Source organism: Aethalodelphis obliquidens, unplaced genomic scaffold (assembly GCF_003676395.1).
Source record: "Aethalodelphis obliquidens isolate GAN/ISIS:26980383/991018 unplaced genomic scaffold, ASM367639v1 scaffold4, whole genome shotgun sequence".
Lineage (NCBI taxonomy): Eukaryota > Metazoa > Chordata > Mammalia > Artiodactyla > Delphinidae > Aethalodelphis > Aethalodelphis obliquidens.
The window spans coordinates 66,191,737-66,480,094 of NW_020837948.1; the positions used below are offsets into that span (position 1 = coordinate 66,191,737).

Sequence of the window (288,358 nt, forward strand, 5' to 3'; positions counted from 1 at the left end):
CTGTTGTTTTTAAATCTTGGCTTTTTTTGGATGTCACAGGAGATGAAGCTGCTTTATTGGTCTTGACTAGAACTTTTTAAATGAATGGCATCAGCAGGAAGATGATAATGAAAGTATTTATAACAAAATTTCACTGTTTTCTGAGATGCAGAGTTTCTAGTACCTGCCTCCTTGGTTTTTGTAACAAAATATTTCTTCCTTGCTTAAAAAGACAAGTCTAGTTCAGCCTACTTGTAGGTCTCATAGAGATGATGCTGTGTTGTGCAGGATTTTTAAGATAGACTCCTGGGTTGTTTTACAAATATGCCATATTGGCATGTCTTAAAGAGTTACCTCAAACACAGAACTTTTTATTTAGGAGGATAACAGCTAAATCTTCATTAGAACTGATTTTTATTGTATTCGGTATGTAAATTTTATGACGCTTGTTTCTATGAGTAATGTGGAAATTTTTTATAAATGTGAACATACATATATATTTGTCTGAAATAATTTGTAGTTTTGAAGCAGGTTTCCACTGAATTTATGGTTTCATAAATGACTAGTTTGGGGTGTTTCTCTCTTTGACTTCAATCATAAACCTCAGGAGCAGTGACAAAAATTTAGGATTAAGAATTTTATTCTGTATTTTTTAAAATTTAAGAGTCAGGGAGTTACATCATGAAAGCCTTTATATAACAATGGAAATTTTATATGAGTTAGCATTTTCAAACACATAGTTGTAGATATAAATGTTTCTACATTTTTTTAATTTCTCAGTGATACTTGGATATCCCTTATGTCCAATAAGTTAAATACTTATTGTAGCAGCATCAAAAGTCAACTAATTATCATGGTACAGCACCAAAGATTGTAAGTACCTCACTGTGGTGCAGTTATAAATTTTCAAATTGGTAGCCTACAGACATGGCTGCAGGTGAATTCATTACGATGAAATCAGGTAAGTACACATAACCTCACAGGCTGGAAAGGTGTACTGATTCTTCCTTCACCCAGCGCTCCTATCTGGCATGACCTCGGTAAGACTGGGAGAGCCTCATAACTCCTCTTAGCATATGCTTACCTTGTGCAGATTCTAGGGAAGCTACATCCACATCCCTTTTCTAACATTACAGCCATGGAAGTGCTCACACTTGTAGCTTTTCCATAACCTAACTTAGTCCTATGGCCTCCTTAAAAAGAAATCCTTTTGTTTAAATAGCTTAGTCAGTTATTTGGAGAGAAACACAGAGCTACTAGGTTTTTAAGGGTTTGTTTTGCCTTTGCTGTAGTTTATGTATTTTTGAAAACTATATTTTAGAAAATACAATCCTTTGGTTATCAGTATGAAAAAAATAAGTAAAAAAAAAACTTTAAAAAATTATTAGAAAATGCTACATGCAAACATATGGTCTCATCCTATTGAGTGTGTAACATGGTTAAAAATGATACTTGTAGTGACACAAGAGTTGATCCAGTTATTTGTAAGTTTTACTTCTGTTAATTGTAGAGATAATAAGTTGGCTTATCAGATTTGTTATCTGGATGCTGAGACAATCAGTGGCTCAGGAGAGTTATATAGAATTCAGGCCTCATTAACTAATAAGAGTTCGCAAATTAAAAGATTTTAACGTTCAGTAATTTTTTTCCCCAGAAAAAACTCTTGGAATTATTCTTGAGTAAATTTCCCATAGTCTGAGAATAGTTTATGAAAGATCTCATCTGAATAAAATTCATGTATTTTTACTAAAGTAATTTTCTTCTGAAGTAATCTTGTTATTATTATTGGGTTTGGTTGCAAATCTCACTAATATATTGTAGGAGGAAATTAGTGACATTTCCTCTCAGGCAATATGTAGCATAAGGAAAACTGAACTTAATAGTAAAAATCCAAAAGTCCTAGTTGTCCGCGCTTACATTGAAGGGGCAGGGGTTCAATCCCTGGTCGGGGAACTAAGATTCCCGCATGCCGCACAGTGGCCAAAAACACAAGTCCTAGTCGTTCTGGCTACCTGTGTGACCTTCAACAAAGTAATTTACCTTCGCTGGGCCTTGGTGTCTTTCATCTATAAAATATTGTACCAAATTATCTCTAAGATCCCTTCTAGTTCTTAATATATATGATTATCAATACTTCAAATAATATTATTTTAGAAATTATTTTCATTTAGAATATAAATTATTATATTCATTTATAAATTGTTACAGATAAGCAGGTAGCATTCTGTAAACTGTAAAAGTTGAATTTATTAATGTAACTGTTAAACACATGTTACTTCTTTAAGCAGATAATTGGTATTTGGTTAATATCCTTACCACCCAGTGTATGTTATTTTCACTAGATGCAGACAGAATTTATGTTTAGATTTGTATCTGTAACCTGATTATCTGAATACTTTGAGACTATTGCTTTTAGGCTGATGGACCTTTGCCCCATACAGTTCTGTATTTCTTTTCTCCATATCTTCTGTTGGCTAAAAGCTCTCAGAGGGATCCCCAGTTCTTCATACTTAATACATATCTGTTTACATCTTTGGTTCTTTGAGGCTAAAACATCAGTGAGTAAAACAACTGTGTGTGTCTGTATTTATGACTCATTCTGTCTAAAATTACATAGGCCTAGGTTACCTTCAATTAAACTAGATTGAAGAGTTATCAATAATAGTCTTGTTAAATGCCATTGAGTCCTTTCTTCAATAAACATTTACTGAGTGCCTAGCATGGCAAACACTACGTTAAATACCAGGGATACGGAGATAAATAAGACACATTTGCTTCCCTGAAAGGAATTCACAGTTTAGTTGGTAGGAGAAACAGCAGAACTCATCATTAGGTATTAAGTGCAGTAATTGGGTTTATAGAAACACACAGGAGTACCTAACATAGTCTGGAGAAGTTAGAAGAGGCTACCTAGAAAAAGTAATGCCTGCAGTGCATTTTGATTGAGGATGAGAGTGGGAGTTGACAGAATGAGTACAGTGAACAAAGCCCACAATAGAAAAAGCTGGGGCGTGTGTGTCAAGAATTATAAGCCCTGTGTGGGGCAGGAGTGGTAAGAATCGAGACCACCATTCTAAGTTCTCAGGTACAAGAGAAGGAGGTTTTATGTTCCATGTATGGGAGCTTGGCCTTTATCTCTAAGCAAGAGACGCCATTAGAGAGTTTTAAGGAAAGAAATGACTTTTATTGAGGTTTGGTTTCATCCATTTCATAATCCAATCCCACAGGTTTTAAAGGATGAAATTAGTCTCATTAAAAGCCCACATAGAAAATAATTTGAGTCTTTGATAGTCTATTATCTGATCTCTTATTCTAGGCCCACTTTTCTAAGTTCTGATTTCTAAAAATTACAGTCTTCTGAAAAGCTACTATATTCTTAATCAGACCCATCCCCAGAATTACATGCAAATGTACATAATTTGAAATGTGTTTTGCTTTTAATTTTATTTTAGGTTATTTTTGACTGACAGAATATATTGTGTTGTTATGTTAGTATTTTCAGTCGATATAAATCCTTTAGAATATATTTTTCAAGGCAGACCGTCGTAATTTGGTGAGGCTTCTTTTAATATTTTTAATATTGATTTGACTATTTTAATATTTAAATCAATATTACGAAGTGCAACTGCTTCAAAGTCACAGTGACACACACCAGCTGGTCTACTAGATAGCCCTGTTGCTCTCCCCCAGGTTTCCTGGCTTGGCAGGGAGCGCTCCACAGATTCCAACTGATACTAAGTGCTGAGACTCAATTTTCCTGGGCAGTTGGCATCCAAGAACAGTAGGGTTTGTTAGGCCAGCTCAATGATAATTTCACTTGCGAAGCCCAGGATCTTCAGACCTCACTTGTCTCCTCCCAACTCCTCTAAAATTTTGCAGAGCGCCAGAGAATTGGGTTGCCTCTTGTAGAGCACAGCCCGTGATGCATGCAGCCATGCCCAGCCCCAGTTTGCCTGTCCCACAGGTTGGGAAGAGTCTGGGGAACCAGGAGCATTTTGCTGGCCCTGAGTCTCTAAGTTTCCTGCTTCTTGTCTGGCCTCTGCTCTTCCCCTTGAGCAACAAAAGTAGACTTACCAGTGCCTTAACTAACTTTCTCAACCTAGATTTTCACCTGAGGCAACATCTAATCAGTAATATAATTATTAATATCTGTGTATCAAGATAGCCAATTTTCTGGGGTTTTTTTAATCAAAGCTGGATAAAAGATGAAGAAGTACCCACACTTTATGTGCTTTCACAAAAATAGATGAAAATTCTTTGCTTTTATGACCACGTGTCATTTTTGTAATGGAAATGTTTCAACTTTCAGACTTCACACACACTCTGAGCAATTTTAATATTTAAACATTGGCAATACTGTGCTCTTTTTGAATGTGAAATCCAACACTGGCAGTAGGGTGTTGCAATAATGATCTGGAACTATGCTGTCAGTGTAGCCACATGTGGCTATTGAAATTTAGATTAATTAAATGAAAATGTGTCTCTTCAGTTGCACTAGCCACATTTCAAGTGCTGAGTAAGCCACATGTGGCTAGTGGCTACCATGCCAGACAGTGCAGATATAGAAAGAACATTTCCATCATCACAGAAACCTCTACTGGACAGCACTGGAATCCCCAGTTCTTAGTAGAAATTTTGACAGGCTAATGGCCAAAAGTTTCTAACCCTGAGTTTGCATACCTGAGAGCCATAAGGCATTCCTTTCTTTTCCCCCAGCAGACCAGAGAAGCTGTATTTGACACACTTTGAAAGGCTAGTCTTCTAACTACAGAAACTTTGTACAATACGGTAGATGTGTTCAGCAGAGCCAGCCTAAAATTAATTTTTTTTTCCTATTGAATTCCATTATAGGACCAGGTCTGTGTTCTTATAATAGAAATCACACTTATGAATAAAAATCTTTTAAAACAATTTTAATTTGCAGAAACTGTGGTTTTATTTCTAGATGTCTAAGTGATGCCACTGCAGTAGCCTTAGGTTGGACCAGAAAACTAACTTGTTTGTTTTATAACTTTCATTCTAGAAATTCCTTAGGAACTTTATCAGTGAAGGATTTTTGTTATGGTTATCCCTTGCAGAAAATATTTATCATGCAGATTATACATAGTGATACATTTTGTTATTGAATGTTAGTTTTTATAAAGGCAATAATACAGCAAATCCCCTAAAAAAGGCATAGGTTGATTTCTAAGAGACTTAAGAACACACCACTTCTCATTCATAAGGCCCCCCCCCCCCCCCGAGATTTACTTATCTAGTACCATCTCTTATAAAAATAACTGCCTCGAGGTGTGAGAAACTTGTGAAGTGCTGGTAATGTGACATAAACTTCTCATTGTTCTTCACTGACATAGGTGTGCTTATCTTGTTATTGATAAATTCTATAATTTCTCCTGAAGTATTAACATAATTTCATGTAATGTAGAAACATCTTAATTAGCAAATAAAAGTAAACTTATGCACATGGAAATCTATCAGAAACCTTAGTGGGTGTTTAATAAATTAATTGAATGATCAAAACTGCAGCTGTGTCTTGCTTTGTGCGTGGTGAGTTTTTGAAAAGTATTATTACAAACTGTATTTGAAGTGAACTCTTTATTTTTGTTGCTCCATCTCTCCAGTGAGCTTTTACAACACAGGATATTTAACAGTAAGCAGTGTTGATTTGTGTCATATCCATTGTTTTTTCTCGAATTATATCATCAGCTTCATAGAATGTTTCATTTGTTGAATTTGAACTGGGGGCTTTGGTTTTTCTATTTGAGCTGCCTGCAAATACACAAAACAAAATGAAATAACTATTTGAAATTATGACATCAAATCTTACTTTAAAATTTGTCCTTAAAAAAATAAACTTTTTAGGAATGTTGGAAATATGATGTCCTGAAGACCTTATGGATGAGTGAGAATTGAATCATTTCAAAGTTGTTTTTGAGCATTTTCTCCTGAAAGTCAAATAAGGGAAATAGCAACAGAAGTAAGGATTTCGTTTCCATGCTTACCTTTCTTTCTCCACAATTCCACGGAGGAAACTACACATTTGGTCAGAAGGTAACAATTTCTGGGTTGCTTAATAAAAGTGTGACTGTCCTTATGCATAAAGGGAACAAAACTAAAATCGATCATAATAATTTACAACAATCTTAAAACTTTGCCATTATAATCAGTTGAGATGTAACATTTAAAAAGAGCATGTTCATCCCACAATCCCATTCACTCGTTCTATATAAATGAGTCCAAAATGCACAAGGGTAGAGGAATGTGGATATTTGTTCATCAGAAGTTAGACTAACAAGCTCATAGCAAAGAAATGGATTATTAATCAATGAATGACGTTAGAAAAATTAAGTGTGAAAATAATGTCATATATTTCACCAATATATACAAATTTAAATATATTTAAATAATTTTATAATTATGTAAAAGCAGTGCAAGAAATCACAGATGTTACTAATAACCCCCTGTTGCTAAACCCACAGTTCAGCTCACAAGCCACATCCTATCAGCAGCATTTTCTTTCTTGGCTTCCCAGATGCCACCCTTCCTTGACCCGCTCCTGTGTCACCATTGCTCCTTTTCCATCTTTCTTGTTGGTCCCTTTTCCTCTCCCAAGCATCTTAGGCTGATTAGTCCCACAGTTTTTAATACCATCTCTGCTGATGACTCCCAGATATGTATCTCTAACCCACACCTCTCCTGAACTCCAGACTCAACTTGCCATCTCCACTTGGATATCTAGCAGACATCTCCAACTTAGTCTAAAACTGATATTTGGATCATTCCCAGGAAAAAAAAAAAAGAGCCCAATCCACTTACAGTCTTCCTCTTCTCAATTGCCGGCAACTTCCATGTGTTCAGTTGCTCAGGACAAAAACCTCTGTCAGTCTTGGTTCCTCTTCCCTCAACCCCACCACCAATTTATCTGATAGCCTGTTGACTACATTTTTTAAAACACATCCAAAATCAGACCACCTTCACTGCTACCACTGTTCTATTTTCAGCACAACACTCAGAGTGATCCTTTGAAACATAAGTCAAAGCGTGTCCTCTGCAAAGAACCCTCCATTTCACCCAAGTCTTTATAATGGCCTACATGTCCACACACACACACACACACACACACACACACACACACACACACACACACACCATTAATCTCCCTGACTTCATCTTTTTCTACTTCATCCTCTCATTCACTCCAACCTCTTTGATCAAACATTTCAGGCATGTTCCAGCCACAGGGCCTTTGCACTGGCTGTTCACTCTGTCTGGCATGCTCTTCCCTCAGATTGTCTTCCCAACCTCTTTGATCAAACATTTCAGGCATGTTCCAGCCACAGGGCCTTTGCACTGGCTGACTGTTCACTCTGTCTGGCATGCTCTTCCCTCAGATTGTCTGCAGGATAACTCCCTAATTTCCAATCCTTGCTCAGAAGTCACCTTTTCAATGAGACCTAAACACTGTATTTAAAATTGCAACCTACATTCCCCCCACCCCATCCCCAATCCCTTTGCTCTCCAGTTTTTCCCATAGCATTTATTTTCTAATATAATTTACCTTTTTGTTATGTTTATTATCTGTCTCCTCTCACTAAAATGTAAGCACCACATGCCAGAGATCTTTTACTATATTTTTCATTGATGATGCAGAAGAATTGCATTGTACATAGCTAATGTTCAATAAATTTGTTGAGTGAAATGATAAGATTGAAAGTGTGGCATAGTAAAAACTTTAAAGTTGTAGATTGCAAAAGACAAGATTGAAAGCCAACTGGGAAGAAATGTTTAGAACACATGATTCATGTTTAACATATAACCAGAATTTACATATCAATATGTAAGACATTAACACCTCTTAATCAGTAAAGAGATGGGCAAAAGATCTACTGAATCTCCAATGTACTAGTCAGAAAGAAATGTAAATTCAAAAGGTAATTACCATTTTTCATGTCTCAATTAGGAACAGATAAAATCTTTCTTGGCCAAGAGTAATTTAAGTAATTTATTTTACCGTCACAAAAATTCAGAAGAAAAGAAATAAAGCCATATATCGTACCACTCAAGGCTCCACATTTTAAACAAGATACTTTTAATATTAGCCCAGAGAATAATGCCATGCATGTTTCAGGCCTATGGGCAAGATCTGGAAGCTGTAGTGAGACATCATCCTTCAAAACTTATCAATAATATTACCCCTTTGAGTGTTAGTCTATGAAATCAACCCATAGTGGGGGATGTCCTGCCTGGCCCTAGAAAGCAGGGCCAGTGGGATGGCATGATGGGAGTGTAAACTGGTACATTTATTTTTAAGTCTGGAGTGTTCCTACCTTGTGATTTTTGCATGAGGTTCCCAAGGAAACCATAAGAGATGAGCTCTAAAACTTATAAAGATATTCACTGATTCTTTTCAATACCAAAAAACTGTAAGTACCCTAAATTTATAATAGGGAAATTGCTAAATTATCATACATAAGTATGATGCAGCCATTTAATCTGAAAAAGTGATTTCCAAGAAATTTTTAATTACATTGAAAATGCTCAAAATACAATGTTAAGTGAGAAAAGATGCAAAACTATCAGCAATACAATAATAGTTAATACTTTCATAATGTTTCCTCAGAGCATTTACTATCAGCTTCTCTCTGCTTAAAATTCTTTAGGATCAAATCTTAACTTCTTGGTTAGGCTGAGGATGAGCCCTACTTCCCTGTCCCAGCTCAGCTCGCCCCATTCCCTTCCTGGTACTTGGCATTTCAGACATACAGAAATACTGACTGACAGGCTCCCCAGACTTGGCCTGCTCTCTTGCTCTCTCTCTGCCCCATGCCTTTGCATACTTCCAGCTGCCTGATATCCCTAACTCTCTAATCTTTGCTTGAAAAACTCTTATTTGTCCTTTAGGTTTTGGAAAATCTGCTCCAAACCTACCTAAGGGGAAGGGGGACTCACTAGCCAAGAGATTTCACTATTAGAAGTAGCTTTCCTCTACTTTTTTGCCATCTAGTCTCTCTTCTTATATGACTTTTTCACTTTTTTTCTTTAGATAAGTCTAAGCCTCACCTTTAAGTGTGTTCATACTGCCTGGCTTTGCCCATTTATAACTAATTGTATAGACTGCTTTCTAGAGTCACTGAGGACATCCCTCACTATGGGTGGTTTTCATAGATCAACACTCAAAGGAGCAATATTATTGATAAGTTTTGAACGATGATGTCTCACTACAGCTCCCAGATCTTGCCCATAGGCCTGAAACATGTGTGGCATTATTCTCTGGGCTAATATTAAAAGTATCACAATTTTAAAATATAGGGCCTAGAGCCATACAATATATGGCTTTATTTCATTACATCTGAACTCTTTTGGTGTTAAATTAATGTTCTACTTCTAAACATCCAATCATAATGTTTTGACTATATAATTTGATTTTTAAACAAAAACAACAAAAAGTTAATTTGTTGTAGGCACAACATTTTCTAGCCTGGCAAGTAGCTCTTTGCCCAGTCAGCAAGCAAAATTGTTTAAGATAAATGTAGTAGGGAAAGCTAGCATGAAAATTTGATGACCTGATAAATTCTTGACTGTTATTTGCAAAGTAGACTTTAAAAGATATATGGATTCAAATTTAACTACTAAATACTTAAGTAATGGGGTATATATATAGAGAGAGAGAGAGAGAGAGAGAGAGAGAGACCCTTGAAACTATTTTCCTTATATAACATTTGTAATATTTGAAAAACAAAATGTTTGTAGGCTTATTTTTATTGGTTCAGTATCGTTTGTACTCTCCGGTATCACAGCAGGTAAAAGGTAAAAGACCAAGGATTTAAGATGTAAATTAGTTTCATATTATCCGGGCAGAATTTGTATCTTATATAAGCATTTCTTTTCTTTGTTTATTGAAGTATGGTTGATTTATATCATATTAGTTTTAGGCATACAACATAGTGATTCAATATTTTTATAGATTATACTCCATTTAAAGTTATAAATATTAGCTATATTCCCTATGCTGTACAATATATCCTTGTAGCTTATTTATTTTATACATAATAGTTTGTGCCTCTCAATCCTCTTCCCTTATCTTGCCCCTCTAGCATTTTTTTAAACATCTAAATTTTTTTTTTTTTTTCCGGTACACGGGCCTCTCACTGTTGTGGCCTCTCCCGTTGCGGGGCGGACGCGCAGGCTCAGCGGCCATGGCTCATGGGCCCAGCCGCTCCGCGGCATATGGGATCTTCCCGGAACGGGGCACGAACCCGTGTCCCCTGTATCGGCAGGCGGACTCTCAACCACTGCGTCACCAGGGAAGCCCAAACATCTAAAATTTTAACCTTTTATTTGAAATCCTGGAAGTCTGAAGACTATAACATTTGATTAATTCAAGTCCTTCATGTTTCCTAAGGTTTTTACATACTTAAATTCTTAATATTCTAGTGAGACTTTCAAGGTGGTTTTTCTACCTTGTCACATACAGGGTTTTTTTTTCTTTTTATGGGAGTTAAACTCAGGAATTTATTTCCTCACTTAGTTTGGGGTTCTAAGAACCCCTTAGTCTGGGGTTCTCTCTTAAGCCATCTCTATTCTGACAGCTCTGGTTTCCATTACGCGTTTTTCTGGAAACAACGAGTTTAACCTGTCTGCTGCCCTCTGAGATTTAAAGGCTTGCAAAATACATTCCAGTATCCTATCAACAGATTTTCCTTCATCTAGGACTTGTAAAACCCCCCACTCCCCAGCCCTGATTCATTATTTCCTTGACTACTGGATCCTTCTAACCAGTGCAGGTACAAAGATCATTTCTTAGATTGGCTTCTTAAGGCAATGCAGTTCCCCTAACCAAACTGATTTGCTACAGGAACAAGAAAAGATTTGATATAAACACCATACTGACACTATTTGAAGCAGGAGCTTTGATTAGCAAGTCAACACCCTGGTGTTCCCTCTCTTCCTGCAGCTTATAAAAGTCCAAACGTGCTTTCAATGTATATATCCCTCTGGTAAGATAGAATTAATTGGGCATATTATGGAAAAAACAACTGCTGTAAGTGGGCTGTGCTGTAGTGATATCAGAGTCCAGCTAACTGCATCCCTTTGTAATGATTTTTAAAGAGAGAAGAGGAAAAGTCTCAGCAACCTCACCTTTTCCTAGTTTTCCTTTAATAAATAGAAACGAATTTCTTAACCAACAGAGTAGAGATAAAACCAGCTGCCTCTTCTGTCACGAGGTTACAACATGGATTAAATTTTAAACAAGAAATCTGTTATACCATTGAGCTCTTAAGGGATTTGTTACATATAAAGGGTTTTTTTTAATTTAATTTCTCCTTTTCTTTACCTGAGTGCAGACTGGGAAGATCCAACATCACTGTGCTTTCCTGGGTTGACATTAGTTGCTCCTTCTGCTGCTAGTGTCCCATTTTTATTCTTTTCTTCAGTCTGGTCATCATATGTAAATCTCAACCTTCCTTTAATCCTATACCTCTCAGCCTGGCATTTAAATTAAAGCTTTGTTTTGGCCTTTGCCAAAATTTAAATGCAATTCATCAAGCAAATAAAATTCGCCATTTAAATCAAATTCATCAAACAAAATCCGCCTAGCCTCATCACAAACTAGGCCAATATATTTTTTCTATAATAGTTAAATTTTACATTCATTTTCAGAAGCATTCCTCAGGGATCCATTTATCCTATAAATCTTCTATGAACTCTGCTCTTACCTGCCATTTCAAAATATCAAAAGAATGCTGGGCCCTCTGCAGGTCTCATCTCCTGGCTATGTGGCAGAGCGGTAATTAAGCTTTTCTGCCATTATCTGCCTGTGTCCTTCTAGCTTCTGCATTACCTATCTGCTGCCCAACAGCAGCTTCAATGACTAATCAGCTGGCTCACTTTAGTAGAAATCTACACATCCCACTCACCCTGCATTTCTTTCTAGTGGAAACAAGCAATCTTAAATTTGCACCCTAAAAGTGTTCTTTATTTACTAGGGGACATTTTCCCTTTAAATTTAATACAATGCAAAGAACTGGATCTGAGGTAAACGGTGAAGTGAGCAAAACTTGCCTACTGACCTGACCTATTGACTTCTCCCTTCTTCAATGCCCTGCCTTCCCCTTGAGGATACGCAGGTATCTCGTGTAAATACAGTTAAAAATCCATTGTGAAAGTTAGAATCTTAGACTTGCCCTATTGCTTTGCCCATCCATCAAGGAATGAAGGCAGTTCTCTCCAGAAATGTTTTCCCTACCCTATTTTTTCCACAATTGGACATTTTTTTTTCTTTTCTGCATTGTTAAATTCAACTATAGATGACTAACATAGCTCACAAAGGAATTTGGCTGATATTTTAAATCCTTTAAATGGATTTTCACAATTGAGAGACTGGCTTCTATTTTGCTTTTTGGTTCCAGCATCCACCAGCATTGCTTAACCCTGCTCCCTGAGGAGGACTCACAAATGCTAAAAGTAGCAGGAGCTCTGCTGAGCAATTTGGTTTTCTACATTCTAGAAACAAAAAGAGTTGTAGGAAATTCCAGACTCATTATTTTCAGTAGAAAGGCCCCTTTAGGAGACACAAGTGACCTTTTCTGCCATTGAGTTCAAATTACCCCATCTTCTACTAAGATCTCAGTGAGTTTTTAAAGCCTCTCTGAAACAAAGAATGGCATTTAAAAATAATGTGGCAGCGTAATTAATAAATGTTTTGAGTAGAATTTGGTTGAATCAATATTAAGGCTACTAAGAAAAATAGCTCCCAAAGTTATCTATAAATTTAATACAAAACCCATCAAAATGCCACTTGATTTTTAAAAATTTGACAATGTGATTCAGAAGTTTATTTGGAATACTGAAACAAGAGTAGCTAAGAAACTGAAAAAGAAGCATAATGGGAAGGAAGAGAAAATCTTCCCTAATTAGATATTAAATTATATAGCTACAGTAATTTTTAAAGTATATTATTGGCTTAAGAATAAACAGACTGATAAATTTAACAGAACAGGAAGTCTAAAAACAGATCCCAGTATATATAAGAATTTAGTTGATGACAAAGGTGACATTTTAAATTGGCAAGAAAACAAGGATAGATTTCCCAATAAATATTTAGACAATTGGCTCATTTGTAAAATAAAAATAAAGGCATATCCCTACCTCACACTTTACACAAAAATTTTAATTCCAGGATTATTAATGATTTAAATGTTAAAAAACAAGTGAATGTATGTATTGTATTAGAAGAAAATATAGGTGAATATCTTTATATCTTAAAGTGAAGTAAGAACTTTCTAAGTATGAAATTAAAGGAAGAAATCACAAAAGGAGAAACTTCTACAGTTGAAAAATTGTCACATAAAATTAAAAAGGGAACAACTATGAAAAATACTTGCAATATATGTGAAAAAGAATTTAGTTACTGTATGGAAAGTTCCTATAAAGCAATGAAAAATGAACACCCCCATAGAAAAATGTGTATAAGATATGAGCAACAATATACCACAAAGAAAATGACAAATAAATATGAAAATGTCCACTCTTGCTTGTAATTAGATAAATTTAAAATAAAACACTGTATTGTTTCCCTCAGTGAAATTAGTAAGATATATATCTTTTGAAATAAAAATACTCATGAAATAGTACTTTTCTGGAGGACAGTTAGCAATTTGTATCCAAAGACTTTTATATGTACCAAATCTTTGGTCAGCAATTCCATTCCTAGGGATTTATGCTAGGAAAATACTTCAATGTTCAATGCTTGTGTATAATAGAAAAAAATGGAAGCTAGTTCAAAGTCAATAATTTAATAAAATATAATATACCCAGACTGGTTTCTAAACACCATTCCAACTAAAAGGGCAACTTCTTGGAGACTTCTTGGAAAAATGGCAGATTTCAGGGCTGGAACAGGAAAAGCACAGGCTGCTCAAGAACATTTTGTGACAGAGAGCAAAAAAAAATGCTCAAAAAGTGATGGACATATTTCAAAAGGATATAGGACCCAGTTTAAAGGGGCTCCCACAGGCCAAATCTGAGATAATTTAAGAATCAATAAATGATGATAGTAATAGACTATTTTAGAATAAAGAATCTGAGTCCATACTGATATTAATAAATTAATTAATAGGTAAATAGGGGGAAAGGGAAAGCTCTTCCTTGTAGTAGAATAACAACTAATAAACACAGAAGGAATGATGAGGTTAGAAAATCACCATTTCATAGCTATCATAATAATAATTCTAAAATTATCTTGAAATTTTGAATGAAAAGATTCAGTCAAGAGCCATCAATGGGTGCGTGAAAGTTGGAGGAGGAACAGGATTTTTTCATACCTCCCAACAAATTACTTAGGAATGGCAAAAGGAAAAATAGTAACTTCGTATATTCATATATATATATATATATATATATATATATATATATATATATCTGACTCACTTTGCTGTATAGCCAGAAACTAACACAACATTGTAAATCAACTATACTTCAATTGAAAAAAAGAAAGGTAAAAGGATGATTTAAAATAAAAATAAGTTTCAAAAAATAAAAACAAAAGACTAAAGAAATATGATAACTAATTACAAGATGTAACTCTGGACTAGATCGTAGATAAGAAAAAAATAGCTATTTAAGGATATTGGAAAATTTTAATATGAACTGCAGATTAGATAATATTACTCTATCACTGTTACATTTCCTGACTTTGATAAATGTCCTGTAATACTATGTAGGGAAAAAAAATCCTTGTTCCTAAGAAACACATACTGAAATATTTGTGGTTAAAAAGCATGATATCTGCAAATTATTTTCAAATGGTTCAGAAAATATACATGAAAAGAAAGTCAATTTTGAAAAAAGTGAGGTAAAATATTAACAATTAGTAAATCTGGGAAAAGGTATACAACCTTTTCTATACCTTTCTTGCAACTTTTCTGGAAGTGTGAACTATGTCAAAATAAAAGAATAAAAATTCATAGCACTCCATCAAGGTAATAAAATGTAATCATTAAAAGTGGTGTTTATTTATTGGCAAACGATGATGTCATTGTTGTTCAGTGAAAAAAGAAAAGCTGTTATAGGATTCGTTTTTTTCCCAATTTTGTTATATATACATGTATCTATAGATATATAGAAAAAAAAATCCATGAAGGATATTCACCGTGGTGTTAATATCTGTTATTTCTGTGTGGTGGGATCATGGATGAAGTTATTTGTTTATTTGTTTTTCTATATTTTCTAATTTTCCTAAAATGAAAGTGAATTAAGGGAAAGGTTTTCTTTCCAGGGGTATAAGGGTGTCTTCTAAGAAGAAATATAGTAGACTATTCTGAACGGTCCAAGTCCCATTTTGCTCACAGGCAGAACAAACAATTGTATACACAATCGTCAAATTTGCTTGCTTTCTCAGTATTCTATATATAATTTATGCTTTTCTCCTAGACAACCTGTGCCTTACTGCTGATTTGCTTACCCTTTTCCATTTATATTGCCTGCCTTTGCAAAAGAGACTACCAAATAATAGATAATTGGAGTTGTCTATTATTCCCATACAACAGTATTATTTTATTTGTGTCAAGCAGCTCTACTCTCTGCCCTTCTCATTTTCATCAAAAACTCTGCTTCTAAGAACCCTCTCGATTCTCCACCCCTCTCCACAACCCTAGGGTGTCAATGGATACTCAAAACCGCAGGATGAATATATTTTATCTTCTTGGAGCATCAGTTTTACTCAGAAATGGAAAGGATATAATGTTATTATTAGAGTAAAACAAGTCATTATATTAGCAATCAAATTAAAAATTCCCACAATTCAAAAAATATAATGGGCAACTTCACATAATTTAAAGCTCACAAGCCAGGGCTTTCCATTCTAACCCTTGGAATTCTGGAGGTACACATTCCTTTCTTATCTACCTTTAAGGATTCTCCAGTGGAAAAGTTTGGGAAGCAGGGATCTAAGACATTCATCCTTTAATTGCTCCCCCATTAACCATTAATTCTTCCACGTCTTATGAAATGAGCCCTCGCCCCAGGGGTGTCTACTCAGAAAGATGCCCTTCACACAGCCGTCTTCTGCTCAGAACTGTTTGTCCAATATAGTACAATTTACAAACCACGGTATTCTTTTAAACATTGGCATTTGATACAGGCGTAACTCAAAACACAAAAGTTAAAAAGAAAGAAAATGATTATGGAACACAATGTAAAGACCGATCAATTGCTTAGCAATAGAACCTCTGTACAAAGTGAGCCCTAGAGGTAGCCCAATTAAACGCTACAGGCACTACCAGAGAGAGACCTGCTATTTTCAGGATCAATTCAAAATGTATAAAGTCTTAAATTGTATACATTAAAAATAATGAACCCCAATAGAACAAAGGTACATGAAAGAAAAATCTTGGCAAAATAGTCTAAGATTAGACTATTGTTAAAAAAACAAAATTCAGCTGAGTGAATTTGAAGACCTAGTTGGCTTTATCCAACAACTTGTGAATTGGACAGCATCCCATCTAACAAGTGGAAAGGGGCTCTGAGAAGATGTAGGAAATGAAGAGTCTTATAGGCAGAAGGGAATAGGACAAGGAAGTCATAAACAAAAGAAAGGACTTTTTTTCAGGCAGGTCACCTTCCTTTAGGGGAGGGGCAGGGGTCTATCCTGAAGATTACCTTACTAGTGTTGATCAGGAAATTCCAGATGGATAGGTTTAAAATTTCACTCCTGGGAGAGGCTGAAACTGCAGTGAGGTAAGGTTTTGGTTTGCTGATGTGGGGCTTAGCACAAAGGGCTCCGTGTTGGGCCTGTTGTTTCTTCTTTAATGCTACTGTCATTTACAGAAACAAAAAAGTCCAGTGCCTTAAGTCAGTTTTAGTATGTGCATAAAAGCACGTTTCCCTTTAGGCCATTCAAATTGCCTATAATGAAAAAAGTCTCAATTCTAAAAATTAAAATAATGGGAGGCCGACTCTTAAGAACAGATAGTTTTCAAAGAAAGGAGTGGTAACTGGTGAAACCAATTTTCTTCCAATGTAATTTTACTTGCTTAATTATTACACAAACATAATGTTCCTAACCTTTAAGGCATTCCTTAAGTGGAATAAAGCCTTGTTTTCTCACTAGCTAGAACACTGACATTTATCCCTCGGTGGGAGAATCACTGGAATGAAGCATGCATATTTTACGATAGGCACAGCAATGGTTTTTAATTATCACTTTGAAGGGTCGCTTTCAAATATGAACCGTTTTCTCTTCCTATTCCAGGTGACATTTGGATTACCTATTTTGTCTTCTGCTCTCCACTATGTCTTATTTGGTTAATGTCAACCAAAGGGCCCAAAATCATCTAATTTGAAAGCAGCAGAAGGCAATGATCATATAAAATTCTGCCTTACCAAGAGTAAGCACTCAGGAAAGGTGTATTGAATTAATTTGCTGACTTGATAAACATAGTGTTTTTCAGAGGGCCAGAGTGGGGATATTTCATTGTAAGAAAGTAGCCTCAACTAACTACATAGGAAGTGCACTCATGGATCTCCTTAGCTAAAGAGCCATAAGACTACAAAGACTTGAGTCAACAAGCCAACTAATTCTGTTGCTGGGCTCTCAGATCCAGCTTGAAATAAAATTCTGGAGCAGTCCCTGAGATAGATCAGGAAAAATATCAGGAAAAATAATCAATTTTTATTTAGCACTCTGCATTGTATAGAAGAGGCACTCAGTGAATGTTTGATGACTATAATGGTGACGATAAACATGCTCCTTTGATCACCTACGACAGAGGTGCAGTGCTACTTCATTCAATTCATTCAACAAACATTTGTTGTGTTCTAAGCACTAGAGAAACAGTAGTGAGCAAACAAGACAAAAATTTCTACTTTCCTGGAACTTACTTTCTAGTTGGAGTAGAGAAAAATTGGACAACAGGTAAGTAAAATATACAGTTGATTAGTGGTAAGTGCTTAGGAGAAAAGTAAAGCAGGAAGAAGGCATGAAATGTTGAAGTTAAAGATGCAGATTGAGTGACCAGGGAAGAACTCCCTGGGAAGGTGACTTTTAGTAAAGATTTAAAGAAAGTGAAAGTGAGGGAAAAACATTCCAGACAATGGGCACAGCATGTGCAAAGGCCCTGAGGCAGGAATTTCAAGGAACAGCAAAGAGGCCAAGGTGGCTGGGCATAAGATGCTAGAAATAAAGGTGTAAAGGGCAGACCACAAAAGCCCCCATAGTTCACATTTAGGACTCCATATCTATTGAAAGATGGGAAGCAATTAGGGTTTTGACCAGAGTAGTGACCTGACCTGACTTAGGTTTTACCAGGCTCACTCTGGCTTTTCTGTGGAGAGTAGACAGCAGGGGAGCCAAGGGCAGGGCAGGAAGAGGAGCTATTTGTTTTAAAATGCAGAGTCTGGAGTTCGTGGTTTTAACAAACTCCCTAAGTGATTCTTACACACAATAAAATTTAAGAACTGATACTTTAAATTATCTAAGCAATTGAGACAAAAATTATTTTACTTTTTGATTATTTGATAATCCACTGCTTCATTTTGCCTGTGGAGAAACGGAGTCTAAGCCATCGGACTAAATTCAACTAACAACTGGTCAATTCGGCCATGTAATCTCCAAACAGTACTTCATAAAAAGAACTCCAAAGGGATCTTGGCTTCTTGCTTTGTGATACAGGGCACCCTCTGAGGTCTCTACAGAGAATAAAACTAGAGCTAAAGTAATCATGCGGTGCTGGTGTATTTGAGAAGATCGCAGAGCATGTACTCCATAAACATGTTTCTGGATTCAGCTAAAATGGAGCATATGGGAAGGAAATTTTTTGGAAGAAAGTTTTTCACTTTCTTTTTAAATAGAAGTTAGTGAGCACCTGTGTCTTATTCTAAACATATATATCTGTAATATAGAGATTCTAAATTTTTATTAAAAATATATTCAAAATACGTATATCTAAAAAAATTCATGATCACTACTTTTAAAATACAATAATAGAAATTTATATTCACAAAAAAATTTAACAATTCTTTCTGTTTCATAATGATAATGAGTAGTATGTGTAGCACATTATAATTAAGATAACAAAGAGACTCAGTTCTGAAAACCTTACATAAACATTTCTACTTTATACTTGCACTACACACACACACACATACACATACCTGTATAGCGTAACTAGTTTGTGATCTATTCAAGAACAAAGACTGACTTCTATTTATTCTTTAGTTTCTTTTATATGACTCTGAATTACTTAATACACCTCCTCTGAATTCTGCATACCATAGGCACACAGGTAATGCCTAACTGACTACTGACTAACCAATCTAGAGCAATGCAACACTGACAATTAATTATCGGATATTTTGTTCCTCTATCTATTTGACTTCTTTGGCTCCATCAAAAACAAAATTTAAAAATTCCAAGAGGATACAACCTTTAAAACTGAGAGACACATAAATAAATTAAGGTGGATTTACTGGATCAGTGTATTATTTTTTCATGAGAATATTTACATCCTACCACTATTTTTCCTTGGGCACAATCCCTCCAAGGTATTTCATCATTAAGACCTAATTTAACGTGAAGTTTTATAAAGACATATAATAAACTGAATTTTTTTTTTTTTTTTTTTTTTGCGGTACGCGGGCCTCTCACTGTTGTGGCCTCTCCTGTTGCGGGGCACAGGCTCCGGACGCGCAGGCTCAGCGGCCATGGCTCACGGGCCCAGCCGCTCCGCAGCATGTGGGATCTTCCCGGACCGGGGCACGAACCCGTGTCCCCTGCATCAGCAGGCGGACTCTCAACCACTGCGCCACCAGGGAAGCCCAATAAACTGAATTTTTAAAAAGCATTCATTGCTAACAGAATGATCTGTCACCCAGGCACAGGTTATTATTTTGAACAGACTACAGGTAATTGGTTACAAATAACAGTTACTGATTACCTTCTTGAGTGGAAATAGCCTCTAGGTGTTGAAGTTTAAGGCCAGTGTCTAATCTCTGAGGCTTTGTATACAGAAATAAGTAGCAAAGAACACAGACGCTGACGACAAAGGCAAGTAAAACAAGGGCAGCAATTCCCAGTCCAATCAGAGCGCCAATGCTGAGGAAAACAGAAAAAACACTGTGACTGTCACACAAACTTGTTTGCACATAAAACAAAGGTTTAAATATTGTTAATACTTGCTTCAGTCATTCATACCAAATTATGTTTTATTATAAACAGTATATGATTGAAATCTATGGCTCACCTTTTTCTACCATCAAATTCTTATGATATTTCTCTATACATTTATATGTTAATATTGGTATAGAATACCATGTGAATTCATATTACAGTAAAAGGTCACATGATTCTCTAGGGATGGTTCAAAAACATTTCTATCAGATAAACCTCTATTATTAATATATTTTAGGAGGAAAGATTAGGTTCACCAATAAAAGATGAATAGAAAGATATCTACCTCTGCAAAAACAGTGAAACAAATGTTTACCAGAAGTGTAGAACTTTTATTTTGGAGACATGTATGGGAGTTATCATGTATTAATATACAAAACCACAACCATTACAAGAGAGGAGAACAAAGTTTAATTAAAGGAAAGCAATGTTTATGAAAGTTATGTAAAGTTCATGTTCAATCTGAATTTTTCCTTTCTAAAAGAGCATAACACCAATAGCTTCTAGCATTTAGGAAGAAACCCTTGTACTTTCCTCTAAAAATGCAGTGTAAATATGATATTATTTGCACTAAATTTGTAACAATTCCTTCTGATACAGTTATCTATAAGTCTAATCACTTGAGAAATAATACAATTTTCAGAAACCTGTGAACTTATTTTTAAATGGGAAAAGAAGTTTGGAAAAAAGAAAATTATCTTGCAAGACTAATATGCAAACATATGTACTTTACTTTCATGAGCAATATGTATGTGTGGGTATGTACATACCTATAATTAGATTTTAAGCTGCTTAAGAGCAGATGCTTCTATTGACTTTCCCATAGTCATGTGCACACTTATTAAAAGTGTTTAATAGAGTATTTAGCTTGTAATTAATGTTTCATAAATGGAAATAAACGATAATTGACTGGTGCTTGATCCATTAGTAGTCATTGAAAAGTAATCATCATTGAAAAGTAACAATCATTGAAATGATCACTGAAAAGTAGTGATCTTTTCCTTCATTATTTTCCTGTCTTGCCTTTCAGCTTCTGCTATTTCCCAGAGATTAGGGTGCGAACAAATGTGACATGCCAAAAGTGAGGGAAGGGAGAATTTGACCAGGGGTGCTAGGTGTGTCACTGCTTTGGGAGGAAGAACAAAATTAAAAGTGAGGGGCTGGGCTTCCCTGGTGGCGCAGTGGTTGAGAGTCCGCCTGCCGATGCAGGGGACACGGGTTTGTGCCCCGGTCCGGGAAGATCCCACATGCCGCGGAGCGGCTGGGCCCGTGAGCCATGGCCGCTGAGCCTGCGCGTCCGGAGCCTGTTCTCCGCAATGGGAGAGGCCACAACAGTGAGAGGCCCGAGTACCAAAAAAAAAAAAAAAAAAAAAAAAAAAGTGAGGGGCTAAGCTCATCCTACTTATCCTTAATTTAAGGAGATAAAGCCCCCTTGCAATTTAGAGATTGCCTCCTGAGCCAGACATGGGGGCAGACTTCAAAAGATTCTTGTGCTTGTTAATTACTATCAGCCCAGTTCCCCTAGCCCTGCACAGAAGTGAAGACTGGGTAATTTTCTGGCTAGAGTCAGTATATAGTTGCATATTTAAATTGGAGTTTACCCTCACTTGATGCCCTCTCTTCCAAGAGGTAGACTCCCTGGCTCTGGCAACTCCTCTTTCATGCTTGTTTGCACCAAAGCTGACTTTTGTAGATCATATGTGTAGGGAGGGTTAGGACTGCACAGACACATGGGAACATAATCCACTTAATTAACATTATCTGCTTCATAAAGCAGCTAGGAGGCCAGACATCTGGAAAGATCCCTGAAATGAGAACCCGGTTATTAAAAACATCTTCAAAGTGAAAAAATAATTTAGTCAATTAAAAGTAAAATTGTCAACTTAATTAAATTCAATGTATGTATTACAGACTTTACATGTACACAGTTTAAAAACCAGGCCACATGATTGGAAGGAAAAACAAAAACAAAGCATGTCACTTCTTCCTGTTATAAAAGGATGTTCTTCATGATCCTGACAAACTGTTTCACTGTCATAGTTCCACTTTATAGAAATGTTGCTTTATGCATGCAAAACTCTAGATAAAGATGGAGCTCTGGGAATCTCCTAAAATATTCATTTCAACACATAACTTATTGAACTCAAGCGTAGCCCTGTGCAACACACATTATTTTCCTAGGTCCTGAAGGTTTCCAAAGGAAACCCTTAGAGGTTAGGGATTTATAAGAGGAGAAGAGATGGGAGTGGGCCAGACACAGAAAAGGGAGAATTATGCTTTCCTCACAGCACCATAGGGCAGTTTGCTTTGCAGTCCCTGAGAGAGGGTCTGTAGCTGCTGTCACATTAATGAATTCTCCTACTTAGCAACTTCATTCACCTGGAGGTACCATACCTGTGCCTTTCTGCAGTGGCTGCAGAATCTCAGAACAAATGCTAATGACTTCTGGGATAGTTTTCACAGTTGGACTATTTTAAATTAGGGGAGAGAGCAAAGAATATGAGGGAAATGAAGTTCTAAATTTTTACCTTCCCGTTGTGTTCTCAGAGCTCAATAACTAAGGAAGAACCCCAGGTGGGTTTTTTTTTTAACATCTTTATTGGAGTATGATTGATTTACAATGGTGTGTTAGTTTCTGCTTTATAACAAAGTGCATCAGCTATACATATACATATAGAAACCCAGGTTTAACATTGCCAACTGATGCCATCAGTTGAAATGACTTTTATATTTCCCAGGAACTGAGCTGCATTGTCAATGCTAAATGAAGACCCCAGCAAGCTGTTCATTCCTTTGTGCCCTCATAAACCTTAGGAAGGTTTTCTATCCTCTGCTGCTTGTCACTTTGGAACTATTCAGGGACCTGAGAATCCCGGGCACTTTTCCAATTGAGTTTGACTTAAGAGTTGCCAGTCTCTTATGGAGGTGCTGCCACCATTATTAACACCTCCAAAGACTCAGAGCTAGGCTACTATGTTATTTTCCAAAAGGCCGGATAATATGCCAGTGCAATACAAATTGCTTCCCCAAGTAATAGGGATAAATTGTCATCATTTCCTGTTCTGGCATGATACAAATTTATTAGTTGAACTTGTTGGTAAGTAGGCACTCCTTCTGAGATTTTTTTGAAGCTTGCAGTGTGCAAAAACAAATGACTTTATTGCTCTAAGAAATAACATTTAAAGTCATTTGCTGTAGACTTGACATGTGTGCTAAAGTCTGGACCATGGTAGGAGATTGGGAGAACTAATACTCTTCTTCTTACTTAGCAGAGTTAGCCTCTCTCTCTCTCCCAGACATAAGCTAATTTGTCAGTAACAGTTTGAGGTGGGGTGGCAGTTCTTTCCTGTAACCCTGGCACCCCATTCATTCTCCAGTCAAAATGAAAGAATCAGGTTCTAAGTCTGCAGTCCTTTGGAGTGGAGGGGGGAAAAGCATTTCGTAATGAAAATATCTGTGTAAATACGAATTGGAATATGTTAAATTACCATCATAGGAAAAAGAGGCAAGAAAGACACCACCTTTGAAAGTCTCTTCACTTTCCAGCAATGGCCAAAGAGCTCAAGTGTTGAGAAAGGGGGTGTCCTGCAAAGGTTCAACGGAGTGTGTAATCACAGCAACTGAAACTCTTCCTCTCTGTGGGTCTCCACTTCTGTTTGGGGGTCTGTGTGAGATCAACTGAGAGGGCAAATTACAAAGCCCTGTTGCCTGTGCACGTCGAAACACACACACACACACACACACACACACACACACACACCCTTTCTTGATACTTTAAATGATACAGCCAATTCCTTCTCACCGGCAAAGAGGCTTAAAATACTCTGATCTTTGGTTAACACATTGAGTCTCAAAGGAGCTCCTTTTCCATTCAAATGCACCAAATGTCCAAACAAATAAAAGAGAGAATTAAAACCTCCTCCTTAAGTTATGTGCTTGTCTTTCTCTGCCCGCAGAGCCGCAGGCCTCGGACTGGTGCCGGCGAGAGAGAGTGAAGAGTAGTCCGCTCCCGCCGGGCGGCCCTGCTTGCGCTCTGGGCGCAGAGCCCGCTCTCCTCCCGCGCGCGCCTCGCCCGGGGACCCCGGCGTATTCACACTTCTGGCGCCACTGCCCGACCCTCGCCGGATGGGGGTGGCACCGAGTGGGTTCTCTGCAGGGCCCTCATCAGCCCTCGGAGGCTCCTGTCCCCCCGGGGGGATCCGAGCAGGTCGCAAGGACGCGGGTGACCTCCCTCCTCCCGTCGTGGCACGACTCGTCGCCTCCCCAGCCCCATGGCCGCCAGCCCCCTGCCTACCCACCTGAGGCTCCACATGTAACTGTGCTTGTAGGGGAAGTAGCTGCCCGGCTCACTGCAGCAGTACTTGAGGTCAGCGAAGCCACAGCAGTAGATGAGGGTGGCCCCCTCGCCGCGCTGGGGACACTGGAAGGGCTCCACGAAGCTGCGGTTGAGGCTGTAGTAGCCGGAGCACACCCGGCTGGCCTCGCTCATCTCGGGCGGCTGCGGGCAGGGGCACGCTAAGCCCCCGATCTGCCCTGGCAACAAACGTCCCGCCCCGCCCGCGGACCCCTCCGGCCGTGCTCGCCTCTTGCGATGCAGGGCTGACTGCCTGGGCGGTCAGCCTGGGGCGCGCCTCTTCTGCTCGCTCTCCTCCCCTGGTCCCCATGGTGTCTGGTCGCTTTACACGCGCTTCTCCCTCCCGCTACTGAGTGGTCCTATTATCTGCCGATCTCCGGCCCTGTACCTTTTTCTCCCTCTCCCTTCGTCTGCTTTCTCCACGTTCTCCTGACGTCTCTCCACTTTTCCTCAATTGACGGAGGCGTCCCCACTCCATGCCAGAAAGAGATTCCACCTGAAGGAGAACGGGAGGTGTGGTGTGGGACGTGTTTGCCGTCTGAACGGATGCAGCCAAAGTTGAAATTCCCTTTGCCTAGGGACAGGGCAGATGGGTTTCAGGCAAACGAGCAGGGCCGGGGAAGCAGGGTAGAGGGCAGAACAAAAGGCACTGAACTACCAGTGAGGGGCTGTTGAGAAGTACCCCTTCTTCTTTGAGAAGTATGTGTAAGATGTTAAAATCTGCCAATTTAAATATCAAAGACAAGAACAAAATTTTCTCCAAAAACTAGCCATGCATTCTGTAATCAGTTAACCTGAGAAAGGAAGGACAGGTTAGAGATCGAGGTAAAGAAACTGAGGACCTCCCGCAAAGGTAGGCAGAAAGAGGAGGCAAAGGAAGTAGGGAGAGAGAGAACTTCATCCTTTCAAAGCACTGCAGAAATTTCTCTTGTTCTCTTTTTGTTTGGTATTCTCACTTTAGTGATTCATTTTGTTGACCAAGTTTTTAAAAATAACAATAGTAATGGATGCTTTTGTAATAATTCAAACAATACTATGATGTGTAAAGAAGAAAATATTAATAGCCGTAAGATAGGAGAGGAGGTGATTATAACATCCATAAAATTTCTGAGATAGAACTTTATTCCTTCCTCTTCCTTTTCTGCTTCTTTCCTTCAGCTGAGGGTTGATTGGATGCAGAATCATGAATTTTACCCTACTGGGTGCTGTATGTTTTTGTATTTGCATAAATATTCTTGAGCTTTGTTCTGGGATGCAGTTAAGTTACTTAGAGATGTTACTGGAAGGGGGAACCCTTCCAGGGCCTGAGAGGGGGCTCTGGTGCGTTTTAGAAACCTTTCCCGATCGCAAGGTGTACCATCCTCTGGGTTTCCCATGCATGTTTTAGCTGTAGGAAGATTCCCCTAAACCTGGAGAGTTGGGGCCCATGGAATGGGTAGCACGCAGTATTGCTTTAAAGGGTCTGCATTTGCTCACCCAACCTCACCAATCCTCTTGTCTAACACTTGGAAATGAATTGTCCGAGGAGACAAACGTACTGGCAAAGCAAAAGACTTTATTGGGAAGGGGCACCCGGGCAGAGAGCAGCGGGATAAGGGAACTCAGGAGAACTGCTCTGCCACGTGGCTTACAGTCTCAGGGTTTATGGTGGTGGGGTCAGCTTTCTGGGTGTCTCTGGTCAATCATCTTGCTTGTCCCCATATTTGGTCCAATTCAAGGCCCTTCCTGATAGTGCACACATCTCTTAGCCAAGATGGATCCCAGCGTGAGGGTTTCTGGGAGGTTGGCAGGCCATGTTATAGTCTGGCGTCTCCTCTCTCCTCTTGGCCCCTCCCAAATTCTCCTGGTTAGTTTTTGGTGGCAGCACCCTGTTCCTTATGGGGACCTCCTGTTCGGGACAACTCATGCAAGTGGTTATTATGCCTGGCCAAGGCAGGCTGTTTCAGTCAACGGTTCCCTAACAGAAACTGTTGGATTCTTTCAGGTTTGATTTTTTTTTAATTTATTTAATTAATTTATTTATTTGGCTGCGTTGGGTTTTTGTTGCTGTGCGCGGGCTTTCTCTAGTTGTGGCAAGTGTGGGCTACTCTTCGTTCCGGTGCGCGGGCTTCTCATTGTGGTGGTTTCTCTTGTTGCAGAGCACAGGCTCTAGGCACACAGGCTTCAGTAGTTGTGGCACGCGGGCTCAGTAGTCGTGGCTCGCGGGCTCTAGAGCGCAGGCTCAGTAGTTGTGGTACACGGACTTAGTTGCTCTGTGGCATGTGGGATCTTCCCAGACCAGGGCTCGAACCTGTGTCTCCTGCATTGGCAGACGGATCCTTAACCAGTGTGCCACCAGGGAAGTCCCTTCAGGTTTGATTTTAAACTTTGTTAGGCAGGACCAGAACAGACTTGAAGGCTAAATTGATGATTCTCTTCTTGTTATAGGAAGATGGGGCACAAGAGGATGGTCATGTCGCAGGTCTTGGGTGAGTCCATGGGACAGACCGCCAAGTGAAGGTCCTTGGCTTCTCACGGGAAACAATTCAAGAGCGAGCCATAGCAAAGTGAAAGCAGTTTATTTGGAGAGATGTCTGTTTATTTACACAGAATGCGGTCCCTCTCAAAAGGTGAGAGTGGCCCTGAAATATGGGGTGGTTAGTTTTTATGGGCTGGGTAATTTCATCGGCTAACGAGTGGGAGGATTATTCCAACTATTTTGGGAAAGGGGCAGGGATTTCCAGGAACTGGGCTACCGCCCAGCCCACTTTTTGGCCTTTTACGGTCGGCCTTGGAACCATCATGGCCCCTGTGGGTATGTCATTTAGATCCTAATGTATTACAATGAGTGTATAATGAGGCTCAAGGTCTACTGGAAGCCAAATCTTCTGCCATCTTGGGCCTAGTAGGGTCTAACCAGTTTCTATTGTAACCTCAACGGCTATGTCATTCTTTTAAAGGTTGTGCCCTGCCCCCTTCCCTCCTATCTCATTCTGAATACTCTACTGGGTACCTTGTGAATTACAAGGCTTACCATTCTGACCAGTGGAAATAAACTATTCCAGGCCTTGTGAAGGCTCCAAGAAGTGCACCCTCTGATCCTTTTAGGTGGCTCTTTCCCTGGCTTCCAGTAGTTTCTTCACAGCCATGTGCTGATCACGACTTAGCTGAAGCCTCAAGGAGATCCTCCTGTGAGCCAGATCTTGAACTAACTCTCTCTCTCTCCCCCTCTTTCTCTCTCCCTCACATCTCTCTTTCTCTCCCTCTCTCTCTCTCTCCAGCTCTCTTCTCTCTCTAGTACTCTGTCCTGCTATCTCTATCCACCATGCCTTCCCTGGATTCCAGCTCTGTCTTCTCAACTCAGAGAGACCACTGGGCTCCACCTGGGTTCCCCCTCCCCATGCTGCATTCTGGAAACTCTCTCCAGACAGCAAGCTGGGGCAACCATAAGGCTCACCTCGTCTGTTTGCCTTCTCTCAAGATTCACTGTCCTGCGCTACCTGATATCCATGTTCAAATCCCATTGCTTCTATATTTTGTGTGTTTATCTTTTTCAGGCAGGAGGGTAAATCTGATCCCTGTTAAGCCATCTCAGCTGAACTTGGCCAGGGGATTAGGCCTGATCCAAGCTAGCCAGTTGGGTTCTCACTCCTGCAACTGGGATTCTGCCATGTGGACACTGTGGACTAAGAATGCCTCCTGCCACATCAGTAAACAAAAGATGCCCGGCCATCAAGCCATCAGCCACTGCAGTCACGCCCAAGGGTGCACCCGGAGGAGACTCAAGATGGAAAAAAACAGGATACCAGCCCTAGTTAGCTGAGGTGCATATCAAAGGAATGATATCAATGAGCCCAGAACTTTGCATCTTCCCATACATAGAAAAGCACTAAATTCATTAACTTGAGATGTCTGGTTTTCTTTAATTAACAGTAATCTTTTGATGTTCCAATTACCTGGTTTTTGTTACAAAACTCCTTTATATCCTGGCTCTTCCCTTCCCTCTTCAGAGTAGTGCCTCAGAGCCATCTGAGAGTCCTGTCTCCTAGGCTTGACATCCTCAGAAAATCCGCTGAATAAAACATAACTCTCAACTTTTAGCTTGTGCATTTCTTCAGTCGACAACAGGAAGCCACAAGAAGCTAGTGTACAGGAAAGAGAAAAACGAAGCAAAGAGGAGCAGCAAAGAAGGGTGGAAGGAGTGCTGATGGCTTTGCAATACTCGTTCAAGTCCTTTCCTGAGATCCACGGCATTCCTACCATTGGGTTTTTTTATTATTATTATTTAAAGTCCTATTTTCTGGCTAAAGTGCACTCAAGTTGGATTCTACTACCTGCAACCAAAGGGTTCTAACTCAAACAGCATGTCTTCAGGCAAAGTTGAGGGAAGAGGAGGGCAGTTGAAAAGGAAAATCTGAATCTCTTTAAATAATGGAACAGGTTCCCTTGGAAAGGGGAGCAATAGGCAGCACAAGTGGACTTTTCTTCTTGTTGTGCAAGAGGAAAATAAATTTTGAGAGGAAGAATTTTGAGATCATTGTTTTTCTGAACAATGATCTTGTCTCAATAAAATGTACAGAAATCTTATTGGAGCGTGCAACAACAAGGTGGAATTTGAGTGCTTGAGAGAAGGGGACAAAAAATATTGAGAGTAAACACTGGGAAACATCCTGGGGGACAGGCAGAATGGGACAAAAGGATTGGGTGCGTCGTTGAGGGCCCAGTTAATGGTTAGAGATCATAGCTTGCTGGTAGAACTACCCTGTTGGTTCATGTGATTTTCTCCAACAATGCATGTTCAATAGCCCAGGAACAGGAGCAGAGAAATGGGCAGCAGGATTTGTCAGGATGGTTCTCTAACCCATTGATGCCTCTGCAATCACAGCAGAGCCTTAGCCTTTTCCAAGCCCCTCAAACATACAGAAACACACAGAGGAAGGCATGCCCACAGCTGCTAGTCTCTATCGAACATGGAGCACTTGAGGCCTCTGAAATTCAAGCAAAGGAGCATTTTAATGCCTGAGGCTCAAGGGTAGTGTTAAGACTGTGACTTTCAACAAGACCCGTTCAGAAATGCATATCCCTTGCTTGACTTGCCTACTGTGTGGTCCCATGTGAACCAGTCCCCAGCTCTCTGCCTCCAGGCAGGGGGAGCTCTGTCAGGGAGTGGGAATGGGAGTGGCCCAGCACCAAAAGGTAGCCATACATTACATCTTTTATTTTCTTATATCTCACTGCTTCTCAACCAAGGTGATACTCCCCTTTAGAGAGTCTTTAGGACATATTCTGGAAATAAGGAGACATTTTTGGTTGTCATGATGACTGTGAACCCTACTGGCAATGAGGGTTGTGGGCCAGTGATGCTAGACATCCTGACAACCTGCAAATGTACAGAGAAATGAAGAACTGGCTGTGACTTTCAAATGTTCCACAGGACATTCATGGAGATGAAAAACCTATTTATAATTATCTGTGCCTAGCACCTGTTCCCGTGTGTCAAATAAATACCACGAATTTCTTGAATTTTCCAGGAATGTAACTACCATGTAAATTGAAGGAAGATTGTTGTTTGTTTCGTTTGGAATTTTACCAAGCGTTTTTCACTCTTTCAGAAAATCACGTACCAACGGTAATGTTACTCGAAATTTTGTATTTGAGTTGCCAATAACATGTGCTGTCTGTGTCAGCGCATATTTTTACTGTCACACTTAGAGCCACTGCATGCCCAGTATTGGTATAAACATTACGTCTTTTGGTATAGCTGTGCTTGAACATTTACAAGTGCAAATATGTATTTTATTGTAAATTACATTCCATTTATTTCTTCTTTACATTATAATAAAGGCATTACATATAATGAGTAAGCTAGTTTGCTAGGGTCGCCATAATTAAGTACCACGGACTGGGAGGTTTAAACAACAGAGAAATAATTTTCTCACAGTTGTGGAGGCTAGAACTCTGAGATCAAGGTGTCTGCAGGGTTGTTTTCTTCTGAGGGCTGCGAGGGATGAAACTGTGACTGTGTCTTCATATTGTCTTCCCTCCGTATGTATCTGGCTCCCCTCCTGAAGAAGCTATGGAGGGTAGAAGCAGTAGTCAAACTTAGAATTCACAATCTGACGTAGAAGAAAGTGTCAGATTTCATCCAAAACCTGAACATACCTGGTGAACATTCTGACCCATGAATAAGCTAAAAGGGCTCGTGGATGATGGTCCAGTGGACATGGCTGATTTACATCCTTCTCCTTTGGGATGAGCATCACCACGTCAAGATGTTCAAAGAGTTTGTGCCCCTAACATGAAGCATATGACTGAACTAGTGCAGAGTTGGGAGACCCAGCTAATCACTGTGAAGATAAATCGCACTTCATCAGGAGGTCAGGTTTGCTGTCACCATCAAGTGATACAAATGTTCCATCAAGAGCACGTCACACCACGTAACATGCAGGACCTGAGCTGAGAGAAGATTCTTTCCCAGCGTTTAGGGGCCTCCATCTTCCTTTGGTCCCTGGGATGGGGCTGAAATGAGACAAGCTTACTGTACCATAACAGAGCCCAGTGACTTGTTTCTGACCCTCCTCTTTCTCTGGAATTCTCAGGATGTGGAGAGAAGGAAAAGAGTCTCTGCCTCATTTGAGGAGGTGGTTTGATTAGAGTTACATTTGTCAATATGTTATTTTCTAATTTTTAAGGATTTTCTCTTACTGCAGTAAGCTAAACTTAATCATTATTAACCTACTTAATAGTCACTGTTTAAACTGCCCTCCCCCATTCCAAGAAAAAGAAAGAGGTTCTCATTCATTTAGCATTTACTATGACTGAGGAACCGCTGTAAAGAGTTATTCCTCCTTCTCCAACATTAAAGTGGAACTTGTGATTTATATTTTTGGGGTCTAAGGTAAGATGAGAGAGACACTGTCAAGCCTGTTAAGGCTGGTGAGAATGAGTGGTTCAGGGGCAGGTAGGTTCCAGAGAGTGGCAGAAGTAGTGTAGCCTCATGCATCTACATCGTTAGTTTTGGTTCATGGAACCTGTATGTAGTTCCCAAGGATAAAATTGATAGTCAGTCTACCAAGGCTCTATTTGATTTGTATGGCTGGAGAAACTAGTCTCAACCAGTATTCACTCAAAGATTCTGCCTCTCTCTCTCTCTGGCAGATTATGTAAATTTGAGCGTCAAGGACTGGGGATTGGCTCTGCTGGTCTGAAAATTTGGTACCTCGGGGAGGGATGCTCCTACTAGGAGAGACGATCATTTTTCTGCACACTGGGACCTGAGACTGCTCTCGGCCATCTCAGATCCTTCATGCCTCCTGGGGAACATTCTTTCCTTGTTTTCTTCCTAGAATTAAGCGTTCATGTTCTTAACTTCTTAACTGGTTGTAATTTCGAGTGCTGCTACCTGTATTCAAATGCCTGTGGGAATCTCACAGGTCAAGCCTAAGCCGTGTCACTGCACCAGTACTGGCTATGGCAACATCAGTGACAGCAGCAGCTTTGTGGAGGTGCCCTAGGTGTCCTCATTGGAAGCAGAGGGTGACTGTTGCAGCATAGGTGGCCTTAGACGGCCCCATGGCTTTCAGGGGCAGTAAAGATCTCTGAGTTGATAAAGGTTAAAGAGGGCTTATTGGTTTGCAAAAATTAGCTGCCCCTCTGAATGCACCTATAAATAAATGCAGGTAATTTGGAAGATGGAAAGTGACCTGAAGTACTGAAATAGTGGGTGGAGCTGAAGCAAAGAAATACTGTTTATTACTATTTATATGACATCATTTTACTCCCAGAATGGTTCAGTCTGCGGAAATTACAGGCTGAGTAATTTTCAAGCCTGGAACACTTTTAGTGACTACCAAGTTGGAGAGGGAAAAGATAACATTTTTACCATAGTTATACAAGATTTCCTGGTAGGAGGATTATCTAGAAAATTTATCCAGAATCACAGGTTCTATGATTGATTTACTTTATCAGATTTTGAACATTTGACCACTTCCTCCCATATTTTACCAGAAAAAAAAATCAAAGAATGATTAGTTTTTTAATGTAGAAAAAACCAAACGTTTAAGCATGTAATATGTCACTCATGTTAGTTATGTTATGGAAATATTATGTTATATTATTATAACTGATAAGAATTTACAACATTCAGGTAAAGAATCATTTTTTAAAATCAAATGAAGTCGGATACAAACACCAGTCTAACAGGTAGAAAATTTAATCTCAGTTATATTTTGGGAGGCCTTTCCCTCTTCTCTTGGTGGTACAAATGTCCTGGAGAGATTATGCAATTCCAAACAATTTGTGGGCACCAAAAGTGGGCTGGTGGGAACAGTCTGCTCCAGGTGCAGGCCATAAGGGGGTGCATTTTTATGGGTAATTAAGAATAACAATGCTGATTAAAAGGTTTCTCTGCTTTTTATTATCACCATGCAGCAGCAATTTCAAACACTCAGGGATAGATACTCCATCGTGAGAAAAAAATCTTTGTGTGCATGAATTCTAAACAGTTGCTGTGAACACTGTTGAGTTCTAATAATATACATTAAGCTACACATTAGCACCTTTATTACTTATTCTTTAAAAGATATTTCATTCTACATGGACTTCAATTAGGAGAAGTTTTAGTAATTCAGTTTTTCCCTGGCCCCTACCCCCAGTTCTGCCATGGACCCAGCAGGCATACATGTTTGCTTAGTGATAAATTCCTAAATGTTAGGAATCACTTGAGTGAATCCCTGTGGTACTACGCATTCCTGCATTTAAACAGTAGATTCAATTAAAAAAAAGCAAAGATAGCACATTGATTATGCAGATGAAGATATAAAACTTCAGATACTCCAATACTATATGGCAACTTGGAATTTTTGTGTTTAAATTTTAAAACAGTGAATCAGAGTGTGTATGGTCAGGCCACTCAAGGGGGCTGCTCTCTTGCTCTCTGTACACTGCCTGCTCGACCGATGCCTGCTTCACCTATACCCTACTCACAAGACTGACCTTCCTACATACTTGCGCAATGTCCCAGGTGGTGATTATCGTTATCAAAGGGGCAGTGAGGGGCGTACCCCTCTGCTGGTTTCCCTGGTAACTGATGAGCCCACCTGACATCAATTCCCCGTATTACTGGCAATCTCCCCTTCCCCCGCTGGGAGTGAAGACTGCCGCCATGTCCTGCTCGTCATCTGCCGCCATCCGCCCGCACACGGTGGGGTGTCGCTCCAGGACCTTGCTTCGGACGTGGAAGCGCCCTCATCCTTAAACCATTGATGTCTCTGTTGCTGACTCCGGGCTCTTTCTTTGGTCTTGAAGCTTGACAGGTACAGGCCTTGTAGGCTTTCGGGGGACAGCCCAACAAAGCACAAACTGTGATGCGTAATACTTTTGCTTGGTTAGTGCCTTTTAGTTCCTACATGAAATATCCTACTGCCTTTGTATAATAACTCTTAAATTGAAATTTTATATTTTAAACCGTTAACTGTTTTAAAACTAAGGAATTGAGTCAAGAGAATAATTATTATGTGATTAATTCTTTAAAAAATTTACCTTAGGGAGGTAAAGGTGTTAAAAAAATGATCAGCTCCTAGTGTCAAGTGTGCTAGCTACGCTACTGCTCTGGTGTTTCATCCATTATAGATGCCACTGCTCTTGGCAGTAGGTTCTGTTTAGAGGTGACGGGTCTGCCCCACACAGTCACTGGTACTTTCTGTGGCTCCTTGGCATTCATGCTCTGCTTATCAATAAAATAGCCACTTTCTGCCTCGCTGTGGGCAACGTGGGAATCATTGGTAACTGCCATCCCCTCCTTATTTCAGTGTCGGGTCAGGCCATTCCCCTTCCTCTTAAACCTTAGTACCGCACCCTTCCTGGATAATTCTGCTTTCTGCTTAGGTTTTTTGAGGGGAAAAAAATGCTCATAGCACAGTCCTGGGGCAGAGAAAGCTCAACTTTCCTTTTGTTGTTTGTGTATCATTAGAAGAAGATGAGTCAGGATAGAAATAGGGAATTTGGAGTAACATATCTCATTGTTTTGTCTTGAGACTGTAGAAACATGAAACACAGTTAATTTTTCTCTTGGGTTATCTTGCCACATTGGTCAAGGTTACTGTTGAATTGTATTCAAGCAGCAATTCTTGTGAGTACTATCAATATACAGAATAAAAAAGATTGCATTTGTAGTACTCTTGTATCACACAAGCTTAGAGATATTGCATTCCACTTGAGTCGCCGAGTTTGGTAATTACAATTTGGCTTTGTTCTGTGGGCTATGGCAGTGTTCATCACTGATTATATCATTGTCCTGTGGTCTTGTCAGTATAGCATGTTATTGTGTCATAATCTGGGTGATGGTGTTTCTTTGAAGATGACAAAATAAGCACGTTTTTGTAAGATAGAATTCATTGATTAAGCCATGCAGTATTAACTGAACATCCAGTTGTGCATAATGTTATGCAAGGCGCTTAACTCACGTACAGAATGTCGGAGGTTCTGTTTCAGGATGCTGTCTTCTCCTCAACACTGCTCTCTGTTTGCCTTCGGAACACAGTGGCTATTCAAACTAGATGGTTACTTTTTCTCATGTGCGTGTAAAAAACAAGTTACTAATCCTCATAAGGTATCCATGGAGGTTCTCTTAGGTCTGCTGCACTCAGCAAGAGAAGAAAAACTTTCTTTAACGGTAGGACTAGGAGCCCTGGGTGGATGCCCCAAACAGGCCAGGCACATCCTTAGTCTCTGACTCCAGCTTATGGCAAATTAATCATCACAATCAAATTCCTCTCCCTACTGTCTATAGCACCCATTCATGGACCACTGTCTGGTTTTCTCTGCAGCCTCTGTGTGATGTCCTGTTCAACACATAATAAGCTCTCATGAAACATGAGTTCCCTTCCTCTGCCTTTCCTTTTCCCCCCTCGTTGAATGAATGGATGAACAGTGAATTAGTTCTTCTCTGCTGCCAGCCAGTTTTCTGTGTTCCATGGCCACATGGCAGAACATGCCTACACAGAGTCCCTGAATTTTCGTATTTTGTGTTCAGGTATACTGAGGGAACCTTACTTCTGCTGATCTTAAAATCAAATTCCTGCGAAGGTAAAAGTTCCATCCTTTGTCTAATCTGTGTTGTTCAGATAGAGTCATTGAATTACCCTGGTGGCCCCAGGCTGCAGTGACATGGCTGTGGATAGGGGTAAGGGGTAGGGAACAGTTTCTCCAAAGGAGGTTCTGGGCAGAAATCATGACAGTTTTTTACCACTCCTTACATCTCTATTGTTCATAACCTTGGTCCACTCCCAGGTTTCCCCTGTCCTAGATTTGATATAGCAAGTCCCCCTGTGACCATCCTGGGCCCTGTTAGTTGGCCATCTCTCTACTCTACCAATGACACTGGCTGCTCAGGCAGGAGGGTTCCCAACAGTGACTTTTCCACCTCCTCTTCTCCACTAGCTAGGCTCACCCACCACAGCTTCTGTAGCAATATGTGAGGTCAGTTTGCTTCTAACCCTTCCACTCCTACTGCAGCTCCGTTAACTCTTTGTATTCCACCAGTGCCCTTCTGATTCCACCTTCTCTTGTAAGAAACTAGTGACGTTTCCTCTTCCACAGCTGGAGCTCAGAGGCTTGATCCTGGAACTGCTAGTTAAAACCTAAATTCCATTTCTTCACAGAGATAGTTTTTGTCAGAGTCGAAGCACCATACCTCTGGTGCATTTTGTATCGAATAGGCTTTTTACAGGCTGACATGAGAGCCCAACTACAATTTATAACGTCGACTCTGAAATGATTGTTCCTGTAGACTCAATTATTGTCTTAGAAGTAGACTTTTCTGGGGAACGAAACCCATTTGTAAATGAGAAACCCTCTGATACTTCGTATATAGTCTGGACCATGTGCTCTAGCCTATGCCAGAGCACCAGTGTGCATGGGCCTCCATGTTCAGAACACAGGGTCCAAAAAAGGACATCGAAGCAAGGCATGAAAGGATAGTAACATCATACTTCAGGATTTCTCAAAGAGGCATGGACACTGGAATTTGGAGTGCATGTGGAAAGGATTGCACTTGGAAGGAGAAGTGAGGGCTGGAGTATTAGACCCCTCTAGTCAGGCATGGCAAAAACTGGGGTGGGACTCAGGATGGGGCTGAGAAATGGTCACTGTCAGTCACAGACCAGGGAGAATCTAGGAAGGGCACTCAGGATGGTGAAGCCAGGGCAGGGATGATAGCTGGAAACTACAGTTGTTATTGTCAAGGCATCTGTCCCAGGTTGGGGTTAAGATTGGGGACTCTAAGCAGGATCTCGAGAATGAAACAGGATCTCCAACTGGGGACAGTGAGAAGCTTGGTCCTCAGAACTAAGGTAAATCAGGAGGGGAAAGGAGAATGTACTGGGAGAAGAGACGCTTACTGAGGCACAAGAGCCCCCTTAGCAGAATGTGGCATCAGGGCCGTGAATGGTGATGAGCTGCAAACATGGGCCCCAGAGAGAAGCCCAGATGCTACTGCTGAATCTCCGTATTTTGGGCCCACCCTGCCCCTGCATGTTAAACCGGTCCCCTGAGGAAAAGGAATGACTGGCAGGTCTTCTTTATTCCTGATACACTGCTAAGACCCACGTACAAGGCTTCCTGCTTTCCTTTCCATTGCCTAGCAACACCACCTCCTTGATTACCAGAGTTGTCATAGTTTTTCTGTATCTATCTACTCTGTATGTAGGTACATGGGGCCTACAAGGTAGAAGGCAAAGTCCGAGTTGTTCAACCAAGTACAAGTTCACTTGCAAGTATAAGAAAGTTCACTCTCAGTACAAGCTCAGAATAGGGGAATCAACAAGCCTGATTTCATGCTGAACCCAAAAATGGACCAGGAGAGAGAGGGAGATGGGAAGAAGGACATTCTAGGGACTCTGTAAATCCTAGAATTATCAGAGACAGAGAGACAGACAAAGAGAGTAAAAAATAAAGTGTCACATAAAATTATTTTAAAGGATATGTTTTATTTATTTCTGTTATTTTAAATGTAGTACTTTTTATTTTATTTTATTTACTTTTGGCTGCATTGGGCCTTTGCTGCTGCACACGGGCTCTCTCTAGTTGTGGCGAGCGGGGCCTTCTCTTTTTGCGGAGCGTGGGCTCTAGGGCGTGCGGGCTTCCGTAGTTGTGGCACATGGGCTCAGTAGTTGTAGCACACGGGCTTAGTTGCTCCGAGGCATGTGGGATCTTCCTGGACCAGGGATCGAACCCATGTCCCCTGCATTGGCAGGAGGATTCTTAACTTCTTAGGGAAGTCCTAGAGGATATGTTTTAAATGTATATTAAAACAAAATTTCTTCATCAATCATTGTCTTTCTAGTATAGAAATTATTTAATTCTGTCAAACACAAAGAAAAGCATGTGGCTTGCCATTCAAAAAGCCTAAAACTCCCCAGATAAAAATGGTCATAGATGTTTCTCAATCATTGCGGTCATTAAAGGCCAACATTTAAAACTGTTGGGAAATTCTGTTCTCTGTAAGGTAGAAGGAAGATGCATCATGTCATCCATCATGTGACATAATGCCTCAGACAGTTTCGGAAAGTCAAGGGTAGACATCTGCAGGTTCTATTCCCACCTGAAAGCGTTATCAGATGGATAGCCTCTACCTTCAGTGTTCAACTGGGGGTCTGGGGGCACCGTGCTTAGGAGAAGGGTAGAGTGTTGAAAGGGTCCATGTGTCGGTGCAGTACATATTCATCCACCAAAGGCTGTTGGAGAATACACTTGTATATTTTTCTTCTTTTAAATCAGGGATGCTGAATCTTCTTTTATTATTAGCTATGGCTAACACTCCCACCCGAATCAACATTCTCATGCCAGTAAGAAACATACCTAGTTCGTTTGGTCTTTGTGACTGTTTGCAATATCATTATTTTGTTTGCACAGAGGAAGTTTTACCATTTCACTCATCACTTATGTATTCAATGAGGTATATCTGAAAAGAGAAATATTTCTGGTATGGTTAGTGCTGATAAAAGTTGGAGCAGCGAAGAGGGGACAGGAGAGGAGAAGGAGGTTAAGGAATGCAAAAAAGGTGGAAGGGGGTGAGGACCTAGGACTGAGAGACTCAGCAGGAACCTGACTCTCACGACCCCCAGGCAATCAGGGTCGCAGATACATGTCTGAGAAAATTATTGTTATTACCGCCCCTTGAAGTTTTTATTTCCTTCTTGCAGTAGAAATTATTGCCTGCCTTCTTTTTTAAACTTCAAAGTTTATTTTCTCAAGGAATTACTAAGATTTTTCCTCCCTGACGGATCATCTAAGGAAGTAACCAGTTTACTTTAAAATATTAGAAGAGTTGACCAATTTCTGTAGCTATCAGCTCAAAAGTCCTTGCTCTCTTTCTTCAAAAACTGTAATTCAGAAAACAAACCAAACAATGCCAACTAGAATACTGTGTCTGGGTTTTCTCTTTTAAATTATTTTTTATTCTTTATCAAAGTAATATTTATGGGTGGTTCAAACCTCAAGTAGTACTAAAAGGCTTATAATGGACAACAGTAGTTCTTTATCTGGTTTTCCTCCTACCAGCCCTTACCTCCTATCCTCACTCAATCCCACTTCCTGGAGGCAGTCACTTACAATTGGCTTAGCTGGTAATTTTGATACTGTTTGATACTTTTCTCCATATTTTAAAATAATATATTAGCTATTTATCAGTTTATCCATTTTAGGCATTATCTATTGATTTGCTTTATGGTGTAGATGATTCAGCATTTTTAAAATACATTCCTCCCCTCCTCCTTCCCCTTCCAATGTACTTATATCACCTTATTTAGTCTGCCTTTACATTGCAATAATAATATTATGTATAATTATAACTAATAATAATTACTATAATTATTCACTACTGAGGCAAATCATCTAATATGATTATGCTTCTTGTACAATGTTATTTTTGTTTTTTTTTTTTTGCGGTACGCGGGCCTCTCACTGTTGTGGCCTCTCCCATTGCGGAGCACAGGCTCCAGACGCACAGGCTCAGCGGCCATGGCTCACGGGCCCAGCCGCTCCGCGGCATGTGGGATCTTCGCGGACTGGGGCACGAACCCGTGTCCCCTGCATCAGCAGGCGGTCTCTCAACCACTGCGCCACCAGGGAATCCCCTTGTACAATGTTTTGTTCTCCTTGAAGCTCTTTTGTCCCTCATTGTACGTGTCTCTTCCGTTTTTCTCCAAGAATCAGGTGTTTGTGTGTGTATGTGTGTGTGTCTTTCATATTAGAATTACTCATTAAATGTTTGGTGATCCCAATCCCACCCGTCTAGGTGGGACAGGGAGGACGGGAGGGAGACACAAGAGGGAGGGGATATGGGGATATATGTATATGTACAGCTGACTCACTTTGTTATACAGCAGAAACTAACACACCATTGTAAAGCAATTATACTCCAATAAAGATGTTAAAAAAAATTGTGATCTTTGACTGTGTTTATACTGAAATGTGAAGTTGCTAAAAATCTGAATTGAGGGACTTCCCTGGTGGCGCAGTGGTTAGGAATCCGCCTGCCAATGTAGGGGACACGGGTTTGAGCCCTGGTCCAGGAAGATCCCACATGCCGCGGAGCAACTAAGCCCGTGCGCCACAGCTGCTGAGCCTGTGCTCTGGAGCCCGCGAGCCACAACTATTGAGCCTGCGTGCCACAACTACTGAAGCCCATGTGCCTAGAGACCGTGCTCCGCAACAAGAGAAACCACCACAATGAGAGGCCAGCACACCGTAACGAGGAGTGGCCCCAGCTCACCGCAACCAGAGAAAGCCTGTGCCCAGCAATGAAAACCCAATGCAGCCAAAATAAATAAATTAAAAAAGAAATCTGAATTGAAGTTCTGGGGGTTGTGTGGGTTTGCCAGATTTGTACTGGGAAAGCACTAAACATCATTTGTGGAGGTCTTTTTCTTTTCATAGGGCATTCAGTTTTTCCGGAAAAGAATCCATGAATTTCTTGTGTGTGGGGTGGGGTGTGTGTGAGTGTGTGTGTGTGTGTGTGTGTGAGAGAGAGAGCATGTGTTTGTGCGCACATCCACGCGCTATCCTTGTTGCTGGTATTCAGGGCTGTGAACTGGGTGAAGGAGGCTACATATTCCACCATTTAGTGTGCAGATGGTCACTTGCCCTGTTTTTAAGACCCGTTGCCACTCCTCCATTGGGAGGGCTACCTGAGTCCTGTGTCAGCCTGTCCCATACCTCTTCCTTCAGTGAGTGCTGTGTGGTCTTAGATGAGAGTGTTTCCTACACTTCTGGTTGGTTGCCCCTCTGCAGACCCTGGATCATAGCTTCCTCAGCTTCTTCTCCAGTCCTCCACACAATTTCCATTGAAATGACCGTGTTTCATGGGGAATCCTACATAAATAATTCATCATGAATGAAAAACACAATCCAAAGCCATTATAGCATACACTTTAAATGGGTGAATTGTATAGTATATGAACCATTCTATAGCACAATAAAGCTGTAAAAAAATAAATAATCCTTACATCAAAAAATGGTGGAAAACAAGTGAGCATTACTTTTCTAATGAAATAAATTGGGAAGGTCTACATGTGTGTATAAAGTAATTTTAATTTTCATACGGGAGATGAAAAATAAAACAGTAAAAAGGCTACAGAGAACAATCAACTTGGTAGCAATAAATAATGTAAATCAGAAACTGTCAAATTTGAACTTTATAATTGACACATAAAATGTAGGAAAATCTGAGAAATAATATGGACATATATAACAATGAAAATTATTTTCTGTAAAAGTTCTGTTCTCTATGGAAATTACTCTCATAGGAATAATTCCAAAAGAAATTAAGGATCAAAACAACAACAGCAAAATCACCTCCCAAAATAGAGAAAACTTCTATAATGAATGGTGTTGGTGGCATACATAAACACACTGGAAATAAAAGACACTGCCACATTTAAATTCCTGATTTAATAAACTGTGACTTCAAAGAACTATAGAAAATACATTGTAATAAGAAACCATGCTTACAAAAATGTAATATGAAATGCAATCTTGGATGTAGCATAATGAAAATTGCAAGCTAAGAAACATGGTTTGAAAAAAGTCCATCTCTCATACATACATGATTAAAGTTTAGAAAAGTCTTCTATCTCATCCTACAAATAAAACCAGAAAATCAGTAACAAGGTCTTTTTTTTTCATCCTCAGAAACATAAATTAGGGGAACAGAAGGATTAAAAAAGATAAATAGCAAAAGGGTGCTAAAATGAGAGGAATATATATCTTAAAGGGCAAAACCACAGGATTTCACATGTGAAATGATAACCTCCATGAATATATTATACAGTAAGGACTTATTTACTATTGAAGACTAATTGTAGGTAATACTAGAATGGAATAATAATAGAATGATAGAAATAATACAAATCATAAAATAATAGAAATGGCTAATCTTATGATTTTAAGAATAGGCAGATGGAAACCTCTGACTTTCTTAACTTCACTCTTTAAGAGATAATGTCTCTGCTTCCTTCCACAATACCTTAAGCCTATGCAGGCAGATCAGTTTCTCCAACCAAAGTACTCACTGCTCTTTTAGTTTTGGGGAAATGATGGAGAGTTTATCAGTTTCTTGTGGCTGCTGTTATAAATTGCCACAGATTGGACATCTTAACACATAAAAATTTATTCTCCCATGGTATGCTAGAAGTCCTGATTCAAGGTGTCAGCAGACCAAATACAAGAATGAGAGATGTTCCTGGTGTTCTTTTCACTTAAGAATTTATTTGAATTTTAGGAGCTCTGTGCCAGAAACTGGGGGCAGAGACCAAAATATACATTTTCTATTATTTCACGTATACCAAAATAAGTTTCAAGTCCAAAGGTGGTCTACAGAAGTCTCCCCTCTTCTTCTGGTGTGGTCAGTCTTTTTCCATTAAGGCCTTCAACTGATTGGATGAGGCCCACCCACATTACAGAGGGTAATCTGTTGTACTCAAAGTCTGCTGATTTGAATGTTAATCTCATCTAAAAAATACTTTCATAGAACAACTAGAATAATGTTTGGCCAAACATCCTGGTCCTATGGTCTAGCTAAGATGACACTTAAACCGTCTCAGTCATCTTTGCCTCCGAGTGCACCATGTGGCTGAGACTATCAGGTCTGCATTGCCATCTCCCTAACAATTCTGATTCCTTCCGCCTTTCTTGTCAGAGTGTCAGGTCAGAGTCGTGGTCCAAAACCTTTTCCTGTCATTCCTTCTTCCTTCTCCTGTGTCTTTCCAAGGTGTTACACTGTGCCTCCTCCAACAGTTTACCTGTACCACTAACTCACTCTACCTCTGTGCTTTCTCGAGAACGTACACAAGCGGGGAATTTTGGAATCAGTATTTGCAGGCCTCTTTTTTAACTCCTTGCTCCCTTAAGGGCTCCTGCCTGTGGGAGAAAGTTGATAACCTGATTGATCAGCTCTGACATTTACTGGGGCCATTTTGTATTGGTGGTTAAAGTCACTTTATGTCCATGGTTGGTGTTAGGGGTGACACATCTTCTTTGTGTTCTATTTTCTGGATCCATGCCATTGGGTGAAGAGGGCCAAGGCCTTTTCCCCAGTGAGATGTTGGGATGAAGCCTGGGTGTTCTTTCTGCGCTCTCTTCTCCCCCCTGCATCCCAGCCGTATCCTCATGCCCCAGCCACAGGTGAGGTAGCCTGTGGGGCATGGCGGGGAGTGCCTTGAAGTGACTTTTCTTCTCACTGTTGTGGCAATATCTTGACTTTCGTTTTGTGAGGAGAGGAAGGATAAAAGAGCAAAGATGACAGAATTGTGGGAGAAGGAGCGAGAAGCCTCTCTTAGGCCATGTACCTTGCTTCAGCTTTTCTCAGAATGATATGGTGAGTTAAGAAGGACTTACCCAGCCACTTTGCCCCCATTGAGCTATTGATATAATAAGGATTCTCTCTCAATGAGAATATTTGGTGGAAGATTCTTTTTTTTAATTTATTTAATTTATTTATTTTTGGCTGCATTGGATCTTCATTGCTGTACGCGGGCTTTCTCTAGTTGTGGCGAGTGGGGGCTACGCTTCGTTGCGACGCGCGGGCTCTAGGTATGCGGGCTCAGTAGTTGTGGTGCACGGGCTTAGTCGCTCTGCAGCATGTGGAATCTTCCTGGACCAGGGCTCAAACCTGTGTACCCTGCATTGGTAGGTGGCTTCTTAACCACTGCGTCACCAGGGAAGCCCTTGGTGGAAGATTTTGAACTCCTAACAATACTGAGAAAGTTACTAGATCATTTGTTTAACATCCTTATGCTGAGCACTGCACCTGGGACTGAAGATACAAAATCAAATAAGATAAAGCTTTTGTCCTTAAGAAGCCCTCAGTCTTGTGAGGAGAAAGCCATGTCAGCAAACACAAGCAAAGCTGTAAGAGAGAAGTGTACACAGTCGGGAGTGGGGAGTCACATTTTCTAGCTCTTCCTGGGTGGTGGCACATGGATGAGTGAGTGTCCAAGAGAAGATAGCCCATAAGGTGGACCTAGAAAAAGTAGGAGGAATCTGAAAGGTAAATGGGGAAAGAATTCCAGGCAAAGGGAACTCTATTTTCCCTGGCAGATATTGGTATGCGCAGGAAGTGGAGAATAACTTTGTAAAGGAGACCAGGTAATAAAGTACCACAAACCACCTAAGATGGCAGACTTTCTTTCTTTTTCTTTCTTTCTTCCTTCCTTCTTCCCTCCTTCCTTCCCTCCCTCCCTCTCTCCCTCTCTCTCTCTCTCTCTCTCTTTCTTTCTTTCTTTCTTTCTTTTTCTGCTTTCATGGAAGCTAGTTGATGATAGCAACGATATATACAATTTAAGGGTCTATTGTTGCATATTTAACTTATAGACTTTATTTAGGAATCACATCCTCCATTGCTTTTACTGGTCTTTTGATTGCTGAGGACATTAACTTTTTTTGTTTTTTTAAAGAAAATTAACTTTCTTAAAAGAATGACTTTCATCCAAGGCAATTCCAACAAGAAATTGTCAATAGGTAAAGAAATGAGAGTAGCAGGAACCAGGGAGAGAGTTATCAGAGGAGTTTAATTAAATAACTTCATACTGTACACATGATCTTTAGAACAGCAGTGAACACACTAAGACCTCAGGTACATAGTAAAATGTTGTGTTATTTGGAAAAAAAGTCTCATATTAATAGTTCCACTTTTATCGTCTACATGATTCAGGGAACCTGAAGAGTATGTTTCTAAGAAGAAAAAATGATTGCTACCTGGTATGTCACATCAATTTATACTGCCGGTCTGAACTTCAGCTCCTTCATTCATTCTTTCATTTATTCATTCAACAAGCCTTTACCAAACACTAACAAAGTGACAGTCACAGTCTGCAACCCAAGATAGAAAGGGGAGAAATAAAGGAATGAATAATGAACATGAAGAGGGATTAGTCTCCTTGTTATGCAAATGATTGGGCCTGAAGAAACACAGAGATCCATAGAAAATCTGGTCTTTGACCCAATTGGCACATTGTTTTTTCCATGGTTCTCCTTTACTCTGAGTCTGATCTTGTTTTAGGGCCAATGCTTGAACTGGTGTTTAAAGCTGTAGTTTCTAGTATGAGTTCATATTGACTGGAGCAACATCCACAGGATCTCTTGCGTAGCCTGTTCCCATATATTTGGAAGCATCTACCCTTGAAAACACTTTCATCTGAAACTATGTACGCCCCCCTTTTTTTAAAAACAAGTCAACTGTACTGCAATGTTTTGCTGGGGCGAAAAAGACGAACTTCATGGAATATTATTCTAGTAACATTGTTAGTACCCAGGGCAATTGGTATTGTGTAGATTTGGCCTTGTAACAATGTTTTCCAAGACAGAAATGCCCTGTGACTTCTAAAAGCGAAGTGCCCCTAACAACTTCTAATGAAGAGTTTGATTGTTGGACCAGTGATATCTGCAATCCTAAAACAAATTCAGCTGAATAGTAATATCTACAAGTTGGCAAACTGAAAAATTACTCCTCAAGATTTGGAGCCCTTGTGTACTGAATTTCAGGAGAATTTAGTGAGCTTTCCATAAACAGAAATAAAATTTAAACGAAAGCTCATATGCGATACCTTCTAGCTAAACGGTTAGAAATGCATGCAATTTTCTTGATGCTAAAGTGGCATCATAATCACCTGTAGTTATCATCATTGTCTTAACCCTTATGAAGTAGCTACTTTTACCTCATTACATTAATACAAAACAAGATTTACTCCAGGTATGTCCAACTATGGGATAAAATAATGTCATTCTTAGTAATTTAACTTAGGTACATTGACTTAGATGTTTGGGTTTTTTTTTTCCTTAGATTCAAGTATCGCTTTTAAATAATAGCATTTATCTTAGTAAGTCCAAAAATTACCAACAAGGCTAGCCAATTTAATTATTCATATTTTCATATGATGTATTCGGTATTTGTTACTGCATAACAAATTATCCCCAAGCTCAGCAGCTTAAGACAACAAACATTTATTATCAGACAATGGGTCATCATCTGAGGGCAGCTTAGCTGGGTGACTCTGCTTCGGAGTCTCTTGAAAGGCTTCAGTCAAAGTCATGATCAGGGCTACAGTCATCTCTAGGTTCTCCTGGGCACATGACGGTTGGCAGGTTTCACTGTCTGGTGCATGAACACAGTTTCTTCCACATCAGCCTCTCACAACATGGCAACTTGCTTTCCCCAGAATGAGAACTGAGAGAGAAAGTAAGAGAAAAAAAATATTGGGTCTCTGTCCTTGGAATTCCCTGGGTGATAGGAATGTCTTTTGTTCTAATGAGGTGACTCTTGGTGGGCTAACTGGATAGCTTCAGGATGGAGACTGGCACCAGAAAGGTCAAACTGTGATTAGAAGCTTGGAACTTTCAGCCCCACCCTCCATCTTCTGGGGAGGAAGGAGGGGCTGGAGATTGAGTTAATAATCAGTCATGCCTATGTAATGAAGCCTCCGTGAAAATCCCTAACCTACAGGGTTTGGAGAGTTTCCGGCTTGTGAAAGCATCCATGTGCTGGGAAGGTGGTGGACTCTAAACTCCATGGGGACAGAAGCTCCTGTACTTGGGACCCTTCTAGATCTCACACTTGCTGTGCACCTTTCATTTGGTGGTTCATCTATATCCTTTGTTATATACTTTATAATAAACCAGTAAATCTAAGTGTTTCCTGGGGTTCTGTGAGCCATTCTAGAAAATTATTGAACCCAAGGAGAGGTTGGGGGAACCCCAATATGTAGATGATTGTTCAGAGTGCAGGTGACAACCTGGGACTTGTGATTGGCATCGGAAGCGGGGGCATCTGAGCTCTTAACTTGTGGATCTGTGCTAACTCCAGTTAGATAGTGTCAGAATTTAATTGAATTGTAGGACACCCAGCAGAGAATTGTTTGATGTGTGGAGAGCCCACACATCTGGTGTCAGAAGTATTGTGAGTGTGTGAGCAGAGGAAAACACATGACTATTTTTCCTAGACAGAGTTATCAGGTCCAGTCCACACTCGAGGAGAGAGAATTACACAGGGTATAAATACCTGGGGGTAGAGATCACTGGGGAACATTTTAGAGGCTGCCTATCTCATATGGTAAAGTTGGTCAGCTTTACTATTCATGTTTTCAAATGGTAGGTTAAGACTCTACCATATCACGATTGTGATAATTATTTTTTTATTTTTTATTTTTTTGTGATAATTATTTTTTAATGTGGGTTTTATGTTCCATGATAAACATTTCTGCCAGATCCTCTGCCCTGGGGAGATGGGATGTTACCTTTTAGAGAAATGGATTGCTGGATCATACTGTTTTTCACAATTTGTCCTCCCTTCCACACCCTTGTCATGCTTCAATGTAGGAGAAATAGAAGTTGCCACCTCCCTAACCTTAGGCTTGGTCATGAGACTTGCTCTGGCCAATGGGACATGGGGGGAAGAAACACTGTGCCCGTTCAGAGCAGAAGCTTCAAGAGTCATTGTGTGTTCCCACTCACCCTCTTATACTCCCACCTGCCAGAAGGAAAACCACAGGATGGGAGATACGGGACACAGACCTCAACTAGAGCCAGGCATAAGCCAGCTGAGTCAGTCAGCCTGCAGACCTGAAGATGAAAAATACATATTTGTCGTGGTAAACCTCAGGAGTTCAGGGATACACTATTGCTGCAGCAAAAGTCGCCTGATACAAGTGGAGACAGCAGGGAGGGAAAGAGCAAACATCCCAGTGTCTACTTTTGTCAGTATGTATTCTGTTTCCAAATCCCACTGAGACTGACTGAAGCCCAGTCCCCATAGGTAATCACATTGGAGAATGCTGTTTCAAGAGCACTCGGTCCCCAAGACTGGCTGTATGATTTTGGAAAAATTCTTAGGACGCTCAGTAAAGTTTTGAGTACAAAAGTATATATATATATATATATATATAAAATCAGTGATTTCAAGCTGTTGTGTTTAAAACTTGGAAAATGTTCAGTTTTCTAAAATTTCAGATATATTTCATCTCTGTCAAAAACTTTTTAATTTGGTTTAGTTTGTAATTGACATAATTGCATTCTAAAATGAAATAATAAGTATGCTGACTATTATTAACTCAGCAGAATAGCTGTTTAGACAGTTATATGATTATACTACATCCCTGAACACTGAGGAAAAAACATGAGAGGGATTTGGTAAACAACATGTTGCCTCTAAATATCTCTGGGAGCACTGATGTATATCAAGCAATTATACTCCTTATCTGAAAAAGACATTTTGAACAGTATGGAGACACTCATTGTAGAGGTTAATTAAAAATTATTTTTCTTTGTTTCATTTATTTGTTTTTTAACCCCTTGCCTGCATATTCAAAGAAGCTTTTCTTTCAAGTCTTGCAAAATTATTTAAGACTACCAGGATCAGAAATCATCTTGAATATAACATTTGGGTTATTTGGGTATATCATGTGTGTGTGTGTGTGTGTGTGTGTGTGTGTGTGTGTGTGTGTGTGTGTGTGTGTGTTCTAAACCTGCATATCCCAAGTGATTGCTAGCACTTCTAAAATTCATTTATTGATAGCTCAGCCTTCTGTTCTGTGACCTAATAGTCTAATTGCTATATAATGTGGAATTTAGGGACAGAAAAATATGATATTCAAAGTTACATAGAAAAAAACATTATTTAAATGATAAATTAAACCCTGTGGTTAGCTTGTCAGTGAGTCAATGGAATAGAGATCAATTTTCACACAATTTTCTATGTTCAGATGCTTTGTGAATCACCCCTCCCCCAAGGACTCCAATATTTCCTCTGTAAACTTTAAAAAATTTTAGTACAAAGAGAATAATTTGGATCAACTACAATTACTTTAATCTACCATTCCTTTTCCTACCCATCCCCTGTCCTTTCCATTCCTTTTCTGTCCCACTGTTATCACCCTAGTTACAGCCTAGTGTCTGGACTACAGCACAGATTCCTAGCCAACCTTCCTATTCCAGGCTTGTTTCCCTTCAGTTCATCCAATCACCTAGTAAGGTGCCCCCCTCACCCCTAGAACGTGAAAAATGAGGGAAGCTTTGCCCATTAAGAAAAGTTATGTGAATGCTGTGTAAGAGCAAAGACAGACAACATGAGGTAAAAACAGGATCGCTCCAAGGCCTGCAGGAAACCTCCCCTCTGAACCACTCAGAAGGGATTAACATAACCAGAGTGTCTGGTACCAAACTGTGCAAACTGACCAAGGCTGGTTATCTCTGGAGGCTTCAAAAGGGAGGTTCCAAGAGGCCACTGAAGAAGTGTCCTCCCAAGGCCTATGGTTGGACCAATCCAAAATGACAGTTCTGGGGATCCCTGTCACACCGATGCCTGGATTCCACTGCAGAACTTCTGATTCAATTCAACTGGGGTGGTGCCCAGCCTTGGTATTTATTTATTTATTTTAAAATTTATTTTTATTTTATTTTTGGCTGCGTTGGGTCTTCGTTGCAGTGCGTGGGCTTTCCCTAGCTGCGGCGAGCAGGGGCTACTCTTTGTTGCAGTGTGCGGACTTCTCATTGCGGTGGCTTCTCTTTTGGCGGAGCACGGGCTCTAGGTGTGCAACCTTCAGTAGTTGTGGCATGCGGGCTTCAGTAGTAGTGGCTCGCGGGCTCTAGGGCGCAGGCTCAGTAGTTATGACGCATGGGCTTAGTTGCTTCGCGGCACGTGGGATCTTCCTGGACCAGGGCCCAAACCCGAGTCCCCTGCGTTGGCAGGTAGGTTCTTAACCACTGCGCCACCAGGGAAGCCCAGCCTTGGTATTTTTAAAATAGCTTTATTGAGATATCGTCGATATATATGTACACTTAAGGTGTACAACTTGATGTTCTGATATATGCATACACTGTGGAAAGATCCCCACCATCAAGCTAATTAACATATCTACCACCTCTACATAGTTACCGTTGTGTGTGTGTTGGGGGGTAGCCTTGGTATCTTTTAAATGCTCTCCAGGAAATTCTAATCCGGGCTTGAGAACCTCTGGTAAACTCTAAATTCCAACTGTAAGACAGATTCCTGCCTACAGGAAACAATCCGTCTGGTTAGCCAACCAGCAAACAATCCGTCTGGTTCCGTGATTACTGAGCAATCCCCTGATTGCCCAGAATTCGGCTAGAGGAAGAGTTGGCACTCATCAAGCAAACTCAACTTCGAGTCCTCGATAGTGGTCTTGCACATTCTAAAAGAGGATCTTGTCATGATTTTCCATTCCATTCATGGAAACAATAACTTAAGTTTATTAACAAGAGAATTTCCAGTTATATTTCTCATAGTAAATACATGAATTGGAATTCCTTTGTTCATTCTGGTCTGCTGTGAATTTATCATGCTTTTGCCTTTCACCTCTTAGTGCAAATAAAGTCCTTGCCTGGGACCTTCAAAGTGGAAGGTAAGATTTAGCAGGCTTTCCCTATAGGCCCTGCTATACTACTTTTACCTGCTCCTTGTGTCTACATCCTGCAGCCAAACTAAATCTTTCTAAAGTGCAGTTTTGGTCGTGTTATAATTCTGCTTAAAAATCTTCTGGGACTTCCCTACTGCCTTCTGATTCCAATCTACCTTTCTTCTCCCAGGGCTTTCCAACCATATGCTCCAGGCAAACTGAATCATATAAGCTCCATATTTCCCTGTCTCTTAATTTTAAGCTTAAACTGGCCCCTTCATCTGGCACATTCTCACTTCCACCCTCTTATCATTCCTTACCATCTTACCTGGTTAACTCATTTTTAATGGTTAATTTACTTTCCATGTGCTCTCAATCATGCTGCCTTCTCCCCCAACCCTAGCCATAAATGAAATATTCCATTCAGATATGCCTTTATTGATACCATCTCAACTTGTTTTCTCAGTCTAGAACTCTCTTTTGTTCCTTTCCACTAGCTAGCTAGTTCTCACTCATAGCTTATTCAAGTTTGAACTTAAATCTTTTCCTTTAGGGAGGCTTTTTCTGACTCCCAAGCCTCAGTGAGATGCCCAGTATACGTTCCCATAATGCTTTCTACTCCTCTGTTGCAACAATCATCACATTGCCATTACTTGCTCAGAGTCTATGATCCCTGCTAGTAGTGAGTTCCATGAACATAAGGACAAGTCTACCGTATTCACTGCGGAACATCAAGGCTCCAGCCCAGTGCAAGGCACATAGTAGATGTTAAATATGTATGTGCCAAATGGATGTTGAATGAATTCAATTTTAATTTAACACATTTTATTAAGTGCCTACCACATGCCAGACAATCCTCTAGGTGCTGGAGGTGTGTCAGTGAATAAAGAAGACAAAGATCCCTTCCCTCACGGAGCTCAGATTCTCTCAGGGAAAGATAGACAAGAGACATGTAAATAAGTAAATTATAGAGTAGGTTAAAAAGTGCTAAGTGCTATGAAAAAAATGAAAAAGTAAAGTTAAATGAAATTGGAAAAGTAAAATAAAAATGAAAATGTAAAATACGAAAAAAAATGGGGGGGCACAATTTACATTACTAAATAAGGTGGTCAGCATAGGTCGCATTGCAATAGTGACATTTGAGCACAGATTTGAAGGAACTGAGGGAGTTAGTCATGCAGACATCTAGGGAAAAGAGTGTTCCAGGGAAAGGGATGGTCAGTGCAAAGGTCCTGAGAATTCCTGGTGTGTTGGGGAATCACAGGAGGCAGTGTGTCTAGAGCAGAGTGAGCAAGGGTGAGAATAGTAGGAGAGGAATTAACGTCATGGGGCCCTTTGGGCCATTTGTAAGGACTTTGGCTTTTATGCTAAGTGAAAAGGGAAGCCATTGAAGGGTTTTGAACATGTTCTGACATGATCTGACTTATGTTTTTAAATAATTACTCTGGCAGCTAGGTTAATAACAGATTACAGAGGAGGAGGGCAAAAGTAGAAGTAGAGAGACCCGTTAAAAGGTAAAAGAGGGCTTCCCTGGTGGCACAGTGGTTGAGAGACCGCCTGCCGATGCAGGGGACACAGGTTCGTGCCCCAGTCCAGGAAGATCCCACATGCCATGGAGTGGCTGGGCCTGTGAGCTGTGGCCGCTGAGCCTGCGTGTCCGGAGCCTGTGCTCTGCAACGGGAGAGGCCACAACAGGGAGAGGCCACAACACTGAGAGGCCTGCGTATCGCAAAAAAAAAAAAAAAAAAAAAGAATAACAGGAAACTTCTGGTTAGTTTTAGCCTATCTACCTTAATGGGCAACAGCAGCTGCTAATTCCTAAATGGATGTTATATGGCCTTTGTTTTAAATGTATTTTTTATTGTTGTTGTTTCATTGTTGTTTTTGTTGCTAATACCACAGTGTCTAACATATATGTTTTCCTTAAATGAATGAATGAAATCCAGCAATCCAAATTCTATACTCCAAAATTAACTAAAGACTATATGACAGCCTAACATCAACACATTCCAGGGAAAAATTTGAAGAAAGTACATTAAACCATTAGACAGGTAGGTCCATGACTCGTTTGAAAAAATGTAATACTATTTTACAACTAATAAAATAAAAGCTAATGCCATGAGAAGGCAATTAAGAACAAGTCTATTGTGCTTTGATTTACTTTGGCTTGTTTTCTTATTCTTAGAAACAGCTGATTAATATTCCTGTTGGATGTGTGTAATTAAGATTAAATGAAGAAAAGAAAAACACACTTTCATGTTTCAAGTTTTTCTTGTACTGAGATCTGGCTCCTACTCACCTTTACCACCCATCATTAGAATACCTTTCTTTGGTGGATTTTACCCATTAGAAGCCCCATGAAATGGTAGATTCCCAAGTTGGAGTATTCTTATTAGGTTAGCCATCCCATTCCTACCCCCATGACCTTCCTGAGGGAATAGGTTTAATGTGGGTAAATTGTCAACCAAGTAAGGGGTGAAGAGAGGTTGAGAAAAGCTGGGGCAGTTAGAAGGTAGCAGGGGAAGACACTGGGCATCTGCCTGGGTGTGGGGGGAGGGAAGGAAGAATTATAAAGGAAATGGAGGAACACCAAACGGTTAAGGAAATAGTTAATTTCACCCTGTATTGGCAGGCGGACTCTCAACCACTGTGCCACCAGGGAAGCCCCCCGTTGTTCCTTTTCTAAGCTCTCCTTTGCAATTATGAAATACCATTCAACTGTGTCCTCAAACATTTATACAAATATATTTTGGATAATTGAATCCTCAATAGATAGGCGCTATACACTATTGCAAATGAAAACATTAAAGTACAAAGAAGGAAACTTAGTTCAAGTTATTTGACAACCAACGTGCAAAAGAGCTCAAGCAACAGAATTATCCAAGCGTGGAGTCTGGAAGCAGTTTGATAAACACCTTCTACCAAGTTGAAGGTAAGAACTGTATAAATTCAATAAAGGAAATTATTTCCACAGGGAAAAAGCACACAGGAAGCGTTCTGAGAATATTTCTGTCATCTGGGTATCTTATTTTTCCAGACAATTAGCAAAAAATCACCATATGATTTTTTCTTGGTTTACAAGGACTGCCTGTCGGCCAAGATCAGCATCTGGGGTGAACGACATGTCTCAGTAAGGTGAAAGGAGCAGAGTGTAATCTGAAAACAATACGATCATCAAAGAACATGAGTGTACATATTATAAATTCATTAATATTTGAATCAAAGAAAAACAGGAAAAATGAAGAAGTAAATAATAGGTACTGAATTTATTCAGTGTATAAAAGGATTATCAGCTCAGCAAAGTTTAATAGTCACTGTTCAGCTCATCCCTGAAACTCCATGTGGTCCAGGCAAGGCTGCACCAGCTGTTGAATTCAAGCTTGCTCTTGTATTATTCAGGCAGTTTTGCAATAAAATATGGAGTTAAAATGAGCTAGCCTTTTCCATTTCCCTTTGCAGGGCTTCCCCCAATAATCAAGCTATCAGAAAAACAAAATAAAACCAAACAGTATCTCAATAAGAACATTTTATGAGTTTCCCCTCTGTCATTATTCTCTTTGGGCTGAGCAATCCTTTTTTGACAACAGAGTATTTATCTTCTTTGCAATGCCTGGATTCATGGTCTTATGCCATCCACTGTGGTAATAATTTAGCTGGATAAAAAGGCATAAAGTCCATTTTGAAAGTCAGTTTGTAATTTTTGCATTTTAAACTATTTTTCCTCATCCCCAAAATCCATTTCAAATGAATGAAAAGATTGACTAATAAAATACTAAAGTTTAGAAATCAGAATAAAATATAATTTGATAGCTATGAACATTGTGAAGAGAGATTTTTAAAATTATAAGCTTAGAAACAATAGATAAAATAATACAGAAAATATTGACAGATTTGCATGTATACAAATAGTAACATTTGCACATAAAAAAACAGAAAAAGAGTTAAACAGTCTCTATTTCATAGAGAGCTCATGGAGGAAAACCCCATCTCTGTGGGGTCATCAGATTTTCTATTGTTGCTCTTATTGTATTATAAAGACCTTTTATAATATACTTTTAAAAATCCTCAATGTCAAAGTAAATGGATAAATCATAATAAATCATAAGCCAAAATAAATCATAGAAGACTAAATAAAAGAGAAAAGAACATGAAACCTTAAAAAGGTAAATGAGGGCTTCCCTGGTGGCGCAGTGGTTGAGTCCACCTGCCGATGCAGGGGACACGGGTTCGAGCCCCAGTCTGGGAGGATCTCACGTGCCGCGGAGCGGCTGGGCCCGTGAGCCATGGCTGCTGAGCCTGCGCGTCCAGAGCCTGTGCTCCGCAACGGGAGAGGCCACGACAGTGAGAGGCCCGCATACCGCAAAAAAAAAAAGAAAAAAAAAAAAAAAAGTAAAAAAAGGTAAATGAAAAATGTCATGAATAGCCAAATTCTCATGAAAAGAAATACATGGACTCAATAAACATACTGGAAAAAATGTCAACTTCATTAGTGAAAAAAGAAATGCAAATCAATCAAAAAAATGTACTTTTTCCCTACTGAATTAGAAAATATATAATTATTATTATACATATTGTATAATTATGATTATTGTATAATTATTATACATATCGCTGGATACAAAACAGTGGGCACTATGGTACATTCTAGTGGTTGTACAAATTGCTTCAATATTTTTGTAGCCTATATTGGGTCCAAATGTTGGATCCACTATAGATCAAGAACTATAAATTGTCTAAGTTTCTGCTTTCTGCCAAGATGGCAGACTAGCTTGGTTTGCCATCCTCAGAGCAACTCTGGAGTAACTGTAGAAGTTAGAGGGAGGTATGCATTCCAGGAACCAATACCACCAATAATAATAATCAGTGAAGAATCCACTGAGGATCCTTATCTCAACCAATTCTTGTAATGAGAGTTGCAAAATGTTGATTTCCTCCATCTATCATTTCATCTACATTTATTAACTGCATTCTTTTATAAAGAAGAGCTTTCCTTCTTTCTTTTAAGTGTAACTATGGACTTTTGGATGTTACAATCATTGTCATCATTATCCTTTCTAATGCTCAAATTCCAAATGTAACCAGTGAAAGTCTCTGTAAGTCAGCACCTATGTCCCTTTTACATGATCCAATTAATTTTTGAGCACTTCTTTGGTTTGTGAGACAAGATGTCCCAGGTTCACCTTGAACTTTCCCTACCCTTGACCTGGAATCAGCAATTTTCCAAGATGTGCTATTCCTTTTAGTGGGGAATGGTATTTAGACACTCATCTGCACATAGCTAAGTCTTTAATTATGAAATTTCAGGCATTGCTATCAGTTTTTTTGCAAAGGGATTTTTGGAGTAGTCATGCCCTTCTGAAGTTCCAACCACATGGTGTATAGCACTGTATATAATATTGTTCCTCAAAGGCATGAGGGGGTCTGTGAGCCAGACACCTTCCTGGAGCTTCAGGGAGATAGGTGGAACTGAGAAGGGGTGATTAGAGCAGAATCTACCATCTTAGTTTCAACCTCAGCACTCTAAAACAAAAATGACTTTAGGAAAAAATTATGGGATTTATTACCACCAACTTTTATACCTCATCTGGGTCATTGAATAGACACAATCCAAAGCTAAAACTTCTTCCAGATGTCTTCTTTATTTCTTAACTTAGTCCACCTACAAGATTGGCTCTATTCTAAGGCAAATTACAGAACAAGCTTATTTGTTTAAGGGCCTTATTAGTCTCCAGGCCTCAGACTATACCAGAATAAACTCTTCCCTGGTCTTAACAGGAGAATGTGAAATACCCAGTTATTGACTGTGAACGTGTGTGGTTTGTGTAAACTCTATGTACCCAAAATATCAATGTATCTATCATACCCAATTTAATTTTCCACCTTAAGCTTTCTTGCTCCAACCATGCTGTATGAACAGTCGGTAACAGGACTCCTCTGATCCTTTCCACTGTTGACTGGTCTAGAGATATTCACTTCACCCAGTCAGATTCCTTCTCTTAAGGATCTGAACCAAGAGACCTAGAGGGAGGTTTCAGTCATCAGTGATCTAACGTGGAGTTGGGCCAATAGCCATGTATAAGGTGAGGAAGTAAAGAAAGATGACTGAGAGCCCATGACAAATGGACTAATCTGGAGAAAGAATCAGGGGTGAAAGAGGCCACACCACTGCTAAGAAATAGAGCGCTTCTGACATTCCAGTTCTCTGTGTGATTCCTTGTCCTTGGAGTCTGTGAAGTTTCTGTATCCTTGAAATTAACTTCTCTCTTTAGTAGAATTAGTTTAATTGTTCTTTGCAATTGACAGTCTTGGCTCTGATACTATACAACAGCGGACCCCAACCCCCGGGCCATGGACTGCTATCTGGTCTGAGTCCTGTTAAGAACTGGACCACACAGCAGGAGGTGAGTGGTGGGCAAGCGAGTGAAGCTTCATCTGCCTCTCCCCATCACTCCCCATTGCTCTCATCACCACCTGAACCATCTCTCAGCCCCCCGGGTGGAAAAACTGTCTTCCACAAAACTTGTCCCTGGTGCCAATAAGGTTGGGGACTGCTGCTATACAATATAATGGTGTACATCTTTGTTACAGGGAACCATTGTGTTTTGGGTTATTTTATTTGCAGTTATCAAATGAATAGGACATTGCCAAATATTTGCATAGGAAAAAACTGTGGTATAAAATATTAAATGAACGTAACATCTACTTCTTTTGTAAGAGCTATCGATTTTTGTGTATCGATATCTGTGCCTCTATAGCTAATATTTGGATCAATCTACAAGCAAGCCAACCAATCAGAACCCAGTGATGTCTTGATCCTGTGTAAGCCTCATACATGTGTCTAGTTATGTTATTTATCAGGATTTGGTGGTTCAACTTTGGTAGCACCTATTGTGGAACCAAGCAGCACTCATAAGTCAAGAACAGTAAATGTTTATGGCTAGTGAGTCATATTGAAATAAAAATATGAAACAAGATAAAAATATGGAGAGGGTAGACATTTTGAATTAAGTTAGGGAAGGAAAAAAATGTAAAAGAAAGTGACTAGCAGAATGCAGTTTGGTGTATGTTTGATCTTCTCCTGGGTCTGGCTACCTCTTGAGGTGCCTCTGTCAGCTCCAGACCTGGATGCTGGGATGGTAAGTTCCACTGTGAGATGCTGGACATCATAGCAGATGCTACTGTTGCCCTCGCCCCCAGCCTCTTCACCATGCTGTTGCACCCATTCCACAGCTGCTTTACCTGTTGGTTGGTAACAGCTCACAGGTGCACCCTTCTCCTGAGAACTGCCTTCTGCCAACAAGAGCCACCTGACCTAGAAATGCTTGGGAGGTTATACCCTCCCCTCAAGTGTGGCCTACAGTCAATGTCTGACTGGTATGCAGGTACAACAGCCTAGGACAGCTCGCCTCCTATTAAGATAACTTGCTCCAGAGTTCCCTGTGGGATCAGGCTAGAGCTAGATTTTGACTGAATCCACATCTTTGCCTGGCTTTTCCCCTGGCCCCCAGCCTGCTATCCTCACTCCTCTACAGGTTTCCCCTGAGGGCATTCTCTCAATGAAACACTTGAACAGTAATCTCCATCTCAGTTCTGTTCCTAGTAGATCAAATTTAAGACATCATCTAACATTTAACCTGACTAAGCAAAGATGTTCTTCAACTTTGCTACTGTCTGTAGGTTTGCTAGCACATCAATGAAGGGGTAAGTAGCTAGGCTGATCATTTCATGTTCAATTACAGTTTTCCTCTGTGTGGATATTCCTCTCCATCTCATCATCTATGTTTACCATTCAGCACCAGAGTTGTCTTCAGAATTATCTTCATGTCTTTGTTTAGGAAAATGCCTTAATGAGCTGTTTGAGGGTGGAAAGAGAGACCCTGAGGGCATATATTTAAAGAGGAGGATGAAACAAAAAGACAGACAAATTGATCTGTATAAGAGTGAACAAAGGGACTTCCTTGGTGGTCCAGTGGTAAAGAATCTGCCTTCCAGTGCAGGGGATGCGGGTTTGATCCCTGGTCAGGGAACTAAGATCCCACGTGCCGCGGGACAACTAAGTCCACGCGCCACAAGTACTGAGCTCGTGTGCCTCAATGAGAGGGGCTGCGTGCCACAAACTACAGAGCCCATGCACCCTGGAGCCCCCGCGCCACAACTAGAGAGAAGCCCGAGTGCCACAATGAAGAAGAGCCTGCTGCAATGAAAGATCCTGTATGCGTCAACGAAGACCCCGTGTGCCACAAATAAGACCTGATGCAGCCAAAAAAAAAAAAAAAGAGTGAACAAAGAGGGGTGAATCTAGAAGGATAGAGGATTTGGGTAGAAGGAAAGAGAAATTTGGCAGTAAGACCGGAGAAGGAAGAAAATTCCCAATAGTAGAGTAGCCAAAAGATATTTAAGCCCAAGGGCATCTAATATTCAATAATAAGTTGTGCTGTTATGAAGTAAACTCCCCATAACTCTAAATATTCAGTATAAATTTAATTTGCCAGAACAACATTGTGGACTGGTAATGCGGGAAATAAAAAGAAGTCAGGGCAGTAAATATGCCAGTCCCAGAGTCACCCCTTTGCTGACATCTACAGTGGGTAGCAGCATCCTTTCAAGGGGCAATAGGCCAGGTGTCCTGGCAGCAACAAGCAGTAAAGTGAATGATGGCCCACGGGACACCAGCCAAGGCAGAGAGAAGCAGCTGCGGCACGAAATTGACTCAGGGCAGGTAGGAGACCAAGCCTCTTGTCCCCCAAATAAACTAGAAGAAAATGACTTAGAAGCAGGGAGCAAAGGTCTGGAATCTGGATTACATACACACACCCCCCCAATGGGTACGTATTATTGTGAACTCACAGTCTTTAACGAAATTCTGGCAAAGTAGAGCACAAAGCATTTAAATTTGTAACATGGTTACATAACCTTTATTTGGCTTTCTTTCTCCCTCTCTCTCTCTTTTTTTTTCCCAGCATAGGCAAAATCAGAGTCTATTAGTGCTGTCATTGGGAAGATTGAGTGCTTTTAGAAAGTGTAGCCTGGAATAAACCAAAGACAAGCACAATCTGGTAACTAAAAATGGTTTCCTCAGAGGAAAGGCATGTACCTTTCCTTTCCCCTTCCTCGAAGTCCTACTGATTTTTTTCACGTCCCATCTCAAATACCCATCTTCCTGACCTATTCCCAATCAGCAATGATTTCTTCCTCCTTTCAGCATTCTGGAACTTACAATTTGAAGAGTTCCTAAGTTAATATTAAATTTTACTATGTTATATCCAATCAGGACTCATTTTTGGAAATATAAATTAAGACAGAGACATTTAACTGGCAGCATTTCAGAAGTTCTATTGGCCATGTGGAATTCCTCACATAAAGTAAGTCAATCCATGTGCCAGGCTAAGCCTATTTCAGAGAAAGCGTTTCATAATGACTTTATAAGCTCCAAAAATATCAGAACATCAGCCAATACTTGTATAACATATGCCACGTGCAAGCTCTTTGCTCATGTTAATTCACTTAATTTTTGTTATGATCCTATGAGAAGTACTGCTTTTATCCTTATTTTACAGATACCTGAAGAATGGAGCTGTTAAATAACTTACCTAGGGAAGTAGCAGAACCAAGATTGAACCCAAGTAGCCTGTCCTTAACTGGTAAGCCACACTGCCTGATGTATAATTTTTAAAATCCTGGTTTACAAATCCCATTCTTCTCCCCACACAACACCATAACCACTCATATGACAGAGCTGATGAGGGTACACAAAAGGGAACAAGACCAGGAAAACGTATATTCTTTCCCTTTGTCCTGGGAAATCTTGAACTCTATAAATCCTGGAGCTCTTGATATTTTCTGATTTTTAACAAAAAAATTATGCATTCATAAATACTAAAGGATCTAGGCCTTTGCTATATACCTTGTTGCCCCGCATCAACCTTCAAAGGTCTTAAATGTATATCAGATAGGTGCTGGAATGAGTCCCAGGTCCAGAAACATGTTTATTAAAGTAATTATTCTGACCTAGTTATGACGAAGGACAAGGCAGATATATGCCCATTCGGTCACTCTCCCTTGAAGAGTTCCTTTAGCGACAGATGGGGGAAAGAGCAAATTTTAAATCTGTCTGCCCTGAGTTTACCAATTATTCTATTTTAGTATTTTACATCCATCTGTGATGAATAAAATGTATGTTGTATGTTGAATATATAATTGTATGTCTTCTCTTTTCCCTCACTGGATTGAACAACTAAAGGGGCAAGTCTCTATCTCTGTATCTCCCACATTGCCTTGCCCAGTGCCTTGTACCCTAAAGATTTATTGAAATTGGACTAAGTATGTTAGGTACATGTTGTATCTATCAAGATTTGAGCAGGAAATATGAGGAATCAAAAAGAAGAAGAATCGGGCTCCCCTGGTGGCGCAGTGGTTGAGAGTCCGCCTGCCGATGCAGGGGACACGGGTTCGTGCCCCGGGCTGGGAAGAGCCCACATGCCGCGGAGCGGCTGGGCCCGTGAGCCGTGGCCGCTGAGCCTGTGCGTCCGGAGCCTGTGCTCTGTAACGGGAGAGGCCACAACAGTGAGAGGTCCGCATACCGCAAAAAAAAAAAAAAAAGAAGAATCAACAGAGAAATCGAAATTTAAAGGAAGGGCTACTTACAAAGGTGTGGGTTAAAGGAAGGTGGTGAAGCACACAGGGGCTGGGAAGAGCAGGAAGCTGTCACCTCCCCTGGGTCTGAAGGAACAAGGAAAGGGAGCAGCTGCTGGAATCTGGCAAGGGCTGAAGCTGTAGAAAAAAGGCTGCCTCGCAAGAGCTGTGATCTTGGGTGGGGGAACATAGCCACTGCTAAACTGAGCTAGCAGAGAGAGAAAGGAAAAGAGAAAGAGCTGATGGAGAAAATACCTAGACCTCTTTCTCTTTCCAGCATCAGATCTCCTGGAAGCGCCTCCCATTGGCTGATCCAACCGGAAGCCAACAGACAGAGTGGATAAAGTTGGATTGTAATCCAGAAAGGCATGTGGAGAGTATGCAGTAGATATATATCTAGGTTCACTCATTCATTCAATACCTACTGATTACTCAGTATGTGAAAAGCACTGGACTCAGTAATGTGAGAGGAACAAATATGAAAATAGCATAATTCCAATGGAAAGTGATTATCTACATTTTGAAAATGATTTATAATAGATTGTAGCAAAAAAGCTTTTACTTTTTTAGGTGTTCCCCCCAATAGTATATGCACATGGTTAAAATGGGCTTGTGATGGAAAGTGACAATTCACTGATCCTCACATCACTCCTTCTCAAGAAAAAGTTGGTTTAATTCCATGATAATCTACACATCTCTAAAAATATGCTTATACTGAAATTTAAATTAATCAGCTGTAGACACTGTTAATTTACTTTAGGGAAGTAGTCCTGGAGAAAAGAGCTCCGTTTAATAACGGTCTCAAACTGGGTCTCTACGGCTGGATCGCTACCCAGTCACCCAGAGTGAAGGTCACCAGCTGAGAAGTTCCACCTAGGTGTGTAGAACCTCCAATCAGCTCCTCAGCATCTTCATTAAAATTTAATTTTAATTTTTTCAAAGTAATACATTTCAAACTTTAAAAATCAATTAAAGTATTACAAAGCTTCTAATGAAAAAAAAAAGTCCTTGTTCCCTGACCTATTACAGCTCCATTTTTCTCTCCACAGAGGTATTATTTTCAAATCTCTTAGCTGTTTCTTCTGATATTTATCTCTATATTTCTAAATATATAATGGTAACATTTTGACTTATATATACATCAAAAATATTCATAGTAGTTATATAGGTAAAATCATGCTTACAAAATCTTTAATCTTTGCTTTATTTTTTTAGTCTTTATTTCATTTGCTTTTTAAAATATATTATTTTTTTAAACTTTTAATTTTATATTGGGGTATAGCCGATTAACAATGTTGTGATAGTTTCTATTTCATTTGTTTTTAACTCCAATTTTTTTCACACATCTGGATGAGGTTCCCAAATGAAAATTTAATACCTTAAAGATTAACCAGTTGTTAGAGGACATGAAGAATGTATCTTACTGCCCACAAGTGTTTAATGGACGTATTCTTGAGACATGCATAAACTACATTACCAAGTTGATTTTAAGTTCATTTAAGGAAACTTTAAGACACTTACTACAGTCTTCCCTCGGTATCTGAGGGAGATAGTTTCCAGGTCCCCCACGGATACCAAAATCTGTGGATGCTCAAATCCCTTACATAAAATGGCACAGCACAATTGGCCCTCAATATCTGTGGGGTCTGCATCTGCAGATTCAAGGGGGCAGACTGTGTATGAGCCCTTTGTCAAAGATTACTTTGTTTTCAGATCTCTGTTCAATAGTACATATGCCTTATTCGTTTTACCCCAATATCATATTCATTCTAAAAATACCTTCATATTTAATTTATGGCTTATTGTGACATGAAGATAATTTCTTTATTTTCTTGTCTTGCATTTTATTAAGGTTTTTCCCTCTTTAGTGAATTACTCAGCCTCTCTGTTATCTCATTTGGATCCTAAATTTATTTTTCCCCCAGAAACAGCCATATACACTAGGTCTGTATTCTTTGTTCAACAAATTTGTAAGAAGAATTTTATGTTCCAATGTTGATTTTCCAAAGAACAAATTCAGTTCCATTTCTGAATACCATCCTTCCTCATCGTTACAAAATTTTTTCTGAAAGCATTCTTTCTACTAAGTGATTTGGTATGGTGTCTATTTTGAGCGTATGAGCAAGCACAATTATTTCTAAATCCGATCACAGTGTTTAAGTTACAATAGAAAATTCCATTCAGTACCATAAGCCTATATTAGAGTATATGTTGATGTCCTCATCACAGAACGAGGTGCTGAAATATCAGACATACCACCTCAGCTCAACGCCTCAGTTCAAGAAATGTATGGTGTTCGGAGTGACACATACATGAAATAAGTAAAATATGAAATGAATGGAGTTTGAGAGGCAAAATGAGTGATGCAGTCAAGCATCCAAAAAATGAAGAGATCAATGTGGGTTGAGATAGTTGATACAAAGTTTCATGTGGTTGTTGAGATCAGAGAGCCTTGGGAAAAAGAGGGGTTGAGCAGGAGGTAGGCAGGGAGGGACAGTTCGTGGCAGAAGTGACATGTGGTATCTGGGAGACATAGATAGCACCTACTTGCCTGCATCGTGTTGGAGTAGGGAGAACTAGAATCAAAACAACCAGGCAGGGAGAGCTTGCCTTCCACGTTGAGGAATATGACATTGGATGATTTTAATTGTAAGGATGTCTTACTACAGATGCTCCAGGGACAAAAACAGTCTCAACTTATGCAAAGTAGACCTTGGAAAAAATGTTGCATACCATGCACCAACAAAGTTTAGTGATGACAGAGAATTCTGTTTGGAGTGGAACTACACATTGGTTTGAAGTAGGAATGATTATCTCAAAGTGAGCACAAGGCTTGCAAGCCCCAGCTGAGAGCTGAAAATCTGTGGATTTTCACAGTGTCAGTGCAGGTTGTTTCAGGGTTATTTTTATCATTCAGCCTCCCCTTCATCTTCCCCACCCCACTTTCTTCCTTTTCTCTTTTGCATTCTGATCATGCCTGGAAGGGTTCTAGAAATGCTATCACTGTATTTGGAGAGCCACTCGCACCAGATTTGTGACTAGGTATGCATGCTTCATTAGATTTCATGTTTATGCCAAAATGGTCAAGCTGCAGGTGCTGATATGAAAGCAATATAAATGTATCTTAAAGTGTTTCCAACTAGTGCAAAATGTGAGGTAAGACAATGTAGAGTCAAAATAAGCATCATGAGAATGGGGATTTTTCTGTTTTTTTAATCAGTAGGCTGAAACAGATCAATTCACTGAACAGCAATTTATCAAAAGATCAGTTTTCTAAAAAATCCAATTTGCTGGGCACCAGTTTGCCAAACTGTGATTAATGGACTAGTAATTAGCTGATTGACTAATTCGTCAAAAGGCCTATTTGCTGAATTAGCAATACACTAAAAACTTCATTCTATTAACTATTACAGCAGAATGGCATATTTACTCATTCCATCCGCAAAAGTGAAAAAAAATGGGGCTATTTTACTTTTCAACAAAAATCCAATCTTCCTTGTGAACACCCTCTCCCCACCCCCTTTTTACCCTACTGAGCAGTATAGGCCAGGGGATCACAAATTAAGGATTTATCGTTATATTCTGATTTCGTTTCCTTTTAGTTTATGCCTTTTCAGTAAATGTTTATTCTTTCACAATTCTTCACCCTCCTTCTTCTCCCTGACAGAGATGACTTCTGGGGTCATGGCCTTTCTTTGTTTTTGTGGCAATAGCAGGGGGAGGGGAGAGGGCTCTGATCTGTGAGTGGATCCTTGTCTTTCTGTGGAAAGAATGTTCCTTGTCCATCTTGTCCCTGCCCTCTCTGCTGGCTCCCATTGCTGACGTTTCTGGAGAACTTGTGGTCTGGTTTCTCTTGGAGTAGTTTAGCTGGTCAGCTGTTATTGATGCTGCACGGTTTGCCTAAGACCTGGCCGTGAACTCCCATTTGGTTCTTGACCTGGGTCATGGTCCTGGAGACATGGTTCTCAGTCGGATGACCTGGAGAAGTTGACCAGCCAGCAACATCAACTCCTTTGTGCTCTACCACAAGCCACAGGGGAGCAGCTAGCAAATTTTCATGTCACCAGGAGCCGAGAAAGTTTAGGCAGCCCCTCAACACCATGTCATCCCATAACCCTTCCTATTTTGCTCTAAAGCAGCTGCTTTGAGCTGCTAAGAGGGCCGTGCACATAGTTTGGCCCCTGCATTCTGCCATGCAGGGGTCCTTAGATACCTCTGTGAAGTCTGCAGCTTTCTTCCTGGCCTATCTTCTGTGATATCAGCCTAGAAGTCAGTCAGCAAACATCTCAAGTCTTGCTTTTTCTACTTCTGCTCTCTTCCCTTCTCCATTATCTCCTGGGGGCCGAAAGAGGCCAGATTACTACTTCTTCGTGGCATGTTGGAACTTCCCTTCCCTCATACCCTTCCTCCTGAGAGGGCTTTCTCCCTCTCTTCCTCCTTTTTTAGGAGCTATAATGACAGAATGGCTCCCTGCCAGACAGCTTAATTTACTCAGGAGAAGAGAGGAAAAAAATACATTTTCAGCTGATATTTTTTAAATTTCATTTTCATTCCATTTCTTCCCTAATCTTCCTCTTCACCACGGTTGGAGCTGGGGCCACCTGCCTGCCGCAGGGAGCAAACAGGAATTACAGTTAGACTTCAGGAGGTTGCATGGGGGGTGGGTGGCCAACATGAGGTCAAGTCAGCAGAGAGGAACATGTGGCCCGAGCCAGGCTGAGGAGGAACCCACACAAATTCATCAGCCATGGACTTCATGGGTCCATGCCACCAGCACAATAGGAAGGAGCACATTGCTGAGAAAGTCCCAAGTCCCCACAAGGACTTAAGTCCAAATGCCATCTTGGTGATGAGCCTGGGGAGGGGCATCTGAGAAACAGAATTTCCCTAAAAGGGCTATTGATACCAAAAAGAAATTGTTGAGGTTGAAGAGATTAAGATATCTCGGGGTGGGTGAAAATTAGAAAAATAAAAAAGCTACATTTACTTTTCATATTAGAATTTTAGTTTGAGAAAATGTGTGGAGCTACTTGAAAAGTTTATAGCAATTCACTTTTCACAGAAGCTACCTAATGTTCAGTGTCCTTTTTGGAATAACATTTTCTTGGATATTTTTACTATCAGGTATTGCACAGGTCACAAATTGGAAGGTTTTTTTTTTTTTTTTTTAAATGAAAGGGTTGGTTTCTTTCTTTCTTCTTTTTTTTCCTCTGAGCAATTTTGTTTAATATTACAGAGAAACTTCTGTATGGTAAGCAAGACAGGAATTTCCAACAATGAAACAGGGTCTCTAGAACTTGCCAGTAAAACAAAGGAAGCATTTCCAGTGATAAGATGTAGGAACCCATGGATAAAATCTAACAGAGCACAGGCTGGAAAATGGGATCAGGAAATCTTATAATCCACCATCACTGTGAGTTTGCTCTGGGATGGTGCAAGCATGGCCTGTGAAAGGGGCTTAGAGGTATGATAGCTCCTGTCTGAAGAATGGGTATGGGACTCATGTTACCTAAGTGCCCCAAAGCCAACTGTTTTTTCAACTTCTTGCCCACTTAATCATGACTAGAGGTTTCAAGGAGAAGACAAGAGCAAGTACTATTTAGCTTTGACTTTTGAGCAGATGTAACACCAGCTCTTCATCCTCGGCTAAAGACGGACCTGTATCCAAAGGCTCTGAGATTTCCCACTTGGTCTTTCTGTCATGACTTGTGGGTCCCACGTCTTCCACTTCACTGTTGTTCCTTTTCCTCATTGCCTGCTTCTTCTTGGTATCACTGGTGGCCCAGAGGTTAAGACTTCACCTTCCAATGCAGGGGTTGTGGATTCGATCCCTGGTCGTGGAGCTAAGATACCACATGCCTCGCAGCCAAGAAACCTAATTTTATTTTCCATATCTTCATGATCTGATTCTTCGGAGCTTCTGTGCTTATCTGGATCTGTGCTTGGATCAAATCCATCATTATCATCATTACTCCAATCCAGAAAAGCTTCTTCTTCATCTTTAGCCTTTGCTTGTTTCTTACTGGCTTCTCTTCTGGCTTCCCTTTCTTTCAGTATTTTCTCCCGATGCTTTGCCTTAATTTTCTTCCTATATTCTTCTTTGTCAAATTTGTCCTCTTCTTGAGGCCTTTCCTTTGCTTTATCTAAGTTGATACCACCAGTATCGTCCTCTTCCTCACTATCCTTGGGGACAGACTTCTGCACTTGTGACCACTGCTGAACGAACTCTCCTTCGTCAGTAAATGTTATTTCCTTATTTACTTTAACATTTCTCTTCATTGCTTTTTTTGCTTCTGCAACCTTGGTCACTTTTTTCTCCACACTGGATTTAGAAGGTTCTTTCTTCTGCTAGTGTTGGAGGGTCTCCTGCAGAGGTGGGGGGTGGCTGTGGCTCACCGTGGGGACAAGGACACTGGCAGCAGAAGTTCTGGGAAGTACTCCTTGGTGTGAGCCTTCCCGGAGTCAGCCATTAGCCCCACCAAACCAACCAGGGTTGGTTTCTTTGGTTCAAAGTATTTTCCACCAGTCTCCTGGCTTTCCAAATGTACTTAATTGAGTTTCTTTCTGGAGTAGGACAGAATGAGGCAGCGGTGTACAGGGAATTGTGTCTGGGGATGTTTTCCCACATTTATGTGTGCCCTCTGCCTCCTATATGAGCATGTTCACACACACGCACGCGCGCACACACACTCGTCCTCACACACACGCACACATGCACGCTCGTGCACAAATGCATACACATACACACACACCCTTTCTATTTCAACTCCTGATAAACTTGACTTTGCTTTTATTTTCCCAGGGGTGTGTTAATCTTCACATATCCAAGATAAAGGGTAAGGAAAGACTGATCATTTGTGTATCACACATTCAACACTGCTGGATTGTTGAAGTATCTGAAAGGGGAAAGACCTTGGTTATGCCTTTTACAATGTGTGAGAGTAGAGCCAAGCAGAGGAAGGTCCTTTTCTTCCACTCACAGTATTTTTCAGTTCCTGTGCTTTGCTGCCCCCTCTCAAAAAGCAGCCACTGAACAGAATATTAAAACTTCAAGGAAGTCTGAACCAAGCTGAGGCTAGGAGTGACCAGAGTGGAAAATGATGCCAAAATGGGCTGAGCCATTGAGTCTAGAATCAACAAGAGTGACTCCAAAGATTATGTCTTATCTAGGAAACAGCAAAAAAAAAAATTTTTTTTTCCCAAACAAAGCACAACACTGAATTACAATTTCACAAATTTTTATTGAATGGTACTAAGTGCAAGGCAATGTTCTGGGCATCACTTAGCAGAACTTACAGAATTGTTGGGCAACCACCAGGTAACCAATGGGCAAGGTGATTCAGGGCATTGGTCCCCAACGGTCCTGGTTTCTTGGGACTGAGGGGATTCCCAGGACGTGGGACTTTCAGTGCTAAAACTGATGAAGCCCCAGGCAAACCAGGATGAGATGGTCACCCTACTTATCAAGACAACTTTAGCTCCAGATTAACTTCTATGATTTTAATCCCAAACTTCTGCTGTATCGTAATAACCTGTGATGTTTAAAGTAGATTATGAACCTGTAGATGTTTGATTTTTTTAAGCAGAGGTGTGGGAAAGAATTCTGGTCTTTGGAAAACTGGTTCTGCTGCTTTACTAGATGAGTGATCTTAATTTAGTCATCATTAATCTCTGAATCTCATGGCATAAAATGAAAATAACCATCATACAGGTTGTGGTGAGGATGAAGAGAAATAACGCATGTGATAGTGTTTTGCATGTTTTAAAGTACCATGAAGATGTGGGATATTATTTATTTGGAGACAGATTCCTGTAGCACAATAGAATAACAGAAAACAGAAATGCTGTTTTTTCCTAGTCTCTCATGATAAAGTTTTCCCCTAACCTGTTTATAATTTAACAGAGTTAAAAATATTTGAAAATACAACGGCACACAAAGTATTATTGTACTGCCATCTTTGGGACATATTTTGAACCACACTTTTGTGTAGTTCAAGTAAATTGTTTTTCAAAAGCAATGTAGTTATGTTTTAAAATATCAACAACAGTGAGTATGGTCACTGGTATAGAACCTGAAGGCTTTTAGCTGCTAGATCAATTATAAGGAATTGAGTCAACAATGATTAGCACCTGTCACAGAGCTATGACTTTGGATGAGGCTGGTCTCCTGAAATGATTAGCTGGTAAAGCTGGAAGGGACATTAGAAGTCAGCTTTTGCAGATGCCTTCCTGTTTGCTGCCCCCGAACTCAACTTGGGAATTTAGGAACAGGAAGATTTCAGCTCTGGGAGATGCCCCGGAGGAGGGGATAGGCAATCTCTGGCACAAAGAAAAGAGGACATTGGCATCCAGGTTCTACATGTATCATTTGTGTATCTATATGTGAATGAATGAATGAAACTTTTGTGTCAGGGCTGATTCCTTTCTGACCCTGGCTCTGTCTAGATTGAGGGTGGAAATCAGAAAATCAGCCTTAGAGACTCTGCTGGCCTGAGGGGAACTTTCTGGGACGTGATGAGAATGGTTTTATATCTTCATCTAGTGGTGATCACATTTTGGTGTATATAAACATGCAGAGTTATCAAGCACTACACATAAGGTTTGTACATTTTCTATTTCATGTAAATCGTGGCTCAATAAGATACTGTTAGAAATCTCCTTTCCCCTCCATCAACCTTTCCACCAATTAGAATTCCATTCCGGTTTGTTAGCACCTCTTTGTAACATTCTGGTGGGGTGGTGGTAGGGGGTCAGTCAGCCTGGAGTATCTTAGTTTTCGGAAGCAGGAGGGGGTAGGAAATTTCTAAAGACGGCTCTTCTCCACTTTGTAACTTTACTCAGGAGTCAAGGGGTCTCAACTGCTTCAAATATCACAAAAGGAACATCTCCACCTACTCCTTGCCTGTCCCGGATGGTACGGGCTAGAGACGAAACACAGCTGTGCTAATTTAGTCTCATATTACATTTATTGCCACAAACCTCAAGTGAGCCCTCCGAAAATCCTTGCGATCCTATTATATTTCGTGAGTAAATTTGCTTTCCTACTTCCTAAAATTATTCATACCTTAACCCTCTCTTTCTCTTCAAACAAACCACAATCTCTCAGCTCAGACCTGGTTTCATATTTCATTGAGAAAATAGAAGCAATCAGGGAAGAAATGCCTCGTCTTCCCATCGCCAAGACGATCAAACTACCTAGATTTGTATTCCATCTGTCTTTGCTCCTGTTTCAAGGCATCAGTGGTTATCAATGGGGGCTATAGGTAGAATTTTTAAAATGCGGATGCCCAGGGCTTCCCTGGTGGCGCAAGTGGTTGAGGGTCCGCCTGCCGATGCAGGGGACACGGGTTCGTGCCCCGGTCTGGGAAGATCCCACATGCCGCGGAGCGGCTAGGCCCGTGAGCCATGGCCGCTGAGCCTGTGCGTCCGGAGCCTGTGCTCTGCAACGGGAGAGGCCACAACAGTGAGAGGCCTGCATACCACAAAAAAACCAAAAAAACAAAACAAAAACAAAATAAAACAAAACAAAATGCGGATGCCCAGATCTCACTCCTAGAGATTCTGAACTAATAAATCTGGTATGGGACATCTATTTTTTTTTAATTCTCAAGGGATTCTAATATATAGATGGAATTTAGAACCAAGAATTTAGAATGTCTGAGCTCCTATAAGTTAGCAACTCCTCTGCTTATACAGTGGCTCCCCCTCACTCTCCTCTCCTCAAAATCTTGTTCTTTCACTGATCTCCCCTTTTTCCTACATGATCTATTTTTCTCTCTGCTAGAAAAATCCCATCAGCATATTAACAGGTCCTAACATCTTCTGTCTTAAAAACAACTCCTCCTCAAATCCACATTTCCCTCTAGCTGCTCCCTTTACAGCAAAACTGCTTCACATAGTTGTTTGTATTAGTGCTCTCTGTTCTATAACCTTCGATTTTCTCATTAACCTACTTTTGTTTCTATCATTCAGTGTTGAAAGCATCAACATCCTACATGTTGGCAAGTTCAATGATTTAATTTTCAGCTTTGTCTTATTTCACTTTTCAGCCACATTTAGCGCAATAGATTTTTCTCAAACACCCTTTCACTAGGGATGGAGTTCTCAGTCTCACATGGGTCCTGCACACCCATGACAATCCTCTTCCTTCTTCCTTGCTGGTGCTTCCTCGCAGACTTCTTTGCTAGTTCCTCCTCTTTTCCATAAGCTTTAAACTCCAGCTGATCCACCTGGCTCAGTCCGTGTTGTTAATCTTCTCCAGACACACTGTTACCCAGGGTAACCTCATCCACTTCCATATGTGCATGGTCATACATCTGTGTCTTGAACTCTCATCTCTTTTCTAAGAGCCAGGCTCATACTCAGTTGCCTCCTCAACATTTCAATTTGCGTATCAAATGAACACACAAATTCTTATTTCTCCACAGCAATCCCAATGTGTAAAAACCTGGTCTTCTAGTAAATGGCATCTGAGTTACTGACATCAGAATTTTTAACAGCAGCCTCTTCCTTTTCCTCTCACTCCATTTCCAATTAATAAGTAAATTCAGATACTTTCTGAGTATTGTCACTTCTCTCCATTTCCCATGATCACCAACCTGATCCATGCCACTATGATCTCTTCCCTCAGCTATTTTATTTTGTTTATTTTATTTTTGGCTGCATTGGGTCTTCGTTGCTGCAAGCAAGCTGTCTCTAGTTGCGGAGAGCAGGGCCTACGCTTCATTGCGGTGCGCGGGCTTCTCATTGTGGTGGCTTCTCTTGTTCCAGAGCATGGGCTCTAGGATGCGTGGACTTCAGTAGTTGTGTGCGCAGGCTCTAGAGCGCAGGCTCAGTAGTTGTGGCTCACAGGCTTAGTTGATCTGATGCATGTGGGATCTTCCCGGACCAGAGCTCCAACCCGTCTCCCCTGCATCGGCAGGCGGATTCTTAACCACTGTGCCACCAGGGGAGCCCCCCTCAGCTATTTTAATACTCTCATAACTTGTCTCTGCTGCCACTCTTGCTTTACAGTCTATTCTCACACAGCAGCCAATCGATCTTTAAACCAGACTCAGCCATTCCCCTGTCACTACCCCCAAGAGCTGCCCATAACCCTTGGAATCAAATCCACACTCCTTAACACAACCTACAAAGCTTCCCATTTCCTACCATTCCCACCATTTTCCTTTTCATTCACTCTGCTGCAGCTACGTGGATTTGTATGTCCCTCAAAAGGCCAACCTTGTTTCTGCCTCAGAGTCATTTCTCTTGTTTGTCCCTTTGCCTGGCAAGTTCTTCCTCCAGATCCTTGTGTCTGACTCTTTTCACATTGTCCTGAAATCTGCCTCAAAGTCATCTCCTGGATAAAGCCTTCCTTCATCACCCACCTGAGGATAGAGGGAGAGGATTTATTTATGTTGTTCTCTGCTGTATTCTCTAAGGCCTGGCACAAAGGAGGCTCTCCGGGAATATTTGTTGAAGAAATTAATGTTTGGTGCTGCTTTAGCATGAAAGCCTCCGTGTGTCTGTATCAACTATAGGATATAAGACACAAGGTAGCTACATCTGTAGGAAACAGATGGTTGATTTGAAGAGAGATTAATAAAAGGACTTATAAAGTGTGGACAAGGTGTAGGGAAAACAGAAGAGATAGTGTGGTACCCCAGGGCTACTGGCAGTGAGATGGCGTTACCACCCCTATGGAGCAGGACCTAGAGAGAACTGTGTGGTCAACGTCATCTGTTAGGAGTTGAGACGTTCAGTCAAGGGATGTAGCCAGCCCACTGTGCCTCTGCACAGACAGGGTCAGGATGATATATACCCTGACTTCATTCTCTTTTCCCTCCTTCCTCACTCCTGTCAGGGCTCCCCTTTGACAGAATACATTTTGAAGCCAGAGACCAAGGGAGCCCATTGGTAGAATTCACATGGGTCATCCTCTGGGGGCACAGGGTAGGTTGGACAAGAATTGAGATAGATGAAGTTACAAAGTAGCTCTTTTCCCGCATTAAGGACGTTGACTCTAATCATTTAAATGCTTGCTTATTGTTAACAACACATTATTCTTCTCATGGCTGCCCCTTGAATGGTGAGCTGCTTGAAAGCCTGCACTGCTCAGTCAGGGATGGTCTGCACAAAGGATGTGGGGAAGTTATCAAGATACCCTTTAGAATGGCAGTGCTTTCCCCAACTGCTTGGCAAAGTTCTATCAGTGGCTTGCTACATTTGAATAGAATTGTACAATTTAAAGATAGTTTTGGAGACCAGCAGGACAGATATTATTGTCTTGACATGACTGATAAAGAAATTATGGACAGAGCCCAGTGACTTGGTGCTACACAGAAGGTGGAGCTGGGGTTGAAACCCAGAACTTTTTTTTAATTTTAATTTTATGTTGGATATAGTTGGTTAACAATATTGTGTTAGTTTCAGGTGTACAACAAAGTGATTCAGTTATACATTTACATGTATCTATTCTTTTTCAAATTCTTTTCCCATTTAGGTTATCACAGAATATTGAGCAGAGTTCCCTGTGCTATACAGTAGGTCCTTGTTGCTTATCTATTTTAAATATAGCAGTGTGTACGTGTCAATCCCAAATTCCCAATCTATCCCTCTCCTCCCACCCCCTAACCATAAGTTTGTTCTCTAAATCTGTGAGTCTGTTTCTGTTTTGTAAATAAGTTCATTTGTATCATTTTTTAAGATTTTGCATATAAGGGATGTCATATGATATTTGTCTTTCTCTGTCTGACTTATTTAGTATGATAATCTCCAGGTCCATAACATGGATGGACTGCTGCAAATGGCATTATTTCATACCTTTTTATTGCTGAGTAACATTCCACTGCATAAATATACCACATCTTTATCCATTTATCTGTCAGTGGTCACTTAGGTTGGTTCCATATGTTGGCTATTGTAAATAGTGCTGCTATGAACATTGGGGTGCATGTGTCTTTTCCAATTATGGTTTTCTCCAGATATATCCCCAAGAGTGGTATTGCTGGATCACATGGTAACTCTAGTTTTTTAAGGAACCTCCATACTGTTCTCCATGGTGGCTGCACTAATTTACATTCCCACCAACAGTGTAGGAGGGCTCCCTTTTCTCCACACCCTCTCCAACATTTATTATTTGTAGACTTTTTGATGATGGCCATTATGATTGGTGTGAGGTGATACCTCACTCTAGTTTTGATTTGCATTTCTGTAATAATTAGCGATATTGAGCATCTTTTCATGTGCCTGTTGCCCACCTGTATGTCTTCTTTGGAGAAATGTCTATTTAGGCCTTCTGCCCATTTTTTGATTGATTGTTTATTTGATATTGAGCTATATGAGCTGTTTGTATATTTTGGAAATTAATCCCTTGTTGGTTGCATCATTTGCAAATATTTTCTCCCATTCCGTAGGTGGTTTTTTTTGTGTGTGTGTGTATGTGTATGGCTTCCTTTGCTGTGCAAAAGCTTTGAGTTTAATTAGGTCCTATTTGTTTATTTTTGCTTTTATTTCCACTACTGTAGGAGATGGGTCCAAAAAAATATTGCTGTGATTTATGTCAAAGAGTGTTCTGCCTAGTTTTTCCTCTAAGGGTTTAATAGTATCCGGTCTTACATTTAGGTCTTTAATCCATTTTGAGTTTATTTTTATGTATGGTGTTAGCGAATGTTCTAATTTATTTTTTTAAAAACTTTTGACCTGGGGCTTCCCTGGTGGCACAGTGGTTGAGAGTCCGCCTGCCGATGCAGGGGACACGGGTTCGTGCCCCGGTCCGGGAGGATCCCACATGCCGCGGAGCAGCTGGGCCGGTGAGCCATGGCCGCTGAGCCTGCGCGTCCGGAGCCTGTGCTCCACAACGGGAGAGGCCACAGCAGTGAGAGGCCCGCGTACCACAAAAACAAACAAACAAAAAAAACAAAAAACTTTTGACCTGTAGCTCAGTGCTCTCTACCATAACGTGCTGTTTCTCTTAGGGGGTCATTTTTGTGTGTTATGACAAGTTGTCTTCAAGATTCTGTTCTGTAAAGTAATTTAGGGCATGGTTGCCTATTAAACCATTATCACTTTTTAGATAGTACAAGGAAATGACAAGGAAAATTCCCCTAAGAACTGGGGAATGAAGTTGCCCTCTAAGAATTAAACTGACATTAGCTCATTATAAATTACAACACAAAGATGCAATGTCCCTTTAAAGAGGCAGAATTATTCCCAGGTCTGCCAGTCTCAATTATGACTCAATTGAAGGTATTACCACTTATGAAGGAGAAGTTATAGTCAGAGTTGAGGTTGATCATCCTTCTATGATTAAGAAAATGAGAGTCACAGAAGTGAAAAACCAAGTGTTGGCAGAGCCCAGCCGTGCCTGTCCTGGGGAAAGGATGTCTCATTCTGAACCTAGTCCTGGCGGCAGAAATAGTCCTTTATCTGGAGATGGGTAGATCAGGTATTCAAGTTACAACTAACATTCCTTATTCTGACTCTGTGCTCACAGCACAACTATCTGATTATAATTTGGTTTCCCATGAAGTATGATTACAGGAAGAGAACATCTTGACTAGAAAAACCTACGTTATCTATTAGCATTAGCAATTGCATTTCTCATTACAAATAAATCAACTGGCTTTCTGGTTTATGTATCAATTCTTTTGAACTTAATGTGATTCTTAATGTGTTAATATGATTCTCTTAAAACTTTGCTGACAATCAGTTCTCAAATTTGCAAGACTGAGAGCTAGAACCCCAGATTGAGGTAAATTCAGCAAAGAAATGAGTGACACTTTAGCAGATTTTCTAAAGTTATGTATAGTAGGTATAATATAATACAGTAAAATACACTGGTTTTTTTTGGTGAATATTTCTGAATTTCGACAAAACATACATAGTCAGGTAACCACCGCAACCAAGATGTAGAACATTTCACTTACCCGCAAAGTCTCCTGATGCTCTTGCATAAATCACTTGCCTCCTTTTTCCTCCAGCACCCAGAGACTACTGATCCCTTTTTTGTCCCTATACTTTTGCCTTCTCCAGAATAGGAATAGAAGCATTGAGTATCCATTTGAATCTGACTTCTTTCAGTTAGCATAATGCATTTGAGATTTATCCACATTGTTGTATGTACCATTCATTTTTACTTTTCATTTTTTTTGAGATGTAATCGACATATAACATTGTATTAGTATTAGGTGTACAATGGACATTTAGTTGTTTCCAGTTTTTGGCTTTATAGATCAGAGCCATTATAAGCATTCACATAGATAAGTTTTTGAGTGAACATGTTTTCACTTGGGTAAATACTTCAGAATAGGGTTAATGGGATGGTAAGTGTATGATTTAACTTGATAAGAAAGTGTCATACTATTTTCCAAAATGGAGGTACCATTTTGCATTCCCATCAGCAATGCATAGAGTTCCAGATGTTCCACATCCTTAGAAGCACTTTGTATTGACATGATTGTTTTTCTCTACTACCCCACTCCCCATCTAGGTATACAGTGTGATCACATTGTGGTTTTATTTTGCATTTTCTCAATGACTGAGCATTACTTTGTGTATGTTTATTAGCCATCTGTATATCTTCTTGGATGAAATGTTTCATCAGTTTTTTGCTTATTTTTTTAAAATGGGTTGTTTGGTTTTCTTTTTTTTTAAATTGAATTTCAAGAGTTTTTTTTATACATTCTGGATATCAACCTTTCATCAGATGTGTATCTTACAAACACTTTCTCCCAGTCTGTGGTTTGGTTTTTTATTTGTTTAACAGAGTCTTACAAAGAGCAGAAGTTTTAAATTTTGATGAATTCCAATATATCAATGTTTCTTCTATGGTTTGTGTAATATCTAAGAAGTCTTTACCTAACCCAAGTCACAAATATTTTCTCCTATTTTTTTTTCTAGAAGATTTTATGGTTTTAGATTTTACATTTGGGTTAAATTTTGAATTAATTTTTGAGTATAATGCAAGATATGGGTCATTTTTTGCATATGGATGGCCAATTGTTCCAGCACCAATTGTTGAAAGGACTATTTCTTCTCCATTGAATTGGCTTCTTTGCTGAAAATCAGGTGACTTTTGTTTGTGTGTGTGTGTGTGTGTGTGTGTATCCTGGATTCTCTACTCTGTTCCATTGATCTATGTGTCTGTCCTTTTGCCAGTACTACCCTGTCTTTATTACTTTACCTGTATATTAAGTTTTTAATCAGTTAGTGTGGTTCTCCAATTTTATTTTTCTTTTTCAAAATTATTTTGGCAATTCTAGTTTCTATGCTTTTCCAAATAAATTAGAATCAAGTTAATTTATACAAAAAATTCTGCTGGGATTTTGATTTGAATTACATTTAATCTTTAAATCAGTTTGGGGAGAATTGACCTTTTAATAATATTAAATCTCCCAATCTATAAACATAGCATATTACTCCATTTATTTAGATCATCTTTGATTTCTTTAATCAGTTTTTGTATTTTTCAATATACAGATACTATACATATTTTGTAAGATTTACACCTAAGTTTTTCATAGTTTTGATGTTATTTCAAATGATACTTTTCAAAATTTCAATTTCCAATTGTTCATTGCTAATGTATAAAAATATGCTTGATTTAAAAAAAAATATTGACCTTGTATCCCGTGACCTAGCTAAACTCATTTATTAGATCTAGTACCTTTTTCTAGATTCTCTGCAATTTTCTACATAAACAACCATGTCATTTGCAAATAGAGACATGTTATTTCTTCCTTTTCAATCTGTATGCCTTCAATTTCCTTTCCTACTTTGCTTCACTGACTGGACCACCAGTACATTTGAAAAAAATACGACCTTTATTGAGATATAATTCACATACCATACAATTTATCCATTTAAAGTATAGAATTCAATGGCTTTTAGTGTATTCACAAAGTTGTGCAGTTATCATCACCATAGTCAATTTTAGAACTTTTTTGTCATCTCGAAAGAAACACCCTACCCATCAGCAGCCACTTGCCATTTCCCCTCCCACTTGCTAGCTTTAGGCAACCAGCAATCTCTTCTCTGTCTTTATAGATTTACCTATTCTGGACATTTCACATAAATGAAATCATACAATATGGGGTCTTTTGTGACTAGGTTCTTTCACTTAGCATAATATTTTCAAATTTTATGTATGTTGTAGTATGTATCAGTACTTCATTTTGTTTTACTGCCAAATAGTATTTCATGATGTGGCTATACCACATTTTATTTATCCATTCATCAGTTGATCGACGTTTTTTTAATACATTTTGGCTATTATGGATAATGCTGCTATGAATGTTTGTTTACAGATTTTTGTGTGGACACTTATTTTCTGTTGGGTGTATACCTAGGAGTGAAATTTCTGGATCATATGGTAACACTATGTGTAACCTTTTGAGCAACAGCCATACTGTTTTCTAAAACAGCTGTACCATTTTACATTCCCACCAGCAATGTACTAGTGTTCCAATTTCTCACATCCTAGCCAACATTTGTTATTTTCTGTCTTACAGCTTCAGTTCAATTTTGGTAAGAGTAAATATTCTTATCTCTTTCTTCTTCACAGAGAGAAAGCATTCAGTCTTTTGTCATTAAGTATAATGTTAACTGTAGTTTGTTTGTTTGTTTTGATATATACCCCTTATCCTTTTGTGGAAATTTAATTCATAGTTTGCTAAGAGTTGTTTTTTTAAAAATCATGAATGGATGGTGAATTTTATTACATGCTTCCCCCCCATCTATTGAGATTATCACATGATTTTTCTTCTTTGGTTTTTTAATATGGGGAATAACATTGATTGATTCTTAAAAATTGAACCAGTCATGTATTCCTGGGTGAATCTCCCCTTGGTCCAGCTGTATTATCTTTTTTATATATTGTATTTGATTTGGTAGTGCTTTCTTAAATAACTTTTTTGAATTTTTATTTTAGCAATTGATTTGAATTTTCATTAGCTCCTTTTTAGTCTCTAATTATTCCTTTTTCAGAGTATCCTGTACTTGTTTGATGGGGATGTAACATCTTTTCAAATTTCTTTGAGTATAATTAGAACTATCTCTGTTTTCTCCAGTGTCAGTGTTTCTAATTTGTTTGTTCGTTTGATGATAGTCTTTCTCTTTTAAGTTGTAAACTATTCTCAATGTCCGTTGAGCTTTGTTTGTCTATTCATGGCTAACAATGAGTAGTTGAAGCTGGCTGTGAGTGGTAGTTGTTGACTAATGGCTTCATTCCAGGGTAAATGTGTAAGGAACACAGCACAGTTTCTAACATTAGAATTTTGTGGCATAATAGTTTTTAAACTATTCACCTCATGGCCCTTTATCATTGTGCCAATTTTTAGTAGAACTGTTCACTGCTGTAACAATGTTATATATTCATGAAGCAAAACTACTCGATGTTCAGTAAGCACACGATCTTCCAGTTTATTTTCTAAGACTCTTACCTTTTATCTGAAGGTGGCTCCTGCTCTATAACAAGTCATACAATCTTCTCGGCTCAGTGACAGACTCACCATAGCAATATGTAGCAAAAGTAAAGTTTCATATGGATCAAAATTTGGAGAAGTAGGCAATTGCACCAATGTTCTAGAAACTCATGAGTGTGGAGAAATCCCTTTTAAATCTGTGAGAAAATAGAATACAGAAGTAATTTCTGAACTGAGGGAGGGGAAGTGGGGAAGCCCTCTGTAAGTACAGAGGGCTGCTGGTGGAGGTGAAAGGGACAAGCCCAGATCAGGTACCATAGTTGGGGTTCTGAACATTTGGGGCAACGTGAATGCTGACCCCACTCTATTCCTAACTTGGGGTGAAGATGCCTCTCTTTATCCATATGTAGAATAAATTCTGATACAGATAAGAGATAAAATAGAGCCCTCAGAGATAAACAGTACACTGTGTCTGGAGACGGAGTTTTGATAAGAGAGTAGAGGGGATTTTTAAACATGGATTTAGATTGGAACAAATCCTTTATGAGAAAGCTTTTCTGCATGATGTAGTTAATTCTTTTTTCTCTCTTCCCTGTCAGATACTTAATGCAGTAGATGGGTTTGTGATGGCTTTTGCTTAGGCACATCATTCCACCTTACAGATGAGGTGACTGAAACACAGTGACTTGGGATCACATAGAATGAGAAGTAAGTAAACTCCTGCAGTCATGCAAGAGCTAGAATAAAAACCATACGCTGGGGCTTCCCTGGTGGCGCAGTGGTTGAGAGTCCGCCTGCCAATGCAGGGGACGCGGGTTCGTACCCCGGTCCGGGAAGATCCCACATGCCGCGGAGCAGCTGGGCCCGTGAGCCATGGACACTGAGCCTGTGCGTCTGGAGCCTGTGCTCCGCAACGGGAGAGGCCACAACAGTGAGAGGCCCGCGTACCGCAAAAAAAAAAAAAAAAAGGTACAAGAAGTCTGAAGAGGACCAAGATTCTAGAGGTGCTGTGGGTCCCCAGTGAGAGTTACTACTTTTATCTTCCCTACAGCAAATTAACTATCCTTCAGGGTCCCCAGTAGAGATTTTTCTTGGGGCAGGTGGAGAGGAAATTCCTAAAAGCCCAGGCTGAGTTTAATCAACCATTAAGTGCATATGCACTATTATAAATTAAGCCATATTGTTATGGGTTTTTATCTAACAATGAGAACATAGACAATAGAACTCTATTATTCACTATATAATATTATTACTTAGCAGCTGTGAACCTGGGGTATAGTCCAATTCCATGTCCTCAGATGACCTTTTAGAATCAGCCTGCTCTACCTCTAGTAGACATCCCTCATCTATAGCACTATATATTCTCATTTTATAATATTTACTTTAATCACTGAGTGGTTGGGTACCTGGGGTTTAGCATAAATCCATGTCCTCAGATGGTTTTTTGAAACTTCTCTATCCCTAGAAGGCCTCACCACACTGATCTGAGCATTCTTTCTAGAGAACATCATTTTTGTCCACTAAGTTGATGCCATCATGTTACCTGGACTTAGTGAGCACAAAGTGCTGAGTACTCTGAATGCCTTGGTAAGTAAATCACACAAACTTCAGAGGATGGGGGATAAGCCTTCAAAGATTAAGAGACCTGCCCATCAGTGACTTTTTAGGAGTCCAGTGGTCTGGGGGATGCTGGCATATCCCAACCCAAGTGACAAGTTATTGTCTCTTGCATCTCCTACCACTGAGAAAGAAATGTGAGGCTTGGTTGGCCTTGTCAAACTTTGGAGGTGGCATATTTCACGCTTGGTGGTAGACCTCTGACCCATTTATCGGAGTATGTGAAGAGTTCTAGTTTTAAGTGGGTTCCAGAGCAGGGAGGGGCCCTGCAGCAGGTTTTAAGCGAGTTCAGTACAAGCAACCTTGTCACTTAGGCCATATCATCTGGCAGAGGCGATGGTGCTACAAATATCTGGGCATAAAAGGGTGGTAGGAAGACTCTGGCATACTCCAATAAGAGAGTAATGGCATGGACGCTTAGGGTTCTAGAGCAAGGCCATGCTATCTGCAGCAGAGAAAGATACACTATTCAAAAAGCAGCTCCTGGAAGAAATGGAGGCTGTGAATGGGTCCAACAGCACTGGTTTTGTGGTAGACAGAATAGCAGCTCCCCAAAAATGTTCACTTCCTAATCCCTGGAACCTATAGATATGTTACTTTTCTTGGCAAAAGGGAATTTGCAGATCTGATTATGTTAAAAGGATCTTAGATGGAAAAATTATCCTGGGTTATCTGGGTGAGCCTAATGTAACAACAAGGTTCCCTATAAAAGGGAGCCAGAAGAATGAGTCAAGGGAGGATATGTGATGATGATGTCTCTGTCAGAGACGGAGACAGAGAGAACTGAAGACGTTACACTGTCGGCTTGAACATGGAAAAAGGGGCCACGAGCAAGGAATGCCCGAGGCCTCTAGAAGCTTGAAAAGGAAAGGAAATAGATTCTCCCTTAGTGCCTCCGGAAGGAAGGCAGGCCTGCTGACTCCTTGATTTTAGACCAGTGAAACTGATTTTGGACCTCCAGAATTGTAAGTGATAAATTTGTGTTGTTACCACTAAGTTTGTGGTAATTTGTTACAGCAGTAAGAAACTAATACAGGCTTTTCTCACCAACACTAGTTTACTTACAGCCATTGTTGAATGTCCTGTTGGCAACAGAGACTGACCCTGTGTCCTTGATACAATAGCATTTCTTGGGGAGAACAACCTGCCACTTGGTGACAAGTTGACTAGATCAGCCTGACCGGGACTAACCTGGTTTCTGGATGCAGGTTTGCCATCACCATCTGCAGGGCTGCAGCCAGCACCAGTACCCATGGACTCACAGAGTGTCTGATCCACCCCTGTGGGATCCTGTATAACATTACCTCAGACCAAAGTCCCCATTTAATAGCAAAGGAGTGCATCAGTGACACGACCAGGACCCACTGTTCCTGCACATACTCCACCAACCAGGAGCTGCCATCCCAACAGAGTGGGATGAAGAGGCACAGCCTCTTCAAGGAGAGGACTCCTTGCAGCAGTGGGTGCACCATACTCAGGATGCACTATATTCCCTAACTCAAGGGTCACTATTTGGTTCTGAGTCACTAATACATAGAATATATGGGTCCAAAAATCAAGGGGTGAAAGTAGGAGTGGCCCCAGTGATCTACTGAGGAATTTGTGCTTCCTATCTGGGGGGTCTAGAATCTGTGTGTCTAGAGGGTCACAGAGCAGAGTCCCACTAAACTTTAAGCTACCACTGCTACCTGGTCACTTTAGACTCCTCATGCCAGAAAACTATAAGACAAATAAAAGAGTTACTACACTGACAGAGGTTATTGGCCCTGATCATCAGGAGGAAGGAGGGCTGCTGCAACATAATGAGGGCACAGAGGAATATGTTTGGCACTTAGGTGACTGGGTACCTCTTGGTATGCTTATGGGTTTTTCGGGTTTTGCTGTAAATGGGCAAATACAGCAACCATACTCTACTGAAAGGCATGGTAAGCAGGGTCTCAGACCACTAGGAGGGAGGGTCTGGGTCGTAATACCAGGCAACTCAGCAGTGCCAGACTAGGATGAAGGGAATCTAGAATGGGTAGTAGAGAAGAGAGGGGATGAATATCAGCTATATATAATCTTGGAACCAGCTGCATAGCAGGGGCTGTGCTTTGTCTCTCTTTTTGTGTGTGTGAGTTACGATAACAGAGTCCAGAAGAAGCTATGCCTGGGTGGTGTAGATCAATGTGAGAAGCAAGTGGATCGGAACAGTGCTGGGGGTGAACTGTAGTAGATGCTGTGGTGCTGCCCATGTTTGTTTTACTCAACCACGGCATCCATTGCTCAGCTACTGTGAATGTTGGCTGCTAATGGCAGCAGGCACTTTTACACCTAGATGTGTTCATTCAGTACTGCAATAGTTTTATTCTTTCATCTGGTTGTATGTAGCTGCAATGGAGTTCATTTATTTCTATTGCTGTATAGTATTATACAATTTACTTTTTCATTCTTTTGTTGATGGATTCTTTTGCTGAATTGTTTATGGGTTTTTCCTATTACAGGTAATGCCACTATGGATATTCTTTTAACTGTCTTTGAATACACACACATATATTTCTAAGTCTCCACCTAGGAGTGAAACTATTGGATCACAGGGTACATGTATGTTCTATGATAGCAGATAATGTTAAAGGGTTTTCTGTACATGCTTTGTGTTCTGTTAGGAGCTATTTCACAACTCTGTGGGTATGAAGATATTCTCCTATATTACCTTCTGGAAGCTTTATTGTATTACCTTTTATTTTTAGATCAACAACCAACTTGGAATGAGGCAAGGGTGAAGTTTAATTCTTTTTTGCAAATGGAAATCAATTGATCATTTGATTTAAAATCACTATTTATTTCAAAGATTTCCCTTTGTCTGCTGTTCTGCAACACAGTATCATGCAGTGTTTGATTCATTTGATTTTTCTCATAAAAGAGCTTTGATTCTAAGCAAGTAATTGGACAGTCATTTGGTTGAACCTTTTGTGATATTGATATATTGTTTCTATTTACTCTCAGGAAACTGAGGCTTACAGAAGTTGACTAATTTAGTGAATAAGTTCTTCTATACAAAGATTCACAATTATTAATGCCTTAAATGAGATAGAAGTTATTAATTAATTAGTTAAGCAGATAGCAGTATGAGATAGGTAATCTCTGCTAAGGTTCTTCTGTCATCTTTTCGTGGTGTCTGACTCTGGGTCCAAGACAGTTGTTTCAGCTTCCACCCTCATGTTCTCCTCGCAGCCTCGTGGGAAGGGAAGGAAGTGCATGCCCCTTATTTTGGGGATGTTACCTGGAAATTGTGCAATTACACTCATAAGCTATTGGCCAAAATTCAGTTATATTGCCACACCCGCAACCAAGGAAGCCTGGGAAATGGAGTATTTACTTTAGGTGGGGCCAGTGTCTCCCTGAAATTTGGGATCTCTGTTACTAAAGGTAAAAAGGAGAGAACAGATTATGGAACTGCTAGCCATAGCTGTGTACTTTGTTGCAGCCCATCTGAGATTCAGACAAAATTCTGTGTAACTCCAGACTATACTGCGCAATCCTTGACAACTAGCTGGACTCAATAGTTTGCGTTTTGAAAAACTTCTTGGGATATATTCCTGTCAGAATTTAATTCCTAGATGTCTCTCCAGATGTGTGTACCATCTCCTTTTATCAGAAAATAAAATTATTTAACTCAACGTTGTTGGGTTTTTTTTTTATGTCGTAACTATCAGGAAAACTGAGTGCAATTCAGACATATTGCTATTGTTAGTGAAAGTTTCCAAAGCCTGTTTTAATCCTTCCTCCACTGACTTCACTTTCACTTAATTCTTTCTTCCCTCCCTCTATCCCTCCCTTCTTTCCTTCATTTCTTCTTCTCTCTTTCCTCTCCCCAGCCCCCCCTTTGTCTGTCTGTTTTGCATCTTCTCTCTTCAAAAGTTACGGTGCCCTGGTGTTTCCTCTCCATATCTCCACTGCCATCATTTTGATGACAACGAATATGTCAAGGGGGTGGGGTGAGGGGGTGGGTAGGATCTGGGCAAATGGTGAATCACAATGTCTCTTTCACTTTTTCATTCTTTTTTTTTAAACTTTTATTATTAGTTTTTATTACACAAGTAATACATATTCATTGTAGAAAAATTAGAAAACACAGAGAAGCAAAAAGAAAAAATAATCACCCATAATCCCACTACCCATAAATAACTACTATTAACATTTTAGTGTATGTCCTTCTAGCTTTCTTATGCATATATATACATACATAGAATATTTATATATATTTTTCTTTTTTACAAATATTGTGTCATACTATACATACTGTTTTATAACATGTTTCTCATTTAATATATATTGTGAACATTGTTATTTATTCCCTGAAAAAAATTATACATGTACTACATGCTCATTGTGGAAAAACCAGAAATTACAGATATGCAAAAAATATATATATATAATTGCTCCAAATCTCACCTCCCAGAGATAAATGCTGTTAACATTTTAGCAAATATCTTTTCAGACTCTTTAATGCACACATATATATGTATATGTTAAATATGGGATGATACTGTAGATATTTTTCTATAGCTTTTTTAATTTATCAATATAGTTCATTTCAATAAATATACATATGTTGCTTATTCTTAATTGGTGCACAGTATTACACTGAAAGGATATACCATATTTAACCAACCGTATACTGTGGGTTTATTTACATTTTTTCCTCATTCTTCCAAATAAGCATTCTTTCTTGCATATTTTTTTTGAATAATGAATGAATATATCTTAGCTCATTTTTCTCTGATCTTTTTGAGGAGAATTTCCCTACAGTGGAATTACTTGGTAGAGGTGAAAACTATATTGCCAAATTATTTTCCAGAAAGTGGAATCAATTTACCTACTTGTTGGCTCTGTAAGAGGATGTTCACTTCCAGACTTCCTTACTGTCCCTGGAAACATTCATTCTTTATAGTCTTGCCTTTCTGATACATGGAAAAGAGTATATCATAATTATTTGCATTTTTGATTACTAGTATGTTCAAATATTTTCATATTATTAGTGCATTATTCTAATTTATGGTACATCACCAGTTTGTGTGCTTGGCTCAATTTTCTACTGGAAAGTTTGATTCTTTTTGAGTCATAAATTGTCATTTATTCATGCATTCATTATCCACTCATTTCATAAATATGTTTTCAGTATTTGCTTTCGTGTTTAGCATTGTGCTGAGGATATAAGAATAAGCAAAATAGACCTGGTTGCTGCCATCTGGAACTTCCAGTTTAGTGGAGAGACAATTCAACAAGCAATAATGAAAAAAATGTAATAAGGAAAGGGAAAGAATAAAATGGGAACACTTGGCTGGGGAAGGAGCTGTAGATCATGGAAACTTCCCAAAGGTTGTGGAATTTAAGCTCTTGATATATGTTATTAGACGTCTGTACTCTTTGTTGCATATATTTAAAACTTGGCTTTCTCTTAATCTGGTTTGTTTGTTTGTTTGTTTGTTTTACTCTATAGGAGTTTTGCATTTTTAATTGGTCAGATCCACCCATCTTTTCCTTTGGGATTTCTTCCTTTGCTATCATGCTTAGAAAGGCTTTCCCCCCCCCACACACTAAAATTACATATATATTCATCAATACTGCCAGTTTATGTGCTTTAATATTTAATTTAAATACTTCACTTAGAATTTATTTTGATGACAGTTATGAGGTATAGATCTAATATATCCCTCAACAGATGGCTAACCATTTATCCCAATATAACTTAATAATCCAACATTTTCTCACAGATTTGAAATGTCATCTTTTTAATGTTCTCAATTCTTCTATGTTCTTGGGTTTATTTCTGGACTTTATATGTAATATTAGTGGTTTATCCTGGACCGTTTTTCATCCTTTCTATAGTAACCTGAAAGTTGAGCATTTTGCATTTGGTGATGTTCTAGAACACAAAGAAATGGTAGACATTGCTAAGGTATGTGTGTGGGTAGGTGGGAAGTTATTATGGATGGATATCTTTAATTCTTTCGATTTTGAGACTTCCAGAGTCTGAAATTCCAAATTCCATGGGATCATTGTTAATCTGGCCCATTTGTTGGCTGTCTAAAATCAGTTAGATGCTTTTATGCGCTGTATAATTTTAGCTTCCAGTAGATGGCAGTACTGCCAAATAGTAAGTATCCAAACTTGCAGGAGCACCGAGGAACAAAATGATCTGGCAGGATTTTAGAATTCCCCCAAGAGCTTTCATTAGAGGAGGCATCAGTGCTGTGCTACTTTTAAAGTCATCTTTGTACCCTTGAACAATGGCACAATCAGAAGTGTGCGCTGAATCTCTTCCTAGACGTGTGCAAAACATTAGTGGATGGATTTTTTTTAAAGCGGCACCTTGGCCTTCTGGGCACTTCTTCATCTACCTCATCCAAAAGTGCCTTTGGGCCCAGACAATGACTGATTTAAAGCCTGGAAATGTGGTTTTAAACAATGTGATTGTGGCAGGATTCAGGTGATTTTTATTTTCTTTATACTTGGTGGTATTTTTCAGATTTTTCACAAAGAACATGTATTGTCTCTGTAATCTGAAAAAAAAAAAAAGATCAACACAGGATATGAAAAATATGGTGGTAAAATGGGTGGTTGTGTGCCAGAAAAAACTTTACATTCTTTTTTGTTTCAAGAATATGCGTACATGCAACAAAATGAGTTCAATGGGCTCTCTTTATCCCTAGAGATCAGCTCGGTGTTATTGCTAATCTGAAAGAAAATTACCAGCAGGAAGCTGAGACAGTTATCTCATGGAACTACACCTGAGAAAGTCCTTTGGTAGGTGACAGGGGAGTAGGGTCAGCTCCTAACAAGATGCATTGGCATACCTAATGGGAGATGATGAATTACCCATTGCAGCTCTGAGCCAGGGTAGGTTATTGGGACTTTGAGCGCTAAATTTAATTTTAGGACCTGCTATAGTGAAAGAAGATCTATAAATCTTGGAGTGTGTCCACGGGAACTACAAAATTGATCCAAGGCCGGAAAACAGGCACTATGAAGAAAAGATAAGGTGGCTGAATTTATTTCTCTTAGATATGGAAAGCCTAGCTAGGGAATTAGACAAATCCCCATCTCCATGAATAGCTACTATAGCCCTCCCCAGACATGGAGGTGAGACCTGAATTTATTAACAGTCTTCAGTTGTACAAAGGACAATTGCACGGAAGGTGTTACTTTCACACTGAGGCTAAGGCAAGAGTGAGCACAAATTAACCAAGCAGAAGTGATTTAGGTCTGGCATTTAGAAGAAGGTGCTGAACACCAAGGCTGGGCTTATCTGTTAATAACTCTGCATGTAGTTTTTTTAGTAGGAACTAGATTGAAGCTAAGGGTTCAGTATAGTGGAAGGTGGGAGAGGGCAGAGATGGGAGCTGAGAGCGTGCCAGATTGGGCTCCTTCATAATTTCTAAAACAATGGACCTGAAGTGAATTAAACTTCAGGGGATAAAAATGAACTGCATTCAGGAAAGGATATTAAACTTGAATCAAACCTGATTTATGAAAATCAGGGTTTGAGGACCAGGTAAATTTGGGAGTGGTTACCTGCTTTGCAAAGGAGCAGTCACCCTAGGAGTTTTAAAATAGCATATTCCCACACTGTATTACAAGTATTTGATTTAGGAAATTGTGATTTTTCTCGTATAACTTTCAAGGGTACGTCTTGATATGAAGCTATTCATACCTATAGCCATGCGTCAATTGCCAACTCACTGGAATACATCTCTGGACTCCAAGAATAAGGCCAAAAACCAGCTGGTGTGATCTAAAATAGAGGTATGCATCGCCTTTTGAGATCTCTTCCAACTCTTTAATCCTTTCACTTTCAATCAAAAAAACTAGAAGACAATTTCAAGGATAATTTCCACAACATCAGATATTAGGTTGAGCTATATGAAGCTGCCATTTTTTAGGTCAAAAACAGTCAAATATCAGCAGTTTCATATAATTCAACCTAATACTATAATTATTCCAGTAGTTTGTCTTGCTCTTCACTAAAGCTAAAAGCTTGAGTATATTTACTTTTCAGGTCAAAATACTGGTGGACTTATAAACGCCTGTGCACATAAATACTGTGAAATTATAGGGTTGGGATTAAAGATGCATCTTGGATAAACCACGTATAGGTCATCCTTTTATTGTGCTGGACTCTGGTGCCTCTTGTCTGACTTTAGGAATTTCAGACTATGGAAAACAAGAAAAGCAGTCCAAAGGCTTGATCTTTCAACCCATGGGAAACTCTGTCTGGGAAATGGGCCAAAGGAAGAGCAAGGGAAAATATAACAAAATCCGTATCATGTTACGAGTTTAGTGGAGGAAGAGCACAGCAGAGCTGTGAGCAGAAAAACAAAGCATGTGGCTTCCTCCTTTCTAAAATAGAGTATTGCTTAATGTGTCCTGCTTTTAAGATTCTAAGCATAAGACAAGACACCAAGTACACATTGGAAAAGTCCTATCTGCATAGTCATCTAAAATGAGACAAACTTAGCTTAACTAAAAAGATTTTATTAACAATGTAAAATGTTAAGTATTTTTACGATCTGAGCTAATTCCAGCATGCCCTATAAGATTTAACACTATGCTGATGTGCAGACATCATGCTTCAGATTTCAATTAGAACAAAATATGATAATACTCAATTTTACATTTGAGGGTAATTGTATATGTCACTACACCATTTCCTAACTGGATTACTTCATTCTCCAAGAAGCTGAAAAAGACACCATTGGATCGAAAGGAAATTAGTTGCCCATATGCATTGTATGAAGTTATTAGGATTATTGTGTATTTACAAAATTTAAATAGTTTTCATATATGTTCTTGTTGCATTATAAATTAAGATATTTTTACGTTGAAGCTCTTAGATTCTGACAGAATGGAAGACTAAACGTAAATGAGTGCAGAGAAAGCAATAGGTTGAGGTGGTAATATGTTTGATTATAATATTATTCCTAATATTGGTTGGATTTTGAACAGTTTTGCAGTTTTAAATAGATTTCTATGTTTAAAGACTCTCATATGTGATCATTTGTTAACGTGACATCAGCAAGAGCTATAGATATACTATTCTACATGAAATAATTTTTCTCTGTGTAATACTTAGAAAAACCTTTCAATAATTTAAAAATCATAATTCTTGCATCTGTCATGGTGTGGTTTGGAGCAGACATGCACAATGTCAGCTTTAAAAATCCTTTTAAAAACAGCCTGCTTTTTGAATCTTTTTTTTTTCTTGACAGCAGCTGCTTTCAAATGTAAAATCGTTTCAAAGGGCGGTGGGAGGTGGATAAAAGGAATAAGGAAGCATAGAAAACATAGTCGAAAACCAATAACTGTGGTTCAGCTGTCTGGAGGTCCTCGGGTTCAGTGATATTTTCAGGTCTTCCTAGTGGTGGTTTCCAGGAGGAATCACCTAGCTTGAGACGAGACAGCACAGCCCAAAGAACCTTCTCTTCCGTCTTCTAACCAGGGGGTAGGGAGTTAGATTTAGAAGGCTGCTGTCATCTGTGATGGGATAGAATGTACATATGAGTGAGGTACAGACAAAACAACTTGTTTTTTATGAATTGGCCTTAAAAATCCTCCATCCTTCGAATCCAACTTTCTCAGCCTCGGCACCATTGACGTTCTGGACCAGATCATCCTTTATTGTTGGGGGCTGTCCTGAGCATTGTAGGATGTTTAGCAGCATCCCTGGCCTCTGCTCACTAGATGCCAGTAGCACTGCCCTACCAGTTGTGACAACCGAAAATGTCCCCAGGTATGGCCACATATTCCTGGGGTGGCAGTGAGGTTGAAGCAAAGAGCCCACAGTTGAGAACCACTGCTTAGAATTAAATATAAACTGCTTAGAGGCAGTTTTTCACTTGGGAGATGTATACTTCTTAGAAAAAGCCCATGCTTTGGAGTAAAGCTGGCTTCTTTCTTATACCTTACCACTTACTAGTCCTATGACTTTGAAAGTGTCACTTAAGCTCGTTAGGCTTCATTTTCCCCATATGTAAAATAAGGCTCAGTAATACTTACCCTAGGTGAGAATTAAATGAAACAATCTATTAAAAACATTTAGCTTGGGTGGGGACATTGGTGCCTAGCATGGAAGAAACAGTAAATATAGCTATTATTAACTATTTTCCTTTACATAGGACCTTGTCTTACCTCCATTCACCTACTTTATGCCTCGGGAAGAAGCTTCAACTATTTCTTGTTGAGTATTTCCCTAGTACTTTCTTTCTTTCTTTCTTTCTATTTTTTTTTTTTTTGCGGTACGCGGGCCTCCCACTGTTGTGACCTCTCCCATTGCGGAGCACAGGCTCCAGACACGCAGGCTCAGCGGCCATGGCTCACGGGCCCAGCTGCTCCATGGCATGTGGGATCTTCCCGGACCAGGGCACGAACCCATGTCCCCTGCATCGGCAGGCAGACTCTCAACCACTGCGCCACCAGGGAAGCCCTCCCTAGCATTTTCTATAGATATCTGCACACAAGGGCATTCAGAGAAGATTGTCAGCTGTTGAATTCACAAGTTGTGGTTTGAAAATTTTAATATGATGACAAGTAGAGAAAGAAATAAACCAGTAAACCAAATACAGTTTAATGAGCTGGGTTTTTGGGAAATAGTGCAGTTCAACAGAGAGTGTGGGTAGAAACAGCCTGTTGGAGCGGAACTGGCCAATGTGGGTTGCAGAGGCTGGAGAAGGACCACAGGGAAATAATCTGGAAATTGCTAGCTGAGGCAGCGCTGAGATATGGTCAGAATGGAACTAGGGGCAACAAAATGGCTGGTTGGCTGGCAACTCTTAAATACCTAAGCTTTGCCGGGACTAGTTGCACTGCCCTCCCAGAGCAGAGCTAAAATGTTCCCTCCTTTCCCCATCCTAACGTTGAAGATGCAGGACCTTGAAAAACAGCCCAGAATCAGGAGTTAGATGGAGTGATTGATATAGTGAAGAATTGTGCCCCACTTCAATAAAACTGGCTTGTAGATGAGGATTGTTTTTCTTGATTACTGAGAGCCTAGATGCTCAGGAAACTATCAGGAACAAATGAGTCCTGGCTTTCTGGTCCTCGTACATAAACTGTCATCCAAGTGCCCTGGCTTTCCCTCCCCATCCCCCAAGGCTCCCATGTGTCATATTTATTTGTAAATTAGCATCACCCACCGAGTTGACAGTGTTCCTTGGAATGCTGCACTATGTTACACACGTAGATGAAACTAGAGTAGCAAGTCAGAGCCAGGGAAGAAAACAGGGGCCCCAGCTGGGCACATCAGATTAATCAAACACAGCCTCCTCCCCCAGGCTCCCCAGATTAAAATCCTCTTTTAATACTCACACTCTGCTAATGTGGAGAAAAACAGGACTCTGTCTTTTTCATAGTGAAAAATAATTCACTATAATCTGGATGTCAACATTTTGAGGCAAAAAAATAGGACATCTCTCTTTTACAGTTAAACTTGCCCCAAACAGTTAAGTTGCTGAAAGCAATGTCAAATCCTATATATAAACCTGATTTCTCAGAAGAATCTCTGAGATGAATCATAATATATTTGGAGCAGATACAAACGATAACCATACTCTCTCATCATTTTTAGGACTCTTAACTTCTTTAACCACCAAATGATCAGTGAACTTAACCTAATTGGATATGGCCAAGATACAGCAGACCCTGAAGGGTAAAGAATTTTATTTTTTGGTATCTCTTTGAATACTGACTACACTTCCCCAAACTCAAGTTCAGCTGGAAGTTAATGCTTCCTTGGAACAGAATTACCAAAACTATGAAGATACTAATAGCAAAGAAAAATCTTATTTCTACTTCTATGAGACTTGGAGATCTATTTCCTGAATTCCCATTTATTTCCTGAATTCCCTATATGCTTGCCTTTCTTCAGTCATTTAAGAGATTTGGGAGTGACCTCATTGGTATTTATATATTACACAATAAAATGCAATTCTGGTGTGTATCATTCCCACTACATGAGGAAATATCTACATACGTTGGTATGTTGTATTTACAAAGAAAGTGTGCATGTGTGTGCTGTGGTGGTATATTTGCTCCCATTCTCTCTTTTTTAGGTATTAAAAGCACACAGGTATTATGAGATTTGTATCAAGACTGACCCTTGTATCTGTGCATTCATTACAGTGAATCAAGAAACCTTTGTGCTATTGAAATTCTCATTCAGCCTTCTTTTCATATATATATATATATATAACATTCACTTGTGAGTGCTATATACACACATGCACACACACATACATATATAGCATTCATAAGTGAATAGGAAGTGTTAGGATTGATGAGAAGGTGCTCAGACGTTAAGCAAAGGACAGACTGCCTATTAAGGACAACTGCTGGTTTGGGGCATCTTAGTTGAGCATTTGTGACACCTTTGCCTAGCCTGGAGCTTGTCTGATCATCACCTAGGGCTGAGGTGACACAAAAGCTCAAAAATTCTTGGCAGAAATTCAGAGCAGCTTTCTACACTCTAGGAAGCTGACATCTGCAGTAAATGCTGAAATTCACTGAGCAGTAAGTCTGCCTGGAATGGTTTGAAGTCAATTTAAAGCCAAGGAAAGATGTCTTCCCCCATACTGAAATCCTGTCTCTGAAGTGAGGGGCTGTCAACAGAATGTGAGCAAAATGGGATGTTTCCCCACTCATTCTAAACTTTCTGTGCTAATCCATCTGAACTTGCTGGGAAATCTTTGCTTTTTATTGGAAATGATTGAGACTTTTATGGTATCTTTTCTCCAAAGTGCATACCCTCAGAGAACTGTAACTTAGGAGAGTTTTAAATGTGAAAATAAAAAGTGAGAAAGAGAAGAGGAGGCAGGAAAGGATAGCAGAAAGTGAAAGAAAAGGAGAGCAGGGTATTCAGTCATCAGTAAATTCAAACCCCAGTCATTTAATGTTTAATTCTTGGATGTTTAATATTTAATCCCTATTAAAGCCAGGGATGCTGGAGTCCCCCAAGGTACAGTAATACCATTTCTCTATTGCTCAAATTTCTTTTGCCAATAAAATATTTTTTACATAAATGATATGTTAAGAAACAGAAGGACATGAAAATGAGACGTTTTCAAATAATAAACTGAGTGTTTGAGTTTAAAGCTATGTTCTCTAAGTCAAGAGAAGTGCTTATAATGGAACTGCAGTTGCACATTTCTAATCTGTTAAAAAAGGAGAACTTCAGCTAATCCCAGGGTTCCCAAACATAAGCTGCATCAGCTTCATCTGAGGGCTTATGAAAGCACAGATTGCTAGCCCTACCTCCAGAGTTTCTGAATCAGTAGGTCTGGGGTGGGCCAAGCAATCTCCATTTCTTACAAGTTCCTGGACCTGCTGATACGGCTGGTCCTGAGACCACACTTTGAGAACCACTGAATTAATCAAAGCTCTACGAAGTGTAGGGCTCTATGTCGGGTGCCGGGGGTAGTACCAGATGGGTCCTAAGAGAAAGGTGAACCTTGGCCTCAGGGATCTTTGTCTGAGTAACTAGGAGCCTTCATTAGAAATGCCATTACAGAGATACAAATACAATGCTTTGAGAATTCCCAGAGGGGGAAATTCCTCCCATCTGTAAAGAAGACATTTGTGGAAAATTCCTGGGGGCTCCGTGTTCATGCTGGGCTACAAGGTGTGGGGAGAACTTGGACATTTGGTGAAGTAGGGGGGCAGGCATTCCGGATAGAGAAAACAGTGTCAAAAGAGGAGGTCAGGGCAGGTCAAAGACAGGGAGGTCAAAGGCAGCCTGAATTTGGGTCCAAGTAAATTGTCCAGTCTGGCTGGAATGAAAGGCATATGAAGGAGGGGATGGTCTAAAACAGAACTACTTAGAATTCCCTAAATAAGGCCATTCCTTCCCTTGCCTCCCTGTCCTTTCACACACCATCTCTTTTTTCAGAAAAGTCTTTTCTGACTGCTCCGTGCTTCTACCTTCCTTCATGCTTCCATACAATTGCTACAACCCTGGGTGCCTTGTCCGCTTCCAACCCTGTTTAGCCACCATTCTATGAGCAACTCTTTATGAAAGACTTAATAAATTTACCCTGGCTGCCCAGGTCTTCAGCTCCCACTTACTCCTCAACCCTCCTTAATTAGGCTTCCAGGCCCCCAATTCCAAGTAAGCTACTTTGGCCAACCTCACCAGTGACTCCCTTGTTGCTAAATCCTATGGACACTTTCAGTTCTTATCTAGCTGAACTACCCCACACTATTAGCCATTCCTTCCTTGCAGCTTTCTTATTATACCATGTTGAGTTTCTTCTCCGTTTTTGTAAACTGCTCTTCTTACATTTTGGTATTTCAGGGCTCTTCTCTATGTACTCTCCGTGGGTGGTCTCAACCATTTTTAGGGCTTTGATTACCACGACACTGCTGACGTTTACATCTGTATTTCCTGTCCTTCTAGCTCGCATGTCTCACCTCAGCATAAGACATGTACGTCCATCACAACCACGGAGCATCGCTCTTGGAGTCCCCCCGCATCCAGAACTTCAACTGTCCTGTCCTCTACCTCTACTGGTACCGCTCTGTTCTAATGTAGTGATTGACACCATCATTCGCTCTGCTTTCCAAGTCTGAACGCAGGTTTCATCCTTGATTCTGCCTTGGCCTTATGTACATCATCCAACTGGTCCTATCCTCTTCTCCAAGCCCTGGTCTTTAGGTCAGATTGTAAGCATTTCTCACCTGTCTTATTGTACTTGCCTACTAACTGAATCCCTCCAGTGACCTCGGGATAAAGTCTAAACCTCTTAACATGAATTAGAGGGGCCTCCCCCAACCTCTCTAGTCTCTCTCTCTCTTTTTGTTAATATATACTGTAATTTTATTTCAATCGCACAAACGAAGTTAGCATGTAGGAAATTTAAATGAACAGTATGGTAAAAATAGAAGAGAACCAAAAACTCTAATAAGGAAATACACCTAAAGCATGAGAATTCAACATTCATTAGTGTTTCATCTTCAGTTTTGATTGACACTTGATGCTTGCAAAATTTTGAAACAAACTTTGAGATCATGATGACTATTCTGAAGAGATTTCAGCACCGGCACTAAGATTTGTACGTTCAGTTGGTTTGCAATTGACTTGTTAGCCATTTACATCGTGTATAGTACAGATTTGTCACAGGTCAGATCACAGTGTTGAAGGAAAGAAGTACCTGCCTGTAATTAGAAAGGATCCCCTAAACTGCACTCAGCTTAAGACATCCAAGGTACAAGAGCATGAAAACCATAATAATATTGTGCCTCCAAGGAACATAGTTTTGATAAGGAAAATAACCTAAGCTTCTGTTTCCCATTTTAATTACTCAAATCTCTAACAAGGACAAAACTGTCACATAGGACAGTAAATGGATGCAGTAATTCAATCAGACTTCTTGGAAAGAACACATTTAGCAATCTGGGACAATGCAGAATGACAGGAGATAAAACGTGATTCAACTCTGGTTCTTTTTGTCATTTTACACAGACATCATGTTAATATTAGACCAAGGCACAAAACATTTAGTGCATAAACCAGTTTCTTTTTTAAGATCTAGCATTTTTACTGTAGTCTTTTATCTTACTTTGGACCACTTGTACCCAGTACTCTATCCTACTAGAGACTGCTTAACTTAATCAACAAAATCAAAAGCGATTTCTGAGCAGATTTATGGGGGACATAAACATTTGTATCATCAAAGTGTTTGCATAACCAAAAGTACAATAATAAAGATGAAAATGCCACCTATTTCTTTTAGAAAGTAGTACTTCGTAAGCTTGCTGCATCTTTAATGTCTTCACTATTGGATGACAATGAATAGTTGATAGAAAAAAAGAACTGTATACTTGAATTATGATAGCTCCTCCATCACAGATCTAAAACTGAAGTTTCTACAGGAATAGAACTATTTTAACAAGGGAAAAAAATTCCCTCATTCAAACCTCTTTGAAGTGGTAATGGCTGCAAACTTGCAGCACTTAGAAAACTATGCTATCAACAAGTTCTGTTTTTAAGAATTTAGATTAAGAAATCTAGATAGCAGATGAAAGTGGATTATTTCTTCAAAATTTTAGTAAAACTACTGATAATCCAAGGTTTCAAAGCAAATATGGCACATCAAGATGGAGAGCCTGGAGAATTTTGATTTCCTAAAATTTCAAAAAATTCTATCATTGCAACATACAGGATTTCTTCCCTATTTTAAGCTTAGAAGTTTCAAAGAAAAGGGAGTGGATAACATACACACACGTGAGTGCCCACACAAACACGCACGCACGCATGCACACACGGTGGTAAGTAGAGTATCTAGTTCCTTCTTCCCACCACCTAAATCTCACTTTATTTATTAAAAGAAAATTATGCAGGACCCCCCTCACTGTTTTCCCTTGATCTAATGATTTCTGTGACCTTAATTGCTGCCATCATTGTTACTTTTCTAGTATTGCAACATAAGATTCAAAAGCAGCTTTGTAGTCAGGAACGTGTACCTGAACACCTGTATAACTGCAGGGCACCAAGGTAATAACAACTGCCAAATTCAGGGATGGAACTTTTGAGTTCCACAGTAAGATGTAATTCATGTGAAGCTCAGAATCATGTTTCAGACCATTGAACTTACTCAAGTTAAAATACAAATAGCTGAAGACATGATGTAAAAGATTAAGTACTTGATGCTGTTAACATATTTACCAATTGAAGTCACAAAATATTCCCCATTATTATTCATGCAGATAACTGAGAATGAAGATAATGCAGAAATTAGCTTTGAATAAAAAATTATTCCTTCCCTTCCTTCCACTCCCCTGTACTCTACAAAATGTTTTCCCTGGGACTAGGCCTTGAAAAGGCCACTACATATTAGTTTGACATGCACTACTGTCTGCAATTTAAAAAAGCTAATTTTGTGGTGGTTTTCTAATTTTATAATTTATAATTACATTATAAATATGTCCACATGCATAAATCTAAAAAAGGTTGAAAACCTACAGTGAATCTACAATACATTGTTTTACATTTGACCACTGCTTTGTGTTACGTAGGAGTCACAGATTTGGTAAAGCATTGTAACAATTTAGGAAGGCATCTAAATCTTTAAATTATGGACAAATTTTATGTTTGAATCTACAAAATTGCATGAAGGCTAAACTCGAGAGACTTCCTATCATTCTAAAATTCCTTACTCCGAACAAATCATTTTTAGGACATTTCTTATAAATATCACCCTTTGAAAGCACATACCATTCCATTTGTTCCACATTTTATGATCTTAACCTACATAGGGCTGAACTCAATTATTCATGGAATATCAAATATGATAGGAAGACAAACCTGAGAGAAACAATACAATAGTATAACTTGCTAAATTCCTCATCACCATCTCTGAAGAAAACTTCTCAAGCCTTTCTCCTCTTTATTTTAGCAATGGATTGTGGAAAATGTGTGATTTTCTCTTGACATGAAAATATCTCAATGCACGGTGATCTTGCCTGATGGATTCAGTATTTTCTGCATAACTTATACAGGAACTCTTATACGACTCTCTTCCATCCTGTTGTAAAGGTCAGAAAAAAGCAGCAAACTGGGAGGGAAACAGCTTATCACCAGGGTAGTAATGTCTGAAGTCTTTCAAAGTATGTTGGTTTTTCCCTGCTTTGTCTCCATTTTCTTCTTACAGCTCACAAAATTTAAGGGTTTTGTTGTTGTTACCACAGTTGTTCTTTGTTGGTTTTTTTTTTTTTCCTTTCTCCAGATTAAAGTCCTGTCTCTCCTTAGTTTGATTCTCTATGCAGTATTTGACTTGCTCAGTTCCTGCCTGATTGCATCAATGAGCTCTTCTTTTAGCTTAGTTAATTCTTTTCTCATTTCATCTAAAATGTCCTGTTTCAGCCTGTCATAGTCCAAGTCCCTCCACCTGGACTCCGTTGGCACTGGGCTGTGACGAGGGCGCAGATTTTGGTCTGTGTAATGAATCATAGGACGTGTTGTCAAAAACAATCTGATTTTTCCTTGGAGAATCCCGTCTGGAAATAACAGGTGACTTGCTGCCATTCATTGTATTTGTTCTTTCCCAAGGCTTTCTTGTCGGTTCAGGTGTACTTGTTGAAGAGGCCTTAGAAGTTACAAGCTCTGAATCTTCATTTTTGTTCTGTTTCTATTGTTGATCCCTTTTCAGCAATTCTTCTCCTCCTGGCCAGCAGGGCACTCATTTCTTCCATTAAACCACTACCCCCTAACGGAAGGGATCCATTTCCACGACCCATATCTGTTTTAGATGAGGCCGAATTCACACCAATGGTATTCCCTCTGCTTGGGAAAGAGGCATCCTCCATCCGTGACACTTTCCTGTTTTGCTCCAGCAACCGCAGCTGCAAGTCCAGTTAAAGGGCGATTGTCTTCAGACATGGATCCCGAAAAAAATCCAGATGCAGGGAGGGGAGCAGCAGGAGGTGGGGGTGGGGGAGGAGGGGTACCTGATTCGGAAAAGGCGGTGGAGGAGGCGGGGGGGGGGGGCCCGGGGGGGGGGGGGGGGGGGGGGGTAGGGGGGGCCCTTGGGGTGGAGGGAGTGCAGCTGATGCCTGGGCAGGACCTGGTGGGAGTGGAGGAGGGGGTGGAGGTGCAGGTGGTCCCAAGAAAATGCCCTGTTGGGCTGGAGGTTCCGCGGCTGAAAGGCTGCCTGTCAGCCTGGCTCAGAAGTAGAGGAGTTGTCTCCACAGAGGCAGGGGCAGCGGCATTTGCCATTCTTCGCTCTCCCTCGCATGCCAGCTGCTCCCTTTCTAACTGCTCTTGCCGCTCTCTTTCTGGCCTTTGCCTTTCTAACCTCTCCCTCTCCAATCTCTTCCTTTGCATTCTTCCTCTCTCCAGCCTTTCCGGCTCCAGCGCCTTTTGTCATTGCTGTTCTTGTAGTTGCCTTCTTTGAATTTCCAATTCTTCTTGTGATGGGCCATTCTGAACTTCGGCAGGTAGTTGTGAATTTTGTCTAGGCGATGTTGGCCTTGTTTCCTGTGAATTCAACACTCCTAAGGCATGCATCATGGCACTTGCGAAGACATGGGCATCTTCTTTGCTGCCAAAGTTGAGACCATACACCTGTCTAGCATCCCACCATTGGTGGAAGGTCTGAGTAGCTTGATCGTACTTCAACCCTTTAGGAATGGCACAATATATCACTACCTGCTGGTCCTGAATCTTCCTGCCCACCACTCTGAATGTGTTGTTGCCTGTATGATGATATATATGAACTCAGATGAACCCGGTTGAACCACCAGCGGGCACCCACTTTTTATTGGCATCATCATAAACCATCACAGCAGCTCTTGCCTGACAGATACTCTGTTCACTTATTATTTTAAATGTATCCTGCCACTCCCTTCTGGTCTGTAGAGTTTCTGCTGAAAAATCAGCTGATAACCTTATGGGAGTTCCTTGTATGTTATTTCTTGTTTTTCCCTTGCTGCTTTCAATAATTTTTCTTTTTGTTTAATTTTTGCCAATTTGATTACTATGTGTCTTGGCGTGTTTCTCCTTGGGTTTTTCCTGTATGGGACTCTCTGCACTTCCCAGACTTGGGTGGCTATTTCCATTCCCATGTTAGGGGAATTTTCAACTATAATCTCTTCAAATATTTTCTCTGGTCCTTTCTTTCTCTCTTCTCCTTCTGAGACCCCTATAATGTGAATGTTCGTGTGCTTAATGTTGTTCCAGAGGTCTCTCACACTGTCCTCATTTCTTTTCATTCTTTTTTCTTTTTTTTGCTCCACAGTAGTGATTTCCCCTGCTCTGTCTTCCAGTTCACTGATCCATTCTGCTTCATTTACTCTACTATTGATTCCTTCCAGTGTGTTTTTCACTTTAGTTATTGTATCGTTCAACTCTGTTTGGTTGTTCTTTATATTTTCTAACTCTTTGTTAAAAAATCCCTATAACATCCATTTTTCTCCTGAGTTCTTGGATCACCTTTACAATCGTTACTCTGAACTCTTTCTCGGGTAGATTGCCTATCTCCACAACACTTAGTTCTGGAGTTTTATCTTGTTCCTTCATCTGAAACACATTCCTCTGCCACCTCATTTTGGGTTAATTACGTTTCTCAACTTTGGAGAAGTAGCCTTCTGTAGGAGACGTCCTATGAGTCCCAGCAGTGCGCTCACCCAAGGGCCAGGGGCCAGCGGTCCCAGGGTAGTGTCTGGCCTGTGTTTGCAGACTACAGTCTACTGAATCGTAGTTTTCTTCCTTTTGATTTCTGCCCCCTGGTGGGTGAGGCTGGTCTAGAAGCTTGTGTAGGCTTCCTAGCAGGAAGGGCTGATGCCTGCCCACTGGTGGGTGGAGCTGGGTCCTGGCCCTCTGGTGGGCAGGCTGTGTGATCAAGAAGTCTTTAGGCAACCTGACTGCTAATGCGTGGGGCTGTGGGGCTGTATTCCCACCCGTTAGTTGTTTGGCCTGAGGCATCCGGCACTGAAGGCTACAGGCTGTTGGGTGGGGCCGGGTCTTTGTGCTAAAGACCCAAGCAAGATGTCTGCCTCAAGGAGAGTTCATGCAGATGAATAATCCCCAATATATCTACCACCAGTTTTTATGGCCCCAGCATGAGCCACAGCCCCCCCCCCCCGCCTCCCCAGGAGACCCTCCAAGACCAGCAGGTAGGTCTGGCCCAGGCTACTCTGAGGTTACTGCTTTTGCCCTTGGTCCTGGTACATGTGAGATTTTGTGCAGTCCCTTTAAGAGTTAAGTGTCTGTTTCCCCCAGTCCTGTGGAGCTCCTGCAAATAAGCCCTGCTGGCCTTCAAATCCAAATGCTCTGGGGGACATCTCTTCCCAATGCCAGACCCCTGGGCTGGGAAGCCTGATGTTGGCCTCAGAACTCTCACTCCTGTGGGAGAGCCTCTGCAAGGTCACCCAAGGTGGGGTGGGGTGGGGGAGGAGGTTAAGGATTTGGTTATATTTCAAGTGCACCCCTCCTACCGTCTCGTTGTGCTTTCTTCTTTACGCCTTTAGATGTAGAAGATCTTTTTCTGTAGGTTCCAGTCTTTTCTATCGATGGCTGTTCAGATGTTAGCTGTGATTTTGGTGTGTTCATGAGAGAAGGTAAGCTCAAGGTCCTTCCACTCCACCATCTTGAAAGACTCCCTCTAATCTCTCTCTTAAGCCTCTTTTTTTTTTAAATTTATTTATTTTATTTTTGGCTGCGTTGGGTCTTTGTTCCTGTGTGCGGGCTTTCTCTAGTTGCGGTGAGTGGGGGCTACTCTTTGTTGTGGTACGCGGGCTTCTCACTGCGGTGGCTTCTCTTGTTGCGGACTTCAGTAGTTGTGGCACATGGGCTCAGTAGTTGTGGCTTGAGGGTTCTAGAGCACAGGCTTAGTAATTGTGGCACACAGGCTTAGTTGCTCCATGGCATATGGGATCTTCCCAGACCAGGACTCAAACCCGTGTCCCCTGCATTGGCAGGCAGATTCTTAACCACTGTGCCACCAGGGAAGTCCTTAAGCCTCTTTTCTAACCACTTTCCCAAATAATGAAGTGTTTATAGTTCATCAAAATGCCCTGCTCTGTCATCTCCTCAGACACCTTCACACATTCAGAATCTTCTGCCTAGACTCTCTTCTTTCTATCTTTTTCTTTAGCTAATTTCAATTTATCCTAAAAAATCTCAGCTCAGATACTTTCCAAAAAGCAATTCTCAATTACTCCTGCCTTCTCCTTCCCCATTTACAACTAAAATCTGACTAGGTGAGAATCCAATATGCCCTTGTAGCAACCTGTTTCTAACTATTAATATACCCTTATAGCAACCTGTATCTAACTAATAGTTGCATTTTAAGTGCTATTTTTTTGTCTTTCCAATAGTATGTGTGTGTGTGTGTGTGTGTATCTCTGTGTGTGTGTATCTCTGTGTGTGTGTTAGTTGTTTCCAGAATTCACATGTCATACCCTGAAGGCTCCATCACAATCTCTGCAAGGGGAGGCTTATGTCATTTGAAAAAGCTTCCCAGGTGATTCTCATCCCATTCTGTCCTGTTGAGATGGAAAGCCTCTAGGGGGAGTCATCCCCAGCACCTGACACAGAATCTGGCATATTGTAAGTGACTATCACATGTTGGATGATGGTGGGGACAAGAAATGATGAGGTGAGAAGTCTGTTTTTCCTTCAATGGACAATGTGTAGACACATAAAATTTGAGTAGTGGCTCAACATAGTTAGAGTAATGTATTTAGAAACTGATGTGTGATCAGTGATGAGTGGATTAGATTGGAGGAGCGGGGGAGGGATAGCATATGTCATGCTGAATCCTGGGCAAAATGTTGTAGAGATTGCAAAGGATCTGGGGTAACCAGTAAAACTTCCTAGAGTGGAATTCCCTGGTTGCACAGTGGTTAAGAATCTGCCTGCCAATGCAGGGGACATGGGTTCAAGCCCTGGTCTGGGAAGATCCCACATGCCGCAGAGCAACAAAGCCCGTGTGCCACAACTACTGAGCCTGCGTGCTGCAACTACTGAAGCCCATGAGCCTAGAGCCTGTGCTCTGCAACAAGAGAAGCCACCACAATGAGAAGCCCACGCACTGCAACGAAGAGTAGCCCCTGCTCGCCACAACTAGAGAAAGCCCACGTGCAGCAATGAAGATGCAATGGAGCCAAAAATTAATTAATTAATTAAAAAACAAAACAAAAAACTGCCCAGAGTGACATTCAGACACCAACTTGAGGCACAGAAAGTCTTTATATGAGGTGCTGGAGAAGGACCTAAAAAGTCATCTCCAGGCTAGCAGGTGGTATAACTGCTCAGTGTTCTTCAGCCAGATGCCAGAGAACTCTTCTGCCTGCCATGGCTATGTTGGTTCTAGTTATGCACGTCCAGACTGGAGTGGATCACGGGTATAGAGAATGGGGGAACTGTTCCTAGGCCCAGTTTAGTCTGGAGTAGGACTGTCTGCAGGAGGGGGCCCATTCTAGAACAGCTGCAATTCCTGACTGATCCACTTCAGACAGACTCTAATGCATGGTACCACCAACCGAATTCTAGGCAAGAGTAAATGTATTGACACACCACACAGCATTCATGAAGTCAGAATTTTGGAAAAGGTGAAACTGTCTTTCAGGCTTAAATTATTTCTGCAGTGTTTTGTTTGATTACAGCCTGCATTTAGAAGATGCTTGTCCTTCACTTTCCCATCTCCTTTTAGCCTTTGTCGGTAACTTTGTGGGCTCTACACAGGTGGTTCCATTTGTAATCCATTTGACACAGCAAGACTCTCATAATTAATGAAGCTCCCTACAGCACTGCCAGTGACCTGGAATGTAGGACAGGAGAGGTGCTGAAGCAGAGGAAAGGACAGAAGGCTGAGAGCCAGGAGACCTGGAAGTTGCCGGGAGGCTGCCGGGAGCTGCAGCCGAGCAAGGGAGTTTTCTTCTGTGCACCTCTGTCTCCAGCCTTAAACTGGAAGCACAGAAGCAAAGGTCCCATCTCAAATAAAGGCATAATCACTAACCATTACAATTCCTGATCTTGGCCACCTTCCTTTGTTTGTCACTGGAAATCAATGTAAAGCATATTGTTGTTGAGTCAAGTTTTGATTGTGGTGGGAAGGCGGGAAGATAGGATTCAATCTTGAAATGCTCAAATCAACATGGAAGAGTTTCTGAGTTGCGGGACAGGAGGGAGTCTGGAGAACAGGGGATTCAGAGCATTTCCAGGGTGGGTTCCCCACCCGCACCCCGTACGTGCCTGGCAGGATTTCCACATGGTCAGGGTTTGTGTAGTGTAGGAAAAAGGGGGACCAGGAGCAGTATCTTTTCCCTTTTTCTCTCTGCTTCAAACTCACGTGTAAATGGAATGAAAAGAGAAAGGAAAGAAGCAGGCAGAAGGAAAACAGATGGCTCTCTATAATGCTTTTCATCCAGTTAGAATTATGTTTTGACAATAAGGTCCTACAGAAAAAAACTGGAACACATTTTCCCACATTTCACCCCACACCATCTTCTGCATAGATTAGACCTGTGTAATGAATCAATCTCCTGAAAAGAATTCCAGGAAGGTCATGGGGCAGCCTCTATGCTCTATCTTGGTATACGCAGAGAGAGGGATCTGGCTGATCTGCTGATTAAAATAGTGCCGCATGCATCTGCTAAAAAATGTTCCCATGGTGACTCCAACAGACCTGCTCTCCTTCCTTCAGGCCTTCTCAGACGTCCCAGCGGAGACTCGCATTCCCCTTCCCCACCGCTCCGCTCCCAGTGACGTCATGCTGGGAGTACCCATTAAACATGCCCAGAACAGAGATGTATCTTCACGTGCTAAGGGTTCCCATTTCTCCCCCCAGTGAAGAAACCTTAATTTCCCACAAGACTTCACCTGAATTTTAGAAATTATTTTTAAATCATACAGCATTACTCCCTCCTGCAGAAGTCCTTCTATCTCCTAGCTTTTTCCTTTGCATGGCCCAAATGGATTTAGGGTTCAAGTCCTAGGCATACCTTGTTTCGATTTTTCCCTTTTCACTTGTGTTTTTACTCATAGTATCAACCATTCATTACTATTATTATATTTTTAAAATGTATTTAAAATTCTAATTATTTTTTCCGTTTATAAAAGTAATACAAAGTTATACAAAATACTTCTACTATAATTTTGGATTTTTCTGGCCACACCACTTGACATGTGGGATCTTAGATCCCTGACCAGGGATCGAACCCACACCCCCTGCAGTGGAAGCGCAGAGACTTAACCACAGGACTGCCAGGGAAGTCCCAGTATTTCTATTATACTTTTTGTGATTATAAAAATGTCCTAAGTAAAGAAAGTAAAATTTCTATTTTTCCAATAATGCCCGATTCAAAAACTGTTGGATGAACTTTCACGAAATATAGAGGGAATGTTTCAGATATTTAATTTAAAATATAGGCTATGGCATCCATGAAACTCAGCCTGGGGGGCCGTGGGTTGTCATCCTCCTAAGCAACTGGATGTGAAGTAAAAGAAGACCAACCACATCCTGTTGGTGGGGGGGACTTGCCCTACATAATACAAAGGTGAGGATAGCTTCAGACAGGAGCCCCCAATCCAAAGTCTCAGAGATCAATATTCTGGAGAGCTGGCTCAGGATCGACCTTTCATGGATGCTACACACAGTCTGCTTCAGAGTGAAATGTAGCAGGTATTGTTCAATTTGATGATGATTTGGAGTTTTCCTGAACTAGGTTGGTGGGCCAGCTGGTAAATATCAATAATAACAATAACAATAATAACAATGCATCTGTTGAGCGCTTGCTCTCTGTAAGGTTGGTCGTGGGCATTGACATGCGTTTAATCATTTAATCCTTACAACAAGCCTCTGAAGTAGGTGGTCTAATTTCTTTTTCAGGGATAAGGAAATGTACATTTCCAGAAGTTAAACTACTTGTTCCAGGAAAACGGCAGAGCAAGCATCGGAACCCAAGGCTAGCCTTAACCATGCTTATTTCTAGCAGCAAACTTGCAGGCTGTGTCCAGAGGGCTCTCGTTACTACAACACTCTGTAGTAAAACACTGTTTTCTTAAAACCCTACAAGGCCTCCCAAACACTGTACCGACGGCTCAAGCCAGGAACCCTCGGTCACCAGGCCCTTTGGGGGTGCTTGCAGTTTACCTGATGCACCACATTGCTGGTCTCTTCTTTTCTTTTCTTTCTTTCTTTTTTTTTTACTTTTCTTATTTTTAAATTTTATTTATTTTTTAATTGAATTTTATTTCTTTTATACAGCAGGTTCTTATTAGTTATCCACTTTATACCTATTATTGTATATATGTCAATCGCCCGCCTCTTATTTTCTGTTACCTGCCTCCGTCCCTTGCAGCTCAGGTCACACTACACTGTCTGGTGTTCTCACCTCCACCTCTCCACCTTCTGCCACGCTGCTCGTTGAGCCAAGTGGAGCTCCCGCTCTGCTGCCAAATCTTCTCCCTCCTCACCCAGGGGCAAGCAGCACCCTGCCCTCCCTCCCGCCTGGGCTTTGCTCGGTGGAAACAAGGTGCATCTTTCTTGCTTCTAAAAACCCTTTCTCCACCCTCTGTGGACCACCCTCTGAAGCTGATGCTTCCCTTAAGGCTGCTCTGGCCATATGTGCTTAGTGAAAGTGATTATTATTAGTCCTTTGTACATATCTTCAGACCCTGGGGCTGCAAAGTTGGGTGCAGGTTGAACAAACATTTAATGTTTATGCTGGGTGTTATTCTACTATGTTCCGAGCATTCCTCTAGGTACTGAAGATAAAACAGTTAACAAAAGCATACAGAGACCCTCCCCTCACAGAACTTACATTCTAGTGAATATCCCCTTTCCCTTTCTGTGTTTCTGCTTTCTTTTCTGGTGTATACTCCCATAGGATAGTTCCGGAGACAGGCTACCTGGGATCACATACCAGCCTTTCTACTTACAGTCTGTATGACCTTGGCCAAGTTAGTTAACCTCTCTGTGCCTCAGTTTCCTGTAAATTGGGAAACATGAATAGCATTTCCCTCAAAGTTGTTATTAGAATTAAATAAGTTAATGTAGTTAATACATCTAAGGTATTTAGGATAGTGGCTGTGATATTGTAATTTATATATATTGGTCTCTGACCTCATTCTTGGCACAGAGCTACCAAAGCTCTGGGAACTTCCTTAGAGAGCAATAAGGATGTCTTTTGTTATGTTAATGATGTGACCTTTGGAAAACACCTGAGGGTGGGGGCTGGTTGCTAGGAGAATCAACTACGTGATTGGAGGGTTAACAATTTCAATCCCACCCCCTGACTTCCGGGGAGGGGAGAGGGGCTGGAGGTTGAATCAATTGCCAATGGCCAGTGATTTAATCAGTCATGCCTGTGTAAGAAGCCACTATAAAAACTCAAAAGGACAGGGTTTGGAGAGCTTCTGAGACTGGGGAGAGTGGTGCTCCTGGAGAGGGCATGGAATTTCTGTGCCCTTTCCCCATACCTTGCCCTGTGGCATCTCTTCTCTCTGGCTGTTCCTGAGTTATATCCTGTAATAATAAACCGGTGATCTGGTAAGTAAAATGTTTCTCTGAGTTCTGTGAGCTGCTCTAGTGAACTAACTGAACCTAAGAAGGAGTTCATTGGACCCTCTGATCTATAGCTGGATGTCCGAAGCTCAGGTGACAACCTGAACTTGGGATTGGTGTCTAAAGTTGGGGCTGAGGGCGGGCAGCCTTTTAGGACGACTGAACCCTTAACTCGTGGAATCCGACGCTGTCCCCAGTTAGTGTCAGAATTCAGTTGAACTGCAGGACACCCAGCTGGTGTCCGATAATTGCTTGGTGGTTTGGAAAAACCCCCATACATTGGAATTGGATGCAAAATCACTGTGGCAATTTATGTTAATTATTACGATTACTTTGTTTAGATAACAACACAACACGTGGTTGGCAGGGATCTTCCTTTGGAAGTGTTCTTAAGTCTCTTCCGCTTGGCTGTAAACTTCTTAAAGGGCCAAGTCTTCAGTCCTTTTGTGTTTGCCGTACGTGGTGTGGTGCTTTTCACAGCGTATACAATGAATAAATGCTCTCGACTGATAGGGCCAGTGGAGGAGGTGTCTGTTGTGTCGTCAGAGTGTTTCTCAGCTCCCCCTCAGAGCAAAACTGCATTCACCTGATAAACTATTCTCATTCGCTTGTCTTCTCGAGGAAAGACAACTGTAGGCTCAATGCCTTCTATTGCGTGTGTAAAAAAAACAACTTGCTTTAATTTCTGAAGAAACAAGACCCAAGGTTATCATGTTAAAAACATCCTCTGCCTCAAAGAGAAATGACAAGACTCACCTTGATTTTTCAATGGTAAAGGCATAGTTTCCCTGAGTTTGCTTAAAAGGTTTTTCATTTCTCGCATGTCTCTGTAAAATTGATAAAAAGAAAAACTATCAGCTGTAAATTTTTGAAATGTAATCTCGAACCGTCTGTTCTGTGAGACAACTGAAGGACAAAGTCTGTGCCTAACTGTACCAGCTCGAGCTTCCAGTAGGCAAATATTGCATTTATTTTGCTTGTATAAGAAAAAAGAAAATCTGAGTTGGGTTGGCTCTGGAAGGAATAAGAATTACTCTGACAAACGTTTCCGCAGGGCATTCTGCTATAGGAGCCCTCATATCTGCCTTCAGTTGGACCTGGCTGAGATCAGAGAAGAGCCTCTGGTAATGAGGACAGTACTTCACGTTTCCAAGGGCAGGTGAAGGGCACGCAACTAGAACAACAGGAGAACCCTGGGCAAAGCTGAGGCTGGGTGATGATGTTCTCTTATCTGGTCCAAGGGCTGTCCTGCCTGTGTGGTTTCACTCCCTGTTGTCTCTCATTATCGTAATTGGAATTCACAGTAACACAGGTGTTAAGCATTCCCAAGGGTCAACACATTAAATTGGCTTGGAATGTTTTTAATGTGCAGCCCAGTTTGAGACCCACAGATTTCTTAGGGCAAAGTGATAGGGAGAAGCAAGGAAGCCCCCTCCCAGACCAGGTCTACTGTGCCTACTTCTCCCAGTCACTCCCACCTCCTTTGACCAGAATCTGAACTTTTAGGCTGAACTGAAATAACTCCAACGCTGAGAGCTAGACACTCCTATTATTATTATCAGCCGTAGCTTGCTCTCTGACAAGCTTACAAGGCCTGGATAGAGATTCTGTGCGAGGTTTCTGAGAAGGAACATGGCTTTGCTGAAGGATTACACACTGACCATGGCACTCTGGCAGATACTCCTGGGAATAGAGCAAAGCATTTTCTACTTTATAAATTAAGAGAAATCACTCATCATTTGTCTATAGCTCTACCAAACTGTGCCAAACAGCTTTATTGTTTGAATTGTTGGATTTCCAAGCTTAGACAAAATCCCAGTTTTATTAATAGCACGTAATTACCACATGCTTCAATTTTCTATAAACACAGAAATTTGGTTAATTAGCTTTAGAATTATATTACAATCTGAAAGTAGAACTACAATGGCTCTAAATGTCACTGTGTGATGCATTTCTAAAAATAAAAAAATAGTGTTCATTATCTTGTCAATGACTCAACCCCACACACACAGAGTCCTCGATGGAATTGCCTAGTGTTCAGCTGCTTCGTGCTGGCTCTGGGGACATCAGTAGCAAAGGACAAGATATCAGTGTGAAGGCCAGTAAACAAGGGGCTTGTCCCTCTGCCTCACAGAATGGAATTTTTAGCATCTAGATGCGTTTATGATTATATTATTGTTATTGCTTCCTTTTCCCAAATGAAATAGAATCACTGTAGAATCTCTTCTTCCCAAGAAAGAAACTCCCCCTCTAGCCGTGAGCTACTGCTTGTTAAGACAAATGCATTAACTCACTTTGACCACTAAGGGGCCATCATCTACATCCTGGGAGAGTAAGAGAAGACAGCCCTTTGGAAAGCTGTCTGTGAACTGGACAGAACACTCAGCCCCTGACTGGCAACTGAATAGGCCATTCCATACACCTGAAATCTGAGAATCTAGTAGACATCTTTGCACAATTTTCAGTTCTTCTCCCTTAAACAAATGGAAATTTTGGGACCCATCCTGGTGGGTGAGCTGTGATGGGTATATAGATCCACCTTTCTTCCTTCCCAAGGAAGCACTCCATTTTCATCTCCATGGAGACGCAAGACTGATGGAGTGGGAAAAGCAGAGGCCTGGGAGCCCACATCTCCTGGAGGCTCTGCTATCATTCCACAGATGGATTTGGACCCCTTACCGTCCCTCATCTCAGTTTACTGAGAGCTCTGTTTCTGAATCAGAAAGAGAAAATCTCGACTCTCTCTAGCCCCTGAGTGTTAACTAGAGGAGGATTGGCAGTCTATTTAGGGTAACTTCCCACTTACCTTTCAGTGTTCTCAATGTCTGTGGAAACCTGCCAGGAATGTTGCTGAATATCTACAGGGGATGATGATGAGTCCTCTAGAGCAGGTGTTTCAGCACACTCCTCAATTTTGCAATCCAAACTCTTGGTTCCCCCTCCAGGCTCCTTTCCTAAGGGGGTTGGTGTTGGTAAAGAGAAGAGGATAAGAAATCATAAATGCAAATTCTATACCCAAGATATCACTGCAAACGTTGGCTATGCTTTGAGTCAAATGCTCCATTAACCCTAGAAACTTCTTTGAATACTAAAGTAATGTGTGTGTGTGTGTGTGTGTGTGTGTGTGTGTGTGTAGCATATTTTCACAACATTCTGGGAAAGCTATCTGAGGTCAATGCAACCTGAAGATCAAGATTAAAGTAAGGGCCCTGCCTTTGATGGACTATTGGTGCTTTGTAACCCATTCTTCGTGAGTTAGATCGGATCAGCTAGGAAGAGGAGATTCAGCCTGTGAAATTGTGCTGCTTTTTCGGTCCTCAGATGCAGGGGCAGGTAAAAGGGCCAGGAGCAGGTGACACCCAGCAGAAGAAATAGGAGCTCCTGCCATTCTCTCTGATTCTGACACTAGCCCTCTGGGCCTGTGAGAAGCAGCAGAGATTATGGACCTGCCTTCCATTTCCTTGGCTCTCCAACCTCCTTCAGTGTATCATTCTATGAGGAAAGAGCCCAGTCTCAAGATCCAGCCTCACTCTGCTGAGACCACAAAGTGCAATCAACTAAAGCACCATGTACTGGGTAGCCGTCCACAGTACTGAACTGCCAATGCACTAAGACTTGTATTTACTGGGACTGATCTCAAGGGAATAAATCAATACTTTCTGGAAACAAATCTCCGAATTGGTTAGGCCATAAATTCATATGAAATTAAATGGGAGTTATAGTCCGTGGCCCCGATATCCTCTGTTAATGTCTTTTATTCTGCCTTGAACTTCTGGGTATCTGCAAGGGTGTATCTTGCTATCATGGGAATGGCATACGAGGCCCAAGAACTGGGAGTTAATTTTTTATTTGTGTGTGTGTGTGTGTGTGTGTGTGTTTTTCTGCTGTGCCGCATGGCTTGTGGGATCTCAGTTCCCTGACCAGGGATCGAACCTGGGGCCCCAGCAGTGAAAGTGCCGAGCTCTAACCACTGGACTGCCAGGGAATTCTCAAGAACTGGGTTTTATTTATTTACTTTCATTTTTTAAATATATCTTTATTGTAGTATAATTGCTTTACAATGTTGTGTTAGTTTCTGCTGTACAACAAAGTGAATCAGCTATAGGTATACATATATCCCCATATCCCCTCCCTCTTGAGCCTCCCTCCCACCCTCCCTATCTCACCCTTCTAGGTCATCACAAAGCATCGAGCTGATTTCCTTGTGCTATGCAGCAGCTTCCCACTAGCCATTTTACATTTGGTAGTGTATATATGTCAATGCTACTCTCTTACTTCATCCCAGCTTCCCCTCCCCACTCTGTGTCCTCAAGTCTGTTTGCCACATCTGCATCTTTATTCCTGCCCTGCCACTAGGTTCATCAGTACTGTTGTTTTCGATTCCATATATGTGCATTAGCATATGGTATTTGTTTTTCTCTTTCTGACTTCACTCTGTATGACACATTCTAGGTCCATCCACCTCATTACAAATAACTCAGTTTCGAAGAACTGGGTTTTAAACCTGGCTTTTTCAGTTGTTCATTAACTCACTTGTTCATTCACTCACGATATTTCCTACGTGTCAGCTAAGTATCGGGTACTGGGCTTGGTACTAGAGAGACAGAGGTGAAAGAAAGGATAGTCTTTGTCTCATGGAGCTTAAAGTGCTGGAGATAGGGAACGCGGGTTCGTGCCCTAGTTTGGGAAGACCCCACATGCCGCGGAGCGGCTGGGCCCGTGAGCCGTGGCCGCTGAGCCTGTGCATCCGGAACCTGTGCTCCGCAACGGGAGAGGCCACAACAGTGAGAGGCCCGCGTACCGGAAAAAAAACAAAAAAACAAAAAAACAAATAATTACAAAGCTGTTGTATAACATTATGTAGTCTGTATAAATGGTAGCTATATTGTTGCTTTCACTCTTTCAACCAGTTTTATTTGTATTATGTAGCTACATCTCCAGACTGGTTGTTAAGAAATCGTTACAGCCCGTATCATTGAACATTCATGAGATGGCAGCTCCACCTGGTTACCTTGTAGCTCAATTTCCCTAATCATGATATGATTGTTTTTGCATGTTTTTTTAAAAAAACAAAAACACTTATGAAAAGGAAGGCTCTTTATGGTAAAATCTAATGGGAAGCTTTTCCCTTGGATTCCTGATCTGAAGGCAACTAGCAAAAATCTCATCCCTGTCATTTCTAACCCATGTAGTAGCAACACAAGGAGAACGAGACAAGCAATTAACTGGTAATTAACTGTACAGCATTCATCAGCCTATAGTAGAAGTGGACCTCTGAATATTCAGCCAAAGCACAAACACAAGTTTACTGATGAAAACTTTTGATCCTTTTGTATATACTTTATGCACATTGATCCTGGGTGATGGAATTGTTTTTTCCAATTTTATGGTATTGCTGTTGGGTAGAAATTAAGTACATAGCATATTACCATTAAGTACATAGCATATTACCATTTCCCAGTGGGAGGGCATTGACCTCTTAAAAGCACTTTCATTGAATCTCCTGGTAGAGTGCACACATGCAGTCCATTTGGCACCTACCTCTGAGCAGTCAGCCTTGGGATGTGAGTCTGAGCAAGAGTGGCTAGCACTTGAGAGAGGGACAAAAGGGTGGTGTCCCCCAAAACAGCCCTCTGCTTTTCAGAGGTCTAAAGGAGAGGGCCACCTGAAAGCACACATGGCTCCTGTTCTGCTCTTTTGGGTTTGAAATGCCATGGAGAATGGAGTATGGTTTGGATAGCAAATGGTAGATGAAGAAGATTCACACAAAGAAATTCTCTGCTTTATGGGCTCTGCTTGGCGTGGGGCCACTGTAGCCCCTACCCTGTGGTCAGGACTGTAGAGCCCAAAACTTTCATTCATGGGAACAGGGAGGACTCAAGATAGCGTGATGTTCCTTCTTGGAGTCCTCTATCTCCTTCATATGTACTCTTCTTATACACAAACACATATGTAAAGTCCAATCCACAATCACTTTGTGTACACTTACTGCCTGTACTAATTCTACTTACATAAGACAAAAACATTCTAAAAAAAAGGTAACATAATTATTCATGTATTCCTGAAACATGCCTATGAGCTTGCAATGCCAAGTACACCCTCCTTTCCCTCATTTTCAGAGACTAGATATAACTCTGCTAATGCAGATGCACAAGAATGAAAAACTTGGATGCTGGACTTGCAGTTTGGTGCTTTCTGTCAGCTTATAAAATCTCTGCAGAATTTTGATTATATTACATCTTCTCTGGCTGGCACATCTTGAAAGACAAGAGATTGATAGGAATTGTAGGGGTTTTCAATTCCAGAACATATGTGGGGAGATCATAATTGCTCTCATTTACTGATAGCACTGACTTTACGCTGGGCATCCTCTCCCACTACAGTCCCTGTTTATTGCCTTAATAGAACACTTATCACTAATAGAAACTTATGTATTTGCTAACTGGTTTATTATTTGCTCACCCCAACCCCACTCTCATCTCCCATCTCCCAAACTGGATATGTAAAGTATGTAAGGCCAGGAACCTTATCTGTTTTCTTCAGTTCTGTAAGTCCAGTACCAAGGACGAAAGCTTACACATCAGATGATTTCAACAGATATACAGCATCAAAAAAAGTAATTATACTATATATGTTATACAGCTTTCTTTGCCACGTTACTATGGTTAGAGATACTTTCATGTTAATGCATTCTGATTTATTTTATGCTTTTGAATGGATGCACAGTATCCCCTAGTAAGGAATTTACATTGTAATTCTTCCCTTTCTCCAGAGTATGCCAGTATTTGTATGGGACAGATCCTTTAAAGCAGAAAACTTGGACAAAGTATATGTATTCACATTTTGTACCTTAATATATATTGCCAAATTGGCCTCTGAAAAGTCTATGCTAATTTACATTTTCCTTCTACCAGCTGTAAATGAGAGAATCTATTTCCCTACACCTTTGCCAGAACTTCATATTATCAATATTTAATTTTTGCTTATTTGATGAAGGAAAATAGAATCTCTCATTGAAGTTTCTTTTCACCTCTTTTATTACTACTGAGATTAAATTTATTTTTCATAAGTGAATTGGCTGCCTGTATTTCTTCTTTTCATTTTCTATTCATATCATTTGCCCATTTAAAAAATAGCGCTGTCTTCAGGACCAGATGGCTTCACAGGCGAATTCTATCAAACATTTAGAGAAGAGCTAACACCTATCCTTCTCAACTCTTCCAAAATATAGCAGAGGGAGGAACACTCCCAAACTCATTCTATGAGGCCACCATCACCCTGATACCATAACCAGACAAGGGTGTCACAAAGAAAGAAAACTACAGGCCGATATCGCTGATGAACATAGATGCAAACATCCTCAACAAAATACTAGCAAACAGAATCCAACAGCACATTAAAAGGATCATACACCATGATCAAGTGGGGTTTATTCCAGGAAGGCAAGGATTCTTCAGTATACACAAATCAATCAATGTGATACACCATATTAAAAAACTGAAGAATAAAAACCATATGATCATCTCAATAGATGCAGAAAAAGCTTTTGACAAAATTCAACACCCATTTATGATAAAAAGTCCTGCAGAAAGTAGGCATAGAGGGAACTTTCCTCAACATAATAAAGGCCATATATGACAAACCCACAGCCAACATCGTCCTCAATGGTGGAAAACTGAAACCATTTCCACTAAGATCAGGAACAAGACAAGGTGGTCCACTCTCACCACTATTATTCAACATAGTTTTGGAAGTTTTAGCCACACCAATCAGAGAAGAAAAAGAAATAAAAGGAATACAAATTGGAAAAGAAGAAGTCAAGCTGTCACTGCAGATGACATGATACTATACATAGAGAATCCTAAAGATGCTACCAGAAAACTACTAGAGCTAATCAATGAATTTGGTAAAGTAGCAGGATACAAAATTAATGCACAGAAATCTCTAGCATTCCTATACACTAATGATGAAAAATCTGAAAGTGAAATTAAGAAAACATTCCCATTTACCATTACAACAAAAAGAATAAAGTATCTAGGAATAAACCTAAGGAGACAAAAGACCTGTATGCAGAAAATTATAATACAGTGATGAAAGAAATTAAAGATGATACAAATGGAGAGTTATACCATGTTCTTGGATTGGAAGAATCAACATTGTGAAAATGACTCTACTACCCAAAGCAATCTACAGATTCAGTGCAATCCCTACAGATTCAATGCAATCCCTAGCAAAATACCACAGGCATTTTTCACAGGACTAGAACAAAAAATTTCATAATTTATATGGAAATGCAAAAGACCCCGAATAGCCAAAGCAATCTTTTTTTTTTTTTTTTTTTTTTGCTGTACGCGGGCCTCTCACTGTTGTGGCCTCTCCCATTGTGGAGCACAGGCTCCAGATGCGCAGGCTCAGCGGCCATGGCTTACGGGCCTAGCTGCTCCGTGGCATGTGGGATCTTCCCAGACCAGGGCATGAACCCGTGTCCTCTGCATCGGCAGGCGGACTCCCAACCACTGCGCCACCTGGGAAGCCCCAAAGCAATCGTGAGAAAGAAAAATGGAGCTGGAGGAATCAGGCTCCCTGACTTCAGACTATACTACAAAGGTACAGTAATCAAGACAGTATGGTACTGGCACAAAAACAGAAATATAGACCAACGGAGCAGGATAGAAAGCCCAGAGATAAACCCATGCACATATGGTCACCTTATCTTTGATAAAGGAGGCAAGAATATACAGTGGAATAAAGACAGCCTCTTCAATAAGTGGTGCTGGGAAAACTGGACAGGTACATGTAAAAGAATGAAATTAGAACACTCCCTAACACCATACGCAAAAATAAACTCAAAATGGATTAAAGACCTAAATGTAAGGCCAGACACTATCAAACTCTTAGAGGAAAACATAGGCAGAACACTCTATGACATAAATCACAGCAAGATCCTTTTTGATCCACCTCCTAGAGAAATGGAAATAAAAACAAAAATAAACAAATGGGACCTAATGAAACTTCAAAGCTTTTGCACAGCAAAAGAAACCATAAACAAGACGAAAAGACAACCCTCAGAATGGGAGAAAATATTTGCAAGTGAAGCAACTGACAAAGAATTAATCTCCAAAATTTACAAGCAGCTCATGCAGCTCAATATCAAAAAAGCAAACAACCCAATCCAAAAATGGGCAGAAGACCTAAATAGACATTTCTCCAAAGAAGATATACAGATTGCCATCAAACACATGAAAGAATGCTCAACATTATTAATCATTAGAGAAATGCAAATCAAAACTACAATGAGATATCATCTCACACCGGTCAGAATGGCCATCATCAAAAACTCTACAAACAATAAATGCTGGAGAGGGTGTGGAGAAAAGGGAACCCTCCTGCACTGTTGGTGGGAATGTAAATTGCTACAGCCACTATGAAGAACAGTATGGAGGTTCCTTAAAAAACTAAAAATAGAACTACCATATGACCCAGCATTCCCACTACTGGGCATATACCCTGAGAAAACCATAATTCAAAAAGAGTCATGTACCAAAATGTTCATTGCAGCTCTATTTACAGTAGGCAGGAGATGGAAACAACCTAAGTGTCCATCAACAGATGAATGGATAAAGAAGATGTGGCACATATATACAATGGAATATTACTCAGACGTAAAAAGAAACGAAATTGAGTTATTGGGTAGTGAGGTGGATGAAACTAGAGTCTGTCATACAGACTGAAGTAACTCAGAAAGAGAAAAACAAATACCGTATGCTAACACATATATATATGGAATCTAAGAAAAAAAATGTCATGAGGAACCTAGGGGCAAGACGGGAATAAAGACACAGACCTACTAGAGAGTGGACTTGAGGATATGGGGAGGGGGAAGGGTAAGCTGTGACAAAGTGAGAGAGTGGCATGGACATATATACACTACCAAACGTAAAATAGATAGCTAGTGGGAAGCAGCCGCATAGCACAGGGAGATCAGCTCGGTGCTTTGTGACCACCTAGAGGGGTGGGATAGGAAGGGTGGGAGGGAGGGAGATGCAAGAGGGAAGAGCTATGGGAACATATGTATATGTATGACTGATATACTTTGTTATAAAGCAGAAACTGACACACCATTGTAAAGCAGTTATACTCTAATAAAGATGGTAAAAAAAAATAGGGCTGTCTTGTTGATTTGTAAGAATTCTCTCTATGTAATAGATACTGATAATTTCCACTGTAGGTGAAACTATAAATTACTACCATCTGAGATTTAGAACTTTATTGAAGGATGACTCATTGATTATTTTTTCAGTACTGTCTAGGTTTAATGGTTTATTAAAAGATTTTACTCTTCTTGAGTTAAATTTGATAACTCATTTGTCCTAGAAAAATTTTCACGAAATACATTTTTAATAGTTTGGTTTTCTGTTGTAACTGTTTCATATCTCTAATGCTGTGTATTTATGGCTTACAATTTCTTTGTATTCCACTGTTTCTTGGATTCCATATCTTCCTGTTTCTTTGATTCATTCTCATTTTGCTGGAACATATCTTTGACATTATTTCAGAGGAGATCTCTGATACAAAATTTCTTATTCTTTGTATTACTGAAAATACTTTTTCTTCTCTCTCTCTCTCTTGCTGTATGCACACTTAAATTCTAATTGGCTGGATATAAAAATCTATGTTCTAACTAAGTTTCTCTCACAACTTGGATGATATTGTTCCCTTTCTTCTATCTCTACCCAAGGATGCTATGTATGTAGCCTGTTTATGGCCCTCTGAAAATTTTTTATCTTTAAACATTTTGAGTTATGAAATGGTTCCTAAATATGTCTAGCTATGGGTGTTTTATATATTACTCCATTTTTTGGCATTTGATTGGCATTTGCAATCTACTTTCACCAATTTTTTATTTTGAAAATTTTCAAACCTATAGCAAACTTGAAAGAATAATACAATGAACATCCAAATATTCTAGTTTAACCAATTTTTAATATTTAGCCATATTCTTCTTTTATCTCTCTCATTCTCTGTGGGTGTGTGTATATACACATATATATATAGGTTTCATATATGTGGATTATATGTATAACGTGTATATGTATAAATGTATAATATATATATATAATTTTTTGTTGAATCATTTAAGAGTTGCAGACGTTAATGTTACTTTATCCCAAATACTTCAACATATAACTCCTAAAGAACAAAAATGTTTTCCTACATAACCTTAAAACAATTAGCACATGAAAAACTTTATTTAATTTTGATTTAAATGTTTCAATTCAATTTGATACAGTGCTATTATTTTATATATATATATATATATTCTATATTCAAATTTCCCCATTTGTTCCAATAATGTCCTTTATAGCTTTTTTTTTTACATTGAAGGATTCAAATAAGGATTATGTACCACATCTAATTGTCATGTTTCTTTATTCTCTTTTAATCTAGAATAGCATCCTTGTCTTTTTTCATTTTTCATGACATTGATATTTTTGAATAAAGAGTCTGGGCCAGTTGTTTTAAAGAATGTCTTTAAATTTGGATTTGTCTGATTGTTTCCACAAGTCTAGGTTCAGAGTAAACATTTTTGGCAAGAATATTATAGAAGTGATATTGTGTCCTTTTTAGTGCATTGCATTAGAAAGCGTATGTGTTTGTCCCATTATTAATGATGTTAGTTAAGTATTGATTACTTGGTTAAGGTGATTTCTTCCAGCTTTTACCATGGTAGAGGACTCTTTTTCCCTTTGTAAATATTAAGTAATCTATGGAGTGATTTATTAAGATGTTATAGCCTTTTCAATATAAATATTTCTTTAGGTTTGCAAAAAGTTTTTCTATTTTTCTTAATTATCTATTTCTCTCTGTTTTCCCTATTCTTTCAGAATCCTATTTCATGTTAGAGTCTCTGGATCTTAATTAGCCCTATATTCTATATTCACTGTGGGGGGCTGAGCTCTGGGAGAATACCTAGACTTGACTTTTCAGGTCCCTATTTTAGGCTCTCAGTATTTCCATTATAATAATTGTTAAGAACTGTGAAGGGTCTGAGATTTCCCTCTACCTGTGAATTAACTTGTCACAATCTCATGGATCCTGGAAAGAGACACGAGACTCTGGGTTAGAGACAAAGAAAATTTAGCACTCACAAAATTGTAGTAGAGTATCAGCATTTGTGTTTATTTCTTGAGTTTTAATTCCCACAGGGAGACACAAGAAGAGCCAGATCATTATACCTCCACACACACACAGGAACCTTAATCTCAGGAACCCTGAGATTAAGGATCTGAAGTCTTCTATAAGCATGTCTGCCCTTTGCGCTAGAGGGAAACGTTTTCATTATGCTGAATCAATCGTAAGCATGCCTTGCTCTGGAGGGGAGGCACTGTCTCTGTTTTTCAAGAACATTTACTAAATAAACATCCTTGAAAAGATAGTGTGAAACAAAGGGCAGTCAGTGCCTCACTTTGCAAGAAAAACTCTGTTCCCTGAAATGCAAGAGCCTGAAGGAGAATGATCTCCCAACACTAATTAACCCATCTATTAAAATTTTATTTGATGGAAAACACTTTCATTTCCAACAAATCCCGTTGCTTCCTTTCTGTTACAGTTACTGCTTTTGAGGTATGACAGACCTAAAATAAATCTGTTGATTACGTTTATATTTTAAATTCTTCATCTGTTTCTACTTTAAAATTTGTTCATCAAGTATTAGTTGTTTGCGTGTTGCCATTTGGTACCTCCCTTTCAGGGTGTTGATTTTTCTTAAAAATCTGCTAATCCCTGGATGTCTGTTTAGCTTTGTCCTTGAGGATCTCTCTTTGCCCATCATTCTGATGAGTATCCTCCTTCTGGTGATTGGAAAAGGGGCAGGATGTGTGGCTGGACAAGGTGTGTCTAAAGCTTGTCTTCAGGGTGCTTCTCATCTCCGTTGATAAGTTTACCTGGGCACACAGCCTATTTTTTGGGTCCCGTGTTTGCTTTGAGTTTCCTGTTTACAACTCCTACTCCAAAGAGATATGTGGAACAATTTAGCCTGGGAAAAAACACTGGAGTCATGTGCTCACTTTCTTCTTCCTCTGCAGCAGTCCTTATGGAGGATTCGAGTTACTTCACCCTCTGTTCTGCTTTGCTGCCTGGTCCTGACACTCACAGCAGGTGTCCTCCTGGGGTAAGCAATGATGGTCTTGGTTACTCAGTGTGGGGCAGCCCAGCTTTTCCTGAATGCAATTTCAAACATTTATTTCCCTGACAACAGCTCCAGAAATCCTTCCTGTGATTTGCATTTGTTGACTCCTACTTTGAAGTATGTCTGGAATTGATTTTATTTTTGTCGTATTTTGCTCCTGCATGAATTTCTTTTGTTTCTTGAGTTTCTTATTGGTTGTGGCTTCATTTCTTCATTTATATCTACCAATCCAATCCCTGTTGCTTTCTAGCTTTGAGAAATTCCTCAATTTCTGGTTTGTTGAAATCATACTTCCTTGTTTTTCAGGGCCATGGGAGACTGTTTTGTGTCTGCCGACCTCTATTTTTTTTTTCCTCTTACAATTAGTAGGGCCCATTTGACAGAGTTATGGCAAATGGATTCTGAGTAAGAGTGATGTATGCCTCTTCCAGATTGGCTTCTAAAAATCCTCCCATGGGAACATCCATGCTTTCTTTTCTCCCCTGACAATTGGATGGATTTGGGGAATGGAAAGAATAAAAGGGCCCACCCCACCCTAGCTCTGGCATTGGACTATGACAATGGTGAATAATGAACTCTCATTGTTCTAATCCATTGAGATTTGATGATGTTTCATGCAGCTGTTACCCTACCCTGACAAATATAAGAACGAATATGGATTTATTCTTTTCATTATATCTTTTGCTGTTATTTCGATGGGTTTTTAGTAGGAGGGGAAATATACGTATGAGTTCAGTCCAACATCTCTGGACAAGCTTCTTTTTCTCCAATTATACTCCCTCTCATTTAACAACAGATGCAGAATGAAAGCAAATTCCTTTGCTTATTCAATAATTATTAATTGAAACTTTATCTGCTCCAGGCACTGTACTAAATGCTGGAGATACAATGGTGAGCACACTCAAGGTGATCAACTCTGGAAAGGACAACAGACAACAAATCAGGTGTCTACCCCTCAATGTAACACGTGCCTGGGGGACACATTGCATGGGCATAGGCCCTGCCTTGGAGAGCCAGGAAAAGCTTTCTGCAGGAAAGTCCCATCTAAGTTACAAACCAAAGAAAGCATAGGGTAGACCAGGTGAAAGGGATCGTTGTGGAGTGGGGCAGGGTGGACAATATGTTTCAGGCAGAGGGAGCAACTGGAAAGAACTTCTAAGTTCAAGTTCCTCGAAGTAGTTCAAGATGCCGAGGCTGTTGAGATGGGGTTGCTGGTGAGAGATGAGGCCGGAGAGGCTAGCAGGGCTGTTCCATAGATGTTCTTCTGAGCCACATTAAAAAGTTGGCAGGGGAGCGCCTCACAAACCTGAATGTTGGCCTATCTGAGTTCTGCATCCCCAGCTTCCCCCGTTTGACCAGTTATCCTTAGAAGGAGCACCTGTTTCTAACATCAGGTGGGCTGTCTGCTCTGCTCTCAGGAAAGGGTCAAGCTGCTTCTAGATGGTAACTTCAAGTCAAAGTTTTACTTTGCCCAAGAGTGACTATGCATTTAAAATCATTTTTTAGTATGAAATGAAAAACTCTGTCCCCTGAAACATCAGTTTCAGGCCTCAGTGAACAAGTATTTTCTTGGGGAGGGGATGGAGGGGGAGGGGAGAAGGGGAGCCTTTAGAGCACCTTAAAATGTCACTAAGCTGGCTTCACCACTGTTGAGAACCAGGATGTCAAAAAGTTGGCCACTTTCCTCAGGGCCTCGCAAAGCTTTTGGCCTTCAGCTCCTTTGGGATTTCCATGTATTTTTAGCCTGTTTATGGATAATATTAATAGGCATGTTTGAGGAAAAGTTAAGGGAAACCACACATGAAGCACATACCAGTTTGGAAGGCTAGTTATTCTTATATTTGTGAGAAATGGTCAGTTGTTTAGGAGGAAAAAAACCACATGTGATTGTGGGGCAGCCTCAAGAGTCCCAGAAGACTGGGCTGGGGTCCTTTATTTAGAGTGGAGGCCCCTTTATCACACTCCACTCTGGAGACTTCTTTCCTCCTCTTGATCTCATTTCTCCCATCCTCTTTCTTTTCTATTCATATTTTCCTCTCTCCATTTCCCCTTCTCCTCTCCACTCCTTTCTTGCCTGCCTGTCTTCAGCCTATCGTGACAGTAGGAAGCATTGCCATAGTGTCTCCTTGGAGGCCCTGAGTTTGGACTCCGATGTCCAGCAGAGTCAGTTTTATCCATTTGTGTACATTTCTCTAGGAATCAAAACAAAACACACTAATCTTCTCTGAGCTAATATTCTGTCACTGCACTATCATTTCCTTGACGGCAGGGGCAAATTTCCTATGTCCTTTGTGCTCTTGACACATTATCTGCTATGATACTATACACAGGGAAGGCTCTCGGGACAGTTTTCCTACTGACTGTGAACAACTAAATGAACACAGTTTACATGAGATGCGTGGAAGCTTATCCACATGGTTACTCTCACTCTCATGCATTTTCATAACGGGTAGGAGATTTATAACTCCATCCAGTGTGAAAAGGACTGGGGAAATGTAAGCTGTTTGTTAAGTAATCCACTTTTACTCTTGCATTTCCAAAAAGCATGTAATTTAAATAGAAATAAGTTATATTAGTTCAGTTAGTTGTTTGCCTATATTAAAAAATAGTTTCAAAGGCTTTTCTACACTGTGGTAAGAAGATATTCATAGTGCCATAAACACATAGTGGAAAATAATACTTATACCATAAACAGAAATCCATTCTTGCCCATACACTGGGAAATAAACATTTTCCGATACAGAGCTATTTCCCTCCCCCGCCCTGTGTCCTTCTCTGTGCTCCTTGTGACACTGTAGTCCTATCATTGACCCCAGAGTAGTAGTCATCTTGGTGGTTCCATTAGCTGAGTGAGGAAGCAGAATCACAGGGCACAGGAGAAGAGCAGACAATGGAAACACATTTGAGGGAGGTCCCTGTGAGGCTTTCACTTCTCCATTTCCAACCCCCAAGGTAGAGCAGAACAATGTGCAGACGGTATTGACTGTATAGTTAATTAATTTCAACTTTCCTTTAATGGGTATCATGGCTAAATCATGCTCCCTTTGGATCACAGCAAATATCTTATAAATCATTAAATGATCTACGCAGTTAACTTTCCCTCTCATCTTAAAAGTAACTCTCTGAACTTATTTTGGTAAGAAATTAAATATACAATAAATTGTAGCCATTAAACATGGTATTCTGGAATACGCGCACCAATCATTGTCAGATGTGTGGATAACATTCAGCCCATGGTGCTAGTATCTTTCATTTCCCGATTTGATATGTTCTCTTGCCTTTCTCCAATGTGGCTTAGTGGGAAATGGTCTGGTGTAGTGGAACAATCATGAACTTTGCAGCAGGATTAATGTGCTCTGTGACCTTGGACAACAAGTTACCTCTTTGAGCCTCAGCTTCTCCGTCAGTAAAATGGGAAAAACGATACTTGAGGATGAAATAAGATGACATGTATAAAGCCCCTGGCAAGTAGAAAGTATACAATAAGTGGAAGCTATTATCATTGCTGTTATCCTAGTCCTCAGCTGACATCTACTTTGACAAAAGGTGATGAATATTGTGTCCTGGTCACTGTTTGGTATTGATATATGAGGACACGGAGACAGAGTAATAGATGGTGTTAGATTGCCCTTACATTCCAGAAGTTGGTTATATTTGGGTTCTCCAGATAGTACAAGTTGTTCTGGTCTTGGGTCCTTTGCATTAGATACCAATGTTTATGAAGTTGTGTCCTTCTTGTCATTAAATCTCAGATTAAGTTCTACCTCCTCGGAGAGCTTTGACCATCCCTTCTAAAGTAGCCACCCAGTCATGGTCACTTTCTATTACATTACCTATTCTAATTATTGACATTGTAATTTTAGTGTTTGGGAGTTTTAGAAATTTTCCCCCCCAAATTTTAGAAATTCTCGTGAATATTTCTCTTCACGAGACTATATACTCCATAAGAACAGGGATCTCTTCAGCCCTGATCGTTTCAGTCTCCCAGTACCTTACACAGGTGCTCAACAAATATTTGTTCAAAGAACAAATGCATGTTTCCACTCATAAGTAGAATCATAATCTATTTTAAGATTTATTCTGCTTCATTTCTTCAAACCTAATGTTCTATTTTAGTATCAATTGCCTCATTACATTGGAAAATGAGGCTTTACTTGTGGTTTTATTCTATTTCCGTCTCTGCGTTGCTTGTTTCTTTTATTGGTGGGTCATTTTCTTTACATTTCTTAATAGGAGGCTGAATACCCTGGAGTCTTTACTGCTCATATTCTATTCTTTGTCTTAAGTTTATCCTGTATTTTGCTGGATGGATGGCGGTTCATTAATTTCTTATGAGAGCATCTTGAGCTCTCAACTCCCACTAGAGTTTGACATTTCTCTCTTCTTTCCCCTTTTGTGACTACATTTCCTCCACATTTTTTCTCTCTTTATATATACTGGTGGCACATTGCAGGGGAAGAACCCATCTTATCTCAGGGGGAGGAAGGGATAATGGTATACCTTAAAGGACCTGGGGACAATCTGGCTGTAAGTGATGGCAGAAGAGTGGAGCAGAGTCAGAGAAGACCCTTGAGAGAGCAAGGAGAGATGAAAATAAAGATGAAGGAGCAAGTTCACATGTGAAGAGGGGCTGCACTGGAGTGCTCTCTCTTCTCTGCTGCTTTCAGAATGGGAAGGTTGTCAAAACTGACTGACTGCGGGGAGAATGGGAGAGAGGAAAGCTGTGGTCAAAACGGCAGGATCATCAATTCTCTTAGAAATCTGGCTTCACTTTCTGCCAATAGAGTGAATGAAACCCGTGGTCGCATTTTATCTGGTGTCAGGAAACAGGCAATAATGGTCAATATGATACATGGATTCAGTTGTGGGGAAAGACTTCCTACCTACTAACTGTGAAGAAGTGAGAGAGACTATTTTTCACTATAAACATAGAAATTAGACTTTGTCAAGTAATGGCCCAAGCTAAAACTTTAAGTGTTAAAATATGAGATTACACAATGCCTGAAATTATTCCCATCTGTCATCTTCTCCACAGTTTTTCAGAACCACACTCTGTATGGTATAATCCAATAGCCTTTATTAAATGTGGGTTTTTATCTTATATTACCATAATTTACTTTAACTTTCTTGGCCATGAAATAAGACAATCATCTTAGTACTGTTTGTCTTCATTTTTTTGGCAATAGCATGATCTTATAAAGTATAAAAGATTTCCAAGTAGATTGTACCAATCAGACTTATGAGACAGCAAAAATTCAGAAACATGGTGCATGCAAAAATCATGAAGGTCCACTGAAGATGTTGTTAAGGACAAAGGATATTTATAATTTGCTTAATTGGGAGAGAAGGACAATCTTCATTATTAAATTCAAGCTTTCTGCAGAAAATGAGATTTAAAATGATTTGAGGCTTATTTTTCCCAGAAACAAACCATACTCCTTGCCCCTGCAGTAACCTTGTGTGACCTTTTTCTTCAAAGAGTAAACACATGACTACTCAATACAATAGTAAAACTAAATGTGATATTCAATACTTTCTGGACTTATGGTGGCAGTCAGGGAGGTAATTAGAAATAAAAATAAATTAAGGGGCTTCCTGGGTGGCGCAGTGGTTAAGAATCTGCCTGCCAATGCAGGGGACACAGGTTGAAGCCCTGGTTTGGGAAGATCCCACATGCCACGGAGCAAGTAAGCCCATGCACCACAACTACTGAGCCTGCGCGCTCTAGAGGCTGCGTGCCACAACTATTGAGCCCGTGAGCCACAACTACTGAAGCCCATGCGCCTAGAGCCCATGCTCCACAACAAGAGAAGCCACTGCAATGAGAAGCCTGTGCACCATAACGAAGAGTAGTGCCCGCTCGCTGCATCTAGAGAAAGCCCACATGCAGCAGTGAAGACCCAACGCAGCCAAAAATAAATAAAATAAATTAATTAATTAAAAAAGTAAAAGTACAGAGAATTGGAAAACAATTTGGCTTCAGAATCTAATCACAACAAAAAGTTGACCAGAGACTCTCATATAGAGCCCAAATAATGATTCAATTACAATTCCTGTTTTTCCTTGATAGAAGACAAAGAGTAAAGAAGAATTGGCCAAGCTGTAATAAGAAATTAGGACGGAGAAAAAATTAGCTAACCTAAAAGTTATCAAAATACGAATTTTTACCATAGCATTAAAAGAAACATATCAGAAAGAGATTCTAAGCAGAAAGAGATTTCGAGTGTTATAGACTAGAATGGGAATCACCATTCCCCTAAGACTCTGAGGACTAATCTCATCCCTCAGTATCTGTATGTGTGTGGGGGAGAATGGGGGGTTGGTTCTAGGACTTGCCATGGACACCAAAATCCATGGCTCAAGTCCCATAGTTGGCCCTCTGTATCCGTGGTTCCATATCTGTGGATTCAAACAGCCATAGATTGTAAGCATAGTACGTGATCTGCGATTGGTTGAATCTGTGAGGGTCAACTCTATTTGATTTCTTGAAGGGACTGAGTGAGCTCATCTAGACAGGACCCCTTCCAGCCCAAGGCCACACTAGAGATACCACTGTTTGGATAAAGAGTATATTATCTGGATAAAGATAAGTATATTATCTTAATTCTTGGTAGACAGACTTCTGTCTAGTGGTGATAAAGAATAACGCATACAACAAAGTTGAAAGTATGTACTTAGGTGAGTAAGAATAGCCAGGTAAGGGCTTGAAAGTTTCCATTTTTATACACATGATGGAGTGATTTCCTTTTGTTTCAAAGGTAGCAAAACAGTTATCCATCTTCACTGTGTTTCAGAGTCACCTGGAGTGCCCCCAGATTCTGATTCAGTGGGTCCTGGACAGGATTCATGAGTCTCCATGTTTATCCAGCACTCTGGATAATTTTGAAGCGCATTTTCTAAGGATTTGCACTTTAAGTAGTAATGATTTTAGAAGAATCAAATAGAAATCCATCTGGAGACTTAATTACAATGGGGAGAAATCAAAGATTCCATCACGTATATTCTTTTTAGAGTCATACTTAGAGTGTTAGGTGCTAGAGCAGGGAGCAGAGGTTTATTATTTTTAAAGGAAGAGGCATGGAAGGACAGGGATCAGAGACGGACAGTGAAGATAGGAGGCAGTGCAGACCACATGAGCTGATCAGTTAAGAGATGATGTGTTTTTTATTTGTGTGGTCAAGACCAAATACGATAAGGAAGAACCTGGATGAGGGAATCCCTGTTACTTTTAAGCAGAGAGCTAGCAGAGAAGGGTCTTCCTTTCAAAAGTCATTTGTGAAAAGACAGAAAGTAGGAGTGGATGGCAGGAAGACCACGTGAAAAACCAAGGAGTTAGAGTGAGACAGGGAGTGGGGGTCACATGGTGTTACGGACAATCATCAGGGGAGATTTCAGGGGCAACACGGGCATGAAATACTGCAAGCACAGCCAATGCAGACCTGGGGAAAAAAATGACCCATACCCAGTCTAGTCAACCATGATTAGAAAGAATGCAGATACTACTCTGTGTGTGTGTTCATATGTGAATGCGTGTGTGTGTGTGTGTGGGGGTGATGGTGGCAGTGTATGAGAACAGAGAGGACAAACAAAGACATTGGGCCAGTGACAACTGTTTGGGTCATCAGTGTGTCTGAGTATTCAATTTTCTGATCAGGACTCCTGAGTGTCAAGGGGATAATCTCTCCAAACATGAAGTAAAGGTGGAAACCCATGAAAATTCAGCCTTTAGAAGGAAAAAGAAAAAGATAATATTCGTGTATCGAGAAAATAATCTCTCTTTGGAGCAGCGTAGCATAATTTTAGTTCTGACTTGTGCATACATGTGTGTGCAAGATTTGATTTTTACAGGTACTTTATCATGTCATCTAGTTCCTCTCAAATTGCATGCTCATTTGATTTCATATCTCTTCTTTAGCTGCTTCTTCACCTGAAAGGTCTTTCTTTTTCCTTCACTGTCTGAACCCTATCCTCACAACCTAGCTCAAGTCCCACGCTTTCTAAAAGATTTTCCCTGATTATTACAGTTTACTGACCTTTTCTATCTCTGAATTTAAATCATAGACAAAGGTTACCTTCTGTGCATCCCTCTATTTCTTGATCTCAAGCACAAAATGTTTGCATTCAGGAGGCTCCCAAAAATTATTGCTCAATGAATTAGCAAAGAAAATATAGATTGAATCCTCCAGTGACAGAAACTTTTGGCTTCCTCCCCAGCATCCATTCCATTCCATTCCACCCTGTCCCTTTATGCAGTAGCCACTGGTTGGGTGGGGTTGACTCATCTCCTAGCTCCAGGAATGGGCCTTGATTGCCTAAACCAATCAGTTTAATTCCATCCCCTTGGCTACCGTGATTGGTTCAAGTGTAGACATGTGGTCTGACCTGGTCCAGTTGGAACGAAGCTCAGGACATTTGCTAGTCTATAAGGGGAGAAATTCTCTCTGTATGCATATGTGATGACTGAAACTGTTGGAATCAGTTTGCAAATGTGTGGGAAGGGCAGCTTGAGGGTGAAGTCAACTCCCCCCACCAGAAGGCAGAATATCACTCAGAATGGGAGTCAGAAGTCTGATCAAGCCATGCTGAAGCCACTGCTGCCTCTAGAGGTTTCATTCATTTAAGCCAATATAGTCTCTTTATAGCTTAAACCAGGGAATGAGATTTTGTTTGTTGAGTTCCTCCTATTTTTAAATCTTTGGGACACAACTTATAATTTGTCGTCTTGCAACCAAATACATTTAGGGAAGTAGCAGCAATCTTGGATAGCATTTTCTACCCTAGTAAGATCATTATATAATTTGGCTGCCCATGCTGATTCTAGCCAAAATCATGTTCACAAGTGGTAAAATAATAAATTTGAGAATTGTTTCTACCACAATTTCTATTCAAGGTGGTCAATGTTCTTATGTACTTTGATAGTACTGATATAGACTTCTTTTATTCATTTATATCAAACATTTCCTGAACATTTATATCCATTCCAATTGTGTATAGATAGACAAATGGTACATATAGGCCTTTGCAAAAGATGAGGTTTTGTTTAACATTTCTCAGTGTTTATGGCAATATATTAAATGAAGATACCTTTTCGATGAAATTGAAGAGACCCCAGCAGACATATGGATTTTAGCATCTCTGTTGTGTACATTTCTAAGCAGCATTGCAGCTGAATGTAGAGCCGACAGATTTCTGGATGGATCTCACCACCTTCTGGGCTGCAACAGAATGAAAGAGAAAAGCTGTGAACATTCTCAAGATTTCACTCATCAGCCATTTGTCTCAGCTCTGAGAGGGGAAAATGCCCACTAAAGATTTCTAAAGCCTTGGGTCTAAAATATAGGACTTCTTGCTTTCAAACCAATAACCAAGGTCACAGTTCTTACATAAGTGTCTTTCTGAATAACAGCTCTTAATATTTTTCCCCTTCAGCAGCAGATTTCTGCTAGGAGCTTAAAATCATAAATGTTTTAAGTAATTGAAAATATCAGACATTTTCAATTTAACTGTTGGAACAAACTCCCAAAATATATTTAAACCATAAGACTATCCTAGCTTGCAAGAAGAGATTAAAAACTCTTATTTTTAGAGAAACTAATGAAGAGCTATTCAGTTACCAGTTAGAAGATAGCTCTTTAGTATTAAGGCCCTAGCATAATATGGTTAGAGAGCCAAGATACAAATTATTTTTATCAGTCTTTTGTCTCAGTCTAAAGGACATCCTTTATTGTTTGCTATGGTTAATTTTTCAAAGGCTAAGTGTTTTTAGTGAAAAAATGAAAAATTTATGAAAAAAGAAAAGTAATAAAATTCTAATAATTTGGCTTAACAATCTAAGCCTAAATAAATACTGAATTTATGCTCTAAAATTTATTATAAAGTACTTGAGCCTTTCTCTATTAACTGTGGTAAAGCAAACAAATGTGAATATGATAAAACATGGAGTGATCACTTTTTAAGAGGAGAGGAATTAGTTGTTGATAGAACACTATTTTATATGCAGGTAAAATAGCATGTATTGAATAAAGCAAACTAAACAAAAGGGATACAATTTAGAGATAGATTAGAAATGAAAGAAGTCTAAAAGGGAACTCTGTCAAATGTCCTAATGTGTTATCTTTATTTTTATCTCCATTCATTTAAAATGCAATGAAATCTGACTAAACAATGCAGCATCTGGATTTGATTCTTTTGTAAAGTGGTCAGTGGCATAATGTCAGGCGCTATTATCAGAAAAAAGATGGTGGCTTCATTTTTATTTAAGTTCTGGAATCACACTATAAAGAATTTGTATTTACATAGCATTTTACAATGATAATAAGTTTATATTTTGAATACTTATTTAGTAGATGAGCCAGCATTATTCAACAATATGGCTTATATAACACAGGAAAATGCAGAATTCTTTGCCTGAGTATGAATGATGCCTGCAAAGTTATTCTATGTCTTTCCTGTGTCAGAACAAAGGACCTCAAAAGAGCTCATATGCAAAATTTGGCTTTATCTGAAAAATAAGAGCCTATATTACTTTCTCATCTGTGTCTCATGGGTCCAGCCCTAGGCCAACACTGGAATCAAGTATATCTTTGGCGGAAGTCCCAGATTTTCTTGCAGAGCTTCTTCCTCCAGGTGCTTTCCACCCTCAAGCTATCCTCCTGCTCGCTGGAGTTCTCCCCCATCCCTCTGCCACACACACACAACGCCTCATTATTTCATATCATCTTCAGCCTTTCAAAATGTCTCTGCGTCTGTCCTCTCCCCTCTCCTCATGGCCCTGCCAGACTCAAGGAATAATGGGCATCAGTGGTTCACATAATAAAAAGTGATCCTGGTATATTACCTGCTAACATTGATTTTGATAGAAAAAACTGAAGGTAATGTCCCAAAGACAGGCTAGAGGGAAAATATTTTAAAGCAGGCAGGTCTTTTCCGTGCTGCGTCATCATTTCCATCATAGCTGCTTATTTTCACCTAGGCATAACATTGGCCCTAGTGGCTCATATGCAGATTAAAAAAAAAACTATAAAGAGTCTGTGGTATGTATTGTACATTTGATGAATGGGGCAATTAGCCAGTACAGTATCGTTCCAAACCATGGAGTATTCTTGTTGTCAGAAGTACAAAATATGTGTTTTGTGGCCTAGTTCCAAAAATATGCAAACTTCATATATATATGACATTTTATGTAATTTAAACAAATGATTACTGTATTAACAAATCTTTAGAGCCAATATATTATTTTACAGCTGGACTGTGAGAGACAAAGCAATGTATTAAGTGCTTTTGAAAAAAAGGCATGTCAGAACAGAGATTAAAATGCCTAACTCCTATCATTTCCTTGGGTGCCAGCTTCTTAATGCCTCTGTAACCAACGGAGATTCTCTAAACTGTGGAACCATTTTGCCCTTCTTACATGTTATGGGAGGAAACTGAATGGATGCTGCCAAATCAGCCTAACAAAAATTAATTGATGCTAAAGTTGCGTTATAAATTTTCTGGTTAAAAAATTCTTACATGTGCTCATATATTATCCTTTAACATCTTGGAAAATTGAAGTATAGAGAAAGAAAGAAACTAGTCAAACAGCAACGGGCAAGTTATCTTTTGTGTTAGCGTTTCCCAATGCCTTGACTAGGCTACATTAGCCTCAGGTCTTGTACAACTTATTTCTCCCACTTTAAGAGCTCTAAGCTGTATTACTGCTACTGATTTCTAAAAGTTCATTAAAAGAAAAATTGCTGAATGGGTTATAATACGTCTAATATGATCAGTGGGCTGAAATACATTTTTGAGAAGAATTAAGAGCATGTAGGTTATTTTTGTAACAAGTGAGCAAGAGTCAGAGCCTGGAGAACGGAGGAAAAGTCAAGAAAACAACAACGTGGAAACTTGAAACTTCCTAGGGATAAGTTATGAGGCCTAGGGGAGATTTCACATTGAAACCAAATTAGGCCTACATACTTACTCCAGGAACGGAAGCAACTTAACTTAGAGGTAACGTTACCATGTGTGACTTGATGCTTAGTCTAAAATGATTTACTCTTATTAATCCAGCTGAGCTCTGTGAGGGTCACCCTGAGGTGATGCTCATTTAATTCAGTGAAAGAAATTTCAGAAGTTAGTGACTTAGGTGTGATTATTTATTTATTTTTCTATTAAGCAGAAGTCAGGAGCTAACCTGATCATTTTGATTAATTTGAAAGCCTAAGTATTAGTAGAAAAACACCCTAAAAATTAACTTCGACAATATTTCAGTGATTTAGAGCTCAAGTTGAATCCAAAAACGTTTAAAATAACTGCCAAGTTATGAATCTTTCAATCAACTCTTTAAGGATGAGAAACAGGATTTAATGTCTTAATATTAGGACTTAAGAGACCTGCACTGGTGTAGTAATAGGGGGACAAGAACACAGACATTGCCTAAGTCACCCCTTGATAATGGAAATGCTCTCTAATGTGAATATTCTTTTTTTTTTAAATTCTTTTTTTTCTTTCGGTATGCGGGTTTCTCACTGTTGTGGCGTCTCCCATTGCGGAGCACAGGCTCCGGATGCGCAGGCTCAGCGTCCATGGCTCACGGGCCCAGCCGCTCTGCGGCGCGTGGGATCTTCCCGGACCGGGGCACGAAACCGTGTCCCCTGCATCGGCAGGCGTACTCTCAACCACTGCGCCACCAGGGAAGCCCATAATGTGAATATTCTTATTTTATAATTCAAGAGTAATATGATGAACACCCACCAGAATGCCTAAAATTAAAAAGACTGACACTGCCAAATGATGATGATATGGAACAACGTCTCGTACATTGTCGGTAGGAGTTAAAATGGTACAACGCCTTTGAAAAAAGTTCTGGAAGTTTCTTATAAAGCTAAACATATACCTCCCTATGACCTGGCAATTCCACTTCCAGGTATTTACCCAAGAGAAATGAAAATCTGTTCATAAAAAGATCTTTTTAAGAGTGTTCATAGTAGTTTTATTTAGAATAACTAAAAACTAGAAATAGCCTGGGTGTCTGTCAAGAGGAAAGTGGATAAAGAAACTAGAATATCGTACATCAACTATACTTCAATTAAAAAGAAAAGCAACTAGAATATTCCTACAATAGGATAATACTCAGTAATTAAAAGGAGTAAACTCCTTATGCACAGAACAATACTGATAAATCTCAAACACATAATCTTGAGTGAGAAGATCCTTATACAGAAGAGTAAATACTGTATGACTCCATTTATATGAAGTTCTAGAACAGATAAAACTCATCCATAGTGATAAATATTAGAACAGTGGTGGAGAGAGTATCGACTGGGAAGGGATATGAGAGGGAACTTTCTAGTGTTAGGGTAGTATTCCATATCTAGATAAAAGTTTGCGTTACCTGGGTGTACACATTTGGCAAAAGTTATTGAATGGTACACTTGAGATTTGTGCATTGGATTATATGCAAATTTCATTTTTTATAAAAGAACCATAGGCAGTGATATTTCATAAAGGAAAGTACAGATGAGTTCAAAGTTTGTCCCGAAGCTTTTGCAACATGTACCTGGAAAGTATTACTTAAGTGTAAAGAAAGAAAGAGAAAATTGTAGTCAGAGAGATTTTCAGTATATTATAAAATACTTATTCCTTAATTTTGTATTAAGATGTTTTAAAGCATGTTTCACACGGAAGTTGTTGTTAAGATGACTTTAAATTAAGTTATAAGCACTTTTCTTTTACATATTGTATTTCCTCTCCTTTATCCTTTTCAACCCTTTCAATTGAGGCATAATAAATAAATGAAATTTAAAAAAAAGAACCATAGGCAAATATTGAACTCCACTCAAAGACAAGCATGCTGAACTGTTTAGGTGTAAAGTGTCCTGATGTCTGCAACTTCAGAAAAAAAATACAGATTGCGGAGGGATAGAGGGATGAACATACAGATAGATGTGTGGTAAAGCAAGTATAACTTGGCATAAATTGAACAAAACAACTGGGAAGCTTTATGACTAGTAAGGTCAAGTTCGGGGGTTAGCCTACTGGGGATTTTGGTTATGAAATGCCTTGGCCCTGCATCTGTCTGCTCTTTTGCCAAGCTTGCCAGACTTGGTGTTTTGTGCAGCTGCTAATAGCTTCTTGAAAACCAGCAAAATGTTTGTTATTTTGAAAGTCTGTCCCTAATGCAGTGGTTTATATATTTAGATGAAGGCAGAAAGACATAATAAAAGGAAAATGGGTTCCGGAGTCAGAAAACTTAGCTCTAAATATAGACTTTGCTGTGTAGAATTGTGATTGTAGGAAAACCACGTTAAGTTCTCCAAGACTCAGTTTCCTCAGCTGTGAAATAGGCATAACAACTATTCACGACCAAAGTATCTCAAGGTTGGTGCAAGGATGAAATGAGATCATGTATGGGAAAACAAGTAAAAACTGTGAAGGATTGTTAGAAGTTGGCTGCAATCCATCTAAATACATCAAAGTTGTGTATAATCTTATACACAAGCCTTATGGTTGTGTATAATCTTTAGTATTAAAACTTCTCTGCCATTCTAAAACGTTGTTTACAGCTACCATACATGGAGCTGAAGGAGACTTTGGTTAAATAAACATACCCTTAGGCTGAGAAAGAAAGGTGTGACCCCATTGACAACCACTCAGCATTTCACAGACTTTGGTGATGACAGATAAACACTTGGGGGTTGTCAGCTAGCAGAGATGGAAACCAGAACTCCTGTTGCAGAAAGTATATCCAAGTCGTTCTTCTCGGAACCACCTCTGTTGGCTGTTGAGCCAAATGGCAAGGAAAGACTCAGGGAACCAAATGGGATGAGGGAAAGGGATGATATTCTTTGCTTTATTTTTCAGAGCAAATAGCTGGGGAGGAAAGGGATTAACTGACCTACCCTAGGATAGTGATCTCCAGGATATCTCTTCAAATACCCCCAGTGGTTTCCTCTCAGATAGATTCCACTTAGACAAGGATATATCCTAATTCTGTGCCAAATTCAGTGAAGGCTTCAGAGCCCAGCGTTCATACGGTTTCATGAAGGAGATTTCTCAAGGAGGCTCCATGAGTTTACATAATCAGTGAATAGTCAGAGGGCAGAGAGGGCACAAGTGTGTGTGTCTGTGTGTGCATGTGCGTGTGCGAGACCCAGTTATTAGTTTAGGTTTCAAATTCTTAAAATGTAATTACAGGGTCTCTGCAAGTTCATAAACACAGAACAGATGGCAGGTACCTACTAAATGACTATACTCTTTCATAACAAAATAAGCCCTGCAATAGATAGAGGAGCCCAGTTAAGCAGAAGAACAGAAACAAGATATTTTTCAAGGTATCTTTATATAATAATAGTTGACTCTCTCTTTTGTCTCCAATTTTCTCATAATCTTCCTTTTAGTGAATTTTTATGAAACTTGTGTTTTAAGTGGCAACCTCCTGTATTTTCTTCACAGAAAGTCATAGCAAGTTTGGCTCCCCCAGGAGCCTTTGAAGAAGTAATTGCAGTAATCCCCTCACTTCACTGCATGTCAGTTTCATGGGAACATATGGCTTGGTGACTTTCCTGGCCACTGAACACAAGTCTGGATCAAATTCTGCCTTGGTGCTATTCGGGTTCAGTCAGAAATGAAACTTGACTTTTAACAGCAGAGTAAAACCTGTAGTGCAACAGAATTATCTTTTGGTAGCTACTTTGCATACCTTTTGCAAAGCAACAGGCCTCAGAGGGGCCACACCTTTTATGATTTAGGGCTGTATTCTGGTCTTCATCTCCCTGTTGTTTTGGTCTGCCCTCTGGCAGGATCTTTGACATTTCCCCATGACCCAGTTGAGAAGTTGATAAATAATGGGTAGCATTACCAAGCACCTTGTTCATTTTTTTTCCTATTTAAAGAGTAAAACCGGGCTTCCCTGGTGGCGCAGTGGTTGAGGGTCTGCCTGCCGATGCAGGGGGCGCGGGTTCGTGCCCAGGTCCGGGAGGATCCTGCGTGCCGCGGAGCGGCTGGGCCCGTGAGCCATGGCCGCTGAGCCTGCGCGTCCGGAGCCTGTGCTCCGCAACGGGAGAGGCCACAACAGTGAGAGGCCCGCGTACCGCAAAAAAAAAAAAAAAAAAGTAAAACCTATATTTAAACATATTTAAGCACTTTCAAAAAAAATCAATAGCCATCAGTTTCCTGACATTGTGATACTTACAATGAAATAAGACTAAAAATATTACTATTGAATTGTAAATCATCTTTTATTCATCTTAAATGTTACTGTTTAAGGCATTACTGAGGAGAGCTGGGAGCAGGTGGTGACCTTTGTGATGCTGAAGAGCCTTTTTGGGCATATCCCAGGGCATCTGAGGTTGGAGGAGTTAATGGGCTGAACATCATAACTTTTTTTCTTGCTACCTGAAACTCATGCTTATTGATCAGGAGAAAACTAACATTTACAAGGCACTATTCCTTCCATTTCCAGAATAAAATATCTTATTCTGTCTTGGCTTCTTCTCCCAACCTTCCATCCTTTTTGGCTTGAGGGTCTTTTGGCCTTTCCATCTTTCCCTCTGATTTTCTCAATGTTTTTCTCTTTATGGTCTCTGGTTGGGACTTATGTGGGGTCTGCAAACAGCTCTTTAAGCCTTGGTTCTCCAGGTCTTGTGATTCTTACAGCTAGCAGATGGAAGCCTGTGGCTGGTGGAGTCTTTGCTGAGATGACAAGTCAGCACGATGGGTTACATGGCGACAGCCAGCCCTATCCCACTGACTGTAGCTAGGATCAGTTTATTTTTAAGTATATACATATTTACATTTATATTTAAATTAAAGAAGTATATATATATGTTTCCACATTTTAATGAGAAAATATTATTTTGCATCAAAAATCAAGATTTTCAACCTCTGATGCTTATTGTTTTCACCTGGTAGCAATGATCTTCAAAGATCAGTTATCATTCAGTGATCATGTGTTACACTGGAAAGAATTCAGCTCATTAATTTTCATTATATTCAAAGTCTGGGTCATTAATTGCAGCAACTGGTTAATTCCTGCTTTAATCCACTGGAATTTTAGGGTTCAACATATTAAACTGTTGGTTTATCTAAATGGCATTTAGCTCCTTATTCTTTTTTTTTTTTTTTTTTTGCGGTACGCGGGCCTCTTACTGCCGTGGCCTCTCCCGTTGCGGAGCACAGGCTCCGGACGCGCAGGCCCAGCGGCCATGGCTCACGGGCCCAGGCGCTCCGCGGCATGTGGGATCTTCCCGGACTGAGGCACGAACCCGCGCCCCCTGCATCGGCAGGCGAACTCTCAACCACTGAGCCACCAGGGAAGCCCTAGCTCCTCATTCTTCATTTGATCTTAGCGAAAAGGCCAAGAAGCGATTAGCTCCTCATTCTTAATTATGTCTTTAAACTAGGTGATGCTATATTTTTCTTTAGCTAAAGCTATAGGCTTCATCAATATTGCCAGAACAATGACATGACTTTAAAACAACCTGAGATAACTGGGCTGACCAAATTTAACTTATTCAATTAATCCAAAAGAGAGTTTTTGATGAAAAGAAAAAGAAATTTCCCCATCTCATTTAACTGCACGGCACAAAATGTTGATCAGTACTTTAATATCTAATGATGACAATTCAGTATAGTTACATATACCAATATGTATAGTTATAGAGTAACTAATTGTCAAATCCATTGTGGTTGTGGCTTCTTCTTATATGTGAGAGACTGTTTATCTAGAGTGATGGCCTGAGAGGTGACAAAACGTCATGAGAGTCCAAAATATAGCTCACACAGGCCTGAAATTCTTTTTTTTTTTTTTTTTTTTAACCTCACAAAACGATTAAACCAGGAAGGCTCTTTGGGGAGCATTTAGGAAAAGGGTAGAAAGATGGCGTCTGTTTATCATATAAATAACAATGGCAACTACATATAGCTCCTCCTATGTGCCAGAGCTTCAGTGCTGCCAGTTTAGCTCTCTGGCTCATTTTTCAGTTTACATGAAGGATCTTGAGAAGAGTTAGAACTTTTTTAGCATTTTGCAGTCTACTTTTCCAACTTCAGACTCCTACCCAATGCTAGAAGTTCTTCAAACATTATACCTAATGGGATTCTCTCGTGTTATTCTGTCTTTCTATTGGCATGCAATGATAATTTGTATTTTTTGCATAACTCTCAAAAGATGACACTTCATGACAATATGTTAATGTGCGTTTCTAAGACAGATGTAACAGCTATTTTCTACAAAAAGGCAAAAGCTTTATGCAAACAGAAGAGACCAGTATCTATACACATGGAAAATATCATATACTACCATGAGTTTTTTTCACTGGACTATAAATTCCTTGAGGCCAGAAAGTTTATCTTATTTATCTCCATAACCTGCAACACTTAATGACTGTCTGGTACATAGTACGTTCTCAATTAAACAGTTCACCAAGGCAGCCTTAAAAAGTAGCGCCTACGTGATATGCAGAAGCTGAGGCTGGAATTACAGTGCTTGGTTCTGCCATCACCAGCTCCATTTCACAATTAGAGATTGGTTTCTTAAGAATTTCCTTTCTTGCAGCCTTCTTTTTTTTTTCTTTAAGCTGTTTTATAAAAATAATACATATTAACAGACATTTTATGTAGATAAGTAAAAATAAGGAAAGGATGACTTATACTAATACCAGAGGTATCCATTATTAATGTTTTGGTATGTTTCCTTCCAGATTAATATCCCTAAGAGCAGGAAGTTTTATCCATTACTTCTGTTCCCCAAGCACTTAGCAGAGTGCCTGGCTCACTGAAGGCTCTCAATCCATGATTGTTTAAATGAATCAAACTGAATGCTCAAGGCTGACCATGTATGAATCCAAGTGTTACATGTAGTGTTCTCAAAGGGGCAAGGCTAGTACCTTCAGAGTGGTCAAGTCAGTGAAGGAAGCAACGGTAATCTGACTACCTGAGGGGGAGAGCCCATTTTACAGCAGTAGCTCACGTTTTCTCAAAGAAAGAAAAAATATTAACATAAAGGCCACCTTCCAACCTCCATATAAAGCATAAGTGGTCCTGCAACAAACAGTTCTGGGTTTAGATCTTGATTTCATTACTTATAACTATGTGATCTCAGGCAACTTTCTGAACCTCTCAGTGCCTCAGAAACTGAATTAGGATAGTAATACCTGATTCATAGCATTATTGAAAAGATTTAAGTGAAATAATAGATGGGAATTATATGGTCATAACAAGTACAAATGAATGGGGGAAGTATTCCAGGGAGGCAATTCTGCATGTAATGCCTAGACATCTTTACAACTTTGTTACAGGCTTTTTTTCCTATTTAATTATTAATTCAAATAATATTTATTGATTTCCTGCTATTAACAAAGGGAGAATCTGGAAAAAAAGAAGGAAAGCGTCACTTTTTCTGGAGTCCTTTTTTAAGAGTTCATGGAAACTCCCATTATTATCCTATGGTGTTTTTATTTGGTGATAACATATTGTAAAGTCTCCCCTAAGACATTGGTTTTTCTGAACAGTGACAGGAAACTTGCAGTCTTTTGTTTCTTCCTTGATGTGGTATCATTTTACTGCCATCGGGTTTTCACCTTAATGGCTCCATCATGGAGATCTGCATATAATATTTTTTTCTTTCTTAATGGTAAAGTATAATGTGCCATTAGGTGAAACAGAATGAAAGGACTCTGCACCTCTGCCAACAGCTCAAGTACAGAAATAGCTCTTCCAAGCAGACAGACATATGGGCAGGAGAGAGTGATTTACAAATCTTTAGGTCAGTCTCTCCAATAGAGGCATTACTTCTGATTTTTAAAATAGTATGAGTTATGTAAGATCATTAGCCTTTAGCTAGGAAAAAACAAAAAGGGTCGTGGGCTTCCTCACAGGACTTGAGGGTAGGAACTCGCTTTATTATTTCTTGGCATTTGATTCAGCATTAGCAAAGTAAAATAAAAAGAACATTTCATGGGAGTTTACTAGGTGCCAGATACCATGCCAAGCACTTACATCTCATTTAATTCTCCCAATGAATCTGTGAAATAGTTACTGTCCTTATCCTTAGCTTACCGATTCAAGGAAGTGAAGTTTAAGAGAGGTTAAGGAACTTGCTCAAGGTCAAACTAATTGTAAACACAGTGATAAGACTCAAACCTAAATTTATGCTTTTAAGTACTCTGTAATATTACCAGAACTGAGTGCTCAGGAACTGAACTGTATTTATATCTTTGTCACTCATCTCATGCATAGTTATTGAGAGCATACTTTATGCAAAATATTGTGCTAGGAATGAAATAACTTTTTTTCTACTTTTTATTTGTTGAGGCCCTTAATTATTGTAGCTTAAGTTGGCCCTACTCCTAGTTCTTCAATTTTTCCATTTATAATAAGTGCACAGTGATATTTTCTGCCTGGCTCAGGGAAATGCATAACACTAAGGGAGCATAAGTGTATAACACAGGATGCATGCCAGGCTAGTGCAAGCTGGTGTTTGTGGGGGGAGCGGGGAAGACTGCCAGTGAGGACAGTGTGTCCCCTAAGCCCCCAGGGGTCCCTCCATCTAAGCAGAGCAATGAGAGTGGGGAAAGGGTGTGTTAAATATTGGGTATGGAGTTCTCTTTCTGGCTTTTTGTGCTCTTTTCTGATGCACAAACATGAATGGATTGAGTGGGGAGTGCGTAGGTGCCCTTGATGCTGTTCATGGGTCGTAACTATTCTCTCTTTTGCCTACCGAGAGGGAGAAGTCTCCAGCATGTAATGCAGAGGGCTCTTTATTATAAATGTGAGAGTTCTCTGCACAAGAGGAGGAATAAACACTATAGATTATTTGCAAAGCATTTTAGAAGTGAGCAGTGAGATAAATATATTAATGCAAATATATGACATTGTTGGTGGCTAATGGCTCAGCCGACTTAGACCGTAAGAGTTTTAAAATGTTAGACAAGTAGTCTTCATACTTTGTATATCATGCATCCCTACCCATAAAAAAATTAAGTATGCACTCCTACTATACATGTATTTGTTGATACACCATACATATATAATGATATTAACATATTGGGCATATTAAAATGTAAAAAAATAGGCATTAGAAAAAGAGACCATAAAATATAAAGTTACAATATTTTCTTTCAGATCATCTTGCACACCGTTTGAAGCCCACAGGCTAAGATCAGAGGTTCTCAAACTTTAATGTGCATTAGAATCACTTGAAAGGCTTGTTAAACCGTAGTCTGCTGGGCTCCATCCCTAGAGTCTGGGCTGTGGCCTGATCATTTGATTTCAAATAAGTTCCCAGCTGATCTAGGAAACACACTTTGAGATGCAACAGGTTAGCCTAATACAGCCTTACCCCTTAGGGAAGGTATGCAGCATCCAATGGAAAGAAGCAATAATGATGGCCAGTAGAAAGGCTGATATTTAAAGCAGACGACCCTGTGGAGAACCCCCAAATCATAACACACAGCCACAGAGATGATTTCATTAAGCAAAAGAGTCGCTTAATGGAATCCAAGTATGTTCCAGGCACAAAGAGAGAAAAATGTTTTCAGATAACATTCCAGATACACATTAAGGAAATCTTAGTAAGTAGATCCAAACCCACACCTTAGCTCAAACTTAAGCAGATGGAAGACCATGGGAGGTTCCAGGACGGCAGTGATACAGCATCCCACATGGCAGACACCCCTGAGAAGCCAAGCATGGCTTGGCAGACTCTTCTGAGAGCCCTCCTGGAGGGTGAGCATTCAAGTTGAAAATCCTATTTGGTTTGCTCTCCAGGTTTTACTGGGCAAGGCTTTATTCTAATTTTAAAAACGTCTTGTTTTAAAAGTTTTGCTTCATTTTGGCCTTCTTTCATTTCTTGTCTTTGAACTCACATCGCAACACTCTTAATACAAACTGACATCTTATTGCAAACCAAAGGAAGTGCAGTAACACCGACTTTACAAATTAGTATATGAGTTAATGAAGAGCCCCCAAATGCTGAGATGACTGGAAAGTGACACTGTTCGGGCAAGGGCAAGGATGATAACCTCTACCTCCTGCTCTGAACAAATCCCTTACAGGGGTGCTCATTTGGAAGCCAGTGGGAAAGGCAGGGAATTCATAAACTTATGTTCCAGCTCACACTACTAATATTCCAGAGACTCATAACAGAAACCAAACGTGCCTACAGCTGATGAAAACTGCTTGAAGGTTGTTAGGCTGTGGCATGGACAGGGGCCTGCAGTCTCAGGGCAAAGTAAAGACAGCTCCTCTCTGGCTTTGTGAAAGGTAAAAATCCTGCTTGTGTTCTCTGGACCTGCTGCAAGGGTGGGAAACATCCTTCAGCGGAGTGTAACAGGGAAACTGGAAAAGTTGATCCAGGCAGGAAATGGAAGAATAATAGAAGCCTGGCTGACACGAAGACAGAGGGAAAGGACCAATGGGGACAAGTCTGTGTGGGAACTTAACTACATTTCATGGTGGAAGGTTATGCATGCTGGCTGCTAAACCTGCAGTGAAACATGGAATTTAGCCCATTCTTTCCCAGGGGTTTGGGTGGACAGGAAATATTTATTTATTTTTTTTTTTAGGAATTAATTTCTATTTAATTTTTACACTACCATTTCTCTCTGTCTTGTTTTTATTTTTTATAAACAGTGCAGCTACTCTTTGTGAAGAATGTCATTCCTTTTCCAAGTTGATTACTTTGACTAGTGTGTGCTTAAGTTACATTTCCCAACATGAATATGTGAAGTCTCTGAGTGATATACACACATTCATTTCCCTCGCCTGTGAATTATGAAAGGCAATTTCTGTTGCAATTTAAACATGTCGTGTAATTAAAGATACAAATCTTGAAATGTTTATCTTTTTTTCACCATTCTATCCTTGTTTTTACATACACACACACACACACACACACACACAGAGGCACACACGGATTTTTTTATGTCAAGCATGCAGTGTTCTACCAGAAAGGAACAATGTCAAAAATAATAGCAAGGATAAAGAAAAATAATCACCCAGTCTACATGGAGCCAAGAGAAAGACTTAGAAAACAGAGTCAGAAGTTGTAAGGCAATTTTCCCAAGCATCAAGCAGTATTATATTTGTTTGCTCTCTGAAAATGAGAAAATAGTATTATGACAAAGTTAAAATCATTTTTAGATGAAAAACAAATTATGCCCAAATCCCACATCTTAATGTATCTAAGTTAACTTTCGTGACAAATTTTCTAAACTTTGACTATCTGGGTATTTGCTTTTACTCAGTTAAAATAATTGTAGGCCAATTTTGTATTTCTTTTTTTTTAAACTTATCACCCTATCATAAACATTTTCCCATTTTGAATAATTTCAACATGGTAATGAGGGTTAAGAAAACCAAATGTCTGTCCTCCAGAGCAGCACTGTTCAACAGACCTTCCTGAAATGGTGGAAACAGTCTTCTGCGCTGAGCAGTGTGGTAGCCACTCACTTCATGTGGCTGCTGAGTCTGAAATAGGCTAATGTGACTGAGGAACTGAATTTTTAACTTTAAAAAAAATTTATTGACGTATAATTGATTTACAATGTTGTGTTAATTTCTGCTGTACAGCAAAATGATTCAGTTATACATATATATATACATTCTTTTTCATATTCTTTTCCATTATGCTTTATCACAGGATATTGAATACACTTCCCTGTGCTATACAGTAGGACCTTGTTTATCCATCCTATATATAATAGTTTACAGCTGCTATTCCCAAACTCCCAGTCCTTCCTGAATTTTTAATTTTATGTAAATCTAAATTTCAATGTCTCCAGCATTATATAAGTATACCAATTTCACTGCAGAACTACCAAACCTGGATGTAATTATTTTTTGACATGTTGCTAATTTACACTGTGTAAGATTCTATATATTATTTCACCATGTGCTTTATCACCTATTAGCAGAGTTGAATCTTTTCCTTCATGTTTGCTTATTCCAATTGTGTGTTTATGCCCTTTGTCTATTTTAGGCTGAAGTCTTTGCTATAAATCCCATGCACTGTATTTCTTTATTTCTGGCAATAGTTCCTACTAATTTCATATACTCCTTTTTTTTTCTAATTTGTATCCCCTAGAATTTCTGTACAATTTTTTCCATTGTATTTTTTTAATAAGCATTAAAATATTTCTGCATTTTTACTTACAGTTTCTTGTTCGAGGGTTTAAAACAATTTTAATAAGATTAACAGTTTCGCCTGTATAAAAACTAAACTAGTATTAAAACAAGAGAAAGATGCAACCAGTGATTGCACTGAGTAAAATGGACAAAGATGTTTGAATAATATATGAAACTCATTCAGTTCATAAGAAAACAATCCACTGAGAGGTGTAGCAAGGTTTTTTGCTCATTTTTTGTGTGTGTGTGCCTATTATCTGCTACACATTTTATTCCATTGGCATCTGGCCTCAATTTTTGTTGTGGAGAAACCTGCTTTCAGTTTAATTGTAGTTCCTCTGTAGGTAATGTCTTTTCTCGCTGATTGCTCTTAAGGTCTTCCTTTTTCCTTGGGTCCTGTTGTATCATTCCATTCTATTTTCTCTTTCTGATACTCTTATTAGAAATATGTTGGGCTGTCTCATTTTAGTCTTCATGTCTTCTTAACCCCTCTTTTATATTTTCTGTACTTTTCTCTGTTGCATTCTCAGCATTTTCCTTAGATCCATCTTCCGGTTAACTCTTTTTAGCTGTTTATCATCTATCCATTAGGTTTTCATTTTAAGGATCATATTTTTTCATGTCTGGAGTGAGTTCTTCTCCAAATATAGTTGGTCTTTCTACATACCCTCTTTTGTCCCATGTTTTTAATTCTTCTTTTGTGCCTTTATTATGATTTAAGACATGCATACTCTAAGTCATTATCAGGTAATGCTATTAACTAAAGTTCTTAGAGAGTTAAAATCCTACTGTTTATTTTGCATGTTATTCTTACCTTTGCCGGGTTCTTCGTGTTTTACAATTTAAGCTTGTTCTCATTTTCAGCAGGACTTTATCTGTATATTCCTGAGAAGTATTGCTTTTACACTACAATAGCAGAGTAAATCCTGGTTATAATTTCTTAGAAGGCCAAGTCAAGTAAACATCGTGGTTACTTGTGCTGGTGGTACATTATGCAGGGACTACCTTTTCCACAGAAGGAAGGAAGGAAGGAAGGGAGGAAGGTCTACAAATTCAAGTAATACTAGGTCATCTGTAAGATTAACTGTGAAACTACAAAAAGAGAAACTACAAAAAAACTATAAAAAGGCTAAAAAACAAAAACACCAGAGATTCATTAATGTAAGAACTAGCATTAAAGTGTTATGTTTGCAGGTTTGAATTTGACATTGATTCTTCCATGGAAGCCATCATTAGGAGAGGAAAAAAAGTGAATCCTGATCATTTATTTTTCTTTGAACAATACGAGACTTGAAACAAAAATACCCTGATTTAAGATTATCTGAGCATTTACCACTATACCATGACCATGTTACCTCAAAACAGAATCAAAAGCTTCCAAATAGATAAAACCATCAACAGACACCTTAGAAAGAAAAAAGCAACATTTAAAAGTCCATAAAAATCTTCAATTTAAATTCAGACCCAGGTGTAAAAATTTGATGTAGACCACAAAGAAGAAATTCTGATTCCTGATTATGTTGAAACAGATCACATAATTGCTTCATGTGTAGAAGAAATTAAATATGAAGATGTGTTAGGCATATTAGGCCAGTTATATTTTAAAACGATTGTTTTACAAAAGCAAAGAAAAATTTTGTTTTGTTGAGAAATTAGTGCAAAGGCAAAAAAAAAAAAAAAAAAATAGGGTCGGGGAGTAGAAAAGAAAAGAAAAAGAAAAAGGAAAAACCCCTGGAATGCAGTAATATACATTCTACTTGAAAGGCCAAATAATCAAAAATATGTCAGAAGTAGCTAATATAGGCTGAAAACTGAATGAATTTTGGAAGGCTATTTAGAAAATATTGCTTAGGAAAAGTAATCAGAATTGATAGAAGAAAAAGGAGTTAAAAATAAAAAAGATAATTTTCCTAATATGTATATTTTAAAATATCATTTGGGGAACTGTTATTCAGGGGATATACTTTTTACATTAGACCACATTATCAACATTTTGTGATCATCAAAACATAGTTTATTGAGTGTGGAGGTAATTTGCTTTAAGATATACCTTAAAAATAAGGAAAATGAATTCTGTAGATAAGAGATGAAGAGATGCATTGAATTTTCAAAAATATTTGACAAAGTTGCATATCCAGATTCTGATTAAGGAGAAAAGGTCAAGTTTGTAAGATATCAGACATGGAGATGGTACATTAACCTGATACTGTTTGGGTACACTGGTAAACTTAATATGAGGGTGTCAGGTTAACAAATACATTTTAAAAAGAAACTGTGAACAAGATGACACTTAATTGGAAGACGTGAAAAATTGTCCTAAAATTTAAAAAGTGAAGGATTTTAGATTAACCACAAAGAATAGTATGCTAATATGTAATGGACTAATTAATTCAATATTGATTGCTTAATATATAACGAAAGAAAAGAAAGATGCAATGTTTCACAAAAAATTGCAGCAAAGCACACTGTATGATGCTGATTTAAAAAAGATCAGAAGCTGCATGGAAAAAAATCCCTTTGGTCTTATTAGCCAAGTGCTGATCTGAAATACTTTTTCTGAATACTTGATGTCTGAAAATGAATTGAAGCACACTCTATTGTTCTGATATAGGCTGACTCTCATAAACATCCTTAAGACAAAGTATGTTTCTGTAGAGAGTAATCTTTGTCTATTTTAGTATTGTGTTGGCAAAAGGGGTCACATTCTAGAACGATGGTAACAAATAAATGGAAATCCCGATACAGAGACAAGGTGGTAATAACTGGGTTTCAACAAAATAAAATATCATTTCAGTGAGCATTTGGTTTGAGAAATTGCTGATATGATTTTATTCTGGTTTAATTGATTTAGAAAATACTATTTTGATAGGTTTAGGCTGCTTCATGTTTAATATATTTAAAAGTGTGTTTGTTTTACAAAATAAGGAATGTTCTATTTATGTTATGAATGTTTATGTACCCTCAAAATTCATATGTTGAAGCCCTAACCCACAAGGTTTTGGTATTTGGAGATGAGGCCTTTGGAAGATAATTAGGGTTAGATGAGGTCATGAGGGTGGGACCTGGTCTGATGAGATTAGTGCCCTTATCAGTAGAGTCACTAGAGAGAGTTTGCTCTGTCTCTCTGCCATGTAAGGACACAGGGAGAAGGGAGCCATATGCAAGCCAGGAAGAGGGTTCTCACCAGAACCCAACCATGCCAGCACCCTGATCTTGGACTTCCAGCCTCCAGAACTGTGGGAATTAAATTTCTATTGTTTCAGCAGTCTGCCTATGGTAGTTTTTGGGTGGCAGCCTGAGCAGGCTAAGACATTCTACTAAAAAGGGAGGGCTATATTCTTCAAAAATGGAAATGTCATAAAAGACCCAGAATTGTTTATGGAAATATCCCAGATTAATGGAAGCTAAAGAGACATGGCAACTAAATGCATTACCTGACCTAGAGTGGAACTTGCACTGGAAAAGGAGAAAATGCTGTAAAAGACAGTATTAAGTCAACTGACAAAAATGGACTATGGATGATAGATTAGATGATTCTTGTTTCACTGTACATTTATGAAGTTGGTAACTATACTGTGGTTATGCGGAGTAGCCCTATTCTTAGGAAATATACACTGAAATATTTAGGCATAAAGGGCCATGATGTGTGCAACTTACCCTCAAATGGTTCAGAAAATAATCATATATATAATGACATGTACATATATAATGATAAAGCAAATAGGGTAAAATATTTACGAGTGAATAAAATATTTACAATGAGTATGCAGGTATTCTTTGCACTATATTTTTGCAACTCTTTTTATAAGTCTGAAATTATTTCTAAACAACAAAAATTATCTCATTTTGAAATTCATGCAGAAAGGAATATTTAGGTTCTTTTCAAGGTGATGTTCAGTAAACGGTATAGTCATACTGGTTTCATGAGTCAGTCCCTGAAAATAACAAACCAGTCACAATTGGCTTTGTTAGTAAGATGCATTTCTTAGATAACTGCTTAAAAAAATAACTCCTGAGGATCCGCGGAAAAGTCAGGAGCCCTAATGCCCCGCTCCCCACCCCTCTCCTCTGACACAAGGAAAGAAGGCAGTTCATCCCTATGACCCTCTCTTTGTTTAATTATAAAAGTATGAGATCAGACTTATTTCAAATGCCTTCATAGGGTTTTGTGGAGATAATGTGTGAGAAAGTACTTCACCCTTACCGATACAGATTTAGATCAGACAGAAATACAGCAGGAGCTACAATCAAGTAGGGTTTGGACACTTTTCTGTGTAGCAAAAGGAAGTAGAAAACACTTTTCTCAAAAGACTGGCAAAGCTACCCAATAGGTCACTCTTTTAAGGGTAACACTTTTTCCTTAATAAGAAATTAACACATACTCATCCTAGAATCTTTGAAAATTAACCTTAAGGAAGACAAAAAGTCACCCATGATTCCACACAGTAATTTACTGTATTTTGCATATGTTTTCCTTAGTGAATATATAAATATAAAATTCATAAGTTTAGAATGAATGGGATCATATCATAACTAGTATTTTGTAAGCTGCTTTAAGAATAATGTTACATTGTGAACACTTTTCCGTGTTAATATACCCACAGACTTCCTTTTTAAGGAAAACATCCACAAATCTTTGAAAAAATGCATGACTGTTTTCTTGGGATAAGTCACTACAATTGGAATTTCTGAATGAAAGGTGGGAATTTTTTTTACAGCTTTATTGAGGGATAATTGACCAAAATTATATATATGTAAGGTGTACAATGTGATGTTTTGATATATGTATACATTTATGAAATGGTTACCACAATCAACCTAATTAATATATCCATCATCTCACATAGTTACCATTTGTGTGTCTGTGTGGTGGGAATATTTAAGATCTACTCTCTTAGCACATTTCAAGGTCACAAATACAGTATTGTTAACTGTAGTCATCATGCTGTACAATGGATTTTCAGAATTTATTCATCTTGCATATATTAAACTCTGTAGCCATTGGCCAACATCTTCCCATTTCCCTTACTCCATGGCCCCTGGCAACTACCATCCTACTCTCTCCCTTTATAAGTTCAATTTGTTTAGATTCCACATATAAGTGAGATCATGCAGTATTTGTCTTTCTGTGTCTGGCTGATTCTACTTAACGTAATGTCCTCTAGGTTCATCAGTGTTGTGGTAAATGGCAGAATTTCCTTCTTTTTTAATGCTGAATGATATTCCATTATATATATGGAATATATATATATAGCTGTCCAGTATATATGGCATATATGTGATAAATACAATTTTTTTTAAAGATTATTTATTTTATTTATTTTTGGCTGCGTCGTCTTAGTTGCAGCATGGGGATCTTCATTGAGGCGTGCAGGATTTTTCATTGTGGCCTGCAGGTTCTTTGTTGTGGCACTTGGGCTTCTCTCTAGTTGTGGTGTGCAGGTTTTCTCTTCTCTAGCTGTGGCGTGCAGGTTCCAGAGTGTGTGGGCTCTGTAGTTTGCGGCACGCAGGCTCTTTAGTTGAGGTGCATGAGCTTAGTAGTTGTGGGGTGTGGGCTTAGTTGCCCCGCAGCATGTGGGATCTTAGTTCCCTGACCAGGGATCAAACCTGAGTCCCCTGCGTTGTAAGGTGGATTCTTTACCACTGGACCACCAGGGAAGTCTCTAAATAAATGTCATATGTCACATTTTCTTTATTTGTTCATTCATCCATGGACAATTAGGTTATTTCCATGTCATGGCTATTATAAATAATGCTGCAGTGAACATGGATGGCAGATATTTCTTTGATATACTGAATCTCATTTCTCTTAGATATATATATACCCAGAAGTGGGATTGCTGGATGATATGGTAGTTCTTTGTTTAATTTTTTGAGGAACCTCCATACTGTTTTCCATAATTGCTGTACCAATTTACTTTCTCACTAATAGTGTTCAAGGGTTCCCTCTTTCCCCATCTTCATCAATAGTTGGTATATTTTGTCATTTAATAATAGTCATAGTAACAGATGTAAGGTGATATCTCATTGTGGTTTTGATTTGCATTTCCCTATGACAAGTAGTGCTGAGACATTTCTCAAAAGGAGACATACAAATGGCCAAGAGGCACTATATAAAAGGTAGGAATATTTTCAAGGCTTTTATATTGCTAAATAGACATCCATCAAGATTAAACTAATTTATGTTCTCTACCAGCCATTTATGATAATATTTAGATTTCATAATTTTTTTCAACATTTGGTGATCTAATTTGCATTTCTTTGATTACCAAGAAACTTAGAAATGTTTCCACAAATATTCTGATCATTTTATTTCTTCTTTCATGATTTGGGATTTCATGTCCTTTGCCTATTTTATTCACAAAGTGTTTACCTTTTTTACTGATTTCTAAAAGCCATAAAGGTAAGTTATAAACTTATTTCAAAAACATTTGTTGAAACTATTTTTCTTAGTATGTTTATCCTTTAATTGCTAAATAAGTAAATAGCTACAGAAATTGATTCATAAAGAAATTAACTTTATAATTAATACAGAAAGCATTCTTAATACTAATATGCTTCCAAATTTTATCAATGGTCCCTAAATAATTTTAAAAAATTATAAACCAAGAATCAATAAAGGCTCATCACACAAGATTAAATCTCTATCATCTCTTTTTAATCTATAACAGTCCCTTGTCTTTTTTATTTTTTGAATTTTATTTAATTTATTTTTTTATACAGCAGATTCTTTTTAGTCATCAATTTTATACACATCAGTGTATACCTGTCAATCCCAATTGTCCAATTCATCAAACCACCCCCCCACTCCACCCCTGCTTTCTCCCCTTGGTGTCCATACGTTTGTTCTCTACATCTGTGTCTCTATTTCTGCCCTGGAAACCAGTTCACCTGTACAATTTTTCTAGGTTCCACATATATGCGTTAATATATGATATTTGTTTTTCTTTTTCTGACTTATTTCATTCTGTATGACAGTCTCTAGATCCATCTACATCTCAACAAATGACCCAATATCATTCCTTTTTATGGTTGAGTAATATTCCATTGTATATACGTACCACATCTTTTTTTTTTTTTTTTTTGCGGTACGCGGGCCTCTCACCGCCGTGGCCACTCCCGTTGTGGAGCACAGGCTCCAGACGTGCAAGCTCAGCAGCCATGGCTCACAGGCCCAGCCACTCTGCAGCATGTGGGATCTTCCTGGACCGGGGCACAAACCCGTGTCCCCTGCATCGGCAGGCGGACTCTCAACCACTGTGCCACCAGGGAAGCCCACCACATCTTCTTTATCCATTCATCTGTCGATGGGCATTTAGGTTGCTTCCATGACCTGGTTATTGTAAACAGTGCTGCAAAGAACATTGAGGTGCATGTGTCTTTTTGAATTATGGTTTTCTCTGGGTATATGCCCAGTAGTGGAATTGCTGGATCATATGACAATTCTACTTTTAGTTTTTTAAGGAACCTCCATATTGTTCTCCATAGTGGCTGTATCAACTTACATTCCCAACAACAGTGCAAGAGGGTTCCCTTTTCTCCACACCCTCTCCAGCATTTGTTGTTTGTAGATTTTCTGATGATGTCCATTCTAACTGGTGTGAGGTGATACCTCATTGTAGTTTTGATTTGCATTTCTCTAATAATTAGTGATGTTGAGCAGTTTTTCATGTGCTTCTTGGCCATCGGCATGTCTTCTTTGGAGAAATGTCTGTTTAGGTCTTCTGCCGATTTTTGGATTGGGTTGTTTGTTTTTTAATATTGAGCTGCATGAGCTGTTTAATATTTTGGAGATAAATCCTTTGTCCATTGATTCGTTTGCAAATATTTTCTCCAATTCTGAGGGTTGTCTTTTCATCTTGTTTATGGTTTCCTTTGCTGTGCAAAAGCTTTGAAGTTTCATTAGGTTCCATTTGTTTATTTTTGTTTTTATTTCCATTACTCTAGGAGATGGATCAAAAAAGATCTTGCTGTGATTTATGTCAAAGAGTGCTCTTCCTATGTTTTCCTCTAAGAGTTTTATAGTGTCCGGTCTTACATTTAGGTCTCAAATCCATTTTGAGTTGATTTTTCTGTATGGTGTTAGGGAGTGTTCTAATTTCATTCTTTTACATGTAGCTGTCCAGTTTTCCCAGCACACTTATTGAAGAGACTGTCTTTTCTCCATTGTATATCCTTGCCTCCTTTGTTATAGATTAGTTGACCATAGGTGTGTGGGTTTATCTCTGGGCTTTCTATCTTGTTCCATTGATCTATGTTTCTGTTTTTGTACCAGTACCATATTGTCTTGATTACTGTAGCTTTGTAGTATAGTCTGAAGTCAGGGAGCCTCATTCCTCCAGCTCCACTTTTTTCCCTCAAGACTGCTTTGGCTATTCGGGATCTTTAGTGTCTCCATACAAATTTAAAGATTTTTTGTCTAGTTCTGCAAAAAACGCCATTGGTAATTTGATCGGGATTGCATTGAATCTGTAGATTGCTTTGGGTAGTATAGTCATTTTCACAATATTGATTCTTCCAATCCAGGAACATGGTATATCTCTCCATCTGTTGGTATCATCTTTAATTTCTTTCATCAGTGTCTTATAGTTTTCTGCATACAGGTCTTTTGTCTCCTTAGGTAGGTTTATTCCTAGATATTTTACTCTTTTTGTTGCAGTGGTAAATGGGAGTGTTTCTTTAATTTCTCTTTCAGATTTTTCATCATTCGTGTATAGGAATGCAAGAGATTTCTGTGCATTAATTTTCTATTCTACAACTTTACCAAATTCATTGATTAGCTCTAGTAGTTTTCTGGTAGCATCTTTAGGATTCTCTATGTATAGTATCATGTCACCTGCAAACAGTGACAGTTTTACTTATTTTCCAATTTGTATTCCTTTTATTTCTTTTTCTTCTCTGATTGCCATGGCTAAGACTTCCAAAACTGTGTTGAATGAGTGGAGAGAGTGGGCAACCTTGTCTTGTTCCTGATCTTAGTGGAAATGCTTTCAGTTATTCACCATTCAGGACAATGTTGGCTATGGGTTTCTCATATATGGCCTTTATTATGTTGAGGAAAGTTCCCTCTATGCCTACTTTCTGCAGGGTTTTTATCATAAATGGGTGTTGAATTTTGTCAACAGCTTTTTCTGCATCTATTTAGATGATCATATCGTTTTTGTTCTTCAATTTGTTAATATGGTTTATCACATTGACTGATTTGCGTATATTGAAGAATCCTTGCATCCCTGGGATAACTCCCACGTGATCATGGTGTATGATCCTTTTAATGTGTTGTTGGATTCTGTTTGCTAGTATTTTGTTGAGGATGTTTGCATCTGTATTCATCAGTGATATTGGTCTGTAATTTTCTATTTTTGTAGTATCTTTGTCTGGTTTTGGTATCAGGGTGATGGTGGCCTCATAGAATGAGTTTGGGAGTGTTCCTTCCTCTGCAATATTTTGGAAGAGTTTGAGAAGTATAGGTGATAGCTCTTCTCGAAATATTTGATAGAATTCACCTGTGAAGCCTTCTGGTCCTGGACTTTTGTTTGTCGGAAGATTTCTTTCTTTTTTTTTTTTTTTTGCTGTACGTGGGCCTCTCACTGTTGTGGCCTCTCCCGTTGCAGAGCATAGGCTCCGGACGTGCAGTCTCAGTGGCCATGGCTCAGAGGCCTAGCCGATTTGTGGCATGTGAAATCTTCCCAGACTGGGGCATGAACCTGTGTCCCCTGCATCGGCAGGCGGACTCTTAACCACTGAGCCACCAGGGAAGCTGTGTTGAAAGATTTTAAATCACAGTTTCAATTTCATTACTTGTGATTGGTCTGTTCATATTTTCTATTTCTTCCTGATTCAGTCTTGGAAGGTTACACCTTTCTAAGAACTTCACCATTTCTTCCAGCTTGTCCATTTTATTGGCATACAGTTGCTTGTAGTAGTCTCTTAGGATGCTTTGTATTTCTGCAGTGTCTGTTGTAACTTCTCCTTTTTCTTTTCTAATTTTATTGATTTGAGTCCTCTCCCTCTTTTTCTTGATGAGTCTGACTAATGGGTTATCAATTTTGTTTATCTTCTCAAAGTGCCAGCTTTTAGTTTTATTGATCTTTGCTATTTTCTTTGTTTCTATTTCATTTGTTTCTGCTCTGATCTTTATGATTTCTTTCCCTCTGCTAACTTTGGGTTTTGTTTGTTCTTCTTTCTCTAGGTCCTTTAGGTGTAGGGTTAGATTGTTTATCTGAGATTTTTCTTGTTACTTGAGGAAGGCTTGTATTGGTATAAACTTCCCTCTTAGAACTGCTTTTGCCTCATCCCATACGTTTCGGATCGTTGTGTTTTCATTGTCATTTGTCTGTAGGTATTACTTGATTTCCCTTTGATTTCTTCAGTGATCTCTTGGTTATTTAGTAACCTATTGTTTAGCCTCCATGTGTTCGTGTTTTTTACGATTTTTTCCCTGTAATTGATTTCTAATCTCATAGTGTTGTGGTCAGAAAAGATGCTTGATATGATTTCAATTTTCTTAAATTTACCGAGGCTTGATTTGTGACCCAAGATGTGATCTATCCTGGAGAATGTTCCGTGTGCACTTGAGAAGAAAGTGTAATCTGCTGGTTTGGGATGGAATGTCCTATAAATATCAATTAAATCTATCTGGCCTATTGTGTTATTTAAAGCTTCTGTTTCCTTATTTATTTTCCCTTTGGATGATCTGTCCATTGGTGTAATTGAGGTGTTAAAGTCCCCCACTATCATTGTGTTACTGTCAATTTCCTCTTTTATAGTTTTTAGCAGTTGCATTATGTATTGAGGTGCTCCTATGTTGGGTGCATATATATTTATAATTGTTATATTTTCTTCTTGGATTGATCCCCTGATCATTATATAGTGTCCTTCCTTGTCTCTTGTAACATTCTTTATTTTAAAGTCTATTTTATCTGATATGAGTATTGCTACTCCAGCTTTCTTTTGATTTCCATTTGCATGGTATATCCTTTTCCATCCCCTCACTTTCAGTCTGGATGTGTCCCTAGGTCTGAAGTGGGTCTCTTGTAGACAGCATATATATAGGTCTTGTTTTTGTACCCATTCAGCGAGCCTGTGTCTTTTGGTTGGAGCATTTAATCCATTCACGTTTAAGGTAATTATCGATATGTATGTTCCTATGACCATTTTCTTAATTGTTTTGGGTTTGTTTTTGTAGGCCCTTTTCTTCTCTTGTGTTTCCCACTTAGAGAAGTTCCTTGAGAATTTGTTGTAGAGCTGGTTTGGTGGTGCTGAATTCTCTTAGCTTTTGCTTGTCTGTAAGGCTTTTGATTTCTCCATCGAATCTGAATGAGATCCTTGCCGGGTAGAGTAATATTGGTTGTAGGCTCTTCCCTTTCATCACTTTAATTATATCATGCCCCTCCCTTCTGGCTTGTAGAGTTTCTGCTGAGAAATAAGCTGTTAACCTTATAGGAGTTCGCTTGTATGTTGTCATTTTTCCCTTGCTGCTTTCAGTAATTTTTCTTTGTCTTTAATTATTAGCAGTTTGATTACTATGTGTCTCGGTGTGTTTCTCCTTGGGTTTTTCCTGTATGGGACCTCTCTCTGCTTCCTGGACTTGGGTGGCTATTTCCTTTCCCATGTTAGAGAAACTTTCAATTATAATCTCTTCAAATATTTTCTCTGGTCCTTTCTTTCTCTCTTCTCCTGGGACTCCTATAATGCAAATGTTGTTGCATTTAATGTTGTCCCAGAGGTCTCTGAGGCTGTCTTCATTTCTTTTCATTCTTTTTTCTTTATTCTGTTCCACAGCAGTGAATTCCACCATTCTGTCTTCCAGATCATTTATCCGTTCTTCTGCCTCAGTTATTCTGCTATTGATTCCTTCTAGTGTAGTTTTCATTTCAGTTATTGTATTGTTCATCTCTCTTTGTTTATTCTTTAATTCTTCTAAGTCTTTGTTAAACATTTCTTGCATCCTCTTGATCTTTGCCTCCATTCTTTTTCTGAGGTCCTGGATTATCTTCACTATCATTATTCTGAATTCTTTTTTCTGGAAGGTTGCCTATCTCCACTTCATTTAGTTGTTTATGGGGGGTTTTATCTTGTTCCTTCATCTGGTACATAGCCCTCTGCCTTTTCATCTTGTCTGTCTTTCTGTGAATGTGGTTTTTGTTCCACAGGCTGCAGGATTGTAGTTCTCCTTGATTCTGCTGTCTGCCCTCTGGTGGATAAGGCTATCTAAGAAGCTTGTGCAAGTTTCTTGATGGGAGGGACTGGTGGTGGGTAGAGCTGACTGTTGCTCTGGTGGGCAGAGCTCAGTAAAACTTTAATCCGTTTGACTGCTGAAGGGTGGGGCTGTGTACCCTCCCTGTTGGTTGTTTGGCCTGAGGCAACACAAACCTGGAGCCTACCTGGGCTCTTTGGTGAGGCTAATGGCAAACTCTGGGAAGGTTCACCCCAAAGAGTCCTTCCCAGAACTTCTGCTGCCAGTGTCCTTGTCCCCATGGTGAGCCACAGCCACCCCCGCCTCTGCAGGAGACCCTCCAACACTAGCAGGTAGTTCTGGTTCCATTTCCCCTGGGGTCACTGCTCCTTCCCCTGGGTCCTGATGTGCACACTACTTTGTGTGTGCCCTCCAAGTGTGGAGTCTCTGTTTCCCCAAGTCCTGTTGAAGTCCTGCAATCAGTTCCCACTAGCCTTCAAAGTCTGATTCTCTAGGAATTCCTCCTCCCATTGCCAGACTCCCAGGTTGGGAAGCCTGATGTGGGGCTCAGAACCTTCACTCCTGTGGGTGGACTTCTGTGGTATAAGTGTTGTCCGGTCTGTGATTCACCCACCAAGCAGTTATGGGATTTGAATTTACTGTGATTGTGCCCCTCCTACCCTCATTGTGGCTTCTCCTTTGTCTTTGGATGTGGGGTATCCTTTTGGTGAGTTCCAGTGTCTTCCTGTCGATGATTGTCCAGCAGCTAGTTGTGATTCTGGTGTTCTCGCAAGAGGGAGTGAGAGCACATCCTTCTACTCTGCCATGTTGGTTCTGATTTTTCAGTCCCTTGTCTTTTTTCCCCCCGTGACATTGACTTTTTTTAAGAGACCAGGTCAGTTGTCCAGTAAAATGTTTCACATTCTGAATCTGCTTTATGTGGCATTATTTTACTCAAATACACAAATTTAAAACTTTTAAATATTTAAACGTGTCAAACATTTTATTACTTATGGTCCTGGCTTTGGTGTCATTTTTAGAAAGGCCTTTCCCATTACAATTACATAAATGTGTTTCTCTATTATTTTCCAGTACTTCTATCACTTCAGGTTTTACACTTAAATCTGTAACCATCTTATTTTGGTAAAATTGTGAACAGATTTCTTAATAGATTTACCATGATACTTATGAGAATTTAGTAAATTATTAGGTGATGACATCGACAACCAATTTTGTGTGTAATAGTAACATGAATAAACATTTATTTAATGCAACAATAAATCATACAGGTAATGTTATTTGAGTGTCATATATTTATTTTCTTTGTCAGGTTTCAGATATTGCATCAAACAGAAACTGCATCAAACAGAGGGAAAGATTGTGAGTCAGATTACAAAATAATCAGTATTTAATTTTGTGTCCACAGTTTATTCTATTTCATTATTTTCCCCCAGAAGACTCACTAGTATTCTTCAAAATAGTGGAGTCCATAATTCCGTTCATAGTGAGTGATGATTTCAAATACAGTTCATTTAAATGAAAATGAGAAGAGGAAACAGAGCCATTATCTCCAAACTCACTACTTACACAGAATGTAAATTGGAATTATGTATCAATGAAGAATTTCTATCATCATATAAACCACTCCATTCCTACTTGTACATTGGATGGTAATATTTCCAACATCTTCATAATTAGGACTGAGATTCTTTCTGACAGGATTTTCCTGATCATTATGTTATAATTTAGCTAACTTTAAAGGAGAATTAAGTTACCTCTTTCTTATGAAGCATCCTGACTTATGTTTACATGTGTTTAATATTAGATTTGGTTTACTGAAGGGCAGTAGCCAATGATGGGAAATACTTAAGGTAAAATTCTTTGTAATTTTTATAAGTACCAGATGAGAAGCTGTGGTTTGTAATCTCAGAAAACCTGACTTTCAAAATATCTGCTCACCAGAAAGGTAAAATTAAAAAGAGAGACAGTACCAAGCTTTGGTGAGAGGAATTTCTATATCTTGGGAGTATAATTGGTACTTCAAAAACACATGGCTAAAAAACCCCCCAAAAAAGCAAAAAAAACCCCATGGCTTTATTTATTCAAGCTAAATATACACCTATCTTATGATCCAGCATTTACCCCTAGGCATTTCCCCAAGAGAATGGAAAACCTATGTCTACCAAAACATAATATACGAGAGTATTCATAGCAGCTTTATTCATAACAGCCCCAAACTGGAAACAACTCAAAGTCATTCAACAGGAAAATGGATAAATTGTAATACATTCATACAATGAAATATTTTACAGCAATTAAAAAAATTACTGCTGCACGCAACACATGGATGCATATCACAGATATGCTGTATGATTTCATTTACATGAACTTGAAGAACTGGCAAAACTAATCTATGGTGATAGAAAGCAGAATAGTGGTTATTTACCTCTTGGGGATGAGTATGAGTGAGAAGAGTCATGAGGGAACCTTTTGGGGAGCTGGGAATGTTCTGCATCTTGATCTAGGTGGTGTTTATTCACATGTAGGAATTAAATAAACTGTACACTTAAGACTAGTGCATTAACTCACTATTCTGCCTCATATGAGAAAAAAATTCTGTTGTTGATGGTTTTAACTGTATGAAGGTTAGAATAAATATATTCAAGTTTCTTCCAGCTTAGAAGAAATCCTTAATCCTGTGTCCCCTCCTAGTACCTTCCTATCTCTGTCCTTTCCTTTATAGTCAAAGTTCTTTCAAAGATGTCTATATTCACTTTTTTATTTCTAATCTCCCAACCACTTGCTTCAACCACTGTCCTCTTATCTCTCCTGAAACCCTTTCCAAGTTCCTGTTATACTTGCTATCAAATCTAATGGACAACTTTTTGTTATTTTTTGACCTCTCTGGAGCATTCCACACTCTTGACTTCTTCCTCCTCCTTGAAATTCTTTCTTGTTTCTGTTCCGCTGCCTTCTTATTTTTATTCCTACCTCTGAGGGTGCTGCTTCTTAGTCTCCTGTGCTGACTCTCTTACCTGTCTGTCCTTAATTTTGGTGTTCCTCAAGGTTCTGCCCTGGCCCACCTTACCCATTCCCATGTATTTTTGACAGATTCGCGGGAGGGTGTGAGCTCTACATCCTTCTACACCTTGATCTGCTCCCCGCCCCCACAGAGTAAACTTCCTAAAATACAAACTTGATCGTATTATTCCTTTGTTTAAAACTCTTCAATGGCTCCCCATTGCCCTTAGGATAAAACCAGCCGCTTAATATGGCTTACAACATGGCTCTTGATTACCTCTCCTGCCTAATCGCTCTCTTCTGCTCACTGATTACTACACCACAGCCCTATATTAAAATTACTTGTTCTAAGATGTGCCATCATTTCTGGCATCTCAGGGCCTTTGCACATGCTCTTCCACTGGCTGTCACACTTTTCTCAACTCCTTTATCCTCTCCAATTCCTATACATGCTTAAAGTCTCAGATGTCAACATCATTTTCTTTGGGAAATTCTCCCTAAAATCCATAACCTGCATTAAGTGCCATCCCTGTGAGATAACTTATCCCTCGGATGACATGTGTCATGCTGTATTATCATTGCTTGTTTGCTCCTCTCTATCTCCCACTTCAGTGTAAGCTTGATGGGCGCAGGGGCTGTAACTTGTTCACTTTTGTGCCCCAGTGCCTGATACAGTAACTGACACATTGGCTTAATATTTGTTAAGTGAAGAATAAGCCAACCATTTTTAAAGTACTATATTTTAAACATCATTAGTGTATTTATATGCATAACTGTGCTACTAACAGGAAGTAGTGAATCAGAGGTGTCTAAAGCATCATCTTTTTGGCATTTCTGGAAAGGGAACTCGATTCAATTTTTTTTTTTTAATACTCAAAGTCCACTGGTTGTAGAGAGATACCAAAGACTTTATTTTGGCCACAGAAACTAAAACGTAAAGTTTATGATTGAAGACCATGGTTTAAAGGCTTCTGCCCTTCCCCCTTCTCTGTTCTTTACAGGAAGGATAGAGTGGGTACCCTTTTCTCTGCCCTCCACACTCTCCACGTTTGCCTGAGCACCGATGCCCTGGGAACAACTCCTCTCCCTGCTCCACTCATGCAGCTCCTATATATCTGTCATTTTCTTTCATGAACCTGCTTCCCTAGACACAGTAATTGATAGAGGTGGCCAGCAGACTTACGCTGTTTCATCACAGTACCCATCCCTTGCCCCCAACTGATTAACCAAGGGGTGGGAGAGAATCTGTTCCGTCTCCAAGATTTCTTTTTTTCACTTTCTCTCCAGGTGGAGGGAGCTAGTCTTGAGTGAGGGGATGAACTGTCACAGAGATGACAAACAGAGACTCCTCATGGTGTTTAAGTTCTGGATTCAGTTATTATGCAAGTTATTCCTGAAAGGACAGGGACTTCCCTATCCTTCCTACACCTGATTTCAACACTTTCATAGAGTTCTTGTGCCAATTAATTCTCTCTCTCTTTTTTTAAACATCTTTATTGGAGTCTAATTGCTTTACAATGGTGTGCTAGTTGCTGCTGTATAACAAAGTGAATCAGCTATACGTACACATATATCCCCATATCCCCTCCCTCTTGCGTCTCCCTCCCACCCTCGCTATCCCACCCCTCTAGGTGGTCACAAAGCACCGAGGTGATCTCCCTGTGCTATGTGGCTGCTTCCCACTAGCTATCTATTTTACATTTGGTAGTGTATATATGTCAATGTTACCCTCTCACTTCGTCCCAGCTTACTCTTCCCCCTCCCTGTGTCCTCAAGTCCATTATCTACGTCTGCATCTTTATTCCTGTCCTGCCTCTAGGTTTTTCAGAACAAGTTTTTTTTAAATTTTTTTTTAGATTCCATATATATGTGTTAACATAAGGTATTTGTTTTTCTCTTTCTGAGTTACTTCAGTCTGTATGACAGACTCTAGGTCCATCCACCTCACTACAAATAACTCAATTTCATTACTTTTTATGGCTGAGTAATATTGCATTGTATATATGTGCCACATCTTCTTTATCCACTCATCTGTCGACGGACACTTAGGTTACTTCCATGTCCTGGCTATTGTAAATAGAGCTGCAATGAACATTGTGGTACATGACTCTTTTTGAATTATGGTTTTCTCAGGGTATATGCCCAGTAGTGGGATTGCTGGGTCATATGGTAGTTCTCTTTTTAGTTTTTTAAGGAACCTCCATACTGTTCTCCATAGTGGCTGTAGCAATTTACATTCCCACCAACAGTGCAGGAGGGTTCCCTTTTCTCCACACCCTCTCCAGCATTTATTGTTTGTAGAGTTTTTGATGATGGCCATTCTGACCGGTGTGAGATGATATCTCATTGTAGTTTTGATTTGCATTTCTCTAATGATTAATGATGTTGAGCATCCTTTCATGTGTTTGTTGGCAATCTGTATATCTTCTTTGGAGAAATGTCTATTTAGGTCTTCTGCCCATTTTTGGATTGGGTTGTTTGCTTTTTTGATATTGAGCTGCATGAGCTGCTTGTAAATTTTGGAGATTAATTCTTTGTCAGTTGCTTCACTTGCAAATATTTTCTCCCATTCTGAGGGTTGTCTTTTCCTCTTGTTTATGGTTTCTTTTGCTGTGCAAAACATTTTAAGTTTCATTAGGTCCCATTTGTTTATTTTTGTTTTTATTTCCATTTCTCTAGGAGGCGGGTCAAAAAGGATCTTGCTGTGATTTATGTCATAGAGTGTTCTGCCTGTTTTCCTCTAAGAGTTTTATAATGTCTGGCCTTACATTTAGGTCTTTAATCCATTTTGAGTTTATTTTTGTTTATGCTGTTAAGGACTGTTCTAATTTCATTCTTTTACATGTAGCTGTCCAGTTTTCCCAGCACCACTTATTGAAGAGGCTGTCTTTTCTCCATTGTATATTCTTGCCTCCTTTATCCTAGGTTAGTTCAATGTTGGTTTCTGTCCCTCATAATTGAAAGAATTTTATCTAATTTACAGTGAAATGTTTCTCTCTTTGCTGATACTGCTACAAGAAAGCTCCCCAAACATCTCATAATCTGGTCAAGTAATCAATACACAAACTATGGATAATATGGTCCAATCCTACCAGCAGATGTCTTTCCTAGCATAAACCTTGTGTGTGTATCCACAGAGTGATTCCTCCTCCATTTTACTTGTTCAGAGGGTGACTCTTTGTGAAAAATTCTTGTCATTACCCTATTTCTGGCTCTAAAATGTTGATTATTTTCAATGTGTTTTTCTGATGTATGTTAACTCTCCTCAGTTTTCTAATACTTTTATACTGATGTTTCTTGTGCAAAGTAAAAAGGACTTTGCTTAGAGTTATAAAGGTTTTTGTGTATTTGGCCACACTTAAGTAGACTTTCTATGTTTAAGACATGTTCTATTGAAAGAGTTATATATTTTCCTGCATATGTCATATGTATTCAAAGCATTTTCCATTTAACTATTATGAAATTCCAATGTAGTACCACTTATAAAATGGGGATATGCCTCCTGTTATGGATCAGAATTAGGACATTACTTCCACATGGAAGGAAATGTTTGGAATGAGTTAAAAGGGTTTTCCCCCAGCACTGACTTCGGAGCCATATGGGACCAAAAAGGAATGATGCATGTACAAGAGACAAGTATCATATGCTTAGTAACTTTGTACTTATTTATTTTTTGTTCTTTTTTTTTATATATTGGAGTATAGTTGATTAACAATGTTGTGCTAGTTTCAGGTGTACAGCAAAGTGATTCAGTTATACATATATCTATTCTTTTTCAAACTTTTTCCCATTTAAGTTATCACAGGTTATTGAGCAAGAGTTCCCTGTGCAATACAGTAGGTCCCTGTTGCTTATCTATTTTAAATATAGCAGTGTGTACATGTCAATCCCAAACTCCCAATCTGTCCCTTCCCCCCCACCCTCCCCCCCGGTAACCATAAGTTCATTCTCTAAGTCTGTGAGTCTGTTTCTGTTTTGTAAATTAGTTCACTTGTATCATTTTATTTTTTAGATTCTGCATATAAGCGATATCATTTGATATTTGTCTTTCTCTGTCTGACTTGCTTCACTTAGTATGATAATCTCCAGGTCCATCCATGTTGCTGCATATGGCATTATTTCATTCTTTTTAATGGCTGAGTAATATTCCATTGTATATATTATATGTACCACATCTTCTTTATACATTCATCTGTGGATGGACATTTAGGTTACTTTCATGTCTTGGCTATTGTAAACAGCACTGCAATGAACACTGGGGTGCGTGTATCCTTTCAAAGCATGTTTTTCTCCAGATATATGCCCAGAAGTGGGATTGCTGGATCATATGGTAGCTCTATTTTTAGTTTCTTAAAGAAACTAAACAGTGTAGGAGGGTTCCCTTTTCTCCACACCCTCTGCAGAATTTATTGTTTGTAGACTTTTTGATGATGGCTATTCTGACTGGTGTGAGGTGATATCTCATTGTATTATAGTTTTGATTTGCAGTATTCATTCATTTTTGTGATGAAAATGTGGTGCCATAAAATGCTGATGAATTCTAGGCACAGAATTCAGGTTATTCAATTCATGGTGCTGGAAGGGACATGGAAATTGGATACAAAAGAAATTGTGTATGTTACCTTTCATTGGTAAATCAAGTGATACTCACATGGGAAATAAAGAGTTAACAGCAGGCCAGGGACTCCCGCCTTCCTTACTAGGGGAAAAGGATTGACCACAGCCAGAGATACTTATAAACATGTTGATGGTACTTATTAGTGGAAAGATACCCAAGAGTCCTTATCTGAAATACTAATGTTTTTTGGCAGCATAGACCTGGTCTGTCTAGAATGTGTATTCTAAATAAGCCAGCAGTTTATGGCTTGATGTGGCAAGGCTGGCTGGAGATTGAGAGGGAGTCATGTAAGCATTTTCTGTCCAACTAAAGGAGTATAAAACTGGGAACCCCAAAATCAAGATTATGGGTTTTGTTTTGTGTGTGTGAGAACAACATGTTCACATAAATTGTTCAGAACTCAGTTGTCAATCTGAAACCAAAACATATCCTAATGCAGGAAAAAGGGACAGTTTTGGGAAGCTGTGTCTGATGGACTCAGGCTTCTCCAGAAAGGAATAGGTATCATCTGTGATGAGTTCTTGTCAGTATGCTTTGTGTCACTTGTAAAGCTTGGTGTTGGGTAAGATGTATGATACTCAGGAGTCTGCTCTGATCTTTCAACTCTTTGGCTAACATATCATGTATACACAAGAGACAAGAAGTTGATGAATGTGGCATAACAGAACAGAGAAAGAGTATAGATTATTTACAAAAATAGTGCTGTGAAAATTGGTTAAAATTTAGAAATAAATGGTTCCTACTCTGGATTATATACTAGAACAAAAAATAAAAAAGGAAAAATCATTAAAAAATAGAATGAAATAGAAAATGTATGAAAATATTTCTGATTTTGACTTAGGGAAGCTCTTTCTAAGCCAAAAAAACACAAAAGATGAGCTAGCAGAGAAAAGATTGATAGACAAATAATACACTGAGGAAATGTATTTGCACTGCATTTAACAAAAGTAGATTTAGTATATTAAGAGTTAAAAAGCACCGAAAAAAATTAATACCACTGTAGGAAAAGGGCAAAAGTGATGAACAAGTAATGGCCAAATGCAAAAATATAAATTATCAATGAACATAAGTACAACTACATTACTTATCAAGAAAACTCAAAATAAATTTAAAAATAATTATTATTTTCTACTACATTGGCCACGCTTAAGAGTAATGTTAACATTCTTATGGTTGGAACTGAATGTGGCAGCCACAGGAGAGAGAACATGCTGTGAGGAGTGCAGCGAGCTCAGGGCCTCTGGCTGCTGTACCTCTGGGATCCACCCAGGTGTGCATGCCAATGCCACATTCTGCAGAGCTCCTAGCAAGTGACAGAGCACAGTGGCCACTAGAACTGGACCACGCCTGCCCAATGCAAGATTCCTCTAAAAGGTCATCTTTGCTCAAGGGCTGCTCGTTGGCCTGGCTGAGAATTTTTCAGTGCTGCACTGCAGTTTGAGGCTCTGCTTACCCATTCCTCCTTTCCTCCCACTCTTCTTTCACAGGTGTCAGTCCTGCTGAAAGCTTTCCCTTTGTACTGCTGCTCCTACTCCCCTTAATCTCTCACAAATGTTTCCCCCAATAAATATCTTGCATTGCTAACTTCATGCTGAAGAAAATCAATTAGTACAATCTTTCTGGAAGTCATTATAGTAATACTCTTTGACCCACCTTTCACTTCTAGAAATTGACACTAAGGAAATTAACAGATATATTTATAAATTTTAAGCAGGATTATCTGACAGTATTATTTATAATTGAAAAAAGTGAAAAGAAACTAATAAAGGATTGGATAAATTATAATATCTTATAAAATAAAACAGTATATATGGTCTTAATTTTAAAGATATGGGATATTACTTATTATATTTATTAATGTAAAAAAGTTTACAAGGGGTACAATTTTATTATAATATATATGTAGGGCTTCCCTGGTGGTGCACTGGTTGAGAGTCTGCCTGCCGATGCAGGGGATGCGGGTTCGTGCCCCGGTCCGGGAGGATCCCACATGCCTCAAAACGGCTAGGCCCGTGAGCCATGGCTGCTGAGCCTGCACGTACAGAGCCTGTGCCCCACAATGGGAGGGGCCACAACAGTGAGAGGCCCGTGTACCGCAAAAAAAAAAAAAAAAAGTAAAAAAGAAAAAATATATGTATATCTATGTAGACAAAAGAAGAAAGTAATATTCAAGGATGTAATTTTAATTTTCTTCTTTGTGCTTTCCCTTTTAATTTCTAAATTCTGCAATGAACACATTACGTTATGGTAAAAATACATGTTACTTAAATTATGCCTATATAGGCATTTAAAAAACAGGAAAAATACCAAGATATAATTAGCAGTTATTCTTTGAGTGATGATATTATGACTAATATTTCTTCTTTACTCTCCTGAATTTTTAAAATTTTCTAATATTAAAAATAATTTTCATTAAAATTAGATTTTACTAATTTTTTAAAACAATGCAAATCAATTTAAAATGGTGCTTGAACAATTGTACATCTGTATTCAAAAATATAAACTCAGCCTATGCATCATACTTTATACAAAACTTAGCTGAACATGGATCACAGACACAAATATAAAACATAAAACTATAAAAATTTTAAAGGAAAACATAGGAGAAAGTCCTTGATGTTTTACATGAGACAAAGAGGTTTAAACAAGACACCAAAAACATGATTCAGAAAAGAAAAATTGATAAATTTAAGTTCATCAAAATAATTTTTAAATTGTTCTGTGAAAGACACTGTTAAGAAATGGAAGAGAGGGCAGACAGCAGAAGCAAGAAGAACTACAATCCTGCAGCCTGGTTTTTGTGGAACAAAAACCACATTCACAGTAAGATAGACAAGATGAAAAGGCAGCGGGCTATATACCAGATGAAGGAACAAGATAAAACCCCAGAAAAACAACTAAATGAAGTGGAGATAGGAAACCTTCCAGAAAAAGAATTCAGAATAATGATAGTGAAGATGATCCAGGACCTCAGAAAAAGAATTGAGGCAAAGATCGAGAAGATGCAAGAAATGTTTAACAAAGACTTAGAAGAATTAAAGAACAAACAAAGAGAGATGAACAATACAATAACTGAAATGAAAATTACACTAGAAGGAATCAATAGCAGAATAACTGAGGCAGAAGAACGGATAAATGACCTGGAAGACAGAATGGTGGAATTCACTGCTGTGGAACAGAATAAAGAAAAAAGAATGAAAAGAAATGAAGACAGCCTAAGAGACCTCTGGGACAACATTAAATACAACAACATTCGCATTATAGGGGTCCCAGAAAGAGAAGAGAGAAAGAAAGGACCAGAGAAAATACTTGAAGAGATTATAGTCGAAAATTTCCCTAACATGGGAAAGGAAATAGCCACCCAAGTCTGGGAAGTGCAGAGAGTCCCACAGAGGAAAAACCCAAGGAGAAACACACTGAGACACATAGTAATCAAATTGGCAAAAATTAAACAAAATGAAAAATTATTGAAAGCAGCAAGGGAAAAACGACAAATAACATACAAGGGAACTCCTATAAGGTTAACAGCCGATCTCTCAGGAGAAACTCTACAAGCCAGAAGGGAGGGGCATGATATAATTAAAGTGATGAAAGGGAAGAACCTACAACCAAGATTACTCTACCCGGCAAGGATCTCATTCAGATTCGATGGAGAAATCAAAAGCCTTACAGACAAGCAAAAGCTAAGAGAATTCAGCACCACCAAACCAGCTCTACAACAAATGCTCAAGGAACTTCTCTAAGTGGGAAACACAAGAGAAGAAAAGGACCTACTAAAACAAACCCAAAACAATTAAGAAAATGGTCATAGGAACATGCATATCGATAATTACCTTAAACGTGAATGGATTAAATGCTCCAACCAAAAGACACAGGCTCGCTGAATAGGTACAAAAACAAGACCCATATATATGCTGTCTCCAAGAGACCCACTTCAGACCTAGGGACACATCCAGACTGAAAGTGAGGGGATGGAAAAAGATATTCCATGCAAATGGAAATCAAAAGAAAGCTGGAGTAGCAATACTCATATCAGATAAAATAGACTTTAAAATAAAGAATGTTGCAAGAGACAAAGAAGGACAGTACATAATGATCAGGGGAATCAATCCAAGAAGAAAATATAACAATTATAAATATATATGCACCCAACATAGGAGCACCTCAATACATAACGCAACTGCTAACAACTATGAAAGAGGAAATCGACAGTAACACAATGATAGTGGGGGACTTTAACACCTCACTTACACCAATGGACAGATCATCCAAAATACAAATATATAAGGAAAGAAAAGCTTTAAGTGACACAATAGACCAGATAGATTTAATTGCTATTTATAGTACATTCCATCCAAAACAGCAGATTACCCTTTCTTCTCAAGTGTGCACGGAACATTCTCCAGGATAGATCACATCTTGGGTCACAAATCAAGCCTCAGTAAATTTCAGAAAATTGAAATCATATCAAGCATCTTTTCTGACCACAACACTATGAGATTAGAAATCAATTACAGGGAAAAAATCGTAAAAAACACGAACACATGGAGGCTAAACAATAGGTTACTAAATAACCAAGAGATCACTGAAGAAATCAAGGAGGAAATAAAAACATACCTAGAAACAAATGACAATGAAAACATGATGATCCAAAACCTATGGGATGCAGCAAAAGCAGTTCTAAGAGGGAAGTTTATAGCTATACAAGCCTACCTTAAATAAGAAGAAAAATCTCAAATAAACAATCTAACCCTACACCTAAAGGACCTAGAGAAAGAAGAACAAACAAAACCCAAAGTTAGCAGAAGGAAAGAAATAAAGATCAAAGCAGAAATAAATGAAATAGAAGCAAAGAAAACAATAGCAAAGATCAATAAAACTAAAAGCTGGTACTTTGAGAAAATAAACAAAATTGATAACCCATTAGCCAGACTCATCAAGAAAAAGAGGGAGAGGACTCAAATCAATAAAATTAGAAAAGAAAAAGGAGAAGTTACAACAGACACTGCAGAAATACAAAGCATCCTGAGAAACTACTACAAGCAACTCTATGCCAGTAAAATGGACAACCTAGAAGAAATGGACAAGTTCTTAGAAAGGTATAACCTTCCAAGACTGAACCAGGAAGAAATAGAAAATATGAACAGACCAATCACAAGTAATGAAATTGAAACTGTGATGAAAAATATTCCAGCAAACAAAAGTCCAGGACCAGATGGCTTCACAGGTAAATTCTATCAAATATTTAGAGAAGACCTAACACCCATCCTTCTCAAATTCTTCCAAAAAATTGCAGAGGAAGGAACACTCCCAAACTCATTCTATGAGTCCACCATCACCCTGATACCCAAACCAGACAAAGATACTACAAAAAAAGAAAATTGCAGACCAATATCACTGATGAATATAGATGCAAAAATCTTCAACAAAATACTAGCAAAGAGAATCCAACAATACATTAAAAGGATCATACACCATGATCAAGTGGGATTTATCTTAGGGATTCAAGGATTCTCCAATATATGCAAATCAATCAATGTGATACACCATATTAATAAATTGAAGAATAGAAACCATATGATCATCTCAATAGATGCAGAAAAAGCTTTTGACAAAATTCAACACCATTTATGATAAAAACTCTCCAGAAAGTGGGCATAGAGGGAACCTACCTCAACATATTAAAGGCCATATATGAGAAACCCACAGGAAACATTATTCTCAATGATGAAAAACTGAAAGCATTTCCTCTAAGATCAGGAACAAGACAAGGATGTGCACTCTCGCCACTATTATTCAACATAGTTTTGGAAGTTCTAGCCACAGCAATCAGAGAAGAAAAAGAAATAAAAAGAATACAAATTGGAAAAAAAGAAGTAAAACTGTCACTGTTTGCAGATGACATGATACTCTACATACAGAATCCTAAAATTGCCACCAGAAAACTATTAGAGCTAATCAATGAATTTGGTAAAGTTGCAGGATACAAAATTAATGCACAGAAATCTCTTGCATTCCTATACACTATATGATGAAAACTCTGAAAGAGAAATTAAGGAAACACTCCCATTTACCACTGCAACAGAAAGAATAAAATACCTAGGAATAAACCTACCTAGGGAGACAAAGACCTGTATGCAGAAAACTATAAGACACTGATGAAAGAAATTAAAGATGATAAAAACATATGGAGAGATATACCATGTTCTTGGATTAGAAGAAACAACATCGTGAAAATGACTATACTACCCAAAGCAATCTACAGATTCAATGCAATCCCTATCAAATTACCAATGTCATTTCTTATAGAACTAGAAGAAAAAATCTTAAAATTTGTATGGAGACACAGAAGTCTCGAATAGCCAAAGCAGTCTTGAGGGAAAAAAGCGGAGCTGTAGGAATCCGACTCCCTGACTTCTGACTATACTATAAAGCTACAGTAATCAAGACAATATGGAACTGGTACAAAAACAGAAACATAGATCAATGGAACAAGATAGAAAGCCCAGAGATAAACTCACGCACCTATGGTCAACTAATCTATGACAAAGGCGGCAGGGATATACAGTGGAGAAAAGACAGTCTCTTCAATAAGTGATGCTGGGAAAACTGGACAGCTACATGTAAAAGAATGAAATTAGAACACTCCCTAACACCATATCAACAATAAACTCAAAATGGATTAGAGACCTAAACGTATGACTGGACACTATTAAACTCTTAAAGGAAAACATAGGAAGAACACTCTTTAACATAAATCACAGGAAGATCTTTTGTGATCCACCTCCTAGAGTAATGGAAATAAAAACAAAAATAAACAAATGGGACCTAATGAAACTTCAAAGCTTTTTCACAGCAAAGGAAACCATAAACAAGACGAAAAGACAACCCTCAGAATGGGAGAAAAATATTTGCAAACGAATCAACGGACAAAGGATTAATCTCCAAAATTTACAAGCAGCTCATGCAGCTCAATATGAAAAAAATAAAGAACCCAATCCAAAAATAGGCAGAAGACCTAAATAGACATTCCTCCAAAGAAAATATACAGATTGCCAAGAAACACATGAAAGGATGCTCAACATCACTAATCATTAGAGAAATGCATATCAAAACTAAAATGACGTTTCACCTCACACCATTCTGAATGACCATCATCAAAAGATCTACAAACAATAAATGCTGGAAATGATGTCGAGAAAAGGGAACCCTCTTGTACTGTTGGTGGGAATGCAAATTCATCCAGCCACTTTGGAGAACAGTATGGAGGTTCATTAAAAAATAAAAATAGAATTACCATATGATCTAGCAATCCCACTACTGGGCATACATCCAGAGAAAACCATAATTCAGAAAGACACATGCACCCCAATATTCACTGCAGCACTATTTACAATAGCCAGGTCATGGAAGCAACCTAAATGCCCATCAACAGACGAATGGATAAAGAAGATGTGGTACATATATAGAATGGAATATTACTCAGCCATAAAAACGAATGAAATTGGGTCATTTGTAGAGATGTGGATGCATCCAGAGACTGTCATACAGAGTGAAGTAAGTCAGAAAGAGAAAAACAAATATTGTATACTAATGCATATATGTGGAACCTAGGGAATGGTACAGATGAACCGGTTTGCAGGGTAGAAATAGCTACACAGATGTAGAGAACAAACGTATGGACACGAAGAGGGGAAAGTGGCAGGGGGTGGGGGTGATGGTGTGATGAATTGGGTGATTGGGATTGACATGTATACACGGATGTGTATAAAATTGATGACTAATAAGAACCTGCTGTATAAAAAAATAAATAAAATAAAATTGAAAAATTAAACTAAATAAATAAATAAATGAATAAATAAAAGAAAGTGAAAATACAAACCTCAGACTGGAAAAAATATTTGCAAATTACATATTTGACAAAGGAGACTTATACGGAAAATACAAAGTACTCTCAAAACTCAACCGTTAGAAAACAACCCAATAAAAAAAATAAGCAAAACACTTAACCAGACACTTCACAGAAGAAGATATGTGCATGGCAAATAAGGACATAAAAAATGCTCACGGACTTCCCTGGTGGTGTAGTGGTTAATAATCCGCTTGCCAATGCAGAGGATACGTGTTCAAGCCCTGGTCCCAGAAGATCCCACATGCCACAGAGCAACTAAGCCCATGCGCCACAACTACTGTGCCTGTGGTCTACAGCCCGTGCGCCTAGAGCCTGTGCTCTGCAACAAAGAGAATCCACCACAATGAGAAGCCCGAGCACAGCAACAAAGTGTAGCCCCTGCTTGCTGCACTAGAGAAAGCCTGCATGCAGCAACAAAGACCCAACGCAGCCAAAGATAAATTAATTAATTAATTAATGGGAAAAAAAAAGATGCTCAACACCATTGGTCATTAGGGAAATTCGAATTAAAAACACGAAGTACCTGTATATGCTTTTAGAATGCCTAAAACGAGCAAAAGCTAACAATACTAAGTGCTGGCAAGGGTGCAGGGACACTTCAATTCTTATACATGCTGGCTGGAGTGCAAAATGTTACAATCACTTGGGAAAAAGTTTGGCAGCTTCTTATGAAGTTAAATACATAGTACATAATTGCCTCGTGACCCAGACCTTCTACTCCTCGGTATTTACCCAGAATAAATGAAAATTATGTTCACCCAAGAACCTGTATGTCAATGCTTGCAGCAGGTTTATTCATAATCACCCAAACTGGAAATAACCTAGATATCCTTCATTTGGTGGAAGGATAAACAAATGGTGGTGTATCTGTAAGATGGAACGCTACTGAGCAATAAAAAGGAATGACCATTCAACAACATGGAGGAAGTTCAAGTAGAATCAAGTAGAACCTCAAGGGAGTGAAAGAAGTGAAAGAAGACACAGTTAAAAGGCCACATGCTATATGATTCCATTTACATGACATTTGACAAAGACAAAATTAGAGTAACAAAGAACAGATCAACGTTTGCCAGGGGCTGGGGATTTCCGGAGGGACTGACTATGAAAGGCTGCATGAGAGAATGTTTTGGGGTAATTGAACTCTTCTGTATCTTGATGGTGGTGGTGCTTAAATAACTGTATGTATTTGTCAAAACTTATAGAAATGTGCAGCAAAAAAGTAAATTTTACTCTATAAAAGTTAAATAAATTTTTAAAAGATAAAAATAAAGTAGGGGCACTAAAATAGAAAAGCTTGGAAAAAGTTAATTGTTGAAGCTGAAAAAATTGTTTTCTATCAAAACAGATCTAACATTAATTAAATTAGCTATATGTATGGTTTAGATTAAGTGGATAAAATAATGCATATTTATTAGGTTTATCAACTTTTAAAATTCACAAACCCACAAGAAAACATGTTAAAGCAGAGGGAAAGAGGAGCTTTATAATTAATCGGTTGAGACAATTATGTCAAAGGCTGTGATCTTTCCCCTCTTCCTTCCCTCTGTCTCCTACTCTTCCCATGTGGCTGCCTTCAGGCATTTAACGCTGCGTGAAGTTTTCCTGTGGGTCTTCATGGACTTTGAAGAGTATATCAGAAAGCTTAGAATAGCAGTTTGACAGACCAGGCAGAGATAGTCTTCATATGATCATCTCTTTTATGGATTCTTGATAAAAGTCAAGAGTCTAACACTAAAACATTTCTCTGAAGGAATATCCAGCATAATCTAGATCAAAATGGTCTGTGATGTAGCTTTCTGGGGATCTGACTTGATCCAGGGATAGAACTGAGAGAAACTCATGGCTAACCTATTTCTAGGATATCTCTCTTGAATATAAATGATTTAGCCAAGCTTCTAGTGAGAAGTAAAGCTCAGAGACTCCAAAATGAGCAACCCTATCAGGTACAGTAGAACTCTCTTATCCAGTGTCACTGAGACTGGTCATTGTGTGGTTAGTAAGTCAGCTCTAACTCTATATCTTAAACTGTTATTTTAAGCTGAGACGTAATTTTACAGTCATCCACCAGTTTTCTGATGAAAGGCTAAGGTCTTCCCTTTAAATGTGGATTCATTGATTGGGATTCTTCGTCTGACAACAAAACCCCACACCCATAACAATCATCTCCAATTTCCAGTTTCAATTTCTTTAAAGTGCAGCAAGAACTTAAAGACACTTGTGATGCACACCAAGTGCAGAATCCTCCTAAAATTTTATGATTGTTGTTCATAGTGTTTTACAGTTATCTTGTGCATACCTAATTTGATAGTAATTTTCTCTTACCAGCTCACATTTATGGTCACTTTCTAAGGTGTTCAACTACTTAGTTTGTATGTTAACAGCTCTCTTTTTGCCCCTCCTATCTCATCAGTTTACCTAATCAAAATTACAGTGTAAAAATAAACATCTTTGGAAACCAACATAACTGACTCTTGATAAGCATACAACTCAACTGGGGTGGGGTGGGGATGTGCAGAAGTCCATGGCATGTATTAGATGCTTGCTAACGTGGGCATTTGGAAGTTCTATAGAGGAAATGGAGAGCTTCCTTTAATCCAGTGGCTCAAGTAAGTGAAGGTCAGTTAAAAGGATACCTATGGAGAACAGTATGGAGGTTCCTTAAAAAACTAAAAATAGAACTACCATATGGCCCAGCAATCCCACTACTGGGCATATACCCTGAGAAAACCATAATTCAAAAAGAGTCATGTACCACAGTGTTCATCGCAGCACTGTTTACAATAGCCAGGACATGGGAGCAACCTAAGTGTCCATCAACAGACGAATGGATAAAGATGTGGCACATATATACAATGGAATATTACTCAGCCATAAAAAGAAATGAAATTGAGTTGTTTGTAGTGAGGTGGATGGACTTAGAGTCTGTCATACAGACTGAAGTAACTCAGAAAGAGAAAAACAAATACCTTATGCTAACACATATATATGGAATCTGAAAAAGAAGAAAAAAAGTTTCTGAAGAACCTAGGGGCAGGGCAGGAATAAAGACACAGACATAGAGAATGGACTTGAGGATACGGGGAGGGGGAAGGGTAAGCTGGGACAAAGTGAGAGAGTGGCATGGACGTATACACTACCAAATGTAAAACAGATAGCTAGTGGGAAGCAGCCACATAGCACAGGCAGATCAGCTCCGTGCTTTGTGACCACCTAGAGGGGTGGGATAGGGAGGGTAGGAGGGAGACGCAAGAGGGAGGGGATATGGGGATATATGTGTACATATAGTTGATTCACTTTGTTATACAGCAGCAACTAACACAACAATGTAAAGCAATTATACCTCAATAAAGATGTTAAAAATAAAAGGAAGGATACCTATAGTAGCTGAAATGTAGATATTCTGTGCTGTTGGTTGACAGATGACATGACATGTATGCTTTATACACATTTTTTTTGAAAGTTAAAGTGTGTGATATGTATTCCTTGCCTTGATGAGAAATCAACCCCTCGAACAAAGATAAATTGCAGGAATAAGTGCAAACAGGATTAAGATTTTCATACTACTACTACTACACATATTTGGATTTTTTAAAATTGTGAGTGTACATGGCAATGAACACCAGAAGGAACATAATCATCGTGGTTAACATAATTTCTTTTTCTTCATGCTGTCCTCTCCCAGGATATCTGATGCTTAAAAGGTCCCTCTCAGAATTTTCTTATTTCTCCTCTTCCTCACCATGATCATCACTTCCTGCTCCCACTTGAGGTTTGCCCACAGAAATCAGAAATATCTTGTTTTTACTGCTACGACTACAGGTTTCTGTCTTTAAACGTGGCCCTGTTCCAAGATTATGATCCACTTTTTGGCTGTTCCTTGATATTTAATGAGGATATTACCTACCTGAAGAGACTTCTGGACTCCAGTTCTGAAAGCCCTGCTATACAGGGCAAGGCTATTTTGACTTTGAGAGTTACAAATTATCCTTTTCTGCAAAATAGAGAAAAGGATAAATTGGTACCTCTATAGCATTTTTTTTTTCAATCATGACTGCACCCCAAAGGCTTGTCTATATGGACACTCTAGACAACTAAGTCTCTGAATTTTTTTGGGTTTTACATTTTGATTCCCAAGACTCTCTTCCAAAAGACTAGATTTTTGGGCTTCCCTGGTGGCACAGTGGTTAAGAATCCGCCTGCCGATGCAGGAGACATGGGTTCCAGCCCTGGTCTGGGAAGATCCCACAGACCGTGGAGCAACTAAGCCCGTGTGCCACAACTACTGAGCCTGCGTGCCACAACTACTGAAGCCCACGCGCCTACAGCCTGTGCTCCACAACAAGAGAAGCCACCTTAATGAGAAGCCCATGCAACGCAATGAAGAGTAGCCCCTGCTGGCCGCAAGTAGAGAAAGTCCGCACGCAGCAATGAAGACCCAACACAGCCAAAAATAAAACAAATTCAAAAGACTAGATTTTTGCCTTTTTAAAAACTGAAATTAAGCTGTTCCACTGACAGTAACTAGTCAAGCACATTCAATTGCTTCTTCAGGCCACCACCTAAAAGGTGTTGGCAGGACAATTTAATCTCCGTAACGGAAGACGTGCATCTTCCTATCTGCTAGAGAAGGAGGGTGAAAAATCTAGTTCAGCTAAAAGTTTAAAATGGAAATGAATAGGAATTTGAGGAAGGTTTACTTTATGCTATTTAATATCTAAGCTATGCTAGATAGCCTTTTTGTCATTTAATAATCAACTTTTACTTATAGCTTTTAAGCTGACCATATATTTTGCTCTTTGATTATGATGGTTAGCTGGAGAGGTGAGCCTGGTAGGAAGCAACTTTCCAGAAGTTATTCACGCTTGGGGTGAGAGCAGAACCAATCCTATCCCAAGCATTCATTCAAGTTTCTTGCAGCCATTATGCCAACCAGGGGATGCCTTGAATATATGACATTCAAACTGGGATCAGGCATCTGATGTATTCACCTGCCTTGACAAGAGAAATGTATACACTGTAATGGGTTTCTTCAGTGATCTAGATCAGGACAGAGATAAATACATGCTTCTAAGGCACAGCAAAACTTCTTGGTATGTGTGTCAATAGCCACTGTCTCCACTTCCTCACTTCCCATTGTCTCTTCAACCCTCCAGTCTGGACTTCTGTCCCCATCGCTCTGCTGGCTCCTCACATCAAGGTCACCAAGAACCTCTCTCTCACAGACTGCCCTGGTCCCTCTGTCCTCTTACTTGACATTTCAGCAGCATTTGACACGGCAGTCACACCTTCCATCTTGAGACACTTTCTCTCTTGACTCCCAGGGCCCTCTAACCCGAAATTCCTGGCTCCTCCTACGTCTTCTTGACTAGATCTCACCTTTCTTCCTAAACTGGCTCTGCCCTGAGCTCTTTCCTGTTGTCTATCTACACTATCTCCCTAAGTCAACTCATCCAGTCCCAAAGTTTTAAATACCACCCCCATGCCAATGACTTCCAAATTTAAATGTATAGTCCCGACCTTTCCTCTGAGCTCCAGACTTGTCCTAATGGACATTATCTTCTAATGGATATTAATGGATGCCTAAAGGAATCTCACAGTTATTATGTTCAAACAGAGCTTTTGATTTTTGCTCTCTCATCCCCCGAAATGCACCTCACCTAGACCTCCCTGTTTCATGACAAGGCGCTACCATCCGGTCAGCTGCTCAGGCCAAAAATGAAGGACTCATTTTTGATTCTGCCCTTCCACTCATCCTCTTCCCCCACCTCACCCCCTTCAGCTTTCAGTCCATCTAGAAGTCCTTCTGGCCTCACCTCTAAAATAAGCCACTCCCACCCGTGGAAGTGATTCCTCTCTTATCCTCTACAGTCTTCTCCCGTATATTTAAAAAACATAAATCTCATCCTCCTATGGCTTTTCACTGCACTTTGAATCCCATCCGCCCTGTGACCTCACAAGGCCCTGCTGGGCTAGCTTCTAAGTCCCTCCTTGACCTTGTCTTGCCCTGCTCTCCCACCCTCTCACCACTCCCCAGTCTGTCAGGTTCTGGAGCTCGCCAGGCTTATTCCTACCTCAGGGTCTTGGCACTTGCTTCTCCTTCTGCCTGGAATGCTCTGCCCCAGATCTTCTTAGAGCTAGTTCCTCTTACCATTCAGGTCCCATCTCAAATGTCACCCCTTCAGAGAGGACTTCCCTGTCCACCCAAACCAGCTGCCTTTCCCTTGCCCTGGATGTGACACACTTGTCACGTTGTCCTTTTATATTATACTCTTTGTACACATACCGCTTTTGTAATTATCTTGTTTGTTTTCTTATTTATCATGTCTCCTCTAGCAGATATAAATTCCATGAGGGTGTATCACATCTGCTTTATTTCCTGGGGTAACCCCAGTGCCTGGTACATAGTAGATGCTCAATAAATCTTTGTTGAAAGAGTAACTGTAGTTCAGAAATAAGCATGAGAAAAAGATTGGAGTAACCTCTGACTTTTACTTGGGACACAGTTTTACTGCATTGTGTTGAACTACAAAGAGGCATAAAGCTTTGAATGGGTGTGAAATTGTTCTTAAAATCCAGGTTTCTGGAAGGTATATAAATTCATTTATGAAAGAAAAAATATCAGGTGACGATCTCCATATTTAATTCCTTACCCTGCCACTTTCAAGGGCAGTGGTTCTCAACTTTGGTTGCCTCCTGGAATCACCTGGCTGGCTTGTGTCTCACTCGTAGAGATGCTGCTATAACTGATGTGGGTTGTAGCCTGAGCATCAGTAGTCATTAAAAGCTTTTCAGGTGATTCTAATATGCAGCCAAAGTTGAGAATCTTTGTTCTAGGGGATATTTTTTGACCTCATGAAACATGGTTTCCAAAACCCATGAAATCTTGAAAATAGAGCCATTTGTCTTAGAACCTAGTATTTGAGGTTTCCACAGCTTCTTATTCATTAGTACACCCAGGGTTGGAAAGGCCTACTATATCCTGGCTGAGTTTCAGTATCACCAACCACATCAGTCTCTCTAAAGCTGGGAAGGCAACAAAAAGGCTGATGACATTTCAGAAGCGATAAGAAGAGAATTGAATGCAGTTGTGAGATGATGTTCCACTCAAGAGGCAAGAAAGTAAGGGGCTACGTGTGCGATTCAGTGGAGAAATTGGAATGATTCTCTTCTGGACCATATCAATAGATGGAAGAGTTCTCAGGGGTAACACCCGGGGGATGCTTGGGCAGGAGGCGAGATTAACTGGTAACAGCAGCCTCATGTTAGCGGTGTCTTGGGAAATGAAGACACAGAGCAGTTGTCTCGATTTCAGTCAGTATGTGTATAGGATGAAGCTGTGAGGAAAGAGATTCAGAGACACAAGAGCCAAGAGCAATCCTGGAGTGGGGTAGTCTGGTAACATTAGTGATTCAGGCTGCAGCATGGGCTGACCCAGCAGCGCACATAGGACGAGGCCCCTGTTAGCCGAATGTACCAGAGCAGAATTCTTGGAAGGGGAGTCGGGGAAGCACCAGACTCCCCAGAGAAGGTCAGAGGTGGACTAAAGGTAGGAGTAGTTCCCCAGGGACTGAAAAACAGAGAAACATAGTTTCATTATTTATAGAGGTATTTGAGCAGCTGATGCTTTTACTTTCTCTGTGAAGTAGGAGGCTAGATCATCATTCTTTTTACTCATTGTTTTTAAATGCAAATGGCCTTCCAAATACTTAGAAAAGCAAACATAGATGCTCTAACAATTCAACTTCCTGAAACAAAAGGTTATTATTTTGACACTTGAACAGGTATTTACACAATTTCTCCTAAAAGTAAATGCTCTTCATAAAGCCCATTCTGCCTCTCTCTGCTTTACAGATAAAGCCCCTTTGTTCTAGGAAGCTCTTTCTGTTTTGGTTTATGAAAACAGACACGGAGCTGATACAACCCAGGTTCAGCTTCAGGAAAAAAGGATATTACAACAAACTGTGGTGGTGCTTGCGCTGTTTAGAAAAAGATTTAAACAGTGATAACATTAAGTCATTGTACAGCTCTTCCCATTTACGGTTCCAGCTCCATTTTTATCATCTAAATTAGTCTGACTTTCAGTATAAACTTGTCTTTGGTGAGCTCCCTCCTTTGATTTTTTCTGAAAGGCAGTAAGCATGTCAAAAAGATTTATGGAACAAAATCTTTCAAGACCTAAGATTCTCTCTAAAAACAGCACTTACCAGTAAGGAATTTTTACACCTTAGTTGTGCGTGTATGCACGTAGCAGAAAAGGGGGAAAAACCTAGCAAGTAGGAAACTAGAAGATAGAACAGGAGGTGAATTTCCAAGATGATGAACATTTTTAACACTGTTTAAACATATTAGTCTCTCTACCACTCCAGTGTTATCACTACGGGGTTCTCTAAATTACCTACGTCCACTGTGTGGTTTTAAAAATGAGATTATCTCTAATTCTTACATCGCAGCATACTTAAGACCAGAGGACTCATACATGCAAATTCATACATGCAAATTCATACAAGCCCACCACACACATGAACAAACAAGATATTGTTTGTAAGGATCTATGAATTTTTAACTTTGAAATCCCAGAACGAGGTACTGGAAGCCTCAGTGCCTAGCACACAGAGAAGTGCATGATGACTATAGGAAGAATAAATGAACAAACAAGGGGGGCGTTTCCAGAGTCTGGCTTGGAGCAGCCATGACCCAGTTACGTGGGGTGACTCTTCATGCACTGGAGCTGGATTAGAACCCTGAGGAGAGTGTGACCCTTACACACCTCCGAACTTGGGAGATGGCAGATAACAAACTCCCCAAGTGCGGAGTTTTATTTTCTTCTTGTTATGCAAATTGATGTCTCCAATGACTCTGAGGCATGAACCACAGACTTTTCAAATTAAAAGAATGAATATAGATATTTTTCTTTTTGTAATAGCTTGTAATTTTCCTTAGAAACCTCTCTTGTGAGGTTTTTTTTCCTAACACTGCAGGAAGATAGAAAAATGCAGATATATCTTTTAAACATTGTTTTGCAGAAGACGTTTGTCCTTTGGCCGTCCAACATTCGACCCTTTTTCCTGTTGGGACATTCCCCGTTATCAGTGGTACTGAGGGGTCACAGTGTCCTGATTCCCATTATGGAAGCTGAAAGGAGGTCAGCCATTCTCTCCTTACTCCCTGCATCCAGGATGTTGCACATGACCAGCTGGGCAATCTTACCAGGGCTCTGAAGCTGCATGTGTGACCCAAGAGGAAAGGGTGGTTAGGACTCAGTTGGGGCAGCAAAGTCTATCCGTGGCATTGGCCAGGGCAACATCCTGGCCAGCCTGTTTCTGCTATGTAGCCTGTACAGTCTCCTTGGTTCATGTCCATTTTCCAAGCCCTCCCTCACATTCCCCCACTGGATTGTATGATCCCCACATAACCTTCCAAAATATCCTCCTATTTGCTTAAGATATCTAGAGCAAGCTGCTGTTACTTGCAACAAAAACCCAAATTGATATTACAATTACTGATCAATAACCAAACAGTTCTTGGCAGTTACTTAAAAATGGAGGGGAAAGTAAAAAATTATAAATTATCAAATAAATTTGAATCACATTCAGACATTATTTATGTTCTTCCAGTGGTGGCACAGGGGAAAATCTAGTGGCCTTTGAATCAAGAGGTCATGAGTTCAAGTACTGACCTTACCATTTATTGACTATGTGACCTTGGGCAAGACACTTAATCTCTATGGGCCTCCATTTCCTTACTTATAGCACAAGAGTAAAAATATCACACAGGTATGTTCTAAAGACAATAGGAGATTATTTTTATCATTAAAGCAGTTTTAAATCTTAAAGCTATTTTATCACTCCAGGCCAACCAGTCTCTTCTATAGAATCTCATCTTGTCCATAGTCCACATCTGTTATGTATTTCCTAGTTTCTTCTTTGGGTATAGCCTGAAAGGTGAAATACTTATGGCTTCAAATTCTTGTTCAAAAAGGTACCTTGTATTATTACTTCCAATGTAAGCAATAAAGCAAAAACTCTGTTGAAAATATGAGTAGATGACTTCCTTCCTTCTCAATTCAACAGCTGAGTTTATATTTGACCCAACTTATGTCACTCCCCTACAGACAGACAGACAGAGCAGAGCTCAAACCATAGCTTGTTTACCTATTGATCACCAGATCCTTCAAAGCTACCATTTGAACTTTGGCTTCTACCTAAAATTTGTGATTGAAACACGTGTTCCCAGTTTATTGATGTCATTTAGTATAGAACTAAAGGCCTGCCCATGGAGGCTCTTAAGTGGGACATAAATGGAAGTTTTCTGGTCATGTGATGCAGGCACAGCTAAAGGAAGACTGTGAAAACTGAGGCAGAGAAAGGGAGGTGGCATGATGCTGGCCCAGCAAGGATTACAGTCTGAAGTTTGGTCACTGATCTTAGATGATGTAACATAAATGGTTTACGGGCAGTTGATATAACCCTTCCAGCAGAGGGCAGGAAAAAGAGGGGGAAGGAAAGAGGGTCCCATGTGGGGCTGCCCTCCATTGCCACAGCCCGGGAACATCCCCTTGAGGAAAAAGGAAGGGAGACGCCTGGGAGCCATGTTTGCTTGGTGGATCCTTTGTCTGTGCCAGTGATTCTCAAACTTGTCTACGCATCTGAATCACCTGGGGATATTTAATAAATTCTGGAGCCCAGGCCATGCCCCCTACCCTTAAATCAGAACCTCTGAGGGTGGGACCCAAGCCCTCATATTTTTTGAAGTTTCCCAGGTGATTCTAGCGGGCAACACAAGTTTAGGAACCTCTGGTCCATGTTGTTCTCAGATCCTGTTCATGTTAATAAAGCTTGTGAACTGCAGCCATCAATGTCAGAGTTTCTTTTTCCCCATTCCCCTCTTAGTCCTCTTGAACTTCGAGTCTGACAACAAAAAGCCAAGATACACTCATTATATTATATGCCTATATTGTGTTGTTTTGAAAACATTTCTAAAGGCCTAACCACTTTCATAAAAGAAAAAGACTTGCCTTAAACCCAAAGTCATTTTTCTAGTGTAACTGCCTTTATCAGTGGCTCATTATTTCTCTAAGGCATTTTTTCTGAAATGAAATATTCTATTCTTGGTGTCAAACCACAGAAGGATTATTCTTGAGCACTTGAAATAATACTCTTTTTTTTTTAGTACTGAAATGGTAGGAAAAATACATTTTTCTAATCAAAATATAATCTTCCAAACTATTTTTATCATTTCCCTCCCAAATTGTTAAAGCTATAAGCTTGTACCATTCTCTTTTTCTGGATTACAACAGAAGTCGTACCGAAAGGTGTTTTTGGTTAAGGAATACTGGAAAAAGGTGTAATAATAATAATAATAGCTGGCACTTATGAGATGTCTGATGTTTGATGTTTTGCTTAAGTGCTTTACCTACATCACATCATTTAATTTTCACAGGAACCCAGTGAGGTTGGTGCTATTATTACTGTTACTTTTTCAGGGGTGGAACCTGAGGCTTGCAGGGGATGAGGACGCTGTGAGGTCATGCTCTTGGTAAGTAGCTAAGTTATTTGCTTCACAGAGGCATGCGTGAATGAATGGAAGTTTAGTGAGCAATTGTGTACAGAAAGGTGTGCTAAGTCCTTGCTCTGATGTCTCTCATTTTATCTTCATAACCACCGACACACAGGCAAAAAATATGACAGGATGCTCTAGGGAAGAAGAACAGATCAAAAGCTTCCTGGCTCTCTGTCCTCCCGACTTTCTCGATCCTGCTTCCTCTCTAATTATTCTCTCCAGTGAAATGGGGGCAGCCCCGCCAGGACCCAGAACAAATACTGCAGGAGAAATTCTTTCTCCCATTTTTTTTTCTCTAGATCAGTAGTTCCAAATCAGGAAAATGAATGCATCTAAAGCTAGTACAGTTTTGAAGGTAACGTAGAGGACAAGCAAAGCATCAGGTTTTTGCATATATCTGCCCAATAAATAGAAGAGCTAGAATTCCACATAGACAAATATAATTATTTTTGAGATTTTCTACAGCTGTGTTCAAAACGGATATTCAACGCTTGACATGTGAGTCGATTTTCTCCCTTAATGTTTAATATGGAATATTTAGAAAACACAGGTATATAAAAAAGAAAATGAAAATCATTTATCCAGAAAGGAAAAACTGTAAAGGTATTGGTGCATATCTTTGCAATTATATCTAGCTGTATAATTTTCGTTTTTTTTTTCAAAAATCGGGTCATACTGTAAAACTGTTTTATAATCTGCTTTTTCCACTTACTGTCATTTTCAGTGTTTGCACAGTATCCCAGCACCTGGGTGTACTGTTTTTCATTTAATGAATCCTCTATTGGATATTTAGATCATTACTCATTTTTGACCATGACAAGTGATTCTGTAATGTACAGACACACGTTTTTGCAGCTTGAAGGAAACTTAGAAATGATATGAAAACTACAGCTCAGAGTAGGGAAGGGATTGATCAAAATTACTCAGTTGAAAGCTTGGCTGAAATTCTAAACGGACTACCAGTCTGGGCCTCATTCCTCTACACCAGTGGTTCTCAACCTTGCAGAAATTTAAAAAAATATTCTGTCCAGACCTCACGCTGAGACATTCTGATGTAATTGATCTGGGGTGTGGAATCCAGGTATCAGTATCTTCAAAAACTCCTCCAGGAAGTCTAACGTGCAGCAGAGTTAGAACCACTGCTTGACACTGTGGGGCTTCTGGAATCAAGAGCACACAGAGAGGTGTTCTGGGATCCTCTCGGCATTCACTTCCGCAAGTTAAAGGGGGAAAGCGAAACATCCTACAATTAATTTTTCTTTCTTGAGCTAATAGCACTCGAGTATGTTACTCTCGTGACTTCTTAGTCAATTTTCATGGGGCATTTGGTCTTGAAAGCTGAAAGACAGGTGCATATTCTTGTAATTGCTCAGGTTTTAGACAGCTTTGAATGTTTGCTTTAGAGCAGGTACAGGGGGAGGGCTGGAGGGCAAATGAGGAGCTGCAGCCTGAGGGAAATATGAGTGCCTTCATGTACTCACAGTTACAAAGCCCTTTCGAATTAGCCCTGAGATCTCAGAGGCTCTGATTCTCCCAGCTGTTTGGCTGCAGCCAGCCTCCCGAGGCAACTCTGGGAACCCCAGGGTTGTGTTTCTGGAAAATACCGGTAGGTGTCTAAACAGTCCCATTAGTTGCTCACTGGCATAGTAAGCTGGCCTGAGACTTTGTTGCCCCAGGTCCCAACTATCCCACAAAGGTGCCAATCAAACTAAAACTGGCCATCACTGCCATGGTCTCTTTCTGGCTGCAGTGGAGTTGGAAATTGATTGTATCCTGAGGCTGGGGAAAGTGAAGCTCACCCATCATTCCAGCAGGTCAGAGATTGAAAGTTAGAAAAAGACTGTTTGCTATGTCTTCTATTTATTTGGAGAAACATCTGGAAGCAAAGTTAGTTGGACTGCAAAACTCTAGCATTTAATGATTTAGCTTTCAGTTCAAAGCCACAGGTTCTATCCCAGGGCCTGGGTTGGAAAGAGTTTAGGGACCATGCTGTATCAAGAATACTACTCTCTTAGAAATTACAGAAAAGTGCCAGATTTTCCTCCCTTATCGTGGATTTGTTCCTGGGGACTCCCTGCTGTCCTGGCTATGATCTGGATTCCTCAGATCTGTATAATACAGCAGAACACCAGCTGAAGGGAAATAAGGAAATATTTACCAATGGAGGTGATTCATGTCCATTTATAAGAGAGAGAAAAACCGCCATGGTCTCAGCTCTGGTTCTCCAGAAATTCCTTAGAGACAAATAACAGGATGATTGGAGAGTGGTACTTGGGGGTTGGTGGACAGGATCATGGACTGGAAGGCAGGAGACCCGGCTTCTCATTCCAGCTCTGTCACTTGCATGCTATCTGGCCAAAGACAAGTCACTTCACCTCTCAGAGCTTCAGTTTCCTCATACATAAAATAGGGATAATAATTCCAGGATTAAATGACTTAATATTTGTGGAAGCATTCTGCATCCTGTAAAGCAGTGGAGATCCATCATGACAGGGGTTCTGTTTATTTAGTAAAGGGTAAATGCACCTCTCAGGGGCCTCTCAGGCTTGAAGAAATCAATAAATATTAGAATATTAGACAGCACCCACTTTAGCTCTAAAGGTGTAGGCGCAAAGAACCCCTGCAATGATAGGCAGGGGAACAGTCTTCATAAGACCACCTGGGATGGCTTATGAGCCCCAGTAATTGTTCTTCCAACTGCTTGAGGGAGGGAGGGGTGGGGCAGGGGGAAGGGCAAGAGAAGAATGGATGGTCCACTGGGCTACATTAAATCTTGAGTCTGGAAGGGACACGTTGAGTTAAAGGAAATGTTTGATGTAGGTTCCACACTCGTAAGCAGAGAAAACTGATCAGAGAATGAATACTCTTTCCTGGGAATTCAGAAATAGCTATCTAGAAATGGCCTTAACTCTTTGGTGCAAATTGACGTTTGTCACTATTTTGTATACCACATCCTCTTTCAGTTAAATCCTACTAGATACTAAATCATATAAGTAATATGAAATCAGGTTAAGAGAGTATTTTCCCCCCTTAGGATCTCATTTAGATAAAGTAAGATATGTATGTCCTATATTTAACTTTCATGTAGCACTCAGACTCTATTATATGCCTGACAGGTTATTTGTCTTGATGTTGATCCTAATAAGATCAATGGGTCCTGTGTGATATGAAAGAGTAATGTGTAATATGATAATTTAAATAATTGTCTTAGCAAAAGAAAGGATCTTTCAAGCGATCTGACTTCAGGACGCATGTACAAATATTGTAATTTCTTTCCTTAGGTTCAATTCCAAAAATGTTTAACATGTTCCTAAGGCTAATTAAATATGTTGAACCTTCATTAACAATTCAAGGCCAAAATATATATCTCTGTTTTTTTCTATATTTGGTAGGGATTTTTTTTGCAGGGGGGTTTGTTTTTGTTTATTGAGGTGACAGGTATTGACAAGTTTTAATACTCCACAATGTGCTATTCGGAAAGTAACAAAGAAATTAAGAAGTGGTTACAGTTACTAACATAAACAGAAAATGCTAAGACATCCTGGCATCTCTCTAATTGTTCACATCCACTGATCTGCAAATATTCTGAGCAAGCAAGTGCAGGCTAATTAACAGAGGTAGACACTAATGGCTGAGGGCCTCTTTCAGTCGGCAGACATTTTCTGTTGGCCAACTTTTAAAAATCATATTTCACACACAAACATGAATTCATGGACTCTCTTAAGAAAAAAAAGCCACAAGTATGGCACATTTGGCCCATCTTTCTGCATGGGAATCAGTAATCAGTGGAGCTCGTGTGGCAGCCTGCTTCAGACCCACAGGCATGGGTTCCCCAGACCACCAGCACCCCACCTGACCCGCTTCACTTTTTCACATCGCCTCTCTGGCCCCTGATGGATCTGGGTTTGGAGACCTTGAATTGCACATTGCCTCCAATCCTACAACTGCATTTTCCCTTTTCTTTTCCCTTTAGCTTCATTCCTTTTATCCCCTGGCAGTGCCAACTCCTTAATCAGCATAGTTCCCAAAGAACTAATTACTTCCTCCTTCCCTATTTTCTTTCTTCTTTTCCAGCTGAATCATTCCCCTTTCCTGCCTCTTCCCCCCTCACATCCCACAACATTTCTTTCTCAGAAGTTGGAGATTGTCTTTATAAAGGTGAACCATGAAGCAAGACTTTCCCCAAATGAACTGTGATGACATGTCTTTTGGAAAGATTACACCTAAATAGATATTTTAACTCGCTTCACATTTTCACATCAAATCTACCATGGTGCCTGTACGGTAACCTAATATGAAAATTTCGAGAATAATTTCAAGCTACTCTGAATCTGAACAGACTTGGTAGCTTAAAACATATTTCCTCCTTAGAAAACAAAAGATTGAAGGCATGAATATAAAAATAGTTGATAGGGCTTGTTTCCTGGAGGGAACATTTGCTGAGTGATTTTGCATTATGGTACATGCTGTGGCCTAAAATAATCTGAGCAGTTTCCTCATTATTCAATGATGGTACAGTATGCAAACAGAGGCAGCCATTTGAGCTCAAACTTCAGATAGTAAGAGAACATGGTGTACGGCAAAAAATGTTCATGGAAGTCACCCAGCTTGAAGATACAGCTGTCTCCTCTAAACACTGTTGTACGCTCAGGTGGGGACCAACTGAGTCCTGATTCCTGACTGTGTGCTGACGGGCAGGAACCACGTCAAGTCTCCCCTCTCACCATGCACAGAGAGAAGTCTTCTCAAATGTCCACAGGTGATCTCCTCACAGCCACTCTCAGAATTATGAATTCTGGGGCTTTCAGCCATCTGCTGTGGTCAAGGCAACTGACCCAGTGTAATGATTAATTTTATGTGTCAACTTGACTGGACCACAGGATGCCCAGATATGTGTTTAAACACTGTTTCTGGGTGTGTTTGTGAGGGCATTTCTGGAAGAGATTAGCATTTCAATTGGCACACCGAGTAAAGCAGGTGGTCCTCTCCAGTGTGGGTGGGCACCCTTCAATCCCTTGAGAGCTCAAATAGAACACAACGGTGCAAGAAGGTTGAATTCTCTCTCTCCCTCTGCCTGATTGTTGAGCTAGGACATCAGTCCCCTCCTGCTCTCAGACTGGGACTCACACCATTGGTTCCGCTGGTCCTCAGGTCCTTGGACTCTGAGTGAATTACATCACTGGCTTTCCTGGGTCTCCAGCTTGCAGATGGCAAATCGTGGGACTGCCCCGCCTCCATACGTAGTTGTGTGAGCCAATTCCTCATTTTATATTACAGCCCCCAGCCCCTGCTCACACACTCCTGATCGTGGCTGTTTCTCTGGAGAATCCAAATACGCCCAGTTTGGGAAAGATTTCCCACTCACCTCTCAGTAGTGTTTCTCTCTTCCACGGTGAGGACAGCTGTGCTCATCCAAACTATATGTCCCCAAGTCACAACCACAGACAGATTCTGATCATTTACATTTGCCTCCTATAGCTCATTTGGCAGTGAAAACTCTGCTGTGGTCCTCAGAGAGAAGGTCTTTCTATATCTGCCACTATTTTTGAGCAGGACCCAGATGCGGATTATCACAAAACCAAAACAAATAGATTTTTATAAAAGTTAATCAAGTGCTAGTAAGAACAAGAACAAGACTCTTCAGGTGATGTATCCTTTGCTCACTTTCCCAATACTCATTTCTTACCACATCTGCTGCTTCTTACAGCAGAACAGGACAGACAGGAGTGGATTTTTTTTTTCTTTTCCAAATAATTCCCCTTTAAATAGAAATAATGACACAAACCCCCAAAATGTTTGAAGTGTATAATTCAAGAAGCATGAATTAGACATGATTATACACCAGAGGTAATTTTAGGAATTAATTTCTATTTTCTACCTAAATTTTTCCTACATCAGAAATATTTTGGTGAGGGTGAAGGGGAATGGTTTATTCTTTAATTCTAAGACAAATAGGAATTTTCATAGTAATGGACTCATAGGAATATGATATTGAAGATAAAAAATCAAAAATTATCTGTATAGTGATAATGAATATCTGAGAGAGAAAAAACCAGCAGCTTTGCATAATTCCTCAGCTCAGGGAGTGGATGGCAAGAATGGAAATGAGAATTCCAAGCCAAATTTGAATGCTTCAAAATTAGACCCACTAAGGGAATAAAAGGGCCTAAAACTCAGAGCCTGAGCTCTAACAAGCCATCATTCTGGCTGAAAACTAGAAATCCCACAAAGAGGGCAATTTAGATGATTACTATGTATTATGATTTTAAACTCCATTTTCAGGAAAGCAGGACCTCTTGTGGGTTTATTGACAAGATTTGGGTATTTAAAGAAGTGATGTTTTGAGACTGGTCTGGTAATCTCTTCCCATTCTTGTCACCGATGAGTCCTTCCCATCCTTTCACCCAGCCTCAATGTTACTTTCTTGAGTGTTCCCATCACCCAGTGGGAAGCTCTCTAGCCCTGGATACCACTCCTCACCCTCACCTCCATTTCTCTTTTCACCTCTCTACTCACTGATGCCTTGGAGAGGAGCTGGGTGGTCAGTGTCACTGTGGTAATGGAGTGTCCCCCTCTTCCTTAAATGTCTTCTGTGGGGAAGAAGCAGGTCGTTTCTTGAAACCCAGAATTCAGCCCACCTTGACCTGGGTCCAACATTTCTAGGACTTATGTAGGCAAACAAACAAGAAAGAAGGTGCTCAAGGATGGAGCAATTTGAGATAGACACAGTATTGAGAGAGGAAGTCTGAAAAATTCAGGGCCCAGAGAGAAGTGCTGAGGCCCCGAGAATGCAGAGCCGAGATCCATTCACATTCCACTGGCAGCTTCAGCAAGGCCATAATTTTGTTATTTTTTTCCTGCCTGCCTGTTTTCCTCTCCTTACTAGCTGAGGAAACCTTAAAAACCCTCAAATCAGCTGTGTGCCGGATGAAGAGGTCCTTGTGCTGAAGTGAGTCCAGGGAAGGAGAGAGACTCTGAGTGGAAATAATACTTTGTGACAGTGGAAGGGAAGGAAAGCAGGTCGGCCAATCCTGGGGCCTCTCCAAGAAAGGAAGGGGCCGTCTGGGGAAACAAAACAGCCCAGTGTAGTGTCAAGAATAAAGACTCTGGTCACAGAGAGACCAGTGTTCAAACCCCAGCCCCACCCAATATCTTGACCAAAGACCTCAACTTTCTGAACTAAATGTACTAAAAAATGGAAATTTAAAAAATATTTAGCAGTATGGGTACTTTGGAAAGCTTCCAGGTGAGGCATGCTTTATCTAGAATCGAGAGCCAGCCCTGGTGTTTTATTGGCTCTGGATGGGGCCACTATCTTGGAACCACAAGGGACAAGTCACTAGGACCACAAGAATCACTAGGACCACTGTCCTGACATGCTCCAACTTGTGAAATAATCCCAGCTCCCACCTACCTACAGAGTGGCCTCTGATTAGGCCACTATGGGCTAGTTTCTGTCACTTGTAGGTAAATGCATTTCTTAGCCAACATATCTCACTTTAAAACATTATCTCCCTGGGTTCTAAGTAAATATTATTTCAGATGAACTCATTTAATCATGAAGGAATGTATGCAAAGGGTATAGCACACAGTTGGTTCTCAGCACATCTAAACTATTTCTGCTTCCCCTTGGCTCAAGACAGACAAATAGCATCCCTTAAAGTATGCTCATGGCAGGAAGCCCAAGGCTACACAAATAAAAGCGAAAGTACACTGCTCGTTGCTCTCAAAGCTCAGTCCAAGTGGCATCCTGTCTTTTATGAAGTTGTCTTTCCTGCCTACACCCACCCAGGCAGAGCTGATTGCTGCCTCCTTTATGCCTCTCCTCTATCATCCGCATATTTCTATTGTAGCAGTGATCGCACTGTTTTGCAATGATTTGTTTACATGTCTGTCTCACACAGATGCTGGGTGATGAGCTCCTCAAAGGGCAGGAGCTGTGTTGTATTTATCTTTATACTTCCAGAGCCTAGTACAGTGGCTGGCCCATAGTAGGTGTTCAATGTTTTTTTTTTTCTGTGCTGTACGTGGGCCTCTCACTGTTGTGGCCTCTCCCGTTGCGGAGCACACGCTCCGGACACGCAGGTCCAGCGGCCATGGCTCACGGGCCCAGCCGCTCCACGGTATGTGGGATCTTGCCGGACTGGGGCACGAACCTGTGTCCCCTGCATCGGCAGGTGGACTCTCAACCACTGTGCCACCAGGGAAGCCCTTCAATGTTTAATGAAGGAATGGATGGACCAATAAACCAAGAAGGAAATGGGCAGGAAGGAGAGGTAGATGCTAGGGCATGTCCTCCCACTACTTTCTCCCCCTCTAGCACCCCTTTGCTCACTTCTCACATCCAAGCTCCCTACACTTCCTGTCTCCCCAATCTTGCTAAAGTTCTCCTAACCTAGGCCTCAGGAAGCATCACTTTGGCTTACAGATTGGGAAATTTTTGTCCTCACTAGACAGCTGGTATGGAGAGAGATATATGTAAATCAGATCATGAAGCTTGTAGCCAAGAAAGCCACAAGACACAGTCCTGGTCAACAAGATGTTCATGGAAGTTGTCGTGTGAGGCTTCTGAGAAAGCTCTTTTAAAAGGGACACAATTGTCTTATGTTTTTGCCTTGCGTCCTTCCTACTTGCTGGGAGCATGGACAGAATTTCTGGAGGTGAAGCAGCAATCTTGGGACCTAGAGGAAAAGGCCTGATTATGGAAATCTCAGGCCTGATATCTTTAAACCGTGAAGCAATGTGTGCTATCCCCTATCCCTGGGTTTATAATTATGTGAGAAAATAAACCTTTATGTATGCATGCCACTAAAATCTGGTCTATGTTACTTACAGCTGAAGACAATTCCAAACTGAAAATCTAGTCTCCTTTCTTTTCTTCAGACCTGCCAAGGTCACTTCATTTTAGGACTTTTACACTTGCTATACCTTCTACCTGAAATGTTTTTCTCTTAGATGATCACATGACTGTCCCTTCTCAAAGTCAGATATCAAGTTAGAACGTCACCTTCTCAGATGTCACCACGTTGCATCCATCATTCTTTAATAATACTATCCAATTTTATTTTCTTCATTGCTTTTATCACTCTCTGAAATGCTCTATCCTTTGCATGTTTCTTTTTGTCTTTGTTCATTCAGGCTGCTATAACAAAATACCACAGACTGGGTGGCTTAAAAACAACAGAAATTTATTTCTCACAGTTTTGGAGGCTAGGAAGTCTGAGATCAAGGCACAAGCTTGGTCATGTTTTGTGAGAGCCTTCTCCCTGGTTCATAGCCAGTGTCCTCCTTCTGTGTCCACACATGGTGGAAGGGGTGAGGGATATTTCTGGAGCCTTTTTTTATTAGCGCACTAATCCCATTCATGAGGGCTCCACCCTCATGGCTTCAGTACCTCCCAAAGGCTCACCTACCAGTATCATCACATTGGGCATTAGGATTTCAACATCCACATTTTGTGGGAACACAAATCTTCAGACCATAGCACTTCTTGATTATCTTCACCATGAATGCAGGGCCCTTCTCTATTTCAGAACTGCTATGTCTCCAGCACCTAGAAAAGCATGTGGCATATGGTGGGTGCTCTATGAATAGGTTCCCAGAAAGGAAGATGACTTCCAGAGTTGGAAATGAATATATTTCCCTATCGAATATACTGTCATATGTGTTGAATAGGTTTATAATTTAGGAAATTATGGATTAAATACCATTTATGTACTGACTACTGGATATAACATTGTTTACATGATATAATGAATTTCAAGTTCAATTTCTTTTAATAAACTCATAATCTTGATCACAGATCATCTTATCCCCATATCCAGAAAACCCTGCCTCCCTCCCTTTTATTCCTGTTATAGCTCATCAGATTTTAACTCCTTGATGGAATTTTTTTCCTTGATTTAAAAGAAAGTTTAAATTTATTTTTTAAAAGAAGAGTTCCACTCAATCTCTGGTAGGTTTTTAAAAATTGATTTCTTGAGTGCCACTACTTATCCTCCTTACAGGCCCTATCTTATTTCACATCCTGCTTTGTGAAAATTATACTCAAGCCCTTTCAAAGGCACCTTGCCTGACTTCCTGTCCTCCCAAGTTGTTCCTGAACCTCTAATCTTTTCCATGGGTCCATTTAAAAACAGCAAAATTTTCTTAATCCCTTTGGGACCCTTCCATCTGCTCTGAATTTCAGTGCGAGGAGCATGGCAGGCAATGAGACTGCAAGTAAGACCTTGACATTTAAGAGAGTAAATTATTTCTTTTAATAGCTAGAACGTGCTTTTTCATATAAAAACCATAGATGTAGACTCATAGACTAGGGCCATCCTATTACACACCCGTAAGGAATAAAAAGCAGACTAGTTCGAGTAAGTAAAGCATTTACAAGTTAAATGGTAAAAGTTAAGTCCGGGAATACAGGTTGGGGACAGAGATCGTTAGTTGTTTCCCAATATCTGCTCTCTCTCTTTTCCTTAGTAATAAAGTCCTCCTTTTTTTTAAGGTGGCAGTGATAAAAGAATACATTTCCTAGTCTCCCTTGTAGTTAGATGTGACAATATGATGCAGTTCTGGAAGAAGTTTTGTTTGGGTCTGCTTAAAAAGAGCAGACCCAGCTGGGAAGTGTGGCTTTCCCCCTTCATCCTTTCTTCCAGTCTGGAACTGGGACTCATGGCTGCAGCTCCTATAATAATCTCACATCATAAAGTCAGATTGAGGATGGAAGACATAAACAAAGAGTGGGTGACAGAAATGCTGACTTCCTGGAGCCAGCACACCGGTTCCGAATTGGCCATTCTAGGGCTTCTTTTCTGTGAGAGAATAAACACTGGTGTCTTTGAATTTTTTGTTCAGTGTAGGCAAATGTAATCCATTTTTATACAAATGCTCACTTGGGGAGTTTTAAAAAATATCCCAATGCCCAGGCTGCCTCCCAGATCATTTAAATCAGAAACTCTAGGGATAGAATTCAAACATCGACAATTTTTTTTAAGTTTTCTGGGTGATTGCAGTGTGCAGCCCAGGTTGAGAATCACTGCTTCAGGCTGACAGGCCTCATATTTAGCAAGTTCAAGAATCTCCTGGGGGATGGGGTGGTGCATGTTAAAAAAAATTGGATTTTCAGGGCTCATTCCCCAGAATTTTGGTTCTTTCGGTCCGAGGGCACCCCAGGTGGTTCTGAGACAGGCAATGCAGGGAACACATGTGAAGAAACACTGCTTTAGGCAATGGGGCATCTTTGGAAGTTTTAAAGCAAAGAAGTGACAAGATCAGAGGAGAGTGTTAGGAGGATTAGTCTGGATCTAGTGAATAAATTGAAAAGAAGAGGTGAGAGACTGGTGGTAAGGAGAACAACTGGGAGGTACTACAATAGTTGGTGGCCTGAGGGGACATGAGTCCGAACTAAGTGGGTGGCCACAGAAATGGGGGGAAAAGGGGAAGATACAATAGACACTGAAAAAGATAAAATACTACAGGACTTACTAACTGACAGAATAAGACCGAGGGGGACTTTAAGATACTTATTTTTAGTGACTGAATAATACCCTAGGGGTTTGATGACTTCTGGGTTAGTATGTACTTCCCCCTTTTGCTCGAACTCAGTTAAATTGCTGTAGATTATTAGTTTACTGTTTATCTACACCTGCAAATGTAATTTTTGTTAACCTGATTGTATCTAGAGTTTTCCATTAGATTGGAAACATTATTTGCTAAATCAACGCTTCTATTTAAAGGTTTAGACACATTATCCTAGCAAGGGTCTATTTCACAAATTTTAGTATTTGTTTATAAATATATCTAAATATATGTATATGCACAAGCAATATACATATGTGTAAATATGTGTATAGACAAGCAATTGAATGTTTTTCATGAGATTTTTACTTTTTAAAAAACGTCATGTCTTCTAGAGCAGAGGAAATAAATGAACTGACTGGTGGTTTAGTTACTGCTCCGGAGCTTGCTGTATGTAGGTATCTTTTTGGATGAGACATATCTAAACTTGCAAGGGCTAAAAGTTTAAAGAATGGTTTTTTAAAAATGACCTCAATAGAAAGTGGTTATTTAACTATTCACTAAAAAGCCACCAAGCAGATGTTAGGGTGATATTTTATCAAATAACCTCAAACATGATTACCTTCTGAGTAATTCTAAAATACACACTGCCCACTGATTCCTTATGATAAGGAACACCTATGCCTCAGAAAACAATCTTAAGTGTGCTCTTCAAGTCCTCTCATTTAAAAACCAACATTGGTTTTATAGTTACAAACCAGAAAGAAATAACAGTCAAATGTAATAGAAATATAAAATGTAAGCTAATGTATTTGCTCCTTTTTTACTAAAGTGTGTGTCTGTGTCAAGACACAGTTTCTTTTTCTCCTCTTATTGAACTACAGTTGATTTTTTCAACGTTTTCTATTTTATTGTTTTTTAAAAGTATTTATGTATGTATTTATTTATTTATTGGCTGTGTTGGGTCTCCATTGGTGCGTGCAGGCTTTCTCTAGCTGTGGCGAATGGGGGCTACTCTTTGTTCCGGTGCGCAGGCTTCTCATTGCGGTGGCTTCTCTTGTTGCGGAACACAGGGTCTAGGCGCGCGGGCTCAGTAGATGTGGTGCACGGGCTTAGATGCTCCGTGGCCTGTGGGATCTTCCTGGACCAGGGCTGAAACCCATGTCCCCTGCATTGGCAGGCAGATTCTTAACCACTGCACCACCAGGGAAGTATAGTTGATTTTTAAATTGAAGTATATAACACAGTGTCTTTTAAGAATAGATTTAAAAATACCAGGTAAACTTAATGAACAAACAAGATGCACATTTCCTCACGAGCTTGGCACTTGGTGCAAACATGAATGAAACACAGCCTTGCTCTCTTGTACTTCACGGTATAAATAATAAAATGATGATAAGTTTCCTAGAGTTTGTTTTAGGTTTAATTTTCCCTCTAATTGGAACATCTATTAGAAAGCTCTAACAAGGTGAAAGTCATTAGATCTGTTCAAAACATAAAAAGGCTAAACTTCAACTGGCAGTGGGAGACCATGTATCTAGATTCCCTATCACGTTTAGTTTGGTTGATAAGAATAGCACATTTCTTTAATTTGGTGTGAGGCAGTCCTTTTTCACTTGCTCCTGAGTATGCTACGGCCCTGAAGCAACAGAATCAGCACCACTGAGGGACCACCACCTAATCACGTCTAGCCATGCAGATCAGAGAAAGTGAACGTCCTACGTGTGGACTGTAGGTGCATCTATGCCTCCTCCTAACATTCTCTTTGGCAATTGGATTTTGCTCCACCTTCAGACAGCAGTAACTAAACTGGTTATAGCAAAGTGCTCACCATATTGGGGATTCTTTGTGAACACATCCATTTCATACAGAAAGCATTCTATTCTATGGTCACAGACCCCACCCCTAATATGAGCTACAGTCTTGCAAATGATAAAACACTGGGTGCTGGGAAGTCTGTGTGCAAAAGTGTTGAGAAAGTATGTAGATAGTGTTGGGCAAAACACCATCCCCACTGGGCGAAACAAACAACCCAAAGTGTGTATTCTACTGCAGATGGGTGAAGGGAATTTGCTATGGGTGGAACTTTCTTCTCCCCACCCCTCCAATTCATATGTTGAAGCTCTGACACCCAGCATCTCAGAATGTGACCTTATTTGGAAATAGGTTGGTGCAGATGTGATTAGTTAAGTTAGCATGAGGTCATACTGGTACAGTAGAGTGGGCCCCTAATTCAGTAAGACTGGTGTCCTTATAAAAAGGGAAAATATGGACACACACTCACACAGAAGAACATGTGAAGATGGAGGCAGAGATACTTCAACAAGCCAAGAAACACCAAGATTGCTAGCAAACCACTAGAAGCTAGAGACAGGAACAGACTCTTCCTCCCAGCCCTCAGGAGGAACCAACCCTGCCTTACCTTGGTCTTGGACTTCTAGCCTCGAGAACTGTGAGACGAGAACTTTCTGCTGTTTAAGCTACTCGGTTTGTGGTGCTCTGTTACTACAGCCCTAGAAAACTGACACAGAATTGTGCTCCCATCATTACCTCAGATGGATAGCATATTCTTTTGGTGCAGATATAACTCACCTTTCACTATTTGACCAGTGAGAGTTAAAATTTAAAAACCCAAACACCTGTAATAGGAAGGAAACATAAAGGACAGTGTAGGTGGCTTGGCATGCTTGCCAACCAGGCTTATTTTACTATACCTCAGGCCTCCTCCATCATGCGGATTAAAGAAAGCTGAGTGAGCCGCCTCCATGGTCAACAAATACTCCTTCCGTTCTCTACCACCCCACGTAATTGCTGCAGTCTCAGCCGAAGTGCTGAGAGGAAGCATCACTGACTAAGCTGCAGTTCTGTATTCTCTCTCTCCCATTTCAACATCCTAGCAAACACAACAGGGAATGGACAGAAAGGGGGGCTGGAAAATACAGAGCAGAAGAGTCAAATAAGAATCAAACAAAACTAAAATAGACCAAAAAACGAGAAGAAAAAACACAAGGAGAGATGCAAGGAGAAAGGAGAAAAACACAGGCGTGGCTGGCCAGGAAAGTAATTGCTGAAAGGAAAGACCTAAAATCTGTGGGTATGGATCCCTAGGATAATCATTCTGTTGTTCCCAGAAGCCATTAGGAGATTAAGATTCTCCTTGTGATCTTAGTATGTTCACATCCTGACAAACTATTTCTGGACTTCAATCATCAAACTTCCTGCACGTGCTGATTTTTTCATAGCTCAGTTCTGTAAACAAAATCTATGTGATTCTACACGAATTAACATAGAACACTAGAATGATGAAGCCGGACAACTCAGAAATCATTCAATTATTGAGGTGTACAGAGAATTTAATAGTCTTGTCCAATGGCATAAGCTTTGTCCACATAGCTTATACCAGAGCTAGGCCAAAAGATTTTGTAAATATTATGATTTATGAAGAATCTAGGTTGATGTATACCAAGGAAGTATTTCTAAACTTAACTACTTTTGAACTTTCACATCTCCATATTGCTTTTAAGATATTATAGAAGAGGCCTTTTGGTAGCCATCTGGGAAGTTTCAACCTAGAAAATTCCTCAGAACATAATGTAAGAAACCAAAGTAAACAAAAATTTATTTCAGCTAAAATATTTATTTGAAAAATATTTGAGGGGCAGATTTTTTTTAATATAAATGTATCTTGACCACCTGAATTTTAAATTTCTTATTAGTAATTACAGTTACACTAATCTGAACTTAATAATAGCACTTGCTGTGTGCTAGGCAGTCTTCTAAGTGCTTCCTGTATGTTACTTTACTCAATCCTCAGGATGCTGTATGGTTTGGTCCCATTATTTATTAGCCCTATTTTGCTGATTAAGAAATTGAGGCAGAGAGAGACAGCATCTTTGCCCAAGGTCACACTATTTATGAGTGGTAAGGCTGAGATTTGAACACTGGCAGTCTAGCGCCAAAGTCTAAATACTTAACCTCTGTGCCGCACTGCCGTTTACCAGCCTATGAAGCAATTTGCAATATCAGTACACATGTATCCCTAGTAAGTGGTAAAAACAGGATTTTATCTGGGTCTAATCTGATTTAGAGTCAATGCTCTTTCCCACGACAGCTATATTGCCTCTCACATTAGCATACTCAAACCTCACTTTCACTCTAATCAGCAGTCACTAACAGAAGGTCATGGTGTGAATATCCAGTGCAACAAAGGTACCACATCAGCAAAGGAAAAGGACTCCTGATAACCAGCCCACCACCACAGCATAAACTCCTGGGGTTTGCTGGAGGTTATTGGTTCTTCTGGGCCCTCCTAGCTTATATGCTGTATTCTTTCTCTCTTCACTCTCAGGAGATGGTGTGGTTGATAGAACAGGCACTAGACCAGAGAGCATGAAACCTGGGTTCCAGTCTTAGAGCAGCCTGGGACTGGCAGAATACCCCTGTCAGGGTAGGCATCACCCACCTGGCTCCCTAAATCCTCTCAACTACCCCAGGAGTGAGCATGACAACTAGTTTACAGATAAGGGAGTTGAGACTTAGAGAGTAAGTAATTCCATCAAGGTCAGCACAGATGGTATTCAGCTCCGGTTTGCCTGACTGTAAAATCCTCATGTACACTCGACCAAGCTGTCACTTTAAATCCTCCAAATCTCAGATTCCTCAAACATAAAACAAGGATATTTTGCTAAATCAGTACTCTCTGTATCATGGAGCCCTAGGGATTCTTCAAAGATGTCTCAGAAGTCATTTTTGGAGGGAAGTTCAAGGAGACAGGGTCCAGACAACTGCCTACCCCTGCACACACACATACACAGAAACATTGAGCAGTGCCCCTCTTAGCTTTAATGCCTAGGAGAGGATCAGCATGGTGAAGGTATAATAACTGTGGTAAATCAAGCCATTCAGAGGAGACTTTGGATTCAGCTGCCTGGCTCTGCCCAGAAAACATCCAATGCCTTTGAAAGAAAAGGCTGTACCTGAACTTCTGCTGATCTAAACACAATTTGAGAAAGTGTTTCAGTTGTATCTGTGAAGATGGCCTTCTTACCCAGGGTCAGCTAGTGAGAAACACAGTCCAAGTTTTCTTCTCTTGTGTTCACCATTCCTTGAGGGTTTCAACTGGTCAGGGATGAAAGGGATGTAGCATTTATGGCTTAATTCTTTTTTTTTTTTTTTAACTTTTAACCCAAACTGTATTTTATTATATTTAGACATCATCCATTGTAAGAAACACCACTGTTTTATGTACCATTAGGAATGAAAAGATGCTGCCACTCAATATGATGCATCATCCATTGTAAAATGAACTGTAAATTCAGAGACATTAAAATGTTAAAGATCTTAGGGATGATGAAATTGTGGGTCTCAATTGAGAGGTCTCACAATGCCATGGGCTACCTATGTGGTTTAATCCAACTCTGTTTTTGCTCTTCCTCTCTGTTTATCTTGCCTCATTTTCCTTTTACCCTGTCCACTTTCAACACTGCCTTCTTCCTCTGGCCCCAGAGCCAGGTGGTAGAGAAGAAAGGAGTGGTCTGTGTTGGTAAGAAATGAGACAATTCATTTACTCCTTCAAGTCCTGCCTTTCCCCCCACCTGTATTCCTACAAAGAACAACGCATTGGTGCTTAGATGACCACTATCAGGCAGGCATCTTGATGAATGCACAGAGAGTCAAGATTTACTTTATCCCATCCTTGTAGCTCGTATCCCTTTTGCTAAAAGCTACATATGTAGAAAAGAATAAAGCCAATGAAAGTCAAGTGATGAGTTCATCATACCTTTTTGATGGTGATCATACCTTTCTAAAAACATTTATTGAGGTATCCTTTACATACCATAAAATTCACTCATTTTAAGTGTGCAATTCATTGATTTTCAGAAAACATACAGTTGTACAAGCGTCACCACAATTCAAATTTGAATCATTTCCATTACCCCAAGAAGATACCTCAAGCTCATTTGCACTCACACCCTGTTCCCACTCCAAGCCCTAGGCAACCACTAATCTTTCTGTTTCTTATAGATTTGCTTTCTCTGAGCATTTCATATATATGGAATCATATAATACTTGGTATTTTGTGACTGGCTTCTTTCATTTTGTGTACTCTTTTGGAGGTTCATCTATACATTAGCACATCTCAGTACTTTGTTTTTTTTACGTGACACCTTTTTGAATGGCAGCATTATATGGAGGAAATTTCACAGATTTCAGAAGCATGCAAATCTGGGGCCAAATCAAAGTTGTACCACTTCTTAGTTGTGTGTCTTTGGGCAATTTCCTTAACCTCTCTAAGACCCATTTGTAGAACAAGGATACTAATCCCTCCCTCAGAGGATTATTCTATCAACTAAATCGATTTTGCCAGCAAACAATGGGCAGTCAAGAAATCTAGTCTTTCTGTCTACATTCCCCAGGAATCACTGTTTTCTTACCCCTGCATTAAATTGTAAATTGAATCCTACTGCCTCCCTACCAGCCTTCACATGAAGCTTGAAATGAGAGCCCACATAACTAGCAATATCAGGAATGGAATTCTGCCAAGGGGAATCACATCCTTCATTAATGGAGCCCAGATGGTGAGGATCTAAAGGCATTTCCTTCAATATTGCTGTCATTTTTTAGAAAGAAGGTTAAACTGTATTTCATTGTTATTTTAAGGTGGAAAATGTTTCGAATTGTATTCTAGAACATTCTACAGAGTTGGCCTTACTTTTGCAAGCCTCTAAGAACAACGTATTTTCCCACTAATTCTTATAAAACTGCCCCCAATAACATCAACTCTCAGATAACATGTAAGTAAGTAGTAAAGGGCTATAACCCCCTGAATTCATAAAATTCACCTCAAATCCTCAAAACTCAACTTTTAGCCAATAGTTTCAGACTCTTTCTTTCCTAAACCTTTAGAAGAACCTGAATTTCATGTGTGTAGCAGAATAGACTAAATTGAACTCCTTGTTCATTTCTCCAGTCCATCTTTTCTCATTAGAACATATCAATTTGAGTTCCAAGTTAAAGGAACTCTGGATATAAGCACACCATGCACTCTTGGACACAGAGTTTACATAGATGCAGTTCCTTAGCCCTGAGCCCTCTTTTTCCTTCTGAATCATTGTTTCTCCACAGTTTTTAGTCCACCATGATTCCCTTTTGTGTTTCTGATTGTTTTTCTCTCTTCTTCTCTGAGATTTATCACAGCTGCATTTCTTCCCCAAATTCCTTAAACACTTAATTCCTTTCCACCTCCTAGATTCACTCCCAGATTTACTTCCTATTAAGTATAGTATAACAGTTAAAACAGAAAAGGATAATACTTTTCAATATTTCTACTAAATTAAATAGGTTTGCAACATATTTTATGTATCTCTCACTTCAAGGAGGTTAGCACAGTGAATCATTTTTCATCATGTAAAATGTCTGTTGTCAAATGTAGACTAGTTATTAAGAGAGGCGACATATGGCTTTCTATCCTTTATATACTAATAATTGTCACTATATATATTAATGGCATTAAAGATAACAAAGAGTGACTCTTTCAAAAAAGTAAATTAGATATAATTCCTACAAGTGATCAATCTGCAACATTATCAGGAGAGTCTGACTAACTAGAACTTCTACTGTGATAAAACCATACTCATGAAGACAAATAGATAAAAGCTATATCCAGACTGAATCAAACACTTAAATCAATGTATCTGCATAAGGAGTCCTGTGTTTCCTTGCTCTCTGTACTTATCTGAAAATAGGAACTGTTAACAAAATCCAGGACTAACTTTTCTCCCACTATTGAGAGATCGGGAAGGAGTGAGTGCGGTCTCAGGAGAGAAGCTTTCACTCACTGTCTTATCACCTAAAATAGGCATGAGAATCCATAAATGTGATAAAAAGAAATAAAAATAATTGGGGGGGGCACAAAAAGCTTAAATTTAGTTAGATTTGTGAATTTCCCCAATCTTTAAAAAGATTTCCTCATGTTAAAACTTCCCTTTCATACACTACAGTGAAGAGAGTAATTTATATCCAAGACTTTATTTTAGGGAATTTATTTTAAATGATATCATAGGAATTTATCTCATGGTGTAAATAGTTTAGTAAATCTGGGATTCAGCAAAGATTTTTCCCCTACTGCACAGGGCTTTTGTGCAGTAGATGTTTAGCAGCAGATGACAAATTAATCTTGAGGCATGATGATTTAACTTCAGTTTGGTGCCCAAACATTCTGCAAAAACATCTTAAGCCCCAAATTCCAACATGTGGCCAGCATATTGAAAGTTAATTTTAAAAAAAAATCACTTAATAACCCAAATATTCAATACATATATAAGAATCACACAACTTTTGGATAATAATTTGGTCTACAGTCTGTTCATAGCTCTCTAGAAAATCCTGATCTCGGAGTGATTGGTTAAAACCTCACATTTGCAGAGGACATCTCTCAGGCCTCAGTCACCATAAATATCTGCCCGCATGCACACATCATGTATATGAATTACCAAATAATGCCAAGAGTCTCCTACCCCGAGATGGCAGCAAGTTTTTGGTGTGCCTGGCGGGCCATTTCACAGCCTTTGGTTCTTGTCTTGTGCATTTCCCCCCTGAGTGAAGGGCAGCTGACAGAGACGTCCCCGATAGAAATGACCAATTCTCGGTACAGGGCCACTTGCGTGTTGAACTCTTGGACAAGCTGGAAAAGAGAGCGAGTTTCTTTCGTAAGACACTGATCAGGAAGTTTCCTATTTTGTGTTACCTAAACAGAGGCTTTCGCTGACCCCTGAGCCACCTCCCCAAATCTCCTGCTAAAGAGCCTACAGATTGTTTAAAGATTGGGGCACAAAGATGTAAGTTCTCTTCATCCAAAGCAAGTGTTTATTTTTCATCGGTAAGTCTCGTCATGGAAGCTCTGTTTCCAGACCTACTTGCCGCCACCCGTTCAGACTCAGTTTCTGAAGAGCCAGAGCATATTTGGAGAGCTACCATGCCACTCCCAGGTAACTAGAGAGTGATGCTGGGAACTCTCGCATAGAAGTCTCCCCTCTACCACAGCTGGGATGTGGATTTGAATTGGCCTGGGGATAAAGGCCAAAGGTGGGTTATATTAGGCAAACCATTCACCTCCTGCCGGACCACTGAACCGCTCCGGGCCGGGCTCCGAGCTTGACGGGAAGACTGGCTACAGCCTCTGAGCTGGAACCTTCGTCCCCTCCGCAGAGCCCCGTGCACTCTATTTGGGTTTGTTTGCTACTGTCTCCCCACAAAGCAGCACTCTTACCTACTCAGCCCCTCCCTCCCTGGTGAGCCAGCCAGTTCACCGTGTCTTTCCTATCTGCCGTTCTCCGAGGGGGTAGAGGCACGACCTACAGCCGCTGACCCCAAGACCCTTTCCGCGGCACTTCTTGGCGGGGCCAATACGACCCGGTGTCACCCCGAATCTGGGGGACTGCAGATTTAAAAATAGTGCATGTGCACGTGACCGGCATGGAGGAGCTGAGGGTGGCGGAGTTCCTGGCACTCAGGCAAAAGATTAACGTACACGATTCCCCCCACCTCTCCAAAAAAAACAAAAACAAAAAACAAAAGGAGGCGCATTTTCCACCTACCATCTTGCAATCGTCCAGGGCTCGTTGGGTTTTGTGGGCGCTCTCGGAGCCGCTGCCCCTGCGCTCCCAATCCCGGCTCTGCAGCGGGGGCTTGCTGATCTGGAAGATTGAGGAGCGGGTGGACCGGCTGGGGCGCTTTTTGCGCCCATTCGGTGCAGAACTCATGCATACACATCCACCAAGCCGAAGCCGCTGGTGCAGTGCGCCCCGGCGCGGGCGGCCAGGTAGTTGCCCTGCGCGCCGCCTCCAAGCAGCCGGAGCCGGGACCCGAGGCGCGGCGCTCACAGGCTTGGGACTGGCTGCGCGGGTGGGTAACCTTCAGCTTGAAGGAGAGCCGGGGAAGCGCTGGCTGTGCCGTGCAGCATCGCTTCCACTAGCAGTGAGGAAGGAGCTCGGTCAAGTTCTGCTCAGCAGCACTGCCGGCCCTGTCCCGGGAGCTGGACGCTGGCGCGGGCTCGCACTGTCTTCCGCTCGGCATGGATCGCAAGGCTGGGCGAGAAGGAACACGCCGCCCGGCGGTTCCTAGTTTCCATTCAGATGGGTGAGCAGCTTTCAAAGCCTGCGCTGCCAGGTGGAGGGGAGGGCGGGCAGGGGGAGATTGTCGCTCTAGCCTCGGGTGTCTTCCCGCAGCGGCTCTCCGTTCTTCTATCTCCTCCCTCCCCCGTCACCAGGCCTGGAAGGGCTGGCAGTCCCCGAAGCAGGCAGTTGGTCGTTGTCTTGATTCTTCGTCTCCACGGGGCTCATCTGTTTGAGGATCCCTAATGAATCCGTGGCGGGACTGGCAGACGCAGGGAATCGGTCCGGCTGACGTTGTTCGCGGCCCCGCACATTGATAGGACAGGAATACTAATGTGATCCGTCCATACAACCCCCTTCCCCCTCCAGGGTTTATGCACTTATCCAATCAAATCCCCGGGAACATCAATTGCAATATTACTTCATCTGCTCTATTATTAGAAACGAAAAGTGTCATCAGAGTGGAGCACATTGCCACATACTGGGACATAAACACGGATTTCCGATCAACCAGTGTGAGCTTGAGGCCCTCACCTTCCAACACATTCCGGGGCCACAGATTAGTAAAGCCCAACGAGGAGGGAGTGAGGTTTTTGCCTCAAAAGGAAGATCTCTTGATAACAGTTTTTAAAAATAGCTTTGTTTCCGGGAGTTTTGTCGTTGTGGTGGTGTTTTTGTTTTTGTCTATGTTCACCATGTGCCGGGAGAGAAACCTGCAGCAGTGGGGGCAGAATGCAAGAGGGCTTCAGTCAAACTGGTCCTCAACCCATCCCATCCCATCTTAACGAGTCAAGCTCCTGGTCTGAGATTCCAGAATCTCAGGACCCAGCTCTGAGAGTTTCCCAATAGAGAGTTGAACAAATGAGAGCCAACAGGCCTCCCTGGACACTCAAAATGACTCAGCTCTCCTTTATGGGACATCAGTGACCCAGAGGCCAATGGAGGTGGCCCAGGATAGTAGGGAAGATGACTGTGTGAAAGGGGGCCCTGGGGGGTGAGTTCCTTGGCCATTTAAGTTCACCCTGACCATTGGCATCCTAAGATTCTTGTGGAAGGAAGAGAGGCAGCATGGGCATTCAACTCCAATGCTCTGAGAATGCTTGTTCCCATGCATGAATGGTTTGTTTGGAGGGGACAGATAAAGAAGTCTGCCACAGGGGAACGACTTATGTGTTGCAGAGCCTAATGAAGAACAAAAAGGAGGTTTCTGGTCAATCTCTTAAGGGGTTATAGAGAGGGAGAGCCAGAAATAGCCAGAAAGGCTAACACCCTAAGGAGACATTTCTAGAAATTTTTTACAAGGCAGGTGAATATAATGGGGTAGTATAATAAGAAAGATATTTGGTCTTTGTCCTCAGTTCCTGGCACAGAGCTCCTAAATCCCTTGTAATTTCCCTAGTGATGAGGGTGATAGGAGCCCCTTGTCACCAGAAAGACCAAGACTTGATTAGGCATTTGGAACTTTCAGGCCCCCCCCCCCCCACCAACTTCCTCAGAAGGGAGAGAGGCTGGAGACTGATTTAATCATGAATAGCCAATAGTGTGACCAATCATGCCTACATAATGAAACCTCCATAATGAAACCTCCTTAAAAACCCCTAAACAATGGGGTTCAGGGAGCTTCTGGGTTGGTGAAGACATAGGTTTGCTGGGAGGTTGGCATACTCAGAGAGGGGGCATGGCATCTCCCCCTCCCCCCTCCCATACCCTACGCATCTCTTTCTGAGTCGTATTCTTTATAATAAGCTGGTAAGTAAAGTGGTTTCCCAAGTGCTGTGAATCATGCTACCAAATCTGAGAGGCATTTGTGGGAACCCCCGAATTGGTAGCCAAGTTGAACGGAAGTATAGGTAATCTGGGGATTTTATACTTGTGACTGGTCTCTGCAGTGAGGGCAGATTTGTGGGTCTGAGCCCTTAAACATGTGGGGCCTGACGCTAACTCCAGGTATTGAGTTGTAGGACACCCAGTTGGTGTTGGAGAGTTGGAGAAATAGTGTTGAAAAAGATACCATGTATTTGGTTGGGGAGGAAAAAACCCTAACCAGGGGATATCTGAATGGATATTCACCTGCATTTGCATAGTGCTTCACAAAAGATTGAGTAAGTTTTCCCTAAGGACGAGTGGGGGAGAGAAGCATCAGCTCCCACCCCAGACCTTGGTGTGCTATTATCCTCCAGGAGTTTAGATGGTAGGGAGACCAGGGTGAAGGGCTCTTCTGTTGGCTGAGTCTCCCCAAATGTAGGAAGATAAGGAGGTTAACTCTTAGCCAACTCTGACTGTTCCTTTTTCCCTCAGTCTCAAATTTCTCTCTACCTCATGTGTGTAGGGAGGAGAGGTCGAAGAACACATCAGGTGGTTTGGTGAAATTTTCTGGGATTTGGTGAGTGGTTGGGATGCTGAGGGAAGGTATAGGGAGGCGAAGGAAGGATGGATAATACTCATTTGTAAGTTAAGTCTTGTGATATAGACCCTTGTGTTACCACTAACTACCTCTCTCCCCACTACCAAACTTAAAAGTCTGCTCCAACCCAAGGTTGGTGGTGCTTTGGAAAATTAAAGGAAAAGGGACTGCATTTTACATGTGTGTGGACCTAGGATAGAGAAAACAGCACACTGGAGGTGAGTCTTCTGGAAATCTTTTGTCACCACTCTGCTGTTTCATCCCCTGTCCCTGCAGGGAAATACTGCCACCAGATTTGAGCGTCTCCAAGCTCCTTAGTAGTGGGTTTCTACTTCAGCTACAGCCATCTGGTTTCTACTCCCCGCTTCTGCCTAGAGACCATTTCAACAAATTAAAAGAAAAAAAGGCAACACAATTGCACTGCTCTGTTTCTATGCCATATTTCTTGCAGTAGGTGGGGGAGGAGGGGATAAATGGGTCAAACTCAAGGGCACATCTGAAGGACCACAGATTTGGAAACCTGCTGGGGGATTAAGCAGAAATTGTCATTTGTAGGTGCCCCTTGGTCTTCCCTGATACACAGCCCAAGCCATTTTCTGAGAGGGAAGAAAAATAGCATCAATCCCAGAGCTGTCTCTCTGAGGGACAAATGCTGTAATCAGAATAGCAGCAGGCAGACTTAGTTCCCTCACCTTCCCCCTCATTCAAAACAGCATGAATTTACATTCCTGGGGCTGACTGCCAAATAGAAGGGTGAAGTGCAGTTGGAAATCCCAATAACAAGGGTACATTTTCTGGTTATCTAGACCCAACTTTGGCACAATTCTGTTAATGGGTCCTCTATAGGTGAACAGCTTTGACTCAACTCACATCCTAGATTCACTGCAATATAAGATCCACCTTACATTTCATGTTCTCTCTATGGTAATTTTAGAGAAGCTGTTTTGATTTAGAATTGAGAATTTAAAAATTGAGTATTAGTTAAGAGTGAATATGAACAACTGGTAAGTTTCTTCAAATTGGTGCTATCAGGAACCACAGTGCGACCCAGAGATGCACATCTCAAACTGGGCTGTGCAAAAATGGTAAAGGACCTTATCTGTGTGGGTCTGTGACAGAGGCGAAGAAAAATACATTAAGATGCTGATCCTGAGAAGTTGGAAAGATCTGAAAGGAATAATCAAATTATTTTCTATTAGTGTAAAAAGAGATTAAGTGGGCTTCCCTGGTGGCGCAGTGGTTGAGAGTCCGCCTGCCAATGCCGGGGACACGGGTTTGTGCCCCGGTCCGGGAGGATCCCACATGCCGCGGAGCGGCTGGGCCCGTGAGCCATGGCCGCTGAGCCTGCGCGTCCGGAGCCTGTGCTCTGCAACGGGAGAGGCCACAACAGTGAGAGGCTCGCGTACCGAAAAAAAAGATTAAGTTATTGCAAAGAATTTAGTGAATAAACTATTTAGTAAATGGTTTATTTCCACTAAAACCAGAAAGAAGTACAATATATTGGAATATTTATTAATTTCAAAAATATTTTTGAGCATTTTTATTAGATGCAGTTCCAGGTTTTATTGGTCCTAAAACATATAACTGGGGGCCCTTCTTTAAGAAAAAGAATCAAAAGTAGATATATGGTCTTGGGAGGAGCCTATGCAATGAGGTTCCCTGCAGTTAGGTTTTGTTACCTTCATGGTAAATTGCCACATTTGTTGTTTATTATATGCACAGTGGGCATCTGGTGTTTTGCCTCCTCTGATTTTATTCTCCTTTTTCTTATAATAGCATCTTAAATTTCCTTTGAGAAAACCAGTCTTCTTTCCCTTTTTGTCATATGACTCATGGGTGGGCATATGAATCAGACCTGGCCAATAAGAGTACTATCTTCTAGTAGCCACAATGATTGGTTTATTAGTGGGTACGAAATCTAAACTGAAGTAATGAACTTTAGGCCTTGGGACTTTTTCTAGCTCTATTACGTTGAAACATTTGAAATTGCTATTACTCAACCATTTTAGACCTACGTAAATGACAATTTTATATATTTCAACCTAATATTGAGAGTTTCTTTTCCTTGGGTTGCTAGGGGATAAGATGAAAGTCTGCCATTTCTGGTGCCACTCACGATCAACAAACTGCCTGAGAGCCAACCCAGAGAAAATCAGAATGGAGAGATGGAGAAAGATTGATTTTTGCGGGATGGGGGAGGATAATTGACATGCAACATTATAGTAGTTTCAGGTGTACAACATACCAATTTGATATTTGTAGGTATTGCAAAATGATCACCAAAATAATCTACAGATCTTCCTCAACTTACAACAATGGAGTTACTTCCCAATAAACCCCTTATAAGTTGAAAATATGTGAAAATGCATTTAATACACTCAAGCTACTGAACATCATAACTTAGCCTAGCCTACATTAAACATGCTCAAAACACTTACATTAGCCTACAGTTGGGCAAAATCATCTAACACAAAGCCTATTTTATAATAAACTGTTGAATATCTCATATAATTTATCACATACTACACTGAAAGTAAAAAACAGGATGGTTGTATGGGTACAGGATGGTTGTAAGTATATTGTTCGTTTACACTTGTGGTAGCGTGGCTGACTGGGAGCTACTGGTGCCCAGCATCACAAGAGAGTATCATACTGCATATCTGCTAGCCTGGAAAAAGTCAAAAAAATTGTATGTCAAACCATTGTAAGTTGGGGACCATCTGTAGTTAACATCTGTCAACATATATAGTTACATATTATTTTTTCTTGTGATGAGAAATTTTAAGATTTATTCTCCTAATGACTTTCAAATGTGCAATATAGTATTATTAACTTTAGTCACCATGCTGTACATTATACCCCCTTGACTTATTTATTTTATAACTGGAAGTTTGTACCTTTTGACTCGCTTTACCCATTTTTCCCACCCCTCTCAATCCCCCCCACTTCTGGCAACCACTTCTCTTTCTGTATGCTTGTTTTTTTCTTTTCTTTTCTTTTTTAGATTCTACATATAAGTGAGATTATATGGCATTTGTCTTTTTCTGACTTATTTCACTTAGCATAATGCCCTTGAGGTCCATCCATGTTGTTGCAAATGGCAAGATTTCATCCTTTTTTATGGCTGAATAGTATTGCTTTGTATATATATACACCACAATTTCTTTGACCATTCATCTATTGATGAACACACATTGTTTCCATGTCTCAACTATTGTAAATAATTCTGCAATGTACATAGGGATGCATATAACTTTTCTAGTTAGTGTTTTTGTTTTCTTCAGATAAATACCCAAAAGTAGAATTGCTGGATCATATGGTAGTTCTATTTTTAATTTTTTGAGGAAACTCTGTACTGTTTTCCATAGTGGCTGCACCAATTTACATTCCCACCAAGAGTCCACAAATGTTCCATTTTCTCCACATCCTTACCAGCACTTGTAATTTCTTGTCTTTTCCATAGCAGCCATTCTGACAGGGGTGAGGTTATATCCCATTGTGGTTAAATTTGCATTTCCCTGATAATTAATGATGCTGAGCACCTTTTCATGTACTATTAGCCATCTGTATGTCTTCACTGGAAAAATGTCTATTCAGGTCTCCTGCCCACTTTTAATTGGATTTAAGAAAATAATTAATTTACTTTTTACTATTAAGTTGTATGAGTTCTTTATATATTTTGGATATTAACCTCTTATCAGATATATAATTTACAAATATTTTCTCCCATTCAGTAGGTTGCCTTTTCATTTCGTTGATGGTTTCCATTGCCATGCAGACGATTTTTTAGTCTAATATCATCCCACCTATTTATTTATTTATTTTTGCCTTTGGTTTGGTGTCAAATCTAAAAAATCTTTGCCAAGACAGATAACAAGGAACTTGCTGCCTATGTTTTCTTCTAGGAATTTTATGCTTTCAGGTCTTATGTTCAAATCTTTGATCAATATTGAGTTAATTTTTGGGTATGGTGTAAGATAGTGATCCAGTTTCATTCCTTTGCATGTTTCTGTCCAGTTTTCTCAACAACATTTAATGAAGAGAAACTGTCCGGGTCCCACTGTGTATTCTTGGCTGCTTTGTTGTAAATTAATTTACTATATATGTGTGGGTTTATTTCTGGGCTCTCCATTCTGTTCCATTGATCTATGCATCTGTTTTTCTGCCAATAACATACTGTTTTGATTATTATAGCTTTGTAATGTAGTTTGAAATCAGGGAGCATAATGCCTCCAGCTTTGTTTCTTTCTCAAGGTTGCTTTGGCTATTCAAGGTCTTTCATGGTTTCATACAAATTTTAGGATTATTTGTTCTATTTCTGTGAAAAATGCCATTGGAATATTGACAGGGATTGCATTGAATCTATAGATTGCTTTGGGTAGTATGGACACTTCAATGATATAAATTCTTCCAATCCATGAACACAAATTATCTTTCCATTTATTTGTGTCTTCAATTTCTTTTATCAGTGTTTTATAGTTTTCTGTGTATACGTCTTTCATGTCCTTGGTTAAATTTATTGCTAGGTTTTTTATTTTTATTTTTGTTTTGATGCAATTGTAGAAAGATTGATTCTTAATGATATTATTTGAGCACAGGGATCCAGTTTTGCCTTAAACCAAAGTATTCCTACAATTTAAGTTAGGTGAACCAAATCCCTTTTAAATTAACTCAGTTTGATTTGAGTTACTACCATTTGCAACCAAAAGAGTCCTCATTAATATTATACATAAAGAATAATTGCACACAAGTATAAAATACATCAGATCAATTCATCATTTAGTACTTAGTCAGTGTTCACTATGAATAAGCCACTGTGGCAAAGACCAGAGAGAATGCAATAAAATTAAAGATGTGATTCCTTCTATGGTACTTACACTGGGAGGTGAACATACACACACACACACACACACACACACGCACACACACGTGAAATCAAGAAGAACAATAAATATATATTAATGTTATATTCCAATGTGTATAAATACTTTAAGAATTTAGAGATGGGATCAACCTCTCTGTAGGCTGAAGTTATTAGAAAAGACTACATGATAGAGATGCAACCTGAGGTAGGAATATGTAGAATCTGGATAGATGAAGGAGTAGGGAGAGCTCTTCAGGGGTTGGCTAATAGCAAAGGCACAAGAGTGGAGTGGAGTGCACAAAGAGCCTGACCTGAATTGGAGAGAAGGAAGAGAGGCTAGTGTAAGAGTGCTGTGGGTAAGGTCACAGAAGTAGAATAAATGACTCAGTTCCTTTGGTTTAGGAAAAGAAGGAAGATAGTAGGTGAGAAGCAGAGAAAACTTAACAGTTTTCTTTGGTTGACAATAATGTACATGATTTGAGGCCACATTGGGAAGCAGATATACCAAAGGACTAACCTGATGTCTACCACTGACTTCTTATACTTTTAAAGGACTGGATTTGGGATTTGAACTCCAGTGTTCTGAGGAATTGATGATGCAAATTATGGGCAGAGTGGGAGTTAGTGTTATCTAAACATAAAATGGTTCACATTACTTAGACCTTTTAGAGCAAAACAGAGGAGTTTGATCCTGATACTGGGTTGGGTAAGACCTTGGGCAAAAGAGGACCACTGCCATTTCGTGATTATATGAATTAAAATGAGGCAAGTGATGCTTTAAGAAAATTAATCTGGCAGTGATAGGTAGGATGCATTGGAATGAAGAGGTAGTGAAGCCATTTATTAGGCTATTATTATAATCCAAGTGGACAAGGAGCCTGAGTGTGCCAATAAGAATCAGGGAGAAATTTTAGACTATTTTAAGGTAACAGCATTATCTCAAGAAAGGACTGACTAGAAGATAATAGAAACTATCCAATGTAAAAAGCAACAGCTATTTCAATATCCCATGGAAATAGCAAAACCCATTGGCAATTATCTTTGAAATTTGCATCTAACTTTGACTCTATAGAGCTGTTCCTGTCTTGTATGTACACAGAACATGTACCCATTGGCCAAACTCCAGCCTGCTTTGTCCATGGATTCTACTGTGACCTCTTTCCTATTGACTAGACCTCTTTCCAGCCAACCATGGCTCTGGCCTATGTCTTATCTGCACCTTTCCAAAGCTAAACACTAATCAGCTACTGCTTTGTTGGCCCTATTTCCTTTCGCTGGCCCCACCAACCTTACCTGCAGTGGCCACTCCTTCCAACACAACTTGGTTCTTTTGAGGTCACTTCTGGACCAGCCAAGTATGCTGAAACACGCACTGGGGAAACACTGCAGTGGACAGGCTATGTCTGCAGAACCAGTTCCTTAACTGTCCTCTGACACAGCTCATTTCTGGCCATTCTATTTGATACTTTGCTTCATTCTCTGGTTTCTCTTTGCTCTCTCATTCTCTCTCTTTCATTCTCTCTCTCCCTCTCTCCCTGTCTCTCTAATAATCACACAACTGACATAAGTGTGACTTTTCCTTGTTCTAAAAAAATACATATTCAGATAAGGATAAAGTCCTCTTTGTTCACCATCCCAGCCTCAGTCCTCTCCTGCCTCCCCAGAAATAATCGTTCTAACCATTTTGCTGTGCAGATCTTCTGTTACACAACTGTTTACTTACATGTCCTTGAAAAAACATGTATTTCATTGTTGTTTATATATGTGTATGTTTTTATAGAAATTATATATTATATGTATCATTCTATAACATGCCTTTCTTTTTTCTATTTTACTGTGTCTTTGCAGAGGCTTCTGTATTAGTGCACATCTGCTTCAATCTTGTACTTCTGTGTGGTATTCTGAATAACAGATACATCACAGTTTACTAAACCATTCTCTAGTTGGGACATTTAGATTATTTCTAATATTTTAATATTATCAATAATGCTGCAGTAAAATTCTTAAACATGCCCTCTTCTTCATATGCCTTCATATGTGGGTATATATTTCATTAGTGTATATGAAGAAGTGAAATTGCTGGGTCATAGAGTATACGCATTTACATTTGTAAGAGATACTCTGAAATTTCTTTCCAAGGTGGCTATAACAAATTACATGCATGCTGGCTAATTTTGAGAGTACCTGTTTCCCCACATACTGGTCAGTTTGATATCATTAAACTTTTTCAATTTGTGCCAATTTGACTCTTCATATTGATGCTATATTCTTACCTCTCAGCCTTCCAGTTTCTCTTAGGATTTCACTGATTTAGTCCTTCTTAACATCTCTGAATCTCTGTAGACTGATACTCTATAGCCTGGTAATTATCCCCTCCACACACTTGCGGTACTACCCTCCCACCCATCAGGGTCGCAGAATGCCTGCTCACATAAGTAGTCTTGAGTGGGTGCAGCCCATCTCTGAAAGACTGGGCTTCCAAATTGCTTACTCTTAGGACAACGAGGCAGGGCAGGAGTGAGAGAAAGGAGAAAAAGATGAATTCACACTTCCTAGTCTAAGAAATTGGAAAATGGAGCTTTCCTTGATAGAATTGGGCAGTTGAAGATATTAGGGCTGGAGACGAAAATTTAGAAGTTAGAAGCAAAAGGGGGTCATGGAAGCCTTGAGAATGGATGTGTCTCTAGGAAGAAGTAAGTGTAGAAAGGGAAAAACGCAAAGGGGTGATTAAGTCCCAAGACATGACAGCAGATAAGAGGTGTGATACAGGAAAGAGTCAATAGAGGGATGGAGAAGGGATGGCCAGGAAAACAGAAGAAGAAACCACTGAATGAGGTGTCACAGAGCAAAGGGCAGAGTCACTTTCAGGGAGTGAGCTGCCTGTTGTCCCAGAGATATCAAATAGGAAAGGGATTTAGTAAAATATCTTTTGGCAAGAAGAGGTCAGTGTGTAAATCTAATGAATGGAAGGAGCAAAACCCAAATTGTAAGTGGGCAATGAGGGTAAGAAGTGGAAGAAGCAGGTGGGGACCATAAGCGTGAGTGGAAGGACAGAAATAGGACATTGTTACAGAATGGCACGTTCTGATAAGTGCACGTTTACCTTTTTTTTTTCTTTTTTAACATCTTTATTGGAGTATAATTGCTTTACAATGGTGTGTTAGTTTCTGCTTTATAGCAAAGTGAATCGGCTATACATATACATATATCCCCATATCTCCTCCCTCTTGCATCTCCCTTGCTTCTAGGTGGTCACAAAGCACCAAGCTGATCTCTCTGTGCTATGTGGCTGCTTCCCACTAGCCATTTTACATTTGGTAGTATATATAAGTCCATGCCACTCTCTTACTTCATCCCAGCTTACCCTTCCCCCTCCCCGTGTCCTCAAGTCCATTCTCTATGTCTGTGTCTTTATTCTTGTCCTGCTCCTAGGTTCTTCAGAATCATTTTTAAGATTCCATATATATATATACACATATGTTAGTATACGGTATTTTTTTTTCCTCTTTCTGACTTACTTCACTCCACTCTGTATGACAGACTCTAGGTCCATCCACCTCACTACAAATAACTCAATTTCGTTTCTTTTTATGGCTGAGTGATATTCCATTCTATATATATGCCATGTCTTCTTCATCCATTCATCTGTCAATGGACACTTAGGTTGCTTCCATGTCTTGACTATTGTAAATAGAGCTGCAGTGAATATTGTGGTACATGACTCTTTTGAATTATGGTTTTCTCAGGGTATATGCCCAGTAGTGGGATGGCTGGGCCGTATGGTAGTTCTATTATTAGTTTTTTAAGGAACCTCTGTACTGTTCTCCATAGCGGTATATCAATTTACTTTCCCACCAACAGTGTAGGGAGGTTCCTTTTTCTCCACACCCTCTCCAGCATTTATTGTTTCTAGATTTTTTGATGATGGCCATTTTGACTGGTGTGAAGTGATACCTCATTGTAGTTTTGATTTGCATTTCTCTAATGATTAGTGATGTTGAGCATCCTTTCATGTGTTTGTTGGCAATCTGTATATCTTCTTTGGAGAAATGTCTATTTAGGTCTTCTGCCCATTTTTGGATTGGGTTTTTGTTTTTTTGTTATTAAGCTGCTTGTAAATTTTGGAGATTAATCCTTTGTCCATTGCTTCATTTGCAAATATTTTCTCCCATTCTGAGGGTTGTCTTTTTGTTTTGTTTATGGTTTCCTTTGCTGTGCAAAAGCTTTGAAGTTTTATTAGGTCCCATTTGGTTTTTTTTATTTCCATTTCTCTGGGAGGTGGGTCAAAAAGGATCTTGCTGTAATTTATGTCATAGAGTGTTCTGCCTATGTTTTCCTCTAAGAGTTTTACAGTGTCTGGCTTTACATTTAGGTTTTTAATCCATTTTGAGTTTATTTTTGTGTATGGTGTTAGGGAGTGTTCTAATTTCATACTTTTACATGTAGCTGTCCAGTTTTCCCAGCACCACTTATTGAAGAGGCTGTCTTTTCTCCATTGTATATTCTTGCCTCCTTTATCAAAAATAAGGTGACCATATGTGTGTGGGTTTAACTCTGGGCTTTCTATTGTGTTCCATTGATCTATATTTTTGTTTTTGTGCCAGTACCATATTGTCTTGATTACTGTAGTTTTGTAGTATAGTCTGAAGTCTTGGAGCCTGATTCCTCCAGATCCGTTTTTCTTTCTCATGATTGCTTTGGCTATTAGGGGTCTTTTGTGTTTCCATACAAATTGTGAAAATTTTTGTTCTAGTTCTGTGAAAAATGCCATTGGTAATTTGATAGGGATTGCATTGAATCTGCAGATTCCTTTGGATAGTATAGTCATTTCCACAATGTTGATTCTTCCAATCCAAGAACATGGTATATCTCTCCATCTGTTTGTATCCTCTTTAATATCTTTCATCAGTGTTTTGTAGTTTTCTGCATACTGGTCTTTTTTCTCCTTAGGTAGGTTTATTCCTGGGTATTTTATTCTTTTTGTTGCAGTGGTAAATGGGAGTGTTTCCTTAATTTCACTTTCAGATTTTTCATCATTAGTGTATAGGAATGCATGAGATTTCTGTGCATTAATTTTGTATCCTGCTACTTTACCAAATTCATTGATTAGCTCTAGTAGTTTCTGGTAGCATCTTTAGGATTCTTTATGTATAGTATCATGCCATCTGCAACCAGTGACAACTTTCCTTCTTCTTTTCCATTTGGATTCCTTTTATTTCTTTTTCTTCTCTGACGGCTGTGGCTAAAACTTCCAAAATTATGTTCACTGATAGTGGTGAGAGTGGACAACCTTGTCTTGTTCCTGGTCTTAGAGGAAATGGCTTGAGTTTTTCACCATTGAGAACGATGTTGGCTGTGGGTTTTTCATATATGGGCTTTATTATGTTGGGATAAGTTCCCTCTATGCCTACTTTCTGGAGGGTTTTTATCATAAATGGGTGTTGAATTTTGTCAAAAATTCAGTTTTTTCTGCATCTATTGAGATGATCATATGCTTTTTCTCCTTCAATTTGTTAGTATGGTTTATCACATTGATTGATTTGTGTATACTGAAGAATCCTTGAATTCCTGGGATAAACCCCAGTTGATCATGGTGTATGATCCTTTTTTTTTTTCTATTTGTCAACAATCAACCTTTCACTCCATTTTATTATTATTTAATTCTATAGAAAAAACAAGTTTTATTACATTCCTTTTTTTAAATGGGGTGGAAACTGTACAAATAAGCATGATCAAACCTCTGTTAGAGCTGGTTAATACTGATTTATTGCCTCAAAGTCTCTCTAGTAGTGTTGAAGAAATTATGTTTAAGGTCCATCTGAAGGAAAAAAGCACTGGAGAGGCAAGAAAGGACTCGGGTAAAAAGTTTCAGAGGATTGTAGGGAGATGGAACTTGCTGCTTAAAAAAATTACATTGAGCTCTGGAGCATCTCCATTTCTTAACACACCTTCCAAAGCATTTATTGGGATAGTTTTACCCATGTTTAAAGGCTCATATTATATGCAATTTGGGGCTTTTATAAATTCAGAAATAAAGTAATATAAAGAGTAGAATATTGAAGTCTTCAGAATAGGGCTATAAGAGTCTCAATACTGCTAAATAATCCCCAAACAAAAATGTTCAGTCCACCCCACCCCAAAACCTATGTGTAATAGGAGAAAATGCACAGCAAGAAGCAGAGGAAAAGCATGTATCCTGGAATAAATCATACACTGAACAGTCTAGAAGCAAAGAAAAAAAGCAGACAACATACACATACACAAAAGTCTAAGAAGCAGCTATTCTCCTCATGTCTTTAGGTGGGTACCTCTACCCAGTAGATTACAGTTATGAAAACGACTCAGTTGTTTTTTTGTTAAAGTAACAAACTGTTTCCCATCATGCTCCATTTTCTAGAATCTTTCCTTTTTGATTGGTTGATTGGTTTCCTTTTTGATTGGTTGATCAAAAAGCACAAAAAGCAAAGCACATAAACATGCAAGAATGCACACGTGTGCACACACACACACGTGCACACACACACCCTCCTAAAATGTGAAAAATGCAGATATATAACGCTGGTGTCAGAAATCACTTCAACTTTATACTTAGGAACTTATAGACCCTTGATTTGCCCCCCCAAAATATTTTCCTTGTCCTTGTTCTTTAAATGCTCAACCACCAAAAGAAAAAAGGAAAAAAATAAAAGGCTTTAAAGGCACATGTTTCAAGTCAGTGTCTTGTTAACAAAAAAGGTAGCATTTTCTTCACTTTGGCCATTGTTAAAGATGCAGGCATAGATCAGGGAATGTTAAGACTAGCATGTATTAAAAACAAATGCAACATTAACAGAGCATATATCTTTCAAAAAAGGATAAAACACTAACAGATACAAGTCAATGCACATATTTTAACTAGTGCAATTTTATCTACAATGGAGTAAATGTTATTTTGTGTGCCAGACATTGCAATACTGTTCATTTCCCTTTTATCATGCAAACATGCCAACTTTATCATTAAAAAAACCTTTATGGGGTCACATTCACGTTGCCCTCCCACCCAAATTAAGGGGAAAAAAGTCAATAAAAGAACTCCTCAAGATTTCATAACTATGAACATAAAGCTCCTAGATAATAGTGTATAGGCTGAATTTTCTTATTTGTATAAAAAGTTATAATTTAGGTAGATGTCTTCCTCATGGATTACAATACAATTTGAAGTTACACGACTCTGAAATTTGTACCAACTGTACAAAAACAAAAGGAAGAGACCATGAAAAAATTATGTCCTTCATGGCCTGAGAGCCTACACATTTTTGAGTAATTTAAAAGGGTAACTATGAGAGCCTGACATTTTTCTGTATCTCACATCTTCTGCTTCTCTATCTGTAGTATTTGTAAATCAAAGTCAGTAACAGGTTAGTAGCAAAGGTCTCATCTATCTCCCCCTTCCTCCTTCCTAACTAATCCTACTCATTTTTCTCTCATCTTCCTGAGCATTTTCCATGAACAGCATTGTAAGTTGGTTTAAAAAAAATAATAGAAAAAGAAAACAGAATGAAAAAAAGGAAAGAAGAAAAAGAAAGCTTTACAAGGGTTTTGTTGGTTAATTATTTACTGGTGGAATCACTCCACCAGGAGTTTGATTTCATTGGCTAGCAGTTGGTTCATGTTGAATAGGCCCCCTGGGAGCTTGGTGAGCAGCTCTCACTCCATGGTTTCAGGGTCGCTGCCAACAGAGCTGGAACTTATGCTCATGTTGTCGACAGCAGTGTTGTCTGCGGGACCCAGCTCCGGCTCACTAGTCTCACTGGTCATGGACACCACAGAGAGCAGGGACAAACGCCAGGCGAGTCGGCTAGAGGGCAAAAGGGAGGCGGCATATTCAGCTATGATACCAGCTACATCTAGGTTATAAGCCTTATCAAAGGGTATGAAACCTACATTTGCATTGTCTCCTTCGCAGACACAGAAGGAGCCGTTGTCTTTCATCAACAGGTCAGTGCCACACACATCCATTCCCAGGATATTAGACACCTGGATAGCTAGCTGTTTCCCTTGTTTACTCAATGAGCACATCATCCCGACACCACCTAGTGAGCAGTTGCTTTGCATCCTCCCATCTGTTGAACAGCGTTATGGTGTCAACCACACGGCCTCCAATGACAATGACATATACATCTCTTCCATGAGACTCTTTAACATCTCTTCCATGAGACTCTTCCATGAGACTCTTTGACATATACATCTCTTCCATGAAACGGGGATGGAGCTTCATGGCAAATAAGATGGCTTAGATCAGCCAAATGGCGCTTATCACGAGCCAAGAAAATTGCTTTGCCTCTATGACACCATGTATTCTTCACTACCATTGGGAACTCCAGTACTTGTGCTTCATCAATCATTTTAGCAAAATTTTCATGACCACCATAAGAGAAAGTATCTGGCAGAGGAACACCATGACCTGCCAACTCTTGAAACATCCAGAACTTATTAACACAGTTCAGGATGTCTTGAGGTCAGTTCATCAACCTGCATCCCATCTTCTCTAGATGGCGCAAAACAGTGATGTCACTATCACTTTGCACCCAACCGGTTGGTATTCTCACTACTACTGCCGGAGGGTAGGCAGTAATTAGTTCTCCATTGATACGAAGACCCAGGTTTCCTTGATGGATTGTTAGCACCACCTCATCCATCACCACAGCCCTAAAGTCCAGCTCCTCCTCACAACATTTGGTCTTTAAAGCTCGTAAGATCTCTATTTGGGGATAGTCTTCCCTGATTTGATGATCTGTCAAAAACCACAACTTGGTGGCCACAGAGCTACATATCTTGATCTGCCTGTTCTTCCTTTTCTGGGGTTACTTCCTCCTGAATATACACTCTTTCGAGGATTGTAGGAGCTCTCACAGAGTCTGAAATCAGTAGTGCAGGCTGACAAGAAAGACAGGTGAGAAGACTACGGCAGAACCTTCAGTCCTCTGCTGAAAAATCTCCTTGTATGATCCTTTTATTGTGCTGTTGGATTCTGTTTGCTAGTATTTTGTTGAGGATTTTTGCATCTATGTTCATCAGTGATATTGGCCTGTAGTTTTCTTTCTTTGTGACATCTTTGTCTGGTTTTAGTATCAGGGTGATGGTGGCCTCATAGAATGAGTTTGGGAGTGTTTCTCCCTCTGCTATATTTTGGAAAATTTGAGAAGGATAGGTGTTAGCTCTTCTCTAAATGATAGAATTTGCCTGTGAAGCCATCTGGTCCCGGGCTTTTGGTTTTTGGAAGATTTCTAATCACAGTCTCAATTTCATTGCTTGTGATTGGTATGTTTATATTTTCTATTTCTTTCTGGTTCAGTCTCGGAAGGTTGTGCTTTTCTAAGAATTTGTGCATTTCTTCCAGGTTGTCCATTTTATTGGCATATAGTTGCTTGTAGCAATCTCTCATGATCCTTGGTATTTCTGCAGTGTCAGTTGTTACTTCTCCTTTTTCATTTCTAATTCTATTGATTTGTCTTCTCCCTTTTTTTCTTTATGAGTCTGGCTAATGGTTTATGAATTTTGTTTATCTTCTCAAACAACCAACTTCTAGTTTTATTGATCTTTGCTATTGTTTTCTTCATTTCTTTCCCACTTATTTCTGATCTGATCTTTATTATTTCCTTCTGCTAACTTTAGGGTTTTTTTGTTCTTCTTTCTCTAATTGCTTTAAGTGTAATGTTAGGTTATTTATTTGAGATGTTTCTTGTTTCTTGAGGTAGGATCATATTGCTATAAACTTCCCTCCTAGAACTGCTTTTGCTGCATCCCGTAGGTTTTGGGTCATCGTGTTTTCATTTTCATTTGTTTCTAGGTATTTTTTTATTTCTTCAGTGATCTCTTGGTTATTTAGTAGTGTATTGTTTAACCTCCCTGTGTTTTTATTCTTTACAGATTTTTTCCTGTAATTGTTATCTAGTCTCATAGCGTTGTGGTCGGAAGAGATACTTGATAGGATTTCAATTTTCTTAAATTTACCCAGGCTTGATTTGTGACCCAAGATATGATCTATCCTGGAGAATGTTCCATGAGCACTTGAGAAGAAAGTGTATTCTGTTGTTATTAGAAGGAATGTTCTATATATATCAATTAAGTCCATCTTGTTTAATGTATCATTTAAAGCTTGTGTTTCCTTAATTATTTTCATTTTGTATGATCTGTCCATTGGTGAAAGTGGGGTGTTAATGTCCTCTATTATGATAGTGTTCTGTCAATTTCTGCTTCAATATCTGTTAGCATTTGCCTTATGTATTGAAGTGCTCCTATGTTGGGTGCATATATATTTACAATTGTTATATCTTCTTCTTGGATTGATCCCTTGATCATTATGTAGTGTCCTTCTTTGTCTCTTGTAACAGTCTTTATTTTAAAGTCTATTTTGTCTGATATGAGAATTGCTACTCCAGCTTTCTTTTGATTTCCATTTGCATGGAATACCTTTTTCCATCCCCTCACTTTCAGTCTGTATGTGTCCCTAGGTCTGAAGTGGGTCTCTTGTAGACAGCATATATATGGGTCTTGTTTTTGTATCCATTCAGCTAGTCTATGTCTTTTGGTTGGAGCATTTAATCCATTTACATTTAAGGTAGTTATCGATATGTATGTTCCTTTTACCATTTTCTTAATTGTTTTGGGTGTGTTATTGTAGGTCTTTTCCTTCTCTTGTGTTCCCTGCCTAGAGAAGTTCCTTTAGCATTTGTTGTAATGCTGGTTTGGTGGTGCTGAATTCTCTTACCTTTTGCTTGTCTGTAAAGGTTTTAATTTCTCCATCGAAACTGAATGAGATCCTTGCTGTGTAGAATAATCTTGGTTGTAGGTTTTTCCCTTTCATCACTTTCAATATGTCCTGCCACTCCCTTCCGGCTTGCAGAGTTTCTGCTGAAAGATCAGCTGTTCACCTTATGGGGATTCCCTTGTATTTTATTTGTTGTTTTTCCCTTGCTGCTTTAAAAATTTTTTCTTTGTATTTAATTTTTGATCGTTTGACTAATATGTGTCTTGGCATGTTTCTCCTTGGATTTATCCTCTATGGGACTCTCTGCACTTCCTGGACTTGACTATTTCCTTTCCCACCTTAGAGAAGTTTTCAACTATAATTTCTTCAAATATTTTCTCAGTCCCTTTTTTTTCTCTTCTTCTTCTGGGACCCCTATAATTTGAATGTTGGTGCCTTTAATGTTGTCCCCGAGGTCTCTAAAACTGTCCTCAATTCTTTTAATTCTTTTTTCTTTATTCTGCACTGCAGTAGTTATTTCCACTATTTTATCTTCCAGGTCACTTATCCCTTCTTCTGCCTCAGTTATTCTGCTCTTGATTCCTTCTAGAGACTTTTTAATCTTCATTTATTATGTTGTTCATCATTGTTTGTTTGCTGTTTAGTTCTTCTAGGTCCTTGTTAAAAGTTTCTTGTATTTTCTCCATTCTATTTCCAAGATTTTGGGTCATCTTTACTATCATTACTCTGAATTATTTTTCAGGTAGACTGCCTATTTCCTCTTCATTTTTTTAGTCTGGTGGGATTTTACCTTGCTCTTTCATCTGCTGTGTGTTTCTCTGTCTTCTCATTTTGCTTCACTTACTGTGTTTGGGGTCTCCTTTTCACTGGCTGCACGTTCGTAGTTCCCATTGTTTTTGGTGTCTGCCCCCTGGTGGCTAAGGTTGGTTCAGTGGGTTGTGTAGGCTTCCTGGCAGAGGGGACTAGTGCCTGTGTTCTGGTGGATGAGGCTGGATCTTGTGTCTCTGGTGGGCAGGACTGTGTCCGGTGGTGTGTTTTGGGGTGTCTGTGGACTTATTATGATTTTAGGCAGCCTCCCTGCTAATGGGTGGTGTTGTGTTCCTGTCTTGCTAGTTGTTTGGCATAGGGTGTCCAGCACTGTAGCTTGCTGGTTGTTGAGTGGAGCTGGGTCTCAGCGTTGAGATGGAGATCTCTGGGAGAGCTTTTGCTGTTTGATATTATGTGGAGCCAGCAAGTCTCGGGTGGGCCAATGTCCTGAACTCAGCTCTCCCACCTCAGAGGCACAGGCCTGACACACGGCCAGAGCACCAAGACTCTGTCAGCCACACGGCTCAGAAGAAAAGGGAGAAAAGAAAGAAAGAAAGAAAAATAAAATAAAATCATTAAAATAAAAAGTTTGAAAAATTAACAAAAAGTAAAAAGTAATAAAAAGAAAAGGAAGAAAGAAAGAAACAAGAGAGCAACCAAACCAAAAAACAAATCCACCAATGATAACAAGTGCTAAAAACTACACTAAAACAAAAAAACAAACCCCAACAGACAGACTGAACCCTAGGACAAATGGTAAAAGCAAAGCTATACAAACAAAATCACACAAAGAAGCATACACATACACACTCACAAAAAGCGAAAAAGGAAAAAATATATATTTATCTATATATAAAAAAAAGGAAGAAGAGAACAACCCAATCAATAAACAAATCTACCAATGATAATAAACTCTAAATACTAAACTAAGATAAATGTAAAACCAGACACAAATTAGATGCAGAAAGCAAACCCCAAGTCTACAGTTGCTCCCAAAGTCCACTGCCTCAATTTTGGGATGATTTGCTGTCTATTCAGGTATTCCACAGATGCAGGGTACATGAAGTTGATTGTGGAGCTTTAATCTGCTGCTCCTGAGGCTGCTGGGAGAAATTTCCCTTTCTCTTCTTTGTTCTCACAGCTCCCAGGGGCTCAGCTTTGGATTTGGCGCCGCCTCTGCGTGTAGGTTGCCTGAGGGCGTCTGTTCTTCGCTCAGACAGGACGGGGTTAAAGGAGCAGCTGATTCGGGGGCTCTGGCTCACTCAGGCCGGGGGGAGGGAGGGGTACGGAATGGAGGGTGAGACTGCAGTGGCAGAGGCTGGCGTGATGTTGCATCAGCCTGAGGCGGGCTGTGTGTGCTGCCAGGGAGGTTGTCCCTGGATCCCAGGACCCTGGCAGTGGCAGGCTGCACAGGCTTCTGGGAGGGGAGGTGTGGATAGTGACCTGTGCTCGCACACAGGTTTCTTGGTGGTGGCAGCAGCAGCCTTAGCATCTCATGCCCGTCTCTGGGGTCCGCGCTGATAGCTGCGGCTCACACCCGTCTCTGAAGCGCCTATAAGCGGTGGTCTTAATCCCCTCTCCTCGCGCACCAGGAAACAAAGAGGCAAGAAAAAGTCTCTTGTTTCTTCAGCAGCTCCAGACTTTTTCCCAGACTCCCTCCCGGCTAGCTGTGGTGCACTAGCCCCTTCAGGGGGCTAGCCAACCCCAGTCCTCTCCCTGGGATCCAACTGAAGCCGAGCCTCAGCTCCCAGCCACGCCCACCCCGGCGGGTGAGCAGACAAGCCTCTCTGGCTGGGGAGTGCTGGTCGGCACCGATCCTCTGTGCGGGAATCTCTCCGTTTTGACCTCTGCACCCTTGTGGCTGTGCTCTTCTCCGCGGCCCTGAAGCTTCCCACCTCCGCCACCCGCAGTCTCTGCCCGCGAAGGGGCTTCCTAGTGTGTGGAAACCTTTCCTCCTTCACAGCTCCCTCCCACTGGTGCAGGTCCCGTCTGTATTATTTTGTCTCTGTTTTTTCTTTTTTCTTTTGCCCTACCCAGGTACATGCAGAGTTTCTTGCATTTTGGGAAGTCTGAGGTCTTCTGCCAGCATTCAGTAGGTGTTCTGTAGGAGTTGTTCCACATGTAGATGTATATCTGATGTATTTGTGGGGAGGAAGGTGATCTCTGTGTCTTACTCCGCCATCTTGAAGGTTTCTCCCGTTTACCTTTTAAAGGATGTGTTTGAAAAAAAAGGGAAGAACCAGTCGATAAGCAAAGATAGAAGATTTTTTAATAAAAAGATATAATTATAGAAAAAGGCATCAGAAGAGAGAAAAATGTAGTCCACCATGCAAATGAATGGAAACCTACTGATTTTTTTTTGCAAATGGGAAGAGTCTGGACAATCTTTCCAAGAGTCCTTAATAGGAATTCCAGTGTTGCTGATCTCAGTTTAAAACTGACAATAAAATCCATGTTGCTGATCTCAGTTTAAAACTGAAAATAGGGCTTCCCTGGTGGCGCAGTGGTTGAAAGTCTGCCTGCCGATGCAGGGGACGCTGGTTCATGCCCCGGTCCCGGAGGATCCCACATGCCGTGGAGCAGCTAGGCCCGTGAGCCATGGCCACTGAGCCTGCACGTCCGGAGCACTCCGCAATGGGAGAGGCCACAGCAGTGAGAGGCCCGCGTACCACCAAAAACAAAAAACAAAAAAAACTGAAAATAAAATCCATGTTTAATGTATCTAGGTCCTTAGAATAGGTTAATAAAATAATCTTTTGAATAAATAAAGCGTTACAAAATAACGAGCTGGGTTTGTGGATTGAGGCATTTGAAATCTGGAGTTTTCAGTCTAATTCCTGAAATTCTGATGCATCACAGGGTAATAAGGGACATTGAGTCTCCCACTACGGAGGCCAGCTCAGAACCTGGCTTGTATTTTTTCTCAAAGGTTGGTTCTGGAAAAATATTCTACAATTTCTTTCAATTACCTGTTCTAGCAACCAACAAACTTTGCAGTCAGGACACTGTTCTTTCTGCATATTCTAAATTTCTTCCTGGAGTAATTTAATTCCATTTCCTTAGTGCATATAGGAAATACATAGCATTTGGTGCCAGACTTGAAGTAAGATGGATGAGTTAAAATAAAAACCGGCTTTTGAAAATGGTGGTGTGGCTAAGTCTTTTAAACTCGGACAGAAATGGGGAGAGAATTATGTCAGGAGAGTATGTCTTAACACCAAGGCATAGAAGATCTAGGGTTTTTCCTCCTTGAGGGAATTGAGGAATAAGAAGGTACCTCCAGGTGAGTGTGACACAGAGGTTTCAACCTCAGACTAGATAGATTCCAGCCTCTTCTGTCTGGCTTGTTCTGCCCTCTCTCTATTTCTGTGGTAGTTGGAAGGACGTATCTGATGTCTCTGTTCTGATCGTCTGGCAGGAGGAGAGAGTGTCTGACTTCCAATTTGGCAGAAAATCCATCTGCAGTACCTCTGGCTTGTTCAAACTGCCAGTGCAGCGTCTATCACCAGCTCTACTGATTTGCTGCATGATCATGGGTACAATGAGGCCACTATTCTCTTTACTGTAACCCTTACATCCTTAAAGAGTCATATCAAGTCACCTGTCAGGTTTTTTCTTTCCAGGCAAAAATACTTTAGTTCCTGCATCCTTCCCTCAAAGATGTACACAGTTTTTAGCTTTCAAAATAATTGAAACTAACTTCTATAACAAGGCTCTAACAATGACTTGATTAAAGTAAAAGCCACTTTCTTATTCCTTCATATTATATCTAACTAATACATTGAGGATCTAACTACTACTTTTAAAATTAAATGGCTGCTTTAATAATCTATGTTGACTTTGTGATCCAAATGACAGATAGGAAATCATTCTCACCTTATATGACAATATTAGTAAGAGAAAGTATGTAACAGTAGACTTTTAGACCAGGCCTAAAAAAAGACATAAAATAGATAAGACAGAAATAAAAGTTGTTAACCAGAAATTTCAAAAAGAAAGGCTTTTGTTTTATTGCTTGGCTATTTTTTGTGCATTAAAAGGAGCTAATGACTCCCTCCTTTTTATAAATCACATCTTTCTTGTTACTCTATAGTTATAATTGCAATAAAAATTACTAAAATGTTCTTAGGTAAATAGACTGGGAAGGACTCCACATCTGGAGGAAATGTCTGAATCTGGCACAGTCAAGGATATAGTGAGGAAGAAGAAACTAATATTGAATGATTGATAGATGATCCTTCATTACAGGACTAAAAGACAACAGAGCATTTCAGTTTTATACAATAACTCAGAGCATCATCAACAAAACCTTATTGAAGGTCTGGTGTTTTTAGACTCTCAGAGCCATCCAACCATATATCTAAGAGAGCGAGTGCTAAGAGAGCAACTTTGCTAAACAAAGATATATCTAAGAGAGCAAAACTCATGCCTGTCTGTGAGGGATTCTGGGAAGTTGGTAGTATTGACTGATAGAGAAGAGGAAGAAGAAAGTCCGGACAGGATTGGAAACAGGAGAACTGATCCGTCGTGGAGAACTATCTATTACATTGTGTCCAAAGAGATGGGAGAAAGTTAGTGTGATTAATATTAGCACAAGTATTCATGGAGGTCCAACTTAGTGGAGGTGTTTGGGTGGTTCAAAAACATGACTGATGTACTTACTACATACTAGCTGCTGGGGACGCAAAGACAAATAAGGCAAATCCCTGCCAAAGAGAAATTTACAATAACAGAAGTAGAAACGATAAGTAATATACAGGGTGGCAGAACCATCTGTGAATTAAGTCTGTTGTTACTGAATCTCCCAGCAAAGAGGGAACATGGGAGCAGGCTGATAAGAATTCAAAAAATTGAGGGGAGTCACAGAAAAGTGGGCTGAAATACAGAGCTGGACTCCAGAAGGAACCAGAGAGCTGAAGAAAAATTTGAAGCAGAAGGTCAGTGATACGGATGATGCCAACACTCTTGGGAACAGAGAATGGCTGTCATTCATTGACCACATTGGTATATACACTCATCCACACCAGTCTGAATGAAATATATTGCCTGCCATATCAGTAAACAAAGGATGTTGCAGCCATCAAGCCATCACATTATAGCTGCCCCTATGGTGCACCCTGAGGAAACTCAGGATGAGAAATCACAGGATACTGGCCCCAGATAGCTGAGGTGTATATCAAAGGAATGATTTCAGTGAGCCCAGAATCTTGCATCTTCTATACAGAGAAAAATGATAAATTCCTTAACTTGAGATATCTTATTTTCTTTAAGTAACAGTAATGTTTAGATGTTCCAACTACCTGGTCTTTGTTGCAAAAACTCCTATATATCCTGGCTGCCCCCCACCCTCCGCCTCTTTGGAGCAGCCTCTCAGAGTTATCTGAGATGCTGTGTCCTGGGCTTAACTCCTCAGTTTTGTCTGCCAAATAAAACATAACTCTCAACTTTTAGGTTGTGCTTTTTTTTTCCAGTTGACACCAGGTATCTGGCCTTTGCCAAAAAGACATATTTTAGAACTGGAGATTTCTGGTGCACTACCTGCCTTAGGGAGGAATGTGTCAGGAGCTGGGAGTAGAGCTGACCTGGTTTGAGGTACACACAGTGACTAATTTGACTACAGCTGGGGAAGGGGGCTCACATTTTACTACTAAAAGAATAGTGGGACAGATTGCCCATAGAGGAGAGAGCCAGCACATTGCTGAATTTGTAAAGAAAGGTTTCAGGAAGAAATGAAATGAAATTAAGGTGAAGAAAAGGGAAGGCACCTTAGGGAGAATAAATGGGGAGAGGATTCAAGGCAGGGGAATCAGTATGAACAAAACACAAGAGGGGGGGTTCGAATGCACATAATATGTATGGGGAATGATAAGTACATCAGTTTGGCTGGATCAGAGGGTTTGTATGAGCAAATAATAATCAAGTAGAATGGAAAAGTGAGTTGGCGCCAGATTGTAATAGCCTTGAAATACCAGTCTAAGTATTTTGGACTGCATCCTAGCAGAGAAAATTGATTTTTTCATTTTGGAGTGGAAGTCTAGCAATATTTTGAGAAGGTTATAATCTGGTATCAGTGTATGGAGTGGATAAGGTAGAGGTTAGAATGAGAAAGATATTGCCATTAAGATACTAGAGCCTGGAATTCAGTAGTAGTGGTGGGAAAGGAAAGAAGGAGTTGTGAAAGGCATTACAGAGGAAGACTTGATAGGAGGTATTAAGAATGCCTCCAGAGTTTTATATTTAGGAGGCTGAATAACGATGAGACCATTGCCTGAAATATCAAAATCCAGAGGAGAAGCTGGTTTGGTGGGAAAATAATTAGCTTAGATTTAGATGTGTTCAATTGAGGTGATAATAATACAAGTAATTATAAATGCCAGGTCTGAAATTCAGTAAAGAAATTAGGTTCAAGATGTATGTCTGAGAATCCTCCTGGTAGAAGTGAAAATTTAAGCCCTGAGAATAAATGATTATGAGAATATGTAGAACAGTGATTCTCCACCCAGGCCATGTATTATAATCACTGTTGCAGTGGAGCTGTTGTTTCTGCCTGCCCCCTCTTCTGCTGAAAGAAGACCTCTGTTCATTGTAGGAGCTGCCTCTCTTCCTCTCCCTGTGATTCTGGTGGTGGGCGGGGGGGAGGCTACAATTAGGGGGTCCCACTTCTCCATCATAAAGGAGGGCTTGCAACGCAGTATGGACAATCAGAGCATCCATCTCTTAGATGTAGTGACTGGTCCAAACGTAGGGACGTGACTTAGTATCTTTTTAGTATTTAGCCTGTAGACCAAGGTAATGAGGGCCTGAGTCTTTTCTCTGTAATCACTAACTACGAATGATGGGCACCAAAAGTTTCCTATATTCCTCTTTTCCACCACATAAAGAAAGCCTGCCTGACAATGAAGCCACTTCATAAGGAAACAGAGACAGGGTCCTAACGATACCATTTGAATCCCTAGAACCAGATGTTCCTGAATGTAGTTCTACCACATGTCTGCTAAAATGGCCACTTCATTTATATGCTATCATACCACAGTGGGGGGAGGGGGGCACCGACAAAGCCTGCCTAATATTAATTGGCTAAGTCACCTTGTTTATTTGGGTGTTTCGATCTTTGTAATGAGAGAATAGTTCTGTATCTTGATTATAGTGGTAGTTACACAAAACTACTCATGTGATAAAATGACAGATCTATGCACACTCATTGTACCAATGTCAGTTTCCTGGTTTTGATATTGTACTATGGTTATTTAAGATGTAAATGAACTGGGGGAGACTGAGTGAAGGTAATCTTTTCAACTTCCTGTAAATCCATAATTATTTCAAAATAAAAATCTTTAAACATTGCTGTTTATGAGACATTTAAATATAAAGATACAGAAAGGTGAAAAGTTTGAAAAGTTAAAGGATGAGAAAATATATTCCATGCAAATAATAACAAAAATTAAGTTAATAGATATGTTACTATCAGAAAAAATAAACTTTAAAATTAGAGGCATTAATGTGAGATAATGAGGGTCACTCCATGGTGGCAAAACTGTAATTTATTAGAAAACTATCTGATAACATAACCTCAAAATATATAAAGCAAAAATTGACTTAAAAGGAGAAATAGACAAACCCACAATCATAATGGGAGATTTTAACATACCTTTCTCAGTAATTAATGGATCAAACTGATAAAAAACTCAGTAGTAATATAGATCCTTAGGACAATAAATTAATATATGCCCAGAATTGTACAACTACAAAATGTATACATTTAGGAAACACAACTCCCTACTGGGTCATAAAGCAAGTTTCAACAATTTTCAAAGACTGAAAGCATTCAGACTTTATTCTTTGACTACAATACAGTTAGGTTTGAAATCACAAACAAGAGATAACTAGAAAATTCTATATGTTTGAAAATCGATAAAAACATATTTCTAATAGCTAATGTGTCAAATAACTCATAATGGAAATTTAAAAAAATATTCACATTGGATGATGAAAGTGCTATATATCAAAACTTGTTTGATTCACCTAAAGTAGTATCCAGAGGGTGATTTAGGTCTTAATTGTTTATATAAGAACAGAAGGACTAAACTAATGAGCTAAGTATTCAAGTCAAGATGTTAGAAAAAGAATAGCAGAGAAGAAAACCTCAAAGAAAATATCAAGAAGAAAATAGTAAAGATAAGAATAGTAATTAATGAAGTGGTAAACAAACTGACAATAGTAAGTATCAACAGGAAAAAATTTTGGTTTTTTGAAAGATTAATATATTTCACAAACCTCTGGCAAACTTGAATAAAAGAGAAGGCATATATAAATAATATCAGTGATTTCAAAAAGAGGTTATTACTGCAGATGTTTCAGACATGAAGACAGTAAGAGGCTATTAGGAACAACTTTATCCCAACACACTCCAAAATTAGATGATATAGAAAAAATCTTAGAAAAACTTATGTTAAGAAATTAAGATAAAATTCTCTTCACAAAGGAAAAAATACAAGCCCCAGATGGCTTTACAGGCAAGTTTTATCAAACATTTAAGCAAAAAAATAATCCCAGTCTTAAGGAAATCATTCTGGAATATAGCTAAGGAGGGAACATTACTGACAACTTATGATACTACCGTAATTTTGACAAGGATAGTATGAGAAAGGAAAATTATAGGCCAATCTCACTCATTAACATATATGGAAAACCCTAAACAAAACAGTAGCTATCAAAATCTATGTATGAAAATGTTAGTATTTTATTGCCAAGTTGGGTTTATTCCTTCCACGAAAGGCTGATTTAATATAAGAAAACAATATATGTAATTTTTCATATAATTAGCTTAAAGTAGAAAAATTATATCATGATTTTAGCTGATAAAACTATTTCATAAAATTTGACAGTCATTCAACATAGCAGTTCACAAGCATTCTAAGAAATAGAAGGAAAATTACTGAAACCCCGAAAACATTCCCTTTAAGATTAGAAAAGCTACAAGGTACCTGCCATCACTATTTGCATTCAACACTGAATTAGAGACCCCAGCCAGCATGGTAATGTAAGAAAAAAATCAAAGATATAAGGGTTGGAAAGGAATTGTTCTGTCTGTGAAGAAAACCTAAAATAATCTACAAATAAATGATTGTAATTAAAAGAAGTAAAATATACTCATAGTAAAAAACTAGATGACATAAAAGAAAAAAAACTTATCTATAATCTTAACACTCAGAAAAGATCAAATGTAACATGTTGATATACTTTCCTGTAATTTTTTCTCCGTGTATTTTTTTAATTTTTTATTTTTCTACATACCTAACATTGTATCATACATATGCAGTTTTGTAGCCTTGCTTTACATTTTAGCCTTGTTTTTTTAAAAAAATTATTTAAAAAATGAGTTTGTTGACAATATTCTCTTGTTATGGATGATAATAATGTTTAGGGAGTTTCCAAATGTTTCTATTATAAATAGCCTTGTTGTAAAGAGCTTTGTCTTCATGTCACAGTATGTCCTTGTGATACATTCTTAAATGAGGCCTACCTTAAATACCATACATAATGTCCTAAAGACATTGGTCCATTATGGTCTTCTAAGACCATAACTATGCTAAAGACCCTTAATAAATATTACCAACTTGCTCTCCAAACTGTGTCACACTAATTAAGCTGCAACCACCAGATAATATGTTTTCAACTTATGAAACCCAACAATAATTTAATATTATCATTTGAATTGAATTTGAATATCATTTATCTTTGCTATTTTGACAATAAGAATTTTTTAAAGTAAACTATTTTTTAGAGCAGTTTTAGATTCAGAGCAAAATTGAGAGAAAGGTCATAGCCTCCCCCACTATCAATATCCTCCACCAGAGTGGTGCATTTGTTTCGCTTATGAGCATAGACGGTAGGAATTTACATCCTATTTTATTTGGTATTTCCTTGGTTACTAGGAAGGTTGAATATATTTCATGTTTCTGACCCACTTATACTTTTCCATGTATTTTCTCTCTCCTTTTGCCATTTATCTATGGTAGTTCAAGTATCTTTATGATTTAAAAAATTGCTTAAATTCTAATTATAGTGAGAATATTATCATTTCTCTACTTTTGTTATAAGTTGTTTTCCAGTTTGCTTTTTTGCTTTCTACTCACAAATAATAGTTTTTATTTTTTTCATAAGATGTATAGCAAAAAAATGATTACTATTATATTTTAACCTGCATTCCCATGTTTTTAGTGAGAATTATTATTTTGTTTCAGAGGAATTGAGAAACATTAGAATATCATATATACACATTACCCAAAAAACAGGACATAGAAGAAAGGAAAGAAGATAGTTTTAGAGCTGAGAAAGCCACAGTGGTTCAGGAGGCCCAAGTAAAAATCTAGTTGATGACAGATTTACTTATTCATTCATTCATTTTTAAAGATATCAGAAAGCGCCCACCATATGTCTAGCCTTGTGCATATGGTAGACACTCTGAAGAAGAGTGATTATATGGACAGGAAAACTACTCCAGATGCTCCTATCTAATCTTTTCAAGATCGTGACAATGAAAGAGAGAGAGGGGGGGGCAAAGGGATTAAGTTCTACAGTCTCAGGATGAAGAGAGTCTGAAAAAGGTAGAGAGAAAGAAAAAGTGAAGGCTGGCTGAGCCAGCACAGCTCTTTCTAATATTTCAGTCACATAGCTATCAAAATCTATGTATGAAAAAGTGTCCACATCTCTGTTAAACCTTTTAACCATGTACAGTGATCACTACCAACTGAAAGTGGCCAATTAAGAGTCCCAATGCCTAGTCAGTGGTAACAGTCATTTTTCTGAGGGTGGCATGAGTGTTTGTGTGTGTGTGTGTGTGTGTGTGTGTGTGTGTGTGTGTGTGTGTGTATTTTAGGGGGAGGAATGGAAAAGAACATTCAATTTCTTCTAAAAGCTAACATTCCTCTGTTTTTTTTAGAAAAAACTATTTTTTTTCCTGTTAACTAATGGGCTTAAAATTTGCCCACTGGTTTATCAAAGGTATGATTTTATTTCCTTTGGGGAAAAAGAGATGAAAGGAATATCAGAGAATTCCTGTCCATAACTTTATATGGTTGCTTCTTCAGTTTTTGCCACTTCCTCAGTTTTTGTTCCTTCTTATTGGGGTTGTCCTCTGAAACTTCTAAAATGATCAAATCTAATACCGTAACTAATCATTTTGAGCCTTCCTTAAATGCTAGGCTAAGAATTTACTTCCAATTCTATTTCCTATCTCAATTTATGGTCGGTAACATTGTCCAAATGATCTCATAGAATATTATCAGTTAGCAATATGGTACAAATAATATGAAATTAGCAATATAAATTACCTGAAATTTAAATTTTAAAAATATTAGCTCTCTTATTATCAGATTCCCTTGGGGAAACTTAACCCCCCACACACACCCATATAATAAATTGCCCCTTCTGGTTTTTATTCTGCCACTGAAATTTTAGTAGCTTCTTTAGCATTCCCTAATCCAACCTCAAATCTCACACTTGGGTATAGAGATTGAAAAGCTCATTGCACTCTAGGCAAAAATAAATGAAAAGGGACATGCACTAACACACATGCTTGCAGTATTTTCAAATATTAGGATGAAAATAATATTACAAGCACAGAGGTAGGAAAATGAGTTAATTACAAAATGACAAAAATCAGGCTGATTTGGATTTCTTTTGCAATATTAAGTATAAGAGGACAATGAGTAAAGTCTATAGCAATAATGAGAAAAGATTGTATTTTTGGAATTTTATACCCAACTATTTTTATATGTGAGGGTAAAGGAAAGGCATTTTCTTATATGTAATGACATATTTTTCTTGATAAAATCACTGATAGATGAAGCAAAATTTAGAGCTCAAGAATGGGGAAATACAAAAAACAAAGCTAAATATGATTAATTGTGGTTGATCTGGATATATAACTAATCTTGAAAGAGGCAATATGTGATGTAAATACAACACAATAGCAATAATCTAGACTTTTCACCTCAGACTTTGTTAACCAGAGCTGAGAACATGAATGTAAAAAGAATGGGGCTGAGCATGAAACCAGCCCAAACAAAGCTAGATGTAAGCAATTGTGATACATCTTGTTATTAACTTATGTTGAGAAAGAAGTTTTATGGTGTAAATATAATAACAATAATAACCTAGACCTCAAATCTCAGATATTGTTATGAAAAACTGAAAACTAGGTGGGGGAGGAGGACGTGGGGTTAAAATGTGTCATAACAACAATGGCATATGGAGAGAGAAGTATTTAATTAATGGCATTGTTTAGAACTGCTAGTGCATGGTAATAATAAAAAGCAGACCAACTTTAAGTTGATTTTATTCTTGTTTTTAAATTCTGTTGACGACAAAGAAAATTTTCCTCTATTCTTCTAGGTTCTTCTGGCTGGTCTAAGAATTAATGAGATAGATTAACAGGAGAAAAATCAAATTTAATTTTGTGTGTACAGGAACCCCATATACATGAGAGGTTCAGAGATAGAAAGGTCAAGTGAGGTATGTATGCCATCCTTAGCTAAGGAATGGGGTAGGGTCCTGGTGCTCTCAAGGGCAGGAGGGTCATTCACAGGAAGATAAAAAGAAGAGCAGATACTGGGTAATTAGATGTTTGTCCTGCCATATAGATGGGGCCACTAAGATAAAACTGATCTCTGGTAATAACTTTTTTCTGGGAAAAATCCCCAATTTGAGTTCTTCTAGGTAGTTAAGAAAGGGGCAGTAGTTTCTCTGTAGCTCACAGTAATCCTCATACCAAAGTAGCACATTTTAGGGACGTCTATTCTGAACTTTTACAGTTCTCTAAACCATTTAAATTTCCTAAACCCATTCACACTGCTCCCACTGACCACCCTCTCCTTCTATGCCAATGGTCCTAAACAGGGAGAATTTAAATATATTGCTTAATATCAACTTTAACAGAAAGCAATATAAATTTAAAAATGCCTTTAAAGGTGACCACTAATAGAATTTAAAAGAAGTTCCAACACATTGGAAAATTTAAAGTACAGAGGAAGCGGGGAAACGTCTAGTAAATGGCTGTGGAGTGACATGATTATGTGACCCACACAACAGATAATAATCATAATAACTGGATAAAATATTTTTAAGTGCAACGAATTAAAGGTACTGGAAAGCAAAGGAAATAGAAGCCAGAAGAAAGTTTTCTATTGAAAAACTGCAGCTAGAAGGGGTGATTGCAAGGTTATACTTGACTTGAGAAGAGCTTGGCCTGAAGGTCATTCCTAATCCCCAAGGCTACAGAGCTGGGAAAACATAGACGTAAATCACAGTCTAACTAGCTAAGGTGCCAGATTAGACTTCATAGTTGAAAAAGCAGCTGGAAATATAAGGAGAAATTCTGAGTGGGACAATAATAAAGAGTAAGACCCCGAAGCTAAATTCCTGGGTGACAGATAAACCCATGTATGAAGTAGCCTCCAGGGGACATAGCAAAAAATACGGAGACTTATAAAATAGAGCTTGACAGAGTAAGAGCTGTGAATTGCTTTTTTTTTTTTTTTTTTTTAACCAAATGCATTTCCCAATTGTGTGCAGTTTGAGCAAGATAAAGTTGAAAATTTAGGGCTTGAAGTGTTAGAGAACAGAGCCTGAGAATTGTATATTATCTTGAGATGGGGGAAGTGGGCTCCCTAGAAGCAAGAATACTTTAGAGTGAGTCCTCAAATATGTGTATAATGTCTGTCCAAATCCTTGGATGACTGAAATTATACAGGCACAAGGTGTGCCCCAAGCTAATATAGGAGTAACATAAACTGTAAGATTAGAACAGATATATCAGCAGCTACATAACTCAGAGCATACTAAATTTTCAATTTGAATTTAGGCAAGTGAATTACCTAAAGAGAATTAGGCAAGAGAATAAAAAGACAACAATCTGCAGATGAACACAACAGAATTCTAAGTCACTACACCATATTATTCTATAGTGTCTAGTTTCCAACCAAATATCACTAGACATTCAAAGAAACAGGAAAGTGTGACCCATACTCAGGAAAAGTGGAAGTCAATAGAAAATGACTCTAAGTGGGTCCAGATGTTGACCTAGCAGACCAAGACTTCAAAGCAACTACTATAAATATATTCATAGAATTAAAGGAAAATATGTTCAGTGAACTAAAAATAAATGTTCTTCTTGGTCAAAATTTTTGACAGTTTTGGTCCTTTCCTGTTCCCTGTAAATTTTAGAATTTGTTTGTCAATTTCTGCAAAAGACGCTGCAGGGGTTTTGATAGGGATTATACAGAAACTATAGATCAATTTGATATCCTAACAATACTGAGTCTTCAAATCTATGAACATGGGATGTCTCTTTCCATTCACACTTGGTTCTCTGTATCCTTGAGTTCTACACCCATGAATTCAACCAATTGGGGTTTGAAAATACATGAAAAAAATGTCAGAAATTTCCAAATATCAAAACTTGAATTTGCTATGCACTGGCAACTCTTTACATAGCCCTTACATGTGGTTACAGCTATTTACATAGCCCTTACATTGTATTAGGTAATATAAATAATCTGGAGATGATTTAAAGAATATGGGATAATGTGTGTAGGTTATATGCAAATACTACACCATTTTATGTAAGATATTTGAGCATCCTCAATTTTGGTATCTGAAACTGGGCTCTGGAAACAATCTCCTGAAAATACTGGAAGACAGCTATATTTAGATCTTCTCTAATTTTTCTCAAAAATGTTTTGTAATTTTTAGTGTACAGTTCTCCCACTGCTTTTGTTAAATTTATTCCTAAGTATTTTGTTCTTTTTGTTGCCATTACGAATGGAATTGTATTCATTTCATTTTCAGATTAATTATTGGTAGTATATAAGATTGATTTTTGTAAATTGATCTTACAACCTATGATTTTGCAGAATTCCTTTCTTAGTTCAAATAATTTTTTTGTATGTGGATTCCTTAGACTTTTCTACAAACAGGATCATATCACATATGCAGGTAAAGAGTTTTACTTCTTTCCTTACAATCTGGATGTCTTTTCTTTTCTTGTTTGATTGTACTGGCCGGAACATCCAGTTGGATGCTGGATAGAAATTGTGAGAGTAGATATCCTTGCCTTGTTCCTAATCTTACAGGGAAAGCATTCGGACTCTTACCATGAAGTACAATATTAACTGTAAGTTTTACAGAGATTCCCTTTATCAAGTTGAGGAAGTTTGTTTCTATTTCTCATTTGTTGAGAATGGGCACTGGATTTTGTCAAATGCTTTTTCTGTGTCTATTGGGATGATCATGTAGATTTTGTCTTTTATTCTCAAAACCTGCTGTATTACATTCATTATTTTCTTCTTTGCACTCTTTCTTCTCGTGTTCAGTGTCTCCTTTTATTTTTCTTAGTGTTTTCCAGGACCTCCAATAATCTGTTAATCAGTGGTGGTGATAAGGGTCAGCTTTATCTTATTTATGATATTACAGGAAACACATTCAAAGTTGGTTTACTATGTAAATTTTTGCTGTTGGTTCACCAAGCAGAGATAGGTCCCTTTATTCCTTAGACTTTTATGAACTTTTAATAATAAATACTGTAAGGTCGGATCTTAACAAACGGCACCGCAAAACAGAGGAAAGCTTCAAGTGAGCTTTATTAGGGAGCGCTCCCGGGCGAGGTTCACTGGTCTGAGAGAAAGGGGCCAGAGAAGTCGCACCCAGGTGAGGGTTGGGCAAGATTTTATAGGGGAAGAAGGGAAAGGGGTGTGGTGAATCTGGGAGGGTGCAGGGTATTCCTTATTTGGTGGTCTTTTCGGGTATCCTGGGGGACCGTTAGTCCTGCCCCTCGAAAGGCGGGAAGGCCGGGCCGGGTTCAAAGTCCCCAAGTCAGTTCCTGGAACTGGGTGGTCCGGAAAGTTTCGGTCTGATGCAACCTGTGAAGCTGATTGTGTTCCCCTGCCTCGGGCCAGTTGGCCTTACAAATACTACTTAACTTTATCAAATACTTTTGCATCATTTGCCATGATCATTTTGTAACAGGGAAGAGCCAAATCTGACTACATGTTGGATCTTTCTTTTACTTTAACCTTTGCTTTCCGCTGCTTTTGTTCACTAAAAGGATACTGTCTATACATAATGGCCTGCCTCAGGGAACCCTGCCCCTCTGCCTGAATGTTAAACCAAAGTGCCTTTGTTCAGGGAAGCATCCTGACCCTGTCCACCGGTGGATGGCTGCAAGAAAGAAGAAATTGACACACACACACACACACACACACACACACACACACGCACACACACACCCCGCCCAATGCTGGCCATTCCAGGGGATATTAGCAAAAGTTATGGCCTTTTTACTTCACTTCCCCATCTCCTCCCCCTCTCTGTTCTATAAAAGAAACTGACATCCAAACCCCGATAAGATGGTTTTTCAGAGACACTAGTCTGCCATCTTCTCGGTCTGCCGGCTTTCCAAATCAAGTCATATTCCCTGCCTCAACACCTTATCTCCGATTTATTGGCCTGTTGTGCACCAAGCAGAGTGAGCTTGGACTAGGTAACAATTTCAGTTTTATATTTCAATATATGAATATGGTGAATTACACTGATAGATTTTGCTGATGCTAAACCATTACATTCTTGGGATAAAAATCCAAATGATGTAATTTTGAAATGTATTATTGGAGTTGGTTATTTTTTTAAATAATTTTATACCCACATTCATAAGTAATATGAGCAGTATATACTTTTTTTCTACTGTTATCTGGTTTTGGAATCATGATTACACTAGCCTCAGGCAATAAACTGAGCAGCTTTGTAATCTGTTAAATATTCTTGGCCCTTAGCTTTTTGGAAAGAGGTATCTTTGGCCACCATTTCAATTTCTCTAATGTTCACTTACTTGTTCAAGTTTTATTTTTTTATCAAATTTGTCACTTTGTATTCTTCTAGATATATCCATTTAATCCAGGTTCAATCGTGCAAATGACCAACTGGCAATATTCCAAGAAGTTGCAGTCCTGGGGGAGGGGTACTATATTGATTAACTGGGATTCTGTCATTCATAATAGCTACTGTAAAATATAATTCAGTAGAAGCATTAATTTCTCCCTTACTCCATCCTCACAGGGAATGTCAGATTTCATACCACAGTAGAATACAACATTTCAGTGTTGTAATTAGATACGATAGAAAACTACAACTGAAGAATCATGTGATAAATCAGAAATTGTAGTGCCTAGATTCTAAGTAAATGTGAAGGAAGGAAAGGCACATTAAGATTATGGTAGAGGCAGAAAAATGCCTCTGGGATTGTGGCAAAGACTGGAAAGAATGGGACAAGGGTGAAGTGAAGGCATCGGGGTAGTTTCCCTGAGGGCAAGGGCTGTGTAGCCCCAGCTCCACTCACAGGTGCCTGGAATAAGGGTGTTTAATGACTCTGTTAATGGGTAAATTGAAGGCTGGGGGAGAAAGAGAGAGAGAGAGCGCTTTCCCACTAGCAGCCAGTTGTGTGATCTTGGACAAGGGCTTACACTTTGTGTGACTATTTCATCGTTTGTAAAAAGAGAATTGCTTTTTTCCTCATCAGGATTGAAAGGGCTAATTTATGCAAAGCATCTATCCCTGTGCCTACTTTGTTTAAACATTTCATAATTGCCAGTTAAAAGAAATTTCCCTTTTCTGTATTATAAAATTGCCAGGAATTTTTGCTAGTAGTCAGGAAACTTTTTTTTTTCAGCATATCTTCCTCCTTTGCCAAGACTGTTACAAACCAGTAACCCCGGGGTGATCAAAAAGGGCCTGTTCTTGAGAAGAAAATCCTGTTCTTTAAATTCTGTGGCTTCTGTATGGAAACGTCCATTAGTTGTGGTACTGGCCGTCTTGGGCGCCTCTACCTACCCCTTTGTAGGAGAAGGCTAATCTGCTTACATGTTTTCAGTGAAGACAGTCTAGTCCTAGTCCTGGATTCTCTGGGTTGTGTACTTGGAATTGTATGTTGAGGATCAGGTAGGAACTTATGCCTTTCATTGTTTTTAAGAACTACAGTGAATGTAAACTACTCAGACCAGGGATTTTGTTTCAGCAATCATTTTATTCTTAGCACCTGTAATAGTAATTGGTAGGAAGTGATAGTGAATACTTTCTATGATTCTCAGCCATTGCTTTATTTTAAAATTTATTTTATTTCCCTAGACTTTCCTTGTTTTTGATGACCTTGACAGTTTCAGGTGTACTCGTCAGGTATTCTGTAAAAGGTCCCTGGGATTTATCGGATGTTTTTCTCATGATTAGACAGGGGTTATGAGTTTTTGGAAAGAAGATCATAGAGGGACAGTATCATTTTCATTACATCATATCATGGGTGCATATTACCATCATGACTTATCACTGTTGATGTTGACTTTTGTTAAGTTTCTCCACTGTAAAGTTACTCCACACCCCATACCCCAATCTGTACTCTTCGGAAAGTAGTCACTATTTGCAGCCCACACTTAAGGAGTGGGGGAGGGTTTTACTCCACTTCGAGGATGAAGTGTATACATAAATTATTTGGAATACTTCTGCATGGGAGATTTGGGTCTTCTTCTGTATTTATTCAAACAATTAGTATTATATTAGTTTCTTATAACTACTCTAACAAAATACCACAAACTGGGTGACTTAAAATCATAGAAATGTAGTCGATCACAGTTCTGGAGACTAGAAATCTGAAATCAAGGTGTTGGTGGGGTTGGTTCCTTCCGTGGGCTCTGAGGGAGAATCTGTTCCATGTCGCTATTCTAACTTCTGATGTTGGCTGGAAATCCCTGATGTCCTTTGGTTTGTACATGTATCATTCCAATCTCTGGCTCTGTCTTCACATGGCATTGTCACCTTTGTCTCTATGCCCAAGTTTCCCTTGCGTTTGGGGGACACCAGTCATTGAATCAGGGCCTACTCTAATGACCTCATCTTAATTACTTACATCTGCAAAGACCCTATTGAAACTGTGGGTTGAATCCATTTCACCTGCCTTCACTCATCAAGGTTGTTTTAAGACTTACATGCTCCCCAAGCTGCATGTAGCCTAAACAATAATATGTTTGCTTGAATTATTTTCCAGGAACTTGGAGTCAACTGCACCTAGTTCAGCTAGGCTGAGAGCCAGCTGTGTCTAGTTGAAGCTGAGGTGGTTGAGACTGGATAGGAGCACCGACCCTTCAACTGGGCATGCGTGAGTGTCCCGCTCGTGACGTATTTTTATATCAGAGGGCTGAAAACTCCACCCTCAGCACGTTCAGAGACCCATAACCTAGTCACACTTGTGCAGGATGATTACCGCACCTTTTTCCAATTACCTTTCCTCACGCCTCCCATGCTCCCCACGCCTCAGACCTCCCTGCTGCTTTATTCGTTATCCTATAAATATCCCCCAAGCTCCTTACTTCCAGGAAGCAGATTTGGGATTTGTCCTCCGTCTCTTAGCTCGGCTGCCTTGCAAATAATCCCTCTCTTCGCTGTGAACCTTCATGTCTCAGTGTCTTGGCTTGCCGTGCATCTGGAAAAATGAAGCTGGTTTGGCAACACTGTTTCCAGGTAAGGTCACCCTCGCAGATCTGAGTGAAGTGAGGTAGTCTAAGATATGCGGCTGTCCGTGAGAAAAATGTTCCAGGCAGAGGAAATTACAAGAGCAAAGGTTCTGAGGTAAGAATGTACTTAGAGGGTTCCATGAACATTAGGAGATGACAGTGGCTGCAGCAGAGTAAGCAATGGGAAGATGAGTAGGATATAAGATCAGAGAGGTAGTAGAGATCAGATTATACAAAGCTGTGTAGACCATGTTGACAATTTTGGCTTTTCTTGGGAGTGAGCTGGGAAGCCACTGGAAGGTTTAAGCAGAGAAATGATATGATCTGACTTCAGCTTTGATTTTTAAGTTTTAATTTTTTATGGACATATAATTGATGTACAATATGAGTTTCAGGTATAATGCATAATGATTTGATGTTTGCATGCATTATGAAATGATCATCATGATAAGTCTAGTCCTCTGCCCCCATACAGTTATAACGTTTCCTTATGCTGTATATTACATCCCCATGACTTACTGTAAAACTGGAAGGTTCACCTCTTAATCACCTTCACCTGTTTCGCCCCTCCCCCACTGGAAACCACCTGTTTGTTTTCTGTATGTCTGATCCTGTTTTTATTTTGGTTTGTTTTGCTTTTACGATTTTGCATATAAGTGAGATCATATGGTATTTGTTTTTCTCTGACTTATTTCACACAGCATAACACTTTCTGATCCATCCATGTTGTCAAGAATGGCAAGATTTCATTCTTTTCTGTTTTATACTTTATTGTACCTATATACAACATCATCTTTATCCATTTGTCTATTGATAGACACTTAGATTGCTTCCATATCTTGGCTATTGTAAATAAGCTGCGGTGAACCTTAGAGTGCAGATATCTTTTTGAATTAGTGTTTTTATTCTCTTCAGGTAAATACCCAGGAGTAGAATTGCTGGATTGTACAGCAGTTCAATTGTTAATTGACATCAGAGAGTGTGATGCCTCCAACTTTGATGTTCTTTCTCATGATAGTTTTGGCTATTCAGAGTCTTTTGTGTTTCCATACAAATTTTAGGATTATTTGTTCTAGTTCTGTGGAAAATACTGTGGGTATTTTGATAGTGATTGCATTGAGTCTGTAGATGGCTCTGGGTAGAATAGTCATTTTAACAATATAGTATTTTCTAGTCCATGAGGACAGTTTATCCATTTGTTTGTGATGTCTTCAATTTCATTCATCAACATCTTATAGTTTATTTCTAGGTATTAAATTCTCTTTGGTGCAATTGTAAATGGGATTGTTTTCTTAATTTCTCTTTCTAATAGTTCATCTTTAGTGTATAGAAATGCAAGAGATTTCTGAATAGTAACCTAGTATCCTGCGACCTTGGTGAATTCATTTATTAATTCTTATACTTTTGGGATGAAGACTTTAGGGTTTTCTAAATAAAGTATGTCATCTGCAAATAGTGCAGTTTTACCTCTTCCCTTCCAATTTGGATACCTTTTTATTTCTTGTCTGATCGCTGTGGCTAAGACTTCCAGTACTATGTTAAATATAAGTGGCAAGAGTGGGCATTGTTGTCTTGTTTCTGAATTTAGTGGGAAAGGCTTTCGGCTTTTCAGCATTTAGTATGATGTTGGCTGTGGGTTTGTCATAAATGGCCTTTATTATGTTGAGATATGTTCCCTCTGTGCCTACTTGGTGGAAAGTTTTTATCATAAATGATGTTGAATTTTGTCAAAAGCTTTTTCTGTATCTGAGATGATCATATGGTTTGTATTCTTCAATTTATTACTGTGTATCACACTGATAGATTTGCAGATATTGAACCATATTTGCATTCCTGGGATAAATCCCACTTAATCGTGGTGTATGAATTTTTAATGTATTGTTGAATTTGGTTTGCTAATATTCTCTGAAGAATTTTTGCATCTGTGTTCATCAGTGATATTGGCCTGTATTTTATTTTTTTGTGATGAATGACTTGGTCTGGTTTTGGTATTAGGGTGATGCTTGCCTTGTAAAATGAATTCAGAAATATTCCTTTCTCTTTAATTTTTTGGAATAGTTTGAGAAGGATAGGTGGTAACTCTTATTTAAATGTTCCATAGAATTCAACTGTAGGGCCATCTGGCCCTGGAGTTTTGTTGTTAGTTTTTTATGACTGATTCAATGTTATTATTGGTAATCAGTTTACTCATATTTTCTATTTCTTCCTGATTCAGTCTTGGGAGCTTTTATATTTCTAGGAATTTGTCCATTTCTTCTAGGTTGTCCATTTTATTGGGGAATAATGGTTTGTAGTCATCTCTTCTGATCCTTTGTATTTCTGTAGTGTCAGTTGTAACGTCTCTTCTTTCATTTCTGATTCTATTTATTTGGGCTCTCTCTTTTTTTTCTTGATGAGCCTGGATAAAGGTTTATCAATTTTATCTTTTCAAAGAACCAGCTCTTAGTTTCATTTATTTATTTATTTTTAGTCTCTATATCATCTATGTCCACACTGATCTGTATTATTTCTTTCCTTCTACCGACTTTGGGTTTTGTTTGTTCTTCTTTTTCTTGCTCCTTTAGTCATAAGGTTAAATTGTTTGGTTGAGATTTTTCTTGTTTCCTGAGGTAGGCTTGTATTGCTATAAACTTTCCCTTTAGAACTTCCTTTCTGCCACAAACCATATATTTTGGATTGTCCTGTTCCCATTTTCATTTGTCTCCAGGCATTTTAAAATTTCCTCTTTGATTTCTTCAGTGACCCATTGGTTGTTTAGTAGCATTTTGTTTAGCACCCACATGTTTGTGTTTTTTGCAGTTCTTTCCCTTGTAGTTGATTTCTAGTCTCATAGCATTGTGGTTGGAAAAGATGCTTGATGTGATTTCAGTCTTCTTAAATTCATTGAGACTTGTTTTATAGCCTAGCATGTGATCTATCCTGGAGGATGTTCCATGTGCACTTGAAAAGAATGTGTATTCTGTTGCTTTTGGATGGAATATTCTACATATATCAAGTTCACTTGGTCCAATGTGTCATTTAAAGCTGTGTTTCCTTATTGATTTTCTGTCTAGATTGTCTGTCTATTGATATAATTGGGTTTTAAAGTTCCCTACTATTATGTTAATATCAATGTCTTTCCTTGTGTTTGGTAATATTTGCTTTATGTATTTAAGTGCTCCTATATTGTGTGTATATATACTTACAGTTATATCTTCTTGTTGAATTTATCCCTTTATCATTATGTAATGTCCTTGTCTCTTGTTACAGTCTTTGATTTAAATTATATTTTGTCTGATCTGAGTACTGCTGCCCCAGGTTCTTTTCATTTCTATTTGCAAGGAATAGCATTTACCATCCCCTCACTTTCAGTCTGTGAGTGTCTTTAGATCTGAAGTAAGTCTCTTGTAGGCAGCATATATATGGTTATGGTTGTTTCTATTGTTGTTCTAAATCCATTCAGCCAGGTCTTCCCTGGTGGTCCAGTGGTTAAGACTCTGTGCTCCCAGTGCAGGGGGCCTGGGTTCGATCCCTAGTTAGGGAACTAGATCCTGCATGCCACAACTAAAAGAGTCTGCATGCTGCAACTAAAGGTCCCACAGTGGCAACGAAGATCCTATGTGCTGCAATGAAGATCCTGCATGCTGCAACTAAGACCCAGCGCAGCCAAATACATAAATAAATAAATAAGTATTTATTTTTTGCAGTACGTGGGCCTCTCACTGTTGTGGCCTCTCCCATTGTGGAGCACAGGCTCCGGATGCAAAGGCTCAGCAGCCATGGCTCATGGGCCTAGCCGCTGCACGGCATGTGGGATCTTCCTGGACCAGGGCATGAACCTGTGTCCCCTGCATTGGCAGGTGGACTCTCAACCACTGCGCCACCAGGGAAGCCCATAAATAAATATTTAAAAATAAATAAATCCATTCAGCCACTCTGTGACTTTTGATTGAGGAATTTAGTCCATTTATAGTTAAAGTGATTATTGATATATTCTTACTACCATTTTGTTCATTGTTTTCTGATTGCTTTTGTAGTTCTTTTTTCTTCTTCTTTTTCCCTCTTTCCATGTGATATGATGACTATTTTTAGTATTATGTTTGGATTCCTTTTTTGTTTGGGCTTCCTTTTCTGTTTTGGATTCCTTTTCCTTTTTGTGTTTATCCATTATAAACTTGGTTTTTGGTTACCATGAGGTTTATATATAACAACATATCTGATTATTTTAAGTTGATGAATTCTAACAACCTGCATTTTTATTCCTCCCCCACCATGTTTAATTTTTAAAAATTAATTAATTAATTAATTTGGCTGTGTTGGGTCTTTGTTGCTGCGCGTGGGCTTTTTTCTAGTTGCAGTGAGCAGGGGCTACTCTTCGTTGTGGTGTGCGGGCTTCTCATTGTGGTGGCTTCTCTTCTTGCAGAGCAGAGGCTTTAGATGCACAGGCTTCAGTAGTTGTGGCATGTGGGCTCAGCAGTTGTGGCTTGCGGGCTCTAGAGCACAGGCTCAGTAGTTGTGGCACACGGGCTTAGTTGCTCTGCGGCATGTGGGATCTTCCTGGACCAGGGCTCGAACCCGTGTCTCCCACATTGGCAGGCAGATTCTTAACCACTGTGCCACCAGGGAAGTCCCTTGTGTAATGTTTTTGACAACATATTTCACATCTCTTTGTTTTGTGTATCCTTTAACTACATATTGTGGATATAGATGATTTTACTTTTTAATTTTTACTAGATTTATAAGTGATTAATATACTACCTATTGTATATTTGCCTTTACCAGTGAGATATTTTTTTATAATTTTAATATTTCTACTTGTGAACTCCACCCCCGCCCCCCACTTAGAGAAGTCCCTTTAATAATTCTTTTAAAGCTGGTTTTGTTGTGCTGAATTCTTTCAGCTTTTGCTTGTCTATAAAACTCTCTTTCCTTCAAATCTGAATGATAACCTTGCTGGGTAAAGTATTCTTAGTTGTAGGATTTTTCATTTCCTCACTTTGAATATATTGTGCTACTCCTTTCTGGCCTGCAAACTTTCTGCTGAAAAGTCAGCTGAGAGTCTTATGGGAGTTCCCTTGTACATAACTAGTTGTATTTCTCTTGCTGCTCTTAAAACTCTGCGTTTATGTTTAATTTTTTCTATTTTAATTATAATGTCTCTTGGACTTCTTTGGGTTCATATTGTTTGGCACTCTGTTTTTCCTGGTTCTGGATGTCTTTTTCCCACATAAGGGAAGTTTTCAGCCATTACTTCTTCAACTAATTTCTCTGCCCCTTCTCCTTCTCTTTCTGGGACCCCTATAATGTGAATGTTAGTATGCTTGATGCTGTCTCAGAGATCTCTTAAACTATCCTCATTTAACAATTTTTTTCCTTTTTTTCTGTTCACCTTGGATGATTTTCAATATTCTGTCTTCCGTTTGCTAATCCGTTCCTCTGTATCATGTAATCTGCTGTTGATTCCTTCTAGTGTATTTTTTACTTCAGTTATTGTATTCTTCAGCTCTGTTAGGTTCTTTATTTATGATTTCTCACTTTGTTAAAATTCTCAGTATGTTCATCTATTCATCTCCTTAGTTCATTGAGCATCTTTATGATTATTACCTTGAACTCTTTGTTGGGTGGATTACCTATCTCTACTTTAATTCTTTTTCTGAGGTTTTTGTCTTGTTCCTCTGTTTGGAAGATATTCCTCTGTCTCTTCATTTTGCCTAGTTCTATGTGTTTATTTCTATGTATTAGGTAGGTCATTTATGTTTCCAGATCTTGGAGAAGTGGCCTTATGTAAGAGAAGCCCTATGAGACATACTCCCTTCTGTTATGAGTATATAGCTCATACCAGAGCTATATGCTCTAGGAGTACTCACTATGTGGGCTGTGTGGGCCCTTCTGTTGTGGCAGGGCCAACTACTGTGGACACCATGGTAGGTAATGTTGGCCCCTGCCCAGTTGGCTGCCAGTCCCTGCCTTTTGTGGTCACTGCTGGCCTGTTGGTCAGCAGGGCCAGGTCCTGGGGTGGATGGCTGTGTGGCCTGGAGGGTCCTGGGGTTGGTGCTGGCCTGCTGGTGGGTGGGTAAGCCCCCAGCACTAATAGACTAGAGGGAGGACTCCAAAATGGTGCTTGTCAGTACCAGTATCCTTAGGGTAGAATGAGTTACCCCAAATGGCTGCTGTCTGCATCTGTCTCCAATGGGAGTCCTAGTTGCCTCCTACCTCTCCAGGAGGCTCTCCAAGATCAGTGAGTAGGTTTGACCTAGGGTCCGTTCAAGTTACTGCCTGTGTGCTGGGCCTCAGAGCACGTGAGATTTTGTGCATGCCCATTAAGAGTGCAATCTCTGTTTCCTACAGCCCTCCAGCTCTCCCATAGACAAGTCCTACTGGCCTTCAAAGCCAGAAGTTGCAGGGGCTTGTCTTTTCCATGCAGAACCCCTGGTTTGGGCAGCCCATGTGAGGCTCCATTACCTTGATCCTTGGGGAGAACCTCTGCAGTTGTGATTATCTTCCCATTTGTGGGTCACCTTCCTGGGAGTGTGGGTCTTAAGTATACCATGTTTCTGCCCCACCTACCTATCTTGTTGTGGCTCCTTCTTTATATCTTTAGTTGTGGAAATTTTTTAATGCTAGTCTTTAGGTTGTTCTCATAGATGTTTGCTCTGTAAGTAGATGTAATTTTAGTGTGCTGATGGAAGGAAGTGAGCTCAGAGTCTCTGTACTCCACCATTTTGGCCGCCAGTCTGGCTTAGATTTTAAAAGGATCACTCTGACTGCTATATTGAGGATAGATCTTAGAAAGTAGGAGAGGTGCTGGGGATATAACTGTGAACAAAAGTAGACATTCTAATGATCTGAGCCCTTGAGGAGCATATAGAGTAGCATTAGGTAAGCAAAAGAGAAAAAAAAATCTCATAAATAAAAGTAAAATTATCATGTGATAAATGCAGTGAGAATGCCTCACAGGGGACCTCTGTAGTTAGTAGGAGAGAGTTCTGCAAATGGTGTTCTGGGGAGTGTTTGAGCTGAGAGTTGAAAAATGAGCAGCAGCAAGTTGAAGGGTGAGAAGGAGCTAGGCAAAAGGTGCTCCATGTAGATTATGTGTTTATTTACTTTTGAGGTTTAAACTATTACCTGGATTGTCAATCTAAAGTGGCAGTTCTTAAAGCACAGTTTGTGCATCTTTGGAGGGCTTTATGAGATCCTTTGGGAGATCTTCAAAGCCAAAACTATTTTCATTAAATCTTACCAGGTGTTGTTTGCCTTCTTCACTCTAATTTTCTCCAAGTGTATAGAGTGTGAAAAGTTCACTGATAAGGTTTCAGATACCACATTGCAACTGATTGTTAAGAAACTATCCCTGGTTGAGTTCTGGTGTGGTATCAAAGAAAAATATCCACAATTATCTGAAAAATTTATTGAAATACTTTTTCAGTTACCTGACTGTGTGAGGCCAGATTTTCTTCACATACTTCAACCAAAGTGATCTATTCCAATACACTGAATGCAGTAGCAGACATGAGACTCCAGCTTAACAGGGGCAGACAGTAAAGAGATTTGCAGAAATCCACTCTTCTTGCTGAGTTTTTTTGAAAATATATTCTTTATAAAAATATATGCAATGTGTTTATTGTTATTTAAATGAACTAGTATGTACATATATTAATTTCTCAGTTTTAATTTATAATGTGGTAAGTATAGATATAACCCATACAAACAAAAGCTTTTGGGGGTCCTCAATAATTTTTGAGTCTTGATACTAAAAAGTTTGAGACCCTCTAATCTAGATTATAAATTGTCAGCAGCAATGGCAGGGTCCATTTCTGTTCATCTTTGTCTCCCTAGGAACTAGCAGTGTGTAGCAAGTTATAAATTCTTTTGAAATTAATTACTTCATATATTCTATACCTATAACCTAGCCTTAACCTCTTCTTCAGTCCTGTATTTTGATCTGTCAAACCATTCCACTTTAATTCCTCTTTGAATAGTACCTTTTATATGTAAAATTGAACTCATCACTGGAGTATCTCGTCCTCGTAACTTTTCTCTTTCATTTAAGATGTTGATTTTTATCTGAAATAATTTTCATGGCTTTTCCAAAGAGTAAAACTGTAGTTACGGTCTACTTTTATAGATTTTTCTTTTTCCACCTTCTTTTATAGCAGTGGTTCTCAAATATTTTGTGCATCCGAATCACATGGAGGTTTGTGAACACAGATTTCTGTGTTTCTGATTCTGTAGGCCTGAGATGGGACCTGAGAATTTGAATCTCTAACAAGTGATGCTGATGCTCCTGGTCTGAGGACATACTTTAGGAACTACTGATGTATACCATTTTAGCTGAAATACTCACCAATCATCACATATGCCTTGTGTTTCCTTACTCTATATTTTGCTCATATACTTACTCTGTGCTTATGTAACTCCTCTCTGTTGAAGACTCAGTCTAAATCTTTTGGCTTTTACTTTCTGTTTTAGATGTAACTCTTCTGAGAGTCCTTTGAACTCCTGTACTACTCAGTTTTTGTATTCACATTTTCTTTTATTGCCTTGCATAGTGCATATATATTATTTTCAATTGTCTTTTCCTTTTTTTAAAACAGTGAAGTAGGGCTTCCCTGGTGGCGCAGTGGTTGAGAGTCCGCCTGCCGATGCAGGGTACACGGGTTCGTGCCCTGGTCCGGGAAGATCTCACATGCCGTGGAGCGGCTGGGCCCGTGAGCCATGGCTGCTGAGCCTGCACGTCCGGAGCCTGTGCTCCGCAACGGGAGAGGCCACGGCAGTGAGAGGCCCGCGTACCGCAAAAAAAAAAAAAACCAAAAAACAGTGAGGTATTAAATATAGAAGTACACAAACCTTAAGCATGGAGCTCAATGATTTTTTATGTAATCATCACCTAAATATAAAAATATATCGAAATATTCTATATGACTCCCTCATATCCTTCAGTCATATACCAGTATTCTTTTCACTTATCACTGTGGATCTTACAGTATGTACTCTTTTCTGTTTGGCCTCCTTTGTTAAACATTGTTTGTTTGAGATTCCTCCATATTGTTGCATGTTTTGGTAATTTATTCTTTTTTATTGCTGAGTTGTATTCTAATGTGTGACTCTACCATAATTAATTTATCTGTTCTACTTTTGAATGACAGTTGGATTGTTTCCAGTATTTGCTGTTATGAAATTACTGTCACCAACATTCTTGTATCATTTTTAGTGGACAGAAGTACTCATTTCTGTTGGGTGTATGCCCAGGAGTGGAATTTTTGTGTCACATATAGGCATATGTATATCTTTACTAGCTTTACTAGATGCTGCCAAACATTTTCCCAGAATAGTTTTACCAGCTATGTTTCCATCAGCAATATATGAGAGTTTTAATTGCTCCATATTCTTGCCATTTAGTATTGTCTATATAATTTTACCATTGTGGGTTTAATTTGCATTTCCCATTGAATAATGATATTGAGATTTTTCTTATGTTTATTGGGCAGTTTCTTTTGTTTTTTAGTTAAGGTTTTTTTGTTTTTTACTTTTTACCCATTAAAAAATAGTGTTGTTTGTTTTTTTTCTCATTGATTTACAAGAGTAGTTCTTAATGTTTTGGATATAATTCCATCCTTGAACATAGGCTTTGCCGTTATATTATCTAGTCAGTGCTGCCTTTTCACTCTTTTAATGTTGTACTTTGATAAAAAGAAGTTCTTAATTTAAATGAAGTCCAATTTATCAAATTTTTTTATGGTTAGTGCTTTTTCTGGTCTGCATAAGAAGTTTTTGCTCCAAGCTTATGAAGATACTTTCCTATGGTCTCTTCTAGAAGATTTATTGTTTTGGTTTGTACAGTACATCTGTGATCCACCTTGAATTAACTTTTGTATATGGTTGAGGGGTCACCTTTTCTCCTCATATTATTCTTATATATTTATAACTATATTCATATTTATAAATGTTTATTTAGTTGCTCCAGCACCTTTGTTTAAAAGGGTGTCTTTTTCCACACTGAATTGCAATTAGTGTCTTGGTAATAATGTGACTGTGTGTGTGTGTGTGTGTGTGTGTGTGTGTGTGTGTGTGTGTGTGCCTATTTTTGTATTCTATTCTCTTCCTTCAATCTAAGGCAATACAATACTGTCTTAATTACCATAGCTTTATATAAGTGTTCATGCCCAGTAGTATAAGTCCTCCAGTTTTCCTGTTCTTTTGTATTTCCTTGGCCAATTTAGGACTTTTGTATTTCCATGTAAATTTTATATAGAAATTTTATGAATAGTTCCTACCTCAAAGTGTTTCTACCCCCAAACCCTTCTATTCCTAGTTTGCTGATATAGTTTTTTAGTCATGAATGAATATTGAAATTTATTACATGTTTACATAAAATGTATCACCATACATAGTTAACGCATTTTTTTCTTGTGATGAAAACTTAAGATATACTCTCTTAGCAACTTTTAAGTATACAATACAGTATTATTAACTATTGTCCCCATGCTGTATATTACATCCCCATCACTTTATAGCTGGGAATTTGTACTTTTTAACCCACTCCCCATCCCTCACCTTTGGCAACCAGCAATTTGTTCTGTGTATCCATCAACTTGTGTTTCTTTGTTTGTTTTTAGGATCCACACATGAGTGAGATCATATGGTATTTGTCTTTCTCTGTCTGACTTATTTCACTTAGCATAATGTTCCCAAGTTTCCATCCATGTTGTGGCAAATGACAGGATTTCTTCCGTTTTATGATTGAATTATATATAAATCTCACATCAAATTTTCTTTATCCATTCATTCATGAATGGAAACTTAGGTTGCTTCCTTATCTTGGCCATTGTAAGTAATGCTGAAGTGAACGTGGAGGGTGCATATATCTTTTCTAATCAGTGTTTTTATTTTCTTTGGATAAATATCCAGAAGTGGAATTGCTGGATCATATGGCAGTTGTGTTTTTAGTTTTTGTGGAATCTTCATGCTGTTCTCCACAGTGGCTGCACTGATCTGCATTCCACCAACAGTGCCTGATGTTTCCCTTTTCTCATGTCCTTGCCAACACTTGTTAATTGTCTTTTTTTTTTTTTTTTTGCAGTACACGGGCCTCTCACTGCCGTGGTCTCTCCCATTGCAGAGCACAGGCTCTGGACATGCAGGCCCAGAGGCCATGGCTCACGGGCCCAGCCGCTCCGCGGCATGTGGAATTCTCCTGGACCAGGGCACGAACCTGCGTCCCCTGCATTGGCAGGCAGACTCTCAACCACTGCGCCACCAGGGAAGCCCTAATTGTCTTTTTGATAATAGCCATTCTAACAAGTGTGAGATGATATCTCATTGTGGTTTTGATTTGCATTTCCTTGATTAGTGGTGTTGAGCATCTTTCTTCATATACCTGTTTGTCATATGTATGTCTTTGGAAAAATGTCTATTCAGATCCTCTGCCCATTTTTAATTGGATTGTTGTTGTTGCTATTGAGCTGGATGGTTCTTCATACATTTTGGATATTAACTCCTTATCAGGTACATGACTTGCAAATATTTTCTTCTGTTGAGTAGGTTGCCTTTTCAACCATGTTGATGGTTTCCTTTGCTGTGCAGAAGCTTTTAAGTTTGATGTCATTCCACTTATTTATTTTTGCATTTATTGCCTTTGATTTTGGTATCAAATCAAAAAAAATCATTGCCAAGATTGATATCATGGAGCTTGCTGCTTATTTTTTTTCTTTAGGAGTTTTATGGTTTCAGATCTTATGTTAAAATCTTTGATCAGTTTTGAGTTAATTTTTGAGTATGGTGTAAGATAGCAGTCCAGTTTCCTTCTTTTGCACGTGGCAATCCAGTTTTCCCAACACCATTTATTGAAGAGACTGACCTTTCCCCATTGTATATTCTTGGCTGCTTTGTTATAAATGTATTGACCAGATATATGTGTGGGTTTATTTCTGGGCTCTTTATTTGGTTCCGTTGAACTATGTATCTGTTTTTTTTTTTATTGGAGTATAGTTGATTTACAATGTGTTAGTTTCTGCTGTACAGCAAAGTGAATCAGTTATACACATACATATATCCAGTCTTTTTTAGATTCTTTTCCCATATAGGTCATTACAGAGTACTGAGTAGAGTTCCCTGTGCTATACAGTAAGTCCTAATTAGCTACCTGTTTTATATATCGTAGTGTGTATATGTCAGTCCCAATATCCCAATTTATCCCTTCCCCCCCTTTCCCCCCTGGTAACCATAAGTTTGTTTTCTACATCTGTGACTCTATTTCTGTTTTGTAAATAAGTTCATTTGTACCCTTTTTTTAGATTCCACATATAAGCAATATCATATGATATTTGTCTTTCTCTGACTTATTTCACTCAGTATGACAATCTCTAGGTCCATCTGCATGTATCTTTTTGAATTATGGCTTTCTCTGGATATGTATGTATCTGTTTTTATGCCAATACTACAGATGTGATTACTATAGCTTTGTAATGTAGTTTGAAATTGGGGATTGTGAAGTCTCTAGCTTTGGTTTTCTTTCTCAAGATTGCTTTGGCTTTTTGGAATATTTTATGGTTCCATACAAATTTTAGAACTTTTTCTTTTTTTAAAAATTTATTTAATTTATTTTTTTTTGGCTGTGTTGGGTCTTTGTTGCTGCACACGGGCTTTCTCTAGTTGTGGAAAGCGGGAGATACTCTTTGTTGCGGTGCTCAGGCTTCTCATTGCAGTGGCTTCTCTTGTTGCGGAGGATGGGCTCTAGGCACGCAGGCTTTAGTAGTTGCAACATGTGGGCTCAGCAGCTGTGGCTCACGGACTCTAGAGCACAGGCTCAATAGTTGTGGCACATGGGCTTAGTTGCTCCACGGCATGTAGGATCTTACTGGACCAGGGCTCAAACCCATGTCCCCTGCATTGGCAGGTGGATTCTCAATCACTGTGCCACCAGGGAAGCCCTGGAACTTTTTCTATTTCTGTGAAAATGCCGTTGGGCTTTTGATAGAGATTGTATTGATCTGTAGATTGCTTTGGGTAGTATGGGCATTATAAAAATATTAATTCTTCCAATCTGTAAGCATGGAAAATCTTTCCATTTATTGTGTCTTCTTCAATTTCTTTCATCAGTCTCTTATAATTTTCAGTACACATACAGGTCTTTCATCCTGAGAGAGATCTTTTTAATATGACAACTATTATCACAGCTTTCTTTATTTTACCTCTGTCAGATTTTTTAAAAAATATATAATTCTTGAAGAAGTGTACAAACAACTGTAGATGTTTTATCGTTTTGTTGAATCAATATGTTCTTTAATCATTAAAAATATACTTCTTTATCTGTAGAAATAATTCTAGTCATCCTTCTTACCTTTAAGGCTACAATTTTCTTACATTAATATAGACACATGAGCTTTCTTTTGGTTAGTGTTTGTATAGTATATCCTTTACCATTCCATTCAACTTTTGGTATCCTTGTTTTTAAAATGTACTTCTTGTAAGCAGAGTATAGTAGGGTTTTGTTTTGTTTTAATTCACCCTGCAGATCTCTCTTATTTAAAAGGCATGTTTAGGAGGAATAGGGAAGATGGAGGAAGACTAAGATGCGGGGATCAACTTCCTCCCCACAGATACACCAGAAATACATCTACGTGTGGAATGACTCCTACAGAACACCAACTGAATGCTGGCAGAAGACCTCAGACCTCCCAAAAGGCAAGAAACTCCCCACATAACTGGGTAGGGCAAAAGAAAAAAGAATAAACAGAGACAAAAGAATAGGGACAGGACCTGCACCAGTGGGAGGGAGCTGTGAAGGAGGAAAATTTTCCGCACACTAGGAAGCCCCTTCGCGGGCGGAGACTGCGGGTGGTGGAGGGGGAAGCTTCGGAGCTGCAGAGGAGAGCGCAGCAACAGGGGTGCGGAGGGCAAAGCGGAGAGATTCCCGCACAGAGGATCGGTACCGACTGGCACTCACCAGCCTGAGAGACTTGTCTGCTCACCGGCCGGGGCGGGCGGGGCTGGGAGCTGAGGCTCGGTCTTCGGTCGGAGCGCCGGGAGAGGACTGGGGTTGGCGGCGTGAACACAGCCTGCAGGGGGTTAGTGCGCCACGGCTGGCCGGGAGGGAGTCCTGGGAAAAGTCTGGACCTGCCGAAGAGGCAAGAGACTTTTTCTTCCGTCTTTGTTTCCTGGTGCACTAGAAGAGGGGATTAAGAGGACTGCTTAAAGGAGCTCCAGAGACGGGCGCGAGCCGCGGCTAACAGCGCGGACCCCAGAGACGGGCATGAGACGCTAAGGCTGCTGCTGCCGCCACCAAGAAGCCTGTGTGAGAGCACAGGTCACTATCCACACCTCCCCTCCTGGGAGCTTCTGCAGCCCGCCACTGCCAGGTTCCCGTGATCCAGGGACAACTTCCCCAGGAGAACGCACGGTGTGCCTCAGGCTGGTGAAACGTCCTGTTGGCCTCTGCCGCCGCACGCTTGCCCCGCATCTGCAACCCTCCCTCCCCGCAACCCGAGTGAGCCAGAGTCCCCAAAGCAGCTGCTCCTTTAACCCCGTCCTGTCTGAGCAAAAAGCAAACGCACTCCGGCGACCTACACGCAGAGGCAGGGCCAAATCCAAAGCTGAGCCCCGGGACCAGTGTGAACAAGGAGAAAGGGAAATCTCTCCCATCAGCCTCAGAAGCAGCAGATTAAAGCTCCACAATCAACTTGATGAACTCTGCATCTGTAGAATACATGAATATACAATGAATCATCCCAAATTGAGGAGGTGGACTTTGAGAGCAAGATTTATTATCTTTTCCCTTTTTCCTCTTTTTGTGTGTATGTGTATGTTTCTGTGTGAGATTTTGTCTGTATAGCTTTGCTTTCACCATTTGTCCTAGGTTTCTATCCGTCCGTTTTTGTTTTCTTTTAAAAATTTTTTTTCTTAATTTTTTATTTTAAAAATTTTATTTTATTTTATCTTCCTTTATTTTATTTTATCCTCTTTCTTTCCTTCCTTCCTTCCTTTCTTTCTTTCCTTCTTTCCTTCCTGCTTTCCTCCTTTCTTTCTTTCCTTCCTTCCTTCCTTCCTTCCTTCTTTCTTTCTTTCCTTCTTTTTTTCTCCCTCTTATTCTGAGCCATGTGGATGAAAGGCTCTTGGTTCTGCAGCCAGGAGTCAGTGCTGTGCCTCTGAGGTGCGAGAGACAATTTCAGGACACTGGTCCACAAGAGAACTCCCAGCTCCACATAATATCAAATGGCAAGAACCTCCCAGAGATCTCCATCTCAACACCAGCACCAGGCTTCACTCAACGACCAGCAAGCTACAGTGCTAGACACCCTATGCCAAACAACTAGCAAAACAGGAACACAACCCCACCCATTAGCAGAGAGGCTGCCTAAAATCATAATAAGTCCACAGACACCCCAAAACACACCACCAGACGTGGACCTGCCCACCAGAGAGACAAGATCCAGCCTCATCCACCAGAACACAGGCACTAGTCCCCTCCACCAGGAAGCCTACACAACCCACTGAACCAACCTTAGCCACTGGGGACAGACACCAAAAACAACGGGAACTACAAACCTGCAGCCTGCAAAACGGAGACCCCAAACATAGTAAGATAAGCAAAATGAGAAGACAGAAAAACACACAGCAGATGAAGGAGCAAGACAAAAACCCACCAGACCTAACAAATGAAGAGGAAATAGGCAGTCTACCTGAAAAAGAATTCACAATAATGATAGTAAAGATGATCCAAAATCTTGGAAATAGAATAGACAAAATGCAAGAAACATTAACAAAGACCTAGAAGAACTAAAGATGAAACAAGCAATGATGAACCACACAATAAATGAAATGAAAAAGACTCTAGATGGGATTAATAGCAGAATAACTGAGGCAGAAGAAGGGATAAGTGACCTGGAAGATAAAATAGTGGAAATAACTACTGCAGAGCAGAATAAAGAAAAAAGAATGAAAAGAACTGAGGACAGTCTCAGAGACCTCTGGGACAACATTAAACGCACCAACATTCGAATTATAGGGGTTCCAGAAGAAGAAGAGAAAAAGAAAGGGACTGAGAAAATATTTGAAGAGATGGTCGTTGAAAACTTCCTTAATATGGGAAAGGAAATAGTTAATCAAGTCCAGGAAGCACAGAGAGTTCCATACAGGAAAATCCAAGGAGAAACACGCCAAGACACAAATTAATCAAACTGTCAAAAATTAAATACAAAGAAAGCATATTAAAAACAGCAAGGGAAAAACAACAAATAACACACAAGGGAATCCCCATAAGGTTAACAGCTGATCTTTCAGCAGAAACTCTGCAAGCCAAAAGGGAGTGGCAGGACATATTTAAAGTGATGAAGGAGAAAAACCTAAAACCAAGATTACTCTACCCAGCAAGGATCACATTGAGATTTGATGGAGAAATTAAAATCTTTAAAGACAAGCAAAAGCTGAGACAATTCAGCACCACCAAACCAGCTTTACAACAAATGCTAAAGGAACTTCTCTAGGCAGGAAACACAAGAGGAGGAAAAGACCTACAATAACAACCCCAAAACAATTAAGAAAATGGGAATAGGAACATACATATTGATAATTACCTTAAATGTAAATGGATTAAGCTCCCACCAAAAGACAAAGACTGGCTGAATGGATACAAAAGCAAGACCCTTATATATGCTGTATACAAGAGACCCACTTCAGGCCTAGAGACACAAACAGACTGAAAGTAAGGGGCTGGAAAATGATATTCCATGCAAATGGAAATCAAAAGAAAGCTGGAGTAGCAATTCTCATATCAGACAAAATAGACTTTAAAATAAAGACTATTAGAAGAGACAAAGAAGGACACTACATAATGATCAAGGGATCGATCCAAGAAGAAGATATAACAATTGTAAATATTTATGCACTCTACATAGGAGCACCTCAATACATAAGGCACATACTAACAGCCATAAAAGAGGAAATCAACAGTAACACATTCATAGTACAGGACTTTAACACCCCACTTTCACCAAAGGACAGATCATCCAAAATGAAAATAAATAAGGAAACACAAGCTTTAAATGATACATTAAACAAGATGGACTTAATTGATATTTATAGGGCATTCCATCCAAAAACAACAGAATACACATTTTTCTCAAGTGCTCATGGAACATTCTCCAGGATAGATCATATCTTGGGTCACAAATCAAGCCTTGGTAAATTTAAGAAAATTGAAATTGTATCAAGTATCTTTTCTGACCACAACGCCATGAGACTAGATATCAATTACAGAGAAAGATCTGTCAAAAATACAAATATATGGAGGCTAAACAATACACCACTTAATAACGAAGTGATCACTGAAGATATCAAAAAATACCTAGAAACAAATGACAATGGAGACATGATGACCCAAAACCTATGGGATGCAGCAAAAGCAGTTCTAAGAGGGAAGTTTATGGCAATACAATCCTACCTTAAGAAACAGGAAACATCTCGAATAAACAACCTAACCTTGCACCTCAAGCAATTAGAGAAAGAAGAACAAAAAAACCCCAAAGTTAGCAGAACAAAAGAAACCATAAAGATCATATCAGAAATAGATGAAAAAGAAATGAAGGAAACGATAGCAAAGATCAATAAAACTAAAAGCTGGTTCTTTGAGAAGATAAAATTGATAAACCATTACCCAGACTCATCAAGAAAAAAAGGGATAAGGCTCAAATCAATAGAATTAGAAATGAAAAAGGAGAAGTAACAACTGACACTGCAGAAAACAAAAGATCATGAGAGATTACTGCAAGCAACTCTATGCCAATAAAATGGACAACCTTGAAGAAATGGACAAATTCTTAGAAAAGCACAACCTTCCAAGACTGAATCAGGAAGAAATAGGAAATATGAACAGACCAATCACAAGCACTAAAATTGAAACTGTGATTAAAATCTTCCAACAAACAAAAGCCCAGGACCAGATGGCTTCACAGGCAAATTCTATCAAACATTTAGAGAAGAGCTAACACCTGTCCTTCTCAAACTCTTCCAAAATACAGCAGAGGGAGGAACACTCCCAAACTCATTCTGCGCGGCCACCATCACCCTGATACCAAAACCTGACAAGGATGTCACAAAGAAAGAAAATTATAGGCCAATATCAGTGATGAACATAGATGCAAAAATCCTCAACAAAATACTAGCAAACAGAATCCAACAGCACATTAAAAGGATCATACACCATGATCAATTGGGGTTTATACCAGGAATGCAAGGATTCTTCAATATACTCAAATCAATCAACGTGATACACCCTATTAACAAATTGAAGGAGAAAAACCATATGATCATCTCAATAGATGCAGGAAAAGCTTTGGACAAAATTAATCACCCATTTATGATAAAAAAAACCCTGCAAAAAGTAGTCATAGAGGGAACTTTCCTCAACATAATAAAGGCCATATATGACAAACCCACAGCCAGCATCGTCCTCAATGGTGAAAAACTGAAAGCATTTCCACTAAGATCAGGAACAAGACAAGTTTGCCCACTCTCACCACTCTTATTCAACATAGTTTTGGAAGTTTTAGGCACAGCAATCAGAGAAGAAAAGGAAATAAAAGAATCCAAATTGGAAAAGAAGTAAAGCTGTCACTGTTTGCAGATGACATGATATTATACATAGAGAATCCTAAAGATGCTACCAGAAAACTACTAGAGCTAATCAATGAATTTGGTAAAGTAGCAGGATACAAAATTAATGCACAGAAATCTCTGGCATTCCTATACACTAATGATGAAAAATCTGAAAGTGAAATCAAGAAAACACTCCCATTTACAATTGCAACAAAAAGAATAAAATATCTAGGAATAAACCTACCTAAGGAGACAAAAGACCTGTATGCAGAAAATTATAAGACACTGATGAAAGAAATTAAGGATGATACCAATAGATGGAGAGATATACCATGTTCTTGGATTGGAAGAATCAACATTTTGAAAATGGCTATACTACCCAAAGCAATCTACAGATTCAATGCAATCCCTATCAATCTACCACTGGCATTTTTCACAGAACTAGAACAAAAATTTTCACAATTTGTATGGAAACATAGAAGACCCTGAATAGCCAAAACAATCTTGAGAACGAAAAACGGAGCTGGAGGAATCAGGCTCCCTGACTTCAGACTATATTACAAAGCTACAGTAATCAAGACAGTATGGTACTGGCACAAAAACAGAAATATAGATCAATAGAACAGGATAGAAAGCCCAGAGATAAACCCACGCACATATGGTCACCTTATCTTTGATAAAGGAGGCAGGAATGTACAGTGGAGAAAGGACAGCCTCTTCAATAAGTGGTGCTGGGAAAACTGGACAGGTACATGTAACAGTATGAGATTAGATGAATCCCTAGCACCATATACAAAATTAAGCTCAAAATGGATGAAAGACCTAAACGTAAGGCCAGGCACTGTCAAACTCTTAGAGGAAAACATCGGCAGAACACTCTACGACATAAATCTCAGCAAGATCCTTTTTAACCCACCTCCCTGAGAAATGGAAATAAAAATAAACAAATGGGACCTACTGAAACTTCAAAGCTTTTGCACAGCAAAGGAAACCATAAACAAGACCAAAAGACAACCCTCAGAATGGGAGAAAATATTTGCAAATGAAGCAACTGACAAAGGATTAATTTCCAAAATTTACAAGCAGCTCACGCAGCTCAATAACAAAAAAACAACAACCCAATCTAAAAATGAGCAGAAGACCTAAATAGAGATTTCTCCAAAGAAGATATACAGACTGCCAAGAAACACATGAAAGAATGCTCAACATCATTAATCATTAGAGAAATGCAAATCAAAACTACATGAGATATCATCTAACACCAGTCAGATTAGCCATCATCAAAAAATCTAGAAACAATAAATGCTGGAGAGGGTGTGGAGAAAAGGAAACACTCTTGCACTGCTGGTGGGAATGTGAATTGGTACAGCCACTATGGAGAACAGTATGGAGGTTCCTTAAAAAACTATAAATAGAACTACGATATGACCCAGCAATTCCACTACTGGGCATATACCCTGAGAAAACCATAATTCAAAAAGAGTCATGTACCAAAATGTTCATTGCAGCTCTATCTACAGTAGCCAGGAGATGGAAACAACCTAAGTGTCCATCATTGGATGAATGGATAAAGAAGATGTGGCACATATATACAATGGAATATTTACTCAGCCATAAAAAGAAACGAAACTGAGCTATTTGTAATGAGGTGGAAAGACATAGAGTCTGTCATACAGAGTGAAGTAAGTCAGAAAGAGAAAGACAAATACCATACACTAACACATATATATGGAATTTAAGAAAAAAAAATGTCATGAAGAACCTAGGGGTAAGACAGGAATAAAGACACAGACCTACTAGAGAATGGACTTGAGGATATGGGGAGGGGGGAAGGGTGAGCTGTGACAAAGTGAGAGAGAGGCATGGACATATATACACTACCAAACGTAAAATAGATAGCTAGTGGGAAGCAGCCGCATAGCACACGGAGATCAGCTCGGTGCTTTGTGACCACCTAGAGGTGTGGGATAGGGAGGGTGGGAGGGAGGGAGACGCAAGAGGGAAGAGATATGGGAACATATGTATATGTATAACTGATTCACTTTGTTATAAAGCAGAAACTATCACACTGTTGTAAAGCAATTATACTCCAATAAAGTTGTAAAAATAAATAAGTAAATAAAAGGCATGTTTAGTCAATTTACATGTAATGTATGTATTCTTTATTTATTATAGTCTAACTCAAATAATATTCCTATTACTTTATGAAGAGTATACCTTGCAGTATTTCAATTATCCCCTCCTTCTTTGTGTTATTTTTGTCATATTTTATCTGTATATATGTTATAGATTATGCATGACATTATCCACATTTTTCTTTTAAACAGTCAATTAAAAATTATTACCCACATGTTTACCTTTTCCAGAGCCCTTCTCTTCTACCTGTAGTTGAATACATCTATCTGAAATAATTGTTTTGGCCTGAGTATTTTCTGTAATAATTCTGGGAATACAGGATTAATGGCAATGGATTTTCTCAGTTTTTGTCTATAAATGTTCTCATTTTACTTTGATTTTTGAATACTTCTTTGTTGATTATAAAACTCTAGGTTGGCAGGATTTTTTTTTCTTTCAGCACTTAAAAAATAACATTCTAATGTTTTCTGGCTTCCAGAGCTTATGTTGCAGTGTTAGCCATCACCACTACCACCATCACCATTTCTGCCTCACTTAAAATTTTTAGCAGGTTGGCTATGATGTGCCAAGGTGTATTATCCTTTGTATTTATTCTTCATGTGGTTCACTGAGGTTTTGCATATGTGGGTGGATACGCTTAATGAGATTTGGGAAATTATTGGTCATAGCTTTTCAAATATTGTTTCTGATCCATTCTCTTCCTCTTTCCCCTCTGGGATTCCAATTACTTATATGTTAGACTTTTCCTTATTGTTTTTGTTTGTTTAATTTAATTTTTATATTATATTGGAGTATAATTGATTTATAATGTGTTAATTTCAGGTATACAGCTAAGTGATTCAGTTATACCTATATCCATTCTTTTTCAGATTCTTTTCCCATGTAGGTTATTAGAGTGTATTGAGTAGATTTTCCTGTGCTATACAGTAGGTCCTTGTTGATTATCTATTTTATATATAGTAGTGTGTATATGTTAATCCCAGATTCATAATTTATCCCTCCCCTTCCCACGTTTCCCTTTGTTAACCATAAGCTTGTTTCTGAAGTCTTGTGGGTCTGTTTCTGTTTTGTAAATAAGTTCATTTGTATCTTTTGTTTTCTTAGATTCCACATATTAGTGGTATCATATGATATTTGTCTTTCTCTGTCTGACTTCACTCAGTATGATAATCTCTAGGTCCATCCATGTTGCTGCAAATGGCATTATTTCATTCTTTTTTATGGCTGAGTAATATTCCATTGTATATATTGTACCACGTCTTCTTTATCCATTCCTCTGTAGGTGGACATTTAGGTTGCTTCCATGTCTTGGCTATTGTAAATAGTGCTGCTATAACCATTGGGGTGCATATATCTTTTTGAATTATTGTTTTCTCTGGATATATGCCCAGGAGTGGAATTGCTAGATCATATGGTAGTTCTATTTTTAGTTTTTTAAAGAACCTCCATATTGTTCTCCACAGTGGTTGTACCAATTTACATTCCCACCAACAGTGCAGGAGGGTTCCCTTTTCTCCACACCCTCTGCAGCATTTATTGTTTGTAGACTTTTTGATGATGGCCATTCTGACGGGTGTGAAGTGATACCTCATTGTAGTTTTGATTCAAATTTCTCTAATAATTTGCCATGTTGAACATTTTTTTGTGCGTTTTTTGGCCACCTGTATGTCTTCTTTGGAGAAACGTCTATTTAGATATTCTGTCCATTTTTTTTATTGGGTTGTTTCTTTGAATAGAGCTGCATGAGCTGTTCATATATTTTTGAGATTAACCCCTTGTTGGTGGCTTTGTTTACAAATATTTTCTCCCATTCTGTGGGTTGTCTTTTTGTTTATGGTTTCCTTTGCTGTGCAAAACCTTGTAAGTTAGGTTAGGCCCTGTTTGTTTATTTTTAGTTTTATTTTCGTTACTCTAGGAGGTGGATCCAAAAAGATATTAATGTGATTTATGTCAAAGAGTGTTCTATGTTTTCCCATAATAGTTTTATAGTATCTGACCTTACATTTAGGTCTTTAATGCTTTTTGAGTTTATTTTTATGTATGGTATTAGAGAATGTTCTAATTTCATTCTTTTACATGTAGCTGTCTAGTTTGCCCAGCAAAATTTATTGAAGAGACTGTCTTTTCTACATTGTATATTTTTGCCTTCTTTGTTACAGATTAATTGACCATAGGTGCATGGGTTTATTTCTGGGCTTTCTATCTTGTTCCATTGATCTATATTTCTGTTTTCGTGCCAGTACCATACTGTTTTTATTACTGTAGCTTTGTCGTATAGGTTGCAGTCAGGGAGTCTGATTCCTTCAGCTCCATTTTTTCTTTCTCAGGATTGCTTTAACTGTTTTGGGTCTTTTGTGTTTCCATATAAATTTTAAGATTTTTTGTTCTACTTCTGTGAAAAATGCTCTTGGTAATTTGGTGGAGATTGCACTGAATATGTAGATTGCCTTGGGTAGTATGGTCATTTTAACAATATTAATTTTTCCAATCCAAGAACATAGTATATCTTTCCATCTGTTTGTTTCATCTTTGAGTTCTTTCATCAACATATTCTAGTTTTCAGAGTACATGCCTTTTGCCTCCTTAGATAGGTTTATTCCTAGGTATTTCATTCTTTTTGATGTGATGATAAATGGGATTGTTTCCTTGATTTCTTTTTCTGATTTTTCATTGTTAGTGTATAGAAATGCAATGGATTTCTGTGTATTAATTTTGTATCCTGCAACTTTACCAAATTCATTGATGAGCTCTAGTAGTTTTCTGGTAGCATCTTCAGGATTTTCTATGTATAGAATCATGTCATCTGCAAACAGTGACAGTTTTACTTCTTTTCCAGTTTGGATTCCTCTTATTTCTTTTTCTTCTCTGATTGCCATAGCTAGGCCTTTCAAAACTATATTGAATGATAGTGGTGAGAGTGGACATCCTTGTCTTGCCTGGTCTTAGAAGAAATGCTTTCAGTTTTTTACCATTGAGAATGATGTTTGCTGTGAGTTTGTCATATATGCCTTTTATTATGCTGAGGTAGGTTGCCTCTATGCCCACTTTCTGGAGAGTTTGTTTTATCATAAATTGGTGTTGAATTTTGTCAAAAGCATTTTCTGCATCTGTTGAGATGATCATATGGTTTTTATTCTTCAATTTGTTACTATGGTGTATCACACTGATTGATTTGCAGATATTGAAAAATCCTTCTATCCCTGGGATATTTCCCACTTGATCATGGTGTATAATCCTTTTAATGTGTTGTTGGATTCAGTTTGCTAGTATTTTGTTGAGGATTTTTGCATCTATGTTCATCAGCAGTAAATGGCCTGTAAGTTTCTTTTTGTGTCTTTTCTGGTTTTCATATCAGGGTGGCCTCATAGAATGAGTTTGGGAGTGTTCCTTCCTCTGCAATTTTTTGGAAGAGTTTCAGAAGGGTAGGTGTTTTCTCTTCTCTAAATATTTGATAGAATTTGCCTGTAAAACCATCTGATCCTGGACTTTTTTTTGTTGGAAGCTTTTTAATCACAGTTTCAATTTCAGTACTTTTGATTGGTTTGTTCATATTTTGTATTTCTTCCTGGTTCAGTCTTGGAAAGTTGTACCTTTCTAAAAAAAATTGGCCATTTTTTCTAGGTTTTCCATTTTATTGGCATATATTTGCTTGCAGTAGTCTCTTATGATCCTTTGTATTTCTGTGGTGTCAGTTGTTAATTTTTCCTTTTTCATTTCTAATTTTATTGATTTGAGCCCTCTCTCTTTTTTCTTGATGAATCTGGCTAAAGGTTTATCATTTCAGAGAACCAGCATTTAGTTTCATGATCTGCCCATTAAAAAGACTTTTCCCACATGTCTTTTACACACTGCCTTGTTTTCCTCCCATTTTTTTCCCCTCTATGCTTCAGTTTGAGTATTTCTATGGATATTTCCTCAAGTTTTCTTACATTGTATTTTGAAGTTCTATAATTTCCGTTTGCTTTTCTGTTGAAATTTCCATCGCTTCATTCTGTTATTTTTGCTTCTAATTTCTCTAACATTTTAATTTAAATTATTTTAAAGTCTTTTTTAAAAAACTCCAATATCTGGCTCATCTGTGGAAATATTTTTTAAACTTGATTATTTGATATAATTTTGCCCCTTTTCACATGTCTAATAATTTTGTTGCATGCCAGACATTATATATAAAGGAACTTTAGAAACTCTAGATGATGCTTTCTTTTTCCAAATGGATTCCCTTTTCCTTGTCATATAGATGAGATGGAATTTCAATTCATTTAATTCTTTCTACTTCCTTAATTCTCTGATGTCTTAATTTTTTTTTCTTTGCTGTAGTTGGAATGTGGTCTGACATAACTTACTGCACTCTACTGAGAACCAAAGTCTCATTTAGGCCCCACCTGCATTTTTTTAAGCTTAAGCCTAGGTAGCTGTCCTTATACTTTCTATGGCACAGTGACTGGTATCACTAAATATATGGTGACTAAGATTTTTTTTTTTTTTTTTTTTTTTTTTGTGGTACGCGGGCCTCTCACTGCCGTGGCCTCTCCCGTTGCGGAGCACAGGCTCCGGACGTGCAGGCTCAGCAGCCATGGCCCACGGGCCCAGCCGCCCTGCAGCATGTGGGATCCTCCTGGACTGGGGCACGAACCCGTGTCCCCTGCATCGGCAGGCGGGCTCCCAACCACTGTGCCACCAGGGAAGCCCTGTGACTAAGATTTTGATTTGGGAATTATATAAAAATACAGATGGCAGTTGAGAACATGTGAGTTGATTAGTTTTGTAACAGAGGAATGTTAATTCAGGATATATTTATTGGATACATAATGAGTGTCAGTCATTCTACAAAGCACTGGGAATTAAAGGTGACTAAGACAAAAATATCTGTACTCAAAAGCTTAGTAGTCTTAAGGGATGGGGGAAAGACAGCACATAGATTAGAAGCTATAATACAGTTATTGCAAGGGTGTCAGGACATCTTCCCAGAGCTAGCAGCCCTTAAACTGATTTGTAGGGAACAAGTAAGAGTTTCCTGGATTGTGTTGGGTAAGAGTATCCTAGTTGTGAAGGAACAACACTCATGAAATGGTGGTTTGGGAGCCTTTCTTCAAGGTCCTTGTGACTAGAATTCATTTTGGAGGAGGAGATAAGGTAGAAAGACATGTAGGAACCAAGTAGATCTTACTTTTAATGATGAATGAGTGTGTGTGCATGTGCGTGTGTGTGTGCCTCAAGTGTCTGGCATTGTATACAAAGTTGTGTTTAGGTATGTATAATTTTCTCAGAAAGAACCAGAAACATTTATTAGCTGCTTAAAGAGGTCTTTGACCTCCAAAAATGTTAAGAGCTAGTTTATGTGTAATTATATAGCCATTGAAAAATGTAATGCTTGAAAGGTACATATTTTTAGAAAGTATACTCAAGTAGCAGCAAGGAGGATTGAGTGGGAAGAGGATAAACTGGAAGTAGGTAGACCACTTATGAGGTTATTGCAAGAGGTCATATCAAAGATGGGGGCCTGAGTCAGGTTAGAGAAAATGGGGAGAATTTCATGACTTTGAAAATGATTTTAAGACATAGAATTGACTTGATTTTGTGGCAAATTTGATGTGGGGTGTGGGCAAGAAATTAGTGCTATTTTCCAGAGTAATGTAATTGGAATTGTTAGGGTGGATTCCAGATTGCACTGTATATGTTTGAAGGTAGACTACCTAAGAAAAACGTGTTTGGGGCTCCCCTGGTGGCGCAGTGGTTGAGAGTCCGCCTGCCGATGCAGGGGACACGGGTTCGTGTCCCGGACCGGGAGGATCCCACATGCTGCGGAGCGGCTGGGCCCGTGAGCCGTGGCCGCTGAGCCTGAGCGTCTGGAGCCTGTGCTCCGCAATGGGAGAGACCACGACAGTGAGAGGCCTGCGTACCGCAAGAAACAAAAAAACAAAAAAACTTGTTTGTAAAGTTAATGAGAGAGTACGGTAGCTGGGGCAGGGGTATGGGTGGGTAGGTAGTTAATTTGGATGTTAGAATGCTTTAAATATGTTTATATACCAAGGTCAAGGAGACAATAGGAAGAGGAATGATGGAATGAGGGAGTGTTAATTGATGGAACAAGATCTCAGAGGTGACAGAAGGAAATGGGACCAAAATCATGGTTGAAGAAATTAACAATAGAGAGATGGGTGATAGATACTGAAGGAAGAAGAGGGTCTACTATCTATCCCTCTACCTACTATCTATCCATCTATCTACTGTTAATGATGATAAGAAATGTAAGACAAGGAGTGGATATAAAACTGGGAAATTCTACTTAATTTTCATTTTTTTATACAGAGAAGATAATCTCATAATGAAAAAGATAGAGATCATGGGGTTTAGAGAAAATAGTAAATTTATTCATTTTTAAAACATTTATCAACAGCCAGACACTGTATTAAAAGCTGAGATACAAAAATGAGTAAGAAAGTTGCTTCAAGGGGTTCATAGTAGGTGATGAGGGAGAAGTTACTTAATCCTAACAGATAATTATAGTAAATTTGGAAAGTGCTAAAATAGAGCTATATCTTTCATATTATGCAAGCATGGGGGAGGGACAGCCAAACTAGCCCAGAGTGGTGGTGGAGTTACTGCGATGGAAGAAGTGATGCTTTAGCCAAGTCTTAATAGAAGAGTAGGAATTAGGGAAGAAAATGGCATTCTCAGTCAATGGCCCTTGTAAGAGTTGGAAAGATGAAACAACATAATTTTGAGAGGAATTCCAAGCCATGAAATGAAACGAGGGGTTAGAGAAGTAAGTGCATAGGGAGATAGTGTCAGTTGAACTAAACAGAGATTTTACTTGATGTGGCTGTTTTATGATCTGGAGGAAATTTCTCATCTCCTCAAGAACCAGTAAGAGTTCATGGGCCAACTTTGGTCCATGGCCCATTCTTTGAATAGCACTGATCTGGGAAGTATGTTGCATTAAGGAAGGCTAAGAGGAGACATACTGGAATGTCTTCACTTATGTACTCAGAGAGATGAAAAGTTCTCGGGAAAGAGAAGTTTAATGTTAGAGCAAAGTCCAGAGGAGGCTGGTGAGGAATAGGACTGGGGAGCAGGTTGTGGGATTCAAGAACATTTGGAATTGCTACTGTGGCAAGTAAGAATGTAAGGGACCTAGAGTGCTAGGAGCAGTGGTGTCATGTTTAAATTGGCTCAAGAATGGTGGTCTGAGGATGAGTGTGGTAGAGACACAAGTAGGCCAAGAGTATGAGCAAAACGGGTATTGATAAAAAAGTATTGAAGAAATGGGTTCTGGTAACTGGGATGGAAGTGAAATTAAGGAGGCAACTGAAAATTGTGACAAATGTGAGAAACAAGGGACTGGAAGTATTAGTGATATCTAAGAGCTTATGTAGAGGTAGGGGAAGGATAAAGCTGAGACTAATGGAGGTTTTGGTCAGAGTGAGAAATTAGAATTAAAGTTGAACTTCAGAAGTGGAATAATTCTAGGGGATGGCACATGTGATCACAGCAGTGAGTTGCTGAAGGGGACTAGAGACAGTCACCTAAGTTCAGGAGCCAAGGAAAGCTTCTACATGGGTGTTAAAGTCACCAAGATGATGGTAGAATACAAAGTAAAAGGAAAGATGTAGGTCAGATGAACAGGGGAAGTAAACGGTGGTTTTCACTGGGAAAGTGGCTAATCAGAATCATCCGAGAAGATTTTTAAACTCTACAAATTTGATCCCAAAGCTAAGGCTGTCACTGGGTTTAATAGAACCCACTGGCATGGGGAGTGGTGGATTGAGATAAGTCTGAATCTTAAAAAGGAAGAGAGCTTTTTCTCCAGTCTGAAATTGGTATTGAGGAATGCCCATCTCTCTTTTCCTGACACCCATCACTCCCTGTTCTGTTCATTATAGGGGATCAGAGAATGGTTAGTGGGCGCTAGAGAGGGCTAGCCAAGTAAATGCTTTCCTCAGAAGTTCAGATTTTAATGAAAAGCAAGGGGAAGCAATAGGGTGAAGGAGTGTCCAGTAATGAGGTTGAGGAGATTTGTTTACAATTGGAACATTAGATTATAAGGCTGCAGAGGCATTAGTTTACATCAAACTTGATGTAATAAATTTAAAGGACCTAGTAAGACATTGGGCAAATCGCCTTTCATCTTGCTCCCAGGGGACATAATTTATATTTAAGAACTTGTAGCCTAGTCTGAGTTTTTCTGTGTTTTAAAGTGCTTTCTTTTAAGGGATTACAAATTATAATTTGAGAATATCATCTGTGGCAAACATTTCATATTTTAGTGTTGAATATGATTGATTTAAGACATTGTTTTTTTAGCTTATCCTTTCAGAATGCAAATATGCTAAAAGGTGAAGTATGTTGGCTATGGGTAATGATCTTCTTTAAAACTTTTATGTATGTTCTAACACTTTCATTTTTGTTCTAAAATTCAGAAAAAAAAACCTTCATGCTGCTAAAATATTTTCTTTGTTTTTGATAAAGGCATAAAATTACAGCACATACAGTTATTTTTTTAGATTGCAACAGCTGTGAAAAAGTTCAGTGTCCTGAATCCACTTTTGATTTTTAGTGGTGACTGCTTAAATCCTTGAGTTTTAAGTACAGTGATGAAAGAAAAGCATATGATTCCTATTTTAAACGAATTGGGAGTACATTTTGGGGTATCTGTGAGCTATACTTTTTACTCTTATTTGAAATTTATAAAGTAATATATATATATTACTTTTAGATTATTTGATGTAGGAGGAGTTGAATAATCTGTTTATCAGCCTAGAGGTAGGCACCAAGACAGAACATTTGGGAGCTGATCAACAGGATTGTTCAGTGAATCTGAAAATTTGTAATCAAACCTAGGTTTGATTTTATGTGGCAAGATTTTATTTGTGCCTATACAAAAGTGAGAAGTATTATCAGAGTAGTTAAGATTACAGGCTTCGGTGTTAGCTGGACCTGGATCTGAATGCTGGTTTCACCATTCTCTACTTAAGTAATCTTGGAAAACAGTGACTAATTTGTCAAAGACTCAGTTTTATCACATGTAAAATAAGTAGAATATGGTACCTCCTTCACAGGGTATTTGTATGAATTAAGCAATGCAATAGATATAAAGTGAAAGGTAAAATAGTAAGCACTCAGTTTCTTTTTAACTGTTTTTATTAGTGAACAAATAAAAGGTAAGGAAAAAAAGGATATTTGAATTCTTGGTGAAGTGTGTGGGATTTTGATGAGAAGATAATGGTCTGGGCATTATTTCTCTATACTGAAGAGATTATTAGGGAATTTAGATGGAGGGTGACATTAGTAGGGATCAATTTGTCTCCATCCATCCATCCCATTTTAGGGATTTATAATGGTTAATAGTGGTTATAGGTGGATGGTACAGGAAGTTTTTATTTATTTATTTTTTTCTGTGAGCTCTTCTAAATTTTATACAATAAACCAATGGGCTTATTGATTTCTGTTGTATAATGATTTGTTGCTATTGTTTCATCATGGTATAGTTTCACTTAAAAAAACCTCACAATACATTGTGAACATTTCCCCATGTTATGAAATCATCTTTTTTTATTGTAAAATATACATAAGATAAAATTTATCATTTTAACTATTTTTAAGTTTCAGTACATTAAATAAATTCACATTGTAGTACGTGAAGTAATCTTTTATAACATTACTTTTAATGGTTGCATGGTATTCCTTTCAATGGATGATACTTTATTTAATCTATTAGCTATTTAAGCTTCTGATTTTTTGTTATTACAATAAAACTGGGCATTAAAAGAGGTTTGAAGAGGCTGATCTGGGGAATCAAAAGGATGTTAAATATTTCAGATATTTGGGGATTTCTATTGTAAGAGCAGGTAGGATGGCAAGGGCAAATAGCTATAGAAGGAAGTGATGACATATCATCCTATCATTTGTTCCATCCTTCCCAGCTCCAAATGGACTTTTTTTCTTTGTGTGACAGAGAAGATCCTGAATGAAGAAAAAGAGGCAGAAATCAATCCCGGAATTTAATTGCCCATTTTTCACTTTAAACTACTTGCTGTTTGTTGTGTCTGTCACAGGCTAAGGGATATTTCTAAACTCATTACCGTGTGGATTTAGAAATATTCCACATTTAAATTTAGCATATATTTAGTTACTAATTTTAGTCCAAACATTGAATTGGACCATATGTACTGACTTTGTTCTACTTACCTATATTGTAAAAGAAGGGAACTGTCAGTGTTGAAAGCTCAGTGTACTAGCAGCATAGTCTGAGCTCTGCAGTGTTTGACTCTTCTTTCTGAGGAATGTGTCGATTTGCTGTGATGTTATTTTCAGTTTGTTTGACATTCTGTTTATACCATAAATCTATATTTGATTGATTTCAATTTTCTTACAGGCCTTTTTGGGGTGGGTTCTATTATAAGAAGGTAAGAACAGATAGTAAATCCCTGTTGGTTATATTCAGCTTATCAATTTTGTTATATAGGATTTTTGTTTTGACATTTTAAATTATTTTTAGTGAATTTAATGCAATTTGATGAGTATAGAAATGTACCAAGAAAAAGCTCAGAATTCTATCATCTTTAGGTTAATACTTTATGATATTTCTTTGCAGTTTATGTGCATTTTTCATGTAGTTGAGAATATACTGTAATTGTATAATTTCACATAACTTTTTCTTAAACATTATATCAAGCATTTCTCCATGCATATCAGTTCCATCCTGGCAGAAAATAGATGACACACCCACATGGGTAATCTGAAGAGAGTTTAATAAAAGGACTGTTTAAAAAGATGTGGGAAGGGGGAAGGAAACTGTAAGGAAGGGATGATATAGTACTGAGCATTGAAAATGTGGCTAGTCCAAGTTCAGGTGTGCTGTAAGTTTAATATACATACTGGAATTCTAAGACTTACTATGAAAATAGAATGTAAAATACTTTTATTAATCATTTTTATATTGATTATGTGTTGAAATGATGTTTTGGATATATTGTATTAAATAAGATGTATTAAATTAATTATATCTGTTTCTTTTAAAACTGTGGCTAGTAAAACATGATAATGCAACCAATGTATATAATTTTATTTCTATTAGAAAATACTAGTATGGAGTATAGTATAAAGAGGTATCTCTAAGCCTGAAAAGGCCACAGAGGATGCTGTGGAAAGATCAGCTGATAGAAATCATACCCTTCAGTAGAGGTTTGCAACCAATTTACAATGACCCAGAAAGAACCAAGTCGGAAGGAAGCCAATAGGCATGAGAGCCAGTGGGTGCAGTCCATAGAGGTTGGCCTACCTGAACCCACAGTAGGCTAGAAAAAGAGAGTGAATCTGGAGGAGTCAATTGAAGATATCCAGCGTACCGCCTCATCAAAACACTTTGCAAATAGAGTTTTGCAAAAGATTTCACTTCATGTATTATATTGTACCGTGAGTGTTGGGATAAGTTATACTGTAATCTGATTATGGGAATTATTTAGGATAGATAGTTTCATTCAAAATATATTGAAAGATAAACTGAGTTTTCACTTTGAACAACCATCAAGCCGTTCACTGATAAGAGTTTTCTAAAGTGTACTGCAGATTTTTTTAATTGATAGAATTTTTTTTTTTTTTTTTTTTTGCGGTACGCGGGCCTCTCACTGCTGTGGCCTCTCCTGTTGCGGAGCACAGGCTCCGGACGCAGACGCGCAGGGTCAGCGGCCATGGCTCACGGGCCCAGCCGCTCCGCGGCACGTGGGATCTTCCTGGACCGGGGCACGAACCCGTGTCCCCTGCATCGGCAGGCGGACTCTCAACCACTGCGCCACCAGGGAAGCCCAAACTGATAGAATTTTGACATTGCCTATCTTATTCCTATACCTAAAAGAACATTTTCTTTAAGAGTAATTTTTTTTCTTATATATAAACTGATAGGGAGGCACACAACCTCGATTTTGTTGGGTTGCATTTCTTTAATTTGTTTCTGTTTCTTCCTTTAATTCTGGGATTAATTGATAACTTATTCATTTTAATGGAACTTGATCCTAAGATGATGAATATTACACTTTGAAATGGCACAGCATTTAAAAATGTAATTTTATTTATTAAAAGCACACATAAAACACTTGGTAAAATTTTGATAAATAGAAGACTTAAAAGGCCTTCTGGGACCTTTTATTTCACTTATCTAAACAAGAATTGAATGTCTATTTGACACGGTATGAACTACATTATGATTCTGACCTCAAGAATACCTTAGCACGATCAAAATCCTTTAACTCTGTTCTCAAGTGGTTTGAGCTGTGCCCCTACAACATATGGTTTGCTTTGTATTTTTATCATAGACATTAAAATATAAACATCTGTTCAGTTCTAAAATCTAGCACACATTCAAAATTAGTGGATCAACATTATTTTTGTAGTAAATATTTCAGAATTAAAAGTTTTGGTGGATGATTATTCTGATCATTGATATGTGTATAGAGACAAGACTCAGCTATAGGTCCTTTTAGGTTTGCTAATGGTTCCGAAAATGATCTGAGACTAAATAGTGATAATCCAGGTTCTCTGAAACAAACTGTTCCCTTGGAAATCACAATTAGTGTTTTCATAAGATATTACTACTTTTATTAACTTTTAATGTAATTACCTTTTCCATGTAGGTAATATACTGATATATTCAGTAACCAAAAATATTAATTATAGAGTAAAATATCTCCTATGCTTGGCCCCTTCTGCACAGTTCTGACTCTCCTCAGGTAAACTTTCTTCTTAGTTTCCTAGTTTCTTTCCAGAATTTCTCTATATATAAACCAATATGAATATAAATGCTTATTTTGTCACAAAGGGAACATGTTATACATACTGTTGCCATTTTTTCTTGCATACTCGCCATCTGTTTCCTACATTTTTAATATGCCTGCTTTGTGGACTTCCTTACTTCCTTTTATTTATTTTTTTAATTCTTGGAGGAACATTTTGTCAAAAATTTAATCTCTGCTGTGGGATGATTCTCCTAACTATCGATCTTTGGTAAATGTCGCTGCTCTTCCTTTTATCACTGTTGTGCCAGGTAGGATTCTGTGCAAGCTGATGATGGCAAATTGTAGTTGGGGTTGTTCCCATGGCCTGTGGGTTCCCAGGGAACTGAATTTCTCATTCTCTGTTTGGGGAAGTAAAATGCTTTACCTTAGCAAGTTTCGATGGGTGAAATGACATGGTGTGTTCTATCTGCTTCTGTGTCAGCTTTTCCCAAAGAGTTGGTCATTGGTCTCTGCCTTTTTTAGTCCAGCTGTATATGGTTCTGGCTTTTAATGAAAGTGACGAGGCATTAAGGGATGAGCTGCCCAGGTACATTCAAAGTGATCACTGAGTCTGGCGAACGAGTCAACAGTGAACTGCCCATCTTTTAAAAATATATAGCAAAATTTATTGATAAGTTCTAGTACTTTTCTGGTGGCATCTTTAGGATTTTCTATGTATAGTATCATGTCATCTGCACAAGGTGACAGTTATACTTCTTCCTTCCAATTTGGATTCCTTTGATTCCTTTTTCTAATTTGATTGCTGTGGCTAGGACTTCCAAAACTATGTTGAAGAAAAGTGGGGAGAGTGGGCATCCTTGTTTTGTTCCTGATCTTAGAGGAAATGCTTTCAGCTTTTCACCATTGAATGTGATGTTGGCTGAGTTTGTCATATCTGGCCTTTATTAAGTTGAGGTATGTTCCCTCTGTGCCCACTTTCTGGAGAATTTTTATCATAAATGGATGTTGAATTTTATCAAAAGCTTTTTCTGCATCTATTTATATTATCATATGGTTCTTATTCTTCAATTTGTTAATATGGTGTATCACATTGATTGATTTGCATATATTGAAGAATCCTTGCATCTCTGGGATAAATCCCACTTGATCATGGTGTATGATCCTTTTAATGTATTGTTGGATTCAGTCTGCTAGCATTTTGTTGAGGATTTTTGCATCCATGTTCATCAGCAATATTGGCCTAGATACAAAATTAATATACAGAAATCTGTTGCATTTCTATATACTAACAACATACTATCAGAAATAAAAAGTAAGGAAATGTTCTCATTTACCATCACATCAAAAAGAATAAAATACCTAGGAATAAACCTACCTAAGAGGCAAAAGACATGTGCTCTGAAAATTATAAGATGTTGATGAAAGAAGTCGAAGATGAAACAAACAGATGGAAAGATATACTGTTCTTGGATTGGAAGGATCAATATTGTTAAAATGACCGTACTACTCAGGGCAATCTATAGATTCACTGCAATCCCTATCAAATTACGAATGGTATTTTTCACAGAACTAGAACCAAAAATTTGTAACTTGTATGGAAGCACAAAAGACCCCAAATAGCCATAATAATCTTGAGAAAGAAGAATAGAGCTGGAGGCATCAGGCTACCTGACTTCAGACTATACTACAAAGCTACAGTAATCAAAACAGTATGGTAGTGGCACAAAAAACAGACACATAGATCAATGGAAGAGGATAGAAAGCCAAGAAGTAAACCTACACTTGTATGGTCAACTAATCTATGGCAAAGGAGGCAAAAATATACAATGGAGAAAACACATTCTCTTGAATAAGTGATGCTTGAAAAATTGCACAGCTACATGTAAAAGAATGAAATTAGAACATTCTATAATCCCATACACAAAAATAAACTCAAAATGGATTAAAGACCTAAATGTAAGTCTGGACACTATAGAGCTCTTAGAGGAAAACATAGGCAGAGCACTCTTTGACATAAATTGCATCAAGCTCTTTTATGATCCACCTCCTAGACTAATGAAAATAAAAACAAAAATAAACAAATGGGATCTAATTAAACTTAAAAGCTTTTGCACAGCAAAGGAAAGCATAAACAAAACAAAAAGACAACCCTCAGAATGGGAGAAAATATTTGCAAATGAAGCAACTGACAAGGGATTAATCTCTAAAATATACAAACACCTCATGCAGCTCAATATCAAAAAACAAATAACCCAATCAAAAAATGGACAGAAGATCTAAATAAACATTTCTCCAAAGAAGACATACAGATAGTGAAAAAGCACATGAAAAGATGCTCAACAGCACTAATATTAGAGAAATGCAAGTCAAAACCACCATGAGGTATAACCTTACACTGGTCAGAATGGCCATTATCAAAAAAATCTACAAACAATAAATACTAGAGAGGGTGTGGAGAAAAGGGAACCCTCCTACACTGTTGGTAGGAATGTAAGTTGGTACAGCCACAATGGAGAACAGTATAGAGGTTCCTTAAAAAACTAAAAATAGAACTACCATATGACCCAGCAATCCCATTCTTGGGCATATACTGGGAAAAAAACATAATTTGAAAAGTTACATGCACCCCAATGTTCATTGCAGCACTATTTACAATAGCCAGGACATGGAAGCAACCTAAGTGACCATCAACAGAGGAACGGATAAAGAAGATGTGGTACATATATAGAATGGAATATCACTAAGCCATAAAAAAGAACAAAATAATGCCATCTGCAGCAACATGGATGGACCTAGAGATTTTCATACTGAGTGAAATCAGACAGAGAAAGACAAATATCATATGATACCTCTTGTAGGTGGAATCTAAAAAAAGGGTAAAAATGAACTTATTTACAAAACAGAAGTAGAGTCACAGATGTAGAAAACAAACTTATGGTTGCCAGGGGATAATGGGAGGAGGATAAATTGGGAGATTGGGATTGACATATACACACTACTATATATAAAGTAGGTAACTAATAAGAACCTGCTGTATAGCAGAGGGAACTCTACTCAATACTCTGTAATGGCCTATATGGGAAAAAAATCTAAAACAAAAAAAGTGGACATATATGTATGTATAACTGACTCACTTTGCTGTACACCTGAAACTAACACAACATTGTAAATCAACTATACTCCAATAAAAATTTTTAAAAAATGGATTAAAGACCTAAATATAAGACTGGATGTTATAAAACTCCTAGAGGAAAACACAGGCAGAACACTCTGACATAAATCCCAGCCAAATTTCTTTGGCTCCGTCTCCTAGAGTAACAGTAACAAAAGCAAAAAAAAAAAAAAAAAACCAACAAATGGGACTTAATTAAACTTAAAAGCTTTTCCACAGCAAAGGAAACCATAAACAAAATGAAAAGACAACCTCCGGACTAGGAGAAAATATTTGCAAACGATGTCACAAACAAGAGCTTAATTTCCAAAATATACAAACACATCATGTAGCTCAATATCAAAAAAACAAACAACCTGGTCAGAAAATGGGCAGAAGACCTAAATAGACATTTCTCCAAAGAAGACATCCAGATGGCCAACAGGCACAACATTACTAATTGTTAGAGAAATGCAAATCAAAACTACCATGAGGTTCCACCTCACACTGGTCAAAATGACCATCATCAAAAAGTCGACAAATAATGAATGCTGGAAGGGGTGTGGAGGAAAGGGAGCCCTCCTGCACTGTTGGTGGGAATGTAAATTGGTACAGCCACTATGGAGAACAGTATGGAGGTTCCTTAAAAAAACTTAAAATAGAGTTACCATATGGTCAAGCAATCCCACTCCTGGGCATATATCCATAAAAGATGAAAACAGAGAAAGACAAATATCATGTGATATCAATTATGTGGAATCTAAAAAATGATACAAATGAAACTTATTTACAAAACAGAAATAGACTCACAACATAGAAAACAAAATTATGGTAACCAAAGGGGAAGAGGGGGAAGTGATAAATTAGGAGTTTGGGATTAACAGATACACACTACTATATACAGAATAAACCAGGTCCTATTGCATAGCACAGGGAATTGTATTCAGTATCTTGTAATAGCTTATAATGGAAAAGAATCTTAAAAAGAACCTTATAAATGTTTAACTGAATCACTTTGCTGTATATCGGAAACTTTTTTTTTTTTCTTTTTTTTTGCGGTAAGCGGGCCTCTCACTGTTGTGGCCTCTCCCGTTGTGGAGCACAGGCTCCGGATGCGCAGACTCAGCAGCCATGGCTCAAGGGCCCAGCCGCTCCGCGGCATGTGGGATCTTCCCGGACCGGGGCACGGACCCGTGTCCCCTGCATCGGCAGGCGGACTCTCAACCACTGCGCCACCAGGGAAGCCCCAGAAACATTTTTTTTTTTTTTTTTCCCCAGAAACATTTTAAATCAAGTATACTTCAATCAAAGAATTATACAAAAATATATAGCTAAAAGTCACACTCTTAAATTCCAAACATAGCATTAATATCTGAATTTAAATTTGAGATAGTTAACTTCATATCTAAGCTATAGTCTTTAGCTACTTTAAGAAAAAATCTGATATACAAATAAAACATAAATCATGTTACAAAGCATTTTCTTAGGAGCATGAGGATCTTGAAAGAGGATTGTATTTAAAGGAACTGGCACATTTTGGGAGTAGGGTAAATTTTAGTATTGAAAGAATTCATAATTTAACTTATATAGGGTCACTTAAACATTAGTAGAATTTTTATTTCTTTTTCCTTTTGTGCAAGGAATAGAATTAACATTTCCCAAAATATTAAAAAAAAATTTTTAAAGTATTATTACCAGAAGATATTCTGCATAAAAAATTTCCATTTTCAAATGATTTTGCAAAACACTGTTAATATATCCCTCGTTTGGAGATTTGAACTGTATATTATAGTATATTAAAGATAAGAGAAGTTGATGAGTAAAAAAAGCACTTTGACTTAACCCACTGTTTTCTAAACTTGATTGAAAAATTATGTAGGATCTATCAATATCGTGAAGAACTAAGATTTCACTGAATACAGTTTAGTAAATACTGGCCCAGAAGATAGTCAGATGTCCTTTTATTCTACTTCTACCTACCTGGAAATTTTCTTTATTCAGCTGTGGATACCTTCCTTGCTATATGGATCCTGAGTTATAAGATCAAGGGAAAACTAACCTTTAAACTTGGTATGCTCTTTTCAAGGTCATCAGTGACTCTGTGGTACTAAAACCAGTGGTCATTTTTCAGTCCGCCCCATTTGACAGAGATGATCACTCCTTTCTCCATAAAACCCTTTCTTCACTTAGTTTTCAGAATACCACATTCTCCTGGTTTACTTCCAATCACACTGGCTGGAATTGGAACATGGAATATTCTTTATCTCTTTTGCTGGTCGCTCCTCATCTCTCCAACCCCTTCTTGTTGGACCATTCTAAGAACCAGTTCTTGTTCTTCTTCTCTGTATTTTTTCCCTCTGTATCATTCCCTTTGGATGATCTCATCCAATTTTCTGGCTTCAAATCCTGTTTGAATTTGTTTGCTGACTCAAAAATCATATATTCAACCTAGACTCTTCCCCTCAAATCCAGATCTGATTAAGTGCTTAATTGATATCTGGTCTTCTGTATTGAACAAGTCCAAAATTAATTCCTGATTCCCCAACAAAACATTCCTTCCTGCACTTGTACCCTTCTTAGTTAATACAGTTTGATCTTCATCCTTTCAGTTGCTCAGGTCAAAAACTTTAGGAGTCATTACTGACTTCTTTCTCTTACACCTTCAAATCAGTCTGCCAGCAGATCCATATTGGCTGTGCCTTACAAAATATCCAGAACCTGTCTGCTCTCTGTCACCTCCCCTCCACCACCTGGCTCCAAGCACCTTCATGTCTTTTCTGGATAATTACAATACCCTCTTAAATGGTTTCCCTCCTTCTGCTCTTGCCCTCCTAAAGTCCATTCCCACCAGGGAAATCTTTGAAAATGTCAGACAGTATCATTTTTCTATCCAATACATACAGTGTTTCCTTAACTTATTTAAGGTCAAAGTCTTCTGTGGCCAACCAGACCCTATCTGATCTAGCTCCCCATTACATCTTTGGTTTCATCTACTATTGCCTTGTCACTCACTCTGTTATAGCTATTCAATAGGCTTTTTTCTATTCCTCAATAACACCAGGTATATTCTCCACTTGAGGTCTCTGCTTTTGATATTTCCTCTGCCTGGGAAGTTCTTCTCCCAGATACTCACATGGAAGGCTATCATTGCTTAAATGTCACCTCAGAGTAGCCTCCTTTGAGGGTTCTCTTAAATTATACCCTCTACCTTGGCATTCTATCTGCCTTTCTTGTTTTACTATTTTTCATAGCACTTATTAGCTTATAATAGAGGATATATTTTACCTAATTTATTTATTGTCTGTCTCCTATCATTCCATGAGGGTAGGGATTTTTGTCTGAGTTGTACCTGCTATACATCTAAGACTAAGAGTAGTGCCTGGCACTTACAAGTTTCTCAACAGTATTTATTGAGCATATGAATGAAGGTATTCATTTGCATGGTCTTCATTGTTTTTAAGGTCATCAGATTCCCCTAAGTTGTTAAATAAGTCATACAATGTTAATATTGCAGTTTCAATAATTACACTATTGTAATAGAGGGGAAATGGCATGTCATTGTTTTCTAAGTTAGATTACTCAAATTTATAATCAATGCCATTGTGTTGTTTATGGCAAATTACCAAACTCTCATGTATCTTTATTGTCATAACTTTTTTGTTTTTATTCTTTATTAATTTTTAAAAATTTTATTTAGTTATTTACTTATTCATTTATTTTTGGCTGCATTGGGTCTTCATTGCTGCACACGGGCTTTCTCTAGTTGTGGTGAGTAGGGGCCATTCTTCGTTGTGGTGCACGGGCTTCGCATTGCAGTGGCTTCTCTTTGTTGCAGAGCACGGGCTCTAGGTGAGCAGGCTTCAGTAGTTGTGGCATGCAGGCGTAGTAGTTGTGGCTCGTGGACTCTAGAGTGCAGGCTCAGTAGTTGTGGTGCATGGGCTTAGTTGTTCCACGGCATATGCCATCTTCCCAGATCAGGGATCAAACCTGTGTCCCCTGCATTGGCAGGCAGATTCTTAACCACTGCACCACCAGGGAAGTCCAAAGTTTTTAATTTTTAAGGAGTCCAATTTTTCTGTTTTGTTGCTTGTACTTTTGTTGTCATATCTAAGAAACCATTGCCTAACTCACAATCGCAAAGACCTATGTCTGTGCTTCTTCCAAGAATTTAAAAATTAGTTGTAGCTCTTACTTTTAGACTTTGATCCATGTTGAGTGAATTTTTTTGTATGGTGTAATGAAGCAGTCCAACCGTAGTCTTCTGTATGTAGATACCCAGTTGTTGCAGAAATATTTGTTGAAAAGATTGTTTTCCCTCATTTAAATGTCTTGTTACCCTATGTTCCATTGCCCTATATATCTATCCTCATTGGCAAAACCACACTATTTGGATTACCATAGCTTTGTAGTAAGTTTTGAAAACAGGAAATGAGAATCTTCCAACTTTGTTCTTTTCAAGTGTCTTTTGGCTCTTCTGGGTCCCTTGTACTTCCATATGAATTTAAAAATCATCTTGTCAATTTCTGGGGAAAAAAGGCAGCTGAGATTTTGAGATGGATTGTGTTGAATCTAAGCAGTTTGGGGAGTACTGACATTTTAATATTAAGTCTTTTAACCTATCAACACAGGATGTCTTACCATTTATTTAGTTCTTCAAACAATGTTTTGTGGTTTCAGATTATAAATCTTGCACTTTTTTGTTACATTTATTCCTAAATATTCTTTTGGATGCTATTGTAAATGAAATTGTTTTCTTAATTTCATTTTTGCACTGTTCATTGATAACGTATGGTTATACAATTGGTTTTTCGTATACTGCGTAAATTATGTTTTAACATCAAACCAACCTGCTGCTAATGTGGAGAATATACTGAAAGAGAAACTTATGGTAATATAATTGGCTTTCTTTGTGTACAGTTTATGGTCAAAGAGTGGGAGGCATAGCAGGAGCAGGATGAATTTTTGGAGTCAAAACTAAAAATGTTTTTAAAATTATTTTATAGTATTTCAGATTTTGCCTTGGTTGACTGGGTTTTAGCCAAATACTAAGGTGTTAGTTTGGTGAGTTTAAGTTGATATTAGGACGTATGCAGCAGTAAAAAAAGAGATGACACATAAATAGAAGTGTTTTCCAGTTCCTTCTTGCAGCATGGCTAATAGGTGTTCTTGGAGAAAAGCTAATCTGAAATAGTTGATAGGTGCTGTTATTGTCTGGAGTTGGGCCCACTTAAACAAGCATTCTGTCTGTCAGCATTAATGGTCTGGGGAGGGGAGACTGAGTCAAATACCAAAATCAACCCAGCTTCTGGCATATGACAGTATTTTATCAGCTTTTTCAGTGAATAGCTGTTGGACAAACATTTGCATGTGCCGAGTAATCAAGAACCTGCTACCTACATAAATTCTTACATTCTACAGTGTTAATTACTGATAGGTTTTCAGGAAACTCCTCAGTTATTCAGACTCCGAGTATGTCCTTAGGAAAAACCAGATTTTTCCCACTAACGGTTAACTTTTTAATACCAGAACTTAATTTTTTATCATTTTGGATGAAAACTTACTAAAATGTACTATATGTACTTTTCTGCTTTCAAACCTATCACTAAAGTTAACACTGTTTAATGACTCAAGGTCATCATCATTAACCTTGAGTAATGTGCTGAAGATATTATGTGCAAATGCAGGTATCAGAGATGTAAGCCCTCAAAGGGGAATTCACTTGAGTTGAGAAAGCATACCTACTTGGATTGAGTTTTCTTGAAAAAGTTCCTGTTAACAGTTTTTTAAAAATTATATAGCTTTATTGATACATAATTCATAAAACATACAATTCACCCATTTCAAGTGTATAATTAAATGGTTTTTACTATTTCAGAGTTGTGTGAAATCACCATAGTCAATTTTAGAACATTTTCATCATCCCAAGAAGAAACCCTGTACCCCTTGCAGTCACTCCCACTTTCCCCCCAAAACTCAAGTCTACTTTGTTTCTGTATAGATTTGTGTATTCTGGACTTTTCATATAAATGGAGTCATATAATAATGTGGCATTTATAATTGGCTTCTTTCACTCAGCAAATATTTTCAAGATTTGTCCATGTTGTGGCATGCATTGGTACTTCATTCCTTTTTATTGATGATGAATACCCCATTGTGTGTGTATGTGTGTGTGTGTATGCACATATTTATCCATCAGTTGATGAATATTTGATTATTTCTTCTTGTTTTTAAATAATGTAAATCATTCATATACAAGTTTTTGTGTGCACCTATGTTTTAATTTTTTGGGGGTATATATCTCTTGGGTATATATTTCTCTTGGGAGTAAATACTCTTTTTCTGGGGGCTGGTATTTGCTTTTTTCTCACAAAGGTGGAATGAGGCACCTACAATCATAAGACAACATAGGCAGTATAGCATGGCTGCTTTTCTGTAAAATTAGTAGATGAAAGACTGAAGCTTTTTGTAAGTGGCTTTTCCTCCAGAATTTTACCCTCTTTTTAAACTACTGTGGGTTTTTCTTCCACTCATCAGCACCATTTCAGAACATTATCTAAATACTATAAGATTGAAAGTCCTGGGTCTTTCATGGATGAATCAGTTCTCATCAGGTATCTCCATATTTTGAATAACACCATTTTCATAGATTGAATTGTGTGGTAACATGGGGGAGTAGAAAAATGGTAAAAATATTCCTAGTCACTAACAATACCTTGGAGTAAATTCTAGAATTGTGTTCTAAATTAATAGCTTTGATATCCATTGGTAAGCCTATAATTCTGAAAAGATCATTTAGTGATTATAAAAAGATAACAAAATCAGTGACCATATCACTTATTAGGTTATCACTTAATATTTTATTTATGAAATATTTGAATGCCTGCTGGGTACTAGACCCCATGATTGGAATTAAAAAATGAATAGAGCATGGTTTATGCCCATGAGGAGCTGACAGCATAGTAGACCATATGTATATATACGTATATATATATATATATGTATATATATATATATACACATATATATATGTATATATATAAATCTGGTAGGAGTTATAATGACATGATTCTTAAAAAATGGAATAGCAGGAGTATGTAGTGCATGTGAGAATAT

The 288,358-nt window shown here is 39.1% G+C and overlaps 3 protein-coding genes, 1 long non-coding RNA gene and 2 pseudogenes across 6 annotated transcripts in view; 2 read left to right on the forward strand and 4 right to left on the reverse strand.

Moving 5' to 3' along the window:
- The window catches only part of SREK1IP1 (SREK1 interacting protein 1), a 61,553-nt gene extending 56,379 nt beyond the window's left edge, over positions 1–5,174 (forward strand). For both annotated transcript variants that reach the window (XM_027101023.1, XM_027101024.1), the window contains one exon: positions 1–5,174. This exon is cut by the window's left edge and continues 674 nt beyond it. The gene's annotated coding sequence lies outside the window, so the exon portion shown is untranslated.
- A 422-nt stretch (positions 5,175–5,596) lies between these two features.
- SHISAL2B (shisa like 2B) lies at positions 5,597–24,989 on the reverse strand. Its single transcript, XM_027101025.1, has 3 exons — positions 24,445–24,989; positions 19,914–20,071; positions 5,597–5,748 (listed from the first exon to the last, which is right to left on the reverse strand). Exons 1-3 carry the CDS (start codon positions 24,633–24,635, stop codon positions 5,624–5,626), a joined length of 474 nt encoding a protein of 157 aa, XP_026956826.1. The 5' UTR covers positions 24,636–24,989; the 3' UTR covers positions 5,597–5,623.
- A 1,764-nt stretch (positions 24,990–26,753) lies between these two features.
- Positions 26,754–28,573, forward strand: LOC113617488 (uncharacterized). The gene is made up of 2 exons (XR_003431669.1): positions 26,754–27,109; positions 28,037–28,573. It is a non-coding gene; the product is annotated as an uncharacterized LOC113617488 (long non-coding RNA).
- A 58,808-nt stretch (positions 28,574–87,381) lies between these two features.
- Positions 87,382–206,613, reverse strand: RGS7BP (regulator of G protein signaling 7 binding protein). Of its 2 annotated transcripts, XM_027101027.1 has the most exons (6): positions 205,764–206,613; positions 204,684–204,850; positions 130,348–130,478; positions 110,881–111,028; positions 108,831–108,901; positions 87,382–90,552 (listed from the first exon to the last, which is right to left on the reverse strand). In XM_027101027.1, exons 1-6 carry the CDS (start codon positions 205,926–205,928, stop codon positions 90,461–90,463), a joined length of 774 nt encoding a protein of 257 aa, XP_026956828.1. In that variant the 5' UTR covers positions 205,929–206,613; the 3' UTR covers positions 87,382–90,460. The 2 variants fall into 2 exon arrangements, with proteins under 2 accessions (XP_026956828.1, XP_026956829.1); XM_027101028.1 differs by lacking the exons at positions 87,382–90,552; positions 204,684–204,850; positions 205,764–206,613 and having other exon boundaries at positions 108,827–108,899; positions 130,348–130,472.
- Positions 98,778–100,398, reverse strand: LOC113617489 (protein enabled homolog pseudogene; annotated as a pseudogene).
- A 14,539-nt stretch (positions 206,614–221,152) lies between the features above and the next one.
- On the reverse strand, positions 221,153–222,240 carry LOC113613860 (beta-citrylglutamate synthase B-like; annotated as a pseudogene).
- Between the last annotated feature and the right edge of the window lie 66,118 nt (positions 222,241–288,358).

What these genes read in the sequence shown, in the direction of transcription:
- SHISAL2B (XM_027101025.1), bottom strand. Translation starts at nt 24,635, where the DNA reads ATGAGCGAGGCCAGCCGGGTGTGCTCCGGCTACTACAGCCTCAACCGC. An exon ending in AGTTACATGTGGAGCCTCAG is followed by an intron (nt 20,072 to 24,444) that starts GTGGGTAGGCAG and finishes TGTTTTCCTCAG; the next exon opens with CATTGGCGCTCTGATTGGAC. An exon ending in GGCTATTTCCACTCAAGAAG is followed by an intron (nt 5,749 to 19,913) that starts GTAATCAGTAAC and finishes GTGTATTTGCAG; the next exon opens with GCAGCTCAAATAGAAAAACC.
- RGS7BP (XM_027101027.1), bottom strand. Translation starts at nt 205,928, where the DNA reads ATGAGTTCTGCACCGAATGGGCGCAAAAAGCGCCCCAGCCGGTCCACC. An exon ending in GACATTGAGAACACTGAAAG is followed by an intron (nt 108,902 to 110,880) that starts GTAAGTGGGAAG and finishes TCAATTTTACAG; the next exon opens with AGACATGCGAGAAATGAAAA. An exon ending in TTTACCATTGAAAAATCAAG is followed by an intron (nt 90,553 to 108,830) that starts GTGAGTCTTGTC and finishes ATCCCATCACAG; the next exon opens with ATGACAGCAGCCTTCTAAAT.